The sequence below is a fragment of the Vipera berus genome (genome assembly GCF_964194415.1).
Source record: "Vipera berus genome assembly, chromosome: 7".
Classification (NCBI taxonomy): domain Eukaryota; kingdom Metazoa; phylum Chordata; class Lepidosauria; order Squamata; family Viperidae; genus Vipera; species Vipera berus.
Window position 1 is genome coordinate 12,575,109 of NC_138209.1, and position 288,358 is coordinate 12,863,466.

Sequence of the window (288,358 nt, forward strand, 5' to 3'; positions counted from 1 at the left end):
GAATTGGCTGAGAGAAACTTCTGAGCTCATAGATCCAAAATAACAGAGTTGGAAGGGACTTTGGAGGTCTTCCTGTCCAAACCCCTGCTCAGGCAGGAAACCCAATACCATTTCAGACAAATGATTGTCCAATCTCTTCTTAAAAACCTCCAGTGTTGGAGTACCCACAGCTCATGTGTTGTGTCTAGACTGGTGAATTCAAACACGAAACACCCTCTTCAGCTTATATCAGATTCTTGGACAAACTTACTGTTTTAAATTTGAAAATCCAGAGTTGAACCCATTTTATTTTATTTATTTTTTATTTTAATCCCATTTATATCCCACCCTTCTCCGAAGACTCAGGGCGGCTTACAATCTAAGCACAAATCAAATGTGCTTAGCAATAGTAAAAGCAACCTAAATATTTTGGAAACAAAGGGAAGTGGAACTAAAATGAAATTCGGTATATGTTTAGAACAACTTACTTGGATAAAAGTTTAAAACCCCTGAGAATTCGGAGGGAGGTTTAAAAAAAGGCATATAAGACTAATCAAATATTTTTAGAGATGCACAGCCATTGAACAGCTGATCTAGAAGTTGTGAACCACATCCCAACCACTCTGCCATGCTTTAGATAAAATTTTGGAGCAAAATAAGACAGCAAGCTCAGACATTAAAAAAAAGCCTAAGAAAATATGTCTCTTAAAAGACGTTGCTGTCTTTGGCATCGTTATATCTGGATATTTTCTTCTTCACATCATATAACCTTGTTTCTAGTTATACTCTCCCTGATATGTGATGCTGATGATTGTTAATCCCTTTCAAAAGTAAAATCATGGTAAGTTGAATTATTTCCTACTTCATTGAATTCCTAAAAAAATCTTAGCACTTAAAAGATGCCTCAATGATCTTTATCCAAAATCATTTCTGGAGCAGTAATTCCACAAAAGTGCTCTTGATTGGTGGCCTTCTGGTCCTATTAAAAATCTAGAAAAGGGGAGTACAGCACTCCAGATCCAATTCATGACATTGCCAAACCACGTACAGCATTAGGAACTAATGATCCTTTTCTTGTAATTTGAAATTTGTAATTGTACTAACTTTGAGGGACAAGTTGCAAGAATAGTATCATCTCTGGCCCTCCAGAACTTTATTAGCATTATATTTTTGGGGGGGGGGCTTTGTTTTTGGCTGCTGAGTTCATGCAGTCTAAACTCTTTGCCTTTTCTTTGATGGGGGATTGTTTGGAGATACTTATTTTACCTCTTTAAAAAGCTCTACCTTGCCCCATGCTACCCCATCCTAAATCTGACCCACTTTTGAAGTCTTTCTACTTTAAGATTTGACCTGCTGCACACAACCTATGTGGCTTCCAGACAGAAATAATTAATCCCTGTTCTATGATGAAAAAAGCCAATTTGTCCATCTTTCTGAAAACATTTCTGATATTTGAATATGGCTATTGGATTGCTTCTCCATACTCTTTTCTCTAGACTCACCATACCCAATTCTTTAATATCTCTTTCTAGGATATGGTATCTAAGAGCTTCATCATAAACATTCTAGTTTATTAATATCCTTTTTGACTGGTCATCCAAGAACTGCGCACCAAATTCAAGGCAAGGATTGTGGTATTTCTTCTAGTGAAACTACATAACAACACTACAATTTAAGTAGCCTTTTAAAGCAGGGCACTGAAGTGCAAATTATTGCTTTGTTTGTGAATTATTCTGCATCATTTCTATATCTACTGTGGTCAAACTGGCTATTATTCATCCTCTAACCACCAAGCTGTAAAGGGTTCTGCATTATGCTATCTTAAATGCAGATAATGTCAGTTGGATATTATCCTTTCTATCAGTTCTCATTGTGGGTATGATAACTTCGTATCATTACTTTGCTTCTAGTTAACTCTAGAACTTTTTGGATACAAGCAGCTTTGCTTGCCGTTCCATTTCCATCTGCAATCCAATTTTCATTCAACTGGTTGTTAACATTGTTGTACACATATTTTGATGTGATTTTGAAAATCTATTTAATTCAGGTTCAGCAATTAGAAGGCAGGGTAAGTTGCCCGTGACATATTCCAGCATTCCTATTTTGAAGTTGACAATAAGTGAGGCACATTATAATTTGCTTTACTTATGCAAAGTTATTGTCACAAACAGTATGAACAAACCTCATTGACCAATCAATCAATAAAATCCTACATGTTCTGGCCATTGTCTTGATAATTTTCTAATGTATGTTGGAATATCTGAAACACCAAGAAAGTAGCTGACTTTCAGTTAATCATCTTTCTGAATTAACCTTGACCCATTCTGCAGCAATGATATTCATCTTAATCATAGGTTGCATGGTTAAATACTTATTTCCCTTTATTTATAACCACTGCAATTACATCTGTAGATAATTCTGAGCATTCAACTGTTTAATATTAGCCATCTTTCTTCACTTTCTCTCTTTATACACTTTATGAATGGAACAACAAAGCTTATCAGCATATCCTCAGAAGAACTTGATTGCCTCAAATTATTCCTCAATCATTAATCCGTCATTCTTTTAATTTTGATTATATCCTTTTGGAAATAAATTGCCCAGAATGGCATCTAGTACTTTTAAGTGATGAGTGGACAAGAGATGATGCAACGGACTTATGAGACCAGTTGCTTGATTTTGAATTTTAGTAATTAGTAATGACAATTCTCTTAATATATAGGACCACCTGTATCTCTTTCATAGATACAGGTGTCCTCGACTTACAACCATTCATTTAATGACCACTCAATATCAGCAGTGAAAAAAGTGACTTATGACTATTTTTCACACTTATGACTGTTGCAGCAATCCCATGGTCACATGATCAAAATTAAGATGCTTGGTAACTGACTCATATTTATGATGGTTGCAGTGTCTCGGGATGATGTGATCACCTTTTTTTGACCATCTGACAAGTCAATGGGGAAGCCAGATTCACTTAACAACCGTGTTACCAACTTAGCAACTGCAATGGTTCATTTAACAACTGTAGCAAGAAAGGTTGTGAAATGAGGCAAAACTCAACACTACTTCACTAAGCAACAGAAATTTTGGGTCCAGTTGTGGTCATGAGTCGAGGACTACCTGTATTTTCTTAAGCAACTATAGATTAATGCACTGATTAGATTTGGTCCTAACCCCTCACCTTGTGCTTTTGTAAAATCTCATCTGCCATATCCAGTGTGGAGAGAGATTTTATTTATTTATTTACTCATTTTTATGAATGCTGCTTGGCATTTCACTGTCCTGAGTGATTTAGTATCTTTTCTAAACTCAGCTGCTTTGCTGTTGATTGTGATTTCTGGTAATAGCTAACAATCACACCTTACGATAATGTGTGACTCCAAACAACCCCCAGGTTTTTGTTCTGTCAGTACCAAAATGGCAGACAGTGGGAAGTGGCTTTTAATTGCCCATGATATTAGGAAAGAAAATACACATCAAGCAAACACCATTATTGCTTAGAACATCATTTCTCTATTATTGCCTTTATGGAACCACCAAACGTACTGTTATCCCTCTTGTAAATAGTACCATTTCTTGTGTATTGGGATTTCTTCCAGGCTGGATTCAGGTTATAATGCCACATGAGATAACATCATTTCATGGCTTTGAAAAGAATACGGGGGCAACAGATTAAGCACCGTTGTTCTGTGACTTTCATTTGTACGGAAGTTGCATGTGATTCTTGTATATATACCACCCACATGGCTATGACTTTTAGTGGCACTTAGTAGATTGTCCCCTATATTGCTATATATATATGTATCTATCTATCTATCTATCTATCTATCTATCTATCTATCTATCTATCTATCTATCTATCTATCTATCTCTATATATATGTATATTTGCAGTAATAACCTATTGCTTATTGCTGTTATACATACTGCACAACTAAACTTTCTGATTCATTTTCTTCAAAGAAAAATCTACTCCCTCACTATCTTACTTAGCAACTGAAACTATATTACATCATTAGAAATACTTCTAATATTGTATGGAATTCAGACCAGAGCGATATTAACAGGCTTAAACATGCTTGCTGGGGTGACTTGCAGCTGTATATTAATTGTGCATACTTTATGTTTATTTGTCTTCACTAAAAGTAACTAGCCAGTTAATTTTGCTTTGATTCACATCATCTAACCCTGACAGTTGTTAAAGATAAGTACCTGATATTTTGGGATTGTGTTTTCAAGGGCTATACAAGGGGCTGAATTTCAACCTCCGGAGTTGAAACCCTGACTCTAACCTCGGAGAGGACATTGGACTTCCCTGTTCTGTTTAGTCTCTGGAATGAATCTTCCCAATATCACAGCCATCTGGGAAATAGAGCAGAATTGCTCTAACCACTTGGATATGTAAGAAGATTGAGGTTTTTGATGAATGAAAATGGAACCTAACAAATGATGTTAACATTTTCTGCCATTCTGAACATGGCTTAGTGGCAATCCATACAGGTTAATCCATAAGCATTGATTTCTAGCTTCATTTAGGGGAAATAAATGACATCTCAGATTTCTTTTAAAAGTTAGACTACAGTCCTACCATTCATTCAGGTATCAACAGACTCAGCATCTGAGTTTTGAAAGAAAAAAAAAAGTCAGGTTTGTTACATTGCTCCTCATGACCAGGTACAGTACACCATTGGTCTGATTTGAGAACAGGGAACAACCCTATATGCGCAGAGAAGATGGAGTCCTTCCGAGCTTCTTCATCATTCCAGATCATTTTTGCTCCTGCATTCCCAAGCCCTCAGATGACATGCTTGAACATTGTCCCCTATGAAGCAGGCAGATCTTTGCCTTAACTTCTTGCTCAAGTAATATATCTTACAACACTAGTTGATAAAGTTACTAACATCAGGAGCATGCCTGGCTTAGATTGTCCGGATGAAAAAGTACAAGTAAGAAAAAGTGAAAGCTCAAAGTAGTTAGAGATACAACCCTTACATAAATGGGAAGTTTTAAACCAAATTAAGAAGTCATTCAAAGCCTCAAACACATTGACTTGGTAAATTGCTATGAATAAACAGATCTGCGATATTATCTTCTTGTAATTGGACTTCATTATGTTTCTGCAAACAGGGAATACACCATATGGTTCAAGAAGCAGCCAAAATATATAGTTTACAAATAAGTACCTGTTATTGCCCAGGAAAAAATATTTGCCTCTCCCTACTAAAAAATTTTCAGACTGTGATATTGTAATGTTCTATTTAGATCTAAGAAATAAAACCAAGGCTCGTATTTGCCTAGCAAATTATTCAATCTGCCTTGATATAGAACCTGATAATTATTTGACAGTTTGCTGAAAATTCTGCAAAGAGGAATCTTGTAACATTTTATGCCTGGTGGATTTTATTTTCCCAAGACCAAATTAGGATAGAAGTATGCAACTTTTTTCCAAGACATAAGTCCAGGGATGTGATTGAGGCTAGGGACCAGTTATCCATGCTTGTTATTACTTGTCTAATTTATACAACACCTTTCAATAAAACTGATGGTCACTTGCAGTAGACAGGGTGGAGCTTGATAATTCTCTCTTCTTCACTTAAGATGACACACATTGGATCAGAAGATCCACAGGCGCCAACTAAGAGCTTCACACGAACAATATGATAGAAATGAGTTCCACTCCTAACAACGTCCATAGAAAAACATGCTATTTCCATACATGAATATTCTAAAAAAACCAATTTCTATGGCCATGGGTATGAATAACTAACTGGTTAGGTCACCATCCTATATTTTTCCTCCCCAAAAGTTGCTGTTAAAACAACACTGAATTTAAGATGCTACATCATCAAGATTTTGAGAAAACTTCAGTTTGATTCTGATTGTACACAATTCCAGTTTAGCCCCACACAGACCAACTCAGAAGTGAGCTTTGTAAGATTTTAGCCATAAAATAATTTAAACTAACCCATGGAACAACTAAACAAGCTATACTGTACACTGAGATTATATTACAGATGAAAATGCCATTAAAAACACAACAGGAGGTTGTTCTCCACTGCAGGCTGCGTGTAGACATAAAGACTCCTGCTTCTTCAGTTTATGCATACACACAGCTTCATGTATACTGTATCTTCAAATGCATATTTGTATGTACACCAAGATACATGTGCAGTTCTCTGTATATTTATCCAAAACAGAAACAGAGAGCAGTTAAATAAGCACACATGTATACACAGGAAGGGACTGTCCACCTTGTCATGCCATTATGAGAAAGGACAGTTGCAGATTGCTGATTTTACAACCATTAAAATTTGCCATTTTTAATGAAAAAAAAGCTCTTTTAAAACTTTTTTTCCTCTTTTCTCACTCTTTTTCTCAATTTTTTTCTTTTCTTTTTGCTTTTCTCTCTCTCTCTTTCTCTCTTTTTTATGCAGTAAGCATTGTTGGAAGAAGACCAAAGCAGAGCAACTATAAGTTAAATATACACTTGAGCTTAGCTGCATTTACATTACTCTTTTTTTTTAGGAGAAGCAGGCTGAAAGGGACTTTTTGTTTGCTTAATCAGTATGTGCATTTTGATTTCTCTCTCTCTCTCTTTCATTCTCTCTCTCTCTCTCTCTCTCTTCCTTGCCATCATCAAATTCTTTCCTAATCACTATTGATTTGTCACCCTATAAACTGCATCATCTTCTGAAGAACGTCGGGTTACGCAGGCAGGCGGCTAGTCACCTGCAACAACCAAGGGGTCCTGCAGAAGCTTCCAAACTGCTGTCAGTGTCCGATGCCAGGGTCTGGTCTGTGGACATGGAGGAAATGTCATTGACAGATGAGGAGGGGGGGAGGCTTTCGCTGCTGTTCACTGCTGCACCTGTGCTAAGAAAATGAACACCGACGTGATTCAACCTGGAAGCAAGAGAACACTCGAGAGACCAGAATAAATGCACTTACCTCTCAGATCCAGCCCTCTCGTGCTGTCTGGCAAATCTAAACATTCGTGAAAGGAGGGAGTTAACGCCTAATGCTCCTCAGAGGCTCTAAGCTAAACCAAAACGGCCAGTTAGGTTGTCTGTGCCAGAGGTGGGGAACTATGGCTCCTTTATGACTTCTGAACTTCAACTCCCAGAATTCCTGAGCCAACATGGCTGGCTGAGGAATTCTGGGAGTTGAAGTCCACAAGTCATAAAAGGGCCATAGTTCCCTAGCTGATTCCCTGGAAGACTGGGTGGTTGGAAGAGAAAGGAGGGGTCTTGTTTTAACCACGGGTTTCCTCTATCCTTAACATTGTTGGTACATGGCCCTCAATAGGAAAAAAATATACTTAGGTGGCCAGACAGAGGAAGGAGACATATGAGTCCTTGGCCTAATTTCCAAGTTATCAGAATTCTGGCAGCCAATTACATGAGGGTGATAAGAAGGATAGTAAATTGGGTTAGGGATTTTGGGGTTTTTTAAGTCGCAGGAACAAAAAGGGTCTGCTTGCTAATTTTGGCTCTGGTAAAATTTATTTGGGAAATGCTACAATTCCCCCCCAAAATATCAGGGTGGTGGTGGGAGATTTCCTATCATAAAATTAGTTGCAATTAATTAATTAGTCATTAAATGTAATTAATTAACATCAATGTAATGTAATTAATATGTAATGAATGTGATTAATATGTAATTAAAAATATTAATTGGATTAATGTAATTGATTAACACAACTAATATGTTTACAAGAGATTGCAATATTTGATTTGCTTAGAGATGTATAATGCATCCCTTACTGGATTTCATCAATTCTGAATAGAATAAAGAGAAAATGCTTTGTATTACTTTGGTTTTCCACTGCAATCACCAACTCCTTAAAGTAACCCATGTGCTTTTCAGTTGTCCAATCTTGTGTTTTCTACCATCCTTGAGAAGTGACCAATATGCACTTATTATAAGTAGCCCTGGTGGCACAGTGGTTAGAATGCAGTATTACACCCAAACTCTGCCCACTGCCTGGAGTTCGATCCTGACTGGCTCAAAGTTGACTCAGCCTTCCATCATTCCAAGATCGGTAAAATGAGGACCCAGATTGTTGGGGGCATTATGCTGACTCTGTAAACCATTTAAAGAGGGCTGTAAAACACTGTGAAGCGGTATATTATTATTATTATTATTATTATTATTATTATTATTATTATTATTATTATTATTATTATTATTATTATTATTATTATTACTATTATTTCTTTATATTTTTATTTTATTTATTATTGTTATTTATTATTAAAATTATAAGTTGCCAATCTTGCCAAAAGCGACTGTCGGGGGCTTACATATTAAAATGCACTCTAAAACATTAAAACAATAAATAAGGATCTTAAATTTAAAATTCAATTAATATAAAACTAAGCAGGATGGAGAGGGAGGGAGCAAAATGCACACAGAGAGGAGGATGTTCTCTATTGCATTAACCACCTTTAAAGTGCTGCACAGCTGTTGGGGCTCCAGGCTAGTTGGCACAGACTTGTTTTCAAGGCCTTTTCCGATGTGGATCTGACCTCAGAGGGGGCGGGGCAAGATGTTCCAGAGGGTGGGAGCCACAGCAGAAAAGGCTCTTCCCCTGGACTCCAGAATTCCTGGCCTGACCAGGTCCGCAGCATCCCCTTTCTGCTGGCCCAGGTGGGGCAGGTTAATCCCTTTGGTATCTGAGATGGTTTCTCAGACAAACTTTTCTTTTAAAGATTTTAACAAAATGGTAACCAACCAGAGTCACTGGGAATCAGGCAACATATAAATTTAAATATATAAATAACTAGTCTTTGATTGATAGCCATGAATTACTGCAGGCTGTGGCTGAAGAGTTGTATTAGAGAGCTGTTTCTTTAGTTATAATAAAGAAATAGGTTTTTTTCTCCTTCCCCTCACTGTCCTTTTCTATTATTTTTAATTAGTTATATTGCATGATCTTGCCGTTCAGTTAACACATTCTCTCTACAGACACAATTCTCTCAAGATGGAACCTGGAATATTACTGTTTTATGCCACAGTTCATTCTATCATTCTTGATAAAAATAAAAATGATAAAACTTAAATTCTATGAAATTAAAAGTAAATATGTATAAATAGTCCTCGACTTACAACCACAATGGAACACAAAATTTCCATTAAGCCAGGCAGTAGTTACGTGAGTTTTGCCCCATTTTACGAAACTTTTCTGCCATAGTTGTTAAGTGAATCACAGCAATTGTTAAGTGAATCATGCAATAATTAAACGAATTTAGCTTCCCCAATTGATTTTGCTTGTTGGAAGCCACCTGGGAAGGTTACGAATGGTTGATTATAGCAGGGCTTTTCAACCTTTTCACCCATTGTACCACTTTTAGGATATGGCAACATCCAAGTACCACCAGTCACTTAGCAAGGTGTCAAAAACTTGATGACCAAAAAAAAAGGAAAAAAGTGATAAAGTACAGGTAGTCCTCGACTTACAACAGTTCGTTTAGTGACTGTTCGAAGTTACAATGGCACTGAAAAAAGTGCCCCCCAAGCCACAGCCGAGCAAGACACCTGCCTGCCCAGCGGCGCTCTGCCTCCTGTCCGAGGTTTTCATTGTTGTGAGCATTTCTGTTGAGGATTGGCAGCGGGGGTGGGTGTTTGGCTTTTATCTCCCCCATCTGCTGGGTGGTTGCAGCAGGTTTTGGTCACTTCACATGACCCTGGAACAATGTGACCGTCATAAATATGAATCAGTTGCCAAGCATCTGAATGTAAATCACAAGACCCTGGAGATGCTGCAACTTTCCAGCTGATCGGCGCTTCTTCTGGGCTCAGCAGAAGCGCCAGGATCAGCACCGAGCTGCAGCTGGATCCTGGCGCTGATCCTGGCACTTCCATTGAGCCCTGACAGCCCTGAAGAAGCGCTGATCCTGGTGCTTCCGCTGAGCCCTGACAGCCCTGCAGCTCCAGCCATCTCTTGCTCAGGCTTGTGCAGTGCTACCACCGGTTCAGCTCATTCCCCTCCCCCGCTATCACTTTTCTAGGATGGTTGTGTACCCCCTGCCAGGTGCCAATGTACCACAGGTGGTATCCGTACCACTGGTTGAAAAGCTCTGGATTATAGGACAATGCAACTATCATCACAAACATGGAACAACCTGCCTCCAGAAGTTGTGAATGCTCCAACACTGGAAGTTTTTAAGAAGAGACTGGACAGCCATTTGTCTGAAATGGTATAGGGTTCCCTGCCTGAGCAGGGGGTTGGACTAGAAGACCTCCCAGGTCCCTTCCAACTCTGTTGTTATTGTTATTATTAAAACATGTTATTTTCCAAGCACCTGAATTTTGATCATGTGACCATGGGGATGCTGCCATGTTCATAAATATGAAAATTAGTCATGCCACTTTTTTTCGAGCGCTATTGTAAGTGCCAACAGTTACTAAATGAATGGTTCTAAGTCGAGGACTACCTGCAATTGCAAGGAAATCAGTGAGGTGTGTTTAAAACAACAGTCCTTTGTTTATCAGGAAAGAGGGAAATAACATTGTTTTCTGACAGTCACAAACAGTAGTCTGGAGTAAGGTGATCCTCCATTTTAAGTGAAGGCTAAGTTTAATTAGTCCTTCTATATTATTTTGCCCTACAAGCACATCCTACTATTGTTCCTCATAATTCACCTACGAGGCAGGGCTTTATATGACAAATTTGCCCATGAACAATGAATTATTCTGACATCCACTCCATCTTCCAGAACGATGGTGCTGGGCCACAGCTCAGTAAGCTCTTAAATCAAATTTGTGTATTCTTTCCCTCACTTTCGGCTCTGTGAGAACATGTTGAATGGCCTTTCTGACATAACTGAAACAAATGTGTGGTACTGAAAGACTTATGCTAATCCAGCCATCTAACCCGCAATTCCTTTCGGCTTTTCTCTGCTGAGGAAAAACATGGTGCAGGGAGATTAGTGAGGAAAAGAAAACAAATATTGAAGTTAGTTTTGCATTCGTGATAGGGAAGTCTCAAAAAGAAACTTGGGAGGTGGGGGGAGTCTGAATCTGAGTCTGTTTTACCCTCCTTGTGGACAGTTGTTGTCCTGTGATGTTCGCTTGAGACCAGTGGAAACAAGAAAGGAATCCTGTCTTCCTCAGCTACCGTCTAAACTGGAAGAACAGGAGAAGCAAATGTGGAAAACACCCAGAAATATAAATATGACTAACAGAAAAATGGGGGAAGGAAATGTATCTTTGCAGACTACGGACAGAATGGTAAATCTGGGCTGGAATTCAGGCTAACATTAGATCTCAGATAACTCTCTAGCACCGTGGTGGCGAACCTATGGCACGTGTGCCACAGGTGGCACGCAGCGCCCTCTCTGTGGGCACCCGCACCATCGCCCCAGTCCTAGGCCTTCAGCTGGCTTTTATAAAACCTTTTTGCTTTAGGCCTCCGCCTCCGTGTGCAAAAAAAAAGGGGGGGGGTGTTCAATCAATCAATCAATTTCAACTCGGGGAAAAAAAATTCTCGCCAAGTTGGAATTGATTGAGCTTTTTAGTCCCACCCAGTCTGCCATTACCACCTCGGCCATGCCCACCCAATGCGCCACACCTACCCAATGGGCCATGCCCACCCAATGGGCCACGCCCACACGGCACATGATGATACATAATTGGGTTTTGGGTTGCAGTTTGGGCACTTGGTCTCTAAAAGGTTCGCCATCACTGCTCTAGAGCCTTGGTGGAGCAGTGGGCTAATGCCTCCTTAAGTCACACCAGCTGCCTGCAATTAGTGCAGGTTCGCATCCCACCAGGCTCAAGGTTGACTCAGCCTTCCATCCTTCCGAGGTAGGTAAAATGAGGACCCAGATTGTTGGGGGCAATTAAGCTGACTTTGTAATAATGCCGCTTGGGGTGTGTGTGAAAGCCCTAATAAGCAGGCATATACATAGAATGAAGGCTACTGCTAAGCTTGTAAGCCGCCCTGAGTCTTCGGAGAAGGGCGGGATATAAATGGAATTAAAATAAAATGAATAAATAAATAAATCTAGCATCTCTAAAATCTTCAGGAAAAGAGGGACCAGGGGCACCCTCCCCCAATCCTCTCCTATCAAAAATCCTGACAATTATCTCCAAATCACACCACTGAAATTCAACCAAACCATTTTGTTTAGCAACAAAAATGATTCCTTTGACATGACATTCCTTTTTTTTTAATGTTGGGAAGATTTTAAGGATTGAAATGGAAATACTTTGTTTCCAAACTCTTTGTTTTCCATTCCTATATTTAGGAATCTAAAAACAGGCCAAAAAAAATCAGGTTTATGAGCTCAGCAAAGCCTTCTGCGGCTCTGTGGAAGATCTGATGTTTGTAGCCCTCCTTAGTCAATATATATTAACCATCTCTGGTTTATAGCACTTGAAGCAGTACTTGCTCGTGAGGATAAAGTCAGTGAGCAACCATCCAAAGAGGAATAGCATATCATCATAAATTTTCCTGTAGAAAAGGGGCAGAGTCCTAAGCCAAATATATAGTTTCAATAGCCACATTTGAATCAAAACGACAAAGAAATTATTTAGCTAGACAACCTAGTTCAGTGGTTCTCAACCTTTTCTTCACCATGGACCCCCTTTAAATACCTTTTGTACAGCCCACCAAGACTTAAGATTTAAATCACAACGTTTCTTCAAGCCTTTGTCCATGGACCACAGGTTGAGAACCACGGGCCTAATTATTCTTGAACTTTAGTGGGAAAGTATATCAGTAACGATCCATAAAGGAACCTTACTCATTGTCAAAATGAATATGGATTTTTTTAGGTTTTACATAACTGAAGGGAAATAGATGCAGACATCCATAGCTTACAAGATTATTGTTTGCATATGATAAACTAAATAAATATTTGGACCAGGAGGGGGTTTTTTTTGGTCTCTATTCAGAAGATCCTTAAAACAAATATACTGTAAAAATGAAGCAGAAACTGTTGAATAAAGAATTTGGAAAAAATTGAAAATTTGTTCTTATATAACAAATACTGCTATATACATAAAAATAGGAGGATGCCTCAGTTCATACAATGGAAGGATGGATGGAAAAAGTGATAGAGTTGGCAGAGATGGCAAAACTAACTGTTTTAATCAAAGAAACATTTATCCAGTTTTGTTCCAATTTGAAAACCGCTTGTGGACTTTATGTTTGAAACAAGGAAAAAATGACAACTTTAAGTTTAGGTTTAAACAATTAGATTAAGTTTGTTGTGAAAGAAATGGCTGATATTTTCTAAATATGTAAAGCAAAAAATTGAGGTTGTAACCATGTTTTGTATTTTACTGCACTGCAAAAAGTTGGATGTCACGGCTTTTTTTCTTTTTCTCTTACCTTGCAGTCCTTTCTTTTTTATCTATCTTCCCCTATTACCCTTATTATCTTTGCTTTTCTTTGTATTTTATATTATAATATGCTTCAATAAAATCTTAAAAGGATTGTTGTTTGCATATGACAAATGCATCTCCTATACATCCAGAGGAAGCTGTTAGAAACACTGTATATTCTAATGGGACGGTCAACAAGTCTGATCCCCCCCTTTTTTCTCCCCTTTTCAAGTTGTCAATAATTTTATTTTAACCATGATGTGAACCCAAGATTTTCAACTGCTTAGTAAACAATGGTTAAAAGTTGCAGGATCCAATCTGAGTCAGTCACCGGGGCCAAAGCTTTCAGGTTCGTGATGGAACCCATCATTGGGGAGCTTTGAGCCCAAAAGCTTGAAAAAATAAACCTTGGGTCCCGGTGACCGACTCAGACTGGATCCTGCAGTATTATCCCAGCACTATCCTGGGACACGTATAATTTATCTTCATTCACAATGGTTAAAAGTAATCTTGGAATATCAGCACATCAACCAGGGACTTGGCCTTCCTGTTACTCTAAACACACACACACACACACACCAATTTTTGATACTCCTAGCAAACTGCAAAAACAGACAAACAAACAAACAAACAAAAGAGAGATGTAACAAACCTCTGGTAAGTCACATACAGTCCATGTAAGTTGAATATTATCTAGAGCAGTCCGAAAAACAATGCAGAAATAATTTCTGATATAATAACAGAGAACAGAGGAATGTATGTGGTAAATCTGCACTTGAAGTGAAAAGGCAAGTGTGGGAATAGACAAAAGATACCATGAGCCCATCTGTCAGTCCCTTAATGATGGCTAAGGAACTGACTACACAACCTTAATGTTTCATTGAACACTGAATTAATACATGAAAGCAAATCAGTGCAGTCTTATATATTATTATTTAGAAGTAAGCCCCGATTAATTCGGCAGGGCTTATTCCTAGATAAGTGGATTAGCTGGGAGTTAATATAATTCTTTTTTTAACTGAGTTCAGTTAATATAGCTTATCTTCTAGTGCTCTATCTCAGCCTTCCTAATCTGGTGCCCAAATCCTACAACTTCTCAAAATAGTAGCTAGGAATTCTGGAGTTATGGTTCCATAAACACATCTTGCACAGCCTTATTTCAAGGTGCTGGTGATGACCTATAAAGTCCTAAATGGCTTGGGTCCGGGATATCTGAGGGAACACCTGCTGCCGGCATCAAGTTCCCTTCGTCCTGTGCGCTCCCACAGGGAGGGCCTTCTCAGGGTGCCGCCGGCAAAGGATTGCCGGCGGGCAACACCCAGGGGGAGGGCCTTCTCTGTGGGCACGCCTGCCCTCTGGAACCAGTTACCCGTAGAGCTTAGGACTGCCCCTGATTTTCGTTCGTTCCGCCGGGACCTGAAGACCTGGCTCTTTGAGCTTTCCGGCCAGGACTGAGGATTTTTTAATTTTTTAACTTATTGTAATTGGGTTTTTAATCAGAGTTATAGGGGTTTTAGATTTTAATTAAGGAAAATTTAATCTATTTTAATTGTTATTAATTTTTGTATTGTAATGTTGTTTTAATTGCCTTGTGAACCGCCCTGGGTCCTACGGGAGAAGGGCGGTATATAAGTTAATATTTAAAAGGAAAAAGCTAGAAAGTTACTTGGAATATATCCGGTGGTGGGATTCAGCCGGTTCGCACCAGTTCGGCAGAACCAGTAGCTAATTTTTTTGTTGCCCAGGCCCAGAATGGACTTCCAGAAGCGGCATCCACACCAGGAACACTTTGTTCACATATCTGAATCCCACCACTGAATACATCCTAGCTTCAAATCCATGAAAATCTACTGTTTCGAGGTGCTGTTTCTATAGGCAGATGAGAAAAAAAAGGACCTTGTCTTAAGGTCTGGATCTGTAACCATATAAAATCCTGTCATTCACTAGGACTGAGTACCTGAGGGAGAAGGCTGGCCTTTCACTACACCGTTTTTAGTCTTTTCTTCAGAATTCATTACTTCCTTGTAGATTAATTCTGCAAGAGACAAAAGAGCTTGTTAGAAAGATGTTTTATTATTTCCCCATACTAAAGAAGTTTTATTACAGCGGCCGCCAGCCTTTTGGACACCAGGGAGTGGTTCCATGGCGAGAGGTTTTTTTCCGTGGACTGGAGGGGCCGTGGTTTCGTGTACTGCCTGCCACCTGCAGATGGGGCTTCACTTGTTTGTGTGGACCAGTTTCTGGCATGTCGTGGATCGGTGCTGGTCCACAAACCAAGGGTTGGGGACCGCTGTTTTATTTCCCCATATTGTTTAAAACCTCTCTTAACAGTGAATAAAAAACCTACTAGGCAAGGAGAGAAAAATGAACAGCCATCTATGTTTTTCCTAGCTATCATCTATCCTACAATTCCCCTTGAGTCAAGTCAACTGCTTTGAACAGGGGTCCTCAAACTTGGCCACTTTTAAGACTTGTTGACTTCAACTCCCAGAATTCCACGCTGGCTGGGGAATTCTGGGCATTGAAGTCCACAGGTCTTAAAGTGGCCAAGTTTGAGGACCCCTGGTATGAATTACAGATAGTCCTCATCTGACAACAGTTCATCGAATGACAGTTTAAAGTCACAATGGCCCTGAAAAAAGTGATTTATGACTGTTTTTCACACTTATGACCGCCGCAGTATCTCCATGGTCACGTGATCAAAATTCAGATGCTTGGCAACTATCTCATACTGATGGTTGTCGTGTAGCAGGGTCACGTGGTCCCCTTTTGTGACTTTCTGACAAGCAAAGTCAATGGGGAAGCCCGGTTCATTTAACAACCGTGTGATTAACTTAAGAACTGCAGTGATTCGCTTGACAACTGTGGCAAGAAAGGTCGCAAAATGGGGCAAAACCCATTTAACAAATATTTTGCTTAGCGACAGAAACGTTGGGCTCAATGGTGGTCGTAAGTCGAGGACTACCTGTACCTGTCTTCTGGCTTGCAAAATTGATTCCCCCTCAGTTCCTTCACGGTGACCCTGATGCCCTACCAATTTCTTGAAAAGTACCTTGGATGAGTTTTGTGGTTCCTTGGCTTTGATTGCCACAGACTTTGAACGCTTATTCATTACATCTGCTGAGGAAACCTTTGATATTTCTAGAAGTATTATATAAAGAGCTAGCTCAAGAATTTTCACAACTTGAGGCATAAATCTCCCATCACTGAAGCCAATAGGCTCGGCAGGTGGATTGTAATTCAGCACTAGCTGTTGCATAGTATGATAATTAAATAATAAATACAGATACTCCTCAACGTACAACTGTAACTGATCCAGAATTGCAGTTGTAAGTTGTGTGGTAGTTAAGTAGATCCCCACATGACTGCCCCTGATTCTACGACCTTTAAGTGGCAGTTATTAAGAGAATACCGTGATTGTTAAATGAATGTCCTAGTCATTAAGCAAATGTGGCGGTCATTAAATGAATCCATTTTATAGGGAAGTGAATGCCAGAAACCAGCCAAATTGTGGCCATGTGATTATGGGATGCTGCAAACATCCATAAAGGTGAGTTAATTGCCAAGCGCCTAAAATGTGACATCGGTAGGGCAGTGAGGCAGTTGCCGGAACTCTGGAACCGGTCTGTAACTACATTTTGGGGGTTACTTGTAACTCTGACAGGTCGCTAAGTGAGGACTATTTGTACTGCATCTGAAAACAATGTAGGAATCAAGTGCAGGCTACATAATGAACACAATTCTGTCCTGCAGTTAACTACAGCAGTAAGGGAGTAACACGAAAGTTAGTGCGAAATCACTGCTGCCACCTTTCAGCAACTGCTGCCTGAATCTATTATCACTAGGCCCAACGGTAGACTGGTTCCAATTATGGCATTATAGCTTTCCTGTGACAACATGTTTCTTCTTAGCACATTAGGCCATTGTATCTTCCAAAATACAATCCCCATGGAGTACAGGAGGCAACAGGAGGCGGGGAGGCAGAGAGCCAAGGGCAGAGACCAAGTGCAAAATCAGTTCCTACAGCTTGCATAGGGACACGGTGGCTCAGTGGGTTAGGACGCTGAGCTTGTCGATCAAATGGCCAGCAGTCTGGTGGGTCGAATCCCGAGTGCCGCGTAACAGAGTGAGTGCCTGTTACTCGTCCCAGCTTCTGCCAACCTAGCAGTTCGAAAGCACGTAAAAAATGCAAGTAGAAAAATAGGGACCACTACGGTGGGAAGGTAACAGCGTTCCGTGCGCCTTTGGCATCTAGTCATGCCGGCCACATGACCACGGAGACGTCCTCGGACAAGCGCTGGCTCTTCGGCTTTGAAACGGAGATGAGCACCGGCCCCTAGAGTTGGAAACAACTAGCACGCATGTGCGGGGGAACTTTTACCTTTAAATAGCTTGCATATGTATTGCTAAGCACATTGATTTGTGCTTTAGATTGTAAGCCGCCCTGAGTCTTCGGAGAAGGGCGGGATATAAATGGGATTTTTTTTTAAAAAAAATTACCTTTCCACTCTTCAATTGTGTGTTCTCTTTCATCCAACTGCTTGTCATAGATCTGTGGAGGTGGCTGCAAATTAAAACAGAGAGAGGTCAATAGAATAAGTTAAATTGGAAATATAAAACAAAAGCTTTGAGCTCAGTTAATTTAATTGCCAAAATAGTTAGGATATGAAAAACTCAGCAGATATGAGCAAACCATGATCTGTGCCTCAACCCAAGACAGCTGCAATGGGGCTGGCAGACCAGATCTAATCCAGTCTTTGAAAACCCGGCCCAAGACCTCCTTTTTCAGCTAGTCATGATTTTGTGAAGCCCTTTCGCTCATCTAAAAGAGTGAAGCATGCAAGCCTGGCTCAGACGGACGAAAACCTGGGATCAGTCCTGTGAAGTCTGACAACTGACTGTTCCCATGCTCTGCCAGACCTATAGCTAGTTTGTTAATGAGCGAGAGAGCAAAGAGTGCAAGTCACAGGGCAGGAGGAGAGAGGGGTGGAATGGAAGAGCCAGACAAAAAAAAAAAGAGAGAGATGTGACATCTCATCCAAAACGATGCCGTTCTTTTCTCTCTTAAGACAGCCCCTCTCTAAGTCTTGAACTAATGGATGGAGGAGGGGGAAGTTGGACTGAACTAAGTTTGGGTCACATCAGCTGAGACACGAATCTGTTAGTCCAAGAGGAAGAAGCAAAGCAAAGGAAAAAGCTTAAGATCGCTGTAGCCTTTCTCAGACAGGAGGAGGAGGAGGAGAAGAAGCAGCGTAGTATGAGCCCCACTTTAGCTTTTGAAGCCATTTTAGTAGGTTATGACAGAGGTTGCTAAAAATGCAGCACCTTTAACCACACGTAGATGGCATGCAGGCAAAACTGGGAAGCCAATTTCTTGCATTCGTCAACCAGGGGTTTAATCATGAGTTGTAATTGGAAATCAAGTAATCCTCGACTTATCAAGTAATCCTCGATTCATTTAGCGACTGAAGTTACAATGGCACTGAAGAAAGTGACCTGTGACCTTTTTCACACTTACAACTGTTGCAGCATCCCCACGGTCACGTGATCAAAATTCAGCCGCTTGCTAACTGGCAGGTATTTGTGACGGTTGCACTGTCCCAGGGTCATGTAATCATCATCAGTAACTTTCCCAGCCAGCTTCCGACAAGCAAAGTTAATGGGGGAAGCCAGGTTCAGCTAACGATCTCATGATTCGCCTGACAATTGCAACGAGTTATTTAACAACTGTGACAAAAGGTCATAAAATGGGGTGAAACTCACTTAACAACCGCCTTGTTTAGCAACAGAAATTTTGGGCTCAATGGTCATTGTATACTGAGGACTACCTGACCACTCATCACACCAATTTTATGACTCTTTTTGCTACAATTTTTAAGCAGTTGTTAAGCACATCGCTGCAGTTGTTAAATGAATCATCTTAACGTTCCGGTGGCGACGCGATGCCGAAGACAGCCGCCTCCGGGCTGTCCGCTCCGCAGCTGTGTTTTTTTCATCGTAAACAGCGCTGATCAGCTGTTTAGATGGATTTGAAGTCCCCTCCTCAGGAGAAGAGGAGGGGGTGAGGCCCCAGGTAGGGGTTGAGCTCTCTGGGGCCGCCTGAGCTGAGAGTTTGGGCGGCTGAAGGATTGAGCCCCCCCGAAGCCTGGGTTGCTCCGAGCTGCGCAGCGTCTCTGCTCCGTGATTTTTGGAGCAGAGCCAGGCGTTAGCAACCACCCCTGCCAGAAGGAAATACCCTTGAGTATCAAGATGCAGGCAGAGCGGTACAGGAGGTCAAGGTGATGTGGACTTTTATCTTTACTCTCTAGCTCAATGGATTTTATAGCTTTAAAGTGAAAGTGCGCAACAAGTGAAAGTGGGGAAAGATGGCGGCCAAAACTTCTAAAGCTCTTCGGAATGCGGGGTCTTCCCCGGTGCAACAGACCTCGTTGCAAGCTTTGCTTCCTCCTGCACCTCCTCCGGCATTGACGCTTAAGGATTTACAAGATGGAAAAGCTGGAGGAGAAATTCGAGAAGAAGATGGAAGAGAAGTTTAGAGCAATGAGGGTAGACATGTTGTCTACAATTGAAAGTGTAGCTGAATGTGTGCAACAGCTGGATGAAAAAGTGGAGGATCTCAGTCAAAAGAACTCTATATTAGAAGTAAAGGTATTAGAGAATGAAACTATAAGGGACAAAATGGACGGAGAATTGAGCCTTGTTCAGTACCATCAGATGCAGTATGCTATTAGAATCAGGGGCTTAAAAGAGAATCCTAAAGAAGATTTAAAGCAGCTGATCTCTGAGGCTTTGGAAGCGGTATTGGGCCAGCCAGCATCTGAAATTGAGGGAAGCATGGATAAAATTTTTCGTGTAAATTCATGGATTGCAAGACAGAGGAAGTTACCCAGAGATGTGGTGGTCTATTTTACAAAGAGAGTAATTAGAGATGAAGTCATTCAAGCTGCTTATGATACTAAATTGGTAGTTGCTGAGCAAGAAGTCCTGGTTTTAAAAGAGATTCCTCCAAAGATTTTAAGGAGAAGGAAAGATTTTGCATTTCTTGTACAGGAACTTAAGAAATGTGATATCAAGTTTAGATGGGAGATTCCAGTCGGACTGGTGGTGATGCACGAAGGTAAAAGACATCGTCTGGTTACTGTGGCCCAGGCACATGATTTTTACAGCAATGTGCTAAAAGTAACCCCCCTATCACTTCTGGAAGCTGCAAAGGGATATGGTGAGGGAAAGCCTCAAGATGTTGCAGGTAGACAGGCAGAGGAGAATGGTGCTGGAGGGGATCAAGTTACAGTCTCATCGGCTGCTGCTGGAGAGCAGAGGATGACGCGTGCCGCCCCAAGACAAGCAAGACGAGAGCAAGAGCAAGACCAGCAGAAAGTTATGGAATCTCCAAAGCGTACTTACAGTGAAGCTGTGGGAGGGGCGGGGTCCAAAGAAGTTACAGGGGCCATTTCAGACGTGATCCAAAAGCTTTGGGGCGTCAAGATTGGTGACTAAATTTTTAATTTAGAATGTCAATGGATTAAATTCATCATAGAGGAGAAAGAAAGTTTTTCAATATTTAAGACTGATGTTATTTGTTTGCAAGAGACGCATATTAGGGTTATGGACCAAAAGGATTTATTGAATTTAAGATGGGGTATGCAAGCTCCTAATCAACAATAAGTTGACTTTTTTTAACTTACTACACATAAAGGTTACCTAATTGGATTATAAATTTTTTAAATTTTTTATTTTATTTTCATTGGAGATTGGAATGGTGTCCTAGACGTACAGATGGATAAAGCTGGTTTTTTTTTCTTAGCGTGTCCTGAGTCATGCTAGATTGCCTAAATCTTTTTTTTATTTGTACTCAAGGATGATCTGGAACTGTGAGACATTTGGCGTGACATATGCAAGAACTATTTTTGATTATAGTTCAGTTTGGTTGGAGATTAATAAGGTTAATAGAGATAGGCGCTCTTGGCGCGTAATTGAGAATTTGTTTAGAAATTAGAGAAATGCGGGAGAATGTAAATACTTGATGAAAGTTTTTTTTTCTTTTTTGAAATTAATATGAATAAGGATTGGGACTAAGAAATTTCATTTAGCATTTGAGTAAAGCTCCTTTTCTGTTTTCTTCCTTTTTTTATCTGTAATATTAATATTGTTTGTATTCATTTTACATGAGCTAGAGGGTGATAGAATTAATAGTTTATTGTTGATAGCATATGGATGCTTATGGTTTTTTTTTCGTTTTTATACCCTGTATTTAGCTCTGGGAAGTCGGGGGGGGAGGGGGGAATGGGGGAGAGGGATAGGGAGGGTTAGATAGGGGTGGGGGAGGGGGGGATTGTTAAAGTTAAAATGTACTGTAAAACTTTTTAAATAAAAAAAAATGAATCATCTTAACCATCAGTCATCTCAACAATCAATAGCAATTGTTGTAAATGCACGCCGGCTGCCAAGCACCTGAATTTTTGACCTGTGGTGGTCATAAGGGTGAAGACCTTCAGTACTCTTGTAACTTCAAAAGGTTGCTAAACAAACGGCTGTAAGTTGAGGACTTCTCTGCTAATTTGTATTTTGCCTTCAAAAACTTGTTCCTCGCTTAATTTCATCTTACCCTTTTTAAAATCAGATTAGTTCCAAACAATTTTGTTAATAAACAAAAGAACCGACTATAAAATAATTATATTAACTCATGGGTTTGGTTGCTGCTTTTGAACTTGCTTGCCCCTTACATCTTCAAACAGATGCAGGTAACCATGGTTACTGTTGCCAAGGAAATAAAAAGGAAAAGCCTTGAGACAGTGTGGACTTCTAGCTTGACCAGTTCCCTTCATCTGGAATTTGAGATCCTCTCAACATTGCAGAGACTAAATACATCTATATAATGAGTAATAAAAAGGGCAAGTATGTTGCAGAATTTACAGATAATTGCTTCTCAAGATAAGTAGGCATGTTTTTCAGCATCTTTACAGGTTATTTGTTGTAAATAGAGATGTCTATTGTATGTTTGTCAAAGCAATGGAGAGATGCCACATAAGAGACATATGTAGATATTTTTAAGGAGTTCATATCGGATCTTAAGAATAGGTCTACAATGAAATGACAGTCCCTGTGACCCATGAGCTTTCTTCTATGCTGCCAAAATAGATCCCAATTGTTAACGCATTAGATGAGTCACTGTTTTCCCATATTCACTTGGTAGAAGTATTAAAATGATTAAACACATTACTTCCTATTGGGCTACATTATCAAGAAATGATTCAGTCTAGAACCAAGATCTTATATAACATACAGGTAGTCCTCGACTTACAACTACAATTGAGTCCAAAATTTCTGTTGCTAAGTGAATTTTTGTCCCATTTTACGACCTTTCTTGCCACACTTATTAAGTAAATGACTACAGTTGTTAAGTTAGTCACAAGGCTAAGTGAATCTGGTTGTACTTTGCGTGTAAGAAGGTCACAGAATCTGAACACATGGCCCCAAGGCACTGCAACCATCGTAAGTATGAGTCAGTTCCCAAACATCTGAATTTTGATTTTGATCACATGACCATGAGAATGCTGCAACGGTCATAAGTGTGAAAAACGGTGATAAGTCACTTTTTTTCAGCTCCGTTGTAACTTGAGTACTAAATGAGCTGCTGTGAGTCGAGAACTACTTGTATATGGAAACATCCTTATCTACAAGGATACCATGCAACTTTAACTAATAGCTTCTTTCTTGCCGTCTCTGCTATAGAATGGTGAAATAAATAGTTCTGCTTCCCTTTAAGAGTCCAAAGTTTGCTTTTACTGGTTTTTCCTTCATGATTTTATTGGCTTTTTAAAATTTAAAATAGTACTCTTCTGCAAGAAGGCAAGGGAACAGTGAGAAGAAGCAACAAGCAACCTAATACACTTTTAGAGAAGAAGGTTTGGTCACAGAGATAACAGAGCAATTCATCAAAAAAAAATGTTGCAGAGGGCATAAAGCCAAAAATAACATACAAATAGAATGCAATTAAAGTTGAATGAGAACTTCGATAACATCAGATCTCTAATATGGAGCCATTTAATTTTAAGTACATAGCTAAAGATGTCTACAGAATCTGATAATTTTTATTATTTGCTTTCCCCTCCAGCTGACCAATAGTAAAATGCTTTCTCAAATGGAGGAGGGGGAGGAGGAAAGGGAGGGGGAGGAGGAGGAGGAGGAGGAGGCTGTTCAATTTGACCAAAGAAATGTCTAGGGGCTGCTAATAATAAAAGATATCAGATAAAAAAAGATTAAATGCAGATGCATGCAAGAAGGAATGTATAATTTTACAGAACAAGATGAATGGTATACTTTTCTGGCCCATAAAAACGTATAAGGGATGGAATGGCACTATCTGTATGAAATCATTTTGGTTAAGAAAACCATTTCTCCACTGTCCTGGCTTTTCTCAAATAGGAAAATGACTCAGCCTGATCACCAGTCAAAGCAAAACCCTAACAAAGGTGCTTTGAAAGTCAGAACTGGGCTTGTGCTGGCTTTTAAAAAAACAGAAAAAGAAAAAGAAAAATTGAAAAAGGTCCTAGAGCAATCACTATGTAACAGGAATTATTTGAGGAGACAATGGCTGGCCCGAAGCCACCCAGTGCATTTCATGGCTGAACAAGCATTTAAAATCACAATGCCTGAATTATATCCATGCACAGCCATACAACCCCTGTCTTCTTCATTACTCCTCAAAGAACACTTTTTGTCAGTGAACAGACTGAAATGAAAATAACCAGTGCATTTTTAAAGGGCTGATATTGATACTTTAACCCTGCAAGGTATTCACCGCTATTTGCATGGGTTGCTTGAATATATTTGTCATGCATCTAGTTTAACTTTCCCAAAATGGGCATCTCCCCACTAGAGACTGACACATAAGCCAAACAAATTAAGGCAATAAGGAGAAAGCAAGTTTTAAGGCTTCATTTAGTCCACATTTGGCCACATGCACATAGTATATGAGTAGGACAATGTAATAAACATCATATTACATTTTATTTTATTTGCATATGCCTCCCATATGACCTTGTTTGTCTAATCATACTTGACCAAATAAAGCTATTCTATTCTATTCTATTCTATTCTATTCTATTCCATTCCATTCCATTCCATTCCATTCCATTCCATTCCATTCTATTCTATTCTATTCTATTCTATTCTATTCTATTCCATATTCTCTATTCTGTTCTGTTCTGTTCCATTCTATTCCTTTCCATTCCATTCCATTCCATTCCACTCCACTCCACTCCATTTTCTCTATACTCTATTCCATTCCATTCCATTCCATTCCATATTTTCTACTCAACTTTACTCCATTCCACTCCATTCCATATTCTCTACTCTACTTTACTCTATTCCACTCCACTCCATTCCATATTCTCTACTCTACTCTACTCTATTCTATTCCACTCCATTCCATATTCTCTACTCTACTCTACTCTACTCTACTCTACTCTACTCTACTCTACTCTACTCTACTCTACTCTACTCTACTCTATTCCATTCCACTCTACCCCACTCCATTCCATATTCTCTACTCTACTCTACTCTATTTCTATTTCTTCTATTATTTCTATTTCATTCTGTCCCATCTGTAATGTATTGGGATTTCATTTGAACTGTTTCACGTGTCTGTTTGAATGCTGCTTAAAGTTGCTCAATTGGGGTGTCTGTGTAACAGTCACTGACTAGCCAGACTTGCTGTCTCCAAGAAGATCATTGGATGATTTGGGGTGGGAGTGAGTTCCTTTAAACCTATTGGCCGCCGCCTAGTGGCCAACCATATAAGTAGCTGTGCAGAAGCCTCTGTTTCAGTTCTGTTCCTGTTTGCCTCAATAAAGCAATGTTCCTGTTTGCAACCTCTCATCTCGCTTATTGCCAACAAAGAACTCACTACACAACACCGTCCCACTCCACTCTTCACTTATTTTATTATCAAGCAACTCGGGCAGCTTAAGTCATAAAATAACAATATAAAACAATGAGAATGTTAAAAACATTATAGACATTGAACATTAAATGTTAAACATTAAAATTAACAACAAACTGGATTCAAAAAGGATGAATATGTAAACCGGGTAGAGGTGGGACCTTCTGCTAATCTACTAACCACCTCCTGAATGTGGGGTATTTGGTGCTCTTCAGGCCTGGATTCTTTTCTTGCAGATGTTTTACTGCCCAACCAGGTTACCCAAATATTCTATTCTATGGGTACCTCCAGAATAATTAGGAAGACCCCCCCACTAGCTTAGATCTATTCTGGTATATTTTAAAAATCACACTGTCACTCAAATGCTCCTTAAAATCTTCTTTCACTGAGGGTAACTCATTTTTGCCTTTATAAAAGGGAGTCAGAACAAATCTGACCAGTTGAGAAGTCAGGTTGGCATTTGTTCACGTTAGTACACATTTTAATATATATATATAATTATTTTCCAAATGTTTGACTTTTATTTCATCTCTATGGAAATAAATAAAGTCTCTATTCAGGAAAACTGCCCAAAGCATTCTTGAGTTACACAATCTGAATAATACTGACAAATGATACCCTGCAAATGGGTATAAAAACATAAGAGGGCTATAAGACCAAGTATAGAAAAACTTCACCTTGTCCAAATCAAAAAAGCTTAATAGTTATTTTATAAGATGGCCAAGGCTTTCTAGGAGAGCACATCGATCATTGCTAAGTCAGAAGCCAATCTATTCTTAAATAGCCAGATGCAACGGCAGCTTAGAGTTGGCTTGTACCTTCTTACAAATCACTCTCTAAAGACAAAATCCTGACTTTGACCTATGCTTCAGTCATCCTGAGTAATAATTTATATTAGCAATAGGTGATCACCTGGCATTTAAAGAAAAGCCACCAGAGTCTACATGTTTTAAAGCTGTCAAAAGTATAAGGGTCTTGTCACCCTTCTATTTCCCTACCTTGTTATTCTCACTGCCTTTCGAATGAGACATCTTAATTTTACTGCTCTTCTACAGGCTGTGAAAAGATCGTAAAATTTTAATGGATGTATAAAAAGAAATTTTAGCTGGATAAGGGCTCTGTTTCTTAAATGGGATGCCAACAAGCCTACCACTTTTTCACTTCCATGATTGATACAGTAAATCCCAAGAATAGGGGCATTGCCTCTAGGATAAGCTCTTGATACAAAACCATAGCATTTCCTCTAATACTGGTTTATATTTTTAGCGCTCCTGTTCCTCTTTCTAATATTTATGGATAAGAACTTATTCTGATGGTTCTGTGTCCAAATCAGATACATGGACACAAAATATTTGAAATCAAATCTTTGTCCTTCTGTTAACTTGCTGCTCCCTTAATGCATTTGGATTACAGATAATCCTCAATTTACAACCACACTTGGGACTGGAATCTCACTCGTTGAATGAGACAGTCATTAAGTGAGACATTACATTACTGTAATATCAATAATTGCAATCCTGACACTCCAGATTGCAGTTGTTCAGTGATCTCACAGGTCATTAAGCGGAATCCCAGATAAGTAGCACAGGGTGCCTTACGGGGTGGAAGGAGATAATTAATTCCTGAAATATTAAAACTTTTTGAGGCCAAGTCTTTGGCTCAAATCCTTTATTGGTCCACAAGTGGGAATTTACAGTGTATGAGGAAGAATGCAAACAACATTCTGGAGATTAATCCTCACTGCACTAAGAGGAACAGCAAATGGCCAGTTAAGGCTTGAGAAGAGGAATACCCACAACCTCGGAAGGGACCTGGGGGATGAAGATAAATTACTGGCTGAAAACCCGATTCTTTTTGCTCAGATCGACCCCTCTAGTTTTAATGGATAATCTTCCTTCTTCCCAGAACAGCCATGGAGCAGAGGTTTCTACACAATTCCTAGTTTTCCACATGATTCCTTATTTCTGTAGGGTATGACCAAGCCAAACAACTGCTCACCCAAAGAATAAGAAATAGGTTGCCTCAACATGGCAAACATTGGATAAACAAGGGCACTTGGGAACCAACAAAATACTTACAAAATCTAACTTTCCTCAGGCTGAAGATAACATTTTTCAAAGTCAGACATAATATCTTATCATCACAATGCTGCAAGGCAGATATTCCAAAATCCCATTAACTCAGCATATCTGCCCAGGTGGTGACAAGGAAATTGAATCCATTTCTCACATACTATTACTTGCAAATTCCATGGAGATATCAGGTCAGCCTACACGTGCCCCTAATAGGTAAATTCCCAGGAAGGTCAGACTATTTCTATGTGAATCAACTCCTAGAAGATTCAAAATAATTCATCATTTCTGCAATAGCCAAATTCTGTGTTGACGTGGTGAAAATAAGGCATAATGGGTCACAGGAATAACCTGTTTTATTCACCACTTCAAGTTCATTATATGTTAGTTATCTTTTTTTAGGTGATGTATACTTTTATTTTGTAAATTGTAATACTTTAGATATATACTTGTACTGCTAATGAATATACAATTATAGTAGTATATGTTACATTTTATATTATATTTGTTGTATATATTCGGTCATGGACCAGCAACAATTAAAAATATGCAACACAAAAATAAAATCAAAGGGTAAGATTAAATACTAACATAGCAGGTATACACAAAAGTAAGAATAGAGGGGAGAGTTTTAATAGTAACTTGCATGCATGCAAGCACTTGTTTGTATGTACAGTATGTATATATGTTTGTGTATGTATATGTATGTATGATATCTTAGTATTTAATCTCACCCCTTTGTGTTTCATAATTTTTATATGTTGTTGGTCCCTGATCTTATAATCATTACTGTTACTTATAAACTTCAATACTAGGAATTAAAATGTCAGACCTTGACAGACAATACCACTTAGTCTTGGTTCCCAAGGACCAAGTGGAAATAACTTTGATGTAACTAGAAAATTGTGAGTAAAAAAAATACTTTGTAAAAAATATTCTTCACCAACAAAGTTTCAGTGACTCCAACAGATACAATGGTAACTTGGTAAGGTTTGGACATCATGGTAAGGTTTAGACATCATTCTAGTTGCACAGCTGTTATTAGTGGCTTCTATTCCAGATTTATTATAGCAACTTCCACATTCATCATAGCACTTTGGAGTGAGTATTTGTACAAAGGTTGTCTGTCTTCATGGGTTCACGCATGCTACTTTTTACAAGTAATTGCATCAAACCAAATTCCTTCCAGTGTAGCTTGATGGTAAATAAGAAGAAAGCTTTAAAGCAGGGGTCTTCAAACTTGGCCCTTTTATGACTGGTGGACTTCAACTCCCAGAATTCCTCAGCCAGGCAGACTGGCTGAGGAATTCTGGGAGTTGAAGTCCACAAGTCACAAAAGGTCCAAGTTTGAAGACCCCTGCTTTAAAGGACACAGGTGTCACACCAATATGTCTATTAGCCTGGAAGGAAGAAGTATTTTGATCCAGACGAAATTGGATTTTTTCCCAGACTAATTGCTTCTTGGGGAGGGGGAAGACAATGAGTGGATGGAAAGGAATATCAGAAACTGGAATGGAGGAAAGAGAATATCGTAACATTGTCTATCTTGGGTTTTGGTCCCTACACAGCTTGCTTGGTAGATGAAAAATATTTGGGCTGTGCAAATACAGACAAACACTAGATGACAGCAAAGAGAAGAGGGCAAGAGATTGAAAATATTTGCTGCTCTCTAGTGGGCATGCAGATTTTTGGAGCCCAGCTATAGATTCTCCTGTTGTAGGAGAAGACAACGCTCTTCAGCCATGTGCTCTCTCACCCTTACCATCACAACTATTTTATCTAAGCCATCTTACTCGCATCCCTGCTGATTGTTAAAGAATGGAAGACCCACCCTAGACAGGCACTGTGGGAAATAGCATCAGGAAATGGAAGGTTTAAGATGACAGATTTGCATGAAGACTATCACTTGATTTAGCTGTTTCTAATAATCACTGATAGACAAAGAAAACGCATTAAACCAAAACTAAAACTGTGAGAACAGCTACAATAAATCAAACTAACATTCAAGCTTTTTTTTCTCATCTAAGGAAGAAATCTTCAAGTCTTTATAGCTTACAGAGTTATGAAGCACCAGCACACAAAGGGACTACTGACCTTGTACGTGCTGCAAAAGCTGTAATATGCTCAAATTTGACTGCTAGAGTTTTGAATGATTCAGCTAGGTGGAGCCACATTACACCAATTTGTACAGAATGACTTTCCTTTGTCTAACTATTCATTATTCCCAGCCCTAACCAAAGTGTTAAAGTCTCTATCAACTGAAATGTACATCCTGGTGGCTTGAAAAGCACATCCATGTAGTTTTCTTAGCAGCAATACAGATATGGTTTGCCCTTGTCTTCTGGAACGTTTTCCCAGTCTAATCTACAGCCTTGCTGTTACCCGGAGGGCTTCCATCTACATATTAAACAGGACCAGGGCTACTAGGCCAGGCAAATTCTGCTGAGGTGGTGTTACCTACTGAGATGAAATGCTGATGCTTATCTCTAAAACCTTAATAACTTGGGCTCCAAATTCTTAAAGGCAGAGTTTCTACTATGCTATCCTGTCTTTAAGTTTAAAATATCCAGCTAAGAACGTTCTCTGAATATCAGGGTAAGTTTAAAATGCAGTGAATTCAAAGTGCACTGAAGAAGTCTCCCCAAATGGAGACGAAACGTTTGCAGCCAAATCGCCAAGCTAAGAGATCAAAGCAAAAGCCCGACTATCATCCCGAGCTACTAATGTTCAAAGCACATTTAAGTTTAAAACTGCAAAGGAAACAACCACTTCTTTGAAGGCACCCAAAGTCTTAGCATCTTGCATCAACATTATCATCTCTTTGATGCAAGAGTAGGAACTCCCATGTACCCAGGGTTTTAAATTGGCTTAACATTGCTTTTGTTTGCAAAGTTATATATTTCTTACCTTTCAGTTCTATCTCAAGCGAAGGTGTTTGATATGGTTTTTTCCCCCATTTCCTTTGTACTATTATTGCTATACAACATCTGCAACTCTTATAATAAAATAAAAATGGGCACATCTCCCTTATCAAAAACACAGAAGAGACTTAAAAGAAGATGGATTCAGATTAGGGAGTTTGGAGAACAGGAAAAGCTGGGAAGCAAGCAAGTAATTAAATGTCAACTTTCTTGTGACTGATTTACCTCCAACTTCCCCCTGTCCCCCCCCTCCCCAGTCCAAAAAAAATAAGATTAAACTTCGGATATAGATAAATAAAAGGTTAAGGAGCAAGTTCCAATCTCTTAGCAAATCTAATGGAGAGAACCTTAAGGATTTGCTCATGTCAAACAATCTGCTGGAACAAAAAAAATCCACTTATTTTTGAGAGATTTTCAGAGAGGTTCTTGTGTTTTCCAACTCAAAATTGCAAGAAACTGTTATTTATTTTTATTAAGTTTTCAACGTTTGTGGAATAGTTAGGAAGGCCTTCAGAAACTACAGGGAAGATAGTGGGAAGAAGACAATGTTGCAAGCCTTAGAAAATAGGAAATTGAATTACTCTACTAAAGGTAAATGTTCCCCCGCACATGCGTGCTAGTCGTTTCCAATTCTAGGGGCCGGTGCTCATTTCTGTTTCAAAGCCGAAGAGCCAGCACTTGTCCGAGGACATCTCTGTGGTCATGTGGCCAGCATGACTAGATACCAAAGGCGCACGGAACGCTGTTACCTTCCCACCGTAGTGGTCCTTATTTTTCTACTTGTATTTTTACATGCTTTCGAACTGCTAGGTTGGCAGAAGCTGGGACGAGTAACAGGCGCTCACTCTGTTATGTGGCACTCGGGATTTGACCCGCCAAACTGCCGACCTTCTGATCAACAAGATCAGCATCCTAACCCACTGAGCCACTGTGTCCCTACTCTACTACAACATGCTAAAATAAATTGTTAGAGGTGCTCCCATGCATTCATGCACACATACATACAACTCAACTCCGCAGTTCTGGGTCTCATTGTCAAAACACATTTGCAGTCTATACCCATCTTTCCATACCACGCCTCATCACAAATGGCAATTAAGCATCATATAAATACTAATGAATTCATTTCCACTGCAACACAAACACTGAGGAAGATTATAAGATTCTCTGCAGGGGATCTTAAGAGACTTCTTGTGATTCATTGCATCTCCTATAACTGGGTACTAACCCCTGATCTTTCCCCCCACCAGGGAAAAAGAGTTAATGATGCTTAAATAGTTTTTAACACAGAAGAAGGAACGTGCTGATTCCCATTCCTACTAGATACATTATGGATAAAGAATCTTCTACCACCTTGCTGTAGGAATCAGATTACCCATTTAATCTTTCCTTTAACCTTACAAGTTGAACATTTTTTACATTCCATCACATGGGCATATCCTTGGAATAATTCAGGCAAGTGATCTGACATCCAGTTCCTCTGGACTGCAGGGAGGGTCAAGGGGAAGCAGGATCACGACCAGTGATAATGAGAAACTGCCTCTCTGAGGCATCTCCGTCCATCAGCTATCAACTTGTCCCTTAGGCATGTCCTTCTATCAGTTAAGCTCAGAGTGTAGTAAATTTGGATTCTTGCTCTGCTTGAACCATTTTTATTCCAGTTGACCAGGGTAAGCATTTTATAAATAATTTCTGTGATTATTTAGATCTTTCTGTTCCTCAATACCATTTCCATGTGTACTTTGTCTTGTAGTTTGTAGGCCCAATACTGTAGCGGGGATTGCCTTTATTTTTTAAAGCCACTCTAAGGAGTCGTTTATGAAAAGAAGAAGAAAAAGGAGAAGCGCGGGGGGGGGGGGAAATGACAAAATAGGCTTGAAAATACTACCTCTCACTTAAGTCCTTCCTCCTCCCCAAGGTTGGCATTCCTTTAGGCAATTGGGGGAGAGGCCACCTGAAACCTAGCAAATGTCATAGCTGCATGCCACGTATTGACAAGCAGAGGAGCCTTGCTCTTGTTTGCTCCTCATGGAACCCAATCTCTTATATGTCAGGGAAGAGGGTTTGTAGACTTTGACTTGGTATGACTATGACTGGCTTCCATTAATATGTGAGTTCTATAAGACTTTGGGACGTGTGATTGTACAATAATTCAAGCCATGGAATGAAAGTCTTGGTGGACTCCTCCCTCAGGCGCATCGAAATGCAGAGGCAGATGTAAGAGATGCCTGGTTAAAATCAGATCAACTGATCAGGATAGTAAACTTTGCAATAATGGTGAATATCTGTAGCTTGGTTGTAGGATGAGGGCGAAGGTTCGATATCTGAGCTTCTGGGTTGGTTTCTGAATGTTTCATTACCAGGCTAGGTAACATCTTCAGCAGAGTTTAGGGCAGTGATGGCGATCCTTTTAGAGACCAAGTCCCCAAACTGCAACCCAACACCCACTTACATATCGTCGGGTGCTGGGTGGGCATGGCCCATTGGGTGGGTGTGGCCCATTAAGTAGGCGTGGCCCATTGGATGCGCATGGCTACCATGGTAACGGCAGACTGGGTGGGACTAAAAAGTTCAATCAATTCCAACTTTGCGAGATCTTTTTTTTTCCCTGCAAGAAGTTGAAATTGATTGATTGAACCTTTTTTTTTTGCACACGGCAGCGGAGGCCTAAAGCGAAAAGGTTTTATAAAACCCAGCTGAAGGCCTAGGACTGGGGCGAAGGCGTGAGTGCCCACAGAGAGGGCTCTGTGTGCCACCTGTGGCACGCGTGCCATAGGTTCGCCACCACAGGTTTAGGGGATGTCAGTGTCAGTGTTCTGTTTATAATGAAACGTTCTGAAACCAACCCAGAAACGAACCTTCACTCTCCTAGGTTTCAGCAGAAAAACCCAAGCTTTTATTCTCATTCTGACAGCCAAACACCCAATGAGAAGATAATAGTGTTATTATTTTCTTTATTTTATTCTTCTTATAGATTCAGACTTCAGCACTATAGCACACTATAGTTTACGGTGTGTGCATTACACAACCAATCCATAAAGTAAATTGAAACCACCCACTGCTCAACCAGCATTTAGTACTAGCAAGTCTCTGAGTTAAAGCCCAGCAAATTAGCTCAGTCTTCATCACTTTCTCACTTACTGTAAGAAGCTCCAGAAATAAAACTATTGAATTGAATTCCAGGATGAAAGTGTTATTGACAATCTTGTTTCCTGCCCTCCAAACCTCACCTAGGGGATACTCCGAACATATCTACTCAGTTATGTACAGACTAGACAGCTGGCTCTACGTGAAGGAGACAGTCTTAATGTACCTAGGAGCTAAGTCATTGAAAGGAGGAGTTTTTGAGCATTTTTCATACATTGGGAGGAAAAGGTCCCCTGCTCTTCATTTTTTAAACTACTAAATCTTTTTGAGTCTTGTGATGCTCCTTCTGTTTCTCATCCTAAAAGTGGCATAAAGTAATGCCACTATTTATTGGCAATTATATAATGATGCAGTCCTGGGGTAAACTCTAAGAGCTACAAAGAAAGTGGTCCAGAGTCTAAAATCCTGATTGCCCACCTCTGCCACTGAGGATCCTACTTCCTGACATGCCAGCTGTTGCACAACTTCTAGACTGGTACTAAGATTTGCTTAAATTAGCGCTTTAGAACAGAAAGAGTACACCGTATGCCACTTTAAGACTTTTCTTTTTTTAAGTAATGGGAAGAAGAGGACCAACGTTTTATAATAAAATATACTATGTGACACTGATTAACAAGTGGTTTAGGGAACAACTGAAAAGCACTGGTTGTGCTAAACACCATAATGATAAAAAAGTAAACAAATAAAAAGAGGGTTCAAGGAAAGTTAGCACTAAAACATTCAAAATTCTAATTTCAAATCTAATGGTCTACTTACCGCCTCCACCTCTGCTGGGTCATACCAGACATTGATGTACGGATGCTGTAAGGCTTCATCCACTGATATCCGTTTGGCTGGGTCAATCACTAGCATCTTTGATAAAAGGTCCCGAGCTTGGCTAGCTGGAGCAATGAAAACAGAAAATGCATCAGTACAGGAAAGAATGGATGGAAATATGACTTACAATGCCATATTCAGTGTAGTCAGACCAATGCATGACTCTTAAGTTCCTGAGGGTTTGATATGGCTTCAATACTGAAGATGTTCTGAAGAACTCACTTTTGCTAAAGAACAAGAAAATTAATAGATGATTCTGTTAGATCTTTTGGAAACCAGAGCTAGCAGTTTTAAGTTGAAGCTGTTTATAAAATTAATGTTTTAGAATATCTGACTTAGAAACAAAGGTCATTTTCCTCTCTTTTTTTCCATTTCCTATTTTGTTTAGTTCATTTCTTTTTTTTCTACACCAGTTTGGAATTTTTATTTTTCAACAGTTGCATACAATATGCGTGTATTTGTATACAGTGTTATCTAATATACATTTTTCTTAATGCACTTTGCATGCTCTTTTAACTAAAATATGCAGGTTTATTTGTGTGTGTGTGTGTGTGTGTGTGTGTGCCTATTTATCTGATTTATATAGCTGTCCATCTCACAAAGCAAGTGGCTCTGAGTAGAAGATAAGAAAGCTAAAACAATAGATATTTAAAATCCTTAATTATTATTTATATAAAATTACACACACACACACATGTACACACATTCAGGAATGCTATTGTATTTCTTCCCAAATTTCCCTGATGGGTCCACTAGTTCAGATTTCAAAATAATTCGGATGTGCTAAGAAAGAACTAATAGAACTAGGTAAGTTGGTTCACCATTTAAGAGCTTAGGTAGGTAGGTAGATGATAGAGATAGATAGATAGATAGATAGATAGATAGATAGATAGATAGATAGATAGATAGATAGATAGATAGATAGATAGATAGATAGATAGATATAGATAGATAGATAGATAGATAGATAGATAGATAGATACCGTAGACAGATACAGAGAGAAATGATAGAGAGAGATAGATAGATAGATAGATAGATAGATAGATAGATAGATAGATAGATAGATAGATAGAGTAGACAGACAGACAGATACAGAGAGAAAGGATAGAGATAGATAGACAGATAGATAGACAGACAGAGATAGATAGATAGATAGATAGATAGATAGATAGATAGATAGATAGATAGATAGATAGATAGATAGACAGACAGACAGACAGACAGAGAAACAGACTGATTCAGTCCAAGCATGGTAAATTGTTCTGACCTTTTTCTGCTCTAAAATTTAGATTACAATGCATCAGAGGAATTACACAATTGTAAGGAACATGGGCATTCCTGCATAGGCCAAACTGCATGGGATAGATAGCATCATTTAAACAACCATAGTCAAACAAAGGTTTAAGTATTCATTGGAATAGTTTTTTTGAATTATATTTTCCTTTATTGTTCCTGGGTCATATCATTATCAGAGATGGAGCATTTTTTGACACTAGAGGAAGAATTCACACACGTACAAACATATTTACAGGTTTAATTCAAGAAGGCAACAAAAGAAAACGCATCTTTTTTTCTGCATATGCTTTAAATCCCCTGTTAAATCCCTCCTCCTTTTCTTTTCCACCACAGGAGTGAAACTGGATGAGGAAGGAATCAAGGGGGAAATAAATATATGTGTAAATAAATGACATGCAAATTGTACTGGATTAACAAACATTGTGCATTGCCACTGCAGGCAGCATCAGGAATCTATGTCTTCAAAACTGATACACATTTATGTTGGTAGATTCCAGAGCTGTAAATGAAAACATTTCCCATCTATCTTATGTTTTCTTGGGAAGTTTATTTTTCCTGTTGAAGACAATCACAGGTTTCATTTATATTTAAATCATCTCTATTCAAATCTCTGCAGATAATGGCTATATCTCATCTTGTATGGTTGTTAGCAAGGCAGTTTTCAATTACTGGTATCAAATCTGCCAAAAGTGAAAGTGGTACATCTTTTACTAACAGAGGTTCAACTTGACTAATGGCCTTCACAATTTCTACCAAAGTTTCATGTGTACCTATTCAGAGTCATGCAAGATACAGCTTAGACCCTGTTTCTGAAGGGGCCTCTCAACAATTAAACCCTTCCAAATAGCTAACATGAACTGATTACTGTGTTTTGTTTCTGCATTCATTCACAACGTTTGTTCAAATAAATATATGTACAAATCTGTTCTACTCCTTTTCCATGTTAAACGGGAAAATTAAAGCTCAGATAAGATTTAGATGCAATTTCATATGGAAATGAAGTAGAATAGATTTACAAATGTATCTATTTCAAAATTAGTTAATGCCCTAAGCTACAACACCTACAGTAAAAACACAACTTTTCATAATAAAACAAACCAGAAAGAGACTCCATCACCCTTCTCCAACTGGTACCAACAAATGTGTTGGGACTTCAAGTCCCAGAATTTTCCAGTCCCTACCCATCTGGAGAGGTCTAGGTTAATCCACCCATCCCTGGAAATTAAATTTAACAGTCCTAATTGACCTTCCTTTGATAGTAGGAATTGTAAGCTTTGGATTAAACATTTTCAGGAAAAAAACAGATGGGGAGAAAATAGTAGATGATGAATAAACATATATTCATGTAGCAATTATATTTCCCAGGACATTTCACCACTCATTTAAATTTATCTACAAAATTTCAGAGTAGTGTCTGGTTTTAAATCAAGCCTGTAGCCAGTGACATTTGACGACACAATGATTGACCCCATTCTGGTGACAGGTGTGTAAAAAAAAGAAAGAAATTATGGCCAGCAGTACCAGTATGCATGTATATGTATGAGTTTGTGTGTATGCATAATTCCTGCCTTGTAGATACACCAACCTATATATCACTCAAAGAAATGGGAGGAGACTAGAAAAAGAAAATCTGTCATAATTGTTGATGCCGTTACAGCATCCCAGAACATCAAAAAGCCAAGATGCAGCCACAATTGCACAAAGAACTTCCCTTTAAGCATGTACCACATGCAAGGCATGTACCACATGCAAGTCAGTGAACAGAAGGAAGACAGTCTGGCTGATCCAATATATGCTGCCGTGGGTTTCATCCTGTCAGGAGTCTTGGATGTAAATACAATAAATACATTTCTAATGCAAGGCAAGTTTGTAGGCATTGTCCTAGTAGTACACGCATGCTTCACGCATCACTGTTGCTCTTACCTTTGAGTTTGTTGTGTTCTGAATCAGCTGGAAAAAGAGAGTCTGGAAAAAGTTTAGGGAAAGTTAGCCCAGCGTATTTAGGCCGGTTTTCCACATAGTTCCGCACTGTGGGCTGCAGTTTCTTCATGAATTCTGGGCAGGGAGTTCCCAGCTGTTCAATTACCTTATTCCACTGGTCAATATCTGAGCAGACAAAGAGTTAAGGAAAGAATTGCTGCAAAATCCCATCCCACTCCCCTTCACAACCACTCCAAGCTTTCTTAGAATCTCGCTGTTTTTGGTCATCGAAAGGTAACAAACTGGATTCATTACAAAAAAGATGTTGAGGCTTTGGGAAAAGTGCAAAGAAGAGCAACTAAGATGATTAAAGGCCTGGAGGCAAAAACATATGAAGAACGGTTGCAGGATTTGGGTTTGGCTACTCTAGAGAAAAGAAGGACTAGGGGGGGAACATGATAGCAGTATTCCAGTATTTGAGAGGTTGCCACAAAGAGGAGGGGGTCAATTTATTTTCCAAAGCACCCAAGGGCAGGACAAGAAACAATGGATGGAAACTAACCAAGGAGAGAAGCAACCTGGAATTAAGGAGAAATTTCTTAACTGTGAGGACAATTAACCACTGGAACAGCTTGGCGTTAGAAGTTGGGGTTGCTTCATCACTGGAGGTTTTAAGAAGAGACTGGACAGTCACTTGTCTAAAATGGTATAGGGTCTCCTACTTGAGCAGGGCTTTGGACTAGAAGACCTCTGAAAGGTCCTTTCCAGCTCTATTCTGATTCACTTTATGAAAACTCTGTCAACTGAGTTTTCTTTCCAGAGCAATATAATATTAGAGCAGGCATGTCAAACTCGCGACGTCGCGTGATGTATCGCGACTTTTTCCCCATTGCTGGCAATGGGGAGGGTGTAGTTTTGTTGTGATGTATCTGGCCTGTGGGCCGACAGTTTGACATGCCTGTATTAGAGCAATATCATCCATACCAAAATAAGATCAGTGACTTGGAAATTAAGCTTAGGTTATTCCCACTGATTTGGACACTGATAGCCCTCACTCAACGACTGCCTCGTTAAGCAATGTTCAAGTTACGATGGTGTAAAAGAAAACAGTTCGTAGCCAACATTTCACATTTAACACTATTGCAGCAAGTGCAATTTGTTTGCTTTGCAACTGGCTTCCGACAAATAGAGTTAATGGAGAACAAGGAGGTAAAATCACAAATCGTGTTCACGTTATGTTTCACTTAATGATCATGCTGGTTCACTTAATGACTGAATGGGAAGTGATGTCATTAAGTCTGTCACACTTTCATGATTTCCTGCTTAGCAACCATACCACTTAGGAGCAGAAATGCCAGTCTCAATTGTGGTCACTAAGTGAGGACTACCCGTATAAGTAAGCAATCTTTGTGGTTTAAGTGGTGACTGGACCATCCACACCAGTCCATATCTGATTTTTACCTCATAATCTATATGTGTTGGATGAAACAGACAGCCAAAGCATCTGAAATACTTTATATCAGTACCTGCAGCCAGACGAAACTTGAACGCAAGACTCCCATGATTAAAATATCTGCATTTTACCAAGAATGATGAACAACAATGGGGTATAACTCTATTTAGATTGCTTTTTGTAGCAGTTCCCTAAATGTGCATGTGGGTTTTTTCCCCCTTGATCATCAGTATTAATTGCTATCAGTAGTTGGACATGTTGTTAACCTGTCATTCCACCAAGATACTTCTGTTTCACAGTAACAAAGGAAAACCATCAATGACAATGAGTTCGCATTTGTTTACTACAACGGGAAAAATGCATACAGAGTTTGGCGTATTCATTAATACTAGGTTTTGCTTTTTGAGCAGAACAAAATCCAAAGGAGTGAAAATATTAACACCTCTTTTTGCAGGACCTTAATCCAGAAATAACTTTAACCATCCTTCACAAGACACCTTGTATGATTTAACAGCATGTGTTCTTTTAGGAAATATGATGCTGAATAATGGAAGAGAAGCTTTTACCGAAACAGTCCATTGAATTCAAACACAAGTTCTTCAAATATACCCAGACATATACATTTCATTCATTATATGCCATAACCAATATATAGGAACAGCGTGTGTTTTAAATTCCAATGTGATCTACTCCTGCAGGCCGAAACAGTTTCATATATTATCCCTTGCTGATTGCTTCTGCCTAGCATTGTCTCCAGTTACAACATTTCCTTATGGCCATATCTCTTATTTTCATAAATTCAGAATTAATTAATCAGAATTAATTTTTCCAAAGAAGCTTTTGGTTCATCCCCATAACGCATATACAGTGGTACCTTAGTACACAACTGCTTTGAAACTCATCGAATTTTGATGCGAAAATTTTGTCCCAGTACTCATCATTTGTTTGGTACTCAGCGTACAAGTTAGAACTTGTCGGTGTTGGCTGCCTTGTGACTCACTACATTATTCCTTATGGGAAAAAATTGTTTGGTACCTGGAACCAATTAACGATGAGTACCGAGATACTATTATACATTATTGCAAAGTGTACTTTAATTTTTTAATTCAAACAAAGTTTAAACTACTTCCCTGCTTATTCATGTTTTTTAAATTATTTCCTATGCCTACATTTCAAAGGTCTTATATATCTATTGCTTGTGAAGCATTTCTGCAGAAATAGTGCAATCAAGCAAATGAAGAGTAGATTATGAAACCAGATACAAGCTTAGCCAGCCATATAAGCCAATTACAATAAGGTTATCAGTGACCGAGAGTCACGATGGCTATATGTACTCAAAGGATCCAAGAATGCTTCTAAGTTCCAGTCATTAGGAACTCGTGGGAAAATTCTGCTTCTCATGAATTGCTTATGGACTTCCCAAATGATTGACTGCCATGGGATTACATAGATGACACTAGATTAGACTAGTCTGCCATATTCTGTCCTATTCTGATTCAAAACAAAAAAGTTGTATTTGAAAAATAATAAAAATAGGAGAAAGCACGCAAATCATAGTTTCTGGATCTCTTTCAGGATCCCTAAATAAAAGACCATTCTTTGGCATGTGACTGGGAGGATGGGGGCACAGAATGGAGAAAATGCCGACATTCTGAGCTCTTTCCCCAACTCTATTGCAGGGGTGTCCAAACTTGGCAACTGTAAGATTTGTGTCTATGGAGATTCTCAGTCATCCGGATCATTGTTGTCCAAATATGCTTTTTCAAAGGCAACTGGACTTTGTTTTTTTCCTTGAAGACATTTTGCTTCTCATCCAAGAAACTTCTTTAGCTCTGACCAAATGGTGGAGGATGGAAGGATTTATATTCCTTGAAGTCATCTGCTTGTCAGCATTCTTTCATGTGATTGGGGAATTCTCGGAGTTGAAGTTTACAAGTTTTAAAGTTGCCAAGTTTAGAGACCCCTGCTCTATTTGGAATAAAAGGCTGAACACCCCAGGACACATTAGTGTTCATGGCTGTTGCTCACATGTTCAAGCGTGAGGCTTATCATCCCTCCATTTAAGGATTTAAGTTACTAAGTGGGGGGATAGTAGGGTTCGGGGTGGGGGTGAGGATAAAGTTTAAATCCTAAAGGATGCCACTTCTTGCAACCGTCTCTAACATTATACCACAAAGGCAAATATGTTTTATTTATGCAAGACAGTAGAAAAGCTGTAGGGCATATAAGAAGAAGGAAAAAAATAAAAGAGTCCAAAAAATGTTAGATATGAGTGGAATGTACAGGTCACAAAACATTACAATAGTAACATTTTGGGTTGAACAAAGAAAAATTAATCTGAAATCAGATTGGGATTATTCAGTGAATCTTTGTTAAAGGTGTAGATGAACTAGAAGATGAGATGAATTTGAATCCAGGGGCAGTCATTAATAGATCAAGGCACATCAAGGCACGTAGCCTAGCTAGCAGCTAACTTTCCATTGTCCCTGTCTTCATTCTTTTTCTTGCTATATAAGTTTATGCTTTTTCCAAGTGCGTTTTTACCATAATATTAGATGAAGATATACTGTCCTATTGCACTTGGCTTACCTATTCCCATTTCTAATTAAGAATCAGCCTCCAAAATGCTATTTCTTTTTGATATAAAAATCATTCATTTAGAAAACTCCCACTTATTATCACAGACCACAACAAGGTCATAATAATGCTTCTGTGATGGATCGCAATGATATAAATCTTTCAACAAACCGCTCTTTCAGTTCAGCTGAAATAACACTAAGTATATCTTGCCAGGAAAAATGAACAAGCATTTTTTTTCCACCAATCTCCCTCAAGGATATATGCAAATATATTGTTACATTTGTCTAGGCCAGGTTCTGCCAATGGACTAGTGTGCATGGATTGAGAGCTCAACAAGCGGAAATGAAAGCGTGGAACTCCTTAGGTTAGTTAATAAAGAACAATCTTCCATTTTTATCACTATAGGAATGGCACTAATGAGATTTGCTAAGATTAAGAAAACGTATGGATTATTTTAATAAAGAATGTTTTTAAAACATAGTGACACATGAAGCCATTTCAGATTTTGGATATGCAACAGTACCTATTCAGAAGTTTAGGATAATTCTAGCTTGTGGTTATTAATGCAGTGAGGTAGCTAATAAGAGCTGGCCCTAGAGCTACATTCTAGAGCAGGGGTGTCAAACTCGCAACGTCAGGTGACGTGTCACAACGTATCGTGACTTTTTTGCCATTGCCGACAATGGGGTGGGTGCGGTTTTGCTATGATGCATCCGGCCCGTGGGCCAGCAGTTTGAGACCCCTGTCCTAGAGAATCTCACTTTGTGGAATATAAATATTAATTCCAATTTATAGAGGAATAGTAGGAAAAACATTCACTGTAATTCACAATTTCCACCCAAACGTCTTCCACAGTTAGTCAAATCTTGTTCTTCCTTTGGCTTTCTGTAGGGAGTAACTAAGAGACCCATTATAAAATCTAATGTTCTCTCCTCTTCTTTTTCTCTTCAAAGAAATTCAAAAATTGGCTGCAATACAATCCAGATTATTGCATCATCTCATTATCTTATGCCACACCCATTTAAAGTTACACCAAATACTCTGGGTGCTTACAATGAATGGGCAACGAAAACTTTTGCATCATAGATAGAAAAGGGTTCTTTTGCACAATCTTCAAAAAAAGCTTTTGATCATAACAAGGTCAGCCACAGACAATATATTTCAAGAAACACATCAGAATCAATCACAAAGTATGCAACAATATCCACAGATTCTTTTCTATGGGTTTTTCTCAACATCTAGGAGATAGGGTTAGCGAACACAAAACAACACAATGTTGTTTTAAACAGCAACAGGGACAAGTAGATGGTATCCAGTTCTGCAACTGACCTAATTTTTGTCCCCTTCTTTTCCACTCTATTCTGACAGCTGATTTGTTCTCCAGATGCCAGAAATACAATCCCTGGAAATTGATTTGGAGAGGGGGAAAGCTGGAAGTCGGGAGAAGAAAGTAATCTTTTTGGTTGCCTTAACTGATTAGAAACATCATCAAAGAGGACTGTTGAATTCCAAAAATTCCGAAAATCCTTAAGAACATAGTTGAAAACCTCACCATCGTCGCCATGTCTTTTCAAAGCAAACTCTGGTATTTGACAAGTGTCGATGGAATACAATGGAATTTCTACATATAAAGAGTTCTAGTTCATGCATAGGTTTTTAGGCATAGCAAAAATAGGAGCAGTTCAAACATCACGGGAAAGATCTGGAGGCTTTTAGAATTATAAAAATATCAGGGGAAAAACTAGGAGGTAAAAATTTAAAAGGAAATGGAGGTAGTCTTTGACTTACAAGCATTCATTTAGTGACCATTTGAAGTTACAAGGACACTGAAAAAAGTGACTTATGACTGTTTTTTAACTTACAACCGTTGCAGCATGCCCGTAGTTAAATGATCATAATTTGGGCAGCTAGCAACTGGCATGTATTTATGACGGTTGCAATGTCCCAATGATCCCTTTTTGCAACCTTCTAACCAGCAAAGTCAATGGGGAAGCCAGATTCATTTAACAACTGTGTTACTAACTTAACAACTGCACTGATTCACATAACAACTGTTTTTGCTTCGCAACAGAAATTTTGGGCTCAATTGTGGTCGTAAGTCAAGGACTACCTGTCACCAACTCTACTACTAACAGTTACGGTAAATATCCTCATGGGATATTACGGTTTGTATATTATGAAGATAAAAACCAAATTATTTTCCCAAATTACTTAAGCATTGCATGGAGGGAAAGCAAAGTATTATTATCCTTAGTCCCTATTAATCCAGCCACCTTCATTCTGAGCATCTTGAACAGATATCCTAGTGCAGGGGCAACCTTGGCTCTTTTATGACTCGTGGACTTCAACTCCCAGAATTCCTGGGAGGCTCAGGAATTCTGGGAGTTGAAGTCCACGAGTCATAAAAGAGTCAAGATTGCCCTACCCCTGTCCTAGTGTATTGTTCGTTTGTTGTCAATATGCCCCTTTGCACAAAACCTTAAACCACAGCCTTTGTGGCTTATTATGATGGGCCCTCTGGATTATTCAATCCATCAAAGAGTCTGATTTGGCATTATGTATCAATCTAGCCTAAACAAATCAGAAAGTATGACAGTAAAACCCAAAAGTATAACAAGGGGTGTCCAAAAAGAAAGAATAATAAGTTAAATTTAAAAGAGCTTACTTTGTCTTATGATTTCTAGCTTGTCTGCAGACACTGGAACACAATCTTGGGTCTGCACATCAAGTAACGTTCATCTCTACGGCAGTTTGCAATTTGTTCAACAGGAAAATCATAGGGATTTCTTTACATTGTGGCTTATTAACACAGGATACTTGGATGATCTTTATGTATCAATACAGAAAGCTACTTCTCATTGTTCTGGGACATATTCTGATATGTAGTCTGGATATGTTTTCTTCTCAGGTGGCTTGGCCTGGTTAATGATGCAGATCAGAGATGGAAAAAACTGTGGTGTCCTTGCTTTTTCAGAGTCTGATGGTTTCCTTGCAGATGTTTCATTACCAAACCAGGTAACATCTTCAGTGCTGGTGAAGGTGGGGTTTGCACTGTTGATATCACCTAATTTGATAATGAAACATCTGCAAGGAAACCACCAGACTCAGAGAGCACCAAGGATCGTACAGTGCAACTCTTAGCTACAAATATTCTTTTCTATCAATATGGACATAACTGCCAGCAGACTATGGACCCAATCCTGAACCTTAACATGTGAAATCAGCTCTGCACACAGCATACAAAATTATAAGCAATAGAAGTAGCTTTTGCAAATAAAGCAAAATAAAATAAAATAGAATTTGCTGAAAAAGTTACAGTGTAAATGAGAAACAAAGGCATAAGAGAAATTGCGCACAGCCTTATAGAAAATGGGGTGCATATTTAATGGCATTTCCCCTCATTTGTTTAAAAATACCAACATTGTTAAGAATGAATTTGAAACAAATCATCAGCTGTTAGTGGGTGTTTCTAGGGAATTTTTCTACAGCAAATGCTTTTAATGGCTTAATTATCGAGGCTCTGTGAACAAATTTTAATAAGTATGCAGCTGTTTGAAAGAAACTGGGCTTTTAAAATGCATTATCTATAGGACATTTTGGGTCAGGGTTACCTTTTCTTTTTTCCTGCTGAATTATTCTTACATTAAAAAGCTATTCTATTTACTTAACCACATGAGAAGGATGACTGAATCCAGAGCGTACTGCGCAGTAATAGGATACCTAAATCAAAACTCATTTCATGTTTATGCCTGGTTTGGAAGACAATATTAGAGATTGGCTAAAATAGCTGGGTTAAAAAAGGCAACAGCTGGGCAAAAATGTCCATTGTTGAGATTATATTGCATTATATTTATCAGAGCACCAGGAATAGATGTGGATTCTCAGAAGGAAGGTGCTGCGTATTGTAAAATGATAGCCAGTGTAGTACAGTATAGAAATAATGGGGGTGGACTAGGCTGAAGGTCCAAGGTTCATGTTCACCCTCAACTGTAGAAGCTCATTTGGTAACTTTTGGTTCTGTCACTAACCTCCAGCCCAATCTATCTAACAGAGTCATTGTTGGAGAAAACACTAGAAGATGGAGTACAATTCAACATTGTGGAATCCTTAGTGTTCTCTGACTTTGGTTGTTTGCTTGTAGACATTTCATTACCTGTCTAGGTAACATCATTAATGCTAGCAAGGATTGGGTATGCATGCATTGATAGGAGAAAACCACACCTTCACTGGCAGGGTAAGCTACTGTATGTAAACAGGGAGCAAACAACACAATCACTAACACTGATGATGTTATCTAGTCAGATAATGAAACACCTGCAAACAAACAATCAAGCTCAGAGAGCACTTAGGACTCTACAGTTCAACTCTGAGCTATATGTATATGTATATGTACATGTACATGTACATGTATATGTATGCTCTTCTATTAGTTCAGTATTTACTGGAGGAGAGGCAGGATATAAAGCAAATGGATATCACTGAGTTCTGAATACTGATTCAGTTGTCAGATATGTAGGAATCACTCCCAGTAGTGATATCCAAAATTAAAATATTGCTAAAGAAATTGCAGGTTACTGTTTTCATCATATACACACTGACTTGAAACACTAAATTTGCTTGTAGGAGGCTATGAAAATAAGGAGTACCTGATTTAATGAACAGCACAGAAGTGCTGTCCCTGCACAAGGTCCAAAGCACTTCTGAATTTGCAATGGATCTCTTTAAATACATAACACCAACTCAACCTATTTTGACTCATTCTTCAAAACTGTGACACCCTCAAGCACATCATTTTTGTCTCAATAGGTGCCATTAAAGATGTCAAGCTCTTTTGAATTTGTAAATCCCAATACAAAACAAGAAATGGATCTGCGATGCTTATTTATTCATTGATCTGCCCAGCCGATTCCATATGAGCAAGCTAGGGTATAAAGGCTAAAACCAACCTTCAACTATGTAATATCAGATGAAGATACCACAACTATCTCTAATTACACTATTGTAAAATTACAGCAGAAGCCCATTTATTTAAGTTGCGGCGACCTATATTTTAGCAATGAATTTCTCTCCCCAATCAGTTAATTTAATACAGTCATCCAGACTGCATGGACATGGATTCATTTAAAAAAATAAAATTAATGCTCCTGCAAACCAGACTAAACCTACAAAGTACTGCCGTAAGCTTTATTAAAATATGGAGATCCAGGAGGATCTATTGTAATACAGAAAGTTAAAGAAGAATGCCTGATAAACAGGGAAGGAGGAATTCAGGAATTCTGAATCTATGGCAAGGCTTGATGTCACTTTTCAAATAAAGATATTGCAGTGATGGAAAGGCATCATTATATACAATGTTTATTGCAGTTCATAAGAGTCTGAAAGTATTAAGCTACTCCAAATCAGAAGTTAAATTAGAACAACAATGTTATCTAGAGAAGCCCACAGCCTAGGAAGGATACGATCAGTGCCAGGAAACAACACAGCACCTTTAATCATTTCTCCCATGATGCACCCTACTGACCACATGTCAACTGAAAACAAAAAATGAAATGAAGGTAAACAAGAACACAGCAACAGAACAACAAACAAATGAGAAGACTTATCTGGTTGGATCAAAAGAACAGGCACGATTCCTTGCTACTAGGATGTGGGATTCCTGGGAATGTTGCTGTTGTTGTTGTTGTTGTTTTTTATCCCGAATCAGATATTCTAATTAGAAGTAGAATCAGAATTCCATGGCAACCATTCTCTGTTGCATCCATCTGCTTCTTCTGCTTGTCTTTCCTATCAGGGCCTTCTATCATGTTCTCAGTGATTTAGCAACAGAAGTGGTTGCTAAGGGCAACAGCCAGACAGAAGGTTTAAAAACAAAACCTAGGGAACTTGCTCTACTGAAGGTGCCACTGATCCCTATTTTTGGCCCTCTAGCTTCAGCTTAAAAATCTGTTCTCCAGAGTTTATTCTTCACATTTCTGCATAAAGCAGGCTTAGTATTGAAGTGCAATCTGCAACATAACTATGAACAGATTCCCCATTAAATGGGCAATTCATCCTGTAAATTCAAGACACCCATTGATTGAATTCTTCCTCCTTTGTCCTACCACTCCCATCTTAACTACACCCCCCCCCGACTTACATCAATAACTTGAGCTGGAAAAGAAGAACATCAATAGTTCATTCTCCAAATAAAATCCTTCTCGCTGTTAAAAAGTACTGCCTTTCAGAAACTAGGGAATACCATTTTAGGGTACAAAAGAAAATGTTTGTTGAGGTTTACCACCTGGGTGAAAGGATGGTGGAAAAAAGAGAAAAAGAGTTTGCAACTATGGGATAGAATGGGTTGTTTTATTGCTAAATACGTCTAAGTTGGCTTGCATGCCATGTGAGCACTGTGGAAAGAAATAGAAAGGAACCAAATAAGATTTAAAGCTAGTCTGTTGCTCTTGTTAAGGTCATTCAATAGTGTAACTGATGTTGTTCCTGTCCCGTCTATGTCAAATCCTGACTGCAGTAGATCTAAAATGTTCCTCTAGGATTATCTACAGCAGCGGTCCCCTACCTGTTGGGCACCAGGGACTGGTTCCGTGGAGATTTTTCCACGGGCCAGAGGGGGAGTATGCTGCCTGCATCTTGTGGATGGGGCTTCCCTTGTTTGTGCGGCCTGGTTTCTGGCATGCTGCGGACCGGCGTTGTCCATGGACCTGGGGGTTGGGGACCCTTGATCTTCTCCTGAACTTGTCCTAATGCCATCGCCATCTGTAGGTTTCATAGATCAGTCAAATCAGTAAAGCAGAGGCATCTGAGAGATTGTTGGGGAAAGTCCAGCTTTTGTGGAAACCGTGAGTAACTCTTAAGGGGGTTAGGGTGGATTTGGAGTGAACTATCTAAACTGGGGCTTTTCAACCAGTGGTCCAGGTACCACCTGTGGTACATTGGCACCTGGCAGGTGGTATACGACCATCCTAGAAAAGTGGTAGCAGGGGAGGGGAATGAGCTGAACCGGTGGCAGCACCGCACAAGCCTGAGCGAGAGACGACTGGAGCTGCAGGGCTGTCAGGGCTCAGCGGAAGCGCCAGGATCAGCGCTTCTTTGGGGCTGTAAGGGCTCAGCAGAAGCACCAGGATCAGCGCCAGGATCCAGCTGGAGCTCGGTGCTGATCCTGCTGCTTCTGCTGAGCCCAGAAGAAGCGCCGATCAGCTGGAATGTTGCAGCATCTCCAGGGTCTTGTGATTTACATTGAGATGCTTGGCAACTGATTCATATTTATGACAGTCACAGTGTCCCAGAGTCACGTGAAGTGACCAAAACCTGCTGCAACCACCCAGCAGAGGGGGGGGAATAAAAACCTCGGACAGGAGGAAGAGCGCCACCAGGCAGGCAGGCAGGTGTCTTGCTCGGCTGTTGCTTGAGGGGCACTTTTTTCAGTGCCACTGTAACTTCGAACAGTCACTAAGTGAACTGTTGTAAGTCGAGGACTACCTGTACTTCATCACTTCTTTCTTTCTTTCTTTCTTTCTTTCTTTCTTTCTTTCTTTCTTTCTTTCTTTCTTTCTTTCTTTTTTTGTCATCAAGTTTTTGACACCTTGCTAGGCGACTGGTGGTACTCGGATATTGCCATTTTCTAAAAATGGTACAATGTGTGAAAAGGTTGGAAAGCCCTGATCTAAACCCATCTGACATCCCTGTCTGATGTCAGGGATGCAATCAAGGCAATGTTGGGAAGCCCTCTGTTTCCAAACTAGATGACATAACAAGTACAACTGTTCTGTTAAAAAAATATTTGAATGGAGAGTTGACTTCAGCAGGAAATTAGATTTAAATAAATTCAGCAGGAAAACCCTGATTATGATTCTGTCAGAGGGTCTGGCTCATATGGACTAGAAGACTAGAGGATTTTTGGTTGGGCTAATAAGAAACTTGCCCAAGGGAAATGGGGATGTTCCCATGGGTGTTTTAATTCGTTTTATTGTTGTTTTTTTGTATATTGTTCCAGGCTCCTTTCGGAAGGACAGTACTATAAAAATAACATAAAAATATGTCAGTGTCCTAGGGTGAAAGCACCAAAATTTGAATAAATAGTACTGTCATCATTTGAATACATGGAAATGTTGGATTTCGGATCTCATAATTCCTATCAAATTGGCAGAAGACTAGGTAGCCACAAACCTGGGAAGGGTGCCCATTTTTAAAAAATGCAATTAGCAATTAGAAAACAGGACAGCCAAAGTTCCAGATGCAGGTAATCCTTGACTTACAAGTTCGTTTGGTGACCGAAGTTACAAAGCACTGGAAAAAGTGAGTTGTGACCCTTTTTTCACACTTATGATCATTACAGCATCCCCGCGGTCACATGGTTAAAATTTGGACACTTGGCAACTGGTTCATGTTTAGGATGCTTGCAGTATCCTGGGATTGTGTAATTCCCTTTTGCGACAAGCAAAATCAATGGGGAAAGTCACATTCACTTACCAGCTGTGTCACTAACTTAACAACTGCAGTGATTCACTTCATAATTGCAGCAATAAAGGTCGTAAAATGGGGCAAAACTCACTTAACAACTGTTCCCACTTAGTAACAGAAATATTAGGGTCAATCGTGGTTGTAAGTCAAGGACTACCTGTATTCACGTGCAGTAAATTCTCCCTGCCAAATATTAAATTATGTGTGTGGGGTTGGTATTTAAAAAAAAAGAAAGAAAAAGAAAAAGAAGGGGGAAAATGACTGAAGTGTGAAATACCTATAATAATAGAAAGAAAGCAGATGGCGGTAGCATATTTCTTCTCTGCTACAACTTAGAATCAGTGAGTGAAACTAGCACTCAATTGGGACAAGCAAAAAAAAATGCTGCTATTAGCTGCAATTATCCTCTGAAATTCACTGCTACTAGATCTGGTGATGGCAATTCTGATTAAACAGTTTCCAAAGTTCAGAGGCATTATTCAGTTCAGCTCCATCTGGATGTCATTGCCTTTTACGTGCAGAATTACAAATACCTCAATGACTACCTTGCAATTAATTGATTAGCAAGCATGCGGAAACATCTTCTTGATTTCAGAGCATGAACAGAATGAAAGAAGAGTAAACGCTCCTTGATTCGTATGATCTCAAATCATTTGTCACAAATATCTGTATCTCTGACTGGGAAGGAAGGGATTTAAAAAAAAAATTAATCCAATTGCAAGAAGATACAGCAGAGCAAACCTTAAAACAGTATTCCTAATTTAGAACTTTGGGACAGGAGCTCCCATAATCTACAGCCTATCTCATCCAGAAAGTTCTATGCTGGGAAATGTTGTCTTTGGGGTCATCAGTATATCTTGGTTCTCCCTGTCTTGGAATATCTTTTTTGGATCTTAGCCATGAAAAAGATTTTTTAAAAAAATAAAATAAAAATAAAACCAGTATTTATAAGGATCAGTTATTGGCTGGTCTTATTTGGATTTATTGTAGGAAATCAGCTGTTTTTCCAGTCTATGACTCCATGATTTTCTGATACCCTTCCTTTTTAGAAATTTGGTGCTCACTTAACGACCAGCAACTGTATTACTAAGAAAACATGGTTGTCAAACAAAACATCACATGACTGGGCTATAAGACTTATAAATTTCTTATAAGGCCATCAGTGTCTCTGCAGTCATTAAGCACAACTTAATATGATCATGATTTGTGACTTACTGCCAGCTTCTCCATCAACTTTGCTTGTCGGAAGCCAGTTGTGAAGCTCACAAACAGTAATCATAGGATGCTGTAATTATCATTTTGAGTTTGAGTTGTAAAGTTACTTTTTCAGCATTATTCTAAGTTTGAACAGTCATAAACAGGACGGTTTTTAAATGAGGAGTGTGTATGTTCCAAACCACAAATAAGCTAGGATGTAAGAAGAGGGTAACGGTTGCTGGAATTGGGTATGTCTAGTTTAATGAAGAGAAGGACAAGGGGGGACATGATAGAAGTGTTTCAATATCTCAGGGGCTGCCGCAAAGAAGAGGGAGTCAAGCTATTCTCCAAAGCACCTGAAGGCAGGACAAGAGGCAATGGATGGAAACTAACCAAGGAGAGAAGCAACCTAGAATTAATGAGAAATTTCCTGACAGTGAGAACAATTAACCAGTGGAACAGTTTGCCTCCCGAAGTTGTGGGTGCTCCATCACTGGAGGTTTTTAAGAAGAGGTTGGACAACCATTTGTCTGAAATGGCACAGGGTTTCCTGCCTGAAGAAGGGGTTGGACTAGAAGACCTTCAAGGTCCCTTCCAACTCTGTTATTCTGTTACTCGGTAAGGTCGTCACCATATTATGTTGAGTTCATTCACATCTAAATTTGCCAGTATGTTGAATTTCATTTATTTTATTCTTAGCAATAGTGTGAAATCACTTTGGCTTGTGAGCATGACTATCTCTGTGAAGTTGAGAGGGAGGAGGTGTTAAGCTCACAGGCTACTCAGAAATTATGACCATCGCTTTATCTCTCCATAAGCTCAAAAGACATTGCAGTGAAGTAGGAAGAATCTCCATCTGTTTTAAGGAAAGTTTTGTTCCTACCAAAATATCTGATGATGAGTAAAGTGAGTAAATGCTTTTTTTCCTGAGTGGAGAGTTAATTTCAATAAATATGTAATTGCCATTACTGTCCTTCCTAGTTTAGCTCATTTTGTTCATAATTGTTCTATATTGGGGTGGAGAACTATGGCCCTTTTATGATTTCAACTCCCAGAATTCCTGAGCCAGCATGGGAGCTGAAGTCCACAAGTCATAAAAGGGCCATGGTTCCTCACCCCTGTTCTATATGAAGAACTTTGTAAGGGTATTTGACTTGTTAAATTTAGTTCTGGAAGAACTTTCAAATCAGTCCTGCTAAGATGGAACATAGTAAGTTTCACAGACACCTTATGAGACGTTTGCAACATTATGGACCTTATGAAGTGACATACAGTAGCAGTACCAGGCACTTTTTTGTGATATGTAAGCCTTTACAAAGGGTTTCTATTCTTTAAAACTAGTAAAAACCATCAAGATTTTGCCACTTCAGTTTGTAAACATTTTCCATTTCATATTGTTGTCCTATCTACAAATCTTCAAAGTTTCCAAATGCCTTTTCTTCAGTTGATGAGCACAGTTGATGAGCACATTTGAGTCCTTCGGGAGAAGGGCAGTATATAAATCAAATTAATAATAATAATAATAATTTCTCTCTTATTATTTTTATAGAAAAAAACAAAGCCCTGTTCCTTAACAGAATATATGCGTCTCGGGCTGTGATAGGGCCAAAGTAAAAACTTGGTCTATGGGTAAAAGTATTTAGTTCCTGTAAAAGTAAAGTCTGACATTATTTTTTAACCCACCAGATGGGGAAACAGTTTAAAGTATAGGCCACATGGTTAGTGGAAATCTGCACTGCTAAGTGTGTGAACATACTTTTTCATTATTTGGTAATGCATTTATTTTGCTACTGAATCCTGTTAGCCATTTAAACGACATCAATTGTACAGTATTATATGCAGGGAAAAGTCTGGAAGAGATATTTCTTTGCTATTTGAATGCCACTATAATAGAGTGGGGCATATTTGCAAATACATGTACTGCAAAAAAAAAATCTTTAAAATATATGAAAAGTGAATTCCTCTTTATAGGTACAATCATGCTTACAAATACAGTTAAAGGACTATTTTAATCCAATGCAAGTCAATGATACATTACTTTAAAAGATGCACCTATCAACAGCTATATTTTCTTTTTATGTAAGAGGAAGGAGTCCAATCTAGAGCCAGACTTTAATCTACAAGGAAGGCAAAATCTAACTCTTTGCTCTCTCCCTATGTTCTTGATAGAAATCCCACTAAACTGCCACTTATATTACCTTTGTTTGGATGAATCATTTTGGGGGGCAATGTAAATAAATCCATGGAAAGTATAATCTAGATCACATTGAGCATTCAAGTTAAAACATATTAGTTAAAATGTTATTTCCCTGAATCCAAATTGTAGTAGCAATCCAGAGTGGAGCCTTTATATTATAGCTAAAAGTAATTTTCTCCCTATTTCATAGGGTGGGGTGCAGGAGAATATGTTTTAATTTTGAATCTCTGATATGGGAAATGTTTGGAGCCATTCATTTTACATTTAGTAAATGAAAAGATCAGGCAATGATTCATGATGGAGTTTGCTTGTGTGAATATATAACACACATTATATGATTTTATGCCTTGGGGGTGATGCTGGATTCATATTTATTGAGAAGTATGACAGGATAGCCAACTTTCCAAAGACCTATTTCAATGTCCCTTGGCAAACAAAACAGTGGCACACCAAAATAGCAAGTATTATTTTTGAAGCTTAGTGCTGAACAAAAGTTTTATATGTTTCAGGACACACTCAAAACTCTTGAGTAGGCAATGTTTCTCTCCCTTGGTTCAAATAGGATAAAATTACCCTTGTCACTGAAACAGAAAATCTTGGAGATATCACAAATATGTGTGGCTTAAATCACAACCTGCTGGCCATTTGAGATAGATTACAGCTGTGATGAGTAGAAGATTTATTTAGGGGTGTTTCTGTTGCATTGCTGATAACATTCCAGATGGCTTTTTCAAGCAAAATGAAAATCTCTGCAGATGTGTGGTTATCTGACAATTCATCTGTTAATCTTTCCATCTAATTTTCAATGCAAACTGGTGTCCGTAGAATGACACCAGTTCCGCTTCCTTGAGGACTGGAGAATTTGCCTCAATATATTGGACAAATCACCATATTTTTTTTAACCCAGAACTGCTTAACTTAATTGCTCATGACTATCCAGCCATCATATCAGCTCTCAGAAGAGTCAACACCAATTTATCAATGACGTTTGTTTCCTTTTAAGACAAAGGATGTTAAAATAAATATACATTTTCCCCTCTCATTAATAGAATTTCTTATGCTATAATACCACAACTAAGATAGAACGTTTCTTCTTTCTTTTAACTCTTTTCATTTTCCAATATTACTTTCACCATCTTGAGAGATGGTGGAAAGAATATAACCGAAGCTCAAGTGGGCAAAATAAAATAGGCTATAGGGCTAACAAGCAAAGTCTTGTTCATAATACAGAACTGCATGCATAATAATAGCAGTAATATTAACAGCAACAATAAGGAAAGCTCATTCTGAAAAATCTGAGTAACCATATCAGAAGGACTGAAGAACATTTCTAGGCAACAAAAGAATAAATCAAAACATTCAGCATAAATGTTGTATTGACCCATCTCTGAATCCATACAACGTGAAGGTGGACCCAAACCGATGATGCATTAGCAAACAAAGGATTATGATGCCACCACCAAGGTCAAAAGGAGTACAATGTTCAAAACATCAAGCCAAAAAGGGAGTGGAAAAGTCAGGAAAGCTTAAAGAAACACATCAGCCATTTTCTTAAAAGTGTGAACAGATATAACGGTAGAGTAGTAAAATTGGACGTGACAATATTTGCCATATAGCTCTTTTTTCATCATCTCTGAATCTCAGATGACTCCAGTAATAATTCCACACACCTCTACAATTCAGCTTTTTTTTTTTTTGCTTTGTGTTCCTCTTGTACATTCTGTATTTCATTGGAAAAGTGCAGAATGAGCCTGCGCGGGATGGGAAATAAATAATTCAATGAAAATTGCGAATGGCATAAGGATACAGTCCCTTCCTGGAAAGAGGATTTTATGGCGCACCATTTCTCCCATGATGCATCCTACTGACCATATATCCACTAGAACGGCAGAGATAGGGAAATGAAGAGAGAAAAGGGGGAGGGGAGAGGACAGGAAAAGTTAACTAAAACACTTTGGATCCTATAGGAGTGGCAAAAGAAGAGGTTGATCAGAGAAAGCACAATTTTATGTACCTTCCACCAAACATTTTTTTAAAAAAATACAGATACGCACACACACACACAAACAATACCCACCCATGCACAACTACTGTTATTTCATAAAAAGAAGCAGCTCAGAGGTCCACCAAACCAGAAAATATCTGCATCAAAATTCTATTCCTCTTATTGAAAGAATTGCAAATTTAATTTCAAAATCATTTGACACTTGGTATTAGTGTTCCACGTTCTTATAATGTGTGCCACAGATGTGTGCCACCTTATTTGTTTAGAGGTGAAATCTTATCCCCTTTTCTGGGAATAAAGCCTTATAAATTCATGAGGACTTATTTTTAATGTAGACGTGGGCAGCATAGCATGTGGCTCCAATCATTTCTAACTGACCATATGCAGGGAAAGTCAAACCTAGTAATTTATTTCACCCAGGTCACTCCATTTACACAGTACCAGAAAAGTTGATGTATTCTCATTACATGCTCCTGTTTATTCTCCTGCACAAGGAAATTACAAAGTAAATGGATTTGGGATGTGGGGATGAGAAAAGCTAATCATTCCAAAAGGGCTACTTAATAGCATTTGGGAGGATTAAATAAAAACCGGGTCAGTGGTTGCCATGTTGTGAAGATGTAGTAAAAATGAATCTTCTATGAGCTCTTTATATATACAGTATACAGCCAACAGGTTGTAATCAACCTTGTTCCTTCTCACCCCTTTTTATTGTCTGTCAGAATGATGGCTGTAGAGGAATAAGCCACAATGTGGCCTTTTCAGTTTACCTATCCACGAAAGAGCAAAAAGTTGTGGTTGGATGCTGATGAATTGCTTTAAAAATGTTTGTGGTGGTTCTTTGATCACAACAGAGAAACTTGAAAGGACCTACAAACTCGATAATGAATGGATAGAGAGAGATTTATAGAAAATATAATCTTTAGATCTGCTTTTCAGGTTCCTTCCGTGAGTGGAAACTAATTATCAAGTGGTCCTTGGGAATGAACAGAGACAGAAGGCAAAGCAATCATAATCTTCTTCCTGTCACACACAAAATCAGTGATACTGCATACTTTTAGTCTGTAAGAAAACTGGAACTCCTCAAAATGTTCAGCTGAAGACTAACTGAAGAGATATTCCATCGGCCACTGATTTAAGCTGAAATGACTAGCTATAAGACAAATGCAGAAGCAATTTTTGCTATGGGTACTTTCTTAGGTAAAGTTATCATGAGAAGCAGAGTTTAATTAAGAGCCTCATATTATTATAATTTTTCATTAATAGCTGCTCCAACTAAATCCCAAGTCCATAATTACAGAAGAAAAATACAGGTGCCAGGCAGTTAGACCAGACTTGGCAGACAAGGAAAGAATTGCCCATGATCCAGTTTAATGAAATTTAAGGAATATGTGAAATATGATGAATTATTCATCTTTCTATCTCAGTTAAATATGAAGCCAACAAAAAAGCCTTGCATCACTATATTTAGCAGTGATAGGACTATATAGGGGAAGTGTCTGATATATGTTACCTACCACATTCCTCAAGAAAGACATGGTTTCCATTTTGAGTCAGTTTTAGGTAACCCAAACTGGTGCAAGCAGTTTTGGTTCCAACTGAAACTAGGATTTCCTATCACTATTAAGCCTCCTTGCCATTCTTATCTTAACATGGTTTACCTTTGAAAATTATACTTGGCTAAAGGCATTGCCAGTATGGAATTGGGCCCCAACCAACATTATTTTTAAATTATAGAGCACAGTTGTCAAACTCCATCGTTTTATCACATTTTCTGCCTTTGCAGAGATGGGGTGGGCGTGGGCTGTGTGCATGATGCATCCGGCCCGTGGGCCACCAGTTTGACACCCCTGTTATAGATGAGGATGACGAGGACAACGATGACAATGGTGATTTTATAGAGCAAGGGTTTCCAAACTTGGCAACCTTAAGACTGCTGATTGCCAAGTTTGGAGATCCTGGTTATAGAGGGTCATTATACAAATATCTCTTACAACTTGGAGATATAACATGATTTTTCTCAACATAGGATAGTCATAGATTCCTTTGCCTATAAACTGTATCCTATCCTGGTTGTCTACTTTTCTCTCTAAATGGGAGAGTATTTCAAATGAATGCTGGGTACTGGCAAAGTCCAGGTGTCAGGAGTTGGAGAGTCCTGTCAACCTGCAGATGTCACATTTTCCCAGTTATAAGTAACAATGTGCATGTGTGTGTTGTTGTTGTTGTTTATTACAGGTGCACACAACATAATATTCAGGATGAAATCCAATCATTTTAGCAATATGAAGCCACCATGAACAAAGGCTAACATTCTATCCAGTATGGTCCATGGTATACCTAGTGATTATTTTGTAATTCTCTTTGAATCTTTTTTTTTCTTCCTCTCTTTTTTTCTATCCTTGACAAAGAAACAAAAACAAAATACTGTGGACCCAAGCTATTCTTTTTATTAACCAAAACAAATACTATATAAAATGTTTAGGGGACAGGATGGACAGGTCTGAAAATGCACGTCCAATACATTGGACCAGTATTTTAAAGGGAACTGTACGGTAATTTAGGAATCTTGGGAACAGGATGTAAGCAAACAAGGTAAAATATATTATTCATAAATTTGGATTGAGAGAAAAATGAAAACATGGAATGGCCATAAAAGGCAAGTAGCACAATGGGATGGTCATTAATTTAAAATAAATGACCTTTTCCCCATAAATTTAAGATGATTTTCAGATATTTTAAATCTAGAAGGAAAATTTAAAATAAAATCTCTTTCTCTTCTTTCTTACAATGGTTCTATTATATCTACAATGTTCCGGGAATCCAAAACCTGAAAATAATTTCTCACATCACAATAGTCTATAGCTCCATTTATACATGTCCCTTCTCACTTGGCTTTCACCAAGTGGCAAAATTATTGGATTGTTCATTGCACAATATCCAAATCTAGTTTGCCTATGTGAAATATATCAATTAATTTTAGCTATCACAGGAATGACGTAAGGAGCCTGATCATAGATTTCTTGAGAAAGTTCTACTAGATATTTCAGTTCAGAGGGGTGTCTGAATTCAATTCAGTGGAAAGGAAAGACCAGATTGGCAACCTGCATCATACTCTTTTGTAATTTTCTATGATTGCCAATTATTATTTGGCCTTTTGTCTGATCCACTGTAGACTTTCCGTATTATGTTCCTATGTACCCTATGCACAGAAATCTGATTTAATAAGCCCTGCGCTTCATTAGAGCTTATAATCTAAATCAAAACCAACATCTTTTTCCCAGTTGGCTGTTACAAAACTTCTGAATAAGAACATTTCCAAAGCATCTTGCCATTATTATTATTATTATTATTATTATTATTATTATTATTATTATTATTATTATTATTATTATTATTATTATTATTTTAAAAAATATTTTTTAAAAAAAAATTAAGCTGGTGAGTACTACGGTACTTGATAACTAATCACAATTAGAATTATTTTTAGGACAACTGTCAGTTTGAAATAGCAAATACAAGGTGTACTTTAAAAGTAGTACTTTAAATTTTTATCAGATTTAATCAGCGGAGTAATCAGGTTAAAAATCAGCTGCTAAATGTCAGCTTGTAGATTGCAGTCAGATGTCAGTGAAAAGAGCTGCAGCATGCTAATTGGATTCCCCAACTTAAAATGGAAGACTTTCATAGATGCAGGAATTTCCTCATTACATTTAACACACACAAGATACTAAACAATTAAAATTAAATTTGTTTAGCAAAATAGCAATCTAATAAATGTATTTCTGTTGTTTTCTTATTTGCAGCTTTGATTGATGTCATTTTTGCAATCATATCCTTAGTAATGTATTGTTAGTAGGGATTCTTTTAAGCACACAAGTGCTTGGTATGATAAAATGAATTGAGCACAACAAAATAATCATCTTCTCTTGTTAGCAGGTCATTTGAGCTAGAAAAGGTTCCTCCCCAACTCTATCCACCCTTTAAAAAAAGCACAACACAATATGATATAGCAGGGTACAATTTTTATATCAGTATCTTCTCTACTCACCTAGGGCCCTAAATATAAGAACTACATTCATTATATAGTAGCATCAAAATGGACCCATCCAAGGTCAATGATGCATTTTTATGATAATGGGAGGGTTTCAGCAGGTTTTCTACCACTGAGCTGATAAATATTCAGCTCAAACACTGCTCCAGAAGAAGCATTACAAAAATGGCTTTGCTGTTGCTCTGACCTCTTTCTAGATCGAGGTGGGCAAAGATGATCTCTTTATGACTTGTGGACTTCAACTCCCAGAATTCCTGAGCCAGCCTGAAACTTTCTACCAGAAAGGAGTGAGGAGGAAAGGAGTTGCAGGTCAAAAAAACAACAACAAAAAAACCTAATGTCTCAGCAAAGCCATCATGTTCTTTGCTTGCTTTGGACTTAGTGCGTTGTGTGAATCCGTCAGTTGTGTGTCATCAGTCATGCTGGCTTTTTTTACACTAAATCAAAGCAAACTACATTATGGTTAGGCCTGAAGGCTCCATACCTCTGCAGAGTTTGGAAAACATAGTCGATGAGGGCCAGTTTAGAGAAGGGAAGGATGAATAAGGACCATGTTTTGAATTCAGTAAAGATTAAAAGGCCAGCAATGTGGCAGAGACAAAGTCCGCTCTTTTGCTCTAATATGAGGACATTTTCATACTGTTTTTGGGCCTTCCCTCCTACTCTCTGCGGCAATTTTGTGCCATCATGTCTGTGACCTTGCTGCTGTTTCCTGAAGTCAAGAAAGTAGAGATTACAGCTTAATTCACCCTTGCTCCCATCCTTATCCTTTCTTCACTGCTTCCTTCTCCAGCAAGGAAAAATCACTATGTGGATAAATACGTAAAACTTGTTTTTCTTTTAAAAATGAGGAGAATATTATATCAAGATGCTATGGTATTTTTGCTAGGGAAAAAAAAGAAAATGTAAGAGTAGGAGTTTCTGCCATCAGTAACATGCCTATTTTGCACTCAAGAATAAATCCTGTAAAATGCAAAAATAAGTAAATAAATAAATAAATCTTCAGGCTTAGCAGCTAACAGGAAGTTAACCATCTCAGCTGCTGAAGATCTCAGCTGCTGACAACATTGTACGCACATTTGGATACAGCACTTAATGTATGTAAAAGGGCTACATACAGTGGTGGGATTCAGCCGGTTCGCACCACTTTGGCAGAACCGGTAGCTATTTTTTTTGTTGCCCATGGCCCAGAATGGACTTTCAGAAGCGGCATCCACACAGAGAACCGGTTGTTCACATATTTGAATCCCACCACTGGCTATATCTCTCTCTCTCTAAATTAGCTCTTTATATCTCAGGCATATATTGTATATTGTATAGCATTAAAACAATGTCTTGGGTGGCATCCAATGTTATTTCTTAATTGCCTGGTGATCTGCACCCTACTCTTTATCTTTAGTAACACTTCTTGTAGTAATTTAGCAGAGAATTCAATGAACCTCTTATTTCTACTCTCAAAATGACAACTAAGATAGCCAGTGATTATGGCTTTTAATACTAGACTTGCAAATTTTCCCCTACAGTCTGTTGAATCTAGACTGATGGTATTGCAATCCTTTATTTGTATAGATGGCAAGGTTGGGTTTTTTTCCTCGTGTTGGCTTCATCAAATGACATTTGCAGAGTCAGGTCCTATCCAGATCTGGTTTTCTTCTCCCTTCCCTCCACTTCCCAGACAATTGACAGTCCTTACTTTTCTCTGTCCCAATTTTCTCCTTATTTATATATCCTACCATTCTCCTTGTAGCCCATTCCAAGGATGACTTCTGGTGCTCTGTAATAACGTGTGACCACATAGGGTGTCATCATGAAGCTAGTGCCTGCGGTCCTGGCCAGTCCAAAATCCAGGATCTTCAACGTACAGTCTGATTTTACTACAATATTACTTGGTTTTAAATCCTGAAAGAGACACAAGAGAGAGAAAGGAAAAGGTATTAAGCCTTACACCCACAATATCTTTGATTTTTGTCTATTGTGGAGGACGAATGTGAAATGAAAGACCCAAGAGGATCTACAGCTGACTGAAAATTATTTATTGGTGAACAAAGAAAGGTAGTAGGTATTTTAGGGGTGGCCAAAAGTTTGATGACCACACAAGGACCTCATTTAACATTTTTTTTTGGGGGGGGCAACTGAGATAATCAATAAATGGCCAATTATGCAACGAAGTGGTTGTGTTTTTGTCATAATTCCTTATTGGGACCAGTAGAGGCTCAGGAAGATGACATTGATGGAAATATGCAAGATCCATTATTTAGGCAAAGGGGGCTGAAACGCTTCTTAAAATCTGAGAAATGAGACAATGTTTGGAAGCAGATCAGGGGGATGACTTCCAGATTCACTGGAATGTAAGAAAGGGGTGGAGGTGTAGCTCAATGAAATTTGCAAGGTTCTGTTCAACCAATTTTAAAAATATAGTTTTAATCTTCCTGTGGAGTTAATTTCTTGATTTGGTCTCACAGACCAGGATTTTCTCTCACTGATTTTTAAGAGGACTTTTTGTGGTCCCCCCCCCGCCTTTGTTCCTAAAACAATAGGACTTGTACAGAGACTTTTTTTCCCCCGCATGTTTTCTATCTCAAATGGCAGAAAACCTTGCCAGTATGAGCAACTAGAGTTAGATTTCAGGGATGCAAAAAATGAATTTAGGGTTCCATGTGAACCACCCCTTGGGCTTTGAAATCTATATTGCTGTTCATTCTAGTGTGTCTGGCTATGGATCAGAGTACAATAAAAGCTTGAGATGGGCATGCCCACGAATGATGAATGCATTTCATTCTTGTAGGAAAATTGTTCTTACTTTTGTGGAGAGAGAGAGGCCAACTTACTCTGTGAATGATTCCTGCAGAGTGAAGGTGCTTGATACCACACAGCATCTGATAGAGCAGGTAAGACATTCGCTCATGATCTAACTCCATTTGAATCACCTGACACAAATTGGCATCCATCAACTCCATTACTAAATAACTAAATAAAAGAACAAAGTCATATCATCATTCCTTGGCATCTGTGAGACGATTCCAGCGTAGCATTCCAAGTTTGAAATTTGGTAGATTTTAGAATAACTACTTATTCAAAATATTTGGGAGAGGAATTGATTGCCCAGCCAAGATTTGCCTTCTCTCATAAGACACAAAGTGAAGACAATAAATAAATGTATAGATTACTCAGATTTCATTCCAATCAGGATTTGATTATGTGCCAAGCAACAGAAAATTATGCTTTATAGAAATATTAATATTTTTCTGTCAGATAATTTTAGAGCATGGGTTATCATAATTCTAATGAAAGAAAGTGTTTCCTGATTATTCTACTCTTGCTCTTTTAAAGTGAGATGACTTATGGATGAATTGCCATTTTTTTCAAAATCCTGCATATCTCAGGAAATTCAGAAGGCAGTGCCATCACAAAGCAATTAAATCAAATTCCTAGAAGCCGTGGAATATGTATGCATCCTGTATTCATTTTTCTTCCTCATTCTCTGTAACTCATTGTACATTTGCTCAGCTGTTTCTGTTAGGATTCTCAATGGCTGTTTTCTATTTTTCTATTCCTACATCAAGGTGTAAATTGATTTCTGAAACACCCAAAGTAATAGAAGGATAGAATCTGCAAAACTCAAGATTACCTTGAGGTTCTCCTTAAGCAGTTTCTAAGAAAGAGCAGCTTTTTACATTTTGTTATTCTTAGCTCTGACTTTTCCTTGCAAGATAACAAAGCAATTTCTATCCTTCCCTCACAGCAAAGTTTTTCTCTTGACTGCATTACTTACACATCCTGGAACTCCTCCAGAGATTTCTGTGGTGTAAAGACATTTAATAAACTGATAATCTGAAACACAACAAGAGACAAAAGGGAGACAAAAGAATAATTAAATATTAGTAGTTGAACAGGTTAACCCAGACTGCCTCACTGTTTCCAGTTTACACTACCCTATGCAGTAAAAAGAAAGGGAAAAACTTTGCACAAAATTCAACAATGTTTTCTTCCTAGCTAAGAGTTCTGTGACTACATTTTCAGCTTCACTGGAAGGACAGGTAGAATTTGTGAAACCATGAAACATCTCTGAAATTTTAAAGATGGATGAGAAGCTTAGAGGAAACAGAGAACGTTTGAGGAATGGCAGCTTGCCTTTTAAAACAAAAGGGTCATTGCTAAACTATTGACTTCTACTGCAGTTACTAATTTAGCTGCCACTATAAATTGGATTTTGCTGTTACTGCCACTTTTGAATTCCTATGTTTAGCTAGGATGTATCTAGAAAAATTGAAGGATGTACCCAACAAATGTAAATTTAAAGCCTAAATCTGCAGGGGTGTATCTTTCAATTTTCCTGTCAGCCAAATTTGTTGTCAGAGAGGTCTTAAAAGTTATCATTAGCAGCTGATATTAAAGATTGGATGCTATGGATATGTGACAATTTGTTTCTTCCACTGTCAAGTTAAATTTGGGGATGAGGTTGATAAAGTGCTAATAGTAGGCTGTACAACTATAGAGTGAAATTGAGATTCAGGTACTTAAATGACACCACAAGCTCAAACTAGAAAACTTGACAGCAGTTCAGAAAATAAAATCCATAGAATTATGTTTATTTTACTTTTGTTCTTCTCCCTTAAGACTTCTAATTTTGATATTCTGATTATATATATTCCCCCTTCTGTCCTGGTATTTAATTTCTATTTGAACTGGACAGATGTTTAGTTGTGATTCTTTCAATTAATTGTTTACAGGGCTCCTGATTTAGGCTTTGGGACGAAGAGTTTATGGGCCATTTTCTAAATTGGACAGATTTACTTTCATTAAAACTGATCCCCTCTCTCCTTTGGCAGATATTTTTAATGTGGCCATATGAAAATGGAATTTCTCTTCAATAATGTGTGAGTGTACTACAATACTGTCATGTATTACTTTAGACATGTTAGTTATGTTTTGTTCTGTTGCTACTGGTCGATAGAGCCCTGAAAGATGCACACTGATTTTTCATAGGCAGTATTTTCTCACAGGGGGACTGGCAGCCTGTTACTGAAGCAAAAAAAACCAACACTTAAAAACTGAACGGTTTTGAAGAAAGATTCCTCGTCCAGAAAAAAGGGAATGAGAGATAGAGGAGGTATAATGGCTAGAAAACCAAAAGGAATTATATAGAGCATTGAATGTTGAAATATAATTATTTTTCCAATATGCCCAGGTCAAGACATCTGAAGTGGACCAAGGAGGCTGTTGATGGACAAATCATCCTGCACCAATGGCATCCATGAAAGATGGATTTGGGGGGTGGGAGAGAGAGAGAAAATTCTTCCAGAGAGAGAAAGCCACCAGTATGGATAGCCCATTACTTGTCTCTAAGAAGGAAGGGAATTTAGACACAGAAATGGCCATGAATTTACATTTACTCAACACTGTAGGTTGCATGCCTATGGAGTAGAAAAGTAGGAAATTTTAAAATGCTTAGCCTAGCCAGAATTAAACCTTTAGTTCAGGTTGAAAGAAGAAATATTGAAGAAAGAAATTTGACCTATCTAGCTATAAATAAATCTCAATTCCAGTGCTTGCATACCAAAATGGAAATGAAAAAAAAACTTGCTTTTCTATGTTAATACATAGGGGAAAAAATGTAAGCGGAGTCATCTATGCTTGGATTAAAACCCATGAAGCCACAAATGCATATGACAACCTCTTTTTCTAGAATGCTCTAGAACAGAGTGCTGTTTGGACCTTCCAATAGGAAGTTGTCCTAACTGGCAACTTCCCTAGTTAACAAGGTGAAGAACAGATGCTGAATCAAAAGGAATCACATTTCAGATTTGAGGCAGGTAAAGTTTACTTTCAAAATCCGAAGTCAATCTGATAAATTGGATTTTGAATTCGAATGGTAACATTTACAATTGCTTAGCATGATGGGTGTACAATACGTTTTTTTCCTGTATGCTGTATCTTGGGCCAGTAATTTTACACCTTGCCACAATGAAAATAGCAACATGGCCCATGAGCAAGAAAAGTATTAGGGATATGCATGCTTTAGAAACAATTTGGAAGAACAACTTTGGACCTTATGCAAGCATAGCATCTCTCTGCAGTTTATGAAGGCAGGCACATTTTTTTTTCCTATGAACCGAAGAGTGCCTTAAAGATTTGATTAATTCTTCCTCAAAAAAAAAAGTTTTTGCCAACATTAATGTAGATAGGTACTCTGTTCATGTGTACACAGGGTATGAAGCATTTCTTCCAAATGGTTTTCCAATTACACAGGGCCCTAAAACTGCCTCTTGACACTAGCTTGATAGAACCTAGAACATGGGTTAATAGGGTTAGAAGGGACCTTGGAGATCTTCTAGTTCAACACCTTGCTCTAGCTGAAGACCCTATATCATTCCAGACAAATGACTGTCCAGTTTCTTCTTGAAAACCTCTAGTGATGGAGCACATCTTCTGGAGGTAAGATACACCGATTAATTGCTGCCACTGTCAGAAAATTTCTCCTTAGTTCTAGGTTGAATCTTTCTTTAGTGATCTTCCACCTGCGACTTCTTGTCCTGTCCTCAGGAACTTTGGAGACTAGGTTGTCTTCCTCTTCTTTATGACAGCCTTCAAGGACTGGAAGATAGCTATCACATCTCCCCTATTCCTTCTCTTTGTCAGGCCAGACATACCTGGTTCCCTGAATCATTCATTGCTTTTAAATTTTGTAAAGGAAAGAGTTAAGGAGAATGGTTCAAATACTTTGTGACCCAATTGAAGACAGGATGTATTTCACAGGTGTTTTACTTGTCATGAATAACTTTTGTCCTTAGTATTGATCCTGATTCTATTCAGTTGCTCTCCCTAGGAAGAAGGCAAGGGCAAACCACTTCCGAAAACATTGCCCAGAAAACTGCAGGGACTAATTCAGGCAGTCACCAGCAGTCAACATAGGTTTTTCATTCTTCTCTAGAGAACTTCCATTAACTTTAAACGGGAAGGAATCTCCATAAGAAAAGCATAATCGAATATGCTGTTCCATGGCTGTACTATAATACATTTTCTTCTTGCCACGAAGAAAGTGTGTGTGTGTCCTAGACATCTGCTTTGGGAAGGGAATAAAGCATCTGTGATCAACATCTGTATTTCAGCATTCTGTCCAAATCTACGTGTTTGTTAATAGAATATTTCAAAAAAATTATCATTTGCTGGCACACACGCCCTATCGGATTTTGCATTTAAAATAATGAAGGTTATACAGTCAACTTTGCAGCAACGTGTTAGCATAATCTTTTTCACTTAGCAGTGTGAACTATACAGGCTTCTGAGGCCTTTCAGGAAAGGAATACTTACATTTTTGTGATTCACACACTTCATAAGAACTAGCTCCCTATACGCCCGCTTAGCATGTGTCTGATTTTGAAATGGCCTGCTGAGCTTCTTGATAGCCACATTTCTGTCCAGTACAGCATCATATGCAGCACTAAAAAAAGAAAAGAAAAAGAAAATGACAATAGAAGAGCCTATTAATTTGTAGCATTCCCATTCAAATATCAGTCATTGCCTGAGTTTTATTCACTTCCAATATTTTTTTTTCAAAAGGAAAGAAATAGAATTTTGCATTTCTTCAATAGTTCTACTTTACTTCCAAGACTTATCCCAATTTATTTGAATAAATATGCATCAATACAGCTTAGAAAAATACAGCTAGTGACTACAATTGAGGCTGGCAACTCAGTTGTTGAGCCAAGCTAAGTGAAAAGAGGTGCTAGGTGGGCAGAAGCTATGGCGAGTGATGGGAACTCACCCTGCCACACAGTGCTAGGCAGTGCTTTTTTTGTAAAAGAAAAAGGTGCTGGAACTCACACATGTTATACAACCCGCCTTGCCTACCCTACAAGGTTACATCCAAAAAAGGTGCCGGAACTCTGTTCTGGGCATTCTATGACAAAAAAAGCCCTGGTGCTAGGACTCGAACCACTGGAGCAAAGACTATCTCCAGCATCATTAAGTTCAGTGGCTTAATGATGCTGGAGATGATCTTTGTTCCAGCGGTTCGAGTCCTAGCACTGTGTGGCAGGGTGAGCTCCGATCACTCACCTCACCTTCTGCCCACCTAGCAGTTTGAAAACATGTTATGTGCAAGTAGATAAATAGATACCACTTCAGTGGGGAGATGAGTTGGTGTTCTGTGCAGCCAGTCAGAATCCTGCTGGCTCTGAACCTTCCTGGTTGGGACTCCCGTTTGTGAGGCGGCTCTGGGGGAAGGAAAGGGGCCTTGGATGACACTGCATGAAGAGCCGCTCATCTTTCTTTCTGGTGTGAATCTAGTTCACCCTCTTGTGGCACATCTTGAGAAGCACGCCAGCGTGTACCTGACAGAGCTGGTAAACAGGCAGCCAAACTATTACTCTGCAATAGCACTGTAGTCTCCTGGCTAATGTAACAGTGCCATTTGCTAATAATAATAAGCGAAAAACCACACGACCCACACCTTGCGTACAATTTTATTTCAGCTATCATTTATTTTACTGCATCAGAAGTCTGGGACTTGAAAGAACTAGGTGAGTCCAAACAGCAAGTAAGATTTCTGAAACTCAGCTCAAGAGAAGCCAGGTACTTGCCTGTCTTTTTGAATGCTTACCTTGGCAGTGGGATGATTACCAAAAAGAGAATTGATGTTTGTATTCACAGTTACTGGAGAGATGTGCATTGATTGACAGAGGTTGTGAAGGACATAGGTTACTTTTTCATCACTGTCATAACTGTGAACAGGCACTGTCCAAGGCAGTCACTAAATGAGGACTACCTGCATGCTTAGTAATTATTTATCCTGTCCATTAATTGAACTCAATTTATTCCAATGTAATTTAATTTATAATGTACCGTATATAGTCTCACTGATCCATATTCTCATCTATATTAATCTACAAACTCTGGCCAAACTCTGATCTGAACTGGATTCATTCTTGGAATAAAGAATATAGTCTATCTCTATTCACTCCTCCCAACCTATAAAAGGAATTCATCCTTTTATTCTGGGAATTGAAATCTGATAAAGTTAGAGGGCAATAGATGAAGAAAGGCTGCTGAGCATTCCTAATAGCAATACTGAACAACAAATAAATATATTTTTAGAAAATGTCTTATTTATTTGACTTGTTTGTAGTTCACTCGCCTAGAGGCTACTCTTATTAGTATTAATAGTACTCTTAAACTACTAATTAGTACTATTAGGGTACTATTATAAAACTAATAACCAAAACTAAAATGCCTCTTCCTTTAATGCTATTTCTAACTTCATCTAATAATAGTATCACTGGGTTAAACTGCTTTTGCACAGTTTCAGGAAATGCATGGACAAACCTGAAATTTTATGTTTAAAAAATGGAATTACAGTAGTAATTTCAGAACATTGACCCCACCACCACCACCACCAAATAATAATAATAATAGAATGAGGATAAAGACTTATTTATCTAGAAGGATTTACTTAACTAGAAAATCACAGCTGGTTGATTTATTTCTTACCTTTTCACAGGAGATATAATGTTGAAAAGAGCATATCACCTATGTTTAATAATTTATTTATGCCAGGAAAAACTGGGGGAGGGGCGAGAGAGCAATAAGAATTCCCAGTTCTATTTATTAAAAGAAAGTGCCATTCAGAAAGGGAGACTGCAAGAAACTTATGTCTCCATCCCCAGCTTGTAAGATAGTAGACTGGTAGACACTTCAATCTATATTTCAGAGGTGTAATCATCATACATTTCAGCAGCATAATAATCCACTATTGTTAGTGACTTTTAACCTCAATTCTCACAGGAGATATTCAAGCTTTCCTTTTCTCCTTGGAAAAGGAGAAGCTCATTTTCCAGAATTCCCTTTAGTCTCCTTAAAACTGTGACAATATAAAGGTTCAATAATTTGGCAGGGAAAGAAAAAAGCCTTTAGAGAATCTAGCACTTATTGGCTCTCTTGTTCTGTTGATGTGTGGCTAACATTCTTCATGAATGTTGCATCTGAGGCACAAGAAATAAGGGTAAACAAGACCCTCCACATGGCCCTCTCCTCATATTTAGATTTAGATTTAGATTTTATTTAATTTGTATACCGCCCTTCTCCCTAGGGACTCAGGGCGGTTCACAGGGCATATATAAATTACGATACAAAAGTTAAAATAAGATTAAACCAATGCCCAGTTAAAAGACAATAATACAATGCTAAGAACAACAATTTTAAAAGCCCATGTTCCCCCATCAGGCCAGACCAGCTAATTCAAATAGGTGGGTCTTCAGGTCGCGACGGAAGGTTCGGAGGTCTGATGTCATCCGGAGCTCCACCGGCAGTTGATTCCATAGTGCCGGAGCGCCCACAGAGAAGGCCCTCCCCCTGGGGGCCGCCAGTCGGCATTCCCTTACCGGAGGCACCCTGAGGAGGCCCTCTCTGTGGGAACGCACAGGGCGGAGGGGAGTTGACGCCGGCAGCAGGTGGTCCCTGAGGTAACCCGGACCCATGCCATGTAAGGACTTAAAGATCATAACCAAAACCTTGAACCTCACCCGGAAGACAACTGGTAACCAATGCAGCTCGCGGAGCAAAGGTGTAACATGGGAGTACCGGGAAACTCCCAAGACAACTCTCGCGGCCGCATTCTGTACCAGTTGGAGCCTCCGAGTGGTCTTCAAGGGAAGTCCCATGTAGAGAGCATTACAGTAGTCAAGGCGAGAGGTCACGAGCGCATGAGTGACCGTGCACAGGGCATCCCGGTCCAGATAGGGCCGCAACTGGCGCACCAGGCGAACCTGGGCGAAAGCCCCCCTAGTCACGGCCACTATATGATCTTCCAGGGTAAGCCGTGAATCTAGGAGGACTCCCAAGCTGAAACAATATCAGCTTGTTTCAATCAAAAGCAGCCATGCCAAAGGCTGGGAACTGCAGATCAACAACAAGCAGCACAGGCACACTGAATTCTCTGACCTTTTCTATCAAAATTGAATATTTCAATCATGGAGAACACCATAATTTCAAGCAAAGGTTGCAGCCATTTTCCCAGATAGATATCACTTAAAGATGCATAATACAGTGCTCTGGGCTTAAATAAATCAAATGTAATAGAGCTGTAGCACATCTCCCCACCTACTATTCATTTCCAGTTGTAATGAAAAAACAAAATTTATTAATTCAGCAATGGAGCAAAGATTTTATTTGTTCATCCTCAAGGCCACATTTTTTTTAAAGCAGGAAAAGCTAAAAGAAAGATGTATGCCATCAACAAGCAGAGGATCGAGCTCTTCTTTCTGTGTCAAATATATTTTCAAGGTCAAAATAGTTTCAGTAGTAACAATTCCATGGAGTTTATTCTTACATACAAACACCTTATTTACCTACCTAATGCATAGGAAACAGGGTGCTACAAGTCTTATTCTCCACTCCTCCCAACAGCTTATCTTCTAGTAATTTACGACATAAAATACAGCCTTATATTAGCCTAGGCTAGTTTCATTTCTTTTGCCAGAATTAAAGACAAAAGTCTTTGCATTATCTATGTCAGGTTCAAGGAAGTCAGGCTAAAGAATGACAGGAGGAGTTACTTCAGCAAGTTATTTTCTTTATTGCTGCTCACTTATACACAGGAATCTTGCCAGACTAAAGCACAAATCTGCATAGCTATTAGATATACCTGTGATAGGCTAGGGTCTGCCTTCTCTCTCTTCCTGCACACCAAGTTTCCAAGCTGATTTGCCTCTTTGGGTGGTTAAGAGGTTAGATAGATAGATAGATAGATAGATAGATAGATAGATAGATAGATAGATAGATAGATAGATAGATAGATAGATAGATAGATAGATAGATAGATAGATAGATAGATAGATAGATAGATAGATAGATAGATAGATAGATAGATAGATAGATAGATAGATAGATAGATAGATGGATAGATGGATAGATAGATAGATAGATAGATAGATAGATAGATAGATAGATAGATAGATAGATAGATAGATAGATAGATAGATAGATAGATAGATAGATAGATAGATAGATAGATAGATGATAGATTCTGTACCTCAGTACTTGTTGGTAATTTGTTCCAGAAAATGTGATGAATATTAAAACCAACAGGTACCGAGAAAACCACATGATTTTTGGCCAGAAGAAATAGTGTGGCACAAAGCAGCCAACATCAGCAAGTTCTTCCTTGTGTGTCCACTACCAGAAGAAAGATGAGTGCCGGGACAAGGTTTCTGCTTCAAAACCCGTCAAATACCGAATTCAACGGGTTTTAAGCAATCAAGTGCCAAGGTAGGACTATGCTATGTTCCACCACCATTTGCTACTGTTTCTTTTCACTGAACACGCTAGGGGACCATCAACTTTCTGGCTTCAGAGCCAGTGCTCTGCCATGAACATCGGTCATTCCCCGTGACCTCTTCCTCCCCACACAAGCATTTTCACACACACTATAAAACAAGAAAGTAAATTTAAGCAATTGAAAAGCACTCAGTTGCAAGTAGGTAAAACACCGACAGGCTTAAGACTGGGGTGTTCCTGCACAGCTCACTTTTGGCATGCTAGCATTACTTCTTTTTGGACATCTTGACTCTTTCTCACTGATTTATGTTGCTTCTGCTGCAGTTGGTGTGAAAGCTACCGGGGAAATCTTCTGCCCAACACCCTCAGATGCCTGCTGTGTAACGACATGTCTTAAAGCAAGTATCAGAAATCAAATGACAATGGTAATAGAAAATCAGTAGGGACCCATAATGAAAACTGGCATCTCCCGCTGGCAACCTATTCTCCCTCCTAATATTTAGATAGAAATGCACACATAAACATGCCTTAATTTGGGAGATTATTTTTTGTCTGATTCTTTCCTCTTCAGACCATCTGTTAGATTGAGTTGATAGTCTAATTTAGCAAATATTTTTTTATATACCAAAATTCAGAAGATAAATTTATGAAGGCTATAGGGCATCAAATTCTTTCATGAAGACAATCCTTTATGTACACTCTTCGGCCCAAATTCTTAGCCCTCAAACCCCACTGTAACAATACAGTCCCAAATACCCCTATATATGAGGTGTAAAATACACAGCGGCACTTAAAGATTTGTCCACCCTGAATAAAATATCAAGCCTGACATAAATGCATTTCTCTCCTTTGTTTCTCCTCTTTTTATCTCTGTTTCCATGCCCACTGTTTTCCCTTAGTTATTTCCCTATGTTATGTTTTAAAATGTAAGCTCCAACTAGTATGGACTACTACATTTTTGTAACATACTGATTAAAGAAAGGAAGATATTCTTTAACTTAATTCACTTAATTCACTGATCAGGGTTGATGGAATAATCTGCCTTTACACAGGTTGTCTCAAAGATGCTTTCTATTTCTGAAAAAGCAACTGGACTGATTTTTTGAGGAGGAAGAAGAAAAAGACATTTCATTTCCTATCAGTGAAACATCTTCCTCAAAAAAAAAAATCAGGCCAGTTGCCTTTCAAAAATAAAAAGCAACTATGTCCTGGATGACTGAGAATCTTCATAGATGCTTTACATAGGTTATATTTTAAAGTTAGCAAAGCAAAATTATTTATTATTGCTCTGTCCCCTTGTTTTGGCTTTCATTCATTCAATAATAATAATAAGGGAGCGTGCCAGTGCAAAATACAGATTGCCAATAAGCTTAGATTTTCATTTAGGTAATATATGAACTTGGGTGCAATATGGGATATGGTCTCTACCCCAATGGTGGGATTCAAGTATGTGAACAACCAGTTCTCTGTGTGGATGCCACTTCTGGAAGTCCATTCTGTGCCTGGGCTTCAAAAAATTAGCTACCGGTTCTGCCAAAGTGGTGTGAACCAGTTAAATCCCGCCACTGCACTCCCCTGTATATACGTAGTAGCAGATTGGCTCTGCTTGCCAGTGGGCTGAGTGAACTGGAGGCCAAACCATGGTGATTTTTGTAGCTATCACAGTTACCACATGCAAGAATGATGAATGGCTAAACATTTGTGGTACAGGTAGTCCTTGACGTACAACCACAATTGAGCCCAAGATTTCTGTTGCTAAGCAAGACAGTGGTTAAATGAAATTTGCCCTATTTTTACAACCTTTCTTGCCACAGTTGTTAAGTACATCACTGCAGTTGTTAAGTTAGTAAGTTAGCAAGCCCCTTTGCCACGACAAGGCAGTAATCCATGAAGGGGTTAAAAAAAAAACAAGAATTCTAAGTCAGCTATAGTTTTATCACAAAAGCTATAACTTAACTTCAATAGTTACAATTTAAAAAAAATACTGGTTTAACATCAATCAGTTGTGGCGGAGTGTATTAAAATAAACAAAACAGTAAAAATCAATTTTAATGGCCCAGTTTAATTGGAAGAAATATTGCTTTTAACTAAACACATAAATTGCTAAAGCCAAAACAAATGAACTATGAACAAGAGTATTGTATCATCATATGTACATATCTAAGTCATATCATTCATACATTACATTTAATTATAATAAATTCATTAGATTGTGCTTAAAGTTGTATGATCATGGTGTATGAGTTGTGCAAACCATGTTAACTTTATTCATTCAATATATTATAGTTAAACTGAAGGTCAGCATGATGTGTGAATCAGTGCTGCCTCAGTCTGGATATTAGTTGTCTTTAATGACCTGCAAAGAGCTGATTTCAACTGGCAGGAAATAAATCATCTGAGTTATGATTGTTTTAAGAAACAAATGTTCCAGGAATCAAAATAAATGCTTTGGGAGGCAAACAGAGAAGATACAACATAATTTGCAATCCAACCCAGATGAGAAGATTTATTTCCTGCCTTTATTATTTTGATAAATAGCTCAAGGTGGCTAACATACCTAACACAGATGGTCCTCGACTTACGACCACAATTGAGCTCAACATTTCTGTTTTTAAGTGAGACAGTTGTTAAGTGAATTTTGACCCATTTATGACCTTTCTTGCCACAGTTGTTAAGTGAATCACTGCACTTGTTAATAACACAGTTGTTAAATGTATCTGGTTTCCTCTTTGACTTTGCTTATCAGAAGGCCGTAAAAGGTGATCACATGACCCCAGGACAATGCAACCGTCTCAGATATGAGCCAGTTGCCAAGGGTCTGAATTTTGGTCACGTGACCATGGGGATGCCACAAGGGTCGTTAAGTGTGAAAAACAGTCAGTTTTTTCAGTGCCATTGTAACTTCAAATGGTCACTAAATGAACTGCTGTAAGTCGAGGACTACCTGTATTTCTTTCTCCTCCTATTTGCACCTCAACAACAACCCTGTGAGGTGAGTTTTTGTTTTGCTTGTCTTCCTGGATAATATTGAAGGGGACAGGGTTGTGCCTTTTCAAGGGAAAGAAATTTCACAAAGAAATTTCACATATACAGGCATAGACTATGTTTGAGATGAACGTTACCTCAGAGAATATTCACCTTAGCATGGCAACGAAAAGGAGAATGCGGTAACCCTGTTTTACTTATCAAACAGCCTAAAGCAAAAGCACTCCATAAATTTGCCAAATTTAAATATGAATAATGTGACATAAGCAAGGACATACTTCAGAGAGGTGAGATGAGAGAGAAAACCAGAGAGAGAAAATATAAATCTGCCTTCTTCAACATGAAGCCCTCCAGATATGAGACTTGGCTCAAAATCTTGAGAGGAAAACATGAAAAAGAATGCTTAAAATTAAAAGGGGAGCACAAAGAGGGGAAAAAAACTTACTTGTTTAGCTGTTATCATTACTTAACATTAGCGAATTCTTAAATGATTGATTTATTTCTAAGTTGTCATTACATACTAAAAATGGTATTTTGGCCGAATTCTTAAAGTGGTGGTAACCTAACTTCCCCTTTATTTTTCTATTTTAATTTCAAACAAGCAATAATTTTAAACCTCACCAGCACCAATAAGAGTCCAGACAAAGGTTTTACTTCATCTCAGGATGAAGAAGACCCCTCTTATTTTAAAATATTAGGCAAAATCTTTGGCTTCAAAAACAAGGATGTAGGACCAATGAAATGTCTGTAGGGACATGATAAGCTTCAACTGTTGAAGATAAGACAGCTATTCATTTGATGAAAAGCCTACTGGGAGCAATTTAAATTGCAATGAGTTCCTTAGAGAAAGATCAGTATATAGATATATGAAACCAACCAACCAATTTTCTCCCTAGGATCTGTGACAGCAGAGACATAATCTCGTCCCAGACATTGCTTCTGTATAGTTTACTGGAAAAAAAGGTGTTTAAATGCATCTGCATTCTTCACAACTATGTGTTTTGTTATTGTATTCAGGTATCCAGATTACAAAAGTGTAGAATTGTGAAATTCTGCTAAGGAGTACTGCCAACATTCAAAGGTTTCTTTTCAACTCAAAAGACCTCAGATATTTTGTCTGGACAGGACCTTCTTGGGATGTTTCCTTTAGGGATGCACCTTTTAGTGGATCTATTCATTAGAATGATCAATGAAAAATGTTTGGTGGACCTCGTGGATTTTGAAGAAAGAGATTTCAAATGAATTATATTTAATAAAAACATCAAATTGTGAGCAACTACCTTAGAAGATGGATTTCACATCTTAATTCCACCCAAATTCCTTTTGTTATGTGTAATATATATATATATACACCTATATCACAAGAAAATTAAATACACTTTTTTCACCAAACTCTTCTTCAATCTGTATACAAGTGTACAGAATAATTATCAGGTGCAAAGAATCAAGAACCAAGATAGAGTTCAAAAGTACCGCAAGTTTACTTCACGCTATCTATACTCAAGGTGAATTGGTGCCAGATAGGAGTCAACTACTTCAAGAGGGCCTGAACTTAGGTCTCTTATGGGGCAAATTGATGATGCATTTGACCCCCATCCTTGGGGTCAGCCTGGTCATCTCCTACAATCATTTATTTAATGATTATCATTTAATCATATAATGGCATTCTGAAATATACTTAGGGATGAACACAGTGGAACTTAGAATGTACGTGTAAAATTTAAAGAGCTGAATAGAACAAACACAGTTTAATAGGACTGTGCTATGCATTTCATTCCATTTAGTAAAACCTGGTGACAATGTAGGACCGTGGTGGCGAACCTATGGCACACGTGCCACAGGTGGCACGCAGAGCCCTCTCTGTAGGCACACGCACCGTCACCCCAGTCCTAGGCCTTCAGCTGGGTTTTATAAAACCTTTTCACTTTAGGTCTCCATCGCTGTGTGGGGAAAAAAAGGTTCAATCAATCAATCAATTTCAACTTCTTATGGGGAAAAAAGATCTCACAAAGTTGGAATTGATTGATTGAACTTTTTAGTCCCACCCAGACTGCCGTTACCACTGTAGCCACGCCCACCCAATGGGCCACACCCACCCGGCACCTGATGATACATAAGTGGGTTTTGGGTTGCAGTTTGGGCACTCGGTCTCTAAAAGCTTAGCCATCACTGATCTAGGATTTAAAAAAATCTTTTAAATTCTTTTGGTTTCCTTGGCTTCTGATGAAGGTTTTAGAGTTGCCAGATTCAAAGCCAAATATTCACACACAAGCCAGTACATGCACTAAAACGGCACACCGCTTCTCCAAATGCCCATCTGTATCAATTAGCTTGCACAAGATGAAATTATAGAAATGTTTGGAGGTTTATTAAAATATGTAAAATTTCAAAGATAAAATATGGCCGGCAGGTTTTAGAACAGCCCAAGAAAAATTAGATGCGATCCATGTATAGAAAAGTTAAGTTTATTTAGAAGTAAGGAATGCATGGAAGGAAAAGGCTGAACAAGAAACTGAAAGGCGTAGTCTAAAGAGGGTTAGCTGCAATCTTAAAAATGAGGCATTTCACTTTGCATTCTGTGTATCTCTATAAGTGTCCTTGAGAATAGGAACCTGAACTGAGGAATAATGAGTAAAGTAGGTTTTATCGCTATCACAGATTTATTCAAGCAAAGCCATTATAGAGTTGGGCAAAGTCTACCACCTAGCTAGCTATTTCTATTAGGAGGAGAGTCTGTGAGTATATTCTATACTCTACAAATGTGTTCCTGGGATGAAAAGAAGGAAGTTACCTAAGAGAGCAATCTCAGCCTGAGTGAGAGACAAAGAAGGGAACACACGAGTGTTTCTATAATTATCTACATCACCCCTTGCAGTTAGTGGGTCATGAGATGCTTAGTCCCTGCACTAAAACCACATTTCTAACGTGTCAGACTTATATAGGTCCCATTGCTAATATTTCTAGGAACTGGGTTTTCTAGTCTAGTGAAAAGAAGGACTGGGGGTGTCATGATAGCAGTGTTCCAATATTTGAGGGGCTGCCCCAAAGAAGAGAGGTCAACTTATTGGATTGACCCAAGGGAAGAAGGTGCAGGTGGTAAAGTAAGCAAAAAAACAAAACTATCAAACTTTCCATCACCCACTACACTGAGAAAGGGGGAGCAGTAGGAGGAATTGTGAGGCCCCCTTTAAAGCAGTTCATTCTGAAGATGATTCCCTCAATAGAAACTATTAGGGGAAAAAGATGTGCATATGAGGGATCCTTGATGTTCTCTGAACTTGTTTGTTCTCTTGCAGATGTTTCATTTCCTAGCACTAGCACAGATGGCGTTACCTAGTTTGGATAATGAAATGTCTACAAGAAAACAACCAAGCTCAGAGAATACTAAGGACACCTCATTTCAACCCTGAGCTACAAATACTTTTCCTTTATTAAATGCACATGCATAGTAGTGAGTGATAAGGAATGTTCCATGAGAAAATAAATCTGGAGAAATGTATTTATCTGAAGAAATAAATCTTTCTTTTCTATCTGTTTTTCTTAATTCAAATAGAACAGACTAAGCACCAAATAGGTTTTTGTATGGCATAACTCCCAGCTCCAGTGAATATCCGCACTTCGAGCCAGCACATACATTGTTCCAATCCCTTGACACTAGTTGGATCAGGATTTCCAATCAAACCACCCTATTGGCTGGAATACAGCTGCAGCTGCTTCTTGGATTAAATGAACCCGTCTCTGACATTATTTATTTATTTGCTTATTTTTGGTAGTTTGCAAAGATTACAGGGTCTCTCTTGCAGCCTGAAAATAGAGCAAGTGATATCATTTCAGCAGTCATCACTATGCAATGGGATGGGAATGATAATATAACATTATCTTCAAATATAGGGACAATAAACTGCATTTGCTTCCATTGCCTACTTCTCCCTAGAAAGAGAGAGAGGAAAAAAAGCAGGGGAGGGGGACTGAAATGCTAAGTGTGTGTTACAATTGTATTTCTAAACTTCACCCTTTTACCTACTTCAAAAAATATTTAAAATATCTCTAGGTATTACTTAATGAAATCAGGAACAATTATTCCTTAGACTTTTTTTTTACTTTTGGATCCAAATAATTAAAGTTACATTTTTGGCTAGTAAATTATCTCAAAGAATAATTTAATGTAGATGATGAGCTTTGCATAAGCATCACTTTTGGCACTGGGTATATACATGACATGGAAATTATTGCTGTTGCAAACCAATTATGGCTGTAAAATACAGATTTTTTTCCCATAAGGGCTGTGATTAAGCATTTGGCTTCAGCATCTGGTATACATTTAATAACACCTTTTGACAGATATATCCTAAATTATATATCGGAATTAGTAAAAAGCTAGGCAAAATTCAAGCTGATTGAAAAAGATCCCAAGCTCTGAAGGCATCTTTGACAAATACACTGGGGGGGGGAATTGAAACTGAGTTAAAAGTTTTTGTAGTACTTTGGCAGGAAAAAAAAGTAGTTTTCATTATATCCAGGTAATGGTGGCAAATATTTCTAACCAACTAGAAGCTGCAGGAAAATGTTGCAACACATAAACATTGCTGTAAATGTTTGTAGCCAAGATGCTCCGGTCCTTTTTAACTGCCATCTTGTTTAACTGTGGTTGGTCATTTATGAAGCTAGACTTTTTTTGGTTAACTTGTTCTAGATCCATGGTGGCAAACCTATGGCACGCGTGCCACGGCACCCAGAGCCTTCTCTCTGGGCATGCGCGCCATCGCCCCAGTCCTACCCCTTCAGCTGGGTTTTATAAAATCTTTTCACTGTAGGCCTCCACCGCCATGTGCAAAAAAAAAGGTTCAATCAATCAATTTCAACTTCTTGCGGGGGGAAAAAAGATCTCGCAAAGTTGGAATTGATTGATTGAACTTTTTAGTCTCACCCAGTCTGCCGTTCCCACTGCAGCCATGCCCACCCAATGGGCCACACTCACCCAGCACCCGATGATACATACGTGGGTTTTGGGTTGCAGTTTGGGCACTCGGTCTCTAAAAGGTTTGCCATCACTGTTCTAGATGATATACCATTACCTAAGAAAGCTGATCCACCATCTAAGAGTGCTTCCAGACCTCACTATATCTCCGAATCTCCTGGTAGCAGTAGCTGGAAAACAATTCCATCTGGTGCATCAGCTCCAGAACTGGTTAGACCTAGCAGTGAGGATCCTTGTTTAGGTTATATCTTAGTAAACTATTGAAATGAATTGTATGAGAAGTTGGTCGAAGTATCCCAAAGGTGCTTTTCAAAAGGCAACTAGACTTTCTTTGTTTTTTAAATTGAAGATGCTTTCGCTTCTCATTCAAGAAGCATCTTCCGTTCTGAAGATGGGGAATAGAAGGATTTATATTCCTTGCAGTCACCTGGTCATTAGCACTCTTTCTGAGAATTGTTGAGGCCCTTTGTGGGTTTATCTGTGCCCTCAGGGTCACCTGAATCAGAGTGTAAATGGGTGTGGGACCTTCTTGGAACTGCTGAAAGGACTGTGTTGTAGATAGGAGACAGATGGTGTCACATCCCTCCCGCTCTGTTGAGAGAGGGCTGCTCAATTTTAACATAGATGTCTACAACATGGAACTTTCAGCAATTCCAAGAAGGTTCCACACCCATTTACACTCTGATTCTGGTGACCCTGAGGACACAGATAAACTTGCAAGTGGCCTCAATGACTCTCAGAGAGCTAACGACCAGATACTGCAAGGAATATAAATCCTTCCATTCCCCACCCTTCAGTGAGCTTCTTGGATGAGAAGTGAAAGTCTTCAAAGAAAAAACAAAGATAGTCCAGTTGCCTTTTGAAAAACACCTCTGGGACAACCATGACCCAGTTGACTGAGAATCTCCATAGATATTCTACTCAAGGTATGTTTTCACTTGGATTTAGTGTTGCACTCAAACTGGTAATCAGTATACAACAACAAGGTGACATGGCAAAAGTGAATCCCTATTTAAATTCCATCATCAAATCAGTTGTAATTAAATAGAAAAGCAGCATACCCTCCAACTCACTTTGAAAAACTGATTTTTGGTGCTATCATAATATCCAATAATAAGATATTATAAAATATATGTAAATACACCCAAAGATTAAAACAAAATCTAAAAAGTGACAAAAACAAACATACAATACACCAAACTCATGTTTGAGAAATAGAAAATTAAACCTCACATATACAGAACCGTATTAACCAGTCTTTTTGCTTCATCAATAAACAGCCAATTCTAGGGGTTAATATGAACATTTTACCTTATGGATCCAAAGAATATATGATAGCTTTTATTTCTACAGGGATGGTTTTAATCAAAGCACTGTTTTGATATAGACATCACACTTTTATTTTATAGCAGTCACATTTTTACTTACTAAGGAGATATACATTAGTGTTTGGAGACTTCGTATCTTCTAAGTATTGCTAAACTATGACTTCCAACACCCATTTTCATTGGGCAACACTAGCATAAAAGACAGGAAATAATGCCACCAAAAAGATTTTTCTGAATTCTACATTTCACAAAAGATGTCTGAAACATAAAAGAACATAAATACGAAGTATATGCCTGCTTTTCTAAATAGCATCAACAAGAGCTGAAAATGGGAAGGATTTGTCGAATAATCACCATGCCAATCTTTCCATTTTATTGCTACACAACTCTTAAGCTTGAAAGGGGTCCAGTAATAATTTATATTTCAGTGCTTGAATTTCAATGTTCTCTTGTATCAAAAAAAGGCTGCCTTAGATTTTCTCTGTGCTACAACTCTTCCAATTTTTATATGTTTAACATTTTATACTACTACACTTGCTTTTATGCACTGAGATAGTGTCAGGAATGCCTCAGACATTTGATATTTTATTTAACCTGTTTTTAACTGATTTCTGTATTAAATTACAGAGCCTTAATGAGGTAAGCTGCAAATCCACTCCTTGGCATGCTAGCCCAAGGTCACAGTTTAGATATAATATGGTCTTGTGATATAATAATGTATCTTATTGCTTAGCATGATATGTAAGCCCTCCATAATGATATAGTATCACGTCTGGACAAGGCCATTATGGCTTGAATTCACAGGATTGAATCTGTAAAAATGATAGCTTAATTCTTTTTGCCAGTGATCCTTGCTTTCTCCAACTCCCAGCTGCTTTGAAAAGAGGATCTTGGCTTCTATGCTATAAACCAGAGGTTCCCAACCCCTGGGCCACAGCCCACTATGAGGCCATAGCCTATTCGGAACCGGGGCACATAGCAGTGGACTGCCATGTATGCACAAAACTCGACTTCTGCAAGCGGCGAGCCAGCATGCATGCACACAGCTCAACATGTGTGTGCGCAGCAGCCCGTCACTCATACAAGTCAAGTTGTGCGCATATACACATGTGTACCGATCAACCGCTCATGCAGCCCAGTTTCCCTCTCCCCATCCAGCCAGTCCACCAAGCTGCAAGTATCGGAGACCACTGCGATAAACTTTCATATGGAATGAACATTGTCCAACTGTAGTGAATAAAATATGTCATTTTTTCAATGTAAAATGAAATGATATGTATAACCATTCTTCAAACTGACTAGCAATATCAGCCTAATACTAAAGAATGTCAGTGGATGAATAAATTAATGTTATCCTATTAGCAGCAAAGCACCAATAGTATACTGTATATTCATGGGTTCCCCTGTTTGCGTGTTTCTTTTTTATTTATTTTATTTATTTATTTTTTTATTTATTTTATTTATTAGTTTTTATAAACCGCCCTTCTCCCGAGGGACTCGGGGCGGTGTACAGAGGAAGGAAGGTATACAGATCGAACAATAAAAATAATAAGAAACACTAATGAACACAAACTGGGACCCCAATTAACGCTATCATGCCAGGCCAGCCTGCTGAAACAGGAAAGTTTTTAAGTCGCGACGGAAGGTACGGAGGTCAGGGGCCATCCGGATTTCTGTTGGTAAGGTGTTCCAGAGGGCTGGCGCACCCACTGAGAATGCCCTCCCCCTGGGGGCCACCAGCCGACATTCCTTGAGCGGTGGCACCCTGAGGAGGCCCTCTCTGTGGGAGCGCACAGGACGGTGGGGTGCTGACATCGGCAGAAGGTGCTCCCGAAGGTAGTCCGGACCCATGCCATGTAGGGCTTTGTAAGTCATCGTTAGCACCTTGAACTTCACACGGAAGGCAGCCGGAAGCCAGTGCAGCGCACGGAGGAGAGGTGTGATATGGGAGTATCGGGAGGCTCCCAAGAGTGTCCGTGCCGCCGCACTTTGCACCAGTTGAAGCTTCCGAGTGGATCTCAAGGGCAGCCCCATGTAGAGAGCGTTACAATAGTCTAGGCGAGATGTCACAAGGGCATGGGTGACTGTACGTAAGGAATCCAGGTCCAGATAAGGCCGTAGTTGGCGAATTAGTCGAACCCGGGAGAAGGCCCCCTTGGTCACAGCTCCAATGTGGTCTTCCAGGGAGAGCTGCGAGTCTAGGAGGACACCCAGGTTGCGGGCCCTATCAACAGGGGGAAGTAACTTGTCCCCAATGTTAAGCAGTGGGACGTTCTGAATCTCCTGGTTTCCCGGTACGTACAGCCATTCAGTCTTGTCCGGGTTCAGTTGAAGCCTGTTTCTCCCCATCCATTCCCGGACCGCTTTCAGGCAGCGGGACATCACGTCTAGGGCATCACTGATATTGTTTGGAGTTGAGATAAAAAGCTGGGTGTCATCAGCATACTGATGGTACCCTACTCCAAAACTGCGAATGATCTCACCCAGCGGTTTCATGTAGATGTTGAACAGGAGAGGCGAGAGGACCGACCCCTGAGGGACTCCGCAAGCGAGAGGCCTCGGGGTCGACCTCTGTCCCCCTGTCAGCACCGACTGCGAGCGACCCTGGAGAAAGGAGGAGAACCAACGCAGAACCGTGCCTCCCACTCCCAGTCCCCTGAGGCGTCGCAGCAAGATACCATGGTCGATGGTATCGAAAGCCGCCGAGAGGTCTAATAAGACTAGGACAGAGGAATGGCCCCTGTCCCGGGCTCTCCAGAGATCATTCATCAGAGCGACCAATGCCGTCTCCGTGCTGTAGCCCGGCCTGAAACCCGATTGGTACGGGTCTAGATAAACCGCTTCATCCAGGATCTGAGGAAGTTGGTGCGCCACCACGCTCTCAACAACCTTCGCAAGGAAGCGAAGATTGGAGACTGGACGAAAGTTATTCAAAGAGGATGGGTCCAAGGTGGGCTTCTTGAGGAGAGGTCTCACCACCGCCTCCTTCAAGGCGGTGGGGAAGTGACCCTCACTCAGAGAAGCAGAGATGACCGCTAGGAACCAGCCTCGTGTCGCCTCTCGAGCTGCATAGGCCAGCCAGGAAGGGCACGGGTCCAGTAAGCATGTGGAGGAGCTTAACCTTCTCATAATCCTGTCCACTTCCTTAGGAGTTACAGGATCAAATTCTTCCCAGATGACGTCGACAAGACTGTCCATGTCTTGTTCTTCCATCTCAGCCCAGTTGGAGTCCAGACCAGTTCGAATCCGAGCGATTTTATCCAGCAGATATTGACCAAATTCCTCGGCTCGACCCTGCAAGGGTTCCTCCCTCACCTCTTGGTTTAATAGGGAGCGAGTCACCCTGAACAAGGCAGCTGGGCGATTATCTGCGGACGCGATGAGGGTGGAAAAGTAGTTGGATTTTGCCACCCTTATCGCAGCGAGATAAGACCTGGTGAGGATTCTTAGTCGCAATCGGTCGGATTCGGATCGACTGGACCTCCAACGGCTCTCTAGGCCCCGTCTCCGACGCTTCATCTCCCGGAGCTCCTCGGTGAACCATGGGGCTCGCTGGGATCTGCGCCGGGTCAGAGGCCGCAAGGGTACAACTCGGTCCAGAGCCTCCGTGGCTGCCTTTTCCCAGGCTTCCACTAAGGCTTCCGCCGAGCTGTGAGCAGGGGGTGCATGCGAGTCCCTAAGCGCTGCCTGGAACTTATCAGGGTCCATTAGGCGCCTAGGGCGGTACCATCTGACTGGCACCGTGCACCCACGGTGGGGGGTGGCAAGGGGGAAGTCTAGCCGCAGGAGGTGGTGATCGGTCCATGACAGGGGCGTAACAGTTGTGGCACCCCCACCGACATCATCACGCCACCGTCCAGACAAGAACACCAAGTCTGGGTTGTGGCCTCTCTCATGAGTCGGCCCAGAAATTATTTGCAACAGGTCCATGGCCGTCATGGAAGCCATGAACTCCCGAGCCAGTTCGGACGATCCTCCCAGGGACGGTAGATTAAAGTCGCCCAAGACCATGAGTCTTGGGAATTCAACCACCAACTCTGAGAGGACATCGAGTAGCTCGGGTAGGGCCGCCGCTGCACGATTAGGTGGTAGGTACGCCAGCAGCAGACCCAGCTGCGCCCCTGGGCCGAATCTCAGTAGGAGAGACTCACACCCGACCATCTGAGGGACGGTGGTCTCTCGCGGGCTAAGGGATTCCCTGATGATAACTGCCACTCCCCCGCCCCTCCCATGAGCCCGGGGCTGGTGCAGTACCTGGAAACCTGGCGGGCAGAGGTCAACCAGAGGAACACCCCCCTCTGGGCCCAGCCAGGTTTCCGTGATGCAGGCCAGGTCCGCATGCTCACTCTCCAATAGGTCACGAATGAGGTGAGCTTTGTTGGCTGCGGACCTTGCATTCAGGTAGACCAGCCTCAGCATGGGAGGGTGCGCACCTTTGCTCCCGGGTCCTCCGGGGGAGAACAGAGGGTCGGAGCGTCTCACCGCCTTTACAGAGCGGAGATGACACTCCCGGTGACGATACGGCCCTCTGTCTGTGCACCTTCTGCCATTCCCCACCATCCTAGGGATGGGACGTTCGTCAGTACGCCACTGGGTGTTATCGGCGACTGGCCCTCGTTGTACGCCGTCGCGAACGGCCGTGGGCCTGGCATGCGTTATGGTGGCTGGAAGGTGTGCCTTTCCCGCGCAACCATAGTCTCCTCCCTCCCCCCTCCCTAACCCCACAAAAAACTTAGCTAAGAACTTAATCAGGGGCCTCTTGATGGGAATGTGCTGGAGGCCCCTGACCCTGCCCGGCCATCTCTCAGAGGCCCAGTGGTTGGGCCCGTCATCAAGATTGGATGTGATGAAGGCGGGTCGCACCCAGGAGAGTGGGGAACCCCTGAGGGCGTGCAGTGCTATGCTAGAGTATTGAACGGGCATAGTCACAGGTGGTTCCGGGAAGGCTGTCCCCTGGATGGTGAATTTGCAGGAGGGTCGAGCCGGGTAGGTGCGTATCTGGATCGTCGCCCTGCCACTGCCACTTGGCCGGGCGAACCCCCAGAAGCAGGCCACTCCTCATCCTCTCACGATGGGTTGTGTCTCTGCTTCCGGAGGTGGTCCAGAACGTACTCTGGGTGAGGCATACCCCATAGAGCTCTCACCACTATGGGGTAGCAGGTGTATGGCCCAGCCACTCTGCCACCGTGGCTAGCACCCAGGCCCGTTATGTCCTGTGGGGAGAGAATGGGCAAAGATGGGTGAGAATGGGCAGAAGGCAGGATGGAGGGATCCATTAACTGGCGTCAGCTCCGGTGGTTCAGCCGCCCCAAACAGTTCCCTCCCTGATCCTCTGGGCGTTGTTCCCGGCCGCAGTTCCATGGCCCCTATTGGTTGGGGACCATCCAGAGCGTGGCATCTCAGAGGTACGGGAGTCCCTGGTGTCATGCCCCTGGTGTTGCCGTCTCCGATCAAGATGTTTCGAGGAGGTGGGTCGGGCCGTCGCCTCCATTGTCCAGCGTCTCCTTTGGTGCGCATCTTTCGGAGGCACCGCCTCCGGCCCCTCCTGGATGGCTGCGACGGCTGCCGTGGTCCAGGGGCGGGTCTCTCACCTCCGGCGCCGCCGATGCCTTCGCCTCCGCCACCCAGCTGGTCCAGCTGGTGCCGCCGTCGCCCGGGAGCCGGTGGGGGGGGGCCGGGGCAGAGCAGAGCCTCCGGCCCCTCCTGGATGGCTGCGACGGCTGCCGTGGTCCAGGGGCGGGTCTCTCACCTCCGGCGCCGCCGATGCCTTCGCCTCCGCCACCCAGCTGGTCCAGCTGGTCCGCGGCGTCTCCGCTGATAACCTGGAGACGCCGCCGTCGCCCGGGAGCCTGTGGGGGGGCCGGGGCAGAGCAGAGCCTCCGGCCCCTCCTCGATGGCCAGGGGGGGGGGCCTGGAGGCGCCCCACCGCCATCGCCGTTGCCAGCGTCCCTGGATCCACGACCAGCCTGGGGGCTTGAAAAAAAATCGTTGCCGCAGCCGCTGCCATCCTTCCCGCCGGGGCCTCCGCCGCACAGCTGATCGGCGGAGGCGCCGCCCTTGCTCAGCAGTTGACAGCGGCAGAGGCAGGGCGGAGGGTGCTGGCTCCGTTATAACGGTCGCCAGCGGCCCAGGCGGCGGGGCAGGGGTGTCCTGGCACCCCTGCAGTTGTTCCGGGAGGCAGCGGGCGGCATAGTTACCCAGCTGTTTTGCCCGAAATTCTTGCCCCACCCCAGGGGTCCATTGACGTCCCTGGGGGGCTCCTGGGGGGACGCCTTACTGTTGGGGGCTACGGAGCTCTCCCCAGCGCGTCCGCCATCTTCGGAGCCGGCAAAAAAAAAAAAAAAAAAAAAAAAAAAAAGTAAAAAGCCCATTCCCTAGCCTGTTTCTTATTCTGATCAGTTCATTAGTTCTTTAATAGCAGTAAATCAGAAGAAAATATGCTGTTACAGTCTAAAATAATTGCTTCTAGCTTTATCTCTGGTAGAAAAAAAAAGATTTAGGCTTTCTAAGCCAGGATTCTGAAAAGGGTATTATTACACTGTTTAACATAGGAACAAGGTCAACTGCAGATTTGAAGAACTATGTTGTACTTTTAAGATTCTGGTTTCTTTGATGTCCCCCATCCCACTCCATGAAGTCTCAAAGGCCAGGATTTTAATTTCCTGTAATGCTCCAAAACTGTATTAGAATAGCTCCATGATTTGTTAGGCATTTACATGGCAACCTCAAGCTGCCTGGTGCTTGTCAAAGAACAGAAACAAGTCCTTGTAGATAAGCCCCTGCATCACTCATTAATGAATGAGTACAAATACAATTATTGAAATTGTCAATGGACATTAGTTTGCTATATTGTACGTACAGATCTTGGAAATTTCAAAATGAATTGAAAATGAAATGAAAGAGGTTATATAGCTTCTACAGTTCCACTCCAGCAACATAGGATTTTTGACAAAATATATTATGTGAACCTTATGTAAATATTGCTCATTAAATAGGATCAATGGACGGTGGTTGGTATGGAAAGTTATTATGTCACAGACTACTTGACATAGTCCTTGTGTAATGTAAATATAATGAAATAAAATAAGTATTTACTGGATATAGAATCTTGAGGGGAATGCAAGACTGAATCAAAGTAGCTAGTTAAGTATTCCACACAAGGGAAAAATGCATTGTCCCCAAAAGACAAGTGATTTACACTACGTCTTCTTCTGCTAATTGATGTGCAAGAATGCAGATAATATAGTTATCACTTTCAAAATGATAATTATGATTTACATTATTAATCTATTCTACTTTTTTAGAGTAAAGAGTGAATAAACAACCTACCTTTCAGATGCTAAGTGTTCATAAACTATTGCTCTCCCCTATGTAGCAGCAAATCAAGGACTAAATAGTGAATAAGGCATATTTGGCTAGCAGAAGCACAGACAATTTCATAAAATCATCCTAAAGTGGTTTGCAGGTGGATCATAAAGAACTCAGTAGAGTGTGAGAGTACTAGGGGATCAAGGGAAATTATGCAAAGGTACCAAACCAAGGGATGTGGTGGCTCGGTGGGTTAGGACACTGAGCTTGTCGATCAGAAGGTCGGCAGTTTGGCGGGTCGAATCCTGAGTGCCGCGTAACAGAGTGAGCGCCTGTTACTTGTCCCAGCTTCTGCCAACCTAGCAGTTCGAAAGCAAGTAAAAATGCAAGTAGAAAGATAGGGACCACTACGGTGGGAAGGTAACAGCGTTCCGTGCGCCTTTGGCGCCTAGTCATGCCGGCCACATGACCACGGAGACGTCCTCGGAGAAGCGCTGGCTCTTCGGCTTTGAAACGGAGATGAGCACCGCCCCCTAGAGTCGGAAATGACCAGCACACATGTGCGGGGGAACCTTTACCTTTACCTTTACCAAGCTAAATAACTGGGCTCCAATTTATACTGTAGCCTCTCCCAATCCTAGAATTGATTGATTAACTGAATCTATAGAGCTGCCCAATGGAAAAATGATTCCACAGCCAGTCAGAAGAAACAGTTTGGGGAAGATTTCTGTCTTCAACCTATCTTCACATCAGGTGATGTGACAGCTCCTTCTTCTATCTGTTATAAACTTCTGCATTTCTGTGGACTGTTCAAAGAAATTCATCACGAAGCTTCTATATTATTTATGTACAACCATCCTCTTAGTGATGCACTCAGGAAAAAAAATAAGATTAAGTAGGTCTTTTGATGGTTTTCTTTTTCCCTCTCCTGTCTCTCTGAAGCATCTATGGAGATTCTCAATCATCCAGGTCATGGTTGTCTCAAAGGTGTCTCAAAGACAACTGGATTGTGGGGGTTTTTTTCCCCTTGAGGAAGAAGATATTTCGCTTCTCATCCAAGAAGCTTCATCAGTTCTCACAATGAACATCTGATGGGTAATGCCATTCTAAACAACACTGGAATTTATCAAATTCCAATGAAAGAGGGAGGGAGGGAGGGAGGGAAGAAGGAAGGAAGGAAGGAAGGAAGGAAGGAAGGAAGGAAGGAAGGAAGGAAGGAAGGAAGGAAGGAAGGAAGGAAGGAAGGAAGGCAGGCTAGAAGAGGATAGAGAGGCAGCTGTTCACTCTCCCTTGGTACAGAAACTGCATAGAAATCAATGTCATGAAAACCCAAAAATATATTTCTTTCTGGATGAAGCTGCTTTTTCATATTGCTCTGTCAGAAGTGATGGATTATAATTTTGCTGATAACCAGCCCTTAAATTTCGAACTTAGCAAGGACTAAAGAGTGAACAACCACTGCCTTTAACCACTTGACTTCTTCTACCATATAATTTTCTTAACAGCAAACATTTAAGGAGAAAAGCTTGTACAGCAACCATACTTGGCCAGAAATTTCCAGTCTCATTTGGTCCGGTTTTGCTTTGCAAGCTAAAAAACGGATTGAGACTAAATTGCCAAGACTATTTGTCAGAGATTAAGCATCTTTTCTTGCTAGGCTTGAGAAAATAAAATGTGTTATGTTGGTTCAATGTTTATCATTGGACTTTTGGCACAAAAATGATCAGACTTTATGATGCTTCTATAAAAACAACACTTTTTTTTTAGTCTGGCCTAAAGTACTACTTTTCTCTTTAGACTTCAAGGGACGATTACTGCAATTGGTAGCTGCATTAATGGTGAAGGAAAGAGATAACATAATCAGTGGTTGGATGTGAAATGGCTAGATTCCATTCATCCAGGCTACTTTATTCTCCATAGTGATCTTGTCTGCCCAAGCCCTGCTAACTTAGTATGACACAATAAACTTTCAGGATTCTGTCTAGAAAGCAAATTACACAAACACATTGTACACATGACATAAAGGGTTCAGACATCCCTTCTCCCCGTCATTTAGCTCAGTCATATCTTGGCAGCACAGACATGCAATGTTGATCAGTCGTATGTCAGTCATTTTTTTTAACTTCCCAGCCAATACAAAAACTCTTGACATTTCGCTTTATTACTTCCATTTACTTTTTTTCTGCCCTCAGAGTGAAAAACCAAATTATTTCATAATGGGCAATTTACCTTATTCCATTTGTTCTGTGAGGACTCATTGGAAAACACCCTGATGTTGGGGGAAAATGGAAGGCAAAAGGAGAAGGGGATGGCGGAGGATGAGATGGTTAGACCAGGGGTCTTCAAACTTGGCCCTTTTATGACTTGTGGACTTCAACTCCCAGAATTCCTCAGCCAGCAAAGCTGGCTGAGGAATTCTGGGAGTTGAAGTCCACAAGTCATAAAAGGGCCAAGTTTGAAGACCCCTGGGTTAGACAGTATCATTAACACAATGAACATGAATTTGGGCAAAGTCTGGGAAACAGTGGACAACTGTTGGGCCTGGTATGCTATGGTCCAAGGAGTAGCGAAGAGTAGGACACGACTTAGCAACTGAACAACAACAAATCCATTTTTGCCTTTTTCTTAAAATAAAAATAAAAAAAAACACCTCACTTAAGGCCACAGAAATCAAACACTAAAATGACCACAGCGAGCTGTTGTGTAGTGAATCTCTAGGTTGTTGTCTTCATATCAGAAGATAAGGGCAGTGGTGGGATTCAAACATGTGAACATCGGTTCTCTGTGTGGATGCCACTTCTAGAAGTCCATTCTGGGCCTGGGCAACAAAATATTAGCTACTGGTTCTGCCGAAGAGGTGCGAACTGGCTGAATCCCGCCACTGGATAAGGGCCATATAGCTGCTCGTGTGGTTCATATGCCATGATTAACCAACTTAGCCCAAATAAAACTAGGACTGCCTGGATTAAAGTGGGCCATTTGGTGGAGTTTAAATATTTGCACGACATATTACCTTTCCTCATGATCCAGTCAATTCTGTCATGTGAACACAGCTGATGTGAAAGCAACACTTTAAAAGCATTAGACCTATTTTTCATATGGTTTGAATAGGGCTTGGTTGTAAAATAAGTAAGCCCTCCAGACCACTTGGGATGCATAAAGGAGAAAAATAAAAAGGCACTCTGAGATTACTTTTAATGAAGCATGGGAAACATCAAATCAAATCAGTTGTGTGCTTCATTGGCCGTGCGCTTCTGTTAATGTGTAAAGTTTTACATTATTGACATTTATTTCTATTATTGGCCCATTTCCCTGGCTATGACACACATAGAAAAGAGGCAGGGCTTTTGATTGCATGGGAGAGGGCCAGTTTAGAAATGTGAAAAATAAATAAATAAATGTCACCGTCTTGACTTTTCGATCCCCTAAAGAAGAATGGAAGTTGCTTCTGGGTTGGGCTGAAGATGAGACAAAAGATACTACATGACTTAAACACAGGATCCCTTGGTACCACGGTTAACACAACATGTGGATAAAGTGTCAAGTCTACTAGGTAGTCCAGATCAAGAAATCAACTCCACTGGAAAACTAAAGCTAATGCTAAAGCCACTTTTATTGAGGTTGGCTATACAGGTGAAACTCGGAAAATTAGAATATCATGAAAAAGTTCATTTATTTCAGTAATGCAACTTAAAAGGGGAAACTAATATATGAGATAGACTCATTACACGCAAAGCAAGATAGTTCAAGCCGTGATTTGCCATAATTGTGATGATTATGGCTTACAGCTCATGAAAACCCCAAATCCACAATCTCAGAATATTAGAATATTGTGAAAAGGTGCAATATTCTAGGCTCAAAGTGTCCCACTCTAATCAGCTAATTAAGCCATAACACCTGCAAAGGGTTCCTGAGCCTTTAAATGGTCTCTCAGTCTGGTTCAGTAGGAATCACAATCATGGGGAAGACTGCTGACCTGACAGTTGTGCAGAAAACCACACCCCCCATAAGGAGGGAAAGCCTCAAAAGGTAATTGCAAAAGAAGTTGGATGTTCCCAAAGTGCTGTATCAAAGCACATTAATAGAAAGTTATGCGGAAGGGAAAAGTGTGGAAGAAAAAGGTGCACAAGCAGCAGGGATGACCACAGCCTGGAGAGGATTGTCAGGAAAAGGCCATTCAAAAGTGTTGGGGACTTTCACAAGAAGTGGACTGAGGCTGGAGTCAGTGCATCAAGAGCCACCACACACAGACGGATCCTGGACATGGGCTTCAAATGTCGTATTCCTCTTGTCAAGCTGCTCCTGAACAACAAACGTCAGAAGCATCTTACCTGGGCTAAAGAAAAACAGACCTGGTCTGTTGCTCGGTGGTCCAAAGTCCTCTTTTCTGATGAGAGCAACTTTTGCATCTCATTTGGAAACCAAGGACCCAGAGTCTGGAGGAAGAATGGAGAGGCACACACGGCAAGATGCTTGAAGTCCAGTGTGAAGTTTCCACAGTCTGTGTTGATTTGGGGAGCCATGTCATCTGCTGGTGTTGGTCCACTGTGCTTCATTAAGTCCAGGGTCAATGCAGCCGTCTACCAGGAGATTTTGGAGCACTTCATGCTTCCTTCTGCAGACTTGCTTTATGGGGATGCTGACTTCATTTTCCAGCAGGACTTGGCACCTGCCCACACTGCCAAAAGCACCAAAACCTGGTTCAATGACCGTGGGATTACTGTGCTTCATTGGCAAGCAAACTCGCCTGACCTGAACCCCATAGAGAATCTATGGGGCATCGCCAAGAGAAAGATGAGAGACATGAGACCGAACAATGCAGAAGAGCTGAAGGCCGCTATTGAAGCATCCTGGTCTTCCATAACACCTCAGCAGTGCCACAGGCTGATAGCTTCCATGCCACGCCGCATTGAGGCAGTAATTGCTGCAAAAGGGGCCCAAACCAAGTACTGAGTACATATGCATGCTTATACTTTTCAGAGGTCCGATATTGTTCTATGTACACTCCTTGTTTTATTGATTGCATGTAATATTCTAATTTTCTGAGATTGTGGATTTGGGGTTTTCATGAACTGTACGCCATAATCATCACAATTATGACAAATCACGGCTTGAACTATCTTGCTTTGCATGTAATGAGTCTATCTCATATATTAGTTTCCCCTTTTAAGTTGCGTTACTGAAATAAATGAACTTTTGCACTATATTCTAATTTTTCGAGTTTCACCTGTAATAACAAATCTTGCAAGCCTGATGGTGCCATACCTCCTCCTCTTTCTTATATTCCAGTTAATCTGCCTGAGCTACCTCTCATTATCCTGGAATTTAAAAAAAATGTTTCAGCCCACTTTTATATAGCTAATACTTCCTGCAAGTCTCTGTCAAAGTCGTCTTTCTTGCTCTTCTCACCAACCCTATCAAAAAGAAATTCTCTCCATCTCAAGCTATCCTGGAGAGGAAACTGTATTTCAGCTCTACACTGATAAAGGAAGGGAAGAAGGAAGCACATTCATACTGGCAAGAGCCTGTCACTGTAATCTTATAATAAAATAGTATTAGCATTAATAGCTCTGGTCTACCTTGAATGGCTGACAATTTTGGTTTCTGAACAGGGGAATTGATCTTGAGAGCCTAAATGGCTACTTCCCCCCCCCCCCCCCGTTTAATCATGTCCAGTTCTTAGAGATTGTCTGGGGAAGTCCTTGCAATTTTCTTGGCAAGGTACTTGAGAAATAGTTTGCCACTGTCTGTTTCATAGGACTGAGAATGAGAGTGATCACCCAGCCGGCTTTGTGCTTAAGGCAGGACTAGAATTCATGTTCTCCTTCTTTCTAGCCTTAACCACCACAATGGTCTGTTCCTGTCTGAGCTGAACCCATCTGCTAGAAAATATTGCCCTATGAGACACTATCATATGTTTCTAAACAGATGTGGGGGTGGTTTCTATCCCCATAGGAGTGGAGACAGTAGTGGAAGCAACAAACAAATCAAATTCAAACTCTGTGTAGATTTGAAGTGTGTTCCTCCTACTGATTCATCACAAATGCCTATTTCTAACTTTTTTTTTAATCTGCAGTTCGAAAGCACGTAAAAATGCAAGTAGAAAAATAGGGACCACTACGGTGGGAAGGTAACAGCGTTCTGTGCGCCTTTGGCGTCTAGTCACGCCAGCCACATGACCACAGAGACGTCCTCGGACAAGCGCCGGCTCTTCGGCTTTGAAACGGAGATGAGCACCAGCCCCTAGAGTTGGAAACGACTAGCACGCATGTGCGGGGGAACCTTTACCTTTACCTTTTTTTAACAGAACAACAGATAACAGAGTTGGAAGGGACCGTGGAGGTCCTCTAGTCCAACCCCCTGTACAAGCAGGAGTCCTTATATCACTACTGCAACGCTCTCTACATGGGGCTGCCCTTGAGGGCCACTCGGAGGCTTCAGCTGGTGCAGAATGCGGCTGCGCGAGTTGTGATGGGGGTTTCCTGATACTCCCATGTAACACCTCTACTCCGTGAGCTGCATTGGCTCCCGGTTGCCCTCCGGGTGAGATTCAAGGTGCTGGTGATGACCTATAAAGCCCTAAATGACTTGGGTCCGGGATATCTGAGGGAACACCTGCTGCCAGCATCAAGTTCCCTTCGTCCAGTGCACTCCCACAGGGAGGGTCTTCTCAGGGTGCCACCGGTAAAAGATTGCCGGCGGATAACACCCAGGGAGAGGGCCTTCTCAGTGGGTGCGCCTGCCCTCTGGAACCAGCTGTCCGTGGAGCTCAGGACTGCCCCCGAACTCTGTTCATTCCGCCGGGACCTGAAGACCTGGCTCTTCGAGCTCTCTGGCCCAGGCTGAGAATTTTAATTTTAATTTAATTGGGGTTTTTACTTTTTTCAGGGATTGATGTAATTTTTTAAAATTCTTTTTAACTTTTGTATTTCTTGTTTTAAATACCCTGTAAACCGCCCTGAGACCTTCGGGAAAGGGCGGTATATAAATCAAAATAAATAAATAAATAAATAAATGTCAGACTAATGGCTGTCCAAGCTCTTCTTCTTAAAAACCTCCAGTGATGGAGCAGCCACAATTTCTGAAGGCAAGCTGTTCCACTGATTAATTGTTCTCACTGTTGGGAAATTTCTCCTCAGATCAAGGTGGGTTCTGTCCTTGGTTAGTTTCCATCCATTGCTTCTTATCCTGTCTTTAGGTCCTTAAGTTGATCCCTTCTTCTTTGTGGCAGCCCCTCAAATATTGGAACACTGCTATCCTGTCACCCCTAGTCCTTCTTTTCATTAGACTAGACATATCCAGTTCCTGCAACCATTCTTAGTATGTTTTAGCCTCTAGCCCCCTAATGATTGTTAGGAAGGAAATTTAGTATGATCTTATCAGGAAAGTGAATGTAAAAAGAAATGTCAAAAATGGTATGTACTGCATAGGGAGAGAGGATTTAGGATAACACTTTGATCCATGCAATGGGCATGTAGCGGTCACCAAACTTAATTGCTCTCCTGCACATATCAAGCCATGACTTCTGAAAATGATGGTCATTTTCTCACTTTTTATAACATAAAATTAATTATTGCACTAATAGAAAGGTAATGGTTCATTCATAATGAAAGTAGAAAGAATATCCAAAGTCTACCAAAACATTCTAGGAAAGAAAAAAACAAAGTCGTCTATACAGGCTTTTAAGGCAGTAGATCCAAGATCATTTATCAGAGAAACACTAACATAAACCATAGAAGACCTGATTATTTACACTGTGAGATTGATAAGCCCTTCCTGTTTTATAATGCAACCTTCACAATATTATTTATATGTTTCGCTGAAATGTCAGCTTTTTTTTTCTCTCCATGAAGAAAGAGTAATGGTCACATCAACTTTGGGAACCTTGAATTTGTGACAATTTCAAAATTATACAGGATGAGACATATTGCCTGGCAAATCCCAGATTGTTCTTGAACAGCAGAGGGGGGAAATTACTCTTCTGCTTGAAATGTTCTTTCTGGAAGAAGCTGCAAAAAAAGTGTAAGCTGTGTACCACAATATCATTTTGGCTACCTAGTATCTAATATGTGCAGGAAACAACCAAATGCTATTATTTCTAGAAATAAGCAGAGTTTAGCAGCGATTAGTGGTACCTTTAGTCTAGGAACAGTTTTTTCAAAGCATTTTTTATTTTTTATTTTTTATTTTAATTCCATTTATATCCCGCCCTTCTCCGAAGACTCAGGGCGGCTTACAAGCTTAGCAGTAGCCTTCATTCTATGTATATGCCTGCTTGTTAGGGCTTTCACACACACCCCAAGCGGCATTATTACAAAGTCAGCTTAATTGCCCCCAACAATCTGGGTCCTCATTTTACCTACCTCGGAAGGATGGAAGGCTGAGTCAACCTTGAGCCTGGTGGGATGCGAACCTGCACTAATTGCAGGCAGCTGGTGTTACTTAAGGAGGCATTAGCCCACTGCTCCACCAAGCATGCCTTACTTCTACTATTTTTATAACCATGGAAGACGCAGAAACTATTATATCTATGCCACACTAGACTCAAAATACTTTAATAACTTTTGATAGATGGACTATTAGTTTGACCAGTATCTGTTCCAAAACAATCATAATTAATCACATTTAATTTACCTTCATTTGTGGCATTTAGTACCATCCAATGTAGAATTTGGAGGGGGGAAAAACAGCAAACCAAAACAGCAATCTTATAATCTTTATGCATCAAAACCTTTTTTTAATACTTCAGCCCTTGCATACATGTTTATTGTAATTTACGGCAACACTCATGACTCATACAAGTAGTCCTCGACTTACAACAGTTCATTTAGTGACCATGTGAAGTTACAACAGCACTGAAAAAAGTGATTTTTGACTATTTTTCACACATATGGTCACAATATCCAAATTAAGTTGCTTGGCAACTGGCATACATTTATGACAGTTGCAATGTCCCAGGGTAATATGATCATCTTTTGCGAACTTCTGACAAGCAAAGTCAATAGGGAAGCCAGATTCACTTAACAACGCTGTTACTAACTTAACAACTGCAGGGGTTCACTTAACAACTGTGGCAAGAAAGGCCACAAAATGGGGCAAAACTCCCTTAACAAATGTCTCACTTAGCAACAGAAATTTTCAGATCATTTGTGGTCGTAAGTCGAGGACTACCTAATGCATACCACTCAATTCACAAACACAAGGAATATAGATTGAGAAAAAAAATGAGTGACTCTTACCAAACTATTCCCTGAGCTCCAGAGCCGATTGGTTTTAAGTTCTGGTAGCGTTTGAGAACTGTGAAGGTCGAGTCACCTACTTCCACACTGTAGAACTGGTTGTCAACTTTGCTTTTACTCATGTTGTAGTATTTGGCAATATATGACACATCCACTTGTTTCCCAAATCCCTGTCATAGGGACAGAATGATGTAGGCAAGAGAGAAAGAAAACAGAAAGACAATAAACAGCAGGATCAAAGACAATTCAAGCTAGATGTCCTTCAGGATAGCTAACCTTAAGACTTTTATGGCTCTTGTTCTATTTTTTTTGCCTGCCAAATTTTTTTTTTGCCCACCAATCAATTAAACCTGCTTATTTCAGCTCTCTTTTTTTCCTGCCAAGTGGGTTACGGTTAGATTTAGGGCTATCGATCATGGTAGACAGTTACTGCTGTGAATTTATGTACTCCTTAATCACAAGAAAGATATTGCTCCAGTCGATAACGGACATAAGATTTTAACACTAGTTGTGGCACACACAAAAAAAAGAACAGGAGCAGAATTTCATATTATATTTCATATTATATTTCCAGGATTCAATCCTAGTGCAAATAGGAATCTTTCAGATCATTCAAAGTGTGCCCTAAAATAAACAAAATCCTAAGGCACCGAAATCCACAATATATTATAATTTATATTTCCCATATATCCTTAATACATTCCTGTTTTATAATAAAAATGAGATTTCAGGTTGATTTGTGTTCATGCCCCCGTACTTTATTTCATAAATGAACATGTTCTTTCCAACAAATTACTATCTATACACTACCTGACAAGAATAAAAAAAAGTAGTATCACAAATAATCTGTATACAACAGGAAGATGGGAAATAAAAGCTGATAAAAAAATTGGGAAAGAAACCATTAAATAACATTTAAATAACATTAAATAGTGAAGAAATGATATCAGAATAGATGCCAGGTAGTTTTCTCCAGGCGCAGCACCCATTTAAACTGGCAAAAACATATTTGTGTCTAAGCAGACAGATACAAGCTGATAGTAAAGAATCTCTCCAGGTTTCTTAAGTCATGCTTATCTTTAAAAATGAGCACCCGCATTCTGAATTGTATTTGGAAATTTGCAGAGTTTGGAGCAGGGGCAAGGAAAAGCCTGGGGGGATAGTATAGCTTAGAACCAGTTTGGTCTAGAGCAGGGGTAGGCAACCTTGGCTCTTTTATGACTCATGGACTTCAACTCCCAGAATTCCTGAGCCAGCATGGCTCAGCATGGAAACCTCTCCCTTTCCCCTCAGCACAGCTGGCTCATGAATTCTGGGAGTTGAAGTCCACGAGTCATAAAAGAGCCATGGTTGCCTACCCCTGGTCTAGAGGTTAAGGCACCAGTCTAGAAAGCCAGAGACCATGAATTCAAGTCCTGCCTTAGCCATGAAAGCTAGCTGGATGATTTTGGGCCAATCTCAGCCCAAAGGATTACCTCACAGGGTTACTGTTGTGGGGGAAACAGGAAAAGGAAAGTATATTGGATATGTTTGCCCCCTGAATGATTTGTAACAACAATAGTAAAGGGAAATGAATGAATGAAGGAATGAATTAATGAATGATAATCTTTGCAAATGGTCAGGATTAGAAAAGTACTCATAATAGGAATATCAACCTTCCTAACCTTCAGTAACTAATCAAAGGTTTAATTATTGTAAGGTAACAATAGACCTTAGTTTACATGTGTAAGACATGCTATCTTCATGGCCTTTTCCAGTAAGTCCACAAGTCATAAAAGAGCCAATGCTGCCTACCCCTGTGCTAGGTGGACAGGAGCTGGAGCAAGCAACGGAAGCTTACCCTGTTGGATGAGCTGCCAGCTGGCAAGCTCAGCATCTTTAAGCCATTGTGTCCCTCCCGATCAAGCATCCCTAGATAAATACACTTACTCATCCCAAAGACGGAAAAAGAAAAAAACCAGCCTCCAGTGCCCAAGAAAAACTGATTAAATATCAGGGGAGAAAGAGTGTGTTTTCACTGCTAACACACTGCAACGGGCACATTTCAACTAATTCTCCTAGGAAGGAGTCAGGAGAAATGCTTTCTGGCAATAATTTATAAGTTACTATCAAGAGAATTAAAGTGGTTATCGCCATCAACACATGAACATCTCTCTAGGCAGTTATCACAGTCCCAACAAGGGCTACTATCAGTGGGTTGCCTGGATCTGTCTGAATCTGTAAAATTTATTTGTCTTATTTTTGGCTCAACACTCCAAGCTTCAGAGCTAGTTGGAAGTATGCACCATTTGAATGTTAAGACTGCTGTCTTAACATCCCTCTGTAAGACCTTTAAATGCAGGATGGACACAACTGCTCAGCACTGCTTATCCTCCCAGGGAATTGATAAAAGAAAGGGTCCACCTTAGGATACTGAATTTAGTAGCTGGAACAGTAAAGTGTACAATAGGGCAGAACATAGTTGTAGCTGATTGGTTGGAGGGTGCTCATGCATGAGGCAATCTACACTATGATTGGTTGCTGTTAAGTATAAAAGGGGGAGTTTCCCTTTCCCCCCCCTCCTTTTTCTTCTGTGTGTTCTGTATACTGTTTAATTTACCTCATGATGTTCTTGTATTCCTGACTATCTTGTGTTTTTTCTTTCTGTATGATGACAATACAAGTTTGTGTTAGTGTCTCTGACTTCATCTGGACAGCTGCTATGCAATTCCCTGACAGTCCACCTATGCCCACTTTGTCCAACACCTCTTCCAGTAGATCCCAACCCTTACTGTGATGATATTTACGAACAAGAAGGGGAACCTTATGCATGCAATATCACAGTCTCTCCTTTGGATTCTTTTAGCGCATGATGGCTCCAACTATTCAGTAGTCTGCACATTGATGTCATCAGCAATCTATGAATAAATATTTTATCAATATACATTAGCTATGGATGATTGTAAGAAATCACATCTTCCATTCAGCAAAATGTTTACTGTACAACTTTATGAGGTAGTGCTCATATAGCAACTGCAATTTGGACTGACAACTCAAGTCATTAAACAAAACAGTTACTAAGTGAAACATTATATGACAACTGTGCTTATGATTTTAAACAGGACAATGCATACCAACCAATAGCAGTGGCAAGCACACAACTGAGGGAGAAATGCTGTGAAGGTCATAAAAGTGGGCATTGGTCACAAAGTTACATTTTCCTCACTGTCATAACTGCAAACAGTTGCTAAAATGCAGTCATAAAATGAGGACTACCTGTATTTGTATGCATGTGTGTGAATATATGTCTTGTATATATGTCTTGTATCTTCTGGACAGGTTATAGCCTTCTTTCTTTTTCTTGTCTTTTACAACTTTGTACATTCTTCTTCCTGTTTAGTATTTTAATGATATTAATAAAAATTCTCAACCAATTTGGCCAGTCACTGAGTTTGCCTTACTAGATGTTCTTGCTTCAGCACAAATTCCCAAGATTTTGCCCTTACTTTTTGAGGGAAAACTAAAAAAAAAAAAAAAGTCAAATAGCAAAACAGAGCACCGAAGATAGCATATGGTAACTGCTGTCAGTAAACCAAGAAGGGAGGGACAAGGAGAGAGAATGAAGACTTCTGTGCTTTGGGGGACAAAGCCACAGAAGTCTTCATGGTCTCTTCTTGGCCCTCTGAAGTGCCGTATGTTAATCGGTTCCTGGATAATTGCCAAAAATGGCTTCCTCCTAATTGCCTTCCACTTTTCAGTGTGTTTATTTTTACCAGCCGCCCAGCAGGAACAGGCATTCAAAAGCCAGAGACGTGCATTTGTGGAATGGAGATGGAGGACGGGGGAATGGTCTATAAATGCCAGAAGGAGATGTTGATGTGAACAAATTTGCAAATATAAGAAAGCCTGTGGGCTTTCTTATATTGTCTTTTTGTGAAGCCCCCGAACACTGCATGTTAGAAGAAGATGCAGTCACATGTGTGCCAAGAAGGCACACTCAAGTCTGTGGTTGCAGGTGCTAGGAGTAAGCCTGCCATCTGTCTACTATGAATTGTGTTTTTTGGAAGCTTCCATCATAGTAACAAAAAGGGTTTCTGAGCATTATCACCTCACAAATGAAACTGGAAAGTACATCAGAAAGTTGCGCAATAAGAGGAAGCACATGCCACTTTGACAGAGTAAATTAAACAAAATATTTTTTTTAATACAGCATTACCCATATGGCCAATGACCTGGTACCGTTTCTGTCCAGAAGAATCAGAGGTCTGGAAAGGTTTAAAAGCAAACATATCTAAGAATAAGCCATATGTGGTTCGACTGTAGTTCTGGTTCAATGTAGCTCTTCTTTCTATACAAGAAGTTAAATCCTCCTATTGTTGGTCCAGTTGGTTAAATCCCAGAGAGTCAATTTAACCCTAAATGTTTATAGACAAAGTTAAATTCTACCCAGACAGTTTTATCATGGGAATGTCTAGTTCTCCAAGAAAATGAGTGTGAGAGAAAGGATGACTAAAAAACAAACCACTCTATCTGAGAACTTCCTGGCAAGGCTTAGTAGCAACAAACAGATTTCATAAGTATGTCTGAGTGCAAGAAATGAGCCTACTGTTTGCCTACTGGCTCACTGCGTTTTGGGGGATGCTGTATATGGGGATTTTTCATCTTTAACTCTTGACAGTGGACAGTGTTGATATCCTGAATAGTTATGGCTCCTGGATTCATGATTCATGCTTGAAGAACATAGGGCAGCTGTAGCTAAGACAAGTTGCACACATGTGGTGTGCCAACTGCATCCATTCCAAGTCTGGGAGGCTTTGCTTAAGTCATTCATGCCTTTCTCAAGCTCAGCAACTTTCAGATGTGTGGTCTTCAACTCCCAGAATTCCCCAGCTAGCATCTGAAAGTTGCTGAGGTTGAGAAACAGTGCCTTAGTCACTTCCCAATTGGAATACTGCAATGCATTGTACATGGGCCTGCATGTAAAGGTACTTGGAAGCATCAGCTAATGCCAAATGCATCAGTGCCCGCTTTTGGAGCACAAGGTTTATTTGAGTTACATTATTGTTACAAACCTCTTCATCGATTACTGCCTTGTCGTGGTGAAGGGGCTTGCATAATTCAGTGAAGCTATGAGCTAGGCCGTGCAGGGCCACCCAAGACGGACAGGTCATAGCAGAGAGTTCTGACAAAACGTGATCCACTGGAGAAGGAAATGGCAACCCACTCCAGTATCTTTGCCATGAAAACCCTATGGACAGTACCAAAACGCAAAACGATATGACGCTGGAAGATGAGCCCCTCAGGTCGGAAGGCGTCCAATATGCTACTGGGGAAGAGCAGAGGGCTAGTACTAGTAGCGCCAGAAAGAATGAAGCGACTGGGACAAAGCCGAAAGGACGCTCAGCTGTGAATGTATCTAGTGGTGAAAGGAAAGCCTAATGCTGTAAAGATTTTTTCTCCATAGGAACCTGGAATGTAAGATCCATGCATCAAGGCAAACTGGACGTGGTGAAACAAGAGATGACAAGACTGAACATCGAATCTTAGGAATCAGTGAACTAAATAATAATAATAAACTTTATTGTCAAAGTACAACATGTGTACATTGAGATTAGCTGAGCCTCCCCCCGTGCTCTCTCCCCCCAACACACAGTGAATTTAATTCAGATGACTATCAGGTATACTACTGTGGGCAAGAATCCCTCAGAAGAAATGGAGTAGCTTTCATAGTCAATAAAAGAGTAGGAAAAGCAATACTGGGATACAATCCCCAAAATGACAGAATGATCTCAGTTCGAATCCAAGGCAAACCATTCAATATCACAGTAGTCCAAGTCTATGCCCCAACCACCAGTGCTGAAGAGGATGAAATTGACCAGTTCTATGAAGCTCTACAGCACCTTATAGAACTAACACCAAAAAATGATGTCCTTATCATCATGGCGGATTGGAATGCTAAAGTAGGAAGCCAAAAGATAACCGGAATAACAGGCAAGTTTGGCCTTGGAGTACAAAATGAAGCAGGGTACAGGCTGATAGAATTTTGTCAAGAGAATATGATGTTCATAGCAAACACTCTTTTCCAACAACCCAAGAGATGGCTCTACACATGGACATCACCAGACAGTCAACACAGAAATCAGATTGACTATGTGCTCTGCAGCCAAAGATAGAGAAGCTCTATACAGTCAGTAAAAACAAGACCAGGAGCTGACTGTGGCTCAGACCATGAGCTTCTCGTTGCAAAGTTTAGGCTTAAACTAAAGAAAGTAGAGAAAAGCACTAGGCCACTCAGGTATGAATTAAATCATATCCCTGTTGAATATACAGTAGAGGTGACAAATAGATTTAAGGAATTAGATCTGATAGACAAAGTGCGTGAAGAACTATGGACAGAGGTTCGCAACATTGTACAAGAGGTAGCAACTAAAACCATTCCAAAGAAAAAGAAATGCAAGAAAGCAAAATGGCTGTCTGAGGAAGCTTTGCAAATAGCTGAGGAAAGGAGGGAAGCGAAAGGCAAGGGAGAAAAAGAAAGATATGCCCAATTGAATGCAGAATTCCAGAGAATAGCTAGAAGAGACAAGAATGCCTTCTTAAATGAACAGTGCAAAGAAACAGAAGAAAACAATAGAATAGGGAGGACTAGAGATCTCTTCAAGAAAATTGGAGAGATGAAGGGAATGTTTCATGCAAAAATGAGCATGATAAAGGATCAGAATGGCAGGGACCTAACAGAGGCGGAAGAGATTAAGAAGAGGTGGCAAAATTACACAGAAGAACTATACAAGAATGAGCTTAACGTCCCTGATAATCACAATGAGGTGGTCACTGACCTCGAGCCAGACATCCTAGAAAGTGAAGTGAAGTGGGCCTTAGAAAAGCTGAGCAACAACAAAGCTAGTGGAGGTGACAGTATTCCAGCTGAGCTATTCAAAATCTTAAAAGACGATGCAGTAAAAGTGCTACACTCAATTTGCCAGCAAATTTGGAAAACTCAACAGTGGCCACAGGATTGGAAAAGATCAATTTACATTCCAATTCCAAAGAAAGGCAGTGCCAAAGAATGTTCAAACTATCGCACCATTGCACTCATTTCTCATGCTAGTAAAGTTATGCTTAAAATTCTACAAGCTAGACTCCAGCAGTATGTGGATCGAGAACTACCAGAAGTACAGGCAGGATTTCGAAGAGGCAGAGGAACTAGTGTTGTGACTCAGGGCCAGCCTGTGGGTCCGGCAGCCGGCTCAGATGTCTCGGATGACTCAGATGAGGGGGAGGAGGAGTGTGTGGAAGACGAACCGGCTGATGATGGCTTGGAGGCTTCGCAGAGCCCCCAGCCGGGGCCCTCTTCTCAGCTGCGTGAGCCCGATAGTGCGGAGGATGATGACCCACAGCTGGCCCTGTTCAAGGACGCCCGACGCAGGAGGCAGTCGAGCAGGACCAAACAGAGAAAGGCTGTGGGACTACTCGGGAGGAGGCACAGGGAGGCCACACCCTGAACTCTAAATAAAAGGAGTGTTTGGGGAAGGGCTGGTTGCTGAAAGCAACCCTTCCGTTTGAGGATTCAAGTTCCAGTGTTTTTGTTTCTTGTTCTGGTGTTTGAGTAATAAATCTTGGCAGACGCTTTACAGCCTCAGACGCTCTCCAGTCTCTACTGTTTGAACAGGGGTTTGCCTTATTGCAAGGCCGGTAGCAGGCTGGTTCAGAACAACTAGAGATCAAATAGCTAACATACGCTGGATCATGGAGAAAGCTAGGGAGTTCCAGAAAAAACATCTACTTCTGCTTCATTGACTAAGCTAAAGCCTTTGATTGCGTGGATCACAACAAACTGTGGCAAGTTCTTAAAGAGATGAGAGTACCAGACCATCTTATTTGTCTCTTGAGAAATCTATATGCGGGTCAAGAAGCAACAGTGAGAACTGGACACGGAACCACCGATTGGTTCAAAATTGGCAAGGCTGTATACTGTGGCCCTGCCTATTTAACTTATATGCAGAGCACATCATGAGAAAGGCAGGGCTAGATGAATCAAAAGTTGGAATTAAGATTGCCGGGAGAAATATTAACAACCTAAGATATGCAGATGATACCACTCTAATGGCAGAAAGTGAAGAAGAACTAAAGAGCCTCTTGTTGCAGGTGAAGGAGAGTGCAAAAGTTGGATTGAAACTTAACATTAAGAAAACCAAGATCATGGCATCTGGCCCTCTCAATTCCTGGCAAATAGATGGCGAAGAAATGGAGGTAGTGACAGATTTTATTTTCCTGGGCTCCAAGATCACTGCAGATGGGGACTGTAGCCAAGAAATTAAAAGACACTTGTTCCTGAGGAGGAAAGCCATGGCAAATCTAGACAGCACACTAAAAAGCAGAGACATCAATCACCCTGTCAACAAAAGTTCGTATAGCTATGGTCTTCCCAGTTGCAATGTATGGCAGTGAAAGTTGGACCATAAGAAAGGCTGAGCACCAAAGAATTGAGGCCTTTGAACTATGGTACTGGAGAAGACTCCTGCAAGTCCCTTGGACTGCAAGGCGATCAAACCAGTCAGTCCTAGAGGAGATCAACCCTGACTGCTCTTTAGAAGGCCAGATCATGAAGTTGAAGCTCAAATACTTTGGCCACCTAATGAGAAGGAAGGACTCACTGGAGAAGAGCATAATGCTAGGAAAGATTGAGGACAAGTGAAGAAGGGGATGACAGAGAATGAGGAGGCTGGATGGAGTCACTGAAGCAGTAGGCATGAGCTTAAATGGACTCCAGAACATGGTAGAGGACAGGAAGGCCTGGAGGAACATTGTCCATGGGGTTGCAATGGGTCGGACACAACTTCGCAGCTAACAACAACAACATTGTTACAAAGTCATGCTGGATCCCAGCAGGCTTCTGGGTACAATTCAATGTTCTGGTTAAAACTTTATAAACCTACATGGAAGAGGGCCAAAAGTTTCTACAGGTCCCAGCAAATCTGACAAGTGAACTTGCTTTGGGTCTCATCTGTAAAAGGTGAGATTTAATTTTCATCATTTTTAAATACACTTTTTGTTATTTACAATGATCTATGTGAGATAGGCAACCATATCCATTTATTAAAATAAATTAATTCCCCAAAGTATTTATGGCATGATTGGCCAGAATTACCAGCAAGATTTGATCATACGAGTGGCTGACTGGATTACCCTAAATATATTATGCGAACAAAGTTTTATCCCAGGTTATTTCACAGATAATTATTTTTCAGGTAAATCAGAAAAAATTAGAGGTTCTTGGATAAACCCAGGAGTCATGGTCCCTAATCTAGTTCAATACTCTGTTGCAAGGCAGTCAATAATTCATTATTAGCCTTTTGTCTTCCAACACAACTAAGCACAATACACAGTATAATATAAATGAGAAAAGAAAGTGTGCTATTCTAAATGTGTCAGTTCCAAACATTCATGTTAACAGAGTAAAAATAAAAACGTTGAGCTCATCAGTTTTTCTGGTTTCAGCAAAATTCCATGCTGTGTTTTTGGTCATTATATGAACTATGCTGCACAATTTTATTTTATGATGACTTAACTAATTATCATGTAATGCTAAGCTTAGCAAGGTGTATTTTATTATACGTTGGCTTTCAGATTTACTACTATTTATAGTAATAATAAGGAACGCGGTGGCTCAGTGGGTTAGGACGCTGAGCTTGTCGATCAGAAGATCGGCAGTTTGGCGGGTCGAATCCCGAGTGCCGCATAGCAGAGTGAGCGCCTGTTACTCGTCCCAGCTTCTGCCAACCTAGCAGTTCGAAAGCACGTAAAAATGCAAGTAGAAAAATAGGGACCACTACAGTGGGAAGGTAACAGCGCTCCGTGCGCCTTTGGCGTCTAGTCATGCCGGCCACATGACCACGGAGACGTCCTCGGACAAGTGCTGGCTCTTCGGCTTTGAAACGGAGATGAGCACCGGCCCCTAGAGTTGGAAATGACTAGCACGCATGTGCGGGGGAACCTTTACCTTTATAGTAATAATAATTTCATTGGTATCCAGAAATGAACAGCATACAGCTCATCAATATCTTGAATTCTTGGTTCACTTTGTGATTCCTAATAAACTGTGGTTGAAGCTTTCTGCTTGAATGGATGCATCAGTTTTGAGTTTTTATAATTAAAAATATTGTGCAGACAGATCTTTGCCATCATAACCAACTCTGTGGTATATCTTCAAGCAAACCCCAAACTGAAAGAAACTGATTTTGAGAAGGGAAATGGAAATACTTTAATTATTTACTTCATGAAACCTGGTTCTAGAAGCTGACCCATTTCTTTGAACTATTTTTCCCATTTTGATAGCAAAGAATTGGTGGATGATACATTGATACAGTGTCAGCATGGCTGTTACTTAGGGAAATACTTAAAATGAGACTTGCTCGAGTTCTTGCAATAATAAAACATTTCATATAATGAGTCTTAACATTTATATATTTTTATTTTCATATTCTTTTCCTTGCTATTAACGCGTTTGAATGTTTTATGATGTATGATGTTTACTGTTTTAATATTTTCACCAAACTTGCAATCTACTCACAAAACTGTACTTAATGCTGTTTTAAATATTAAAACTCAGTAAGGAATTGGGAGTGGATAAAGTTGGCAAAGTTAAGTCCACAACTGGGGAAAATTACTTTCAGTAAGTAAATTCAGTAGATGTGAGTTCAATACATTTAGAATAGGAAAAGTTGAATGTATGGCCGTGAGAAGATCATTTAATGGCCAATGATGTCACTCTGGGAATTTAATCATCCTTTTTATGATTACATAACATCCTTCAAAGAGGTGAAGAAGTAGGTAGATGACTGAATATAACTTACTCTGGGAGCTATGAACTACATCTCTTGAGAATCTTGATTTATTTTTCCTTCTAGCAATGTAGGTTAGGAATAGTTGTGTCCCTGGCTTTCCTCAAGTTCATCAGAATAAATGAATAAATATAAGGAACAATGTTCTCCAGTAGATGCATTCTTTAAGATGGAGCCAGTTTCAGGTTTAATCCTTGGCAGTTCAACAAGGAAGAAATAGTAGACAAGATACATACAGTATTTGGCTGAAGAACTTGAAGCACCACTACAAGTCAAGAATACAGAGTAGAGTAGAGCAGAGCACAGCAGAGCAGAATAGAACAGAACAGAACAGAACAGAACAGAACAGAATAGAATTGGAGGTCTTCCAGTCCAGCCCCCTGCTCAAGCAGGAGAACCTATACCATCTCAGACAAGTGACTGTCCAATCTCTTCTTAAAAACCTCCAGTGATGGAGCACCCACGATTTCTGAAGGCAAAGCTGTTTCACTGGTTAATGGTCCTCACTCTTAGGAAGTTTCTCCTTAATTCCAGGTTGCTTCTTTCTTTGATCAGTTTCCAACCATTGTTTCTTATCCTGCCCTCTGGTGCTTAGTTGGCTCACTAGTTAGCTAAAACACCTGATCTCATATCATTGTGCTTTATCTTTCCACTTAATGTGCAAGGCTAACCACAGGGCACTGAAATCCTGTGCAAACAGAAAAGTTTCCTAAAGCAGATGGCAAGCATTCTCTTTATCAGATGGGTAAGTGTTTCTGTTTCTTTCCCAAATTATACTTCCACATATTAAATTTAAATATTGACTAAGTTCTGGTTTTAAACAAGCATTAAGGGAAAAATACTAGATGCAAAGGACTGATGGAATATCCAGATGGTGAAATATACAAAACAATATTTCTAAACCTGAAAAATGTGTTATTAGTGTACTAACAGAGCAATTGTCAACTGACAGTCTTTGGATACAACAATTTTATCTGGCCCTTGGTGGTACTATCAGATTTTAATCAAAATACTGTATGATAAAAAAAATGGCTTGAAGCATCTCTTTGAAAAAGACATTTCTAATATCAAAGTTAGGGTTATGCTTTTTTAAACATACATTCTTAGCCTAAGATCTTTCCAAAGTTCACTGATATTTATATTCAGTTACACTTCAGGCAGCTGTTATTTTTAGTCAGCAAATGTTAAAATCAAATGTTAAAACATTATCAAGTTTGGAACCTTATAACCGCAATTCTCTGGCAATGGACTCAATCACTTCAAAACCAATAAGATGGTGATGATGGAATGGATTACAAAGAACATGAAATGACCAAAAGCATCCTGGCAATTTAATGCATTTTATGTGCAACATTATGTGAGATTGTTCCATGTTAACAGAATATAAATAGAATAACAAGGCCAAACCAACCTTTCTCTAGTTTATTGCAGGGGAGAAAAAACACTGAAATAATGAGAGCTTTTATTCTGATGCCTTTATGCATTGGAATTTAAAAGAATGTCAAGAAAATTTAATCCCATTACTATTAGTAATTCCCTTACTAAATAATGTCATACTCTTAATTTAACTTATTTTATTGGAAATTGTTTCTCAAGGAAAACTAAGTGCAGGAGACCCTGAATTAATCCTGGTAACTCCTACATAGAGACTGGCAGAGGAAAATATTGTAGGGCAATCATTATATGGTTGCTTGTGTCAACTTTGCTTGGGTGGGAGTTATATAAAGGTGCCAGAAACCTGGGATACTAATTTGAAAACTCCCCTTATTTAATGACTAAATAGTACTTAGGTTATTTGGGATTGCCACATTATGTGCTATTTAAAATACATTCTAATGTAAGTATATTTACAACTTACATTATTGTATAGGATTTGAAAACTAAAAGGTGATTAAGAGTGCACGGAATGCTCTTGTAGCAACTGTCATAAGCTTCTGAAAGCAGCTGTATCTTTTCCCAGGATCAAGCAGCTGTCCTCTACAGTTATAACATGATCTCAGGAAAACAAATGTGTTTCTCAACCCTACCACTTTAAGCTGTCTGGGGAATTCTGGGAGTTGAAGTCCACCTAGCTTAAAGTGGCTAAGATTGAGAAACACTGGTTTAGGTAATTGCAGAGTGTTCCTACATGGATATCCGCACATGCTTCAGTGATCTACTTGCCTATCCAAGGTATGCACCAGCTTTAGGTATATAGACACAAGCCATATGTCTAATCATGAGGGAACATGAAATAGACACAATTCTAAAACTTTCATGGGGCAGAAAGAATTGCTGTATGTCAAAGAAAGTGATTCTTGAATTACTCTGCCAGCAGTCAATTATAAGCTCAAACAAGCCAAGAGCCAGAACACTTTGAACAGAACTGGGGCCATGTTTCTCGTTCAATTAAAGTGTTCAACATTCTGCCTGCAGCATTTAGTATCACTTGCAAACTCATTTCAAAGAAATGAGGTCATTTGCTCTTTGACTGGGAGAAATAGCAATTTTAGAATTTTACTTCAGTGCCATCATATAGATACAAGGTATTTCACACAGTAGCTGTGGTTCAGAACAACGCCTGAGGTGTCCTCTACTAGTATTATCAATTTGCTTGCACTTCTAGATGCTGCTTACGCAACAATGGTACTTGAAGTAGGGAAGTAGAATATGTGGTGGCATGGGGCAGCTGGCAAGGAAAGAGAAAAGTAGAAGACACCAGTGGTCAGCATCTCTACCACATTTCCTGGAAGAGGTCACTAGTAAAGGAGCCAAAAATAAAACTGCCAATACCTTAATGCTTTTAGCAGAGTTATGACTCAACCATGTTCCGAACCTGTTGGATAATGCTGCATGCCATCTTTGTTCGTATTTTTGCAGCCATTAGGTTTCTTCCAATTTTTGTAATCATGGATCTGCTTTGATCATTATTGGTGCAACACCATATTCATTGTTACAGTTTAAATGCAGTGTTAACATTATAGAAGATGAATGAGATAATTTGAGGAAGACAAGTGAATGGGCACAAGGGAAATCAGCTGGAAAGATCAACAAGAGAGCTATTATGAAGGCTTTAGGTTGCCAAGGAGTAGCAAGAACATTGATTATTTCAACACTAGTCATAACTAGGAGGTCCTTTGCCTAGCAGAGAAGGCATAACTCCTGGGACCCATTAAATGTAAATCCCTAGCCAAAGATGCAGCATGCCTTCCCTGTGAGGTCTGATTGGGTGATCCGATATACGCAGCAAAAGGTAGTCCCTCAAATACTGTGAGTCCCATGCCACGAAAGACTTTAAGGTTAAAACCAGTACCTTGAACTGGACAATGCAGCTTGTGAAGTAGAGGTGTAACATGTGCTGTCCTAGGACCATACATAATTGCCTGTGCTGCTGCATTCACAACCCCAGAGGCTTCCAGACACTCTTCAGGGGCAGCCCCATGTAGAGTGCATTGGAGCAATCCAATCTGGAGGTGACTAGGACAAGAATGACTGTAAACAGGGCCTGCCAATCCAGGAACGGATGCAACTGGCACACAAGACGAACTTGTGTGCAAAGGCCCTCCTAGCCATGACTGCCACCTGCTCCTCAAACAGGAATCGTGATTCTAGAAAGACCCTCAGATTGTGCACTGGGTCTGAGCAATCCCATTCAACTCCAAAGATGGCATAGTCCTCAAGTCTGTGCGCCCCCAAAATCAAAGCCTCCCCAGTCTTTCCAAGATTTAGGTGAAACCTGTTGTCTCCCATCCAGACCCTCACAGCCTCCAGCAATGGAGACAAGACATTCGTGGCATCACTTAATTTGACACAGTGGAGATGCATAATTCTAGATACTTTTTTGGCATAATCATATAAAGCAGCAGTCCCCAAATTTCCATCTTTGCAGACCACCAGCCACAGTGGGGGGGGCAGGGGGGAGAGGGGATAGTTGCGTGTGCACAGCAGGCGAGCGCACTTGTGAGCGCAACTCCATTTGTGCGAGCAATAGGTATGTTTGTGGGCTGTGCATACAAGCATGAGCTCTTGTCACTCATACAAGTGGAACTGTGCACACAAGCGTGCTCGCTTACCACTTGTGTGGCCCGGTTCCGAACAGGCCACAGCTCTTGGTATAAAGAATAAGATAGAACTTATTGTTAATCTTTTTTCTCCTTCCCTTAATTCTACATTTAGGCAAGAAAAACCAAATGCACAGGTATAGTATAGGTGGTAAGATTTAAGATTTAAGATTTATTGAGATTTTTATACCGCCCTTCTCCCAAAGGGACTCAGGGCGGTTCACAGGGCATAAATATAAACAACAGTACAAACATTAAAAGATAATTAAATTAATGCCCAAGTTAAAACCAGAATAATAAAACAAACCTATAAACAACCCAAGTACCCCCATCAGGCCAGACCCGCTAGTTCGAATAAATGGGTCTTCAACCCGCGACGGAAGGATCGGAGGTCTGATGCCATCCGGAGCTCAACCGGCAGTTGGTTCCATAACGCCGGAGCACCCACAGAGAAGGCCCTCCCCCTGGGGGCCACCAGTCGACATTCCTTGACAGGAGGCACCCTGAGGAGGCCCTCTCTGTGGGCGCGCACAGGGCGGAGGGGAGTCGACGCCGGCAGCAGGTGGTCCTCGAGGTATCGCGGACCCATGCCATGTAGGGACTTAAAGATCATAACCAAAACCTTGGTACCTTGCTCAATAGTAGTAACTGTGAGAGGGAGCTCAGAGTCCTAGTGGACAATCACTTCAATATGAACCAGCCATGTGCTACAGCTGCCAAAAAAGCCAACGCAGTGCTAGGCTGCATTAACAGAGGAATAGAATCAAGATCACGTGAAATATTAATACCACTTTACAATGCCTTGGTAAGGCAACATTTGGAATACTGCATCCAGTTTTGGTCACCATGATGTAAAAAAGATTTGAGACTCTAGAAAGAGTGCAAAGAAGAGCAACAAAGATGATTAGGGGATTGGAGGCTAAAACATATAGGGAACGGTTACTGGAATTGGGTATGTGTAGTTTAATGAAGAGAAGGGTGAGGGGTGACATGATAGCAGTGTTCCAATATCTCAGGGGCTGCCACAAAGAAGAGGGAGTCAAGCTATTCTCCAAAGCACCTGAAAGCAGGACAAGAAGCAACGGATGGAAACTAGTCAAGGAGAGAAGCAACCTAGAACTAAGGAGAAGCTTCCTGACAGTTAGAACAATTAACCAGTGGAACAACCTGCCTCCAGAAGCTGTGAATGCTCCAACACTGGAAGTTTTTAAGAAGAGACTGGCCAGCCATTTGTCTGAAATGGTATAGGGTTTCCTGCCTGAACAGAGGGTTAGACTAGAAGACCTCCAAGGTCCCTTCAAACTTCTTCTTCTTCTTCTTCTTCTTCTTCTTCTTCTTCTTCTTCTTCTTCTTCTTCTTCTTCTTCTTCTTCTTCTTCTTCTTCTTCTTCTTCTTCCTCCTCCTCCTCCTCCTCCTCCTCCTCCTCCTCCTCTTTTCTTATTATTATTATTATTATTATTATTAATAATAATAATAATAATAATAATAATGATAATAATTTTGATTTCTTCATTTTTTAAAATCTTTTTTCTCTAACTTTCTTTTACATTTTTTTGTTTATCTTTTATCTAAAAATGTTCAATATTTTTTTAAAAAAACTTGAATTGTTAAGATAATAGCAATTATTTTATTAACCAAAACCTGAAGCAGAGAACTTCTTTTAAAATCTCCCTTTTCCAATTGAAGACAGTGAGAGAAAAATTTCCTCCAGCAGGTCTGGTATAAAACTGCATGTTCACTGAGGGCATGACTATACATGGAAAATATACAGTTAACTGTACTCCTTCCAGGCCTATGCATATACTTGGATAACATCCTCTAGGTTTGTTGGTTTTACCCTTTTAGACTTACGACTATAGTTGAGCATGGAATTATGGTTGTAAGTCATGTAAATTGTTAAGCGGTTCTCCAAATAACTGTGCCTGATTTTACAATCTTTTTTGCAGTGGTAATTTCAAACTATCACTAAGTGACTGGGATCCTCATTGTGCAATGGCCTACCCTGAGATTTAAACATTCTGTTAAATCCTATGCTCCAGTCACTTCCACATTTTAGCACCATGAATTCCAGCCAACATAACTAATGATAGAATGACGAAGATGAAGTGGTTGTTATATAGACTTGCAGTCACATATATGATTGATACGAAATACTGATGACAAAATATGTAAGTACAAGTATATACTGTACCTTGTTTTACCTGTAAGGAACACACACCTGACAAAAGGCAATCTTCACATCCAGAGTAGGCTCACTGCAGTAATGTAAGAAATGGCGGCTCATAAATATCTGAAATTCAAGGAACAATGGCATAAATATATTTCATCCAAACTGGATTTATTTATAACGCTGTCTCAGTATATTTAATATCTATGATATTGGTTCAATTGTAAAGAAAATACGAAGTTAGCTTTTAAATCCAGTGTTAAGGTTTCTTCAAGACCAAACCTTTGTTTTCCTATAGGAAAGATCTTTTCAGCTTATGAGCACAAGTATCAGTGAAGGAGAATATTTGCAGGAAACCAAATTAGCAGCATAGCCAAGCTGGAAGGGACCTTGAAGGTCTTCAAATCCAACTGTCTACTCAAGCAGGAAACCCTATGCCATTTCAGACAAGGTTCTTAAAAACCTCCAGTGTTGGAACACCCATAACTTCTGGAGGCAAGTTGTTCCACTGATTAATTGCCAGGAAATTCCTCCTTTGTTCTAGGTTGCTTCTCTCTTTGATTAGTTTCCATCCATTGCTTCTTGTCCTTCAGGTGCAACCAACAACCAAGCTCAGAGCACAAGTATGTTTAGCTAGCCCAGGGGTAGGCAACCTTGGCTCTTTTATGACTTGTAGACTTCAACTCCCAGAATTCCTGAGCCAGCCATGCTGAGGGGAAGGGAGAGATTTCCAAGCTGACCCATGCTGGCTCAGGGATTCTGGGAGTTGAAGTCCATGAGTCATAAAAGAGCCAAGGTTGCCTACCCCTGACAGTTCTGGCAATCTGACTATTCCTAATTTAGTGAGCAAGACTGACAGCATAATTGCCTAGATGGCAATGAGCAGGATGCACAGCAAAGGGAAGATTCAGGGCCTCCAAAGAGAACAAGGGAGCTACCAAACAACAAAGAGACAGAGTAGAAGTTAAAATTGGCTTGTGGGTTGGACTCAGAAAGAATTGTTTCTGTCAGTTTCCAACATACAATCCTTGCACTGCAGAAAATGATAAGATGCAGCTTTCTGAAACATGTGGAACGTTTTCCAGAGCTACCCCTGGATACTTACTACTGCTTAGCATGATTCATTCATAACGAGACCGGCTGAGATATGACTAGCTAGGTAGGAGTATGTGAATAATTTGTAATGCTACTGAGGGACCCATGTCTCTGTTTGCACGCACAGACAATTCTGCCAGAAACCCCCCTTCCACATTATTTGCACAGCCATACTAGCTAGTACAGTCACAAACCTACAAATATTACTCTATGCAGCATTAGCATGTGTCCCTTAGTTGTTTGAAATATTATTGGGAATTATTATTTTTTGCCCTCATACATATCGAGCTTTCTTATGCCTTGTTTATACAAAAACTAAAGTTAAAAAAAGCACAACAGCACACCCAGTTCCAAGCACTAACCCAATAATAATGCAGCAATGTTATTAAATGCTTGAATTAAATATAAAAGAAAACAAAGAACATGTGCTTAAAATAGGCCCCGCTAGATTCTTCTACAAGCCAACAAAAGTCAACAGATTATACTGCAGCAAACAGTTCTGAGCAGGCAGCAGCTATCGTTCAGTAGTAGAGTACTGATTTGCATGTAGAAGATCCCAGGTTGTACCCATTTGCATTAATATCTAAAATAAGGGTGGGTAGACAATAACCGTAAAGATATATAACAAAAAAAACCTTGCTACAGGTAGTCCTCGAGGCATGACCATGTGTTCGGCAACCAAAGTTATGATGGTGCTGAATGAGGACCGATCTGCAGTTACAGCATTCAGTATATAAGTCTAAGTGCTATTCCCACAGTCTTGTGATCATGTAAGGATTTTACATGGCTCACAATTACAACATTGTGGCAAACAGCAGTTATTTGATCATCAATGAGAAAGCCAGCAGGGATGATTGCAAGTCACTCGCTTAAATCCTTCCTCTTTCGCCATGCTAAGGTGTACGAGATCTCGTACTCTCATACTCCCTAGCACCCATCAGCTGGCCCACCTGTGCTCAGTGGCACCTGTCCACAACCCTGCCTGTGGCCCCAGCCTCCTCCTATGCTCAGTACAGGTAATACAGTTCAAAGTTACAACGGCACTGAAAAAAGTGACCATTTTTCACAGTTACAACCTTGGAATCATCCTCAAAATCATGGGATCAACATTCAGATGCTTAGCAACTGGTTCATACTTGTGACCATTGCTGTGTCGCAAGGTCACGTGATCATCTTCTGCAACCTTCTGACGAGTAAGTTCAATGGGGAAGCCAGATTCACTTAAAATCCAGATTATTAACTTATCAACTGCAGTGATTCACTTAACAACTGTAGCAAGAAAGATCATAAAAAGGGGACAAAACTCACTTAACAAATATCTCAGCAATAGAAATTTTGGGCTCAATTGTGGTCGTAAGTCGAGGACTACCTCTAGCACCCACCCCATAGGTCACGTGACCGACGCAAGCCATCATCTCAGCGGCTTCTAAGCTGCATTGAAAAATTACGAAATGTTCAGCATCTCTTGAGTCTGAGATTCTATTTCACACTTTTCCTACTTAAAACGCACTGTTCCTTGTGCCACTGAATCAGAAAGTGGGTAGGAGGCAAAATCTCTCGCCATGAGCTCAGTCTAAAGTGCCTCATGCATTCAATTTTTAATGAACGAGTTACAATCTTATTCCCCCAAAATCAAGCACGTGGCCTTTCTAGCGTCGTATTGTGATAGCTCAGCTTGCTGTCTCATAGCTCAGTGACTCACTACAGAAGCTTTCTCTTCCTCAGATGATTTGATTAGGCTTCGCCCCCCCCCACTCTCTTTCTCCATTGTTTTAAAAAGCTTTCAATATTAATCAAAATTGCAATGATTTCTAGAATCCCAGAAGTTAATGATGTCCCCTCACTACAGGGCGTTCGGCATCTAAGTCCCACTAAGCAAACAATGCTGCCGGAGCATTGCTGTAATATCCAAGGATGCCTTTTCCATGACACCTTTCAAGTACCCTGGATTTGAAGCAGAGTAGATGAGGGAAGAAGGTACATCCGTTGCTCATCGAGTTGTCTTCTGCATCAATACATTTGATATGCGCTGATGGTAACAGACAGATTTCAACTCTCCTGCAGCTCCATCCCTTTAAAAGAACATTCTTTTCTTCTCAGCCAGAAAATATCTCAGTGCATCCATTATTTCCGATAATGCCTTTTATATTTCTATTTACACGCAGGGAGAAGAATACATTTTATTCGGATTATCTTTGATAACTGGAGAAAATGTTCTGTAGGTGGTCCTCAACTTACAACGGTTCACTTAGTGACCGATTGTAGTTACGACGACACTGGAAAAAGTGATTTACGACTGTTTTTCCACACTCACCACCCTTGCAGCATCCCCACGGTCATGGGATCAAAATTCAGATACTTGGCAACTGGTTCATATTTATGACCGCTGCAGAATCATGTGATCTCCTTTTGTGACTATCTGGCAAGCAAAGCCAATGGGGAAGCCGGATTCACTTAACAACCGTGTTTCTGACTTTAACAATTGCAGGGATTCACTTAAGAACTGTGGCAAGAACGGTCGTGAAATGGGGCAAAACTCACTTCACATCTGTCTCGCTTAGCAACAGAGACTTTGGGCTTAATTATGGCTGTAAGTCAAGGACTACCTGTACGTTCTTCTCCAATGGAATGAGGCGAAATGGTTTTTAACCACTGGGAAAGTCCAAGTTAAAGAAATAGGTTCACTCATCTGTTAGGGATAGTCCGCCTATGAATACTTATGAAATTAAAAGATCTGGACAGAAACTGCTTTTTAAAAAAAACTCTCCATCAATTTTTCTGAAATTTTCTTTCCTCCTAATTGCTCTAGGGCAGAACTCTTCGTTAGCAACGACAGTGGCAATGCTATGAAATACATTTCAAGGGACATTTCCCCTTGAAATTTAATTGAATCAAGGGGAGGTACTGGATTATAGAGCGATGGAGAGATTTGCATATCATAAACGGTTGAACATTCCCAGAAATAATTTTGCTTGTCTTACAACTAAGTGTAAGAGAAGCAACATTGACATCTATGAAAAATTCACCAAAATTTTCTTCTGTGTTGAATGAATTTCTCTCAACATAAAATGAATTTCTCTTTCTAAAATTAGTAAGTGATCACCTTTGCAGATTAGTTTTTTTAAAAAAACTAATAAGTAATATTGTTGGGGGGGGATTTTGTGTGTTACTTGGCACCTTTGTGGAGACCAACTAGATTTTCCCCCTCTGTTTTAAAAACTGAAATTACTACCCTTTGAGAAGTAACTGTTACAGAGCCTTAATTATGACATCCATTGTGAAAGACATATCTTTATGTACCTGCATTCATTGGAAATGGAATTATGCAGAAATGCTTTCTGAAGAACTCATTCCTTACCCAATGCCAAGTTAGCATTTCAGGAATCAGAAAAAGGTGGAATAGAAATCCATCAAATAAATAAACCAACAAACTTTTACAGCCCAAGAAAACAATGTAAAGTCTGGTAAATGTCTGGTATTTACAATGTCTGGTAAATAAATACAAATAAATGAATAAAGGGTGTAGCATCTGAAACAACAAATCCAAACACAAAGTACGCAGTATTAATCAGTATTATAGCAAGTGTAAATAAGGGATTCTTATATATTTCATTGTGGAGTATCACAGGCCACAGAACCATACACACAGTTACACTGTTTTAATAGTATGAGAAAAAATCTCAAAATTGGCACGTGGGTCCTTTTTCCTCACATATTGTGTCACCTGTTTATATTGTATTGCTTTTGTTGGGAGAGGTACACTGAAGACAACATGTTGACCTCAGAAGCTAAGCAGATTTGGTCATGGTAACCACTTGGCTAGCAGGGGCAAAATGGCTCAGCAGTTAAAGATGCTGAGCTTGACAGCTGGGTTCAAGACCCAAGTGTCACATGATGGGATGAGCTCCAGTTACTTGCTCTTGCGCACCTAGCAATTAGAAAGCATGCAAATGCGAGTATATAAATAGGTACCACTTCGGTGGGAAGGTAACAGAGTTCTGTGTTCCTTGGTGTATAGTCATGATGACCACATGACTACAGAAATGTCTTTGGACAACACTGGCTCCCTCCACTAAGAAATGGAAATAAGAACCACCTCCTAAGAATTTGCCTTTAATACTTGGCTGGGAGCATTTGAGAATTCTAGGATTGTGATTAGTCAAAAATATATATTCTGAAAGAAGATAATGGTAATCATTTTTATCCCAAAGATGCTTTTTCACAAGGCTTTCTTGTTTTTCTTTGAAGACATTTCACTTCTCATCCAAGAAGCTTCTTCAGCTCTGACTGGATGGTGAGGAATGAAAGGATTTATATTCCTTGCAGACAGCTGGTCATTTGCCTTCTTTTAGAGAGTTGTTAAAACTACCTGGAGACTTATCTGTGTCTTCAGGGTCACCTGAGTAGTGCAAATGGGGGTGGAGCCTTCTTGGAACTGTTGAAAGGACTGTGTTGTAGAATGGAGATAGATGTCATGTCCCTTCCCCTCTGTTCAATTTTGACAGAGATGGCCTCTTTGATCCCTCTTTCAAACCAGTGGTCCTCTCTGTCCAAAATATGGCTTCCCCATTATGTATCCTTATGGGAATCTGGCAAGGAGTATTGAAAACCAACCAACTTTCCTTCCTTCCTTCCTTCCTTCCTTCCTTCCTTCCTTCCTTCCTTCCTTCCTTCCTTCCTTCCTTCCTTCCTTCCTTCCTTCCTTCCTTCCTTCCTGATATGTAGCTGTTGCTGGGTGGGAGAGGAGCAAGGGATTGTGAGACTGGCTGGGAAACTGTCATGGAATGTTGAAAATGAAGATCACATGACTGAAGCAGCAACAATATTCCCAAATTTCATTCCCTTGGGAGTCACAGATCCCAAATTTTGGACACATACTGTATGTTAGCCCATTTGAAATACCTTGGTTCAAATATTGTTGCCCTATGATACATCAATTCACCCAGGTAAAGGTCATGACCATGAGGATTTTAGTAGTATATAGTTATATATGAAACATTTGCTCTGTTTTGAAACAATGTTTCCTTGAAGTAGCTTATCAAAAAAGTAAGAAAATCGATCAGACCCTGCCATCTCAGTTACAATCTAAGAGATAACAGCATAAATGGAAAATGGATTCTTTGAAGTCAAATTGAGAACCAATGTAGAGGATTAGCTACAGATGAAACATATGAGGAACTTCAAGGTTCTATGATAAAGCCAGAATGCACTCATCCTTAATCAAAACTTTGATCACAAAAAAAAGAATTCATCTCATGAGAATGTGAACTTTCTGACACAGTGACATTTAAGGTGAGCTACACATTAACACAGCTTTTACTCAGCTGATATGATCCCAGTGGGTTGTAGTATGATATTCATCAGCCCACCCAGCATATATGGGTAGTCCTCAACTTACGACCACAATTGAACCCAAAATTTTTGTTGCTAAATGAAACATTTGTTGAGTTTTGCCTCATTTTACAACTTTTCTTGCCATAGTTGCTAAGTGAATCCCTGCCATTGTTAAGGCAGTAACACAGTTGTTAAGTGAATCTGGCTTCCCCATTGACTTTGCTTCCCAGAGCATCACAAAAGGTGATCACATGACCCTGGGATACAGCAGCTGTCATAAATATGAGTCAATTGCCAAGCATCTGAATTTTGGTCATGTGACCGTGGGGATGCTGCAGTGGTTGTAAATATGAAAAATGGTCATAACTTAGTCACTTTTTCCAGTGCCATTGTAACTTTGAATGGTCACTAAATGAACTGTTGTAAGTCAAGGAATACCATTTCTGCTGCGTCAGGGATGATGGGAGATATATTCCAACACCTGTGGAAGATACAGACTTGGTGAAGGATGCATTAATATGTAATAGCCAAAATGTTAAAAGTCAGTGATAAAAACACAAATCACATTCATTCCAAACATGTTAACTTTGCTGTAAGTTCACCAGGATTCTCTAATCATGTGTACATTTATTTCTTATATTTGGAAGAATCCCCGACTCCCAAATGATTTTGAGCAGCTTACAGATGCCAAAAAGAAAAATAAAAGAAAAAGAAAAGAATATGTGGACCTAGATAAAACACATCTGTGGGGCTCAACAAATGACTGAAGCCCAGACCATTATTGGAAATAAGTACCGTCTGATAAATAGAATGCTCCTGTTGAATAAATATTATAGAAGAGGCTATAAGAAGGTTTAGATTTAAAATTTTGCTGATAGCTGATATTCACACAGGAGGGTCGATATTTTTAATACACACCAAATATGAATTAATGGGACTGGACTGTCATAATATTTTCCCACTAAGCACATCAATCATAAGTGAGATTGTCATTCATGTTTGAAGATGTTTCACTTCTCATCCAAGAAGCTTCTGAGAACTGAAGAAGCTTCTTGGATGAGAAGCGAAACATCTTCAAAGTCCAGTTGCCTTTTGAAAAAGCACCATTGGGACGTTCTATTAAGGTCATTCCTTCACTGATTCAGCCAACATCTACATATTATCTTCTGCCCATCTAAACAAGAAATACATTCATGGTTCAAATGCAGCAGCATATATTAAGGGAGCAAAACACTGAACCTTTCCTTATATTTATGCCCATCCTCACCTTTCCCCACTCTAACGAGAAGGAATGACACATTATTAAAGGACGATGTTTATTTCTTCCAAGAAACTCTCATATGACATCAGATGTACTGCAGCCCCCAAAGGCATAGATTTCTCATCAGCCTCTTTTGCGTCTGCTTTGTTTGCCTGCTGTAAAAATGCTTTATGATTAAAAAGATAAAGTTGTAGCTAGGAGATAGATCCCCTTGAAGACGCATCACAGAGGGGGAAAAATAAATTAAAATTCTGTTCCTTAGATAAATGTCAGCAGTATAAGATACCTGGAGCTATGTAATGAACCATATTAAGAAATGTCCACAATGCATTTCCAAGTCAACTATAACTTTTCACAGTTTATGTAACTTCAGCTTCATTTGCCTCCAAAATGTGAGAGACATTCCTTTGGGTTTATACAGGCAGTCCTCAAGTTACAACAATTCAAAGTTACTGACTTTGAAGCATTGCACAACTTTGAGTTCTCTCAAAGGTTATTGGGAAGCAGAGAGAAGAACAAGATTATGAATCTTCCATTTACAAAACTAAAGTCAACTCCAAATGTTATTACAATCTTAGATTAGATTACAAACAAAACATTGGTTTTTAAAATAAAGACAACAATAAGGATCATGCAATAATAGTGTGTCGTATAAATTTGCACATGCAAAATCTTGATTCGGATGTCTTACTCAGGACACTCCTTTGGGACTTACAAGAATGTTATCAGTTCAAGGTACTGTACCATAAAAAATGCCCCTGAAAATGTTATCCTGCAGACTTTGCCATCTAAAAGAAATTGGATATAAAATGTGTCTGACTGACCTAGAATTTTTTTTTAAATTTTAGGTTGGGTTAATCTTAACTGGAAATCTATACAATGAAGGATAGTGGAGTATGATTAATTGATTTAATTTCACCTGAATTGTATGGGTAAACCTATGGAAAGTTGCAGTATTTTGAAATTTGCCTTCTGAGAGCATTGAAAGTAGAACACACTGAAGCAAATTGCAGAGAACATCCATCAGTATTTCGGATGAATGAATGACTGGTAAATTGCTGGTCCAGTTCTTCCAAATCACTACCTCCGCCCTCTGGAAAAGCATCCCCTCAGAGATATAAAATGAATATATAAATAATTTAAGACAATGAAAACATTTGGATGTTTGACTTAGGTCATTCTTGAACTCTATGTCTCTGATCCTCTCTTTGACAGCTTCCTAGTCTTTTGTGATCCCAGGGATGATGGCTACCTTGGTGAAAATGTGCACAACTGCTTCAGACAGGAAGGCAGTGCAAAGAGTGGTGAGGATGGCAGAAAAGATTATTGCCAGTTCCCTCCCTGCCATCCAGGACATAGCATACAAGCGTTGCTTGAGCAGGGTCTGTAAGATTGTCTGGGATGCTACACATCCTCTTCACAACCTGTTTTCCTTGTTACCTTCTGGGAGGAGGGGGCTTCGTGGTATCCAAAGTAGAACATCCAGATTCAGTCACAGTATTAATCTTGTGAACTCTAAAGCATCCTCTTTCTGCTATGTATTCAAGATGGATGGTGATTAATATTTATATGTATTTATATATAAGGGTGAAGGTTTGTACATATGTTGTATATAGCATGTTTATTTGTGTGTTATGTATGTGTACACGTTTGAGAGCAAGCAACTAAATTTCATTTTTGATGGGTGCCAATGTGTCCACAGTAAAAAACAAAATGACAATAAAGGTTATCTTATCTAGAAGTTACTAACGGTCTTTTGCCTAGTGGAAAGTTCTTAGATGATATTAATTGAAGGAAGTTGTTAGGGGCCAAGTTAAGCATTAAGCAAGCTATAAAGCTAAAGTCAAAATTATTCCTATGCTGTGTAACCTGTACAGATCAAGAGGCCGGTAGTAAACAGAAAAGAAACCAAATAGATAGTCTTTTATATTAACAAAATGGATAATAATTTAATATAATTTATACACATCTCAGTCAATCAAAGCCAAATTGAAGATAAAATTAAATTGATAAAACTAGTATCTGCTCAGGTACTGGAATGATGTTTTCCAGTGCATTTCTTTATATTAATAATACTGCTTATACCTTAAAATATATCAAGAGATATGTCAAAGAATATAAATTAAATACCGTAATTACTAGCTTCCTACAATTAAATTAAGATGACTACTGACTAGCTCAGGGGTCTTCAAACATGGCCCTTTTATGACTTGTGGACTTCAACTCCCAGAATTCCTCAGCCAGCATGAAGTCCACAAGTCATAAAAGGGCCAAGTTTGAAGACCCCAAGACTAGCTGAAACTGTACTGTAGGTTGCTTGACTGCTGAGTCTGGTCCTGATTAATCTATCTGTTCCTGACACCTGCTCTGTGTTGCTGTTCAACAACCAGAACTCTCATTCCACTGTCAACACACAACGTCCAACAGACGAAGTTGTCTCTGCTTGATACATTGGAATTCCACTTCCATTTAGACATGTATCTTCCCAGATCCCATTACAATTTCAGAATGATTACTCTGTGACCAGAATCTAAGGAAGTCCTTAGCAGTAACTTATTCTCAGAAAACAAAACTTCAAAAAGGTGAAAAAGAGGATAACTATAGACCAGTCATTATGGGCCATTACAGTATATGAAATAGCCTGTGATTACTTGGAACAGAATCTATTGCTTGGCAGCAACCAATACAGATTTACCACGAACAAATCGTGCCAAATCAAGTCATAAAGTAATTGGTTGAGTTGAGCTTGATGCACTTGAGCAGCAAGCTGGAATGAATAGAATTTAACATGAAAAACAATATCATGTTTTGAATCTGGGTTGGAAAAGATAGCTGCATCAGTAATGTCAAGATCAAGAGATGGTATTAGTCATCTCTATTCTTCATTGGTCAAAATCCACATAGAATATTATATCTAGCTACCACACAACCTTGAGGAAGGACACTGAAAAACTGGAATGTGTCTAGAGAAGAGCAATCAAGATAACAAGAGACAAAATGGGGGGCAGGACTTCCTGTGTGGGCAGGAAGGGAGGTTAGGTAGCTTGCAGAAGAGAGGACCAGGAAGTTATCTCCAAGTATCTGAAGGGCTGTCATTCCAATCTATAGATGGAATCTGGGACCTTCAGCATGCTACTAGTAGTGACTATTGCAGCTTGCATATCAGAATAATATCAAATGCAGTTTTAATTGACTGTGGATTATACTGCTCAATGGTGTAGAGACAGAATTTCAAACAGCACAGCTGAGTTACCAGGTTTCCTTTAATTTTTCTACTCCTCTTTGGAACATTTTCTAAGCTGCCATAAGTTAGAGAAAGTACCAGTAACATAAAAATCAGTCATCAGAATACTTTACTCAGCCATCACAATTCAAGATCATGTTAAACTATCGGAAAAGACATTACAGAGGAATAAGAGAGATGATTAAAAAAACGGGAAAGAAAAACATATGGAGGAAATGGGGTGCATTCAACATGGAGCAATAAATGAATGCAAAGATGTTATAATAGGGTAGGGCAGGGGTAGGCAACCTGGGCTCTTTTATGACTCATGGACTTCAACTCCCAGAATTCCTGAGTTGACTCAGGAATTCTGGGAGTTGAAGTCCATGAGTCATAAAAGAGCCCAGGTTGCCTACCCCTGAAGTATTTGTCTATTGTTTACAAGTAAGAGAAGTATATATGTGCTGCCACCACGTGGCTGTTTTGGAGAAATTACAATGTGGGCAGTCAGACCCTCCTACCCTATGATGTATTTCCTGTTCCCTCCCCTTTCTGGGATGGACTTCCTCCTCCTTGTCCCTAGAGACTTCTCCTTCTCCATTAACCAGCAAACATGTGATAACAGCAGACATGTGCAGACGCTAGGAGTATTACCATTTTCTGACTATTCTGGATCAAAGCCATTGTACTGTAATTAATCTCTTGTTAAGACTTCTATGGTCTATATAAGCAGATGCCATTACCATTAACAGCTCTCTCTCCAGATAGTTGAACTTGTGGAAACACCTTTATCATTTAGAAATACCTTTATTGCATGTAGAATAGCTTTCAGCATGGTGAGGTACACTCAGATGATGTTTGTCAGTATTTCCAAGGTCAGAAAATGGTAATACTCCCAGCGTCTGCACATGTCTGCTGTTATCACATGTTTGCTGGTTAATGGAGAAGGAGAAGTCTCTAGGGACAAGGAGGAGGAAGTCCATCCCAGAAAGGGGAGGGAAGAGGAAATACATCATAGGGTAGGAGGGTCTGACTGCCCACATTGTAATTTCTCCAAAACAGCCACGTGGTGGCAGCACAATATATATATGTAAATAATAAAAATAGTACAGGTAGTCCTCAACTTACAATCACTCATTCAGCAACCATTCAAAATTACAACAGCACTGAAATAAGTAACTTATGACCATTTTTCATACATTGCAGCATCCTCATGATCACGGGATCAAAATTTGGACCCTTGGCAACTGACGTGTAATTATTATGATTGCAGAGCCCTGGGGTCACGTGATCACCTTTTGCAACCTTCTAACAAGCAAAGTCAGAGGGGAAGCCAGATTCACTTAACAATCGTGTTACTACCGTAATAACTGCAGTGCAGTGATTCACATAACAACGCTTGCAAGAAAGGTCATAAAATGGGGCAAAACTCACTTAACAACTGTCTTGCTCAGCAACAGAAATTTGGGGATCATTCATGATCATATGTCGGGGACTGCCTGTAATGAGTTAAACTCCAAAGATACAGGAACAATGGGAAGAAAATATGAAGTCTTGTATCTTAAAATTTCAAGGCAACATTAAACGAGTAGAGGTATTTTATTAATCCAGATTAATGTCTTGCTAATGTCCTTGTGTGTGTGTGTGTGTTGGTAAGGCAATCCAATGTACTAGCACTCTCCTCAAGCCTGTACACATGCACTATGATTCTTTAGGAACATTACCCCAAACTTTGGCTCAAAGTCCCTATTTTTGTTTTTATTTTGTTATGGAAAGCAGCCCAACTGGAATACGTTGATGGAACTGCCAAGAAAAAGAAGGGCTGATTACTGTTCCCTGTGTACCTTCTTGGATAAGTGAACTAAGGCGAGGCAGAGTCATTTTTCCACTAATGGAATTGATGCGAGCATCCCCAGGAGATAGTAGAATTCTGCATTGTACATTTAATCATGAGTCACCATCCTGCCAGTAAATGCAAAAGAAGAAACTCTAGATTAGCCAGTATAAAGCTCTGACAGGAAATACCTTGATCAATTTCAAGCATCATTTAAATTTATGATGGTTCAGAACAACTATCTTTTATTTCTAGCAGTTGGGTCTACAGTAAATAACTGGTAATCAAGCAGTCCAGGGACCAACCTATACTTTTCTTTGGTAAAACATTGCCTTTCTGAAAGCATGGTCTGGAAATGTACAAAGTGTTTCAGTCCAGAGAATAATGACTTTGTAATTTGCTATTCCTTGTTGCTGGCTGCTTATATATGGCCTTGCTCGGTATCATTGTACATCAGTCTGACTCAGGATTAACCCAGGGAGCATTCATTATCTGTATAATCTTAGCAAACACTGTCTCCACATTTTTTAGGGATGGTGCCAACAGAGGGAGAAGTGATGTGATGAGCTACAGTGAAGAGGCAATTTCCTGAGTAGGGGAAGGAAGGCAAGACAAGAGGCAACAGAGCCCAGAGTTGCACAGGAGACAGAGGAAGTTAGGAGAGCCATTCTCTAGAATCTACCAAGACATATCAGTTGGGGTTTTCTTAAAAAAAAATCCCATAAAGATGGCACGATTTTAGCTTCTTTGCACATCAAATATTCAGTGACATGTAAACCAAAAATCTAGAAATAATTATGTGGATGACTCCACCACCTTCCCAAATCTGAATCCAAAATATACATATACAGAATAATACATTAAAGAAATTGAGCCTCTCAAGTGCCAGGAAAATCAGGAGATCCAGACAGTTCAAATGAGTATAAAGATTTATTGTAGGCTTCAGGTCTCTACAAGAATCTGAACTACTAATGGCCAAGGGAAATTAGCAGAAGATAAGAGTCAGCGGAATTCAAGGTGGGCTAGACTTAGATCTCTTGTGGGCACAAAGTGACTCATGACTAATGATACGTTTGACTCCTCCTTTGGGCTCAGCCTGGTCATCTCCTACAGGGTCCTGGCATATCCCAAAATAAATAGATTTTATAGACGACTTTTTGCAAGCTTCAGATTGTATCATGTTCATGTGATTGGTAAGCCTCTTTTTCAATATTCTTCCTCTCTTCCAAGATTATCTGTATATACAAAAGATCTTGGAACTAAATTTCCATTATCTTCTAAGTAGGGATAGGCAGCATGTGTTCCATAAACCCCATGCAAATCCTCAGACCTATTTCCTGCCTCCCAGAGGCCCCATCACAAGACCAAATATTTGTGCCAAATCAACAAGACACAGAGACATAAACTACCTAATATACTTTGCTGTTAAACTAGGTTTGAAAGGCATCTAAGAACCTTCTTTTAGACTTATCACACTTCCAATTTCTCCCTGTCTTCTACATCAACTTTCAGCTGAAAATCTTCAATCTTGTTTATACCCTTTGAAGGCTTTCATAGCCCTTCCAAATGAAATAAAATAAAATGGACCTCAGCTACCAATGTATTGGACCTATATTGCCCTATAATGCTACATCCATCTTTAATATTCTCATACTGAGGAACTAGATTTGACAGGTTTTGGGGGAAAACTCCCAATCCCAAAACAATTGGAGATACAATAGCTTCCCTAGCTGCACAAAAGGCCAACTGTCTAATGCAGCTATTTAGTGAATTTATTGCACGTCCGCAGAACTGCTGCCTGATAAACAAAGGAAGTACTGAACAACATTAGTCAACTCTATTCAGATTCATACAACTTGAGAGGATAGTGAAGTTACACAGAACGGCTGTCATGTCTCTATCCAACATTGTAAAAGGAAGAAATAGCTCATGTCATCCAATCTAGTCCCACATTATGAATCAACCAGATGCACCAATGGCCAATTAAGAGGCATCAGTAAAAGTAATCTTTTTTTATACATAATTATTCTGAACGTACACCAGGATTCCCCATATAAAGGGACTCACTTTGTACCAAGAAGTTATATAGGTGTAGAAGAACTGTAGTGAGACACTGTAAATCCAGCACCTCACTCAACATCCAATGAGTACTGTCTGCATAAAGAAGCAGGGTAGAGAAAGTATTGATGCTTTTAAATTTTGGTGTTGAAGAAGACTTCTGAGAATTCCATAGATTGTCATGAAAACAAACAAAGGGATCGTAGATCAAATAAATCTCACTTGAGGTGCAATTGATCAGCCTCCAATTATCATATATTGGACACCTTATGTGAAGACCTAGCTGTCTTCAGAAGGCTATAATGCAGAGAAAGGTGGAAGGAGAGAAAAGAAGACTACTGGCTGGAACATGGATGAGCTCAGTTACAGAACAACGGACACACTGTTAGAAGACTTGGAAGATCAGGTCAAGGACCCATTGCCTTAGAGCAGACATGTCAAACTCATGACGTCACGTGACGTCGCGCAACATATCGGAGCTTTTTCTCCATTGCCAGCAATGGGCTAGGTGCGGTTTTGGGATGACCCGTCTGGCCTGCGGGCCGGCAGTTTGACACCCCCCTGCCTTAGAGAAAACCTATTGATATGGTCACTAAAAGTTGATACTTACTGAATGGTATATAATCAGTCAATCAATACTCTACTTAATGATGCAATCACAGTGAAGATCTGATATCAGCTTTCTAGTCTACACTAACAAGGGTGGCAAAACACCCTTAAACATTATATGACTAGGATAATTGCCATATTATAAACAGAAAACTGAGTCATGGCAATAGTAAATATTTTGCTTGGGAAGTTTGAGATCTAACCTAAAATCTCATCATCCTTAGATAATTTCATGGACTGATACACTCTCCTTATACATTCAGTATAGTTTTAGTACTACTCATTACAATCTTGTTGAAGCTGAATTGTTAAGTGACACCAGAAGAATATGTATAGTTAGTATATGAATACTTTAATAATAAGATAAATTGCCTTGGTTTTATCACCATACATATCGCTAGGCTTGGTTGTATTTTAACATTGTAGTAATTCTTTTTCATAAAATCTCCCCAAATTTGTTTTACGATATAAATAAATACTTTATGTTCAATTGCAGAATATTTAGGCCATGCTCTGAGATATAATTTTAAAATGACAAGATTTGCTATTGTGCAACATGAAAAAATGCAACCCTGTTGATATAAACTATGTAAAACATTAAAGATGCATTATTATTTATTAATACATACATTTGTGTGCATTAATTTATAATGTGCTTAGCAATATATCCCAAAATATACATATTAAAATAGTGATGTCCCCACTGAGTCTCAGTAGGGTTTATTCTTGCATGGAAAATTCTAGCCTAGAATAATAGCAAAGATAAAGGTCTATCTGAGTTATATACATTTAGTAAACTAACATATATTTCTGCATGTTTCTCTGCTTCCATATGTACATAATCATACAATATATCACAACACATGTCAATTGTTATAGATATTGCAAACATACCTATTTTAGTAAATTGGAAATGAATCAAAATAAAGAAATATACAATGAATGGTTGCAGGAACTGGGTATGTCTAGTCCAATGATGAGAAGGACTAGGGGTAACATGATAACAGTCTTTCTGTACTTCAGGGGCTGCCACAGAGAAGAGGGGGTCAACTTATAGTCCAAAGCAGCTGAGAGCAGGTCAAGACAGCTAACACTAATTTAGATGGAAGAAAAATGAGGAGATAAGGATATTATCATACCTAATATAGACATTGAAAATCCAAGGAGAGGAGCTGCTCGGACATCACCCCTGAATTGTATCGGAAGAGGCATGGGGGGGAAGAAAGGAGAGGAGAGAGGGAAGAGAGTAGAGGAAGGGGAAGGAAGTTGGAAGGTTGGAGGGAAAGAGGAGGAGAAGTGGGGAGAAACGGGAGGGGAGTGGTGAGGGAAAGAGGAGAGGAGAAGAAGAAGAGGGAAGTAGGAAAGAAAGGAGAAAGGGAGAAAGAAAGTGTTCTGAACCAGCCTGCTACCGGCCTTGCAATAAGGCAAACCCCTGTTCAAACAGTAGAGACTGGAGAGCGTCTGAGGCTGCAAAGCGTCTGCCAAGATTTATTACACAAACAGAACAAGAAACAAAAACACTGGAACTTGAATCCTCAAACGGAAGGGTTGCTTTCAGCAACCAGCCCCTCCCCAAACACTCCTTTTATTTAGGGTTCAGGGCGTGGTCTCCCTGTGCCTCCTCCCGAGGAGTCCCACAGCCTTTCTCTGCTTGGTCCTGCTCGACTGCCTCCTGCGTCGGGCGTCCTTGAACAGGGCCAGCTGTGGGTCATCATCCTCCGCACTATCGGGCTCACGCAGCTGAGAAGAGGGCCCCGGCTGAGGGCTCTGCGAAGCCTCCAAGCCGTCATCAGCCAGTTCGTCTTCCACACCCTCCTCCTCCCCCTCATCTGAGTCATCCGAGACATCTGAGCCGGCTGCCGGACCCACAGGCTGGCCCTGAGTCACAACAGAAAGTAGAGAAGTGGGAAGAGAGAGAAGGAGGGTGGATACAGTGAAAGGGGAAATGGACGAGCAGCACCCAAACTTACGTGTATGTATTTATGTATGGCGATATATTTGTTGACTTGTTTGTGGAAGAAATGGAAAAATAAAATTAAATATGTAGTTGTTTTAAAAAAATGTTCATATATATGACATGTAGATAGATAGATAGATAGATAGATAGATAGATAGATAGATAGATAGATAGATAGATAGAATATATTTATATGCTGATATTCTAAAGGTAAAGGTTCCCCCGCACATGCGTGCTGTTGTTAGTTGCGAAGTCATCTCCGACCCAACACGACCCCATGGACAATGTTCCTCCAGGCCTTCCTGTCCTCTACCATCTTCTGGAGTCCATTTAAGCTCACGCCTACTGCTTCAGTGACTCCATCCAGCCACCTCATTCTCTGTCGCCCCCTTCTTCTATTGCCCTCGATCTTTCCCAGCATTAGGCTCTTCTCCAGTGAGTCCTTCCTTCTCATTAGGTGGCCATGCGTGCTAGTCGTTTCCAACTCTAGGGGCCGGTGCTCATCTCTGTTTCAAAGCCGAAGAGCCAGCGCTTGTCCGAGGACGTCTCCGTGGTCATGTGGCCGGCATGACTAGACACCAAAGGCACACGGAATGCTGTTACCTTCCCATTGTAGTGGTCCCTATTTTTCTACTTGCATTTTCATGTGCTTTCGAACTGCTAGGTTGGCAGAAGCTGGGACGAGTAACAGGCGGTTGCTCTGTTACGCGGCACTTGGGATTCAACCCACCAAACCGCCGACCTTCTGATCGACAAGCTCAGCATCCTAACCCACTGAGCCACTGCGTCCCTGCTGATATTCTACTTAAACTTATATTTTTATTTGTGTGCATAATGCACTATATTAGAATTGTGTATCATTGAATCATGACCTCTGTAGATATGTTGTTGTTGTTATTAAATATTTATAAATAAATAAATTAATAATAATAATAATATTTTTAAAAAAGGTCCCTTCCAACTCTGTTAGTCTGTAGTTCTGCAATTCTACATAAAATTGATAACTAAGATTAATCCTCCATTAGTTCCTGATTCTCACACGGGAAAATATAGGTGTCTATGTATGCTAGCTACATCATTCTATCTAAATATAACAGCTCGGTCACAGCAGTTTCTGTCATATAACCCTGATATTTGGATAACCTAATTCAAGTATTAGTCTAATAAATTGTGGTGTATGTGAAGGAAATGAGCACAATCCCCATTTCCAATTTCCTTTCTACATATTTTAATATTTTGCTGATATGCTGAACTAAGAAGCTTGGTTAAAGAGAGCCCATAGATCTCTTTCTTACTCTGTTATCCCACACTGCAGCTAAGTATTTGGATTTACCATATCTTCAGATCGATAAAGAGCTATAATTTCAGTAATATGAAAACCAGATATCTAGACATCCCTACTTCTGGGAGCCAACATGGCTTCTGACTATGTTCAATGATTCCAACTTCAGTTCTGGTACTTGGTTTTAAATCCGTGGATTCCAATCTATGGCTTTGAACCACAAAATGGAAGAGAATTCACAATGAGGAGAAGAATTGAGCAAATAAACTAAAAGCATGGTTCTAAGTCTCTTTCTCTCTCATAACAGGTCTGCCCATTCAACCAGAATAATCTGAAGCAATGCAACCATGATTTGTTTTCTTCAGGTGGTGTTTGCTTCCGCTGCCTTCTTTTCCTTCCCTCAACCAGTTATAGAGCAAGGCAAAAAGAAGAGAATGCCTCCTTTTTTCTGATATTTGAGAAACATAAAAACACTTATTTATTAATTAAATTTATATGCTGCCCATCTCATGGTTTGAGGTGACATAAGATGGTAGTCAATGTATCTAGGTCGTCTGGGGCAGATTGCCATATTATAATCTCCTCTCCGCTCTGAGATACAATTTGGTGCCAAAAGTTAATATTTAGAGTCTATTAAGAGCGCACAATAGCTAGAGAGATACCAGGGGTAGAAGGAAGGAAGGAAGGAAGGAAGGAAGGAAGGAAGGAAGGAAGGAAGGAAGGAAGGAAGGAAGGAAGGAAGGAAGGGATATTAACATCTAAATGGCTGATAGATTCAAGAAAGGCTTAGCTAAAAAAACCTAGTGCTGGCATGACCACACATAAAACTAATTCTGGAAGTCTGAGTTAGAATAAAATAGAAACGAAGATTTGAACTTTCAGTTGTGGTACACTAGACAAATGAATAATTTGTGTTCTGGGCAGACATGCTGTAAATTCAAAATGTGTGTGTTTGAAAGTCTAAATCAGGATCACTTTTGCTCCACATGTACAACATTAGGAACGACTGAAGTAATTTCAGCCATACCAGATCAGAGTCTAACTGTCTCCAGGACCTCATCATTTCTCTGCTTAGCTGGAGCTCTGCTGGCTGTAATCAATTCCTGGAAGGCAGCGTGACTTACAGCAAAATTTTACAGATTATCCATCACTTTTACTCACCTTGAAAGCAAGCCATATATAGCAAAGCTTACATTCCAATAATATGAGAAAACCGAGGCAGCTCTACCAAGTGTGAGATTTTAATGCTAAGCAAGGGCACAGTATCAAGGATGCTATTTTATATGTTAGAAACATACTTGGAAGGTATTTACCAAATACGAACAAATACCCTGGGAGTCTACTACAGCGGTCCCTTAACATTTAGTTATTGTATAAAACCGTTATATGGGTATCATGTAAGACAAATCATTTTAAATCCAATTTCTCTGCCCTGCCTTTCTAAGTCTTGCCCTGCTAAGGGAATGTGAATTGATTCCTCCTTCTCCTTTAGAAAAAGAAGGTTATATTTATGTTCAATAAATATTAGAGCAGCCACATCAGATATCCTAAAAAATGTGATTCCTGCTTTAATTGGCAGATGCTCAAGAATTAGGCCCACTATTTTGTATCAGCAAACCAACCTGAGTCACACTTTCAAACCACTTGACTTTCAAATGTTATGATATAAATCTTGCTTCAGAAAAAATGTACCAAATGTGTTTAAAATGTGTCAGTCAGAAGCCAGAGCATACAAAACAGCACTTTTGTGAAAAAAAGCACCAAAGCAAAAGTAATCAAAGCTTGGCGCTCTCTCTGCTCCTCTTTAACAGCTGCATGAAACTGCTGGGTGACGCCATTCAATGGCACAAGGTGTAGCATCATTAGTATCCTGATGCTACCCAGTTACAGGTAGTCCTTGATCTGCGATGGCATTTGGGACTCGGGATTGCTGTCATGAAACAATGCGGTTGAAAAGCGTCCCAGAATCAGCAGGAAGTTGCAAGCCCTGGGCCCTGACATTTGGGAGAGAAAACAAAAGGGTACATGGGGAAGCATGGGAAGGTCAGGAAGGGTGCACAATGGCGGCAGAACTGCTTGTTTTTTTAGGCCCAGAATTGAGAGACTACTTTGAAGCTTTTCCATCCTGGGGCTGCAAATATTCCATGGCTGAAAATCTTCCTTGGATTTTGGCAGAGAGTGTTTTTCAGATGGCCCTCAGAGTCAAGATTTGCTGTACCAGTGCATGGAGGATCTAGATTGAGATCCTAGCGAAAAAGTTGACATTTTTCCCCAGGTTCTTGCTATATGTTCTCCCAGGCTCTTGCAATATGTTATTTTTGGCTCTAGATGAGATAGAACTCCCATGGACGGGGTTGGTACACTTTCTGGGAGTCGTCCTTAAAGAGCAGATACCAGTCATGTACAGATTCATCTTGTATGCCAACTGGACCTGGAGATCTTGCTCATGATCACTGAGATTTTGGACACTTCCTAGTTGGGCTACTTCAATGCATTCTACATGCAGCTGTGCTTGAAGAGTACCTGGAAATTACAATTGGTCCAGAATGCAGCAGCCCTTAGGTTCATCCATGTTACATCTCTGTTGCATGAGTTACATGAACCTTAAGGTTCATTTTCTGAATTTTTGTCTTGCTCCATTACTGATACCCCATTATCACTTAGCCTATCAAGGATTTCTGGCTCCTAATAGCCCAGTGATTGTAGCAGCGCATGGACTCCCATACCTAATCTTCATTATAATGGTGAAATCAAAGACTTTTGAGAGTATGATTTTTTGTTGGTTGGTGATGGTGGAAGGACTGTGAATTCTGTTCTGCTCCAGGTAGTCCCTGATTTACGACCAAGTACCTTTTGGAGATCCGTTGGAACTTCAAATGTTCACTAAACAACACGTTGTAAGTTGAGAACTTTCTGTCCTCAGATTTAATTTCCATCTTTGGAATGCTTCCCTTCCAATTGTATGGCTTTGCTTCTGCCCTGGGTGATGGTAACTCCTTTTTATTTATTTCTTGTGCGTTGCTTTTTCTCCCCCCTCCTCTTTTAATTTATGCCAAACGTTCAGCAGAATTCAGCCCATTTTCCACAGTATGCCTGTTCTCTAGAATAGGTGGAGAACACCTCTAAAAATCATTGCATAATTGTCCTGCACATGGCTGTTCTCTACATAAAATGAGCAAGCCCATTTTTTTGCAAGCTGTTCGTACTATTGTACTCCTGGCAAAGAGTTATTCCCTGGAAATGCTTTAGAACTCAGTTGTAGCAAAGTTTTCTTTACACTAATTTTCCTCCTTTCCCATCCCTTCAGTCTGTGCATTTCCTTCTGTTGGCTCTTATATACAAAGCAAAGCTACAGGTTCAGTTCAGCAAAGTCAGTGAAACGGAGCAAGGAAAACTGGGCACACTCTGATGCGTAGAACTCCTTTCTTCTGTCTGAGAAAAATTTGCAGAAGATAAGCAAAGCTCTTCTTACAATTAAAGGAAACCAGAACCTTGAGACACTTTCTTAGAAGTAAGCTCAGTGCAGAACAGTTGGATTCGTTCTTTTAAGTAGATGCATGGACCGGAGGAGTAATATTATTTTCCCTTTGTTCAGATTAAATTCTATTTTGGTTAAAGCTTCCCTTATCATTTATTTATATATTTAATTTCATTTCTGGGTCAACCCACCCCTTAACATCTCTGAGTAGCTTATAATTAAGAGAGAGAAACAGCATTTATAAGAAATCCATTCATTAATAGCTACCTATAGCAGACTATAGCAGTGGAATAAGAAGACGGGGCAAGCAAAGAACACACTAGCTTGATAACATCAAAACTGATGCAAAGATGAACATCCAGCAACTAAAAAAAGCTCTGCTTGACAGGGTAGCATGGAGAGCTCTTGTCTACCTCTTGCATAGGTATAGTATAGGGGGTACCTTGCTCAATAGTAGTAACTGTGAGAGGGATCTCGGAGTCTTAGTAGACAATCACTTCAATATGAGCCAGCAGTGTGCTGCAGCTGCCAAAAAAGCCAACACAGTGCTAGGCTGCATTAACAGAGGGATAGAATCAAGATCAAGTGAAGTACTAATACCACTTTACAATGCTTTGGTAAGGCCACACCTGGAATACTGCATCCAGTTTTGGTCACCACGATGTAAAAAAGATGTCGAGACTCTAGAAAGGGTACAGAGAAGAGCAACAAAGATGATTAGGGGGCTGGAGGCTAAAACATATAGGGAACGGTTGCTGAAATTGGGTATGTGTAGTTTAATGAAGAGAAGAATGAGGGGTGACATGATAGCAGTGTTCCAATATCTCAGGGGCTACCACAAAGAAGAGGGAGTCAAGCTATTCTCCAAAGCACCTGAAAGCAGGACAAGAAGCAACGGATGGAAACTAGTCAAGGAGAGAAGCAACCTAGAACTAAGGAGAAACTTCCTGACAGTTAGAACAATTAACCAGTGGAACAACCTGCCTCCAGAGGTGGTGAATGCTCCAATACTGGAGGTTTTTAAGAAGAGATTGGACAGCCATTTGCCTGAAATGGTATAAGGTTTCCTGCATGAGCAGGGGGTTGGACTAGATGACCTCCAAGGTCCCTTCCAACTTTATTATTATTATTATTATTATTATTATTATTATTATTATTATTATTATTATTATTATTATTATTATTATTTAGTCACCAAAAGCTTCTTCCTTTGATTCTCCTAGCTTCTCTTAAAAACAGGGCAGAAAAGATAAGTATTTCATGAAAAGAAAGGATTGACGCTGCTCATAATCCTCTTCCCAGCTTACAGCATTACAGATTTTAAGAACAGGCCACCAGGTTCAGCCCAATATTTTCTGCACAAACATAATTTTTTTCTAATTCCAATACAAGTATTTTCAAATCTTCCAAAACCATGTTCTAAAATGAAAAGATTTTTTTTAAAAAAAACAAAACAAAACAAAAAAACAAGAATTATTTCTATCGTAGCCCTATTTCTTTAAGCCTCCATTCGGGTTTCTTATCTCTCATTGCAGTAGTATAGAAATGTCAGCCTTAATTCATGAGCATCTGTCCCTGTTTTTTTTGCTCAGTCACTCCACCTATTCCATTGTGCTGTATAACTTACATACATAGTAGATTGTCGTTCACTACAAGAGCAATTGCCGGGATTTTTGCTTGTTCTAAAACCAGGCTTAGCATGTCACATCCAACTTGATGCCTTGCAAAGCAAAGCAACAAAAACAAAAAAAAACCTAAACAAAATGCCCCAAGGGGGAATCATCATAGGAAGATCACTCACTGACATTTTATTGGCTTTTTATTTCATCAGTTAAAATAGTGAAAAAAGCCATGAGAATCTATATTTGCTCCATGAACTAATGCTGCTTAAGTGGTGCTCTGTTTAAATTTCTACCTCTATAAGACTTTTAAATGATTTTTCCTTCCTTTCTTCCCTTCCTTCCTTCCTCTTTCTTTCTTTCTTTTTTTGCTCCACTTGAAATGATCTATTAAAAATGCCAATTATCCCTGGGTGCAAGAGACTGAAAGATGAAGTCTATTAAAAAGTGGGTTTTTTTAATATATTTACTCACCATCATTCTTGCTCTGACAGTGATGTATTGTCTAATTCATGTGGAACTACACTTTGGAACATATTCATACTGACAAGCCAAATGAAAGAATCCTATTTTTTATCTTCTAAGTTTAAAAACCATCAAAGTCAAGTAAGAAAATGAATCAATATGAATGTACATGAGCAATCCACAGAGCAGGTCAGTAAAATGAAAAATGTGCAGCCAAATTGCTATCTATGCAAAAGAAAGTGCTTATCCACCAGTGTAATTCAGCATCAGATACAATATATAAAACTGACAAGAGACACAGTTAAAATCAAAGGAATGAGAAAAAGTCCTGATCTCCAGTTTAGTGTTACACAATACAGTCTTTCATCTGTTGGCATCTCAAAGACTAAATTACACAATCCAAACTAGGATGCATTTCAGATAGTGAATAGGGGCAAGCCAAAAATTTACTGAAAGTTATGTATTACATACCATCCTACCAAATCAGTACAGTAGTTATATTTCCTTCCAAGAAAGCTTACCATACAAGTGTTTAGGATGGAGTCTATCAAGGAAACATAGCAATGGGCAAACATTGTATTAATGTTTCAAGGGCCAATTTCTAGGGAAAATTTGATGTTGTGTATGGGTTAGGATGCTGAGCTTGTCAATCAGAAGGTCGGCAGTTTGGCGGGTCGAATCCCAAGTGCCGCGTAACAGAGTGAGCGAGCACCTGTTACTCGTCCCAGCTTCTGCCAACCTAGCAGCTCGAAAGCACGTAAAAATGCAAGTGGAAAAATAGGGACCACTACGGTGGGAAGGTAACAGCATTCCGTGCGCCTTTGGCGTCTAGTCATGCCGGCCACATGACCATGGAGACGTCCTCGGACAAGCACTGGCTCTTCGGCTTTGAAACGGAGATGAGCACCGGCCCCTAGAGTTGGAAACGACTAGCACGCATGTGCAGGGGAATCTTTACCTTTACTTTTATGTAGGAAAGAAAACAGGTGATTGGGAAATGTGTCTGGATGTGTCTGGAGCAAGTGAACAAAATGCTGTAAAGAGATGTGAGAATAACCTTGGGAGACTGGAGGAAGAGCCACATGCTGGACAACCATTTGAGAAGAGAAATCTGAGTTCGGGGAAGGTTTGGATGGAAAAAGCATCTCAGAAGGATGCCTTCTGAAATGTAAAAGCACAGGAATGGGAAAACACCTTCAGACTGCAAAATCCTCCTACCACAACCTTACAATAAAGGCAGTATAGTTAGAAAAACAAACTCATAGCTTTGGTTTTCTATCTGGACTACCTCAAAGGGATGACAGGTGCTGGCAAGAGTTTATTTATGTACTTAGATGGAGCAAAAAAAATGCCTTGAATGAAACTTCTGAATAAAGTAACTGGAAGTCATTCTGGCCTCCAAAAATCTGAGACTGCAAAATCAGAAGGGTATCTATTAAAAATTCAGACAGCAGCTCCAGAGAAGGTGGGACAGAGATAATAGACATAATTCCTGTCCTGCCTGGGAATCTTCTGGAGATGACGACTTCAATTCACAGAATTCTCTAGCCAGCGTAGTCCTTTTCAGTCTATCTGTGGTGGATAGTACCTCCTCTTAAGCATTATTTGCTCTGGCAGCAGCAGGGTTAATATCACAAAAGACAGGAGTTAAAAAGCTGGGCTCAGAGATGACATCCATTCACCATCTGCATTCTGTGTTTATGAGGACATGTGGTACTATTATGTCAATACTAATTTTATTAAGTTGGGGTGATGTATGTTCATGAATTTTATATCTGTTTTCCAACAGTGCCGTAAAGTTGGCACGTGTGTGTGTGTGTGTGTGTGTGTGTGTGTGTGTACATACACATACTCTTTACAAATAGAAACATGACTTTCAAGAAAATAATGGATTCTTTTATGTATTCATTCATGTAAATTTATTTATTTATTTATTTATTTTATTACATTTATATACCGCCCTTTCCCTGAGGACTCAGGGCGGTTTACAGGGAATTAAAAACCAACAATACAAAAGTTAAAACCAGTTTAAAAAAGATTAAACTTAACCCTGTGCAAATAAAACCCCAGTTAAAATAAATTAATCCTCAGCCTGGGCCAGAGAGCTCAAAGAGCCAGGTCTTCAGGCCCCGGCGGAATGAACGGAGGTCGGGGGCAGTCCTCAGCTCCACTGGCAGCTGGTTCCAGAGGGCAGGCACCCCCACTGAGAAGGCCCTATCCCTGGGCGTTACCCGCCGGCAATCTCTTACCGGTGGGACCCTGAGCAGACCCTCCCTGTGGGAGCGCACTGGACGAAGGGCACTTGATGCTGGCAGCAGGTGTTCCCTCAAATACCCCGGACCCAAGCCATGTAGGGCTTTATAGGTAATGACCAGCACCTTGAATTTCACCCGGAGGGCAACTGGCAGCCAATGCAGCTCGCGGAGTAGAGGTGTTACATGGGAGTATCGGGAGACCCCCATTACAACTCGCGCGGCCGCATTCTGCACCAGTTGAAGCCTCCGAGTGGTCCTCAAGGGCAGCCCCATGTAGAGAGCGTTGCAGTAGTCCAAACGGGAGGTCACGAGCGCATGAGTAACTGTGCGTAGGGCATCTCGGTCCAGATAGGGACGCAACTGGCGCACCAGGCGAACCTGGGCAAAAGCCCCCCTGGTCACGGCTCCTATGTGGTCTTCAAAATTGAGTCGTGAATCCAGGAGGACGCCCAAGTTGCAAGCCCTATCAACGGGGGGTAACACCTCACCCCCCATCGTTAGAGATGGAATAGTCTGGTTGACCCGAGATGCCGATATGCACAGCCACTCAGTCTTGGCAGGATTGAGACGAAGCCTGTTTCTCCCCATCCAGACCTGGACCGCCTCCAGGCACCGGGACATCACGGCGAGGGCATCACTGGGTTGGTTCGGGGTGGAAAGAAAAAGTTGGGTATCATCAGCGTACTGATGATACCCCACACCGAAACCATGAATGATCTCGCCCAGCGGCTTCATATAGATGTTGAACAGGAGGGGCAAGAGAACCGACCCCTGAGGAACTCCACAAATGAGAGGCCTCGGGGCGGATCTCTGCCCTCCCGTCAACACCGACTGCGAGCGGCCCAGGAGATAGGAGGAGAACCACCGTAAAACGGTGCCTCCCACTCCCAACCCCCTGAGACGCCGCAGCAGGATACCATGGTCGATGGTATCGAAAGCCGCTGAGAGATCTAATAGGACCAGGACAGAGGAGCAACCCCTGTCCGTAGCCCTCCAGAGATCATTCACCAGCGCGACCAATGCCGTCTCCGTGCTGTGTCCGGGCCTGAAACCCGATTGGTACGGGTCCAGATAATCAGTTTCCTCCAGGAACAGAGGAAGCTGATGCGCCACCACACTCTCAACAACCTTCGCCAAAAAGCGAAGGTTGGAGACTGGACGATAGTTATTTAAAACAGCCGGGTCCAAAGCAGGCTTCTTGAGGAGGGGTCTCACCACCGCCTTCTTCAAGGCAGCAGGGAAGACACCCTCCTTCAAAGAAGCAGTTATTACTGCATGGAACCAGCCTCGTGTCCCCTCCCGGGCCGCATAAGCTAGCCAGGAGGGGCACGGATCCAACAAACAGGTGGTGGTGCTCAGTCTCCCCATGATCCTGTCCACATCATCAGGGGAAACAGGGTCGAACTCAGTCCAGATAACATGCTCAAGACCGCCCGATTCCTCCACATCAGACTCTGCCCAGTCAGAGTCCAGACCGGTCCGGATCTGAATGATTTTATCCGCCAGATGATGACTAAACTCCTCGGCTCGTCCCCGCAAGGGATCCTCTCTCACCTCCTGGTTAAGGAGGGAGCGAGTTACCCTAAACAGGGCGGCCGGGCGACTATCTGCGGACGCGATAAGGGCAGCAAAGTAGTTAGACTTCGCCGTCCTTATCGCCGCAAGATAAGACCTTATATGTAGCACATCCCACTGGATTCAAGGAGATGGGTTCTAAATTCTGTTTGATCAGTGCCTAATAATAATGATGATGATGATGATGATAATAATAATAATAATAATAATAATAATAATAATAATAATAATAATAATAATAATAAGAAGAAGAAGAAGAAGAAGAAGAAGAAGAAGAAGAAGAAGAAGAAGAAGAAGAAGAAGAAGAGGAAGAAGAAGAAGAAGAAGTTGGAAGGGACCTTGGAGGTTATCTAGTCCAACCCCCTGCTCAGGCAGGAAACCCTATATCATTTCAGACAAATGGCTGGCCAGTCTCTTCTTAAAAACTTCCAGTGTTGGAGCATTCACCACTTCTGGAGGCAGGTTGTTCCACTGGTTAGTTGTTCTGTCAGGAATTTTCTCCTTAGTTCTAGGTTGCTTCTCTCCTTGACTAGTTTCCGTCCGTTGCTTCTTGTCCTGCTTTCAGGTGCTTTGGAGAATAGCTTGACTCCCTCTTCTTTGGGGCAGCCCCTGAGATATTGGAACACTGCTATCATGTCACCCCTCACCCTTCTCTTCATTAAACTACACATACCCAATTCCAGCAACCGTTCCCTATATGTTTTAGCCTCCAGTCCCCCAATCATCTTTGTTGCTCTTCTCTGTACTCTTTCTAGAGTCTCGACATCTTTTTTACATCGTGGTGACCAAAACTGGATGCAGTATTCCAGGTGTGGCCTTACCAAGGCATTGTAAAGTGGTATTAGTACTTCCCGTGATCTTGATTCTATCCCTCTGTTAATGCAGCCTAGCACTGTATAGGCTTTTTGGCAGCTGCAGCACACTGCTGGCTCATATTTAAGTCATTGTCCACTAGGACTCCGAGATCTCTCTCACAGTTAGTACTATTGAGCAAGGTACCACCTATACTATACCTGTGCATTTGATTTTTCCTGCCTAAATGTAGAACCTTACTTTTTTCACAGTTGAATTTCATTTTGTTAGATAGTGCCCAGTGTTCGAGTATGTCCAGATCCTCCTGTATCTTAAGCCTATCTTCTGGAGTATTGGCTATTCCTGCCAGCTTGGTGTTGTCTGCAAATTTGATGAGTTCCCCATCTATCCCCTCATCCAAATTGTTGATGAAGATGTTGAAGAGCACTGGGCCCAGAACGGAGCCCTGGGGCACCCCACTACACACTTCCTTCCATGTAGATGCAGTTCCATTGAGGACCACACAGCAACAGAAGTTAAAGTATGGTGAGCAAAGGAAGAAGAAACGGTACAAATATGTATTTGACTCCACCGGCCACACTAGAAATCATAGCAGGAGGGAGTTGTCACATTTGTTTGCCAAGATTTGCTTTAGCTTTGTCAGGTTATGTCATTCACATCACAATAATCCATAGGTTTGTGGACCAAAGTTTAAATTACTACTTTGCAATCTATCTTGGAAAATTTGGGTGGGGTGGGAAAAAGAGGATGGATTGCAGCTGTAACATAAGCAAATGAGCTATTACTTCCATGGGCTGAAAAGGATGCTGTCTAAGTGAAGGTGCTGTCATTAGAAGAAACAAATGTGGTGATCAAGGGCAGCCTAGCTCCTCCAGTTCTCAGAGATTTGCATTAAACCTGCCACAGAGACTCATTCCAGCGCTGAGTGGTTTCCTGACTAGCCTTGGCTGCACATCAATGGAGATAAAAATAAAATAATTTGCACATGCTACCCATTCAGTGGGGAGGGCTAGGTTTCATTGTTAAGAATGGCACAATTTCCAAAGCAGCCCTTTGCTCCTTGAAGATCTGCTGCATCAGCAGAGCCTTGAGCAGCTGTTGTTGCTGATGGGAAGAAAGCAGAAGTGTGTGTGTGTGGGGAAACTATAGAGGATACTATTAAAGTAGGAGGGAAACCAGAACCAGGTGGCCTGAAAAAGGCTTTGGTGGACTACAATGTCCAGTCCTTTGTATCCACAAATTTCAGAACCAATCAGAATCAAAGTCTTTCTCAAATGCTTTTATATGATAAATAAGACAATCTGCTCAGTAAAAAACAACAACAATTAAACACAACATTATGTGGGCTGACTCATAGGAGTAGTACATTAATTCTCCATTCTGCCTGGAGACATCAACTAGTCAGGTGATCTCCATCTATTGTGCCTAGTTTTCACGAAGGTGACTGAAACTCTTAATGTTGTGATCTGCCCTTGTTGCATTGCAAGGAATCTTGCTCTCAACTGAGCTATTAAGAATCATTATCTCTACAAAATACCTGTTCCTGGCACAGGTGAAACAATGCTAGAATATATCTCTGCTTATTTATGAATCTTTTTTTCCTCTTCATGCAAAACCTTCTTCAGTTGAGAAGGAAAACTCAAAGCTTATTTATTTTGGATTTCTCAGTGGGTTAGGACGCTGAGCTTGTCGATCAGAAGGTCGGCAGTTTGGCGGGTCGAATCCCGAGTGCCGCGTAACAGAGTGAGCGCCTGTTACTCGTCCCAGCTTCTGCCAACCTAGCAGCTCGAAAGCACGTAAAAATGCAAGTAGAAAAATAGGGACCACTACGGTGGGAAGGTAACAGCGTTCCGTGCGCCTTCGGCATCTAGTCATGCCGGCCACATGACCACGGAGACGTCCTCGGACAAGCGCTGGCTCTTCGGCTTTGAAACGGAGATGAACACCGGCCCCTAGAGTCGGAAACGACTAGCACACATGTGCAGGGGAACCTTTACCTTTACCTTTAACTGAACTGCAAAACCTCTTGAATTCTCTATGTGATAGCAAGATGTGGAGTTTTTCAGTATTGCTTTTCTAAAATCTAGTGGTTTGCTAGATGGCTGCAGCCTAGATATGATAGATTCAGCTTGGATATCCAGCAGAGACCCACCAACATCCTTGTTAACTGACTTTTCTTTCAAACAATGAAAATCTGCCATCCTACAGTTCAAGCCCATAATTTCATCCAGAGCAGTCCTTATCTTCTATGTTACAAAATTTGTATACTTCATGAATGCTATCATATATTGCTCAGTCTTCCTCAGACTGAGCACAAACTGGATTAATCTTCATTGTTAGTTTTTATCACTGACCTTCTAAGCCCACAACTCTGAAGTTATACTATGGTTTAAACTATAGATTGTAATATGAACCTAGTAAGCATCAATTACTGGATTCCACTGAAGATTTTTCCTTTTTGTAATTCTTTGATCTTCCTCCCAATTTTGAATAGAATTATACTGAAGTATCTTTACAGTGTATCTATAAAACTACTAGAGACTCCAATGCAACAAGTTAAATACCTAATGATATTAAAGGAATGTACAAAAAGATTTATGTTTCTTTACAATTTCAAAGGGAATAATTAGAATCAACAATAACTGGGATTTAGTGGGGGAAAATGAAAGAAATCAGATTTAATTCTTAAGATCAAAAATCTTCATTTCTATGCTATGTATAGAAATAGCAACTACTGGATCAAGATGCTACCAAGTACAAAATGGGTTGATATATATTGATTTCCTGAATAAAGCTTTATCACTTTATCACTGGATTCGCACAGTACACCAAAACTCTTGGGGGAAAAAATCACAAAATGGTTTAGCATGATGTGATAACATATAAAGAAATTCTTAGACTGGAAAAGAATGAATGACAATTGAAGTCTTTCAATATTTTAAAAGAAGAAAAAATACCGGTAGTACAAACTTGGTTTCAGTATGGGCAGTTACAGGCTAGATGGAAAGAAGATCAGAAAATTGGTATTTCAATATCAGATGGGAATTTGGTAAAGCAAATTAGAGATCAAAGTCGAGCGCATATAAGAAGGATATATAATGCATTGATAGAAATTGACTCAGAAGCGGAACTGGTTAAGGATTGTATGATAAAATGGGCCCAAAACTTTCAAACCAATAATAATGGATACTTGGGAGAAAATATGGGTTAGGAATGTTAAATTCACACAGGCACAAAATCTAAGGGAGAATTTTTACAAAATGTTTTATAGATGGCATTTAGATCCCCAAAAAAATAGCATGTATGTATCCAAATTGTCAGCCAAAATATTGGAGATGTGGTTGTGATGATGCAACGTATTATCATGTATGGTGGACTTGTAAAAAAGTTAAAGCTTTTTGGATTAAAATTTGGTGGAACATGCAGAAGATTTTTAAGAAAAAGATAAGATTTTTACCACAATTGTTTCTGTTGGGTATTATCACTGATTGTACTGCTATAGAAACTAAATTGATGCTGAATTTAATAACAGCTGCAAGACTTTTGGTAGCGCAATACTGGAAGAAGGAGGACCTGCCTACTGTTGAAGAACGGACTTCGAAAGTTTCGAACTTGGCAGAAATGGCTAAAATCTCAGCATATGTGAAAGATCACTCGCAACAGAGATATATAGTGGAATGGAGAAGATGGATTGATTATATTCAGAACAAATATGGGACTACAAAGTATCATTTAGCATTTGAATAGTTATTAGTTATTGTAATTAGAAGCTATATTATTTTTCTTTTCTATGGCTAAGGAGAGTTAGGGTTTAAAGAGTAATTATAGTAATTAGACTATTTTAGAGTAAGATTGTATGATGTAATACCCTGTATTCGGCTCTGGGAAGTCGGGGGTGTGTGTGTTGGGATGGGAGGGATGGGGAGGGGGGTGGGGTAGATGGGGTATATGTTTCAAAAATGTATTTTAAAACTTTTCAATAAAAAAAATGTGCAAACCTTATGAATCTCCTGGCAGCTTTTTTTGTTTTGTTCACTGAGTCAGTGTTGACTCCTGATGACTGCCTGGACGAAACCCTGGCATGATTGGTTGAAGAAATGAAATCAATTTATTTTCAAAATCACAGGGCAGAAATTAAAAAGGTGATGTTTTTTTAAAAAAAATATTGTGAAAAAGTCAATAAACACAGTGCATTAGTGAAATCCTAAAGCACATTGTGGGAAAATTATGCCTTCCAAATTGAATGAATAATAAAATACTGTAGAAGATACTCTGTATTCATGAATTTGTGGAGGGGAAATGCATGTTTGCTTTCACATTGCAAATAAGGGAGGATGGATCATCTCAGAAAGAATTTGGTTGTGGTGAGAACTAGAAAAAACATTAGCTATTGGGCATGTTTTAAAAGTTGCAAAGAAAAGTTAATAGCAAAATGAATTATGCACATTAACACAATTCTTAATAGCATTGAAAAGAAGACATTCAATTAGGAAAAGCAACAGAAAATACAACAATACAACATCCCCAATTAACAGATGTACCCACATCAAAAATACAGAGGAACAACCAAAAGAATAAAGAGCTATGGAAATGGCTTTCCTAAGAAGTTAGGCTGGCTTTGCAGCTCAAAAACTAATATCCAAGGTGACAAGTTTTTATCTAAATTCTTGTGCTAAAATATTATGAAATGGTCATGTTGTCTTTCAACTGAAGTCCAACGGACTTAGAAGAGATCAGATAAGAGAAGGCATTTTACCATTCTCAGTAACTTTAAACAGGAGAAATGGAAAAACTTTTGTCTTGTAATAAAAAAATGTGTATATGGTGATGATTTAAATGACTTTCAAAGATAATCATTCATTGATGGAAAAAGAAAGATCTGTCAGTAGTCATAGAGACAACACATTTCTGTATATTCTATGATCAAAATACACATATATAAAATTAGTCCCTTTTGTGCCTCTCTTTTCAACGTGCCAGATTAGAAAAACTGTTGGACAGATCCAGGAAGGTAATCTTACAATAAGCTTTTGAAACAGTCTATGTTGCTCATAAAGTTACTCACTAAACTACTTGAGAATAAGTTAATGACATAAGCCTGGACTAAATTCTGGTACACTATGGAGATCAATCCACTTTGCTAGAGATTCTTACTGGAAGAGAATACAGATTTGTCAGAGAATATAATAGTATCCTATTTCTTCGATACTGCATGCAGAAGAGCATCCCACAACCACTACAGCAGAACCAATGGCCATGGGATAGGTGTGCAAATCATTTTACATTTATCAATATCTAATAATGTTGTATTCATCCTAGACTTAGTAACTTTATGGGTAATCTTCCTTTAGGCAGCCAGATGTATACCTTGGGAAGAAGCACTGAATAATAATAATAATAATAATAATAATAATAATAATAATAATAATAATAATAATAATAATAATAATAATAATAATAATAATAATAAATGGAAAACCAAAGCTTTGCATGGACAGCATTTGAAAAATATTGAAGGAAAATGTGATAATAACTTGACGTGGGCATGGCTTAAGATGGGAACCATCAAGAAAGAAACGGAAGGCTTAATACTAGCTGCTCAAGAACAAGCACTACAGACTAATGCCATGAAAGCAAAGATACAAAAATCTACTGACAATCCAAATTGCCGACTTTGCAACGACAAAGTTGAAACTGTTTCACATTTAATATCGCACAAACTGATTACAAAGCTAGACATGACCGAGTTGCTAAACTAATCCACTGGGCATTGTGTAAAAAATACGACTTGCCTGTGTCCGAAAAGTTGTGGGAACATAGGGTGGAAAAAGTTGTCAAGAATGAGAGGGTGAAGATCTTGTGGGACTTCCGAATACAGACAGATCGCCATTTGGAACACAACACGCCAGATATCGCAGAAAAAGAACTGGAAAAAATTACAAAATACCGCAACCTGGCCATCGAAACTGCGTGATTATGAATGAAACGTGTAACAGTGATACCCATTGTCATCGGAGTACTGGGAACTATGTCCAAAAACTTTGCAAAATACATCGAGAAACTGCAGCTTCCTGCAATAACTCCAGCAAAGCTACAAAAAACTGCGCTACTCGGAACATCTTACATTTTAAGGAGATACCTGGTTGATACCTAGGATGCTGGCAGCAACCGGTGTCAACCATCAATGCCAGTCAATTTGAGTGTTCAGTTGACTGAGTTTCATGTTTTATGAATAAAAGTTTAATAATAATAATAATAATAATAATAATAATAATAATAATAGATTTGTGCTTAGATTGTAAGCCGCCCTGAGTCTTCGGAGAAGGGCGGGATATAAATGGGATTAATAATAATATGAATGAAATGAAAGCATTTCTGTATAGTTCTGCCTAATTTGAGTCTCAACATGCTGCCTCTTTCCTGAGCAAGGTGGAGGAGCTGAGTAAGTATTGAGTTTGAAGCTCTGGATATTTGGTCTTGAAAGCCCTCTAAGATGCATGGAACTGAACCAACTTTTCTAAGTACAACTCCCTGGTTGCAAAACTATAAAAAAAACTATACTTTATTTTATTATCTTGTCTTACAAAGCATTATTTTGTTTTATTGTATAACTTTTTGCTTGCATTATTGCAATCTCAGATTTCTCAATAGAAAGGTGACTAGGACATTGAACTCCTGCTACTTTCCTTAGCTGACCTCATAAAATATTGCCATATACCAAGAGGCATACAGCTGGGATCACAAAATACTATTCTTTGAAGACTAGCAGCCGATAATGTAATATATATGTATTACCTGTAATATACAGGCAATAATGTCTGTCAAGGCTTATGTATTTTAAAAAGCCACCACTTGTTTATACTTCATGAATAATATAACACTTCCATTGTATGATGCTCCCTGAAAATCTTAAGAAAGCTTTACAATTATGTTTTTGGTGAGGATGTCATCCTAAAAAATTATATCATTGAAATTTTTGCCCAAAAGTATATTAATAGTTTCCATCTTATAAATGACAATTTTCCTCTCTATAATATTTACTATTAGGACGGTTAACAAATATGTGTAACTCAGATTGTCATATTATACTGCTGAAGTTCTTCAAGTTTGATCTGGGAATTGCAGATGTTTCAATACCTCCTACATAAATCAATCAATGCAGGAGTTTGAGAACTGAAGTTTAATGGTTGGTAGAGATTATGTATTATTCTGCCTTTTACAGGTGATTGATACCTTGTTGTTAGGAGATTATTTATTTCACTGATAAAATGGTGATTATGCCTTTTTTATTTGTTGATTGTTTCCTGGATGACCCAAAAAGGTAGATAGCTGTGTGCTGAGAAGATGTTGCTATTTTCCTGTGACTGTTGCAATGCAGTTTGTTTTGGCTTTTTCGGTTGATAAGAAGATGGCTGAAATTTATCAAGCTGTTGACTTAATTCTTTCTGATAAGGAGAAGAATGTTGTTGTTGATGACTTTGGTTATGTCTTTCAATAAAACCATAGATAAGTTTAAAACTATACGTTTGGTTGGTTGTAGTGCTTTCTACAATTCTCTTCTAAGCATTTCCCTGCATTTTTCAACCTAGCTTGTTCTCAGATAGCCATATTTCTCAGCTGATGCCTGACCTTTTTTTTGTAGAGATGGTTTATAAAATTGCAACATGTGTTTTCAAAAGCTTTTGCAGATACAATCAACTGCCTTTCTATCTGTCTGCCTGCTATAGTGCTTTTTTCCCCCTGTCATGGTGTTTTATTTTGTAGATGCCTCCTGTTTTGTCTTCCTTGGTCTTGTTGTTATTGTGTTTCCTTGGTATTCGATTAAAGCGTTTGCTTTGTATGATGAGCATTACATGGAGTATTGTAGGGATTTAATTGCTTGTGTGACATAGTTATTGGATAGATTCTGAAATGCTTTGTTTTAATTGTAGTGGTGAGCTGATGGAGTATTTCAATCTTCTGTAAGATATTTTGAGTTTTCTTATTATATAGGGCTGTAATGGTCATCCCTACGGTGGCTCAAAATAAAATAAAGCCTTAATCATAGAAGAGATGTCCGTAATATCCCTTGAAGTAACCTCTCTTTATGTTGATTAACCCATAACTAGCTAAGGAAATAATGACAACATTATGACACAACATGTACCACACAAAAAATTTAAAAAACACAAAGCGTGAGGACCCAGATTGTTGGGGGCAATAAGCTGACTTTGTAATAATGCCGCTTGGGGGGGGTGAAAGCCCTAATAAGCAGGCATATACATAGAATGAAGGCTATTGCTAAGCACATTTGATTTGTGCTTAGATTGTAAGCCGCTCTGAGTCTTCGGAGAAGGGCGGGATATAAATGGGATTAAAATAAAAAAAATTAAAAAAAAATTGTAGACCTTTGCTTCACCATATGTTTTTAGTTTGACAGCTAAATCAACACAGGAACCCTGAAAGGTTCCTCACCTGAGGACACATATCAGAGCATTAATGCAATTGAATACTTCTTAAAGCATTAACGAAACTGCACTTCTCCATCTAGTTCAGGCATGTCAAACCCGTGACATCACGTGACGTCGTGCAACGTATCATGATTTTTTCCCCATTGCTGGCAATGGGGCAGGCACAGTTTCGCCGTGACGCATCCGGCCCATAGGCCAGCAGTTTAACATGCCTGCTCTAGTTTAACTCAAAAAATGGATCCATCCTATAGATAATAGCTCTGCATAATTAAAACGGAATGGTTGAATCTTGGAAACACTTTTATACCTTCTTACTATCTGTGCCTATGTGGTAAAGATTGCATTAAAAAGAAGTGTTTGTGAGTTGCAGTATTGACATTATTTCTGTTTCTTTATAAGATTCAGGGTGGACTGAGAAATCCTAGTTTTTAAATTCTAAGGATTATGCATCTTTGCAGTTACTAATTATTAATATAATCTGTGAATGAACTGTGCTTTTAATTAGCAGACTAAGACTTGCTTAGTCAAAGCTAGCCTCCTCGTTTCTCCACTCTTCACTGTTTTTGTTTCCTGTGAGTCTAGTAATAAAACACTTCCTTAGATAATTCTTTCCTGGTTTTGCCTTAACTAAGTGCCTAATCCCTACTAGACACCTAACAATGCTGCTAATCCTTCTAATGCATAACTTTCCTTTAGTGATGCCCAAACTCTGCATCTAGGTTGCTAACTTATTTTTCCCAAAGCAATCTAAGTAACTCCTTGTAAGTCGGGAAGAATGAGAGGAAATAAATGGCTATAAAATTTGCTCAACAAAGCAACATAGCAGATGGTGGGTGGTTTTGTGGTTTTGACCTCTTCTGTTGCTTATACTCAGTACAGCTGACAGGGGAGATAATTCTTCTAGGTAAGTATAGGTGAATTAATCAACAAAGCTTTGCTGATTGCATTTATTCTGGCTTCTGACGTCCATTTCTTCTTTAGGATCTGAACAATGAGTCAGTCAGCTATATTTACCATTGTGCAGGATGAATAACATTTTGGGTAACCAAAATGAAAACATACAATCTAATTTTTCACACAAGAAAAGGCCAAGATATCCTTCCCAACACATATCCAGAGAATCAACTTGACACCTGTAATATTTTCACAAGACTATGCATGTAGATCAGAGGTAGGCAACCTTGTGTTCTGAACCAGCCTGCTACCGGCCTTGCAGAAAGGCAACCCCTGTACAAACGGCAGAGGCTGGAGAGCGTCTGAAGCTGGAAGGCGTCTGCCAAGATTTATTACACAAACAACAGAACAAGAAACAAAACACTGGAACTGTGATCCTCAAACGGAGCAGTTGCTTTCAGCAACCAGCCCTTCCCCAAACACTCCCTTTATTAGAGTTCAGGGCGTGGCCTCCCTGTGCCTCCTTCCGAGGAGTCCCACAGCCTTTCTCTGCTTGTTCCTGCTTGACTGCCTCCTGCGTCGGGCGTCCTTGAACAGGGCCAGCTGTGGGTCATCATCATCCGCACTGTCGGGCTCGCGCAGCTGAGAAGAGGGCCCTGGCTGGGGGCTCTGCGAAGCCTCCAAGCCATCATCAGCAAGTTCGTCTTCAACACCCTCCTCCTCCCCCTTGTCTGAGTCATCCGAGACATCCGAGCCGGCTGCCGGACCCACAGGCTGGCCCTGAATCACAACACTTTGGCTCTTTTATGACTCTTGGACTTCAAATCCCAGAATTCCTGAGCCAGCTGTGCTGGCTCAGGAATTCTGGGAGTTGAAGTCCACGAGTCATAAAAGAGCCAAGGTTGCCTACCCCTGTTTTTCAAAATCTGTGCATTGGTAAAACTTCATGCAGACATTGCACATACATTCTGCATGCTCATCCATATATCTGAAATGTGATACTTCAATTGTTAGGGAAGAAAATAAGAGATATTTATTTATTTTATTTGAAACATTTATATAGATACCCATCATATAACGAACTCTGAGCGACTACTAATCAAAAATTTGCATCACCTTTTACATGATTTTTTTTACTGGTGATATACACACAACTATTTCTGAGTTATTGCTTCTTTTCCCCAAGAGGGTCAAGAAACAACAAAATATATACTACAATAGTCTCAAAATATCTAGAATACTATATAATACAATTCTAGCAGAGATTATACTGTACAGAGGTAAATCTAAGGCCTACAGAAGACTTAAACAATTAGTTTGTATTTCTGGACAGAAACACCAATATTTATTTATTGAGATAAAAAAAGATAAGAGTAAGATAAGTAGCAGGATTAAAAATAGAGGGCCAAAGGGTTTTGGGTCTGCTTAATCAAGCTCTTAAATATCATTGACAGCCACCCAAGCCAGGCAATCTATTCCGTATAGTGGTTGCTAAGGACAACAGCACCCACCTACATTTTGCAATAAAAAGGGAACAAGTGGAGTTCAGATGCTGCACAGGGTAAATGTCCTCACAGTATCTTGACATCAAATCTTGGCAAGGTCATTATAGTTTGAGATTTGACTTCACCTCTCACATGTTTCCTCAGAGACATATTATTGTTCATCCTACGTCCATTTGCACTTGAGCTTCCATTGTCTTCTTTTCGGCTAAACCTGTCAAAGCCTGTCGAATCCTCTCAGTATATTTATCTCTCACAGTTATTGCTAGGAATGGAGGCATCCTGTGCAATTATTTACTGAACAATGCAAATAGAAGGATTTGGCTAGAAAGATTTCTTTTCAATCCTGAGGCAGCTTTGTAACAAGTTACTGAAACCTTTCAGTTCAATGCCTGCATCCACCTGAAACCCGTTGAGGATATCTTAGTATAATGGGTTAAGAAGTCAGCAGCATGGACTAAAAGATGGTTTATGGGCTGAGTATCATTTGTTCACTTTTGGATTGCACATTTCTTCTACCTTCTCTAGAAAAGGGACTTATTGAAATGATCTCCCAAAACAACTTCAGCTGCTGTATGTACTGTGTATGGTTAATTCTCACCACAATAATTTTGCATCTATCACAAGATGTATTCCTTTCTTTATTATATTTATATCCCACCTTTATTTGTACCCCACTCATTGTCATATACATAATGCTCCTCTTCCTCTTTTTTCCACAACAACCCTGTGAGGTGGGGAGGACTGAAAGAGAATGAATGGCTACTTTCATAGCCAGGTTTTAGTCCTCACAGAGAGAAGTAGAAAAACCCATAGTTCTCCGTTTTTAGTATAGAGCAGGCGTCTTCAAACGTGGCCCTTTTATGACTTGTGGACTTCAACTCTCAGAATTCTTCAGCCAGCGTATAGATCTTTAACCATTGCATCAAACTGGCTCTTTTCTTTTCTTTTTCTTTTCTTTTTTCTTTTCTTTCTCTTTTCTTTCCTTTCTTTTTCCCCTAATGTCCTATTTGAAACTTGGAAGTCCTACCAGCGTTATGTTATTCCAAAGACCATTCACACACAGAATTGACAGGCCCTAACAAAATACTTGAAAGTTACTGCCAGTAATAAAGATTGGCTCCAACAGTACAGGGATTTTTCACTGATCATCTGTAGCTTTTTTCCATTGAAATCACTCTTCTTACAGTCTTTATATGAGGGGTCTTCAAACTTGGCCCTTTTATGACTTGTGGACTTCAACTCCCAGAATTCCTCAGCCAGCATTCCTGGCTGAGGAATTCTGGGAGTTGAAGTCCACAAGTCATAAAGGGGCCAAGTTTGAAGACCCCTGCTTTAGATGGTCACCAAAGATTATTCATAGAAGCTGTTTAATAATTTTATTATCATTTCATTTTTTTAACTCCACTGTGGTAATACATTATTTATAACATTCCTCTATCAATTTGATTTCTATAATATTGTAGCTAGTGTGGTAAGGCATTTCTGACTAGGAAAGGATAGAGAACAAAAAAGCCAGCCTACAAACCAGATTCACTAAGATGGATTTCTCAACCAAGCAGGTCCAATTTCCTTTGGCCCTTATCTCTTAAAATAAGTCGTAGAAAGACGGGCGAGACAGAATTAAGCAGTTTCTATGGATAGAAACTCAGCTCTCATGCTGTACTCACCGTGCATTGTGTCGACCATTATTTGTTAAAGAAGCTACAATAGCTAGATTTACATATGAAAGTATGTAATAAACCAGTTTTAAAGCTGTAATAGTTTAACTTATACAATATAATAAACCACCCAAAAAACAAACTATTGTTATGATATGGTGTGATGAACAACCCTCTCTAGGACTTGCCATTGCAAAGCTATTACTCTAGAGAAGTCCCTTTGTAATGCCTTTATCCAGTGAAACATCTGTTCTTAATGGGACACGGAAATAACCTCTTGAAGATCTACGTAAGTAGGCTTAATATGCAGTGTTTCATCAAGGTGTAGGGCAACATAGAAGGAGAAAAGACAAATGAACTCATACCTATATGTGCGATACGCTCTGTGAATTCTCTCTCTCTCTCTCTCTCTCTCTCTCTCTCTCTCTCTCTCTCTCTCTCTCTCTCTCTCTCTCTCTCTCAGTGGGTGGGTGTTTGTGTGTGTGTGTGTGTGTTATAGATAACCTTTAGTTTTTGGTTGTGCATGTGTTAAGTTGTCCCTTAGTGCATCATTTCAGCCAAAGATTGCACAGCCATCTGTTCCTGATGCTTCACTCATAGATTTGATGGCTCTCTCAAAAATAATTGCCATGGCTCTATAATTCTAAGTCACAAAACAGTAATCAGCTCCGTGATTAAAGTTTACATTTATCAGGTCTGTCTCTTTGATGATTCCTTCTTTTATTGGAAAAATAAAAGGGAAAGGCCTATTGTTTGTTGTCTCTTCTTACCATCGTTCATTCCACCTTTAACGATGGGGGGTGAGGTGTTACCCCCCGTTGATAGGGCTCGCAACTTGGGCGTCCTCCTGGATTCACAGCTCAATTTTGAAGACCATATAGGTGCCGTGCCCAGGTTCGCCTGGTGCGCCAATTGCGAACCTACCTGGACCGAGATGCCTTACGCACAGTCACTCATGCGCTCGTGACCTCCCGTTTAGACTACTGCAACGCTCTCTACATGGGGCTGCCTTTGAGGACCACCCGGAGGCTTCAACTGGTGCAGAATGCGGCCGCACAAGTTGTGATGGGGGCCTCCCGATACTCCCATGTAACACCTCTACTCCGCGAGCTGCATTGGCTTCCGGTTGCCCTTCGGGTGAGATTCAAGGTGCTGGTGATGACCTATAAAGCCCTAAATGGCTTGGGTCCGGGATATTTGAGGGAACACCTCCTGCCAGCATCAAACTCCCTTCGTCCAGTGCGCTCGCACAGGGAGGGTCTTCTCAGGGTGCCACCGGTAAAAGATTGCCGGAGGATAACACCCATGGGGAGGGCCTTCTCTGTGGGTGCGCCTGCCCTCTGGAACCAGCTGCCCGTGGAGCTTAGGACCGCCCCTGACCTTCGTTCATTCTGCCGGGACCTGAAGACTTGGCTCTTTGAGCTCTCCGGCCCAGGCTGAGAATTTTTAACTGAGGTTTTTAGTTAAGGGATAATATAATCTTTTTTAATTGTTTTTTAACTTTTGTATTTCGTACTGTTTGATTTTAAATATCCTGTAAACCGCCCTGAGTCCTTCGGGAAAGGGCGGTATATAAATTTAATAAAATTAAATTAAAATTTAATTTTATCTCTCAGCATTGGTATAACAACATTTACATTTTATAAGGACCAGATTTTGTTCTTGGCAGTGAGAAGAAGCTATTCAGCTATGACGCCCGGCTTCTGATGTACAGGTGGCCCTTGACTTACGACCACAATTGAGCCCAAAATTTCTGTTGTTAAGTGAAACATTTGTTAAGTGAGTTTTGCCCCCATTTTACCTTTCTTGCCACAGTTAAAAGTGATTCAGTGCAGTTTATTTATTTATTTATTTTATTTAGTTACATTTATATACCGCCCTATTCCCTGAGGACTCAGGGTGGTTTACAGGAAATTAAAAAATCCACCATACAAAAGTTAAAAAAAAACCAAATTAAAAAATATTCAATTGACCCTGTATACTTAAAACCCCAATTAAAAATTTCTCCTCAGCCTGGGCCCGAGAGCTCAAAGAGCCAGGTCTTCAGGCCCCGGTGGAATGATCGGAGGTCGGGGGCAGTCCTCAGCTCCACCGGCAGCTGGTTCCAGAGGGCAGGCGCTCCCACTGAGAAGGCCCTATCCCTGGGTGTCACCCGCCGGCAATCTCTCACCGGCGGCACCCTGAGCAGACCCTCCCTGTGGGAGCGCACTGGGCGAAGGGCGTTTGATGCCGGCAGCAGGTGTTCCCTCAAATAGCCCGGACCCAGGCCATGTAGGGCTTTATAGGTAATAACCAGCACCTTGAATTTCACCCGGAGGGCAACCGGAAGCCAATGCAGCTCGCGGAGTAGAGGTGTTACATGGGAGTATCGGGAGACCCCCATTACAACTCGCGCGGCCGCATTCTGCACCAGTTGAAGCCTCCGAGTGGTCTTCAAGGGCAGCCCCATGTAGAGAGCGTTACAGTAGTCCAGACGGGAGGTAACAAGCGCATGAGTAACTGTGCGTAGGGCGTCTCGGTCCAGATAGGGACGCAACTGGCGCACCAGGCGAACCTGTGCAAAAGCCCCCCTGGTCACGGCTCCTATGTGGTCTTCAAAATTGAGCCGTGAGTCCAGGAGGACGCCCAGGTTGCGAGCCCTATCAACGGGGGGTAACACCTCACCCCCCATCGTTAGAGGTGGAATAAGTTGGTTAACCCGAGATGCCGATATGCACAGCCACTCAGTCTTGGCGGGATTGAGACGAAGCCTGTTTCTCCCCATCCAGACCTGAACCGCCTCCAGGCACCGGGACATCACGGAGAGGGCATCGCTGGGTTGGTTCGGGGTGGAAAGAAAAAGTTGGGTATCATCAGCGTACTGGTGATACCCCACCCCGAAACCACGAATGATCTCGCCCAGCGGCTTCATATAGATGTTGAACAGGAGAGGCGAGAGGACCGACCCCTGAGGAACTCCACAAATGAGAGACCTCGGGGCAGATCTCTGCCCTCCTGTCAACACCGACTGCGAGCGGCCCTGGAGGTAGGAGGAGAACCACCGTAGAACGGTGCCTCCCACTCCCAACCCCCTGAGACGCCGCAGCAGGATACCATGGTCGATGGTATCGAAAGCCGCTGAGAGATCTAATAGGACCAGGACAGAGGAGCAACCCCTGTCCCTAGCCCTCCAGAGATCATTCACCAGCGCGACCAATGCCGTCTCCGTGCTGTGTCCGGGCCTGAAGCCCGATTGGTACGGGTCCAGATAATCAGTTTCCTCCAGGAACAGAGGGAGCTGATGCGCCACCACACTCTCAACAACCTTCGCCAGAAAGCGAAGGTTGGAGACTGGACGATAGTTGTTTAAAACAGCCGGGTCCAAAGCAGGCTTCTTGAGAAGGGGCCTCACCACCGCCTCCTTCAAGGCGGCAGGGAAGACACCCTCCTTCAAAGAAGCAGTTATTACTGCATGGAACCAGCCTCGTGTTCCCTCCCGAGCCGCATAAGCTAGCCAGGAGGGGCACGGATCCAACAAACAGGTGGTGGTGCTCAGTCTCCCCATGATCCTGTCCACATCATCAGGGGAAACAGGGTCGAACTCAGTCCAGATAACATGCTCAAGACCGCCTGATTCCTCCACGTCAGACTCTGCCCAGTCAGAGTCCAGACCGGTCCGGATCCGAGCGATTTTGTCCGCCAGATGATGACTAAACTCCTCGGCTCGTCCCTGCAAGGGATCCTCTCTCACCTCCTGGTTAAGGAGGGAGCGAGTCACCCTAAACAGGGCGGCCGGGCAATTATCTGCGGACGCGATAAGGGCGGCAAAGTAGTTAGACTTCGCCGTCCTTATCGCCGCAAGATAAGACCTTATAAAGGTTCTTAACTGCAATCGGTCGGATTCGGATCGGCTGGATCTCCAACCGCTCTCTAGACCTCGTCTCCGACGCTTCATCTCCCGGAGCTCCACAGAGAACCATGGGGCCCAACGGGATCTGCGCCGGGTCAGAGGTCGCATGGGTACAACGCAGTCAAGTGCCCTGGTGTCAGCCGTTTCCCAGGCCTCCACCAGAGCATCGACTGGGCTGTGGGTAAGGGTGATAGGTATAGGCCCAAGCGCCCTCTGGAACCGATCCGGGTCCATTAGGCGCCTGGGGCGGAACCACCTGGACGGTTCCGCAGCCCAGCGGCGGGGGGTGGCATGACGGAAAACCAGCCTCAGGAGGTGGTGATCTGACCATGACAGACCCCCTCCCAGATCGTCCAACCACTGTCCAGACAGGAACACCAGGTCGAGAGTATGATCCCCCTCATGAGTCGGGCCCTCAATAACCTGGGTCAGGCCCATGGCTGTCATGGAAGCCATGAACTCCCGAGCCAACTCCGACGACCCTCCCAGTGACGGCAGGTTGAAGTCACCCAGGACTATAAGCCTGGGGAACTCCACTGCCAACCCTGAGAGGGCGTCGAGCAGCTCAGGCAGGGCTGTTGCCACACAGCTGGGCGCCAGGTATGTAAGCAACAAGCCCAACTGAACCCGAGGACCACATCTCAAGAGGAGGGATTCACTCCCGGCCATCTGGACAATGGTGGCCTCCCGGGGACACAAAGTCTCCCGAATAACCACTGCCACTCCACCACCCCTGCCCTGAGCCCGCGGCTGGTGCAGCACCCGGAAACCCGGCGGGCATAACTCGGTGAGAGGCACCCCTCCCTCCGAGCCCAGCCAAGTTTCCGTGATGCACGCTAGATCCGCACATTCCTCCTCGATCAGGTCACGGATGAGGGGAGCTTTGTTGACTACGGATCTAGCGTTAAAATAGACCAACCTGAGCTCAGGGGCCTGATCACCCTCATCCCCGGGTAAGAGGGTGCTAACCGGAGGGTCGGAGCGCGCCACCGCTCGGAGATAGCGGGGGCGCGATCCCAGGTGTTGATATGGCCCTCCGCGCAAACACCTGCTGCCTTTCCCTATCGCCGTGGGGATTTGAAGCCACCCCCACATTCCCAGAACCAGCAGTTGTTAAGATAGTGACACAGTTGTTAAGTGAATCTGGCTTCCTTGACTTCCTTGCTTATCAGAAGGTTGCAAAAGGGGGGGGATGTCATATGATCCCTGGGACACTGCCACGATCATAAATATGAGCCAATTGCCAAGCATCCAAATTTTGATCATGTGACCATGGGGATGCAGCAATGGTCATAAGTGTGAAAAACAGTCTTAAGTCACTTTTTTCAGTGCTGTTGTAACTTAAGAGCGGTCACCAAACGAACTGTTGTAAATCAAGGACCACCTGTAGTCATGTTGTCTCCCTATACTACAAACAAGTGGGTTGATCTAAAAGTTTATCTGGTAAACAGGAAAATAGAAAAAACTTGCACATATCATCATTGGAGTATGAAAAGGTATTCATGGTAGGAAGTTATTGCTGAGCACAGATATATCGTTGCTTATGGGGGATCTGGGCAAATGTATCCCTTACTTCTCATATCATTTCTCACTGTTCAAGGATCTAAAGTGATAGTTGGGCCATTAATGAACAGCAATGTCTCTCATTGCAAGAGCAGTATCGATACTATATTACTAATTGCTCTAGAAGTTATCAGAAAGCAAACCTTTTTGGTCAGGATTGTTCACCTTCAACTACTAGTAAGACCAAGAAATAAATAGAAAGCCGTGTGAACCACTGGATGCAATTTCATTAAAGTGCAGCAGTTACTCATTTGTAAAGCAACTGCAATGATACATCCTTTCTTTATCTACTAAGCAGAAGAACCCTAAATTAAATTGGAATAAAAGTTATCTGACCTGAAACTTTGTAATCTACATAACCTGAGTCATTTTCTATGCTCATTTTTTAAAAAATCATTGCCCACTTATCAAATTTAAAGTTGAGATCTGAACTTGTAACATTACATCACCATTCATCCATCCATCCATCCATTCATTCATTCATTCATTCAAAACAGTGGCAGCTGACTTTAATTCAATATATAGTGAAAATAAAATCCCTACAGCCAACCACATCTCTTACAAAATGAGCCTGAATAAACCAAATTCTATGATTACAACTCTATTCTAGGAAATAGCAATGACAACAGAGTCCAATTCTGTATGATTGTCTTGGGAATGATTTAGATAAATAAAATATTTAAGCTCTTCAAATTATTACTAATATTATTAATTATTAACATGGTTTGTACAAATCATGCATTAGTGCAGTGACTTGTAAAGAACGGTTCTTATCTTCACAGAGATTTAGTCTAGCATAACTTTAGTTCCACTTTTTAAGTTTTTTCTGCTCGAGGAAATGACAATAGTGTTACAAATCCCTAGCTTATGTCCATAAATATTCTTCCTCTATTTAAGAGAAATTACCATATCCAGATCCATAAAGATGGTTGAAACTATGTTCAGTCAAAACCCCTTGGCTTTATATGGTTCTCTTCACTAATTTGGCCATTTTCTTTTGTTGACTGGCATTAATTATTAAATGCTTTCCTGCTTATTTTTAGTTCCTATATTTTTAGAATATTTTTAGTTCATTTCAGTCCAGTCCATGTTTTGAGGCCAGAACTATCATGTGAGGGAAAAAATCATGAATCTGTTCTGCAACATTAATGCCAATAGCTGTAAGGCTTTATTCTATTTAGTGAAGTGTCTCTGCTGGCATTAAATGTGAGAAGAGACTTGTGGAAATAGCTTTCCATCGGTTCTGTGAAATAAACTGTAAAAAATATTCAGCCCAAACCTAATTCTCTTTATGGGTTGTATCCCCAAACTCCACAATAATATCCTGAAAATACAGAGAAATTGTGTTGTCAATGAACCGGAGGGCACCGAGAACAGACATAGAGATGGAAAGTGAAGTGATCCTGCAATGTTTTGATAATGAAAGAATGCAAAATATCTCTCCAATCATAAATAACACCAACCTATCTAGAACCAACAGGAAGCATGCACTCTAAAGGTTAAAAATTACACTTGTTTAGAATACCTGAAATATTTCTTACTTTAGAGGAATTCTAGTTGCGAAATGTAAATAAATGTGCCAAAATGTTGCCTTAGATGCAAGGAAAAGAATCACCCTGGAATTGAATAGATGCTCATCAAAACATGAATTTGATGAAGGCAGAATAAATTCTTTAAGCAATCTTACAGGATTCCATGGAGTTGCATAGCTATATTGTTATAGGCTGAGCACTGGGAAGATCACTTCTGTTTACAGATGAAGAGGAGCAGAAGGAAAGTGAACGAGAGAGACAAATACGAGGGTAAGCATTTAGGGGTCACAAATCCAATACATTAAACACACTGGGGGGAAAAATCAATGTCTGGCAATAGTACTTGGGGAAGAAATAATGGAACAGAAGTGCAACGCAAACTGAATATGACTGATTTTTGGCTGCATCACAAGAGGTAGTTTTCAAATCAAGTAATAGGATGATCAGGGATCAAGGAAGTAAACTGAAAGAAGTGGGAATGCTGTAGCCTTGAGAAGACTAAAAAAAGCAGGTTATGGTAGCACTCTTCAAATATGGAACAGCTTGCCTCCACAAATTGTGGGTGCTCCAACACTGGAGGTTTTTAAGAAGAGATTGGACAATCATTTCTCTGAAATGGTATAGGGTCTCCTACTTGAGGAGGGGGTTCTAGTCATCTATTCAATTCCAGAAAGTCCCTTCCAACTCTGTTATTCTATTATCTGGAAGGACGTCATTTATGGTTAAGGCATTTCATACCTCACTCCAGCATGCAAAGCATAGAACAATGGATTTAAGTTACAAGATAGCAAAATTCAGTCAGATATAGAAACTCCTAACAGTATGAAGAATTTGATGGTAGAACCAATCACCCAGACAGTTGGCGAGCCTCTCTTCATTGGATATATTCAGAAGGACCCTGAAGAAGCTCCTTTTGGGAGGCTTTACGAGTCCCTTCCAACATTATCATTCTATGATTGTGCGATTCAACAAGAACAAGCTGACTGAAATTAAAGGTTTCTTCTTTCATCCACCTCTTTATTTGCTATATTTCATTGCTTAGTTATTTGTCATGCCTTTCCTTCAGGAACACAAATGGACATATGTACTGTTCCCTCACCCCATTTTTCCACACAATAACAAGTGTGTGTGTGTGTGTGTGTGTGTGTGTGTGTGTGTGTGTGTGAGAGAGAGAGAGAGAGAGAGAGAGAGAGAGAGAGAGAGAGAGAGTGTGACAGGCCCAAAGTTATCCAGTGAGTTTTTGTAACCAAAAAAAACACACGAACTTGTGTTTCTTCAGTCCAACATCTGAACTAGTTTCTATGCTGGCTATCTTATTTATGAATGGACTGTTATTTTAAAAGTGTTTGTATTTTAAAATCAACATTGTGTTGATTTTACATTGAAAAGCAAGTCTATTAAAGCTTAAGCCGAACAAATAGGCTGATGAATACACTTAGTAGATAATCTATATCTGTCTTTTCTTCTCCAGTGTTTTCACCTACACATTATTTGAGTAAATTCATACCTTTAATAAAACTGAAGTATTTTGTTTCTAACACCAGCTGTGCATGGCAAAAAGAAAAAGGAAAGGAAAGAAAAAAATAAATAAGCTGAAGCTTACAAAAAAATCTGCTTTCTAAAAAGTGAGTTTTGTTTGGTGTACTGGGAAAATTACCGTCTTTTTAATATGTATTAACAATTTGCTTGGATTTTAATTCAGCATTGAAATATATATACATATACATATATATATATATATATATATATATATATATATATATGGACAGCTGTTCAACTCTGAGCTTTGTTTAGTATTTGCAAACTAACTCCATAATCCCTTTGATCTTTTGCAATCTCCACCATGGCATCTCATTTCTCTACATGCTTCTTGTTTGGAAGTCATTGATTTACACCTTATAGGAAACTTTTCTATCATTTCATCTGCCATTGTAGAAATGTTACTGAGAAATTGAATTTGGGGCCACACATTTAAACATCCTGGAAAGCTGAATCCTACTGAATACAATTAACGTGTGTGAATATATTATGTGGTAGCCCATAATCCTTAAATTACTCCATGTGAGCTCAAATCACAAGGCCTGGAAATCAGACAGATGGCATGCAGAATTGGAAATATTCTGCTGTATATGAATGAACATTATGTTACATATCCACAGCTGCAACCTATCTATGCTCAATAAAACTAGGAAGGGGTTGCATTATCTCGTATTATCTAGCATGCTGTGCAGGCTTTTAAAATCAACGGATCCATGCCAAACAGTTCAGTTTTGAGAGATTTCAGATAAATGGAATGAAATGTAATGAGAAGCTTTAGAATTTCTCTAGTCAATGAGAAGCCTCTCCAATCTATCAAAGTGAAAGACAAGTTCCTCACAAAATGTGACTCAATTGCAAATCATTATTCAAATGCCTAATTAATTTGGGAGCAACCGTGCAGAAATATCAGGAAGAATATTTAACTTCCTTTAACTAGGACGTTTTAAAAATATTCAAATCATGAAACCATGCCCCCTCTGGTCCGCGGAAAAACCTCTCTCCACAGAACCAGTCCCTGGTGCCCAAAAGGTTGGGGACCTCTGATCTAACCCATAAACCTGGGTTCCTCTAGTAGTCACTCATTCAATAGTAAATGGGCCTAATCCTGCACAGATCCCAAACCCAGACCAGTCTAGGCAATGGAATGTTTATTTAGTTGATATGATATTTAACCTACCTTTCTGTTGTTGTCTACCTCTAAAGAAGAAGTAATGTATTAATATATCTCAACATTATATGTTTAGTGGCAGTGTTACCGGTTTTTCAGAACAATTGCTCTTGTGCTGATCCTACTAAATGTCCCATGAACACCACCATGGTCTCTGTGCAGTAGTCAATCCAAGATGCACATATTTAATTTTATATTTTGCTGTTGGTATGGCATAGCTTACCATGGGATATTAAAAGGACAGCATGCTCAGAACCATAATTGTTTAGAATGATAAAACATTAGGGAATAGTAGGAAATTGAATTGACAGTTCCCAGATTCAGCAGACAGGCAGAAGCATCCATGTCATAGTAAAAACCCACCAGAAGGATTTTTAATTATGCTTCCATCAAACCCAGAGATGGCCTTGCCTGCTAATTTGTTTCATATAGGAGCAACTGGCACAGAGTTCTAAATGGTTAAGTATTCGATTCTCTGACCATGAATACTAAGAATCACAAGTGAGATCATGTGGGAATACCACTAAAACTATAAATCTGTCACAAGTGACAGTCCAAGACCACATGTGACACTCAAAACCTTGGATGTGGTCTCCAGAAAGTTCAGAAAGTTAATCCATTGCCTGGCCATTGAAAAATTGCCTACTCCTTATCCTCTGAAAAATCATACCGTTTGAGCTAACCAGGAGAAAATACTAGCTCAGGGGTCTTCAAACTTGGCAACTTTAAGACTTGTGGACTTCAACTCCCAGAATTCCTCAGCCAGCCCTGGCTGAGGAATTCTGGGAGTTGAAGTCCACAATTCCTAAAGTTGCCAAGTTTGAAGGCCACAGTACTAGCTGTTTCCCACTCTAGGGAAATGAGAGAGACCAAAGCAAGGCTGCTTTTCAATTGTGGGATTCACATTCCCAGTGATTAGTTCCCATCATGACTGCTTTCCAGAAGAAATTCAACACCAAATTCTTCTGGAAGCTATTTAGGATACAATTCCATCTTGGTTGCATTATAGTTTTGTTATATATTTGCTATGTTATGCTGACCTATGCTTTTAAGTTGGTTTGTAGATTTTTTTTAATTTTTCTATTATTTCTATTGTACAGGTAGCCCTTGACTTACAACCATTCATTCGAAGTTACAACGGCACTGAAAAAAGTGATTTATGACTGTTTTTCCACACTTATGACTGTTGCAGCATCCCTATGGTCACATGATAAAAATTCAGACACTGGGCAACTAGCTCATATGTATGACCGTTGCAGTGTCCCAGGGTCATGTGAATCCCCTTTTGTAACCTTCTGACAAGCAAAGTCAATGGGGGAAGCCAGATTCCCCTAACAACCGTGTCACTAACTTAACAACTGCAGTGAATTTTTATTTTTTATTTATTTTAATTCCATTTATATCCCACCCTTCTCCGAAGACTCAGGGCGGCTTACAAGCTTAGCAATCTCTTAACAACTGTGGCAGGAAAGGTTGTAAAATGGGCAAAACTCACTTAACCACTGTGTTGCTTAGCAACAGAAATTTTGGGCTCAATTGTGGTTGTAAGTCGAGGATTACTCCTATACTGTATATTGTAGATTTTATTTCATAAACCACCAAGAACTATTAAAAAGGACTGGAGCGACCTATCAAGTGTGAATATTATAGCAATAATAATCTATTGCCTTCATCAAATTAAGTGTTTTTAAGGTATCATAACTGAATCTTCAATTTCCTTCCTTCGGGAAAGGGCGGTATATAAATGTAAATATATTATTATTATATTATATATATTATTAAAAATGCCTACCATTTCATTAGGGACGCGGTGGCTCAGTGGGTTAGGACACTGAGTTTGTCGATCAGAAGGTCGGCAGTTTGGCGGGTCGAATCCCGAGTGCCACATAACAAAGTGAGCGCCTGTTACCCGTCCCAGCTTCTGCCAACCTAGCAGTTCGAAAGCATGTAAAAATGCAAGTAGAAAAATAGGGACCACAAGGTGGGAAGGTAACAGCGTTCCGTGTGCCTTTGGCGTCTAATCATGCCAGCCACATGACCACAGAGACGTCCTCAGACAAGCGCTGGCTCTTCGGCTTTGAAACGGAGATGAGCACCAGCCCCTAGAGTTGGAAACGACTAGCACGCATGTGCGGGGGAACCTTTACCTTTACCTTTTACCATTTCATTTGTTTAACTTACTGCCAATTACTGAAAACTCTCATAGAGTAAAATTAAACCAGGAATATGATCAGCAATTAAAAATTTGTTTCAAAAGTTCTGTTTTATGCACACTTTGATAGACAATTGATTTTCCCACCAAATCAAGTCAATCTATAAATCCAATGAAGAGCATGTGTGTGCCCAGTTCTCATTCCAACCTATCCACAGTAGTTGTAAAACTGCATCATATAAATGACTCTTAATTTCTCTTAACTTCTCCCCTAGATGCATATGTACAAAAGCACATTCTTAAACATGGATTCCTTATACCAGGGGTAGGCAACCTCGGCTCTTTTATGACTCATGGACTTCAATTCTGGGAGTTGAAGTCCATGAGTCATAAAAGAGCCAAGGTTGCCTACCCCTGCCTTATACCTTTATCATTTTTTGGCTCTGATATTGTATGACAGTTGAACAAAGGCTTTCATCTAAGATTTTAAATATGATTCTGAAGAATGAAAGATAGATGTGAAATTCAGTGATGTTGCAGTAATATATGCACAAAAGGTAGTAAGATATCTTAAGAATGTGCATAAATATCATTAAGCTTCATTCTAATGGTGACATCTGCCTTGTGTCTCCAGAGTTAAAGGAAGATCAATTCACCACAGTTGAATAGTGAAGATGATTCAGAATTTGAAAAAAAGAAAGATTTATCTCAAATGTTTCATTTATTAGGCATTGTTAGTAAAGAAAGAAAGAAATATTCAGACTTATACAGTTGTGGTCAAAATTGTAGAAACCTTTTGGGAAAAGTGTATTTTTGAGGTTTGATGGCTAATAACAGCACCTTTTTTTGAGTAGTAGCATAAAATTTATTTATTTATTTATTATTAAATTTTTATACCGCCCTTCTCCCAAAGGACTCAGGGCGGTGTACAGGGCAATAAATATCAAAATATGAATACAAAAGTTAAAAGAAGTTAAAAAGAATTAAATAGTTATGCCTAATCTAATACAATAATTAAAACTGTGTTAAAACTAGATCCAACCCCAAACCCATCAGACCAGGCCAGATTGTTCAAATAGATAAGTTTTTAAATCGTGCCGGAAGGAGCGAAGGTCGGGGGCCATCCGGAGCTCAACCGGCAAGCGGTTCCATAGGTCTGGCGCGCCCACAGAGAACGCCCTCCCCCTGGGGGCCACCAATCGACATTCTCTGATCGGAGGCACCCTGAGGAGGCCCTCTCTGTGGGAGCGCACTGGACGGAGGGAGGTTGATGCCGGCAGCAGGTGCTGCCATAGGTAATCTGGACCCATGCCATATAGGGCTTTATAGGTCATTACCAGCACCTTGAATCTCACCCGGAGGGCAACTGGCAGCCAATGCAGCTCACAGAGCAGAGGTGTAACATGGGAGTATCGGGAGACCCCCAGCACCACTCGCGCGGCTGCATTCTGCACCATTGAAGCCTCCGAGTGGTCCTCAAGGGCAGCCCCATCTAGAGAGCGTTGCAGTAGTCCAAACGAGAGGTCATGAGCGCATGACTGTACACAAGGCATCCCGGTCTAGATAGGGCCGCAACTGGCGCACCAGGCGAACCTGGGCAAAGGCCCCCCTAGTCACAGCTCCTATATGATCTTCTAAGGAGAGCTGTGAATCTAGAAGGACCCCCAAGTTGCGAGCCCGATCTACGGGGGGTAATAACTCACCCCCCATATTAAGAGATGGAATATTCTGCGTTTCCCGAGATGCCAACACACACAGCCACTCAGTCTTGTCAGGGTTGAGCTGAAGCCTGTTCCTCCCCATGCAGACCCGGACCGCCTCCAGGCAACGGGACATCACGTCGAGGGCATCACTGGGGTGGTTTGGAGTTGAAATAAAAAGCTGGGTATCATCAGCATACTGATGATAACCAACTCCAAAACCACGAATGATCTCACCCAGAGGCTTCATGTAGATGTTGAACAGGAGAGGCGAGAGGACCGATCCCTGAGGAACTCCACAAACAAGGGGCCTCAAGGTCGACCTCTGCCCTCCTGCCAACACCGACTGCGAACGCCCCAGAAGGTAGGAGGAGAACCACTGCAGAACTGTGCCTCCCACTCCCAACCCCCTGAGGCGCCGCAGCAGAATACCATGGTCGATGGTATCGAAAGCCGCTGAGAGGTCTAATAGGACTAGGACAGAGGAACAACCCCTGTCCCGAGCCCGCCAGAGATCATTCACCAGCGTGACCAATGCCGTCTCCGTGCTGTACCCGGGCCTGAAACCCGATTGGTACAGGTCTAGATAATCAGCTTCCTCCAAGAACAAAGGGAGCTGATGCGCCACCATGCTCTCAACAACCTAATTATAATTATAATTATAATTATAATTGTAATATATTAATTGTTTTAAAATCGGGCAATTATTTAATTTCCTTTTAATATTTGTAACTCTGTATTTTATTCTTGCCCTGTGAACCGCCCTGAGTCCTCAGGGAGAAGGGCGGTATAGAAATATTATTAAATTAAATTAAATTAAACCTTCGCAAGAAAGCGAAGGTTGGAGACCGGACGAAAGTTATTTAATACAGCTGGGTCCAGGGCAGGCTTCTTGAGGAGAGGTCTCACCACCGCCTCCTTCAAGGCGGCGGGAAAACTACCCTCCCTCAAAGAAGCAGTTATCACTGCCTGGAGCCAGCCTCGTGTCCCATCCCGGGCTGCATAGACCAGCCAGGAGGGGCACGGGTCCAACAAACACGTGGTGGAGCTCAGCTTCCCCATGATCCTGTCCACATCTTCAGGAGTCACAGGATCAAAGTCCTCCCAGATAATATCGACAAGACTGCCCTCGTCCTCATCGTCAGACTCTGCCCAGTCGGAGTCCAAACCGGTCCGAATCCGAGCGATTTTGTCCAACAGATGTTGACTAAATTCCTCGGCACGACCCTGCAAGGGCTCCTCCCTCACCTCCTGATTAAGGAGGGAGCGAGTTACCCTAAACAGGGCGGCCGGGCGATTATCTGCGGACGCGATGAGGGCGGCAAAGTGATTGGCTAATAACAGCACCTTTTTTTGAGTAGTAGCATAAAATTATATATCAATGGAAAGATAATTTAATCAAGAATGTAATGCAAGAAAGTTTGTTCAATTATACTGTACTGTACAAAGTTTGTTCAATTGTACTGTATTCTATGAAAAGTTATAGCACATTTAGTACATTATTTTACTGTAATATTTATTATAAGTATAGTGATAATTTTTCATCCTAAATCCAAGGCTTTTTTATTCTTTCAGAGTCAGTTCTGCAAAGTCTCAATTGCAAAGGGTCAAGTACTGTATTACTGTGTGTATGTTTTCAAGCACTGAGAAAAATCAAGGAACGTATGCACTAGCGTTTGAAATACAAACTTTTATATTATTGCAGCTTCAAATTCTCATTCAGAGTTTTCTCTTTTTTTGTGGAATGAGTAACTTCCCAAATGGGACAAACTCCAATTTAGTCAAAATCCTATGAGAACTTAATACAAGAGTTCGATTCAGATTTTTAAAATAGCAACAGTTCAAAATCAGATACCCTGAACAAATGATAAAAAGTCAGAACAGAAGGCTGCTCATATCTACATTCTTTAAACATTCATGGTAAACACTACAATTCTTGAAATGAAAGATTTGATGTGCAAAAGAATAGACTATGCAGCCATACTCCCAAGCTGACAGTCAAGTGGGGGGGGAAAACAAGCAAATGCAAAAGCTTGTTCAGAGGTCTCCACTCCATACTCTTCCTCCATCTCTGCAATTTTTCTGTATCAAAAAATCTTGAAGAAGCACGAAGGAAAGCATCTCACCTGAAACCGTAACCTACCTTGTTTCCCACCTTGTTGGCAGAACTGTATCTATTTAAAAATCTTTCAAGAAAACAGTCGCTATGAATATAGGGAGGACTCACATAGACCTTTTTTTTCCATTAGTTGTCTTCAGTTAGGCCCCCTCGGCATCCTGTACTGTAAATACTTCTAAAATAATGATGAAATTCTTATGGTGCTCTGATGGAGAAACATGGAAAGCTATTTTCTAAAAAGACAGGGCATTATTCCACCTGATCATGTACTGTCTAAATTAATTTACTGAACCCTGATGTCCTTCAGAAATATTGAAAATCCTTCACATCAAGGAAGTATCAATTTAAGAGCAGTTGGGCCAGACTGAATTTCAAAATCCTGTCAGGAACTCAGACAAGGAGATGCTAAAGAGAGAATCTGGGACTTTAAAGGAGATGCTTTTATTATTGATCTGCCCCCCACCCCCCACCCCTTGTATTGTGTGACAAGTTACCTTTCAAAATTGTGCAGGGCTTTGAAGGAACAGTAGGAACAGCATGAGAAATGCAGAGCCCAAAATCGGTAAAAGAAAAGCTTTTTTAAAAAAAAAAATCTCTCGTATTGAGCTCAACTCCTGATGATCACCTCAAACAAGTGCATGTAGCTGCCTTGGCACAATAGAGAAGTGCCAAGTGCTCCAGCCCTATTAGCTTTTTGCATTGGTGAGTGCTTGTTCTGCCCAGCCTTGGTATGTGCAATTGTTTTCCATAAATCGGTGTAACATTTTGTGTTTGATTTTGACAGTTTTGTTTTTGTTAATGCATACTCCCAGAATTGTAAATCATGATTTACTGCATTATTTCATTCATTTCATTTCATTTCATTTATTATATTTGTATACCGCCCTTCTCCCGAAGGACTCAGGGCGGTGAACAGGGCACATAAAAAATACAGAATACAAAAATTTAAAAAAGAATTAAATAAGAGCCCGAGCTAAAAACAGAAGAATAATATAAAAATCCCCAATAAAAACCCCAGCACATCCCCCATCAGGCCAGGCCGGCTTGTTCAAATAGGTAGGTCTTCAGACCGCGTTGGAAGGAGCCATCCGGAGCTCAACCGGCAGCTGATTCCATAAAGCCCCGCCCACAGAGAAGGCCCTCCCCCTGGGGGCCACCAGCCGACATTCTCTGACCGGTGGCACCCTGAGGAGGCCCTCTCTGTGGGAACGCACAGGGCGGAGGGAAGTTGACGCCGGCAGCAGGTGATCCCCAAGGTACTCCGGACCCATGCCATGTAGGGCCTTGAAAACCATTACCAAAACCTATAAATATGGCACAACTCCACTGATGCTAGCAGAAAAGCTACTGTTTATAAATGGAGAGCAAACCTCATACTAGCACTGATGAGGCTACCTCCTCAGGTAATGAGACATCTGCAAGCAAACAGTGAAGCTCAGAAAACACCAAGGACACAACAGCATTATAAATTCCATTCATTCATCCATCAATCTGGAAGTCCTTATTTTCTTCTGGGATTTTTAAAAAAATTAAATCTGGCTATAATCCTGGGAGTTCCTTGGATTTGGAGCTGAGGATCTTTCAAAAGTCTGGTTTTACTTAGTATTTCCTTAGGTCCATCCATGGTGTTGGCTGACTTCTGTGAAAACAAGCAGCTTATTCTGCTCAATTTTCTTTGAAACTGTGAATCTGGATAATATCTCAAGTAGACTAATCAGAATCCCAGTGTAACAAAAAGTGCATTGATTGGCTTAATAGATGAATGGATGAGAAAAGATAATGGGGCCCTTATACTTACAATTTCCTACTGAAATGCCTACATGGAGTCCTAACAATGTATATTTAAGTGGAAAAAAAGAAAAATTGATTATTCCTGTATGTGATTGCTAAGAGTTGACAACAAATTGATGGTACATAATCAATTTTAAAAAAACAGAATGTGGAATAAAAATATTGCAACAGCTCTGTAATGAAGCAAATAAGTGTTTTTAATAATGAATTTATTTTATTTTATTTTTGCAGAACGATGATCATTATTGCTAATCTTTTCAATCACTTGTTCACACAAGTAATGTTAAATTATACTCAATTGGCAATAAACCAGGGCACCCAAACATCAGATGTTTGATATATAGACATGGTTAGACAGTATAATCTCAGTTCTCCGTGAATTTTTGTAACTCATATAGCAAAGGTTTTAGTTCTTCTCAAATTTCACTTCTTCCTCATAGATACGTGCAATGTGGAGAACCTCTAATACGGTTTCTCAATTATTAATACTTTTAGTTTATATCCTGCACCCCAAACCACTTTCCACCTAGGGAACTACTTAACCTGCTTAACCTCAGCTAAGTTACCAGATCAGAGATATCTGTAAGTTATGGATTAAAAAAATGGATGGAGCTTTGAGTATTTAATTGCAGGCATAATTTAGACCAGGGGTACCAACCCCTGATCTGTGGACCGGTATCAGGCCATACCATGCCAGCAACTGGGCCACACAAACAAGCAAGGCCCCATCCACGGGATGCAGGCAGCACACAAAACCACACCCCCTCCGGTCCATGGAAAAAACTCTTTCCACTTAACCGGTCCCTGGTGCCCAAAAGGTTGGGGGGGATCTCTGATCTAGACAGCTCAGTACAAAATGGATTTTTCAGCTTAAAGTAAAGGCAGATAAGGAACATGCTGGATAGCAGACTGAATCAATCTATAATACCATTCTACATTATGTTGACATGTACAGAATTTTAGCACTGTGCAACTCTTCAGCAGCTTTAGGAAAAGACATAGCTGCTTCAGAACTTCCATGGTGATCTTTCACGAGCTCCGAAGCATTTGAATCTAAAACACTGCACAACTCTATTATATTTCTATTTAAATGTTGGGCAATTAACTTTTCTTTGGTCTTCTTACTTGGCAATGATTAAGTTGCCACATGAGCTAGATGGTTGTATTGTGCACTCTCATATGGTGCCCAGGACATGCCCATGGGCCACCATCTTTCAACTGTCATTGCTTACACATATCTGAATATTTATTATGGCATGTGGAATTCCTCTCATTTCTACATTTATAAAACAAAGCCTTGAACAAACACTTGAATTCACAGGTGCAAGTATGTGTATCTGTTCCCCTTCCTCACATATGCCTCAGTTGCTTTCACTGGTGGTTGGTAGTTATTCACAAAACTGGGCAAGATGTTCATTGATTAGCAGAGACAGCCCGATTAATCCTGGCCATGGGCGATTTTTTGAGTCTGCAGGAAAATGCTATCTTATATTCTTCCTGCATCAACTCAGGAAGTTCATACTGCCCCAGGAGTTGTTGATACTGTTTTACAGAAGAATTATTGAGTCTATCATTTGTATGTCTATAACGGTGTAGTTTGATACACCAACCAAACAGGAAGGCACAGACTCCAAAGGATAGTTAGAACCGCAGAAGGGACAACTAGAACCAGCCTGTCTTCCATAGCAGACCTGCATATCGCACAGGTCAGAAGGAGGGCTGAGAAAATATCTACGGACCCCTCACATCCTGGTCATAAACTATTTCAACTTGGGAGTTGAACAGGACATTGTAGGCCAAAACAACTAGACACAGGGACAATTTTTTCCTTCATGCCATGAGTGCCGATGTTTTGTTTCATTATTAAGACTTTTAGATAAACAATGTTTGCATTTTATTTGAACTGTCTCATTTATTGGAACCATGACAATCACCCTGCTAAACACCTAATTCTCTCCTAATGCCTATTAACTCATGTAGTGTGACTGTAGTATTATTTTTTAATCCTCTGTTATCTTCTTTACTCCCCCTTTTATTGGTGGTATTATTATGATTATGATTATGATTCTGTTGCTTGGCAGGTACACTGAGAGCTTCTGCACCGGAGACAAATTCCGTGTGTGTGTAATCAGACTTGGCCAAAGAAAACATTCTATTCACTTAAACAGTACCAGCATCTGTTGGTGTAGAAACAGGCACCATTTCAATTTATTCACAGCTCTTTATTTAGGCAAGAACCTTTTCACAAGCACTGCACAAGTATCTTTCCTTGCCTCCAGCCTGTCAAGATGGGGAAAAAATGCATCCTCTAAAAGCTATTTTTAGCAGACAACAGCCTGCCCTTACAATTTGTTCAACACCTAAGTGACTGCAAATGATTTCTGAATAACTATCAGTAAGCATATGACTTTTCACTGTTGCTAATAATACAGTAGTAGCCAAAACTTGTGGAAACCTTTTGGGAAAAGTGTGCAGTAGAAATGCCACCTTTGGTTAAGTTTCCACCAATTTTTCTTCTAATTTCTTTATAACTGTAGCCTTGTTCACTTAATAATATTATTTTACATTGCTTTCTGGGCAACCAGTCAACTCTTTGCACCGTTACTTTAATTTTCTTACATTTTACAAGCTCACTAAATGAAAGAAGAAGAAAAAAAGCAACCAACTTGGCAGCGATCACATAACACACTGACAAACGTCCTCCTCTCAGCTTCAATACATGACGTCAATAACTGAATCCTACTGTGAACTGATTGGCTCATTGCCAAAAGAAGATGACTCCTGATTGGCTCTCTAAACACTCAGTCTCATTGGCTACAATCAGATGAAGGAAAGCTACCTGATATCAACCTAAACAAGTTGTGCTTCCTTTTTCTGGTTATTTGGCTATACATTTTCATAGAATACAGTACAGATAATTGAACAAACTTTGTTGCATTACATTCTTGATTAAATTATCTTTCCACTGATATAAAATTTTATGGTACTACTCCAAACAAAAGTGTTGTTATTAGCCATCAAACCTCAATACACTTTTCCCAAAAGGTTTCCACAATTTTGGCCACTACTGTACATACCTACAGCCTATGGAAGATCTTAAATTTAATGCTTTAAAGATTCTAAAAAAAAAGAAAGTAACCTGTGGTTGCTATCTACCTGGGTGAAATGATTCAATAGTTGTGACTTTGAAGATAAAATTTATTTAATAGGTTACTGTTTTATTGTTATTTATTAAATGTATATGCCTATCGTTATCAGAACAGCAAAGGAGGCTTTTTTTCTCCCATATGGTTGAATGACTATCATCCTTAGAAATGTAATACCGTTCCCAAGAAGGAACATTTAAAAATTATGATATAGATTAGAACCAGAATATGCACAGAGATCTACATAGTCATCATTGTGCAGAAATTATCAAGGCAGAATTGTTAAGAAGTGGGCACTCCATTAATACATGAACTGTACTAAGAAACATCCCTCCATTAGAAAATGAAAGAGAGATTATTAAATCTTGAGGGCCACGATTTGTTGTTTGGCTGGCATGCATATTTGTTGTATGATAAGAAGGTAGATAATGTGTTTAGAGTGCATATTTTAAGACAGGCATTGCTGAGAGTTTGGAAGAAGTATAGATATAAGTTAGACTGTAAGATACCTTTGTGGGCAATTCCAAAACACGCAATAGAAAATATAAATGTTGGTTTTAAACATGATGTGACTACGTATAAGGAGATTTTAAGCTTGGAAAGAAATGTCTGGTGTCTGAAACCATACAGTCTCTTGCGAGATGAGAAGATTGTTCAAACTTGGTTTCAATATATTCAGCTACGGGCCAGGTGGAAAGAAGACCAGAAAACTGGTTTTACAATGACTGATGAAAATCTGATAAAGCAAATTAGAAATCAGGGACCAGCACATATTAAACGGATATATCTTGCATTGATAGAGATTGACTCAGAAACAGAACTTGTTAAGGATTGTATGATAAAATGGGCCCAAAACATCCAAGAAGTTATTACAATGGATACGTGGGAAAAGATTTGGGTGAGGAACGTAAAATTTACACAAGCTCAAAATTTAAGAGAGAACTTTTATAAAATGTTTTATAGATGGCATCTAGATCCTAAAAAGCTTGCAAGTATGTACCCGAATTATCAGCCAAAATGCTGGAGGTGTGGCGATGAAGATGCAACATATTTTCACATATGGTGGACTTGCAAAAAGGTGAAGGCCTTCTGGATAAAAATTTGGTGGAATATGCAGAAGATTTTCAAGCAAAGGATAAAGTTTTGTCCGCAACTTTTTTTGTTGGGAATAATTACAGATGCTACGGTTGTGGACACTAAGTTGATGTTGAATTTAATTACGGCAGCAAGACTATTAATAGGTCAGTATTGGAAGAAGGAGGAACTGCCGACCATAGAAGAATGGACTTTAAAGGTTTCTGACCTGGCAGAGATGGCAAAGATCTCGGCTTATTTGAAAGATCACTCGCAAGAACGTTATATCATGGAATGGAGAAAATGGATTGAGTATATCCAGAACAAATATAGGACTAAAAAGTTTCATGTAGCATTTGAATAAGTCTTCCTTTTCTTTTTCTTTTTTCTCTTTTTTTCTATATATACTTAATATTAATAGTGTTTGTATTATCCTATATGAGCCAGAGAGTGATAGATTTTAGAGTTTATGGTAGTTAGCATATGGATGTTTATGATCGTTTTTTTTTGTTTTTATACCTTGTACTTAGCTCTGGGAAGTGGGGGGGGGAGGGGGAGAGGGGGGGAGGGAGGGAGAAGGGAGGGGGAGGGGGGACTGTTAAAGATAAAATGTATGTTAAAACTTTTCAATAAAAAAAAAAAGAAAATGAAAGAATTTTTATCTGAGTTGCACTGAAGGGCCAAGACACTAAATCACTCTCTTAAAAAAATCTGCTTGTTCCTCCTTGCTAGATGAAGTAGAGGTGCAATGTTTCCAATTTTTTTCAGAGGAAGGGCTTTGGAGAATGCCAATGAAGGAATAGTGCATATGTCTCTGATTCATTAAAGCAGGGCTTTTCAACCTTTTCACCCATTGTACCACTTTTAGGATATGGCAATATCCGAGTACCACCAGTCGCCTAGCAAGGTGTCAAAAACTTGATGACCAAAAAAAAAAAGAAAAGAAAAAAGTGATGAAGTACAGGTAGTCCTCGACTTACAACAGTTCGCTTAGTGACTGTTTGAAGTTACAATGGCACTGAAAAAAGTGACCCCTAAGCCACAGCCGAGCAAGACACCTGCCTGCCTGCCCGGCAGCGCTCTTCCTCCTGTCCGAGGTTTTCATTGTTGTGAGCATTTCTGTTGAGGATTGGCAGCGGGGGTGGGGTGGGGGGTGTTTGGTTTTTATTCCCCCCCCCGTCTGCTGGGTGGTTGCAGCAGGTTTTGGTCGCTTCACATGACCCTGGGACACTGTGACCATCATAAATATGAATCAGTTGCCAAGCATCTGAATGTAAATCACAAGACCCTGGAGATGCTGCAACATTCCAGCTGATAGCTTCTTCTGGGCTCAGCAGAAGCCTCAGGATCAGTGCTGCTTTCCAGCTGATTTGTGCTTCTTCAGGGCTCAGCAGAAGCAGCAGGATCAGCGCGGAGCTCCAGCTGGAGCCTGGCGCTGATCCTGGTGCTTCCACTGAGCCCTGACAGCCTCAAAGAAGTGCTGATCAGCTGGAAAGCGGCACTGATCCTGGCACTTCCGCTGAGTCCTGATCTCTTGCTCAGGCTTGTGCGGTGCTGCCACAGGTTCAGCTCATTCCCCTCCCCCGCCACCACTTTTCTAGGATGGTCACGTATCACCTGCCAGGTGCCAATGTACCACAGGTGGTACCCATACCACTGGTTGAAAAGCCCTTCATTAAAGCACCTATTGTCATGGTTCCCATCAGTGAGACCAAATAAATCAGAATTCCCAGGCAGGAAAATTCCTCAAATAATATGTTTATTGGATACATAATGTTGGTATGAACAAAAGCGAAACCAGATCTAAAATTTCCCTCCAAGAATCAAAGTAATGCGATGTAACAATTTCCACCCCTCTACTCGTACTATCCAATAGAACGGTTTGGAGGGGTTTCTGACTAAACAATCCTCCTTCTTCCCCCTTGGTATGGGTATGACCTTGGTTCCCACAAGTTTTGCTTATGTTTAGACTATCAGAAATAGCTTTTCCCTCTCCTCTTCTTGTGGCAACAACAAAGATGGCTGCAGCCAGGTTCGTTGTAGAGTTGACACCTATCTCTCTTCAGAAGCATTCAGCAGCAACAGGCAGACATGCAATACTATGAAAAGACACGGCTACTGCGAAAAGGCATAGCTGCTTTAATGAGCCACAGACAGGTGCTATGTTCACACTGATGCACATTCTAAACCAAATCTTCCAAATCAGATCAGGAGGATTACACAGAATCTTCTGTTCCCGTTTCTCTTTGTTTCACATTTTCCCTACATTAAGTTCACTATACCAATTGCAGAATATTTCTAGCAAAAAAGAATGGCACGAGAATGCATTTGTTTAAACAATTTATATGGCCGCCCATCTCACGTAGTGACTATTTATGCTCATCCTGCGAACATACCTTCTAATGTATGCATTTGATATAATTTTTGCCTAAAATATACATCCCTGCAGCATTTTTTTTCTAAAATTAATGCCTTTTTTTTGCACTTTTCCCTGACACGCTCATTTGTAGCAGAAACTTATTTAGTGAACTGGAAATATTAGTGGGTTTACCTTGCACATGAATTAGGAAAGGTGAACTTGAGTAAGTGTGGATTATAAGATGAACAAAATATATTTCTTCCCTACCCATAATGTGACAACCAGCATTCAGCTCTAGTTTCCTGCCAGCCATTATCCACACAGAAACCTGAACAAATGCTATGGACTAGTTAGCTAATAAGAGTAAATGAGATTAGGGACAAGTTAGCCCCTAACAGCGTTTCCTCAAAAGACAAAGGGTAGGAAAGGAGATAGATGCAGAATAGGAGGAAGATGGGTAGTGACTAGCAATTAAGATGGACATAGAGAACTCTGGGGGTTGAAGATGGTGGTTTTAAGAAAGAATACATGCATTGGCTTGTATTCCTGAGTTGAATCAGGCAAAGTTTGCACTGCAGAAGGTTTGGTGATTTGAAGGTAAATCTGACAACAATTGTTGAAAATCACCGTTGGGCATGATCTGGGGGGGGGGAAAAGTGCTATAGACTCAAAGAGGGAAGGTACACCACAGAACACGGTCCACTCTTGGGAGATTATCCACCCCACCAGGGAACAGGACAGAAAATCAAAGATTTACCATCCAGAGGAAAGCCGTGCTGGAAAAACTCACAGAGGGAAATTTACACCGAGATCTATAAGCCCTTACAAGTAGTCCTCGATTTACAACAGTTTGCTCAGTTGGCCGCTCAAAGTTACAACGTCCCTGAAAAAAGTGACTTGTGACCATTTTTCACACGACTGTTGCAGCATCCCCAAGGTCAGGTGATCAAAATTCAGATGCTTGGCAACCGACTCATATTTATGATGGCTGCAGTGTCCCAGGATCATGTGATCAACTTTTGTGACCTTCTGACAAGCAAGTCAGTGGGGAAGTCAGATTCATTTAACAACCGTGTCGCCAACAACTGCTGTGATTCACTTAACAACTTTGGCAAGACAGGTCATAAAAGGTGGCAAAACACACTTAACAACTGTCTCGCTTAGCAACATAAATTTTGGGCTCAACTGTGGTCGTAAGTCGAGGACTGCCTGCATTTAACCCTAAATTAGGAAGTAGGTATTGTACAACACACATGCTGTATATTAATCCAGCATTACAGAATGCTACATATCCAGGCAGAAAACACTAAAGCTACCAGTAGAGGAAACAAAAACAAAACCAAGACAAAATCAGTGACTATCTTAAAATGGGGAGGAAGAGATAGAAGTGCTGAAGTTTACAGCATCTCTAGCCATAAATAACCATGCTAAGTCTATTAAAGAATCTGTCCAAGAAAGCGAAAATAAATACAGAACAAAAACCACTTGCTTCCTTTGAATCCAGTTGTTTAAATAAAAGAGGGGTGGATGAAATCCGTTCTCTGTCAGACCCTGAGAACCCACAGAAATCTTTTGGAAGCTTTAGCAACCCCCTGCAATTTTACGGCTTCTGTACACAGTAAACAAGCTACTCTCAAGGATGCGTCTATCACTAGACTTTCCTGAGCAGAATCACTTGTGCAAAGAAAAAAAAAAAGAGGTGACTCTGCAGGGCAAGAACCAGTTCTCAGCATTAATATATTATCTGCCAAGACAGAAAAACTGCTGCTGATGCAGATGGTTAAAAGAAGTGAAAGCTTTTGAAATAGGGCTGGAGTTTTCCAATATCGACTACAATCAGCATTTCTAACTGCATTCAAACTCAAAGGATCATCACATCTCCTTTCAGCCAGGGTGTTCACCGTGGTTCCAAATGCAGGACCAGCCACGAAATAGGACAAAGCGAGCCCAGGAATTGTCAATAAGAAATCTTAAGGGCATTTCGGAAGAATAGAAAACCACCTAGCTCATCTTGGTTGATTAAAAAAAGGAAAAGTAAGTGGCCGGGGGTGGGGGTGTAAGACCCATTAGGTGAGATACCACCAAGAAATCCCAAGGCTGTAGGATTCTTCTACATCGTGCTAAGAGAACTCCTGTCTTGCTCAGGAACCTCATCAAATGGAATTGTTTACATACATTAAATCTAACCTGGCTTCCCTCACTTGAGGTACAACTGACCCATGATTCAAATTATTGCTGCTGCAGTTACTGATGGAAATAGTTCAGATCCCAGTTCTTGAAAGCAGAAAGATCAGCTGATACCCACATAGAGAAACTACAGATAGTCCTCAAATTACAGCAGTTCATTGAATGACCATAGTTGCAATGGCACTGGGAAAAAAGTGATCTAAGACCGTTTTTCATACTTACAACCATTGTGACATCTCCATGGTCATGTGATCAAAATTTAGGCATTGGGCAATTGGCATGTATTTATATGACATTTGCACTGTTCCAGGGTCATGTGATCACCTTTCATCACCTTCCAAGCCAGCTTCCAAACAGGCAGAGTAAATGGGGGAATTCAGACTCACTTAACAACTGCACTTAAGCAACTGCCTCGCTTAACCAGTGTAGCAAAAGTGAGGCACAACTCACTTAACAACTGCCTTGCTCCAACAGCAGAAATTTTGGTCTCAGCTGTGGTTGTTGAGGACTACCTGCACTTTTTTTTAAGGAATGGCACCAATCCACCTATCTCAATTTTATCTGAATTGAACTATCAGCGGCCGTAAAAACAGAATTGCTTTACCCCCTCCGTTTCTATCTGGAGAAACCGAGGGCTGATTTGAAGATTTTCTTCATTCAAAATGTATGCCCTATTATCAAGCTGCACTTTTCACGATCCTTTTTCTCCCTGTTCCCCACTTTTGGATATGATAGTAACTACAAAGAAGCTTCCCGAAGAGGATCGCGGGTTGATGTCCCATCCCATCCTTTTTGTGGGATTTCCTGAAGCGGCTGGAATCTCTTGCACAGCCAAGCGTGAAAAATTGGGTGGAAGAGGCTACGTTGAAAGCTCACATTAGCAGCCCGCCTAAAGTATGCAGGAGCTGACAGAAAAGGGAAAACACAAGAGAATAACCCACTAGCAACCTAAGACGCTTAAATTTTGCAGCAAAATAGCTGGATGATGCCATTTTTCAAAGTAATGGATGGGAAAGGAAGATGGGAGGGTTTTTGTAGGGTTTTTCTAGAATGAATGTAAAAGGCCTCTCATCTCTCGCGTCCCATTTAAAAAAAAAAAAACCCACACCCAAAATATGGCCAGCGTTACCCTTTTCAGCAATGTTACCTACCACATATCATTTAATAGTTTGCTGTGGCTACTAGTGAAAGGTAAGGAGCCCCTAACACTTATTCGGCTTCCTTCCCGTAGAGCAGAGTTATGGAACCATGGGCCTTTTATGACTTGGGGACTTCAACTCCCAGAATTCCTGAGCCAGCCATGTTGGCTCAGGAATTCTGGGAGCTGAAGTCCCCAAGTCAGAAATTCTGGGAGCTGAAGTCCCCAAGTCAGAAAAGGGCCATCATTCCACACCCTTGCTGTAGAGCAGACATGTCAAACACAAGGCCCAGGGGCCGGATCCGGCCCGCGAAGTGGTTTCATGTGGCCCGCGAAGCCATCCTGGAAACAGTGAGGGAACGGCCCCCACTGCCTTGGCCCTGGCCCAGAGACCCTCCTTCTGCCAGAGACCCTCAGATCTGTCCCACTCCTGCCTGGGCCCCCATAGGCACCCTTGATGCGAACGATGTAGAGCTGGCCATGCCCACCCAGTAGGCCACACCCACCCTGGCCATACCCACCCAGTAGGCCACGCCCACCCAGGCCACACCTACCCGGCCCCTTGAGGGTAACCGCAATGCTGATGCGGCCCTCAATGAAATTGAGTTTGACACCCCTGCTGTAGAAGAAGCTGAAGGAACCAAACCACAAAGCAAGAAGTATTTAGAGACAAGTCTCATGAAGAACATGCCATACCTTTGTTATCTAAAGGCAGGAAAGGGAGATCGAGACCTTTAAAATGCCGGTGCTGGGCCACCTATGGATGGGAAGACTTGAAGCCCGGCAGTTGAATGCCAACTCCTCCTGCTGCTCTCCCTCCTTAGGTTTCCTTGTTTGTAGAATCTCCGCTTCATCTGGAGCTCAGAGGAAAGGCAGTGCAGGGAGACTTTTGATCCCCAGTTTCACACCTGAGAAAACAAGAATGGTTGGTTTAAGCTCTTGCTCCTAACCATACAGTATGAAGGAATAGGAAGCAATCACACTAAAAAAACTGAAGCTGATACTGTTGATAGATAATTGTCTACATCAGGGCTTTTCAACCAGTGGTACGGGTACCACCTGTGGTACGTTGGCACCTAGCAGGTGGTATGCGACCGTCCTAGAAAAGTGGTAGTGGGGGAGGGGAATGGCAGCACCACACAAGCTTCAGCGAGGGATGGCTGGAGCTGCAGGGCTGTCAGGGCTCAGTGGAAGCACCAGGATCAGCGCCAGGCTCCAGCTGGAGCTCGGCGCTGATCCTGCTGCTTCTGCTGAGCCCTGAAGAAGCACAAATCAGCTGGAAAGCAGCACTGATCCTGAGGCTTCTGCTGAGCCCAGAAGAAGCGCCGATCAGCTGGAATGTTGCAGCATCTCCAGGGTCTTGTGATTTACATTCAGATGCTTGGCAACGGATTCATATTTATGACAGTCACAGTGTTCCAGGGTCATGTGAAATGACCAAAACCTGCTGCAACCACCCAGTAGACAGGGGAGATAAAAACCAAACACCCCCACCCCCGCTGCCAATCCTCAACAGAAATGCTCACAACAATGAAAACCTCGGACAGGAGGAAGAGTGTCGCCAGGCAGGCAGGTGTCTTGCCCGGCTGTGGCTTGGGGGGCACTTTTTCCAGTGCCATTGTAACTTTGAACAGTCACTAAGAGAACTGTTGTAAGTCGAGGACTACCTGTACATCACTTTTTTCCTTTTTTTTGGTCACGTTTTTGACACTTTGCTGGGCGACTGGTGGTACTCGGATGTTGCAATATCCTAAAAGTGGTACAATCGGTGAAAAGGTTGAAAAGCCCTGGTCTACATCATAATATCATAACTATCCATTCATTCCATACATTTCTGCCGGATTCCATTGAATCCAGTTGGTTCCTGGTCATTGCACGAGACATGTCAAATCCAAGACATCACGTGATGTCGCGCAACGTATCGGAGCTTTTTCCCCATTGCCGGTAATAGGGTGGGCACAGATTCCTTGTGACGCATCCGGCCTGCAGGCAGGCTGTTTGACACCTCTTGCATTACACAGACAAGACTAAGTAGCATTATTGGCAATGCAGAAGTAATACAAACTTTCCGTGGCTGCCTTCAGGACAAGGCCCATTGGGTGTTTGCCAAATGGAAAATGAAAATTCAGAGAGCAGAAACCATCACCATTTGCATCACAGTCTATTTCACGCCTATCTGTGTATCAACTAGGCAGAAGTCAGATTTTTAAAACTTAATATTTAAGGGAAGAAAGCGAAATAAACTTTTCATTGTTGCTATTTTGGGCAATTGGAACTCAATAATTATGCCGTTACAACTTATATACAGACCTCCTAAAGCAGGGGTGTCAAACTGCCGACCCGTGGGCCAGTTTCATCATACCAAAGCCGCGCACACCCCATTGCTGGCAATGGCAAAGAGTGGCGCTATGTCGCGACGCATCACGTGATGTGGCGAGTTTGACACCCGTGTCCCATAGACTCCAATATCCTTTCTACTGTATATTACCTATAAGGCAATCCTTGATTTAGAATTGAGCCCAGTTTCCGTTGCTAAGCAAGCCACTTGTTAAATGAGTTTTTCCCCATTTTACAGTTGTTAAGTTACTAACACAGTTGTTAAGTAAATCTGGCTTTCCCATTAACTTTGTCAGAAGGTTGCAAAAGGTGATCACATGACCTTGGGTCAGTGCGACTGTCATCGTACACGCCAGTTGCCGAGTGTCCAAATTTTGATCACATGACCACAGGGATGCTGCAAGGGTCATAAGTGAGAAAAACATCATAAATCATTTTTTCAGTGCCATTGTAACTTCAAACGGTCACTAAACAAATGGTTGTAAGTCCAGGACTACCTGTACTAACAATACTAAAATAATGTCAGCTATATTACTCAATTCATAAAAATGTAGGAAGTTTTGGAGCTGCTAAAAAGGAAGAAAACAACCCAGCCAGAAGACTGAAGATTTAAAGAAAAGGAAGTGTTGTGATTCAGGGTCAGCCTGTGGGTTCGGCAGTTGGGTCGGACGACTCAGAGGAGGAGGAGGAGGAGGGGGTGTTGAAGAGCTTGCTGAGGGGATTGGACAGCTTGATGAGAGCCCTCAGCCAGGCCCCTCTCATCTGGTCACGACACAGACCCAGCTGTGTGAGCCTGACAGCGTGGATGAAGATGACCCACAGCTGGCCCTGTTCAAGGACGCCCGACACAGGAGGCAGTCAATCAGGAGTAAACAGAGGAAGGCAATGGGGCTCCTCGGAAGGAGGCAGAGAGAAGCCACGCCCTGAACTGTAGTTAAGGGGGAATGCGTGGGAGGGCTGGTTTGCTGAAGGCAACCGCTTGAAAAGCTCCTGTTTCTTGGTTCGTGTCTTGTTCTATTTGTTTTTGTAGCAATAAATTTGGCAGGCGTAATTCCAGCCTCTTGCCTTCTTGTAAAAGGGGTTGTCCCTGCCTTTTCTGCAGGGCCGGTAGCAGGCTGGTACAGAACAGGAAGGAGAACAGTAAAACAAATGAGGAAGGAAACGTACCCACAAACACACCATTATTTCATCCTTCTTTTTATTTCACTTGAAAAACTCAGTGGCATATGATAAGGAAAATAAGATATCGTAAACTTGATGTTTAACAAATTCAACATTTCTAGTGAAGATATTCAACAAACAATGGATCATACGGGTGTAAAATCTGCCAGAATCTACACTCTAAATTTTGATGGCAGAAAGAGGAACATAGGGAAACCAAATGATTTTGTATCAAAGTTGTTCACACATTCACACAAAACTCTCTTTATTTCAGAATGACCTATTTCTCAATGGGTTTAGAACTATAGCTTTATTATACCATCTCATTAATTATGGTGTCTAAGGGAAGTATTCTGCATTAAGAAAAGAAATCTCTTTATATATTAGATGCAACGATGCTTTTAATTTGGCCCTTGATTTTGAATAGAAGAGGAAATATGTTTTCACTGTGTATCCATCATTCTCTTTAGCTCGCTTCTGTGCAATGTCTGTGCAAATCTTTAAGAACAACAGAGGACAATCTCTCTGATTCTGCATTAGTCAGACTTCCTTTTGGCTAGAGCAAATCTAATTATACTTATTCTATAAAGTGCCCATAATTGAGTTGGATGGCAACAGGAAACAGACTGTACTGAAAATATAGCACACAGAAACTCTGCAAATGAACTGGCACTGTAAAACAATTGTTAACTATCCTTTCCACAAGGTTGATGGCAAGATTGTGGATGTAATAGCCTACTTCCAAGTATGTATAGCCATAATCATGGAATTCATAGACTTTGGCCCAGTTACTATTCTACAGCCCAATCTACTTTATAGAATTGCTCTTATACAATGAAGATCCCCAATGTTCACCACCTTTAGTTCTCACTGTAAGGCAGAATACAAATAAAATAATAACAAGAGCATCTCCTCCCAGGCGTGATCCCAAACCATAGGGAAATAATATGTGAAGAGGACACAAAGTTGCACATCATCCCATCTCTATTACATCCATTACTGATCCTCGTGCAACCATTCAGACTTGTGAAAGTCTGAATGTACGCTGTAGGATTAATTTGAATAATCAAATTGGTTGTGCTCAAACTGGACAAATTGGAAATTTCTCTACATACACAGAAACAACTTTTTCAAAAATCAGTCCAAAACTCTGAATTGATCTGATTCAAATTAGATTCAAATCACTGGATCAATATGGATGAATTTTCCAAATCAAATCACATTTTGCTTGATTCCACAATTTAAAGTATGCTGCTTCAACTAAGTATAGTACTTGCATTGCCAGTTGTAAGGAATGTCTAAAGTATGTTTCGTTTCCACACTTTAAATTTACTTTATTAAGTATGAGAACATATTTATGCCATGTTGCTAATAATCTTTTCTAACTTTCATACCCTGTAAAACTATATAATTTATTTAATTATTTGTAATTACCTGGAATAACCTCTACATTTCATTATTCATTATTATCTATTTCTTTCTTCTCTTTCTCTTCTTTAAAATGTCTAATTAAATAAACTATCCAATAAACTTCTATCAGGAAGGAAGGAAGGAAGGAAGGAAGGAAGGAAGGAAGGAAGGAAGGAAGGAAGGAAGGAAGGAAGGAAGGAAGGAAGGAAGGAAGGAAATTGTCTACACATTTGATCTAGATATTTTTTTAGTATTCGTAGGAAAACAGTATATTTCAGTATATTTATTCAATTTGCAGCAGACACAAACAACACAACAAAGCAATGACAAGGAGAGAAACTCTAAAAATAGATTCAGCCACACTGTAACTGGATAATAAAAGCATCACAACAATGAAGCTGAAATAAGGTTCACTTTCACTTATTATTCCATTTACAGACAAATCCAACAATATTTCCCAAAGTATTTGTTCTTTTTGCTTATTCAAAATAGGAGATGAGGAGAGAAGACATTGCATTTATTTATCATGTAGATGTATCAGGCACCCAACACACAATGACTCTTCAAGTTGGAGGGAATTAGATATCGTAAAGAAAACAAACAGAAGCCTGAGTCTCATGAAAAGGAATTTTGTGTTCACGCTACAAACCAACTGCTTCTTCTGCAGGGTTTTCAGTACAGGTAGTCCTCGACTTACAACCACAACTGAGCCTAAAATTTCTGTTGTTAAGCAAGACAGTTGTTACGTGAGTTTTGCCCCATTCTATGAACTTTCTTGGTACAGTTGTTAAGTGAATCACTGCAGTTAAGTTAGTAACACAGTTGTCAAGTGAATCTTGGTCCCCGGTGACTTTGTGTCAATGAACCCTACAAGTAAGCATAGCTGAGACGATCCAATCTCTAATGCAAAACTTTATTGAGCACATCATTTTGGCACAGATGAAATGAAAACCAGCTCTGGTTATTTTGCACCTAAATTGCTATATTAAAAGTACAGAAACCTCCCTCCCCTCCTTAGTGCAGGTCACATTATCCAATTATAAGTCAGAGAATTATTGTGAGAGAATGTCTTTAGTTCTCAGTAAACAAATCTTGAAAGTCCTTGGTTCTTATGGACTGGCCTCTCTATATAGGCAGTTTGAATTCCATTCTCCCCTCCCTTCCCTGAGTTTATAGGCAAGCTAAAAAGCAATAATGGTTGACGCAGCACAAGCCTTCTTCGAGGCTTGACACTTTGCTTGTCAGAAGGCTGCAAAAAGTAAACAGATGACACTGGGACACTGCAACCATCACAAATATGGGATAATTGCCAAACGCCCGGATGTGACCATGGGGATGCTGGAATGGTCATTAAATAAAAGGTTGTAAGTCAAGGATGACTGTTTTTCCTGATGGAAATACATTTCCTAGAGGAGGGATTTTGCAAGGCGGCACTGAGCCCTTGCAGGGCCTGGGGAAACAGCAAGATATCTAACTATGCTGGAACTCTGCTCCTAGCCCTCCAAGAAAATCTCCATTTGTGCCCCCTCCCACATTCCTCCCAATTTAAGGAGGGCCGCCGAGAGTCCCTTGGTCCCTAGAGTCAGTGCTGTTGAAATCCTACTCTGCAAAGCACTGGAGCCTCCAGGATAGCAGGAAAATATTCAATTTTGAATTCCCTAAAGGAAGACTATAGCGCAAACATTTTCTCAAAGGTGATGCAGTTGTAATGGAATTGCTGTTTCAATTGTGAAGTGTTTCTCTTGAAAAATATCCCCAATTGGGTATACAATGTATTTCCAAGAGCTAGGAAAAAGAAAACTCTAGTGTGGATTGTTATTTACGTTACAGCTGAAATTTTAGGAGTCATCAGGTTACTGTTGATAATAAAAGTTTGAATGTAAATGATAAAAAAGAATATGTGCATTTGATGCTGTTTTGCTATTGAACTGCTAAAAAGGGAGGCAATGAAATTGCCTCTGCAAAATGTTTGAGAAGGGGCCTTTGGACAGAATAACTAAAATTTTAAATTATTAGCATGAAGAGTCTGTATTTTCTCTCGGTATGCAAGCCATGCATGTCTCTGGTGTGTGCTTTCATAAATGCACTGCAACAGAAAACTGCCATTTAATTGCCAGAAATCTCAGTAGAATTCCCACACCACCGCTACCCCCTTATAAATGAACCAGGAACTGATTTAGCAAGAGCTAAATAAAGTCTCCCCTTGAGTAAAGTTTAACTCATGGCGACTTTGAGTGTTGCTTTAATGGCAACAACATGGAAAGGGTTTGCCACTGCCTTATGTTCTTTCAACTTTATAGGTTGAAAGGAAAAAAAAACAGACCAAGTGCTTTTCTTCCCACGCTGATGCAGAAAAACCTGGCATCTGTTAGAACAGCGTTTCTCAACCTTAGCAATTTGAAAGTATGTATGAGTAGAACAGGCATGTCCAAAGTCCGGCCCGCGGGCCATTTGCGGCCCGCGGGGCGGTTTAATACGGCCCGCAACAGCCCTCCCTGCTGTATGTAAATGCGGCCCTCCCACGGCCCTCCCTTCTGATTGAGGGCCGCCCCTTCGGGAGCTGCTCCCGCCTCCCCCGCCAAGGGGCCGCCCCAGGAAGCGCAGGCCGGCCCAGCTGCCGCCCCCACCCCGCCAGCCAGGCTCCGGAGCTCCACGCGGCTTCCTCCGCCTCCTCCTCCTCCTCCTCCACCAGGCCTGCTCGGGGCCCGGGGCGGCTCCAGTGCGCAGGGGAAGCACGCGGAGAGCGGATCGCGCCCTCATCCCGGCCGGAGCGCAGCCCAGAAGAGGAGCCGGGCATGCCCTGAGCGGCCGGGGGTCTCCGGTTGGGCCATGCGGCACTGTGGGCGAGGTGGGGGTGGCCGGTGGGGGTCTCGGCCTGCCCGCCCATCCCACTGAGCACCTTCCCTGCATGCCGCGGCTGCCCATGGCGGCGGCTCCGGCGGCACTGGGGCTCCCGGGCGCGCGGGCTCCGGCGGTGCCGGGCTGGCCGCTCTGGTACCACAAGAACCTGAGCCGGGCGGCGGCCAAGGAGCTGCTGGCGTGGGCCGGGCGGGCCGGCAGCTTCCTGGTGCGCGACAGCGAGAGCGTGGCCGGCGCCTTCGCCCTCTGCATGCTGTGAGTCCGGGGACCCGCGGGCGCCGCTTTGGGGACGGGCCGCGGGAGGGAGGGAGGGGAGGGGAGGGGGCCAGGGCGCGCCTGCAGAAGACTCCCCCCCGAGGCTGGGCATTCCGTGGTGGCGGCCCCGGAGCCTGGAGCGGGGTCTGTCCAAGCCTCCGATTTCTTTCTTTCTTTTTTCTTTCTTTCTTTCTTTAATTCTTTCTTTCTTTCTTTCTTTCTTTCTTTCTCTTTCTTTCTTTCTTTCTTTCTTTCTTTCTCTCTCTCTCTCTCTCTCTCTCTCTCTCTTTTCTCTTTCTTCTTCCTCTCTCCTGCATCCATTCTCTCTTCTTCCTTCCTTCCTTCCTTCTCTCTTTCTCCTTCCCTCCCTCCCCCCATTCGTCCTTTCTCCTCCCTGTCTCCTTCCCTCCCTTTCTCCCCCCCTCCCCCTCTCAGCCCTGCCTGGCGCTGGAGTCCCGGGGGTGACCTTCCGCCATGGAATCTGAGACGACTTTTTCAGCTGCAGAAATGTCAGCCTCCCGGGACGGGCTGGGCGACCCCCCGGCGGGGAGAGGTGACTCCCCTCCCCCTTCTAGTGGCTTTCCCGACTCCGGCCACGCCAATCTGCCGCTCCTCCGGTGGGTTGAAGGGCCGGCTGCCTGGCCGAACCACCGTGCTCCTTCCCCTCGCCCCGGGCTTGGCGCGGCGTCTGTGCCGGTGCAGCGAGGCTGATGGTGCGCGCCTGGCCTGGCTGAGCACGTGGCGGTTCGGCCAGGCAGGAAAAGGTGCAGGAAGCGGCCGCGGCCTGGTAACGGCACCCGGGCTCACAACGTGGAGGCAGCGAGCAAGCGCGCGCTCAGGGCGAGGCGGCCGCGGTCCAGTGAGGGAAGAGCGCCGAGGGAGTGGCCGGCCGGGCTGCGCTGCTGCCGAGCAAAGCTCGGCCGGGGCGCCCGCTCTGCTCTGCCTGGCGCCAGCTCAGAGACTCCGCCCGCCAGGCCCTTCTCCCGCTCAGCCAGGCCAGGCACGCACCGTCAGCCTCGCTACACCGCCTCCATGTTGTGAGCCCGGGCGCCGTTACCAGGCGGCGGTCGCTTCCCGCACCTTTTCCTGCCTGGCCGAACCGCCGCGCTCCTCCCCCCCGCCCCAGGCTTGGCGCAGCGTCTGTGCTGGTGCAGCGAGGCTGACAGTGCGCGCCTGGCCTGGCTGAGCGGGAGAAGGGCCTGGCGGGCGGAGTCTCTGAGCTGGCGCCAGGCAGAGCAGAGCGGGCACCCCGGCCGAGCTTCGCTCGGCAGCAGCGCAGCCCGGCCAGCCACTCCCTCGGCGGTCTTCCCTCACTGGACCGCGGCCGCCTCGCCCTGAGCGCGTGCTTGCTCGCCGCCTCCACGTTGTGAGCCCGGGCGCCGTTACCAGGCGGCGGTCGCTTCCCGCACCTTTTCCTGTCTGGCCGAACCGCCACGCTCCTCCCCCCGCCGCGGGCTTGGCGCGGCGTCTGTGCCGGTGCAGCGAGGGTGCGCCTTCTTTGCCGCCGGAGCTGCCCCGGCTTCGAAGCCCTCTGGCTCCCCTGGGCGAAGGCGACATCCAGGGAAGGGCGGGTGTGTGTGTGTGTGTGTGTGTGTGTTTGTGTGTGTGTGTGTACACGTGCGCGCATTCTGTGTTTCACAGCCATTTTATGGGCTGGGATGTGGGGAGCTGGACAGGGGTAGGTAGGGCCCTGGCCTAGCAGAATTTGTGAAGTGGTGGAAGTGTGTGAGCTGTTACCAGAGAGTCTGACCTTGTCAAAGTAAGTTTGACAAGGTCAGACTCTCTGGTAACAGCTCACACAGTAAGTTTTTTTTAAAATTTATTTAAAATACATTGTGAAAACTCAGCTGTCAGTTGATCTTATGTTATAAAATGAAAAGTATGCCATTTGCAATTAACTTGGCATAAAATAATTCATTTGCATTTAATTGTAATTGTTCAAAGAATGTTCGGAAAAATGTTCGGCCCTCCAGCATGTTCACTTCATCCAATCTGGCCCTCTTTGAAAAAAGTTTGGACACCCCTGGAGTAGAATATTAATAGGGAGAGGGAATCGTTCTAAGTTCATCATTAATTTTATAGACAAATGTGGAAATTGATAACAAAACTGAAGCACTTTTATTAAAATTCTTAATTAATTTTAGGCACATTTCCTCATTTTGAAAGTGCTTGTTAACATAATCTTCATTTTTTTTTAATAATGAGAAGCAGAACGTTGCTTTTTCCTGTCTTCAACGAGAGATCCCCAAGTCTTCTTAATTTCCAAAAATCAACATGTTTCTCCTAGTCCAATTTCTACTTCTTCTAGTCTAGCATTTCATTATATTGTATATTCTTCATGGGAGTTAAACAACAATTGACAATATACAACCTTGACTTGGTCCTTCCCTAGTTCCAAAACATTTAATTTCTCCACAGTCCATTCTAAGTGTTGCTTCCTGGTCATCATACAAAGTCCTCAGTAGGTAGATAAAGTGGTTGGTACAAACTCAAGCACATATAATCAATAAAAGCAAATATATATGTTTTTGGAATTCTCTTGGAATATTATTCCTCAGAGGTTAGCAATGTGATCATGTGTGACCTTGCCTCTTCTAAATCCAGCTTCTTCACCTGGGAGCTTCTAGTTTCATGTATTGTTGAAGTCTCTTGCTAACATGTTACATAGGTGCAGTTGTTCAGTATTGGAATATAAACTGATTTATTTTTCCAGTCCCTTGACCACTGCAGCTTTTTTCCTATGTCTTCTTACAAACTGCATATATTATTTATCTCCACCACTTTTAAGACTTCAAATGGTTGTGCTAGTCATTCAGGAATTCCTGCCATTCTAGTTTTGGATTAAAGCAATGAGTATAACGACTGAAATATTTTACTGAACATAAACCACAATATTTTTTTCATTTATAAAGGTTGTCATGTTCAATAGCAATTCAATAGCAATAGACTTATATACTGCTTCCTAGAGCTCTAGACCCCTCTCTAAGTGGTTTACAAAGTCAGCATATTGCCCTCAACAATCCGGGTCCTCATTTTACCAACCTCAGAAAAATGGAAAGTTAAGTCAGCCTTGAGCAGGTCAGGATCAAACTGTTGGCAGTCAGCAGAATTAGCCTGCAATACTGCATTTTAACCACTGTGCCACCATGGCTCGCATAAAGATAAAGTAAATTAAGTAATATATTTGTAAAACAGGCTATATGTTCCTTCTGTGGCTTTGGAAAGTCCCATTAGGATAAAGATACAAGAATGCAACTAATAGAGATCAGCCATATGAATTGGAATCCATTTATTAACTACTGGCCTACCTTTGACATAAATATTGTAAAGACTAAATGCCATAAAATTTCTAACATTCAAACAGTAATTATAATAATTACAGTGGTATCTTGATACTCATCTGCTTTGAAATTCATTGAATTTGGTCCTCAACTATTTTGATGGGAACATTTTGTCCTGGTATTCATCGTTTGTTTGGTAGTCAACATACAGGCTAGAACTTGTTGCTGCCGGCATCAAGCTCCCTTCGTCCAGTGCGCTCCCACAGGGAGGGTCTTCTCAGGGTACCGCTAATGGAATCCACCCCACGGATTCCAAGGTCAAAGCCATCAGGGCAGCACCACCCCCCAAAAATAAGGCTGAATTACAAGCCTTTTTGGGGTTAATAAATTTCTATCATGCTTTCCTCCCCCATAAAGCCTCTATAGCAGAGCCGCTCCACAGGCTCTTAGACAAAGGAGCCCAGTGGCTCTGGACTCAAGCCCACGAAGATAGTTTCAATAAATTAAAACAACTTCTGTCTAGCAAGTCCACCGTCACACACTACAAAGACAAAATGCCCCTCTGTGTCACCTGCGACACTTCCCCCTATGGCATAGGCGCTGTCCTCAGCCACCTCCACAACGATGGGACTCAGTCGCCCATCGCATATTATTCCAGGACCTTGTCTAAGGCCGAGCGCAATTACGTGCAAATTGACAAGGAAGCCCTAGCACTGGTGGCGAGCGTGAAGAAATTTCACGATTACTTATACGGCCGCCATTTTACAATCTTCACTGACCACAAACCCCTGCTAGGGCTCTTCACCTGGGACAAATTGACACCACAAATTCTATCCCCCAGAATGCTCCGCTGGACAACATTCCTAGCAGCATACTCCTTCAAAATTGAGCATAAGCCAGGCAAGGAAATGGGCCACGCAGATGGCCTTAGCAGGCTGCCCCTGCCCAACCTCGACCCAGACCCTGCACCCGCCGGCCAAATCATGGCCATCCAAGAATTGCCTGACCATCCTATTTCAGCCAAAGAGATAGCTGCAGCAACCTCCAAGGACAAAATCCTAGGCAGGGTTCTGACCTGGGTCCACAGCGGCTGGCAATCCACATCCCCAGGGCCAGAATTTCAGCCTTTTTTCCAAAGGCGCCTGGAACTGTCAGCCCACCTCGGCTGCATCCTTTGGGGCAGCAGGGTCATCGTACCCGCCCCGCACAGGCAACAAGTTCTAGCCTCCCTTCACGAAGGCCACCCAGGGGTGGTCAAGATGAAATCCCTCACCCGCAGCTACTTGTGGTGGCCAGGGCTCGATGCAGACATCGAACACTTTGTCGCAACCTGCAACATGTGTCAACAGACCAGGCCACCGCTCCCTCACGCCCCTGTCCATAAGTGGGAGGTCACAAAAAACCCCTGGTCCCGAATACATGTCGATTACGCCGGCCCCTTCCAGGGACAAAATTTTCTAATAATTGTAGACAGTTTTTCCAAATGGCTCGAGGTCATCCCGGTCACCAGCACGACCTCAGCAGCCACAATTAGGGGGTTGAGGAGGGTGTTTGCCACCCACGGGTTGCCTGATGTCATCGTATCTGACAACGGCCCCCAATTCACTTCCACTGACTTCCAGGTTTTCATCAAGGCCAACTTGATTAGGCACGCCACCTCCGCGCCTTTTCACCCCTCCTCGAACGGTCTCGCAGAGGCCATGGTAAAGGCGACCAAAGATGCCTTAAGAAAAATCATCTCCGGCGACTGCCACTGCAGACTGGCAAAATACCTCCTGGCCCAGCACTCCACACCATGCACCACCACCGGCAGGTCTCCGGTAGAACTCCATTGGGGGCGCCGCCTAGTCACAAAATTGGACCGATTACATCCCGACAGGGCAGCCGCCGAACAAACCATTGCACTGCCCGCAAAGGTCTTCCCTCCCGGCCAGCCCATTTGGGCAAAGAACTTCGGGGTCGGCGACAAGTGGCTGCAAGGCGTGATCTCCGACCAGACTGGCCCAGTCTCCTACCTCGTCGACCTAGGAGACGGAAGGCTCATCCGGAGACACGCTGACCAACTGAGGAAGCGCACACCACAGAACCACAGTTCCCGAGCCCAACCGGGCACTCTATTTTCCCCACCAGCACCGTCAACGCCACCCAGCCCATTGCCGCTCGTTCCTGACGCCGCCGACGACCCCCAACCTACTGACTCCGAAATTCCCCCCACCGGGGAAAGGGAAGACCAGCCCTGCACAAGTCAGCCCAGCCCTAACCTCCGTCGCTCCACCAGAACGCGGAAGGCTCCCTTGTACTTGGCGGACTATGAATGGGCCGGCAGCAGGACTAGAGGAACTGACCCCACCTAAACTTCCAGGGGCAAGGGGGGAAGGGGTGTTATATATTCAGACACAAAACAACCCCTCACACTCATAAGGGATCCCCGGCAGCCGTTGACAGCCGTCAAAAGGCTGCCGCGGCATTCCCCCCCCACACATGCAGCGAGCAGCCGATTCTGACAGCTGTCAAACCGCCGCACATGCGCAGTGCACTGACAGCTGTCAAACTGGCCGACTCTGACAGCTGTCAAACTGCCGCGCATGCGCAGTACACTGACAGCTGTCAAAATCCATAGAACCGCGCATCCGCAGCTCGGCCGGAGATGTCAAAACTGCCAGCTGGCCCCGGCAACAAGCCGCCTCAGCCACAGCCGGTCTCCTGCTTATTGGGTGTCCCTAATCTGGCGGGAGATTCTTGCCTGTTTATTGGTTATTGAGTGTTATTGTTGTTGTCCCTGTTTACTATAAATACGAGAGATTCCCGGCGGTGTTTTGCCCGGGACCTCTGCCCAAATAAACGCTGTTGTTTGAACCTGCCTGCTGTCTCGCTGTCGTCCCTCAAGACACCACACCGCCGGTAAGAGATTGCTGGCGGACAACACCCAGGGATAGGGCCTTCTCAGTGGGTGCGCCTGCCCTTTGGAACCAGCTGCCAGTGGACCTTAGGACTGCCCCCGACCTCCGTTCATTCCGCCGGGACCTGAAGACTTGGCTCTTCGAGCTCTCTGGCCCAGGCTGAGAATTTTAATTTTAATTTTAATTTTAACTGGGGTTTTATTTGTTCAGGGATGGATATAATTTTTTTAACTGTTTTTAACTTTTGTATTTTTTGTTTTAATCACCCTGTAAACCGCCCTGAGTCCTTCGGGAAAGGGCGGTATATAAATATAATAAAATAAATAAATAAATAAATACCTTGTGACTCACTACATTTTTCCTCAGGGGAAAAATTTGTTTGGTTCACATCATTTTTGGTACTCATCACACATCCTGGAACCAATTAGTGATGAGCACCAAGGTACCACTATACTTTCAAAATGAGACCAGCCTAAATTCAATTATTCAGTGAAAGGTATCTGAAGAAAGAATAAGTCAAACTTTGAAATGAATTATTGTTTGTTTGTTTAAATTTATTGGCTGCCAAACTCTAGTAGGCTGATTTACTTTTTATTTGGTTAGTTTTGTGTTTTGTTTGTATACATAAACTATACAAACATGTGCTAAGCATCATTTATCATTTATTCATGGTCCAAACATATGCCATGTTTAAACCTTTCTTTTTAATAATAGCTCTCTAGATTCAAAGCAGCCGATGAATTTTTGTTGATAATCAGATTATGAGATGGTAGAAACATTGCGTCAAGATGTGGTAAGGATTCCATTTAATGCAGAGCTTAAATCCAAAATTTATACTGCGTATCTAATTGGCATAGCGATCATCTCATAGCCTGCAGGATTAGGTTTACTGATAAGAGAGAATCCCTGTTGATGACTTTCAGTAAAGTTATTACCTACCACATAAATCAATATATTGTAAAGTATACAAAATGAAACAAAACAATTGTGCCGTATTGCCACAGTTGCTCATCCCCGCATGATTGATCATCATCTAGCCTTCAAGTAAAAACAGTTGAACTGTTTCAAAACAGTAATTAATATTCAAGGGGAAACACAGCAGTTCTCTTGGATCAAGAAATGTGGAAGGCAGATGTTTGGCAGCCTTGCACAGAGTTCACTGTGGATGTCAGACAATTTCAAAAGAACAGACAAAGCATCCTTTCTTGTTACCCAGAAGCAGAATGTGTACCATGGAGAAGGGTAGTGGAGGAGAGGATACTAAAAAGAAAAAAGAAAAGAATAATAAAGCAGGCTAATCCTCCTAGCAAGATGTATGTCATAGTGTGTGTTTGTGTGTATCCCATATCATACCATATTCAATATCATATCATATATCAATAATACAATAGACATAATATATAATATTATGTAGAGCAGTGGTTCTTAACTTGTGGTCCGTGAACCCCTGAGAGGCTGCGCTGATGTCACAGGGGGTCCAAGAAGGCTTGAAGAAATGTTATAAGTAGATGTAGATTGATGAATATAGGTTGTTCTATTTGTAACGTGTGATGTATCAGGATGTGAAACAGAAAATGTCTATTAGGTAGAGTTTAGCTATTCAGCTATTCTGTGTATGTTAGATGTTACAATTTTTGGTGTAGTGAAATAAGGAAAATTTGGGGGGTGAATATTATTTTGGATGTCAAAGGCTAAACTTGAATACCATTACTCAAATCAAAATTAGCTAAAATTTAATAAAATAATTTTTTTTAACTGACCGTGTTATTATTAGAAATTTATTAGTTTAAGCATGTTGTATCAAATGTTAAGGGAAATAGAGGATGTTCTGATAACGTAACCTGAACTATGTACTAAAAACTCTGTTACTGAATTTTTGATTACCCAGTCACCATGATTCTTTCTAAATATATAGATGTTAAACTGGAAACCAAAAAAAACTTGTGTTTTTTTTAAAAAAAGTTATGATTTAAATCTTGAGTTAAATCTTGGGGGTCCGTGGCCATGGTCTGTGGCCACAAAAGGTATTTAAAGGTGGTCCACGGTGAAGAAAAGATTGAGAACCACTGATGTAGAGTATGACATTGTAAGGATTACATCTTATTTGTTTGCTTGACTCATTTAGTTATTTGTTACATATATATATATATATATATATATATATATATATATATATATATATATGTATATGTTTTATATAAATATTTGAGCCAAACAAATAAATAAGGTGTAAAACCTTACATGGTCACACTCTACATAATAGATCAGGAGAACCCTAAGCTCATGCACTCCCAAATTAAAAATAATAATAATAATAATAATTATTATTATTATTATTATTATTATTATTATTATTATTATTATTATTATTATTATTATTATTATTATTATTATTATTATTTGTATACCGCCCTTCTCCCGAAGGACTCAGGGCGGTGAACAGGGCAAACATATAAAAATACAAGATACAAAAGTTAAAAAGAATTAAACACAATGCGCAAGCTAAAACAATAAATAAATATATTAAGAACAACAATAAAATCCCAACCCATCCCCCATCAGGCCAGGCCGGCTTGTTCGAATAAATAAGTCTTCAGATCGCGTCGGAAGGAGCGAATTGGACATACCATTCTTCTTTTTCCATTCCCTTCCTAGTTCTGTGTCTACTTTCTAGTCTTTAGTTAAAGGAAAATTATAATGAAATAAAGAAATGAAGTTCCCAGTCAAAATAGGATCTGGGGTCCTTTGGAGAATCAGTGAAAGGCTTATTGGTAAGTTTACAAACACATAAAAAGGGCATAATTAAATGGGAAAATCAGGACTCAAGTTGTTTACAGGATATAATGTTCTTTTGGTAGTTTGAAACTATGAGGACTGGCACACTAGTCAAATAATCAGCAGCCTTGTATACCATATTATTTATATAGCCCAAGATTATATTATTGATTTGTTGACTTCTTTTTAAATTATCAGTGGCTTCCATGGGCTTAGGCCACAGGTCTGCAACCCGCGGCTCCGGAGCCGCATGCGGCTCTTTCAGCCATCTCCCGCGGCTCCCAGTCCTCTGCCATGTGCAGTCCCAAAAAAAAAAAGTGGGACTAAAAAAGTTCAACTAATCAATTCAAATATGCAGGGTAGGTGCATATCTCGCCTTGGCTCCACTCTTCAGTCAAACCCTGTTCTGCGCATGCACGCATGTACGCACATGCACACACATTTTTTGCGGCTCCCATTTTTTCCTTTTGTGGGGGAACCAGTTCCGAGTGGCTCTTTCACTGTTTCAGGTTGCTGACCCCTGGCTTAGGCAGACAGTTTCATATTACCTACTCTTTGATTATTATTTTTTTCAATCAGAGATGACATGACTTCTGGGATCGTTTGAACACAATGAACGTGTGTACTATGTACATGAAAGTCGATGGTAATAATTTCCACCTCTTCAGATTATTACCTAGGTTTCATGGAACCCTGCCACCACGGTTGGCATAAAAAGAAAAAAAACATTACGATCCAAAATTTCTGTGAAGTGAGACATTTGTTAAATTAATTTTGCCCCATTTTACGGCCTTTCTTGGCAAAGTTGTTAAGTGAATCACTGCTGTCATTACGTTAGTAACACAGTTGTTAAGGGAATCTTGCTTTCCTATTGACTTTGGTTGTCAGAACGTTGTAAAAGCTGATCACATCACCCTGGGACACTGCAACCGTCATTAACTATGAGTCAGTTGCCAAGTGTCTGAATTTTGTTCACATGACCATGGGGATACTGCAAGTGTGAAAAATGGTCATAAGTCACTTTTTTCAGTGCTGTTGTAAGTTTGAACGGTCACTCAATGCAGTGTTTTAAGTTGAGAACTACCTGTAGTTCCTTAGTCTGTCCTTTTGTCCAGCAAGAAAGTGACAGAGATAACTCACTTCTCAGTAAGAAACAGACTTGAGCTACCTTAAGTTCAGTGACAAAAGTTACCTTTTTGTACAATTGTGACAACTTGGTCACATTAAGAATGCCATGCTGTTGCAATCTTGTTTTTTCAGCCTGCTTGTACTTTTCTCTGCAGTGTCACATAATGCAGTTTATTTTCCCAAATTCTGAAAATGCCTTGTCCACTCAGGAGGGAGATTTGCCATTTTTTTCATTGTCGTCATTTGCAGCACAGCCAAATGCATTTGACTGGTAAACGAAGCATTCCGCCTGTAGTTTGCAACACACCTCAGCTCGTTAGGCGTGAAAAGCAAAATATTAATCACAGCCATTCGCCTTCCAGTCTCAAGAGGCTGTTAACAGCAGTTCAATTTCTTCCTCCATCATAGCTTCAGAATGAGACAGGCTACAAATAATATTCATCCTTCCAATCAAACACTGGTCCAGTTACTTCACAACATCCTAAATCCCAATAAAGCATCTGTTTATCACATCTTTTCTCCAAGGTGCTCGTGAGAGTACAAAGTATTATCTCATTTATCACAATCAGGGAAGTGAGTGAAGGATGAAACACAGTGATTTCAGCAAGAATTCATGACTCATTATTTCTCAGTCCAACCAAGTCTTTCAAGGATCCAGGAGATACTTTTAAAGACCGAATGACAGATTCTCAAAGCAATTAGAAGTTAAGAATACTGCCTGCTTCTCAGGTGCTTCCACATCTATTAATTTAATAAAGCTAGCACAATCAGGAACTTACTGCATTCTTAATTGTCACATGAATATTTTATTTACAGTTTTACTCAATTTATGTAGCCACCTCAGTTGACTGCACAACTCTAAATGACGTACATAACATTAAAATATTTAAAACCCTCATGAAATCATAAGACTAAGCCATAAACATGACAAATAACAGCTTGAACCAGATTTTATGCCTTTTAACAGAATAACAGAGTTGGATGGGACCTTGTTCTAATCCAACCTCCTGCTCAGGCAGGAAACTCTGTACCATTTCAGACAAACGGTTGTCTAATCTTTTCTTAAAAACCTCCAGTGTTGGAGGATCCACAACTTCTGGAGGCAAGTCATTCCGCTGATTAATTGTTCTAACTATCAGGAAATTTCTCCTTATTTCCAGGTTGGTTCTCTCTTTGATTAGTTTCCACCCATTGCTTCTTGCCCTGCCTTCAGGTGCTTAGGAGAATAGCTTGACCCATTCTTCTTTGGGGAAGCTCTTATATAGGGCTATAATTTCTGAAGAAGGACTCATAATACTTCTCAAACATTAACTCTAATGCCTTGTATGCTACTACCTACTTACGTCCTTTAGAGCCTATGAAATTTTGATAATTTGCTAACTAGTCAATATTAACTCTTAGTCACCACATAGGTAGACTTTCCCTCAGATGATCTGCCTCCCATAAAGTTTTCAGATATTCCAGCCGATAGCATCCATCATTGCTATATGCTCCATTATAACATTCTTCATTTGGAAGCCTGCAATAGCCAGAGTGAATAAAAATTCTGAACAAAAAACATCTGAAGAGCACTAAATGTATCTATTTCCTGCATTCATTTAACTAATTGCTAGTCCAGTGATTATTTTTATTCTAGACAGTCACTACCCCACATTAAAATATGCATCTAAGTCCATTTACTAGCAGGATACATTTTTTGTTGCAGGAGAAATGTGTCCAGCTGTGGCTAATTATTGTATACAATATGGCTGAATTTGCACCAACAGCCATTTTGTCACCTGTTACTATGAATGCGGGCATAAACCCCCTCTCATTAGGCTGTAAAAAGCAGTGAATACATTGCACTTATCATTTTGACTGCTAGGCTTCTTGCAGATTTCCCAATGACAGACACAGGGATAGCTCATGAAATATAAAGGAGAAACAAGGATTGCTTTTTGCTTCCATACATTATTTTTCAATCTTCTAAGTGAAACAAATAATAAACCAGGGCAGATTTTAGTGGGCTAAAACTGTAATGTATTGGGCCTAGTTTACTTGAGCTGTACCACATGGGTTTTGAATGCTGTGAGATTGCTTAAGCAGGGAGTTGGGTAACGGTTGCTGGCTCCTCAGACAAGCCGTCTCCAGGACCACCATTGGTTGGCTCTAGGGCAGCAATAGGTTCCTTTAAACCTATTGGCCGCCGCCTAGTGGCCACAGTATAAATAGCTGCATAGAAGCCTTGGTTACTAGTTCAGTTCCTGCATTCAATAAAGCATGTTCCTGCCTGAACTCTCTCGCCCCGTCTCCTGCTTGCTGCAAAAACCCAGTACACAACAAAAACCATATTGTAAAACCCCAGTGCAGAGGTTGAATTTTTAGCGCTTAATAAATTAAAATGTTTTTGTAGCAATCAAACTTCCTGTTTGAGATTTATAATGTCATTCGAAAGATCTAAGTTAAAAATTGTGTTTGGTGTTTTTCTACTGATGATCACAACAAATGCCTTGAGATATTAAACCTATCAGTTGGGGAAGGGAGGAGGACGTTTTGGTTCCACATTTAAAAAGTTGAGTATTTGCTCTTTAAAAACTTGAGATTTCATTTATGAAATGTACATGAAAAATATGTGGAAAACTTTCTGAATTTTTTATCTGACTATTCACACTTGTTGAATTGCTATGATGGTATCAAAAATAAAGATTACGAGCAACAGCTTGCTATGAGCTTGAATATACTAGATATGTTGTTGATTGCACATATTATTCAATGTGGAGGTTATTTATATGTGTGGAAAGAGAAGTCAAAATGTCAAATACCTGTGAGGTTAAGCTTTTTACTCTTTCCAGGATTATAAATCTAGCTGGCAATGAAAACACATTTGCCATCAGTCTCAGATATTCTCTCTCATCTGATCTAGCTTTCTCTGTCAAAATGTTGAGTGAATTGAAAAATCAAACATCTTAGGAATGAAGTAAAAGCATATAGTTGTTGAACTCTTTTGATTATTCCAGGATATTTATTAACTACAGCCCCATTCCTGTGATACTGGTAGTCCTCAACTTACATCAGTTCATTTAGTGACCATTTGAAGTGACTTATGACCATTTTTCATACTCATGTTCACGTGATTGACATTTGGATGCTTGACAACTGACTCACATTTATGATGGTTGGAGTGTCCCGGGGTCACGTGATCCCCTTTCACGACGTTCTGACAACCAAAGTCAATGGGGAAACCAAATTCATTTAACAGCCATGTTAACTAATTTAACAACTGCAGTGATTCACTTAACAAATGTGGCAAGAAAAGTCGTAAAATGGGACAAAACTCAGTTAACAAGTTTCTCACTTAGCAACATAAATTTTGGGCTCAGTTAGTTAGGCTGTAGTTAGTTCTAGGGTACTATGTCTGCTTCAAGTTCACATAGACGGTGCAGTGGGAACCCACCCCCCACCCCCAGATTGAAAATGTACAATGTGAGGCTAGGGGTTCCCTTTGAGGAAGCCTGTCAGAAATCCTCCTGCTGAAAGGATTGGAAACCGATAGTAAATACATGAATAACAATCATATTAAGTGCAATGAATTAAGGTGAAGTTTACATTTACATTCAGTTGCTTTCTGCCTTCAGTTCAATATCTAGAGACAGAGGCCTTACACCAAAAGAATCCTGTAAACTGCCATGCGGCCACTCTGTTACATTCTTCAGTCTGAAATGACCTACATCATGGGTCTTCAAACTTGACCCTTTTATGACTTGTGCCTGGCTGAGGAATTCTGGGAATCGAAGTCCACAAAGTCATAAAAGGGACAAGTTTGAAGACCCCTGACCTACATGCTGCTTGCTCTGGCACTGACCACCTCTAGTGTGAATATTCCCTGGTGAACCAGTCAAAGAGGAAATGAGATCCTAGCACCCAAAATGTTGGCCAAAGGTCTTCTACACCTGATGTCTTCCAGAGATACTCTGTATTTATTTATTGCATTTATATCCCCTTTTTTGCCTTAGCATTCCAGTAGCAATAGCAATAGCACTTAGACTTATATACCACTTCATAGTGCTTTACAGCCCTCTCTAGGAGATTTAAAGAGTCAACATATTGCCCCCAACAATCTGGGTCTTCATTTTACGACCACGGAAGGATGGAAGGCTGAGTTAACCTTGAGCCGGTCAAGATCGAACTCCTGGAAACGAGCAGTGAGTTAGCCTGCAATACTGCATTCTAACCACTGCACCACCACCATCAGTATCCACCAGGGTTTTTCTAAATTTGAACTCCAGGTCTTTGGCCCCAGATCAACAAATTTCAGAGCAATCAGCTAGCGGAACAGAGAACACTGGCTGCCAGATGCAAGACAATACAGTGGATCAAAGACTTCTATAATTCTCTGATTAAGTTCACTTTGCACATAAAACATGTAAGGCTATTTCTGGAGTTTATTGCTTCATATGAGACTCTAGAAAGTGTACAGAGAAGAGCAACAAAGATGATTAGGGGACTGGAGACTAAAACATATAAGGAACGTTTCCAACTCTAGGGGCCGGTGCTCATCTCCGTTTCAAAGCCGAAGAGCCAGCGCTTGTCCGAGGACGTCTCCGTGGTCATGTGGCCGGCATGACTGGACGCCAAAGGTGCACGGAACGCTGTTACCTTCCCACCATAGTGGACCCTATTTTTCTACTTGCATTTTTACATGCTTTCGAACTGCTAGGTTGGCAGAAGCTGGGACGAGTAACAGGCGCTCACTCTGTTATGCGGCACTCGGGATTCGACCCGCCAAACTGCCAACCTTCTGATCGACAGGCTCAGCGTCCTAACCCACTGAGCCACCGCATCCCTATACAACAAACTATAAATCCATGTAAATATTCACTTGCCCTTTCCCTCTTATCTCAAGACTTGTTCTACCAGGTAACCTTCCCTTCCCCAAATACCTATTTATGATGCCTTGCTTTACCCCTACCCCACCCTACCATGCCTCACTATGGGACACAATAGGTTTTGTTTCAATGAAGATTTTTCACAGAGGCAGGTTTAGTTATTTACTCTGCACTTCATTTTGCAGCAGAAGTTCATCCATATTTCTAGCAATGGTTGGTGAAAAATTGCCAATTCCAGAGGAGTTTAATTTTTATCCTTTACATAAGGATAGGTTTAGTTGTGGTTTAGTGGTAGGATTTGAATATTGCCCTCTTCTTCCCCCTGGCCTTCTTATCAATAATATATAAATCCTGAAGTTTGGAATGTCTCAGAAAAAAAATCCACCAATCTACATTGTCATTCTTCACTTTTGCATTGAAAAGTATAACTGCTCCACTATTCACTTATTTCATAGGAAATAATATTTAATAAGGCTAAGACTGATCTGTTTTCCCACCTTCAAGACCGTTTTCATGCAGAGATAATTCAGATAATTAAAGCAGGTCAGATTCTGAAATAAAGCATTCTTTCTTTCTATCTATCTATATCTATCTATCTATCTATCTATCTATCTATCTATCTATCTATCTATCTATCTATCTATCCAATGCAAATTTAGAAATAAAAAAAGCATTGAAGTTCATGTTATTTTCCTGACAACAATAGAGAATGAATATGCCATCGCTTTCTTCAATGATGTTCTTCATTTTTGCTATCTAATATTTAGAGAAAATTTGAAAGGAACATTATCTCCCATCCCTCCCTGCAGAATCTTCCGTGTGGGTTTCAAAAACGGTTGATGGGCAATTTCAAGGTTTTTGTTCTCCTTTCCTTTTTAATACTGAATTGGATTTAAATTGGAAAATTCTTCAAACAGATGATGCCTCCTAATAAAGATGTTTTAGAAAAAAATAATGTTGGCTTGGCTAATTTAAAGGGCATTCATAAAATGAAGGAGAGAACTTATGTATTAGGCAAGAGACTCTGACGCCATAAAGAACCTAGATTATTGAAGATTACAAACAAGATTACATTTACAACAGGGTTGCTCAAAATCTAAAGAAAAGGGAAAAGGAGGTAGGAAGGATGGAATATATTAGGAGAACTGTCTATAGTTAATTAATTAAAGACAACTATCCCAACTCAAAGAATCTTTGTTTTTTCTATAGAACCAGTGCTTTTTTTGTAAAATAAAAAGGTGCCGGAACTCACACATGTCATACAACCCGCCTTGCCTACCCTACAAGGTTCCATCCAAAAAAGGTGCCGGAACTCCGTTCTGAGCGTTCTATGAGAAAAAAAAGCCCTGTATAGAAATATTCCTCTTTTGATACAGAAAGAGAAATAGATGTGCCTGCTAGCTATAGAAATAAAGAAATTGACTTTCTAATCTAAAAGAACAGAAGACAATAACTGTATGAATTTTATCTGAAAGGAAGACCACACTGATGAAATTCCTTCAGCCCAAGAAAGATAGAAAAATAAATTACAACCCACCCAAAACTCCTATATGCTAGCTGGCTCTACCTGTCAACTAGAGTACCAACTTTCAGTCAAATGAACCTTGGAAAGATTTTCCCCCAACAAATAATATACAAATTAGGGTGCAGATCTATATGTTTACACAATGTACTGACTGCTATAATAATGATGCAGATATTATATATACACACACTGATCAGAGGTCAAGCTCCAAAAAGCAATAAGACTTAATTATTAAAAAAATCAATCCATATTAAGTGAATGAATGAATACAAAATTAGTTGCTTCTAAAGCACCTCATTTGTAAATTTAATTATCTCCTATTTGTAAAATTAATTATATACAGTGTTTCACACATGTACAACTTACATATACATTCATGAGATTTTCCTAAGTTGGTGCCTACCAGAATTGTTGGCTTCTAACTCCCCAAATCCCTAACAATTGGGAAAAGTAAGACACCAGATTGTGGAAAGCTCAGATAAAATTTCTTAGAAAATAAATTGTATTTATTTAAAAGTATTTATTTCTCCATCTATGGTGGATGCGAAGTATTTTTTTTCCCATACCCATATTATCTTTATTATTCTCTGAAGATCTTGCCTCTCCCTTTTCTTGTCCTAATTCATATTCATGTCCTCTGAACTTCTAATTACATCCACATAAGAGACATCACCAGTCCGTCACAGTTTTCATAACACTTTCTGAATTTGGATGCACTAGGTCCTGGAGCAAATAGCAAAAACCAGCTGGTTATTTGTAGCCTAAAATAGCAGGTGGATCTGGTTTTCTCTGCAGGGTGTTATGTGTAGGTATCTATGCCATATAAGCAGATAAAAAGAGCATCTGGAGAAGAGGTACACAGTGCCCTTGGCAACCAAATGGATTGAAGCTTAGCATCCAACTGTTAACATAGATATATTTGAAATATGAAACAGTTGTGAGCCTTTTGTATTTGAAAAGCAGCAGAAGATCTGGAAAAATTTCATTTCTTCCCATGATTGTGTTTCCGGAATCTCATCCTTTTTTCTTTCTACCCCTCAATTTTCAGAATCTTAAAAAAAAAATGAGGTTCCTGATTTTAAGTCAAAGGATGACTCAAATCATATTATACTATGGAGATTTGTCTCCCAGCATTCTGGCCAATTAATGTGACAAAGGACCACTAGACCACTGCAAGTCAATGAGGAAGTTTTGTCCCATGCAGCTGGGTCCTTAAACATACATTGAAATGCATCAAAATGAATGAAAGCTGAAAGAATGACGATATAGGTGCCAGAAAGACTTTTTCTTGGGAAAGAAATTTATGAGTGGCTGTCATCACTGACAAGGTGCTCTCACAGGTCATTGATTGCCTTAACAGCACCTCGTATCTTTTCTTCCTTCCATGGATAAGATTTCTGAACACCTAAACAGTATTCAGGATAGGGCAAGTAAGAATAGCCACAACTCTTCCCTTCTTTGCTAAAATGTACTTTATCTCATCTAGCTTTGCCCTCCTTTCCCAGCCCCAAAGCAAGCCCCAGAGAGTTGAACAATGAGCCTCTAAAAGATGGTCAAGACAAGTACTATGATAGCTAAATCTGTGCATAGAGGAGATAATTAACAACAGTTTCACCAACCCGAGCTCCAGATAGCAGCAGCAAGTCCCAAAACATTTAACTGGTCAGATTGGGAAAGGTTAATTAAAATGGTATTTCTAGGTAGAAAGCCTACACCAGTGATGGTGAACCTTTTAGAGACCGAGTGCCCAAACTGCAACCCAAAACCCACTTATCTATCATCGGGTGCCGGGTGGGAGTGGCCCATTGGGTGGGTGTGGCTCATTGGGTGGGTGTGGCTCATTGGGTCGGCGTGGCTGTGGTGTAATGGCAGACTGGGTGGGACTAAAAAGTTCAATCAATCAATTCCAACCTTGCGAGATCTTTTTTTCCCCACGAGAAGTTAAAATTGATTGATTGATCGAACCTTTTTTTTTTTGCACAAAGCGGCGGAGGCCTAAAGCGAAAAGGTTTTATAAAACCCAGCTGAAGGCCTACTAGGACTGGGGTGACGGCACGCATGCCCACAGAGAGGGCTCTGCGTGCCACCTGTGGCACGTGTGCCATAGGTTTGCCACCACAGGGCTACACCATCTGTGAGTCATCTAGATAACACCCTGATCTAGTTAGATGATTAGGAGATGCAAGAGTAATAAAGTCTCATAGGCTTCTTATAAGAACTACTTTTCCATACTAGAAGGGAGGGGATTCTGCCAAGTTGGCAGAGAAGAGGTCTTTTATAAAGGGACTTGTGGGAAGAAGGAACTTTGGGAGGGAGTTGAATAGGCGTCATGGCTAGCAAACATGATGAGTCAAACAAACAGTGTTTGCTTATTGATTTTAGCCAAGATCAAGGTTGATTATAGTCTTGGGTACTGGATAGATTATCACTGCTGTAGGAATGCTATTAATTCCATAAGACCTGGGTAAGACTTGGGCAATGTGGGCAAGAAAATCTGAAAACCCACTGAAGATATTAGGGACCATTAGGGGGTAGAACAATTCAACACAGCTGGTTTTTATGAAAAGCTGAAGATAAAGGAAGATCAACTGACAGAGGAAGTGACTGACAGCTTGATAAAGAACATTCCAGTCAGCATAATTATCTGTTTCTCTAAGGAGGAAATAGGGATAGACTGTAGAAGTAGCTGCAATAACATTCAATTGACATACTTGCTTCCTCACATAACAAAGCACACTTTGCCAAAACCAGAAAGCTTAATGTATCCGGTAAAAAAATGCTTTAATTTTAAATAACCTAAATAGCCTCTGATTTATTATTTCTAATTTTATTTATATTATTTCTAATTATTATTTATAATTTCCGGTGTTGTCCATTAGTCAGACAAGTGGAGACCGGAGAATGGAAGGGATCTATCTAAGCAGCTTTTACAAAAAATGGTTTTTTTATGTATTTGCTGGTCTGTGGCCATAATAAAAGATTGGGGTTTTTTTTAATGTACCTATATCTTGCCCTCCTCTTGGTTATCTTCTCTCCAACTCATCCAGCCCTGTACACAATAACCTTTCCTTGTATTGGTGGTTCTTCCTCCTTTTTATTATTTTGGTGGTCCTTTTCTGCACTTCTCCACTATGCAACATATTTTTAACATAATAGGCAAAACTGTTATAATGGCATAGTTAAGATGTTGAATATATTTGTACATAAATTTGCCTACAGCCATAAGTGTTCCCTGGCTGACTTTAGGCCAGTCTTTCTCAGTCCAACAGCTGTTGTTGCTGCAATGGAGAAAGATTGAAAGAGGAAGAAGCAAGTATGTCACCTTAAGGAAGGGTTCTTCAGACTTGGCCCTTTTATGACTTGTAAACTTCAACTCCCAGAATTCTTCAGCCAGTGTGCCTGGCTGAGGAATTCTGGGAATTGAAGTCCACAAGTCATAAAAGGGCCAAATTTGAAGACTTAAGCTCTGAAGGAAAATTGGAAGAAACTTCTAATATATATGTGTGCACACACACATTTAGACTTTTACAGTGTAATTGTGGTATTGGCCATTTATGAACCTGAAAATGTTGGTATGTTCTATATGTATGTTTTATATGTTATAGAGCTAACAGACATAAGGCTTGTGCACAAAACTTAACTGTAAAATCGATGGAACTGCCCCAAATAATTTTCTATGGTTATTTTCATTAAATGATGGCTGTATTTTAAAGCTATCACTATTATCTATTGGACAGGACTCTGCAACCTTGCAGGAACGTTCACAGAAGTCTACATTGGGCCATGCAAACTCTTGCATATGAATGTATTACAGCAGCTGTAACAGGAAATTGGGGCACACACCAATTATTTTTCTGAATACTCTCTGTATCTCTCCCTTTCTCAAACTCTATATTTGTGTTATATTTCATAGTAATTTTATTCATAGCTTTACGGTGCTTTCTTTATTCATAGAATTAGGGGAGAGGGTTATTTGTTGCCTTGCACTCCTGGATATCAACAGAAAATGTGGTTTACTTTTCCATATTTTTCCAGCCCAGGATTAGAAAAAATGGATGTGAAAAAAATCTCCCATGCTCATGAGATATATTTTTCTTCCTAACGTCTTCTACTCTACTACTGAACAGTTTTAATGCCAAGGACTTAGAATATTAGCAACAGTTTTACTTTATTATACAAAACACCTTAAGTCAGTTCCTTGGGAAAACTGTAGGGGAGCATATGATAAATGATCTTTCTGGGTCAAGGCTAGTCTCAATTGATATATAAATATAAAAACATTTTAAAAACCACCTTAATGCCACATTATACCCAAATGCTTCATTCTCAAGGAGCAATGGAGCAAGGACATTTCATCAACTCAAGGAATAACTATTACCTTACCATAATAATTATTGCTGACCTTCTGCAGTGTTGAGAGACGCATACTCAACACTAGCAAAGAGCCTAAATGTCCACTTCCAAGATTGCCTTAGCATCTATAGCTCCTGTTTCTTGACCTTGAATGCTTTCTCTTTCTTCTATTTTTCACTTTCCTTTTTACGGTCACTTTTGGCTTTGTTCATTTTCTGAAATTACTGGCTCATGACAAGATACCTTTTCAACTGCTGACAGAGAGGATCAGCAAGGCACCTCCTTAGGAATTAGTTGCGTTGGGCTCCCCCAAACTAGGTCCTAGCCAGCAGTCACTTAGCTAACGATAGCAACAGCAATAGCACTTAAGATATATTGTCATGGTTGACTCGCTAAGCAGCTGTCCAAGGCAGTCAGATCATTCCCAAACAAAGTGAATGCAAATGATTGGTGGGCGATGGACAGTGGGAGGTCCAGGAGACAAAAGGAAAGATTACCTATGTTATTTTTGCAGGAAAATGTTAGAAATGGCTTTTCTACTTCTGTAACCACATGGTATCTTCAGTAAAGTTATACTATTGGGGGAAAAAATATCCCAGGAGTTTCTTTTGTTGTCTAACCTAATGGCATGGTTGACAGTTGTATATTGCCCCAGAGTGCTTTACAGCATTCTCTGGGCAATTTAGAATGTCAGCATTATTTGCATATTGTCCCCAACAATCTGGATCCTCATTTTATTGACCTAGAAAGGCTGGAAGGCTGAGTCTACTTGAATCTCACCAGAATCAAACTCCAGACTGTGGGCAGAGTTTGCCTGCACTTTTCACTACTATGCCACCAGGGCTTGTGTGAGCCTAATGATACTGACTGATTGTGTAAGAACTGCAATGTTAAAAAATGATGCTAAAAGTTGTCCCTTTTTTCCCCACTCCCTCCTACCCCAAAATAAGTCTTCCTGTATGTCATTTCTATTACAACATAATCTTGAAGAAAAAGAGTGAATTATAAATAGCACAAGTAAGATAATCTGGAGCCTTTTCAGCTAAAGGCCTGGATGGAAATGCTTTAAGCAAATTATAAAAAGCAAAAATATTTTACTATTTGGATTTGTGCCATTGTTGCGATTGTCAACAGTAGTTTGTTAACAATATTTCCAATTCAACCTTCCTGAAATTAGACTATGGTTTATAATCCTCTCTTGGGGTTTTTTTCTAAATTTTTTAGAGGGGATTCATTTATTTAGTCAGACAGAAGAAAGAGCATAAAAATGGAACAGAACAAGAAAGAAATCTTACATGTATATGTGGGTTTCTCATACACATATCTATATAAAGCTATATCAGAGCATCATTAAAAGTTACTATATTTCATTGAATTCAACCATATTACCCTGTAAGTAACTTCAACATTTGAAAGATAAAATTATAGTCCCATCTGATATTAACTAATACATTTCTGATTATTAGGAAATATGTATTTTATATGTAAAAATGCATTTCTGAGGTACTTTAAAACTTGTGGGAAAAGATAGAATTAAACAACCACTTAGGAGCTTTTAAGATACTTGTTGCTTAAGATCTATTCTACACTCTTTCTTAAAAATATCAGCTGTGACATCATCTGTCATGTGAGAATCTAATATATGGAGATTTATTTCTTTCCATTCGCCAACTTTTAATAATATCTTTGACCTGAAAGGCCTACAATCTCCAATACTGATGACCCAAATATCACTGAAAAGCTTGCACAAGGCTGTCAGAATATTGAAGTTGGAGCTTTCATTGTGGACACTTTGCCTGGACCATCAACATTTACATTATTTGGGGATCCCATATACTTAGTAAGGCCACACCTGGAATACTGCATCCAGTTTTGGTCACCACGATGTAAAAAAGATGTCGAGACTCTAGAAAGAGTACAGAGAAGAGCAACAAAGATGATTGGGGGACTGGAGGCTAAAACATATAGGGAACGGTTGCTGGAATTGGGTATATGTAGTTTAATGAAGAGAAGCGTGAGGGGTGACATGATAGCAGTGTTCCAATATCTCAGGGGCCGCCACAAAGAAAAGGGAGTCAAGCTATTCTCCAAAGCACCTGAAAGCAGGACAAGAAGCAATGGATGGAAACTAGTCAAGGAGAGAAGCAACCTAGAACTAAGGAGAAACTTCCTGACAGTTAGAACAACTAACCAGTGGAACAACCTGCCTCCAGAAGTGGTGAATGCTCCAACAGTGGAAGTTTTTAAGAAGAGACTGGACAGCCATTTGTCTGAAATGGTATAGGGTTTCCTGCCTTAGCAGGGGGTTGGACTAGATGACCTCCAAGGTCCCTTCCAACTTCTTCTTCTTCTTCTTCTTCTTCTTCTTCTTCTTCTTCTTCTTCTTATTATTATTATTATTATTATTATTATTATTATTATTATTACTAAGGAGAGATTATTCTCACAGTTCTAACCAAAGAACTTGCTGCAGATGAACTAATCTTTTGGGTCATATACTGATTAAAGGCATACTCTTAAAAGGGCAATGAGTTCCTTACATCCAAATAGAATGTGAGCAACCAGCAGGGCCCACAGACTAGATCTCCCTTGATATCTCTGCCTAAAGTATAAAAGGCCCACAGGGAGAGACTATTAATATGTACTTCTGTATGCCTGAAAGGCTCCTCACAAAAGGCAACCTCAGTGGTGCAGAGCCCGGGTATAGCTTTGCATGCAAATGGATCCTCCATCTCTGCTTTACACACAGATGCCAGGAGGCACAGCTAGTTAGCACAATTCTGAAAATTTCTCTTCTACTAATTGAATGTATGGGTGTCACGTCTGGTGTAATGTGAAACTGGATTGTTCCTCTAAAATGGTTCATTAGCATGCAATTCGAAATACTACTTCCCTTGGCAGCTTCCCTCTTTACAGAGTCTTCTGTTTTATGTGGAAGAATGACATAGGGGATCAGAAAAGAGAAGAATATTCATCAGGAAATTGTGGAGAGGAAGGGTTTATAAATGCCTGCCAAACAACCCAATTGTTGTGTATATATATATATATATATATATATATATATATATATATATATATATATATTTTTAAAAAAAGCTTGGAGGGGAAAAAACTATGCCCAGCAACACGCACCAGTTAAAGAAGTTGAGCAGTCTTCCACTTCACTTAGTTAATATGTAAAGATCAGCACAAAACATTATTCAGTAGTCTTACCAAATTGCTTTTTGCTTCTTTCCTGGAAGTTCCCATATGTAATCTTACAACACAAAATTATCTGCAAATTAATAATGACTCTTTGCAATTTAAATATAAATAGTTCTACAACATTAAACCATGTACTTACTGTTATAAATCTGTTGTAAATCCTATACTCATCATTAGGCATGCCTTCTTGTTTGCTAGGTCACTAGGAGTTGACAAAGCCTTGGTGGCACATAATCAGACTTGTTTTTTATTTATGTATAGTTTATCAAGTTTATAAGCCTCTCATCTTGCTCGTTTACAACTATAAGGCCAGGCAAACTGAGAGGAAAATTTCATAGCAGGATTTCAACTTATCCGATTTCCATACCCAAATATAAACGTTATCAGATTTCCATACCTGAAAGCATGATAGATTGAATTGGAGCACCCTCTCCAATATCTACATGCTTTAGTGTTCATTCGGCTGATCTCATGGTCATTCACTGCTCAACAATCTATAACACTTTAGTTTCAAAGATTATTCCTTGGTCTGACGGTAGTGCTAAAATGAGTAAGACTAGACTGGTCCTTCCCCAAATTATTTGATTTCCACTCTGGAAATTTCCCTGATAGAGATAACACAACAGCTCCTGGAATTTGATTGCTTAAAACAAACTTCCCATAACTTGGAGGGATCCAGGTGGGAAAGGAAGCCTCGGAAGATAGTTTATTGAAGCTTTAGGCTAACCTATCAAAGGCATGTTTGTTTTTTGACTCTGGTGGAATACTTTATAGTGGAGTACATTTCTTTTTTGGGATGAAAAGAAAGATAGATACTGTCTTTTAACTCCTGATTTTCAAAGGTTTTAACATGATTTTATACAATGGTTCCTATATTTGAGCAAATAATAGAGCTGCTTGAATGAAGAACTGCTACTCAGTCAATTGTGATAAAGCAGTGCTGCTAACTGCTAACGTTTTCACTTGCTGCTTGGTTCCGATGAAACCGGAGAAGCCCCGGATGCCACTGCTGGGGGTGGAGGAGGCTGCCCGGGTTCGGCCGTAGCGGAAGCCGATGACAGTAGCAGTGGAGGCGGCGGCAAGAGATGCTGGAGGTCTGCCGCATCTCCATCAGCCTCTGCCTCCCCCACAGAAACAAATCCCTGTGCCAGCCCCTATGGCAGCAGTGAGCCCCAAGGACCAGGCAATTGCTCCGCTGGCGACAGCTGCTGTTGGGGCGGCCTTAGTGTGCTCGCCGAGACGCTGGAGCATCTTTGACGGCAGGAGTAGCAACGCCTGCCTGCCGGGCAGAAGAAACAGGAAGGTTGGTGGCGGCGGCAGCGGCTGCTGTTAAGGCAGCTTAGTGCCCTTGCAGAGATCCTGGAGGTGCTCCAGGCCCGGTGGAGCTGCCACGCTATGCGGCTTTGGCGGAGGGCTAGCAACGCCTGCCTGCCAGGCGGAAGAAACAGGAAGGTCGGACCTCAGTGGACCTGGACCTCAGTGGGCGAAAGGAGATCATGCTACCTTAGTATGCTGTTTTGTCCACAAACTGTGGAATGTGCTTAGAAAACGGGACTCCTAACACATTCTGTTGTCCTCATGTAAAACCTATACATAGCCCAAGAAGCCACATTACCAATAAATAAGCATATTTGTAGCTCAGAGTTAAAATGAAGGGTTCTTGGTGCTCTCTGTGTTCAATTGTTTTCTTGCAGACGTTTCATTACCCAAACTAGATAATATCATCAGTGTTCGGGTTTGTTTATTATTTTTATTTTTATATAGCCATCAATCTTATAATCAGCTATATTTGAAGGTTGACTCAGCCTTCCATCCTTCCGAGGTAGGTAAAATGAGGACCCAGATTGTTGGGGGCAATTAAGCTGACTTTGTAATAATGCCGCTTAGGGGGGGGGGTGAAAGCCCTAATAAGCAGGCATATACATAGAATGAAGGCTACTGCTAAGCTTGTAAGCCGCCCTGAGTCTTCGGAGAAGGGCGGGATATAAATGGAATAAAAATAAAAATAAATAAATAAATATATTTATATATAGCCACCCATCTTATAACCAACTCAGTGGCTCCCAATCAAATATTCTGAATATATAATGAGGGAATCTGCTCTGGAAAAAAGTGAGTGTTGTTTTAGAGGAAGAAACATCAATAAATTGACTATGCGGATTTGACTACTCTGACAGCTAAAAATGATCTAGAACTCTAGTGGTGTAAATCAAGGACCACAGTTAAAAAAATGGGATTAAGTATAAAGAACAAGCTAACGACAATAGGTACAGAATTGATGATGATAATGATACTGAAGTGATGGGCAGGTTCTGCTTCTAAGATCAATTATTAACAGTAAGGTGTCCATAATGAAAGCAACAATCAAGAAATATCCCCAACTATCCCTTGGTAGAGCCTTTACATCACTAAAACAATTTTACAGGCAATGTTATTCTGTTGTGCTAAGCTCTGAGTTATTTCTTTCTGCATCTAGTCCTATCTCATTTGATAGAAATTTATTGACCACTTCAACTGATATGCAGCAACAACCTTGATTCCCCAGATGATGAACCTTTTATGCATGTCATTTTTCTGTTATATTGCTTAAATTTCTATTACAGTACTGCACTCTGCTCTATTGTGTTTGCCTCAACACATCTTGTTTCTAAAACAGAAGGGAAGACAAATGATATTTTTAAACCTTTTTGTAACGTATGAGATTCAACTAAATCTTCCAAATGAATCTGCTTAGGCAGGTGTTGTGAATATATACATTGAGCTAGCCAGCACTCTAAGGGCAAATATGCGTGTGTTCTCAAGACTCTTCAGAAACACAAAGAAATGAATCAGCAACCAAAACTTCTAGCAGAAATAGAACTGTATTAGCTTTGTTTAAAAGCTAATGTGTTCCAAGTTTGCATCAACAAATGTGCAGTTTCAGGATCACATGAAATGTTAGTACAGTTTTGTTCTGCACTTGTGAGACCACCCTTGGAATCCTGTTCTGGTCACCAAAATGTTGAGACTCTAGAACAGACATGTCAAACACAAGGCCCGGGGGCCGGATCTGGCCCACGAAGTGGTTTCATGTGGCCCGCGAAGCCATCCTGGAAACAGTGAGGGAACGGCCCCCACTGCCTTGGCCCTGGCCCAGAGACCCTCCTTATGCCAGAGACCCTCAGATCTGTCCCACTCCTGCCCAGGCCCCCATAGGCACCCTTGATGCGAACGATGTAGAGCTGGCCATGCCCACCCAGTAGGCCATACGCACTCTAGCCACGCCCACCCTGGCCATACCCACCCGGCCCCCTGAGGGCAACCGCAATGCTGATGCGGCCCTCAATGAAATTGAGTTTGACACCCCTGCTCTAGAAGGAGTGCAGAAAAGAGCAACAAAGATTATAAAGGTTTTGGAGGCTAAATCATAGGATGAACGAATGCAGGAACTGGGGATGTCTAGTCTAATGAAGAGAAGGGCTAGGGATCACATCATAGGAGTCTTCCAATATTTGAGAGGTTGTCAGAAAGAAGAGGGGGGGGTGTCATCCTATTCTCCAAAGCAACTGAGGGAAGGACAAAAAGCAATGTGAAAGATCACTAAAGAGAAATCCAACATAGGACTAAGAAGAAATTCCTGGCAGTGAGAGCAATTAACCAGTGCAATGGCTTATCTCCAAGAAGTTGTGGGTGCTTCTTCACTGGAGGTTTTCAAGGAAAGACTGGACAGCTATTTGTCTGGAATGATACAGGGTTTCCTGCTTGAGCAGGGGCATGAATTAGAAGACCTCCAAGTTCCCTTGCTCAATTTGTGAACCTGGCTTCCCCATTTTTACTTGTCAGAAGGTTGCAAAAGGTGATCACACAACCCTGGGACACCGCAACCATCATGAGTCAGCTGCCAAGCATCTGAATTCTGATCATATGACCATGGGGATGCTGCAATGGTCGTAAGTGTGAAAAATGATCATAAGTCACTTTTTCCAGGGCCGTTCTAGGTTTGAACAGTCATTAAATGAACTGTTGTAAGTCAAAGACTACCTGTATAGCAGGGTGTCAAACTCCCGGCCCGCAAGCCGGATGCGTCATGCCGAAATCGCGCCCAACCCATTGCTGGCAATGGAAAAAAAAGTCACGATATGCCGTGACACGTCACGTGACGTTGTTTGACACCCCTGTTGTATAAAAAGGCATGGTAAATCTCAGCCAACCTGTTAAGAAACACTTAACATCTTCTCTTGAGCATCCACATCACTTCTGCAACTAGATCTGTCCCAGGAAGAAGCATTTTGCTGTCAGCCAAACCAATCACCAAAGCGGTCCAGGCAGCTACTCCCTTTGAAGGTTCACCAAGTATGCCCAATATGAATCTTTTTAAATAAATCTATGTTTAAAAAGCAAGATAATTCATTCTAGTGGAGAAAACTGGGGTTTTCATTTTGTAGCTATAAGTCAATTGTAGGTCAGCAGCTTCAAAGTTCACATTCTGTCATTCTTATTATTTTTAACATTTGAAACAGTTTTAATCTGGGCAGCCCTTCAAAACAGAGAATTATTTTACATTCTTGACAGCTGTCTAACAGCTCTTCAGAGAACTACTGTACGGTATGTACAGCCATAATTATTCATACGATTTGCAAAAGTGCGATGAATTATAAAGGTCTCATAATGCCAAGACAAATTAATCCATTAAAAATGCTATGTTTGGTTTTAGGATTTGATCATTAGATTTGTTATGATTATAGAAATGTTGTGTGTTTTTATTGCTACTAGGTACATAGATTATATATTTTTAAGGTTTATGCTTAAATTTAGAATGTGGTTATTTCATTCTATGGTTTTAGCTGCTTTATCGTCATTTAGCATGCATATTGTTTATATAATGTTTTTGTTTTAATTTAGAGCAAAAAGTTATTTTACTATATATTTGTACCTATATACTAAGGAAGGTAAGTCCTTCTTTTTCTATTCTTGTTCTTTTTTCTTTTGTCATTTTTAACTTTTTCTCCCTTTGATCCCCTCCCCCTTCAAATCTTTTTTTTCTTAATTTGTATTTAATTTTTCTTTGAAACTTAATAAAGTTGATTTTAAAAGTGATATCTAGATATTAAAAATAAGTATCTGTCAGGTTAACTATGGCATCTGTCTTTCTCTAAGCCCAAAGAGGGACTGACAACACAGGTTCAAGATTCAAGCTAGACGCAACAGTGTGAGCTCCCGTTATTTGGTGCAGCTCCTGCCCGCCGAGCATTTCTAAAGCATGCAAATGCAAGTAGATTAATAGGTACCACTTCTGTGGGAAGGTAACAGCAGTCTACGTGCCTTTAGTGTATAGTCATGCTGGTCACATGACTGCAGAAATTGTCTTCGGAAGAAACAGAGATGAGCCTTGCACGATACAACCAACAGGAAACTTTTATCTTATTTTATTTTTCTTTGAAACTTAATAAAGTCAATTTAAAAAATGGTATCTAGGATATTAAAAATGTCACTGCACGTTTTTTTTATGTTCGTCAGAAAGTTCATTTCTAACTGTACATTTCCCCTGCTCTCTGCACCTGTTGTGATAACTTATCTGGTAACCATAGTGAATCCCATATGACTAGCTATGTTATGGTTTCAGTCCGTTTATTGCGCATGTCTAGAGAAAGTTCTGAGTTGTTATCTGTATTGTTTTCTTCACTTTGCTGTTACTGTCTGTTACGTTAGGATGTAGCCCAGCTAGCTCTGTATAATATATATTTAGTTTTTATATTTTTGTAAGTAAAAGTTATTTAGTAAGATTATGCGTCGTTTTTTTCTTGCCTTCCTGCAAGCATATCATGCATTCTCTGAAGCACGGTCCGTCGCCCTCTACAAAGGTGATTTTTACCTTGACATTTTGGTATCGAGGATGGTTTGATTTATGTTTTTGGAGATGCATGTTTCTGCGGCTGTTATCAGTTAGTTAGTGCTAGTGAGGCAGTGGTGATTAACTGCTGAAACATGTCAGGAAGGAAGCCACGGCTGAAAAGGAGTCTTTCTGTGGGCCAGCTCCCTTCGACTTTAAAAACTCCGATAGCTTCGGCCACACGCCTTGGAGAAGACGCACCTGCTCCTGTCTACGATGCAAGGTCAGTCACTCCTTTTTCTACTTTTCCAAGCTCCCTGGCAGCTGCTTTTGAAAATGTTCACACTCCAGGGGCTCAAGATGAGTTTCAAAGGCTTGGAGCGAAACCTAAAGTTCAGCCAAAGAAAATTTCTTCTGCTCCTTCAAGCCCCAAGCAAACTATGCGAGATAGGGCTATGCAAGGCTACTGTGAACAAATTGGGGTTTTTGAAAGGCGTTTGCAGCAGGCAAAGAAATATGTGTCAATGGTTCAGCAATATGAGAGGAATTATGAGCATGAACCGGCCATATTGCCACACCCACAAGGAGAAGCCATATTGCCTCCTTCTTCCCCAAAGCCTAAGTCACGCCCATCATTGAGTGTCATGCAAGACGATTGGGAACCGGAGGCTCCTATGTCACATGATTATGGGCTGTCCCAAAGGCCATACAGAGCCACAGTGATGCCTGAAGCAAATGTTATAGCACCATCTACTGGTGAAGCTGCATTAAGACATGAATTGGAGCTCTCACTCTCGCAATTGTCTATGGAGGAGTCTTTGCTCAGAGATACAAGATTTCTGCCGTTATCTGAGGCTCCAGCCCCTGATGGTGCTAGGATTCCTGTTACTGTTGCTTCTCCTGTTAATATTGCTTCTATGCAAGCCCCTCTACCTGGCAGAACACAGCCATATTTAACCCACATGCAATTGCCACCGGGTTCTTATATGCGAAGGCCAGTGTCATCTGCAGATTATGCTAATGCACCAGTCCAAGCGCCAGCGCCTCCTGCTGGCCAGGGTGGAATAGCAGCTCAAAGACAGGCACAGCCAGCACCAAGACTACCGGCAGCTTCAATGCAACTGCCGCATGTCCAGGCACAGACGCCACTGGTGCCCACTGCAGGTTATGGTCGGATTGCACAACCTGCACAGCCAGTACCTCAGTTGTATATTCCTCATCAAACACCTTCCATTGTACCACTGGCTGGTGATTCAAAATTAAAGAAGTCAGGACAGAATTACAGGGCATGGGTCAGTGAGGTTGGACTTTTGTTACGCAGAGAAGGTACTCACATGATGGTGTTTAATCCTCCTGCCCAGCCATGGACTCCTGACATATGGGACTTGGATAATAGAGCATGCACAACATTATTGATGTCAATGGACATTGAATTGCAGCTCACGTTTTCACAAGATGCAACTGCCCAACAAATTTGGACTCAGTTAGAGGCATGTTATCGGCCTACATCAATTGAGTCTACATGTTTACTTTTGTCTGAGTTCCATGGTTCCAGATTAAAATCTGGTGAACATATTGGAGCACATTTGACTAAAATGAAAGGTATTAGAAAAGAACTGGGTGAAAAAGGCTATCCTATTGATGATTTTCAAATGATCAGCATTATCATCAATTCTTTGAATCATGAGTGGAAAGATGCTATTTCCAAGATTAATCAAGTGCCTATTGCTCAACGCACAGTGGATCATGTATGCAGAATTTTAGCCGAAGAAGAGGCACTTATGCATGCCGCGCCACATTTAAGGGAACCACCTGCATCAAGAGCTTCAGCGAGGCGTGCCTTCCGTGGAAGGACCTACGTTCCAAGAATGCCAAGATGCTACATCTGCAATCGTGTGGGACATGCCACCCGGGATTGTCCCCAACGAGTTCCAGCGCCCGTCACGTACCAGCCCAGAGGAACAGATTCCAGAGGAGGCAGAGGTAGAGGCGGACGACAAGGTCGTGGTCGTGGTTCCAGGCGTGATCCACAAGCTCCACTTGTCACATTAGTTGTGACCAACGATCCACAGCCTCAACCAGAGTACGACAGACGACTTCTTTGGACTTTGGACAGTGGAGCAGCGTTACATGTTACCTACAGAAAAGAGCTTTACACAGAGATGCACGAGCCTGAACCTGAACTTCGTGAACTTTACTCTTTTTCCAATCATCCTGTTCAGGTCATGGGAAAAGGAACTGTCTACATTGAAGAGCTCGGTGCTCTCATTCCAAATGTTTACTATGTTCCGTCTGCCAGTAGTAATTTGCTTAGTCAGAGTCATTTGTCTAGGTTTTCTCATTTTCAGGTCCACCATCTTGAAAAAGCAAGTTATATAGTCAAAGACGGAGATATTGTTGCTGAAACCATGTTGATTGGTGGTGTTTATTATTTAAAACCAAAGTCTAAGCAGCAAGAGCAGGCAAGTATACACGTTCCAAAAAGCACGGGCCCAGAGAGAGACGTCCCAGAGAGAGATCCTGTTGCTACTCCAAAGGTTCCTAATAATGATAAAAATACAAAAAAGACACAGGTTGCTCACAGCAAGCCTGGGGTTCCTAATAAAAATGCTAATGTTGAGAATTCACTAACAGGTAAACCTTTGCATTCCAGGTGTATCCATAAGTGGCACAGAAGATTGGGTCATGCCAGTTTCCATGTTCTGAAGAAGATGCCAGAGTTCGCAAGAGGTTTGGATCTAAAGGGGTGTAAGGTGTTCTTGGACTGTGCTGTCTGCAAGAAAGCCAAATCCAAAGCAGCAGCAATTCCAAAACGCGCTACACGCCTGTCAACACGCATTTTTGATTTGGTACACACTGACATAGTTGGTCCTTTTGCACCAACACTTGGTGGTAAAAGATATTTCTTGACAATCGTTGATAATTATTCTAGATATGGATATGTATATCCTATGAAAGAAAAATCTGAGACCTTTCAGATCTTTAAAGACTTTGCTAGTCTTGTCTATACCCAATTCGAGGTCAACATTGCCAGAATCCAGAGTGATCGTGGTGCTGAATTCATGTCTCAGCGTTTCCAGGACTGGATGCGTGAGAATGGGATAGTACATCAGACATCTGCTCCTTATACTCCAGCTGAAAATGGGGTGGCAGAACGCAGAAATGGGGTTTTGCAAACCATGATGCGTTGCCTCCTTGAAGATGCTAACCTCAGTCTTCCATACTGGGGTGAAGCTATCAAATATGCTAACCATATCATCAACCGTACTTGGAGTAGTGTGATAAATCAGACCCCTTATTTCATGTTGTATGGACACAAGCCTGATCTCTCACATCTCCATATTTTTGGTTCCTATGCTATGGTCAATATTCCTTTAGCCCAAAGAAAGAAAGGGGGTCCTGCAGCAAAAAGGATGAGATTTATGGGCATTGATGATAATTCAAAATGGAGCAAATACATTGACTCTCATCATGTTATTGTGGTTTCACAATCTGCTACTTTTGAGGAAGATGCTGACTGGTCCAGGATTCATTCTAACGATCCTGGAGTTTATTTTCCCAGAGATGATGTTGCTGATGCCACGCAACCTGATGATCAAGATTCACAGGAGAATGTTCCTTCCACGAGTTCTTCTCAACCTACTGTTCCGTCTTCGCAAGCCGCCGATGTTGCTGCTGGCGACGATGAAGACGAGGACGACACGGAAGAAGAATGGACGGTTGGCCCGAGACGTTCCAAGAGGTCCACAAAGGGAATCCCTCCAAAACGGTATTCGAGGCAAGTAACAAAAACACCTGTACCTTTGATTTGTAATGTTACACTTCCACCTGAGAAGTTCACACAGATCAAACATCTTCCTGAATCAGAACAAGATAAATGGTTTGAGGCAATGCAGGCTGAAATGGACAGTCTAAAGAAACTTCAAGTGTTTACGCCTGCAAGCCCTCCAGCAAACAAGAAAGTTATTGGTACTCGATGGGTCTACAGGATCAAAAAGAAGCCGAATGGTGAGTCGTTGTACAAGGCCAGACTCGTAGCCCAGGGTTTCGCTCAACGTTATCCTGAGGACTATACAAATACATACTCACCCACAGTGCGGACTGAAAGTGTGAAAATTGCTTTAGCCACTGCAACTATCCTTGGCCTAGAAGTTTTCCAGTTCGACGTTGAAACGGCTTATCTACACGCTGATCTTGATGAAGAAATTTATGTCAAAGGTCCTCCAGGTTTCAGACAGCAAGAAGGGGATACCTGGTTTCTACACAAAAGTCTTTATGGTCTGAAACAGTCTGGTTTAATGTGGTACTTATGTCTTTCTGACAAACTAAATTCAATGGGCTTTATTAAGTCCGAAACAGATGAATGCGTGTTTACTAAAAGATCCGGTAATAGGTATGAGATAATTCTTGTTTATGTCGATGATATTGTTTATATTGGTCCAAATAAGCAGATGAGTGAGGTTTTTGCTAAAGCTTTACAAAAGTTTTTCACGTTGAAGTCTTTAGGATGTATTAACACTTATTTAGGTGTTCAAATTGCCAAAACTCAGAAGGGGTTTAGTCTCACACAAGAAGAGAAGATTGAACAACTGTTACATCACTGTAACATGGAGGACGCTAAGCCTGTGAGTATACCCATGCAAACTGATTTTCACATTTTGGCACATGAACCAAGTCCTGAGTTCGAAGATCAAACACTATATCGCTCAGTCATTGGGTCGCTGCTGTATATTAGTAGTTGGACTAGACCCGACATTGCACTTAGTGTTAATCTGTTATCACGACACGTAGGCAAGGCAAAACAGTTTCATTGGACATGTGTTAAGAAGTTATTGAGGTATCTAAAACACACCAAAGACATGAAGTTGTTGTTGGAACCCACACATACTGACTATGCAGAGTTATGTTGTTTTGCAGATTCAGATTGGGCGAGTGATAAGAAGTCACGGAAAAGTACATCAGGTTACATGATGTTTTTAAATGGATGTCCTGTTTACTGGCATGTGCGTAAACAGAATTTTGTTTCTTGTTCCTCTACAGAAGCTGAGTATGCTTGTGTGTCTGATGCATGCAATTCTTTAACCTGGTTTGATGCTTTAGTCACAGATATCTGGACACATCCGATTCGACCAATCACAGTGATGGAAGATAATGAATCTGTGGTTTATATTTCTGAAACACGTTTTACAGGTTCAAGGTCCAGACACATTGACATCCGATATCAAAACATAAGGCAACTGGTTAAACAAGGTTTTGTGTCATTACAGTATGTGCCTACACGTGATCAAATTGCTGACATGCTGAACAAACCACTTCCTACAGCCCAGCATGAGTATCTGCGTGAGAAGATGTGCCTTACTTGAGTCTTCACTTTGCTGACGAAAGAAGGGGAATGTCACTGCACGTTTTTTTTATGTTCGTCAGAAAGTTCATTTCTAACTGTACATTTCCCCTGCTCTCTGCACCTGTTGTGATAACTTATCTGGTAACCATAGTGAATCCCATATGACTAGCTATGTTATGGTTTCAGTCCGTTTATTGCGCATGTCTAGAGAAAGTTCTGAGTTGTTATCTGTATTGTTTTCTTCACTTTGCTGTTACTGTCTGTTACGTTAGGATGTAGCCCAGCTAGCTCTGTATAATATATATTTAGTTTTTATATTTTTGTAAGTAAAAGTTATTTAGTAAGATTATGCGTCGTTTTTTTCTTGCCTTCCTGCAAGCATATCATGCATTCTCTGAAGCACGGTCCGTCGCCCTCTACAAAGGTGATTTTTACCTTGACAAAAAATACATACGGCATTTGTCTTTCTCTAAGCACAAAGACTGTAAGACATGCCTAGCTAAAAAAAGATTTTCTTAGAAATTAATTTTATCATCCGTTTAAAACCTGAGAAATAGCAAGCCATTCAATTATTAAATGCTATAGTAAGCGCTGTATATGTTCTTACTTTTTCAGCAGCATTTCTGAATGCTGAGCAATTCCTTGTATATGACAAGGTTACTGTTCTGGCTTCAAAAAGTGAAATCAGCACTATGCAAGCAAATAATTGTTTGCAAAACCCAAACAGATTAAAACTAAGCAGGTTATAATCTGAGCAGATTTGATGGATTATCAAATTACAAATATATCTTGTAAGGGACAGAAAAAATTAAACATAGCCATAACTGTAAATTTTAGCAAAACTTTTGCAAAACTTTTAGCAAATACATAAAGGAGTAACCTAACCTGCAAATGATTAGGTCTTCATATCCTTTCATATAATTTACAAGATAGACCACTTGTTAATGGAAGTTAGAATTTGGAATAGAAGCCAGTACTTATATTTGTAGATTTTTAAACAAAGCTAAAATTATTCTAAAATTTCACAAGCAATTGGAACATCCATCACTCTAGTTAACCCAGTTTTATCCCATAAAGTTGTTTGATGTAAATCTGGAACATGGTAGAAAATCTGAAACCTCATTAAAGAACATGGAATATTTTAACTCACACAAACTGTACAAAAGCTCAGCTCATTTGGAATTCCTATAGAATAAGATCTATATTACTGAAAAAGAGTTAAACATGTTTAAGCACACTTTCCCTCTACTGATTTAGTTGAAAATATTTATTTATTTATTTATTATTTAAATTTATATACTGTCCTATTCCCGTAGGACTCAGGGCGGTTTACAGGGAGAATTAAAATACATAGCGTACAAATTCCCATAACAACTCGTGTGGCTGCATTCTGCACCAGTTGAAGTCTCCGAGTGGTCCTCGGAGGCAGCCCCATGTAGAGAGCGTTGCAGTAGTCTAGCCAGGAGGTCACGAGCGCATGGGTGACTGTGTGTAGGGCATCTCGGTCCAGATAGGGCCGCAACTGGCGCACCAGACGAATATGTTCCTTCAATAATGGGGAACATGATCTCTGTATACATTATATTTATTCTACAATTTCAAAATATTCTAAATCCCCAGAATGAACATAACTTCCTTTAAAATAATAATGAAGTCTGCACTTAGTCATGTTCCTTTTCCATGGTCATCATATTCCTACTTCACAATTTCCAGAAATGAATTCTGGATTCAGATCCAACAACAGATTTAGTAATCTGCCAAGCATTTTCTTGGTCACCTGAATTTAATTCAGTAAGTTTAAGAGACGTGAGCAGCAGAAAGAACAGACAGAAACAACCGTGTATCTTTATTTCTACAGGATGCCTCTAGCCATATTTCTTGTCCAGCTCTTCCCACAAGAGCCATTGATCCTATAGAAATTATTGTTAAATTTGAGGGACGGAGAATTAGACAGTATGAAAGGCCAAGATAAAAAAGGAAGACTTCAGTGGAAATTATTCAGTACAGGTAGTCCTCAATTTACAGCAGTTTGTTTAGTGATCATTCAAAGTTACAACGGCACTGAAAAAAGCAACTTATGAACGTTTTTCACACTTATAATCATTGCAGCAACCCCATGATCACGTGATCAAAATTCTGATGCTTAGACACTGTCTTATATTTATGACGGTTGCAGTGTCCTGGAATCACACGATCCCCTTTTGTGACCTTCTGACAAGCAAAGTCAATGGGGAAGCCAGGTTCACTTAACAACTGTTAAGTTGTTAACTTAACAACTGGTTCACTTAACAAGTGTGGCAAAAAAAGGTTGTAAAAAGGGACAAAATCCACTTAACAAATGTCTCACTTATCAACAGATACTTTGGGCTCAATTGTGGTTGTAAGTTGAGGACTACCTGTACAATCTGTTTTACCATTTCAAGGACTGACCCTCCCAGAGTAGCTGAATTCGCCACCATAGATGATGATGATGATGATGATGATGATGATGATGATGATGATGATGATAATAATAATAATAATAATAATAATAATAATGAAGAAGAAGAAGAAGAAGAAGAAGAAGAAGAAGAAGAAGAAGAAGAAGAAGAAGAAGAAGAAGAAGAAGAAGAAGAAGAAGAAGAAGTTGGAAGGGACCTTGGAGGTCATCTAGTCCAACCCCCTGCTAAGGCAGGAAACCCTATACCATTTCAGACAAAATGGCTGTCCAGTCTCTTCTTAAAAACTTCCACTGTTGGAGCATTCACCACTTCTGGAGGCAGGTTGTTCCACTGGTTAGTTGTTCTAACTGTCAGGAAGTTTCTCCTTAGTTCTAGGTTGCTTCTCTCCTTGACTAGTTTCCATCCATTGCTTCTTGTCCTGCTTTCAGGTGATTTGGAGAATAGCTTGACTCCCTTTTCTTTGTGGCGGCCCCTGAGATATTGGAACACTGCTATCATGTCACCCCTCACCCTTCTCTTCATTAAACTACACATACCCAATTCCAGCAACCTTTCCCTATATGTTTTAGCCTCCAGCCCCCTAATCATCTTTGTTGCTCTTCTCTGTACCCTTTCTAGAGTCTCGACATCTTTTTTACATCATGGTGACCAAAACTGGATGCAGTATAAAACAACTTACAGCATTTTCTCTAAATCAGACAGTGGCTTCTAAATTGCAGCTCCATGAATCCAAACACTGTCCAAAATCCCATAATTCTCTACTTCTTCTTGACCCAGACTAGATTACTCACATACCAGTCAAATCCCTAAATAAAATCATAAAAGCTGTGATAAAATCATATCATTATAAAGATCTGGCCAGGAATCCATCAAGGTAAGTTGAAATAATGAGATCTAATATATGTAATAGCATTTTGCTGTGTACGACAAACAAGTTCTCCTTGTTTAGAAGATGCACAGGAGGAGGCAAAAAGACAAAAGAATAAGGTGTACAGCCTATATGCTACGTGCTGCAAAAGACTACTATTAGGAAGTCTGAATATAGACAATATAGAGTTCTAGTTATATAATAGTAAAAATGGGCAGTATCAGTTTTAACAACTGCAACAAGAGGAAATCCCTGATCTCGGCTAAGCCCTTACAATTTCTTTCTCACTTTTGCTTTTAAATTAACATAACAAAATCGAGAAAATCGATTTTGTGAAAAGAATATGGGGAAGACAAACAGCCAGGTAATTTTGGTAAAGAAAATCTATATCTAACAATATCAGATGTTTGCCTGCAGATGACATCCGCACTCCATAACTAGGTCAAGAAATGTGGACTTCAATGTCCAGAATTTTCAGCAGTTCTCAAAGTTGTAAATCAAGTTATGCGCATGTTATCCAAATCCTACTCTACCAGAAAGATGAAACCTATATCCCTATTTTTCATAGAGAGATTAACTCGATGATTTTGGATGTCTTCTGGTTCAATCCTCTGTACAACTCAGACCATTCCAGACAAATGGCTTTCCAATGTTTGCTTGAGAAGCTCTAGTGATGGAGCACCCATCACTCTAGGACAGAGGTCCCCAACCTTTTGGGCACCAGGGACCAGTTCCAGGGAGAGAGGGTTTTCCACGGACCGGAGGAGGCGTGGTTTTGTGTGCTGCCTACATCCCATGGATGGGGTTTTGTTTGTTTGCGTGGGCTGGTTGCTGGCATGCCGCAGCCCGGTACTGGTCCACAGACTGGGGACTGGGGACCCCTGCTCTAGGAGACAGAATGTTCCACTGGTTGATGCTTCTCATAGTCAGGAATCTCCACTTTATTTTGAGTTTGGATTTCTCTGTGTAAAGCTTCCAGCCATTAGTTCTTGTCCTACCATCAGGCACTATGAAGAATAAAAAAGGTCTCTAAAAAAACCCTTCAAATAATGTATGACTGCTAATTCATAGGAAATAACCTCAAAGTCCCTCATGTTATTTGTTGCTCTGCGACAATCTCTCTAGTTCCTCGACATCCTTCTTACATTAGGGCAGGGGTAGGCAACCTCGGCTCTTTTATGACTCATGGACTTCAACTCCCAGAATTCCTGAGTCAGCATAGCTGACTCAGGAATTCTGGGAGTTGAAGTCCATGAGTCATAAAAGAGCCGAGGTTGCCTACCCCTGCATTAGGGCAATGAGAACTGGACAAAGCATTCCAGATGCAATATGACCAGTACAAGATAGAATTATCACGTATTGCAATCTTCAGATTATATTTCTTTCAATGCAGAAGTAGACCAAGTCAGTGAACAAACAATGCAAAGACTTCTGAAACTCTTCACTATTGTTATAGGATATACTAAAATAATTCTGAAAGCTTGGCAGAGTATTCCCCTGACCCTTCTTATGCAAAAAAGAATCAAGGCAAGGTTGCCTTGAGTTTGTTTCCCATCCCTTCTTTTACTTACAAGTGAACTGTCATCTACTTAACAGTTGTTGAATTTCTTATAACACTTTCTGATAGGGTCCTTGGTGCTCTCTTAGCTTGGTGGTTTTCTTGTAGACCAGGGGGCCTCAAACGTAGCCACTTTAAGACTTGTGGACTTCAACTACCAGAATTCCCCAGCCAGCATGGCTGACTGGGGAATTCTGGGAGTTGAAGTCCACAAGTCTTAAATTGGCCAAGTTTGAGGACCCCTGTTGTAGACCAAGGGTACCAAGCCATCATACTGTTGGAAACTGGGCTCCACAAGCAGCGGGTGAGTGTGCAAGAGAAGTTCCATTTGTGCAAGCGGCGGGCCCACACACAAAACCATCCCCTCTTCCCCCACCCACCACTGCCACTGCCAGTCTGCAGAGCCAGAAAGATTGGGGACCACTGTTATAGAAGTTTTATTATCAAACTAGGTAACATCATCAGTGCTAGAAGGGAGGGGGTTTGCTCTTGTCTCATACTAGTGGGTTGCCCTGTCAGTTACTGTCAGAACACTGACAGGCAAGACACTAGTATATAAAAATAAGAGCAAGCCCCACTCTCTTCTAGCACTGATGATGTTATCTAGTTTGGTAATGAAACATCTGCAAGAAAATCAGCAAGCTCGGAGAGCAAAAACAACCCCACAGCACCATTATCTCTATATCCTTTACCTGTCTCTTACAATTGGATATTAGAACATGTCTGATAAAGAATAAAATGCTTACCTCAGTGGCTGGAAATATCAGGCCTAGGCCTTAGCCTTATTTCAGATATTCCATGCAAGAAATTATTTTGTTTAGCGGTTTCACCAAACTATTTAGATAGCAAGACATTTTCTCCAAATGTTTTACTTACATATTTTTATACCACTGTTGTGTTCAATAGCTGTCACGCATGTTTTTTTTACCTCTTCCATTTAGTTGTATTCAAACAGACAATTTGTCTATTACTATACACAATTGTTTTTAAATAGGCTAGAGATACAGCTTGAGGCATCTACAGCAGATAGCCAAAGTAGCACAGAACAATCCTTTCCTCAAGTTGGCTCTTCCAAATACATTGGGCTTCATCTCCCAAATTCCAAATCAGCTTGGACAAAAACTATTTGGCTGGGAATTTTGAGAGTCCAACCTACCTGGAGAGAACCAGATTGGAGAGTATTATTTTATATTACTTTATATAACAGCAATGTTTCCATACAGAACCAAATTATATATGGCTGTTTACATGACTGCATTTAACATGTTGTGCTTTCTGTAATTACAGTGGCACCTAAAGAGAAAGAAAATGTAAATTAATCTCTTATTACCATTACCTGGGGGGGAAAGGGGGGGCTGGCTTTTTAAAGCTGTACTTATACTTCAAGAGAGCACTCCATTTTGGCCAAAGGGAGAGGAGAGTTGTAGCTATTTAGATTACAAAACTATAAAAAAAATAATTGTGTTGATGTAGCTATTATCTATTTCTCAACACATGCACACACAAACACCTAAATTAAAATTACCAGGTACCCAGTAGAGAAAGGAAGTTCACATTTATTTGTTAAAAACATTGGGGGGAACTTTAAGATATATCATCATATGCTAGCTTATGGACAAAGGCATCTGAAAATGAAATAAAGAGAACACATGCTTAATAACTACCGAATGCATGAATCAAAAGTTTCACAGGTGTCAATTCGTAAGAAATAATAGCCGATATACTTGAAACATTATGAAAGAGAAGAAACTGACAAAGTTGTAGAAAGAAGGACTTGTAGACAACTCTCAGCTGTTTTGATCAGTTAGTTTCATTAAAGCACACTACAGAGGTTAACAAAATTCTCTCCAGTAATAAAATGCAGCCATACTACAGGACAGTTCTTTTAAAAAAGGGCTGCTGCAGTGCATTAAAGACCCTTAAAGCGCAGCAAGTACATTAAAATACAGTCTATATTTTTGGTAGCTGTCAGAGGCATTTGCTTATGTTGAGACTTCTTCTTAACAGAATGTTCCATGTAAGTGTAATTTTGCAACATTCTGTCTACCACTCTGGATATATAAAAGATTATCCTGATTCTCCTTGATGTGCACTGATAATCTAATGTATTATTTATGAATCTGACCAATCTCTCTGGTTATTTTTCAAGGAAGAAATTAAATATATAGGTTCTTGTCTCACGATATTTAACACCTAAAAAAAATCTATCCAGTGAACTCTAAAAGAAAGACAAAAAGATCGAAAAATTGAAACTTAGGCTCATGTATTGGGCTAAAGTATAATGAGGTTGCTTTGGGTTAAGTCCAATATATTGTATGAATCCAAGCCTTAAACTTGTAAACTATTTATGAATTAATTTTAATGTAGAAACCATTGTCTTATTCAACAAACCAATTCAAGAAATTAGTTTAGCACAATGTACAAAACCCTGAGGAGTTGGACTAGATGACCTCCAAGGTCCCTTCCAACTATTAGTAGTAGTAGTAGTAGTAGTAATAGCAGTATTAAAACTTTTATTCATAAAACATGAAACTCAGTCAACTGAACACTCAAACTGACTGGCACTAATGGTTGACACAGGTTGCTGCTAGCATCCTAGGTATCAACCAGGTATCTCCTTAAAATGTAAGATGTTCCGAGTAGCGCAGTTTTTTTGTAGCTGGAGTTATTGCAGGAAGCTGTAATTTCTTGATGTATTTTGCAAAGTTTTTGGACATAGTTCCCAGTGCCCCGATGACAATGGGTATCGCTGTTACATGTTTCATCCATAATCGCACAGTTTCGATGGCCAGGTCGCGGTATTTCATAATTTTTTCCAGTTCTTTTTCTTTGACTCTGGCATCTCCTGGCGGTCGTGGTATTATTATTATTATTATTATTATTATTATTATTATTATTATTATTATTATTATTATTATTATTATTATTATTATTATTATTATTATTGTGATGTTCTGAGGCTTAGTAAAAGTAGGAAGCCTACAATATTATAAGCATTGTTAGACCTCAGTTCCCACTAGGCTCAGTCAATATGGTCAATGGTCAGCATTAATAAGGGTTGAAATTCAACAACACCTGGAAGGCCATATTTCTCCCCACCCCATAATTGTTTAAAATTTAAAACATTTATCTATAGTGTACATAAAATTCATATTCAGTATTTTTAAGGCACTCAATGAAATGCCTTATGCTGCTATGCACGTACAACCTAGTTACTGAGCTGATTCATTTTATGGATTGCCACTACAATGAATCATAAACTAGCCAAATTGGCTATGTTTGCAGTACAGGTATTCCTCAACTTACGATCACAATTGAGCCCAACATTTCCTGAGCAAGACAGTTGTTAAGTGAGCTTTGCCCCAGTTTATGACCTTTCTTGCCACAGAGGTTAAGTGAGCCACTGTCGCTTTTAAGTTAGTAACACAGTCGCTAAATGAATCCGACTTCCCCACTGACTTGGCTTGCAAGAAGGTTGGGAAAAAGGGGATCACGTGACCCCGGGACACTGCAACCGTCATAAATACATGTCAGTCGCCAAGCATTCGAATTTTGATCCCGTGACCACGAAAATGTTGCAACGGTTGTAAGTGTGAAAAGCAGTCATAAGTCACCACTGAAACTTCGAACAGTCATTAAACAAACAGTGTTAAGTTGAGGATTGCCTGTTTTGTCCTATGAGCCGACAAGTCAGAGTTTAAACCTGGGAAGCCAGTGCCGTACCACTGAATAGTAAGGTTTTCTCCAAAAACTTACTTGGATTGTTTTAGCAGAGTTTGCTCACTGCCAAAAGTCTCCATCATGTCAATGAAGAAAATAATTCAGGGTTTCTTTTCCTAATTTATTATGTATCTGGCTCTTGGGACTTTGTACTTCTCTCTACTGAACAATTTGGCTCAACCATACAAAAGGGTTGATTTCCCTGATCTACAAAAGCTTCTCCTGCTTTCACTTTGAAATCTTAGGAACGATATTCCACAATGAGTACATCTCTAAGGAACTTGTCTTGGGACCATGTCTATGGAGACCCCTCTCAGTCATCCGGGTCATGGTTGTCCCAAAGGTGCTTTTCCCAAAGGTAACTGGACTTTCTTGGGTTGTTGTTGTTGTTTTTCCTTGAAAACCCTTCGCTTCTCCTCCCAGAAGCTTCTTCAGTTCTGCCTTCCCTTGGGACACAACTGCTACTTTGCACTTCTCAGCTGCTGCTTAAGTGGAACCCCAACAATCATAATCTGCATTTACAATTTGTTAAGCATTCAGTAATCCCTTCTTCAATCTGGTTCTGAAGATCAGGTTCGAGTTTTATCATGTAAAGGCTACATGTGGGAGAGAATCCCTATTGCAAGTATGGTTTTAATTAAGATTACCCGACAGCACCTAACTGTTTACAATATGGTGTCTTGGAAATCCCAAGGGTGCTTTTCAAAAGGCAATTGGACTTTCTTAGTTTTTTTCCTTGAAAACATTTCACTTCTCATCCAAGAAGCTTCTTCAGTTCCGACTGAACGGTGGAAAATGGAAGGATTTATATTCTATGCAGTCATCTGGTCCTCTGAAATTCAGTCATTGAAGCCATTGTGTGTGTGTGGGGGGGTATCCTCAGGGTCACCTGAATCAGTGCAAATGGTTATGGAACCCTTTTGGGACTGCTGAAAGGATGTAGATGACCTTCAGAGACCACCTCACCATAAAGGCAGTCTTCCATTCATGATCACAATTGGGATAGCAATTTCCATTGTAAATCTAGTCATCACTTGCTTTTTTTACCCCATTATACAATTATTTTTTTAGGGACACGGTGGCTCAGTGGGGTAGGACGCTGAGCTTGTCAATCAGAAGGTCGGCAGTTTGGCGGGTCGAATCCCGAGTGCCGCGTAGCAGAGTGAGCGCCTGTTACTCGTCCCAGCTTCTGCCAACCTAGCAGTTCAAAAGCACGTAAAAATGCAAGTAGAAAAATAGGGACCACTACGGTGGGAAGGTAACAGCGTTCCGTGCGCCTTTGGCGTCTAGTCATGCCGGCCACATGACCACGGAGACGTCCTCGGAGAAGCGCTGGCTCTTCGGCTTTGAAAAGGAGATGAGCACCAGCCCCTAGAGTTGGAAATGACTAGCACGCATGTGCAGGGGAACCTTTACCTTTACAATTATTTTTACCATGGTCATTAAGTCCATAATGTGATCATTAAGTGAATCGTGTGGTTGCTAAGAGAATCCAGCTTCCCCAATTAATTTTGCTTGTTGAGAACTGGCTGGGAAGATTGCAAACCATAAGACAACCATTATAATCGCAACCTGGTTGCCAAGTGGCTGAAATGCAGTCATCTGACCAAGGGGCTCATGCAACAGTCATAACTTTGAGGATGTTTCATAAGTCATTTTTTACAAGACCATCGTAACTTGAAACTGTTGTTAAATAGTCATAAGTTAAGGAATACACAGAACTGAAGAAGTTTCTTGGATGAGAAGCAAAACATTTCCAAAGAGAAAAAAACTAAGTCCAGTTCGTTTTTATAAACATCATTTTTGAGACAGTTATTCTTTAAGAAAGATTGTTTCTACTTGCTAATTGTAACACATTCTAATGCACGTTTATTAACAAGCAAGTTCCATTGTGATCAAATGGGATTTATTTCCTAATAAATGCAGGCCAAATTCATACATTGCATAGAACCATTGTAAAGCTGCCTTGCTTTTAGTTTAGCGTGTTTTGTGAATTTTACTGTAATTGTAAGCCAAGTTTTATATTTTAGTGCATTATGCCAAGTTGCTCACTGTAACAAACCACTATTAAATAAGCTATGACTCACCATAATGTGTAAATCAAATCATAGTATGATTTATTTCCATTAAACATGCCTAAATTCATACTATATAAACAGATATATGAAATTATATTGTTCTGAGCCTAAGTGGTCTGTTTAGCTCCAGCACTAACTGCTGTGAGAGCCCTTAAGCCTGATTCTAACAATAATCTATTTAATCCTTCAGATAACCAACACAACATTGATTTTTTTTCTTCCATACAATCATATTCTCATAGACTGCCTGGACAAGTCCCTGCATTTTTCTTGGCAAGATTTTTCAGAAGTGGTTTGCCATTGCTTCTTTCCTGGAACTGAAAATGACTAGCTCCAGTGTACAAAATATTTGTCATATTTGTCAGTGTGGAGGATAATTCTTGCTGGAGATATATTACATTTATATGCTTTCTTTCTTAGCTAAATGATGCCCTCGCTGCTAAAATCCAGGGCTCACTAGATGGCAGAAAATAATTATAGCTTCTGTATCTCTTTGCTACCATCTAATGATCATCTAGATTATTGCAACTCAGATGTGGCATCACTATTCTTTCTGTATTCAGGGCATAGTCATTATTTCATTTTATTCTACAAAATATTTTGTAGATTTAGCTAAGCAGGGAATTTGATTTCAGAATTCCTTGGGACAAGATCTGCCTTCTGGTCACAACGCCAGGTTGTCTGTTGCATTTGTTGTTCTATGCACCTTTTATTCTGGGCTATTCCACGGATGGAGCCTTTTTCAGGGCAGAATACTGAGTTGATGACCTCTGAGTGCTATTGCAACTCCATCATGGTTGGAAGGTATACAAACATTTCCGTAAGGCAGCAACCTCCCCTGCCAAAATGAAAGCCTTGATCTCCCTGACATTTCCCCCCTCCCTCTCTACATATCCAAGTGATTGACCCATGCTAGGAAACCATTAAATAACAGTTACAGATAAGCCAGCAAAACACACACTCATCCCCTCTGGGAGCCTTTCATAAACAGCCTTTCTCACTGAACACACACACACACACACACCTATAAACACATCCTCATACACATCTCAAACAAGAGGAGGAAACAGTCATTTCCCCAACAGTCAGCATGAAGCAGAGATAGACGAGGGTGGCTTGTATTCCAATAACAAAATTATTCCCCTCTCCAATATTATTACAGCACTGTGCATGACAACAATAAACAAGAGGTCATATAGGAAAAAATTGGATGGTCTAAAACACTGGTACAGGAGCCTATCCTGTAGAGGCAAAAAAAGAGGGGCATGTCCTAATTTAACAGCTCAGATCACACCATCTCTGTCATTCATTTCATAATAGGCGGAGGGGGAGGGGGGAAAGAGACGAAAAGAGAAAGATGTGCAAATATAATTCAGTGTTATCGGGTGTCCCTTGCTTTCATGGGATGTCATATGCTAAGAAGGGTTGAGCTTGAGCTCTCCCTAGCATTCCTTTGTTTTGAAATTTTAATCTGGCAACATGGTGCACGTTGCTATCTTGGGGGGAGGGGGGGCAAAAATGAAATGTTACAGGGAAAAGCAAATGCCAAGGAAAAGAACTGCCAAATGCAAGCATACATGGTGCCTTCCCCCCTCCCTTCAGTAAATCAAGAATATTCTCCAAACAGCCCTTGTTAAGCCTTATTCTCTGGTTCCTTGCACACAACACAAGCCCTTTCGGTCTTCCCTATCAGCAACGCACTTGCCCCCTTCCCCCCCCCTCCCCCTCGCCACCTTTAATGGCCTTGCGTGAGAAGAAAAAAATCAACAATCCAGATCTGGTCTGCTCAATTAAAAAAACCCACAGAGAAATGAATACAGTGAATATTAACCATACCCACATTCCCCACCCCATCCCCACTGCCTTCATTTCCACCACTATAAGCAAGACCCGTCTTTCATAAGGCTCTAAGTCACCCGGAACAAGACGAGAAGATGGAAAAACTGCATTGAAGAAACAGCCAGCCGATGCAGCAAAAGATTCCCATGTAAACAAGCCACCACCACCACCATCAATACTGTAAAGATTGGAATTATCCAAAGGGGGAAGCAAAATCCTTCATTAAAGACATTTACTGGCTTCTGACCTCTAAGAAACACGCAGGCAAACTCCAGCATCTTTTTAATTCCGTCCCGCATTGCAGAACCGGGGGGGGGGGGGGGGGGGGGGGGAATTGCCCTCTGAACATTTTGCCCTATTGCAAAAGCTGGGCCATCCAAAGACTATTTCTGTAAAGCTCATTGATTTCACTGCAGTCTTTAAATGTTTAGTGTCCCTCCACAGCATGCGGCCAATCTACTTTCTTCTCCCTCTTAAACAGTTTTTTTTCTTAAATAATACCGACCTTTAAAAAGAAGGAAAAAGATCCTTTCCCCTCTTCCACCAACATCTGTGTTATGCAAGACACGGCCTTTAGCTTAAGAAATTACTTCCTGGCAAGCATTTGATATTTTGCTCCATCTTCACCTCTGGAGCATCACCCCCGCCACACACCTTCCTACATAGGAAATCCATATCCCACCAACATAGTTCTAAAGCCATCTAGACTTCCCATTCTGTTTTTTTCCCCCTTTATTTTCCCACCACACTTGCATCCTGCTGATATATATATGTATATATATATATGTGTATATATATATGTATATGTATATATGTGTGTATATATATATATATATGTATATGTATATATGTGTGCATATATATATGTGTGTGTGTGTGTATATATGTATATGTATATGTATATGTATATGTATATGTATATGTATATGTATATGTATATGTATATGTATATGTATATCCCATTTTAAAAACAAACAAACAAAAAACAAAACAGAAATCTGTTCCAACAGGACTCAAATAAGAGACCTCTCGGATCTTTTAAGGAAAAAGATGATGATGATGATGATGATGATGATGATGATGATGATGATGATGATGATGATGATGATGAAGGCTTTCCTGCTCAGAGGAGAAAGGATGGTGAGCAGCAGCCCCAAGGACTCCACTGTTTACATCCCTTACCGCCAGCAACACAACCGCCGCAGGTTCAAAACAGGCTCACGACCGTCTTTTCGGGGCACCTTCCCGTCCCTTAACGACCCCCACCCCCACCCCCAAGATACAAGCAGATACTAACCCAAATAACAAGCTCAAAGATGTCTCTCTCTCTCTCTCTCTCTCTCTCCTCGCCAGGACCGCAGCTACTGCCTTCCCGCCTCCGACTCCAGTTTGTTTCATTCACTTGCCTCCCCCGGCCGCTCGCTCACACACTCACACACTCACACACACATACACACGCGCACCCTCACACTCTCCTCCTCCTCCCCTTTATTATTTTTAACAGCAATCAATATTCATTCCCCCCCCCGCCTCCTCGCCTTTGTGTGCGTGCCCGATGGGGCGGGAGGAGGAGGAGGGAGGAGGAGGAGGAGGAGGAGGAGGATGGGGGGGAGAGGAAAGGCAGAGCTTTGCTGCGCGTCTGGGAGCGCGCGCGGGCGGGCGCGCGTGCCTGTGGGAGCGGGAAGCCCGCGCGTTGGCCGCCCGCGCCCCTCACCTCGCCCCCCATCCCAGGATTAAGCCCTCCCGTGAGCTGCGAGCGACCTTTTCCTTTCACACACACACCTCCTCTCCCGCGAAACAGGCGCCGCGACCTCACTTGGTCTTTGGGAGCCTCATTTCCGAGCAGAGGAAGGAACCAGGCGAGGGAGAAGAGGAGAGAGAAAAAAAAGAGATGGAGAGGAGGGGGGGAGGGAGGAAGAGAGGAGAGACGCGGGAAGAGCGCGGAGGGAGGTGCCGGGCGGGTGATGGGCAGGTGGCAGCAGAGGCCACCTGGCTGGAGGTGACGCGGGGGGGGCGGGGGGCGGCAGGGAAGGGAGGGGCCGCGCGCGCCCATTAAGAACCCCGCCGCGCAAAAAGGAGAGGGCGAGAGGGGGGGGAGAAGGTCTCGGCCCCGAAATGAGAAGGAAGAAGAAGCGGGGGGGTGGCGGCGGGAACGGAGGGGATTTGTGGCTTGCTGAATCACCCTCTTTTTTTACTGCCCGGAGTTGGGGGGGTGAGGGTGGGGGGGGGCACCGGGCATCGCGATACTGGCTCTCCCCTTGTGGATGCTACCAAAGGAGACAAGCGGAGGGCTTGGGTGGGGGGGGGAGAAACTGGGCTGCCATGGCAACGGAAAGGAGCACCTGTGACGTCAAAGCGAAGAGAGGTCTCGGGAGGAGGAGGAGGCGGGGGGGGGGCGCCTAGCCTAATCCGCAATTCGGGCTTTTGTATCTCCTGGTGGAATCGTGGGGGGGGGGCGGGGAAGGAGGCGCAGCCACGCGCGCGCAGAGGCGGCAGCATCTGGAATATCAAGGCCGCCTGAGCGCGGCAACCTGCAAAGGGCCCGCAGCGGTGACCTCGGCCGGGGCCGTGACGCGCAGGCGCGCGCCCCTGTTGAAAGAGCAGGTCGGTTCCTGTGGCTCGAAAGGTAAACGGGGCCCGCCCCCGTACCCCCCCACACTTGGTCGACCAGCCTACGGCCTGCCACCATCTGCTTCCTTGGAGACCTCCGTAGTTTCTTTTGTCCTCCGCGACTTGGCAGGTGGATGGATGGCGGGTAGCCAGAGTGGCGCTGAAAACAAGGCAGGCCAGCTAGGAATTTGCATCAGTGGGTAAACTCCCTGTCTTTCCCCTGCCCCAAATAAAAGATGTCCCAGACCTCTTTCCTCAGCTCCTTAGAGCCCTGATCGCCTCTGCTCTTGCTTGCGCTCTAATCAGATTTTTTCTTTTTTCTTTTTTTTTTTTGGTCTCCTCATTTATAAAATTGCACAGATGGGTTTCAGAGCACTGGCAGAAAACGGCAGCCTTGGCTCCTTGGGAAAAGAAAGGGTAAGCCCAAACAGCAATTCTGTCCAGGCATTCCCTGGCTTCTCACCCTCCACCAAATCTCTTTTCATCCAGTGAAGGGATGCAGAATAAAAGCGTGAAGCCCTTGCTGAAACTCCCATGCAAGCTGTTTACCACGATCGCCCCCCCCACCCCCAAAAGCGTGTCACTCACACATCAGTTTGGACAGCCCATGCAGAGAAAAAGCCTTTGGTCTCTGCCTTTCAACGATTGTCCAGTAAGCAGCATGCAAATCCAAAATTAAATAAGTCTCAAGAGAACGGTCGTCTTCCATTGAACTTTTTACACCATTGATTTAAGGCTTCTGGTCCCATCATTCCTTTGCCAGACGTATTGTATGTGGGATTTACATATCCCTGCCAGTAAAAGGTATTTATTGTTTGGGTTGCAGCAGTCAGCCATGACCTCCTCTAGAAACCAATTATCAACGGAGGTAGGTAGTGAGCGGAGGTTCTTCACTGGATGTGTTCATACAGAAATTGGACAGCTCTTTGCTTTAAATGCTTTAAATGCTTGCATTGTACAAGCTGTTGCACTCAATGGCCTATAATTAGCCTCTTCAAACTTTATGGGTCCTCTGATTCTCACTTCCTGACACATTTTTTTCCCCTGGATCATTTGTAACAAAAACCCGAAGAAGCCTCAGACTTGATGATTCTTTGATTCTCGAACTGCAGAACATCGGTGTAGAAAAAACACCTGGTCACATCAACTCAATATCTAAAGGAATCATCCGTGCTTTTGAAAGGGAGAATAGCTTCTATATTTAGAGACTCTGTATGAGATTTCAACAAGATCGAGGATATCCTGATTCTGACACTAAACATTAGACAGGTTATTCTCATATTCTCCTGCTTCTAAGTAGGAATCAACACCATGATGGCCCTATAGACAAAAGAACCAGCTCAGCAGCATGTCTGGTAGATGTCTTGGCCTCAAGGCAATTGGACACCACCATGATCTATTTGGTGCTGGAGAAGACTCCTGCGAGTCCCTTGGACTGTAAGGCGATCAAACCAGTCAGTCCTAGAGGAGATCAATCCTGAGTGCTCTTTAGAAGGCCAGATCCTGAAGCTAAAACTCAAATACTTTGGCCACCTAGTGAGAAGGAAGGACTCACTGGAGAAGAGCCTAATGCTGGGAAAGATCGAGGGCAATAGAAGAACGGGACGACAGAGAATGAGGTGGCTGGATGGAGTCACTGAAGCAGTAGGCGTGAGCCTAAATGGACTCCAGAAGATGGTAGAGGACAGGAAGGCCTGGAGGAACAGTGTCCATGGGGTCATGATGGGTCAGACACGACTTCGCAACTAACAACAACAATGATCTATCACTTGTTTGATGTCCTTTTTTAATGTCCTTTTTTGAGAAGCGTCTGTACATTCCTATAGGCATAGTTCAGGGGTGTCAAACTCAATTTCATTGAGGGCCGCATCAGCATTGTGGTTGCCCTCAGGGGGCCGGGTGGGTGTGGCCTACTGGGTGGGCATGGCTAAAGTGCATATGGCCTACTGGGTGGGTATGGCCAGCTCTACATTGTTCGCATCAAGGGTGCCTATGGGGGCCTGGGCAGGAGTGGGACAGATCTGAGGGTCTCTGGCAGAAGGAGGGTCTCTGGGCCAGGGCCAAGGCAGTGGGGGCCGTTCTCTCACTGTTTCCAGGATGGTTTTGCGGGCCACATGAAACCACTTCGCGGGCCGGATTCGGCCCCCGGGCCTTGTGTTTGACATGTCTGGCATAGTTGGAGCCTACAAGCTTCCAGTTAAATTAAGGAAATTCTGTCATGAGCTCTTTCATTGTCATTGACCCTCAGCTTCTCAAAATGGGGAAAACAGGGAAATTGTATTTTTTAAAATAAATTTAATGAACGCTGTTTTCAAGCTAAAATTAAGGGCTAACATTTCTTCGGCCCTTGTCAGAAGTACAAGACAATCATTATGAAACACAGTGATAAGTGGTCCTGAAAAGGGCAAGAGACAAGCCAATCTCTATTACATTCTAACTCTGCCCACTGCCAGAACTTTAATCCTGACCAGGTCAAGGTTGACTCAGCCTTCCATCCTTCTGAGATCGGTAAAATGACCCAGATTATTTTATTTTATTTGGGGGGGGGGCATATGCTGACTCTGTAAACCGCTTAGAGAGCACTATGAAGCAGTATATAAGCTTAAGTACAATTGCTATTGCTGTTTGAAAGGCAGACAAAAGGAAGGCATAAACAACCTAAGTTTTTTCTTTCTTTCCATTTTTGAGTCCAAAAATTGATGGGACATGGAACAAAGTAGCCATTATTACTAATATGGAGAAAAAACTGTCAGTTTATTGAAAAGTAATCCTAGTACAGAACTTGCTTCTTCTATTGTTCTTGATCTTTTTTATTTTTATTTATCTTGTTTATTCAACCTTCTTGTTTCTTCTAGACTCTAGAGCTAGTTTGGTGTAATGGCTAGGGCAGGGCTTTTCAACCATTTCACCGATTGTACCACTTTTAGGATATGGCAACATCCGAGTACCACTGGCCGCCCAGCAAGGTGTCAAAAACTTGACCAAAAAAAAGGGGGGGGGAAAGTGATGAAGTACAGGTAGTCCTCGACTTACAACAGTTCGCTTAGTAACTGTTCAAAGTTACAGTGGCACTGAAAAAAGTGCCCCCCAAGCCACAGCCAAGCAAGACACCTGCCCGCCCGGCGGCGTTCTTCCTCCTGTCCGAGGTTTTCATGGTTGGAGCATTTCTGTTGAGGATTGGCAGCAGGTGGGGGGGTTGGTTTTTATCTCCCCTATCTACTGGGTGGTTGCAGCAGGTTTTGGTCAATTCACATGACCCTGGAACACTGTGACTGTCATAAATATGAATCAGTTGCCAAGCATCTGAATGTAAATCACAAGACCCTGGAGATGCTGCAACATTCCAGATGATCAGCGCTTCTTCTGGGCTCAGCAGAAGCGCCAGGATCAGTGCGAGCTCCAGCTGAATCCTGGTGCTGATCCTGGTGCTTCCGCTGAGCCCTGACAGCCTCAAAGAAGTGCTGATCAGCTGGAAAGCGGCACTGATCCTGGCGCTTCCGCTGAGTCCTGATCTCTCGCTCAGGCTTGTGCGGTGCTGCCACCGGTTCAGCTCATTCCCCTCCCCCTCTACTACTTTTCTAGGATGGTCGTGTACCACCTGCCAGGTGCCAATGTACCACAGGTGGTACCCATACCACTGGTTGAAAAGCCCTGGGCTAGGACACCATGCTAGAAAACGGGAGACTATGAATTCAAGTCCTGCCTTAGCTATAAAGCAGAGTTCCCCAACATTTCTGGCTTTGTGAACGGCAGGGAGGGGAAGGGGATGATGTCAGGCAAGCGACTGGCAAGCATGCGCGTGTGCACACAGCTTCATTTGCTTGAGCGGCCTGCACGTGTGCTTGCTGGTCAAGCAAATGGAGCACATACACATGCGTTCACCTGCTTGTGCAAGTAAGGATGCACATGTGGGCGCATGCGCTTGCCGGCCACAGTTGCAATCCCCTCATGGCCCACTAGTGGGCTGTGGCCCACAGGCTGGGGACCCCCGCTATAAAGCCAGCTGGGTGACTTTAGGCCGCTTGCTCTGTCTCAGTCCAACTCGTCTCACAGGGTTGTTGCTGGAAAAATAGGATGAGGAAGAACTATTGTGTGTGTTTGCCACCTTGAGTTATTTTTAAAAATAGTAAAGGTGGGATAGAAACAAACAAATATTCTAAGGAAAGCATAATGAGTAACCTGAGAATAAATATATAATAATCAGCAACCACTGGTGAAGCAGTCATATTTTTCCTAGAGCCTGACCAGATTATAACCACTAACGCAAAGTTTTAGCAGAAACCACTATTGCAACTCATTTAAATATAATCAATAACTAATTAATAAACAATTTCATAACTAAAACTAACAAATAGTTTGGGGTTTAATTAACAGCAAAATGACAAAAAGAATACCATCAAGAGACTTTAATTCAAAGAGAACCAGAATAAAGTAGCCTTGAAAAAGTATTTAATGATTATAAATAAATAATGTGTCATGTATATTATAGGGCACCTAGCCACTACAGATAACACCATTGCTGTAAATTAAACAATGTATGTCCACAGTAATTTTGTAAAGCTGTATTACAACATGCTTAAAGGGGGGGGGGAATGAAATTTTTTTCAGTCAAGTTCTCATTTCAGGCACACATGACTAGACTTAAATTCCAGGAAGACCCATCTCTCTGGAAAAGGTGGAAGGAAATGAGGAAAAAGATGATCAGCAGCAAGGTGTGTGGTCATGGTCAGTGGCAATGAGTGCACCATTGGAAGAGCTGACGATTAGAGGTTCATTGTTTTGGAGAAAAGCTATGTGGTCACTAAGAGTCAGCACCAACTCGATGGTATATAATCAATTTTTTCACTGGATTTTATACAACGAAGTCATACCTTCCCACTCTGTTTCCCTAATATATATTAAAACTTCCAATTCAATTTAGAATCACTTCCCCTCTCCATATGCTACTCTAAACTAATCCTAGCTCCTACTAGAATCAGCCAGACCAATAAAAGTCATTAATGAGAGAGCATGGATGCATAATTAGGTCTTTAAGGTTTTCTGAAAAGCTGGCCATGATCCCAAAGTTCCTCCCTCTTTCATCAACTCAGCAAGAAAAAAGAGCTTCCTTTCCTAATGTTACCATGTAAGCATATTTCTACAGAGGATGTTGGTCCATCAGTAATTTAGATCTATTCTATTTTGGCTTTTAAAAATGATACTCTAAATTGGGTTTTGAAATACACGTGGTGCAGTATAGGGGGTCTAGTTTCTGGTGCCCCTTTTTCTTACATGAGAAGCTGTTTTCTGCAGTAGATCACCTTCAAAGAACATCTTCAATAGCATCCCTATGTAGCTTAATCTGAATATGATTAATGCATAAACAGCTGTGCTAAGAATATCCAGAATAGGCCAGGCTAGGGAAATCTGAGGTACTAGCCCATATCAGTACAGGGCATAGAAGCTATATAATTCAATCAGTTGAAAGGATCCCTGGCTACCAAAGACACCTATATTCAATTAACCTGAAGTCCAAGTAGCACAATTAATGTAAAACATGGACCTTTGTGGGAAATATAAACACATCCAAGACTAGCAAGAGTCACAGTCTAGAGCAGGTATCTTTTTGCAAATGAAAACTGAATTTAAAAGTTGCAGCTTGCAGAAGTTACGATGATGATGATGTGACTAGAATAGGAAGTGACAAACATTTTCAACCTTAATTCTTTTTAATTTCAAAATAATTTAAAGTTTATTAAAGGCTTCAGAGGACTATTTTAGCCTGTATTTTGTTGTTATTAATTACCAAAACTACTGAATTTCATTGGTATTTCCTTCATGATATTTCACTGAATGTCATTCATGGAGGCTCCAGAGCAGGAGTCTTCAAACTTGACCCTTTTATGACTTGTGGACTTCAACTCCCAGAATTCCTCAGCATTGAAGTCCACAAGTCATAAAAGGGCCAAGTTTGGAGACCCCTACTCCAGAGCATAAAAATATAGGCTTTGTAGTCCACAGGTTATCTAATCTTCTATAGCATTTGGCTTCTTAAATTGTGATATCTGCATTTTATTTGGATTGTGCCTCCACCAGCCAAAAGTCACATGGAGGAACACAATTTCAGCCAAAAGGATTTTTGACACTTTCAACTAATGTATAGAAACCAGTGTTCTGATGCCAGGAGTTGCTGTCACAGTTGTGCAGAGTGCATATGGTCCCTTACTTCCTCTTCCAAATATTGGCTACATACCTGGCCCAGGGTAGTTCGTGTTTGCCAAATATTAGCCATTCAACTTCCTTCTATTAAAAACTCTGAAAGGAACCAAAGAAACCAAATTGTCCTATTGTTGGCCAATGAGGTTGGATGACTGTGTCCAGTTATACAGCTCAGTGGATTATATTTGCAAGCCTACTTATAAGTCATTAAAAAAAATCCTTATGAGAGGACAAAGCCTATGTTCTTTCAAAGTGGTAGCAAAAGGTCCCAAAAGTAATTACAGTATTTGTCTTGTGAACAAGCAAGCTGAAAGAAAATTGCATCTTCCCAGTAGCTGTCTTATGATAAGGCAATTGCATTCCATACAGACCTTATCAGCACTGAGTTCCTGCACATCTAACAGTTGGTTTTATTTGGTTTCTTACTGTGCCGTAGTGAGGTAACTCATATATTCTCAGAAAGAAACTTGGAACTGCCTCATTTATTGTGTATTTTTATACAATAAAGGCTGCCTCTAAATTTTTTAGTAAACTTTAAAGAGTAGGGACTCATAATAGACATAAGAGAAAGGAGAATCCATAACCATGCCCCTGGGATAAATAAATATATAACCTGCTTTTCTTTGTTTAGCCACAGATTCTAACATACTAATTAATTAACCGGACTCAATGAGTAGTCCTCAGTGGCACCACATCCACATGGAGAGAAGTAAGCAGTGGGGTACCACAAGATTCCGTCTTAGGCCCAGTACTCTTCAATATCTTCATAAACGACTTAGATGAGGGAATTGAAGGGGAACTCATCAAATTTGCAACCAACACCCCAGAAAACAAACTCAGGATCCAAAAAGATCTAGACAAACTTGAACAATGGGCCCTATCCAACAAAATGAGTTTCGATGTGGAGAAAAGCAAAGTTTTACATTTAGGCAGGAAAAACCAAAGGTACAAATACAGACTGGGCAAGACCTGGCTTAAAAACAGTAACTGTGAGAGGGACCTTGGAGTCCTAGTGGAGTCCTAGTGGACGATCACTTGACTAAGCCAGCAGTGTGCAGCAGCAACCAAAAAGGCTAATACAATCCTGGGTTGTATAAACAGAGGCATAGAATCAAGATTACACAAAGTATTATTTCCACTTTATAAAACCTTAATAAGACCACACCTGGAATACTGCAGCCAATTTTGGTCACCATATCACAAAAAAGATGTTGAGAGTTTGGAAAAAAAATTCAGAGAAGAGCAACTGAGATGATCAAAGGCCTGGAGACTAAAAACATATGAAGAATGGCTGCAGGACTTGGGTTTGGCTAGTCTAAAGAAAAGAAGAAATAGGGGAGACTTGTTAGCAGTATTCCAGTATCTGAGGGGCTGCCACAAAGAAGAGGGGGTCAATGTTATTCTTCAAAGCACCAGAGGGCAGGACAAGAAACAATAGTTGGAAACTGATCAAAGAGAGAAGCAACTTGGAACAGTGAGGACAATTAACCAGTGGAACAGCTTGCCTCCAGAAATCGTGGGTCCATCACTGGAGATTTTTAAGAAGAGACCAAGGTCCCTTCCAGCTTCTATTCTATTCTATTCTATTCTATTCTATTCTATTCTATTCTATTCTATTCTATTCTATTCTATTCTATCCTTCAGAACAAAACAGAAACACTCAAAGCAAACTACTAACAAGCTTCACTATTAATTTTTACAGGGCATGGCTTTAACCCTGAGCATAATAATTTGGAAGTACAGGTAGTTCTGAACTTAACTATGGTTTGTTTAGTGACCGTTCAAAGTTACAACATCACTGAAAAAAGTGGCCTCTGACCATTTTTCACACTTACAACTGTTGCAGCATGCCTATGGTCACATGATCAAAATTCGAATGCTTAGCAAGTGGTTCATATTGTGGCAGTTGCAGTGTCCTGGGATCATGTGATCCCTTTTACAACCTTCAGACAAGCAAAGTCAATGGGGAAGCCAGATTCCCTTAACAACATTGTTACTAACTTAACAACTGCAGTAATTCCCTTAACGGGTGTGGCAAGAAAGGTCATAAAATGGGGCAAAATTCACTTAGCACCTGTCTCGCTTAGCAACATAAATTTTGAGCTCAATTGCAATTCTAAGTCAAGGATATTCCATTGTACTATTCTCTATTGGAATTAGTAATATTCACTTCTGATTTTCCGAATGCAGTTTAGAAAAAAACACACTGACATTTAATGAAATATCCTCAGCCTCCTAAAATACAATGTTTCATTTTTAATTGGAAATGTGTGCAATCTTGCAACAAAGTATGATTGGGTTGAAATAGTACTTTGTTGCAGAAAAGGGATAAATTAATCCACTTTTCAGTTTGATTTCATTCATCCATCAACTCCCCTTGGTAATCAGTTCTATGAGCAGAAATAGAAGTTGAAAACCGTGCTATCATCTTACACATTTGCTCGCAAAAAGATAAGTCAAGAGGGGGGGGGCTTGGCACTCTAGCAGATGATGTCATCTCTTGTATTTTGGAGGGGGAGAGAGATCATATTGGTGAATAAATCACTGATTGGTTAATAGTAAGCTATTAAAATGGAAAACATGAAGGCAGAAAATAACCTTTCCATATACAGGTGAAACTCGAAAAATTAGAATATCGTGCAAAAGTTCATTTATTTCAGTAACGCAACTTAAAAGGGGAAACTAATATATGAGATAGACTCATTACATGCAAAGCAAGATAGTTCAAGCCGTGATTTGTCATAATTGTGATGATTATGGCGTACAGCTCATGAAAACCCCAAATCCACAATCTCAGAAAATTAGAATATGACATGCAATCAATAAAACAAGGAGTGTACATAGAACAATATCGGACCTCTGAAAAGTATAAGCATGTATATGTACTCAGTACTTGGTTTGGGCCCCTTTTGCAGCAATTACTGCCTCAATGCGGCGTGGCATGGAAGCTATCAGCCTGTGGCACTGCTGAGGTGTTATGGAAGACCAGGATGCTTCAATAGCGGCCTTCAGCTCTTCTGCATTGTTCGGTCTCATGTCTCTCATCTTTCTCTTGGCAATGCCCCATAGATTCTCTATGGGGTTCAGGTCAGGCGGGTTTGCTGGCCAATCAAGCACAGTAATCCCACGGTCATTGAACCAGGTTTTGGTGCTTTTGGCAGTGTGGGCAGGTGCCAAGTCCCGCTGGAAAATGAAGTCAGCATCCCCATAAAGCTCGTCTGCGGAAGAAAGCATGAAGTGCTCCAAAATCTCCTGGTAGACAGCTGCATTGATCCTGGACTTAATGAAGCACAGTGGACCAACACCAGCAGATGACATGGCTCCCCAAATCAACACAGACTGTGGAAACTTCACACTAGACTTCAAGCATCTTGCAGTGTGTGCCTCTCCATTCTTCCTCCAGACTCTGGGTCCTTGGTTTCCAAATGAGATGCAAAAGTTGCTCTCATCAGAAAAGAGGACTTTGGACCACCAAGCAACAGACCAGGTCTGTTTTTCTTTAACCCAGGTAAGACGCTTCTGACATTGTTTGTTGTTCAGGAGCAGCTTGACAAGAGGAATACATTTGAAGCCCATGTCCAGGATCTGTCTATGTGTGGTGGCTCTTGATGCACTGACTCCAGCCTCAGTCCACTCCTTGTGAAAGTCCCCAACACTTTTGAATGGCCTTTTCCTGACAATCCTCTCCAGGCTGCGGTCATCCCTGCTGCTTGTGCACCTTTTTCTTCCACACTTTTCCCTTCCACATAACTTTCTATTAATGTGCTTTGTGCTGCCACCACGTGGCTGTGTGGAGAAATCACAATGTGGGCAGTCAGACCCTCCTACCCTATGATGTATTTCCTTTTCCCTCCCCCTTTCTGGGATGGACTTCCTCCTCCTTTGTCCCTAGAGAGTCCATTCTCTTTTAGCCTGAAGACATGGGGTAACTTGCAGACTCAATATGCAGTTCCTGGGAATACTACCATTTTCTAACCTTAGAGATACCTTGGAAATATCTTGGAAATGCTGTACAAAGGTCATCTGAATGCATCCACCTACTGTATTCAACTCTACATGCAATAAAGGTATTTCTATATGATAAAAGGTGTCTCTACAAGTTCAACACTATCTGGAGAGATCTGTTAATGTTAATATCTGTTTATATAGACCATAGAAGTCTTAACAAGAGATTAATTAAAGTACAACAGCTTCAATCCAGAATATGCTTTGATACAGCACTTTGGGAACATCCAACTTCTTTTGCAATTACCTTTTGAGGCTTTCCCTCCTTATGGAGGGTGTCAGTGATGGTTTTCTGCACAACTGTCAGGTCAGCAGTCTTCCCCATGATTGTGATTCCTACTGAACCATACTGAGAGACCATTTAAAGGCTCAGGAACCCTTTGCAAGTGTTATGGCTTAATTAGCTGATTAGAGTGGGACACTTTGAGCCTAGAATATTGCACCTTTTCACAATATTCTAATTTTCTGAGATTGTGGATTTGGGGTTTTCATGAGCTGTAAGCCATAATCATCACAATTATGACAAATCATGGCTTGAACTATCTTGCTTTGCATGTAATGAGTCTATCTCATATATTAGTTTCCCCTTTTAAGTTGCATTACTGAAATAAATGAACTTTTGCACGATTTTCTAATTTTTCGAGTTTCACCTGTATATACATATAGACACACACACTGTCTGCAAATATAATACCTTTGAGTCAGTGTTAACTCCTAACAGCTACCTGAATAAGGGGTTTTTTTTGGAAGTCGTTTGTCTTTCCCTCCTTCTGAGGACTGAGTGAGTATCACTGGCCCTTGGTCTCCCAGCTGGTTCATGACTAAGGTGGGACTAGAACTCACAGTCTCCTGGTTTCTAGCATGATACCGTAATAACCATTACACTAGACTGGTTCTCTATTCTATTTTGCCAACCTGTTTCCATTTAAACAAGTTCATAAATCCACAGAACCCTAAAGTCTTGAGTATGGCTACCAAATAAGACATATATCAAGTCTACATTTGTTGGTTGAGGATGATGGGAGTTTAAAGGGCACCACACTGGGGAACGCTCTTACATGCAATGGCTATGTTTCACCCAACATACATGGGTTTTTTTTTAATTATGATGGCCAGAATCAATGGCTTTGTGAAGTAAATACATATCAGAAATGAATTCTGGAAAGGTTAATGTGCGGAAAAAATGAGGGAAAAATAGAAAGATAATGAAGAATGAAAGAACTGGCATTGAAGGAGTCACCCCTTTTTATCCACTGTTCAGAAATTATTCACATGTTATTAAAGGGTAATGAAGCAAACAAAAAATTAATTTAGTCTGATAAAGATATGAAAAATAATGTTTTTAAATCAAGACACTGAAGATGAAATCTGGTTCTTTTTTTCCTTTGATGGAAATGAGTGGAATTGGAGGGAGTAATTCCCTCTAGTCCAGGGGTAGGCAACCTTGGCTCTTTTATGACTTGTGGACTTCAACTCCCAGAATTCCTGAGCCAGCCATGCTAAGGGGAAAGGGAGAGGTTTCCAAGCTGAGCCATGCTGGCTCAGGAATTCTGGGAGTTGAAGTCCACAAGTCATAAAAGAGCTAAGGTTGCCTACCCCTGCTCTAGTCCCTCAATTCTTCTGAAATTTCACAAAACTAGGAGCTTTCTGGAGGAGCTTCCTGGAGCATAGATTATTTTTATTCAGGGAAAAAAGTGCAGACAGGGAACAAGAATGTTAAAAAGTTCCACTACAAGAGCACACTTACCTGCAGCTGATATTTTGACCTTAATAGTGTATCCACTGTTTACCCTTACATAATCCGCTAAGAAGTTCAATCCTTTGTACATTTACCCAGATATAAACACTGTCCAAATATTTGAATAAATATTCATAGTGCTGGTCACACGCGATGCGGATATCTTCTGTAATCCTAGTCATCTTTGTAAATACTGAGTATGATTGAGATCAAATTAAGATTTAAGTGGAGCACTTGAGTAACTGTACTTGATCAATGTTTTTTTCAGCCTCCCTTGTCATCTCAGGAATAAGAACAAAGCCAGTTAAGATCTGATCAGGCAAACATAAGCAATGCCCACCTTTAACGCTGTAAGCAGTCCATGATTGAATTGTCTATCTTTAGCTCTGAACAGGGAATAACAAATGTATAACCTTCTTAACAGTGGCATGAATCCATTTGGCGCACTCCGGCACTACCAGCAATGCATCAGCAGGGGACTAAAGTGGTTTTTGAGGTCACTCCTAATTCTATAATTCTTTGGTTCTGATATCTAAATCTTTATCCTTTCTGGGTGAATTAAGGAACATCCATACTTAGCCTCAGCTAAGACTCTAAATCAGTGCTGAGGAGCGATGGCCCCTTTATGATCTATAGACTTCGACTCCCAGAATTCCTGAGCCATAAAATGGAAGACAAGACTTCGTAACAATGCAGTGAAAAGGGGCGGGGGGGGGGGAAGCCTTCACATATAGATTCACACTATACACATTCATAACATATTTTCAGGCTTGGGGGATTTATACTTACAGTATATTGTGTGAACCCAACTAATCGTTTAATGAAGAAACCAGGGTTAAAATATGATAAGCATAGAGAATAAATGCAGTCACACACTGCTATGATCCAAACTAGCTTCACCGATTCTACAAACAGACCGTGAGGTTACAGCTGATGATTCAGTGAACTCGGAAAAATTGGGAACATTTGGGAAAGATATTAACATAGACAAACATAAGTTCTCTTTCATGTGCCAGATAAACAACTTATGGAATTTTCCTCCATCCAAAGTATGCTAATGTTGCATTAGTAAATAAAACTTCCAGAATCAGAATTAGTATAACTCTGAATTCTGGATGTGAAATGAGAAGAGAGACTTCATTGATTTCACATCATGGCTTTAGATTCTATATCAGGGGTCTTCAAACTTGGCCCTTTTGTGATTTGTGGACTTCAACACTGGCTGAGGAATTCTGGTAGTTGAAGTCCATGAGTCATAAAAGAGTCGAGGTTGCCTACCCCTGTACTAAACACTTTTAAATCTAATAAGGAGCCAAATGTACTTTGGAGTTAGCTATTTTACTAAGTTCTTTAATGACTTACACATACAGATGATAATGGGGATACATATAAAGCTTTAAATGGAAAGTTTAAATAGAAACATTTTATATCAGAATATCATAAACAGAAAAAGCCTAAATACAGCTTTAAGGAAACATATCTAGACAACAGTTTTTACAATAACCAACAACTTTTTCATAGTAATGAAGAAATGTGAACTTTCCCACAAATCACTTCTGGCTTCTACTCCTTCATAGTATCATGCAACTAATAATAACATCGTGTCTGTGGTTCATTTCCAATGGGCACATGTTGAGTCAAATAACATAAAGTGCAACAAAACTAGGAGTGGCTTTCTGGATCATTTCAAAAGTCCCTTTTGACCAGCAACCTGTATCCAACAATGGTCAGCCAGACAACCATATAGAACAGGGGTCTTCAAACTTGGCCTTTTTATGACTTGTCAGCTATGCTGACTCAGGAATTCTGGGAGTTGAAGTCCATGAGTCATAAAAGAGCCGAGGTTGCCTACCCCTGGTTTAGTAGAAGCTCCCTGCTAAAAGTCCTTCAGCTGCAGAAGACTAAGTGGTTATCTAGTAAACTTGCATAGTCAAGGATGGGTTTGAACCTGGGTATACTGGCTGGGGAATTCTGATAGTTGACGCCCATGCATGTTAAAGTTGAGAAACACCACTTGGCTGTCATTCCTTCTGGATCTTCGGTAATTTGAAAAATTTAATCAGATTGCTTTCTCAATTTCCTATTTTTCTTCTAGAACAGGCAGTGGTGTCCCTTATTATACAGAAGAGAGCTCTGCAACAGATTAATTCTGCATCACACCTGCTACTTGTGTCAGTAGAAATTACAGGCAGGTTAGAAATGGTGATTTTTTTTTTCATCTTCATGTCAGATTAGCACAGAACCATAGGTTGATATTGATTCTGGCATGAATCAGTGCTCAGATGATGTATGACTCTATGCAAAAATTGACCTTATTTGGAAAGGTGCTCCGCTTCCTGCAACATTACACCCCGAGGTTTTGAATGAAATTTGTTTTCCAAAGAAGAAAATGATGACTTGATCACATTGTTCTGCAGTAATACAAAATCCATATCATTAGAATTTAGTTCCTAATGATTACACTACAGTTCTTTGGACATAACAGACCTAACACAATAGGCAGACTACCAATAGGGAACAGATTGCTTGTTGGATTTTAGGCTCCAGATTGAAATGGGGTAGAAATGGTTTGGCAAGCAAAAAAATGCAAGAAGTCAGAGGTAAAGGGGAGAGGGAGAGGGAGAGAGAGGGGGGAGAGAGGGAAAGAGAGAGAGGAACAGAGAGAGAAACAGTAAAAACATTTAATTGAAGCTGCCAGGATGTCCTTCCAATTTGATGTAGCCCATCAAAACAAAGGTTACTGCCAATCAGATTACCATCCCAATTCCAACCGTGTTTATGTTTAGCTGGACCCCAAACACAGAATTATAAAAATAGAATCTTCAATGTCAAACTTTTAAAGTGATCAATTAACTTTGACAGGAAACATACAGTATATTTCCACCCATTTGGGCATGCCTGCCTTTTATCTTCTCTGCTTCATGCTTGAAAGTTGAGAAGCTTTATATGATATAAAGTTGTCTATAGCTAGCTTTTTTATTGTACTCTGCAAAGATCACTTCTTCCACCGTAGCCTTTGAAAGTTTGGTAAAATTGATCTGGTGGATCTACATAATAATTCTGAGTTGGAACTCGCAAATTTTCAGCCTTAGAAAACCCAGCTCTCAACTATTTTTAACAAACATGAAGTGGATATTTTTTTAAAATTCATGCTGTGTTCTTCACCTTATTGACTTACTATCAGCTTCAAGTTGACAATCCTTGGGACTATGAATAGATCCAATAATTTTTAGCTGATGAAGCAATGTGATTAAACTGTGTCTGGTTTTTTTGTATTGCAATTTAAGACAAATATTTGTAGGTCTGTCCCAGCTGGACCACATTTTGAGGCAGATCTTCCTGCCTGAAAACACTCCATAAAAACCCAGACTGACATCTTGACGCCCATATTCATCCATTCATGGATGGATTGGTCCAAGATCTCACCTGTCTTGGGAAGAATTTTAAATCCTTTTCTCCTTCTGCATTCCCTTAAGTCCTTGAACCACTCTCACCAACACTGACAGGGGAAGCCACTAGAATATAAATTGAAAGCAAACCCCACTCCTTACTAGCACTGAAGATAGTACCTAGTTTTGGTAATGAAACACCTGCAAGAAAACAACCAAGCTCAGAGGTGCAGATGATGTAAAAAAGGGGACAAGGTTTAAATGTGCAGTTGTGGCTACCATATTTTTTTTTTAAAAAAATCTTCTTGATCAATCCGACATGGCATTGATGTGAGGACGAATATGGTAACAGTTACAACAGCACAAGCACTCTACCTTTGTCTCTGTTGAATGGAATGTTGACACTCAGCACTCCATAGCGCAGGGGTCTTCAAACCTGTGGACTTCAACTCCCAGAATTCCTCAGCCAGGCATGCCTGGCTGAGGAATTCTGGGAGTTGAAGTCCATAAGTCATAAAAGGGCCACGTTTGAAGACCCCTGCCATAGAAGAAGGGAAGAGTGGCCAGCAACAGGCATAGAGGCACAATCTGGTGTGTGATTGGCAGAGTGATGCCAATAAAGGAGAATATTTGTAGCTCGGGTTTGAAATGAAGGATCCTCGGTGCTCTTTGAGCTTGGCGGTTTTCTTGCAGACATTACATTATGCAAACTAGGTAATATCACCAGTCCTAGTAAGAAATGGGATTTTCTCTCAGTTTATATTCAAGTGGCTTGCCCTGTCAGTGTTGGTCAGAGTGGTCTTGGAGGGTTGTCTGAATTCAAGGACTTAAGAGAATGCAGAAGGAGAAAAGGGTTTAAAATTCTTCCAAAGGCAGGTGAGATGTTGGGCCATTCCATCCATAGCCAGCAATAGGGGGGAAAATGATGAAGAATAATTGAGGTTTTTGTTGTGTTTTTTTTTAACTGCAGCATCAGTTGCTATCTGTGGCAAGTGACAGTTTTCAGTAAACTGATATGCAGGGTGTTTTCATATAAGAAAATAACTAAAAGGTATGCATCTGGTCTCAAAAGCAAGCCAATTTATCTTTTGCATGAGAAAAGAAACACAGGTGCCATCCCGAAGCACTGAGCACATATTTCCGGTATTTTCAAAAATACACAATTCTTTCTAGATACAGGTGGCAAGTTGACAAACGTGGCATACAGGTAGTCCTCGACATATGACCTTAATTAAGCCTGGCAACTACAGTCATAAGTTGTGACAGTGTTAAGTGTGTGATCAACTCAAATTTCCAACCTTATTTTGCTTCTTTTGCTTTTTTGTTTGTTAGGCAAACATGGCAATCGTAAAGCAAACACGACTGTCTTCAAGCAAACCCATTGTTCAGTTTGAGTCAGTTTTTACCAGAAACTGGAAGTTAATGCCGGTTTCTGGAAAAAAACATCATAAATTATAATCACATTACATCATGCTGCAAATGATCATAAAAACAGTTGTTGAGGTTTAGCAGGTACTGCTCAGGTGACCCTGAGGACACAGATAAACCTCCAAGTGGTCTCAATGACTGTCTAAGACAGAGGTCCCCAACTTTTTGGGCACCAGGGACCAGTTCCGTGGAGAGAGGTATTTCCGTGGACCAGAGGGCAGGGCTTTTTTTCTCATAGAACACTCAGAACAGTGTTCCGGCACCTTTTTTTTGCAAAAAAAAAAAGCTTCCTCTATTGGCTTTAAAGGAAAAGGTAAAGGTTCCCCCGCACATGCATGCTAGTCGTTTCCAACTCTAGGGGCTGCTGCTCATCTCCGTTTCAAAGCCGAAGAACCAGCGCTTGTCCGAGGATGTCTCTGTGGTCATGTGGCCGGCATGACTAGACGCCAAAGGCGCACGGAACGTTGTTACCTTCCCACCGTAGTGGTCCCTATTTTTCTACTTGCATTTTTACGTGCTTTCGAACTGCTAGGTTGGCAGAAGCTGGGCCGAGTAACAGGCGCTCACTCTGTTATGCAGCACTTGGGATTCGACCCGCCAAACTGCCGACCTTCTGATCAACAAGCCCAGCGTCCTAACCCACTGAGCCACCGCGTCCCTCTATTGGCTTTAGGAGTAGGCAATCTTGGCTCTTTTTTATGACTCGTGGACTTCAACTCCCAGAAATCCTGAGCCAGCCACGCTGAGGGGAAAGAGAGAGGTTTCTAAGCTGAGCCATGCTGGCTCAGGAATTCTGGAAGTTGAACTCCTTGAGTCATAAAAGAGCCAAGGTTGCCTACCCTGCACTAGAGGAGGACATTAAAATTATTTGCAAGGTTACTTCTTTAGGAACTAAACTTTTAGAATCTAAAACAGCTAATTCAAAAAAGTCAACAGGAAAGAACCTCACATTTTTAATCTGCTTCTGTCTTTTAGAAGGTAAAATTAGATAACAAAATAATCTGTGGCTCCGAGCTGCAGGGGCAGGGGTGCAAAGGATGGGCAGCAACGCCATAGCAAGACACCGGCCTTCACTCCCAGTGACAGCACCTCTGAGTTCCGGCACCTTTTTTTTTTTTTAGAAAAAAAGCACTGCCAGAGGGTATGTGTTTTTGTGTGCTGCTTGCATCCTGCGGATGGGGCTTTGCTTGTTTGTGCAGACCAGTTGCTGGCATTCCATGGCCCAGTACTGGTCCACAGACCGGGAGGGGTTGGGGACCCTGATCTAAGAGAATGCAAATGACCAGCTGTCTGCAAGAAGTATAAATCTCTCCAGTTTCCCACCATCCAGTCAGAGCTAAAGAAGCTTCTTGGATAAGAAGCGAAACATCTTCAAGGAAAAACAAGAAAGTCCAGTTGCCTCTTGAAAAAGCACCTTTGGAATAACCAATGCTTACTTTCTGGATTTACCTATGCAGTTATATAACAACAGTATTACCAAATGCCATTTAGCACTCTCTCATTATTTCATTTCTTAGGTTGAGTTTACGAGAAAATCTGCTCATCCAAGTAGTTAAATGTGGCTTCAAGTCCCAATTGCTAATATATTATTTAGAACTGTGTCTGTGGAACTTGAGAAAAAGAATTTATGCCGGGCCAAAAAAAGAGCTACAAAACAAACAAACACAAAAACACAAGCAAGCAGTCAAATAGTGTGTTGTGCTACCTACTATATGGTTCATTGAAGAAACATTATCTCTAGCCCTGATCCTGACCAATTGACAGGAATATCTCTAATGATGAACAGTAGAAATGTCAAGGATGGGTAACAAGCTTTACCATGAAAAGTTGGGGGAGATGATTTTGTTAGACAAGAGAAGAATAATGGAAAGGCAGTATGATGGCTTGTTGCAAGAATGTAAGCATATTTGCTTTCTAGTGCTCCAAAGGGTACTATAAAATAAACACAGCCAGCAGGAACTGGGTGTGAATATTTGGAGGAGGGGCAGGAAATGAAGAGACTGTGTACATTGCTGGAATGACAAAGAGGGAACAGTAAGAATTGTTCCATTTAAAAAAAAATGTATACACATTATTTTAATAAAACACTGGTTTGCTTTTTTAATAATTTGGGAATTGCTTCTATTATTAACCAACTAGTTACATGAACTACAAAATGCAATTAATTTGGTTTTGGATTAGAATAACTTGTAGTCTTAGCCACTGCATCTTTTAAAAATATATTTTAGGGCTTGGTGCAAAATTTGAATGTAAATAATTATGATTTGTTTAATAAACCATAATTTTAAAAAGTATAAACCCACTATGTTTACCAAAAATTTATCTTTCCCGCTTTAGGAATTAGCCTTTGTTTGGGGAAGTAGATTAGAAATTTTGTAAATAAAAAGATATTAATGGGGCACACACCTGTTAGAAGGAATGTTAAATATTAATAAATAGCCTTAGCCTCAACAGGAAATTCATAGTATGCCAATTATAGACCTCTAAGCTCTTAAGAACTAAAATAGATTTTAATAGAACATGCAATATATATTTACTTTTTTTTAATTTATGAAGGTTAAAACAGCACACTTGTACTCTGCAGTTACAAGTAATCCTCAATTTATGACCAGTTACTTAGCGACGGTTCAAAGTTACGACAGACCGCAAAAAAGGACATTGTAACAGTTGCCTCTGCTCCATGATAATGTGATCATATTTTGGACATTCAGCAACCAGCCCAAATTTATGACCGTTTGCAGTATATTATGTAAATTCTCGGTTTATTAACTTTGGTGAATAAAGATTGCTTTTTTTCTTTTTCTTTCTTTTTTCTCTTGTTTCCCTTTTCATGGACATACAGGTATCTTGATTTACAACCATATTTTTAGTGACCATTCAAAGTTACAAAGACACTGAAAAAGGTGATTTACGACTGCTCCTCATACTTACCACCAGTGGTGGGATTCAGCCAGTTCGTACCAGTTCAGCAGAACCTGTAGCTAATTTTTTGTTGCCCAGGCCCAGAATGGATATCTGGAACCAGCGTCCACACAGAGAACCGGTTGTTCACATATTTGAATCCCACCACTGCTTACAACCATTTGCAGCATCCCCAGGGTCATGTGATTAAAATTCCCAACATGGCAGCAGGCATATGTTTATGATGATCGCAGCATTCTGGGATCATCTGATCACCGTCTGAAATCTTCCCTGGCTTTTGACAAACAAAATCAAAGGGGAAAGCCAGATTTGCTTAGTAATTATGTGATTCACTCAACAACTGCAGTGATTGGCTTAGCAACTGTGGCAAAAAAGGTCATAAAATTGGGCATGATTCACATAACGAGGACCTTGTTTCGAAATGGAAATTCTGGTCCCATTTGTGACTGTAAATCAAGGACTACCAGTATCTAATTCAAAATATTTTTTTACAAAGATACTTTTTGCTGCAAAAGAATGAGCAGGGCCTTTGCCCAGTAATGTAAAGGATTTATGACAGTTGTGCTGCCATTTTACTGAGACAGTAGACGAAGACTTAACCCTTTCGATCTAAACTAAAGTTGAAAAAAAGTAAAATCTCTAAACCAGCAATCCCCTTTGCGGACTGGCGGGAGGGGACAGAGAGGGAATGATTACGCCCGAGGAGCAGGCGAGTATGCGTCCGCAGCGCCATTTGCATTATCGGCAGGGACATGCACCCACCACTCACACAAATGGAGCTGCGTGTGTGTACTCACCTGCCACTTCCACGGCCCAGTTCTGAACAGGCAAGGTTTGGTAGTGGGCCGCAGCCCGGGGGTTGGGAACCCCCACTCTAAACTGCAGACAGATTATTTAGCATGAAATGCTTAGATTGGGCTGGATTGAAACCAATTCTCCCATATGCGTACCATTACGTGATTACAGTGCTACTACCACCACTGTTACGAGGGGTCCAGAAAGGAAAATGAGATCAGCCAAACGATCCCCCCATTCACAGTGTACATGGAGGAAGGAGATAAAAACCATAAAATGCAAGCAGTATATGCCATCTGCTTCTCTCAACACGTAAACAGGCCTGGTTCTTGCGGAAAGTTTTCTGTATCTGTTGTACTGTTTAAAAATATATTTACAGCTCAGTGTACAGAGCAGTAATCTTGTTAAATATATTTTCCAGAACTTAGAGATATAATCTGTTTACTCGGAAGGTATTCCTGCTGTGTTCTGTTGAGATTACTCCTTAAATATATACAAAGAAGATTGCAACATATTTTTCAGCTTCCTGTGCAGAAAAAAAATTATGTTTTTGGACAACAATTCATGTAAAACTTCAAACTTATTATAAACTACAGCTGTAATTTTTTTATAAGTAAAGATAATGGGCTGGAAAAAGTATACAATAAAATCCTGGTTATATTTGATCATAAATGAAGCACTTCTGTTTTCAATATTAGCAATGTAGTATCTAAGCTATATTGTACTCTTCCTTTGTTTACTCTCAGCAAAATTTAGCACTTACTCCAAGATAAAGTGCAGGCAGTCCTCAACTTATCAACCACAACTGAGCCCCAATTTTTTGTTGCTAAGCAAGACTGTTGCTAGGTGAATTTTGCCCCAATTTTATGACCTGTCTTGCCACAATTAACTGGATAACTGAAGCTGTTAAGAGCCTTGGTGGAGCAGTGGGCTAATGCCTCCTTAAGTAACACCAGCTGCCTGCAATTAGTGCAGGTTCGCATCCCACCAGGCTCAAGGTTGACTCAGCCTTCCATCCTTCCGAGGTAGCTAAAATGAGGACCCAGATTGTTGGGGGCAATTAAGCTGACTTTGTAATAATGCCGCTTGGGGTGTGTGTGAAAGCCCTAATAAGCAGGCATATACATAGAATGAAGGCTACTGCTAAGCTTGTAAGCCGCCCTGAGTCTTCGGAGAAGGGCGGGATATAAATGGAATTAAAATAAAAATAAAAAAATAAAAATCATTTGGTCATTAAGTGAATCTGGCTCCCCCATTGACACTGCTTGTCAGGGGGTCACAAAAATGTACACGGAGGACGGAGATGAGGACATGAAATGCAAGCACATGGAAACAGGCTTGGTTCTTGTAGAGAGATTTCTGTATTTATTGCACTGTTTAAAAACATATTTACAGTTCAGTGTACATGGTTGGCTGGGGAATTCTGGGAGTTGAAGTCCACACATCTTTAATGGTCCAAGTTTGAGAAATATAACCTTAGAGTTAAAACTGACTCCATTCCTCCTAACATTCTGCAAACCACTGAAGACAATTTGATTGGATAGTTTGTGATCACTATCTTTAATTTATTTCACTTTGGATTGCTTAAAGGTAAAGGTTCCCCCGCACATGCGTGCTAGTCGTTTCCAACTCTAGGGGCCGGTGCTCATCTCCATTTCAAAGCCAAACAGCCAGCGCTTATCCGAGGACGTCTCTGTGGTCATGTGGCCGGCATGACTAGATGCCAAAGGCGCACGGAACGCTGTTACCTTCCCACCGTAGTGGTCCCTATTTTTCTACTTGCATTTTTATGTGCTTTCGAACTGCTAGGTTGGCAGAAGCTGGGACGAGTAACAGGCGCTCACTCTGTTACGCGACACTCGGGATTCGACCCGCCAAATTGCCGACCTTCTGATCGACAAGCTCAGCGTCCTAACCCACTGAGCCACCACGTCCCTTTTGGATTGCTTATTTGGGCTTAATTGTTAATATTATTTTATTTGGTTTGGTTAGCAATTCATACAACGCTGCTTCGTTGGCATATCACACAAAGCCATATTTAGGCTTTGCTTAGTACACTATGTGAAGAAAATAATTGTGGTTAACTCATGAATGATTAAATAAGCCAAGGTTTAGTGCAGTGCCAGAACCTAGACCAGGAGTCTGTTTGCTGCTATAAGATTTGAAAAATGAAGCTGATTTAAAAGGGAGTCCTCTTTTTCCAGACAAAGCCTGCCATCAAATATTGAAACAAGCAAAGTACTATCCTTTCGAAGCAGGCTGTTTAATAATTTGTGCACAGATAAAATCCTTTTCATCTCACATCAAAGTTCAAACAATTAAATGTCCCTCACAGACAGCAGCTTCAGAGCTACATAGGATTTATATTTTAAGGTAATTTACTTTCAACTCCTTCCCAATGTGAAACCATTCTCATCGACTGGTTCACTTTAAATAAATAAATAAATAAATAAATAAATAAATAAATAAATAAATAAATAAATAAATAAATAAATGGTGTGATTTTAGCTTGCGTATAATTCGCTGACCGTTTCAGGCCACAGCACATGTGCAGACTTGTCAGTTTAAAATAGCGCAGAATGAATAATTTATGAAGTCATACCTATGAATTACAGTATACGGAGACAGGTGTCACTGAATGATAAGTGAAATCATGACCATATATTTGTTTAAGGTTGCATTAATAATTGTCGTTTTTTTCCTTCACACGAAATGTGGCCAATTCCACCATTCCTAAAAAAATTTAATGCTCATATTCTTATTTATTTATCTATTTAAATGTAGATTTGCAACACCACTGCATATGTGACAATGCCAGAATCGCATAAAAGATCAGTGACGATAATAATAATAATAAAGCAAGTCTCATCATTCAGCTGACAGTAAATCAATTAAACATGCCTATTCCAAATGTACATTCTGATCCTGCATTGCAAGCATAGCAATTATTCTCCCCTGCCTTGTACTGAGAACAGCCGAAACATTCCACTTCCCAGCTACCCTAATACAGGTAGTCCTCGAGTTACGACCACAATTGAGCCCCAAATTTCTGTTGCTAAGTGAGACAGTTGTCAAGTGAATTTTGCCCATTTGATGACTCTTCTTGCCACAGTTGTTAAGTGAATCATTACAGTTAAGTAAGTAACACAATTGTTAAGTGAATCTGGCTTCCCTATTGACTTTGTAAGAAAGATCACAAAAGGTGACCACATGACCCCTGGACACTGCAACTGTCATAAATATGAGTCAGTTGCCAAGTATCTGAATTTTGATCATGGGATCAGGAGGATGCTGTGAAAAACAGCCGTAAGTCACTTTTCCCAGTGCCTTGATAACTTTGAATGGTCACTAAGCGAACCGTCGTAAGTCAAGGACTATTTGTATTTTATTTTTCTCTTCAAGGCTGATGGACTATGCAGTCCAGTATGTTCCTCGCATGATTGTATTTGTTGTCCGTTACGCTCTCCATTTTATTCACTTCAACCCTAAAATAGAGTTTGGGTTGTTTCATAAATTGATGCCGTGATTTGGGATTTTGGAGAATTATACAGTTGAAAAAGGCTATTTAGATCAGAGGTCCCCAAACTTTTTGGGCACCAGGGACTGGTTACAGGGAGAGAGCTTTTTCCGCGGACCAGAGGGGGTGTGGTTTTGTGTGCTGCCTGCAACCCATGCATGAGGTTTTCCTTGTTTGTGCGGACCAGTTGCTAGCATCCCGCAGCCCAGTACTGGTCCATGGACCGGGGGTTGGGGATCCCGATTTAGCTCATCAATTCCAGACTCCCTTTTTAGCTCAGGAATCTAGATTGAAGCAGTCCTGATAGATGACTATCTAAACTTTGTTTGAACATACCCAGTGAATAAGAGCCTAGCGCAGGTATCTTCAAACTTGTCACTTTTATGACTTGTGGACTTCAACTCCCAGAATTCCTCAGCCAGGCTGGCTGAGGAATTCTGGGAGTTGAAGTCCACAAGTCATAAAAGGGCCTAGTTTGAAGACCTCTGGCCTAGCGAATCCCTGAGTAATTGGTTTCTATTGTCAAATCCATTTTCTTGTGAGGATGTTTTTTTTCCAGACAGAATTACAATCTACCTTCTTATGACTTAAATCCATTCTTCTGTGTCCAGTATTCTCAAATGTCATACCATCATGCCTATCTTCTTCACAAGTACTGTTAAAATCTGCACAATTTACATGTACCATACATATTTGCTGTTATCCTCCCAGAAAACATTAGAATGGTCTTTCATTATCTTCGTTATTTTCAGCCCATGTTCCTAATCTGTCTACGTTGTTTGAATTTAATGACTTCCTTTTAAGTCTTGTTTAACTCTCCTAATTTTGGGTCACCTGCAGATCAGATAACTCTCCCTCTGCCTCTTCATCAAAGTCCTTAATAAAGACGAGCCCGGTGTATCACATTAATTAATGTCATTAGAAAAAACAAAAACAGTGAAAGAACACAGAGACCAAGGAACGTGATGGCATTTTACTCTTTGGTCGCAAGCCTTAGTTCATTTTGAGCCTTAGCTTTCCTCACTTCATCTTTGCAGGCACGGGCTATTTGCTGATATTCTGACTTAGTTATGTGCCCCTCTTTCCGATTCTTATACTTGTCCTTTTTATCTTTCAATTTATCAGAGAGTTCTTTATGCAGCCATGCTGGTTTCTTTTGAGAGCTGTTATTTTTCTTCTTTGTTGGTATTGTACTAGACTGGGCCTTTATTATCTCACTTTTCAAAATTTCCCAAGCTTCTTGAGTTGTTTTCCCCTTTAGGATTCTCATCCATGGAATTCTTCCCGTGGTCTCTCTAAGTTTATTGAAATTAGCTCTTTTAAAGTCCAAGACTCTAGTTTGGCTGTGTTCTATTGCTTGTGCCTCCAGAATGTTGAATTCCAATATTGCATGATCACTTCCCCCCAAGGTTCCTGTGGCTTCGACACCTTCTATCATTTCATCTCTGTTTGTTACTCTGGTTGAGTAACACTCTTTAAGGATAATTCTTCAGAGATATTACATAAAGGTTGGATATGTTGTCAGTAAATATATCTTCTGTATCTTAGTCGGCCTTCCTCTGGCACTAGAGATGAAAACTCTCATGTTCTCTCAAATCATACATCCATCAGTCTTACACTTCCGTTCCGTTGCTTCAACCTGCACTCATAATTTCCTAGCGGAATGCATTTCTTGATTGAAAATACTACCAGCAGGGATTTTATTGCGTTTTGCAAACAGCTGTAACTTTACTTCTTTTCTTTTTACCTGAAGAAGTCCTTTGTGTTGGTCTCAGCACTTTTCCAACCTTAACTCATTGTGAACTTTGCTTCTCCTGACACCATTTCTATAGTTATGGGCTGCTCCAATATACTCTGGTTTGTTGACCTGTGCCTTTTCCCACTTGGTATGTGCGTCACGTTTTGTTTTGCTTCGAGGCCGACTTTAAACCTCCATGTGCATCTCTATTTGCTTCTTCTGTCATCTTCCCTTTTTCCTTAGTTTCCTCTCATTTTGTTTAGACACTGTATCTTGCTTTGTTAATTTTATGTGGAATTAGGTAGAATTTCCTTGGCGTGCACTGAGTAACCCAAAGCTATTCCTATTTTAGATTCTGAAAGTTTGGCAGGTGTGTATCTGCACGACGTGCCAAATCAAATCTAGTAGTAATCATGCATAAGCTGCTTACTCATCACTAGTGTGTCAGACAATACAGCACACTGCAGTCAGCTGCCAGACTGATTACCCTCCATTTTGGCTCTTATCCCAACTGCCTTTGTGGTTTTGGATATGCAAATGTTCTAGAAGAAACCATGATAAGGTCAGAGCCCTGGTGGCTGAGCTTTTTCCCAACCCTTCAAACATCATCCTTTCACCTTCATTGTCGAGCGATCCAAGATGGAAATCCTTTGGAGCTGGACAATTTGGAAAGGCTCATTTCAAAGGTGATCCCTCAGTCACAGAACTGGAAATAGCAAAGTGCCATGTGTGCTTTTTAAAGAGGTTTTTACATGATGAGTCTGATTTTACTAATGAGCCTGTCAGCTAAAAAGTCCCCCCCCCCCGGTATGTACACATTGGATGTTCCTGCTCTGACAACTGCTGAAAATCTCAGCCATTTTCGCTTTGCTTTTAACATGCTTTTTCTTCTCTTTAGAGATCAGGTGCAGAAGGGGGGTTGGGATGAAAGCTTGAGCTCAACTAGCCATAACAATAACGCTGCTTTGGGGGAACCCAAGGATGAACTGATAACATTTTGGTGGGCTGAAGAGCTAGAGAGAAAACCGACGTTTCAGGCTAATTGGAGAATGTGATTTATGACAACTTATTGGGGGTGGGAATTGCAATTTGTTACTTTGTATCCAGGGAAGGGAATCTAGTTTTGGGGTTCAACTATGTAGCACGATTGAAACTTAACATTAAGAAAACCAAGATCATGGCATCCGGCCCGCTCAATTCCTGGCAAATAGATGGGGAAGAAATGGAAGTAGTGACAGATTTTATTTTCCTGGGCTCCAAGATCACCACAGATGGGGACTGCAGCCAAGAAATTAAAAGACGCTTGCTCCTGGGGAGGAAAGCCATGGCAAATCTAGACAGCACACTAAAAAGCAGAGACATCACCCTGCCAACAAAAGTGTGTATAGTCAAAGCTATGGTCTTTCCAGTTGCAATGTATGGCTGTGAAAGTTGGACCATAAGAAAGGCTGAGCGCCAAAGAATTGAGGCTTTGAGGGAAAGATGCTGTGTCTCGATAATGATTCCTTTTGTAATTGATTCCTGGCTTCCTGTTTTGCTGATGCCAAGAAATCTATCAGTTAGAAAGGACAAACCACACTGGAATAATCAGGGCTGAAAGAGAACGGTTCCTTAATGTTTTCAGGGTTTCACTTTAAGTTTGGAATGAAAACTCTTCAAGAGGTGAGTAAAATAAGTTGCCAGCTAACGAAACCTCACACTTCCCTTAAGCCATTCCAATTTTTTTTAAAAAATCCCATTTATATCCCGCCCTTCTCCGAAGACTCAGGGTGGCTTACAATCTAAGAAGCACAAATCAATGTGCTTAGCAATAAGCCTTCATTCTATGTATATGCCTGCTTATTAGGGCTTTCACCCCAAGCGGCATTATTACAAAGTCAGCTTATTGCCCCCAACAATCTGGGTCCTCATTTTACCTACCTCGGAAGGATGGAAGGCTGAGTCAACCTTGAGCCTGGTGGGACTCGAACCTGCACTAATTGCAGGCAGCTGGTGTTACTTAAGGAGGCATTAGCCCACTGCTCCGCCAAATGACAATATCACTTCTCCAGAAAGATGGACCATGACTGCCACTTGGGAGAGAGAAGCTTTTGTGATAGCCAAACCCTTCTCCTTAGGACACCACCAAACTGTATTACTAGAAAATAGTAGTTAACGGATCAGGCACCATGATTAAGAGGAAAGAGGAAGGAAGCAAGATGCTTCTAAAAATAGCTGTCCTTTTCCAGACAGAAGAATAGGTGAACTGAGTGGCAGGCCCAGCTCTCATATGTTCAGAATAAGCAATAAAATAGATATTACCAATAAAAGAGAACATTTGTAGCTCAGAGTTGAACTGTAGGGCCTTTGGTGCTTTCTGAGCTTGGTGGTTTTCTCACAGACATTTCATTACCCAGCTAGGTAACTTCATCAGTGCTGCCAGCATTGATCCAGCACTGATGGTGTAATGCAGGGGTAGGCAATCTTGGCTCTTTTATGACTGGTGAACTTCAACTTCCAGTTGGAGTTGAAGTCCACCAGTCATAAAAGAGCCAAAGTTGCCTACCCCTGGTGTAATGAAACATCTGCAAGAAAACAACCAACCACAGAGAGCACCAAGGACTATGTGGATTAAATCTTAAGGTGCAGGTGTTTGAATTTCATCAGAATGCAACATTTTGAAGGTTAAAGCACAGCACATTAACCACTTCTATATTGTCTTGACCTCAAAAGCAAGAGACAAATATTTGTTACAACTCCCTGCAAACGTGGAATTTTAAAAAGCATATAAGTAGGACCTGCAACATACTGTATAATGGCAGATTGAGAATCCCTGTTGAGGAGTCTAACCAGCCATGTCTTGCTGTCTTTATATTCGTTGCTGGTGTGTTTTGCCCCTTCAGGATAGTTTTGCTTATTAGATCTTTCCCCCCCCCCCTTGTACTTTTGTATATGCAGAGTTTCCCACGAATGTGCTAATGCTTCTATCTTGTTTGTCAGTGTCTGTGTTTTGCCACACAGCATTTTAAAAAAGAGTGATAGCCTCGTTTTGTCTATTTGTCGGCCTATTATATGAACTTAATGCTATTAACTTTAATTGCTTTAAGGATTCAGAGTCAAGATAAGAAAATATGGAGGGGTAGCTGCTGAGAACATTAAAAGACTCCCAAGAAATATTGCCTGTATATAGCAAGGGGACAATAAAATTTGATCTTGTGCTTCCTCACTTTTCAGATTCAAATTATCGACATGAAGCTGCCTCTTGAAAACTAAAACTACACCAACTATAAAGAGGAAAATAATTACTCCCCAATTTAACTAAAGGTAAAGGTTCCCTCGCACATGCGCACTAGTCGTTTCCGACTCTAGGAGCCGGTGCTCATCTCCATTTCTTTTTTTTTTTTTATTGAAAAGTTTTAAAATACAGTTTTCCTTTAAAAAACCCCCTTCCCCCTCCCTCCTCCCCCCGCCACCCCCCCCTCCCCCCTCCCTCCTTCCCCCCTACCTCCCCCCCTCCCCCCTCCCCCCCCCGACTTCCCAGAGCTAAATACAAGGTGTATATAAAAAAAAGCAATCATAAACAACCATATACTAACAACTATAAATTCTAAAATCCATCACTCTCTAGCTTCTATAGGATAAAACAAACCTTAGCATTATTAAATATATAAAAAAAACTAAAATAGAAAAAGAAAAAAGAAAACGAAAGAAGACTTATTCGAATGCTACATAAAACTTCTTAACCCTATACTTGTTCTGGATAAACTCAATCCATTTTCTCCATTCCATAATATAACGTTCTTGCGAATGATCTTTCAAATAAGCCGAAATCTTCGCCATCTCTTCCAGGTCGGAAACCTTTAAAGTCCACTCTTCTATGGTCGGCAGTTCCTCTTTCTTCCAGTATTGGCCTATCAAAAGTCTTGCCGCCGTAATTAAATTCAGCATCAGCTTGGCGTCCACAACTGTAGCATCTGCAATTATTCCCAACAAAAAAAGTTGCGGACAAAACTTTATCCTCTGTTTAAAAATCTTCTGCATATTCCACCAGACTTTTATCCAAAAAGCCTTAACCTTCTTACATGTCCACCATATGTGAAAGTATGTTGCATCTTCCTCACCACACCTCCAACATTTAGGCTGATAATTCGGATACATACTTGCAAGCTTTTTAGGATCTAGATGCCATCTATAAAACATTTTGTAAAAATTCTCTCTTAGATTTTGAGCTTGAGTAAATTTTACGTTCCTCACCCAAATCTTTTCCCACGTGTCCATTGAGATAACTTCCTGGATGTTTTGGGCCCATTTTATCATACAATCCTTAACAAGCTCTGTTTCTGAGTCAATCTCTATCAATGCAAGATATATCCGTTTAATATGTGCTGATCCCTGATTTCTAATCTGCTTTATCAAGTTTTCATCAGTCATTGTAAATCCATTTTTCTGGTCTTCTTTCCACCTGGCCTGTAGTTGAATATATTGAAACCAAGTTTGAACAACCTTCCCTTCTCGCAAGAGGCTATATGATTTCAAACTCCAAACATTCCTTTCGAAACTTAAAATTTCCTTGTACGTAGTCACGTCATGTTTGAAACCAGCATGTATATTTTCTATTGCGTGTTTTGGAATTGCCCACAATGGTATCTTGCTGCTTAGCTTATGTCTATACTTCTTCCAAACTCTCAGCAATGCCTGTCTTAAAATATGCATCCTAAACACAGTATCTACCTTCTTATCATACAACAAATATGCATGCCAGCCAAACAACAAGTCATGGCCCTCAAGATTTAATAACCTCGATTGCGTCAAATTAATCCAATCACTTATTCCTACTAATGCAGCAGCTTCATAATATAATTTAAAGTTAGGCAATTTAAGGCCACCTCTCTCACGAATATCCTGCATAATCTTAAGTTTAACTCGTGGCTTTTTCCCTGCCCACACAAATTTATTGATACCACGCTGCCATTCCTCCAAATTAGAATCTTTCTTAAGAATCGGTATCATTTGAAATAAAAATAAAAATTTGGGCAGGACATTCATTTTCACTGCTGCAATCCGTCCCAACAAAGACAATTGCAATTTTTGCCAACTCTCCAATTCTTTTTGAATTTTCCCCCATAGGTTTTCATAATTATTTTTATATAGCTTTGTATTAGAGGGCGACAAAATCACCCCCAGATATTTAACCCTCTTAACAATCTCAAATCCAGTTAATCCTTCTAAGAGAGCCTTCTGTGAAATTGTCATATTTCTAGCCAAAATTTTAGTTTTCTGTGTATTTACTTTAAATCCAGAAACCTTCCCATATTGCGTTATTATCTCCATCAGGTCCACAACAGAGTTCTCTGGCTGGGTCACTGTAACAACCAGATCATCTGCAAATGCTCTCAATCTATAATCCTGATCTCCAACTTGTATCCCCTTAATTTTTTCCGAGCTCCGAATCTTAGCCAATAGTATCTCTAATGTTAACACAAATAACAAGGGCGATAACGGACACCCTTGCCTTGTGCCCTTCTCAATATTACATACTGCCGTCAGGCTATTGTTAACTATAATGCGGGCAGATTGTTTTTGATATAATGCCCTAATCGGCTGTAAAAAATTTTCCCCAAAATCCATTTTATCTAAAACTTTCAACAAAAATTGCCAATTCAATTGATCAAAGGCCTTTTCAGCATCTAAAAAGATTAGCGCTGCAGAGATCTGGTTGTGCCTTTCCAAAAACTCTAACACATCAACTATATGTCTCACATTATTTTTCATTTGCCTACCACTAATAAACCCCGTTTGATCACCATGAATCACCTGTTGCAGAACCCTCATCAGTCTATTAGCCAAAACCTTAGCAAATATCTTATAGTCTGTATTTAAAAGCGATATCGGTCTATAATTTTTAACTTGAGTAGCATCCTGGTCTTCCTTCGGAATCAAAGAAATAAAAGCTGTTTTCCAAGACGGTGGCACCTTTCCACCCCTCTGAATTGTCTGAAACAGTTCCTTTAACGGCTTTATCATCTCAAATTGTAAATTTTTATAGTAGGCCGCAGTCAAGCCATCCGTGCCTGGCGCTTTATCCACCTTCAGTTCTTTAATTGCTGTAAGAATTTCTTCTTCTGTGATCAATTGATTAATCCCCTCTTTTTGTACTTGCGTAAGAACTGGGATGCTAGCATTCTCCAGATATATATCGATATCTTTTACATTAATTTCCTCTTTAGTATATAATTTCGAGTAAAAATCCACAAAAGCATCCTTAATAAGATTCTGTTGAAACACAACCCTACCTTTATACTCAATCTTGTCTATATTAGAGGCCCTTTGTTTTTTCCTCAGTCTATAAGCTAACCATCTGCCTGGTTTATTGGCGTTGCAAAAAGTATTGTGCCTAGCAAACCGCAGATTGGTTGCCACTTGATCTGCCATTAATTTATCAAATTGTCCTCTTAGCAGTCTAATAGCCTCCTTAAGCTTCACATCCTCTGGATTCAAAATCAAAGCCTTTTCTTTTTCCTTTATTTCATGCTCCAATTCTTTCCTTCTAGATTCCACTGCACGTCTATGTCTATTATTCATATATATCAACACCCCTCTCATATAGGCCTTGCTAGCATCCCAAACCATGTCCATAGAGGTACCTTTATTCATATTAATCTCAAAAAAATCCTTCATCCTCTGTTTACATTCTTCCACGTTTCTCTGATTTCTAAACAAGTTCTCATTTACACGCCACGAGCGCCTGTCTCTTTTCACCTTATCAATCTCCAGCCAAACTGGACTGTGGTCAGAAATAGTTCTTGCACAAATCTTCACCTTTTTAGTTCTCAAAAAAAAATCATTAGTCAACAAAATAAAATCAATCCTCGAAAAAGATTGGTGTCTGTCAGAATAAAAAGTATAATCCTTCTCCCGTAAATGTCTCTCACGCCAAATATCTCGCAATTCCAGGTCATCCTTCATTTCAAAAAAAGATTTAGGCAGTCTAGCATGACTTGGAATGCGCTTAAAAGCTCCAGCCTTATCCAGCTGTACATCCAAAACACCATTCCAGTCTCCCATAAAAATAAAAGATTTATAATCCAACTGGGTAAGCTTTGTGTGGAGTAAGCTAAAAAAATCAGCTTGTTGTTGGTTAGGTGCATATAATCCAACTAGAAGCGTCTTTTTACCTTCTAACAACAGCTCAATCATAACATATCTTCCATGTTTATCTGCTTCAATTAAGTCTGCTGTTAAGGCACTTTTAACATAAACAACCACTCCATTTTTCTTATTCTCTGCAGAGGCAACAAATTGCGTACCCAGTCTCGAGTTCAGTAAATACTTTTGATCCAAAAGTCTAATATGCGTTTCTTGCAAACATATAACATCTATCTTAAATTGTTTTAAATATTGAAAAACTTTCTTCCTCTTCTGCGGTGAATTTAGTCCATTAACATTCCAGGTTAAAAATTTAGTTGCCATGCATATCCTCCCAAAGCTCTTGGAGCACAGCTTTGATAGGACTAAGTTCTTTAGGCCGTGCTCCTCCCGCAGCTTGACTATGTGTACGTTGTGAAGAATCTGAGGACTTTTGCTGATCTTGTTCTTTTATTTTCTTTGCTCGTCTTAAAGCAGCACGCGTTACTCTTTGCTCTCTAGGATCATCCAGAGAAGTTGTAACTTGATCTCCTCCAACACCACTTTCCTCTGTTTCATCCTCTTGATGTTCTCCTTCTCCCGATCCCTTTCCAGCTTCCAGAAGTGTTAATGGGGTTGCTTTTAAGACATTATTGTAGAAATCATGCGCTTGCTTCACAGTAATCAACCGATACCTTTTACCTTCATGCATCACCATCAGCCCATCTGGAATCTCCCATCTGAACCTTATATCTCTTTGCTTGAGCTCATGCACGAGAAATGTATAGTCCTTCCTTCCCCTTAAAATCCTTGGAGGAATTTCTTTTAAAACCAAGACTTCTTGTTCAGCAATCACCACTTTAGCATCATAGGCAGCTTGTATAACTTGATCTCTAATCTCTCTTTTTGCAAAATAAACCACCACATCTCTAGGCAATTTTCTCTGTCTGGCAATCCATGAATTCACCCGAAACACTTTATCCATAACTGCTCTTATTTCAGATGCTGGCTGCTTTAATACCACTTCAAGAGCCTCAGAAATCAGCTGCTTTAAATCTTCTTTAATATTCTCTTTTAAACCTCTGATTCTAACAGCAAACTGCATCTGGTAATATTGGGCTAGACTTAACTCCCTTTCCAGTTTTTCTCTTGCATTTTCATTCTCCCGTGCTTTTACTTCTAATATAGCATTCCTTTGAGCCAGATCATCCATTTTTTCATCTAATTCTTCCACACATCCCGCCACTTTATGCACTGAAGACAAAATGTCTACCTTCATCACGCTGAACTTCTGTTCCATCCTCTCTTCCATTCTCTCCTCCAATTTCTCCAATTTCTCCTCCATCTGTGCAAATTTATCACCCATTGATTGATTGATTGATTCCAAAAGTTTATCCAGAGCATCTCGTAAATCCTTCGATGTCAGCACTTCAGGAGGGTGTAATGCCTGTAGTGATGATTGTTGCACCGGCGAAGATCCACCGCTCCGAAGAGTTTTAGGGGGAGGTTTCGCCGCCATCTTTTAGTCTTCAGTTATGACGCACTTTCACTTAAAGTTTAAAAAGTCCAAAAAGCTAGAGAGTATAGTAAAATAATCCTCTTCACCATTACCTCTTGTACCGCTCTGCCTGCTCCTTTAAATCATAGTCCTTTCTTCAGGCAGGGATGGTTCGCAGACGCCTGGCTCTGCTCCAAGAAATTCAGAGCAGAGACGCCGGCCAGCTGGGAGCAACCCAGGCTTCGGGGGAGTTCAATCCTTCAGCCGCCCAAGCTCCAAGCTCAGGCGGCCCCGGAGAACTCTACCCCTACCTGGGGCCTCACCCCCTCCTCTTCTCCCGAGGAGGGGGCTTCAATTTCGCCCGAACAGCTGATCGGCGCTGTTTCGGGCGAAAAAACAAACAGCTGAGCCGCGGGCAGCCCGGGAAGGCTGTCTTCGGCGCCGCGCCGCCACCGGAAGTCCTCATCTCCATTTCAAAGCCGAAGAGCCAGCGCCTGTCCGAGGACGTCTCCGTGGTCATGTGGCCGGCATGACTGGATGCCAAAGGTGCACGGAACGCTGTTACCTTCCCACCGTAGTGGTCCCTATTTTTCTACTTGCATTTTTACGTGCTTTTGAACTGCTAGGTTGGCAGAAGCTGGGACGAGTAACAGGCGCTCACTCTGTTACGCGGCACTCGGGATTTAACTAGAGAGAAACAAAGACCTTTTCTTTTGAGAAAGCTGGATCCAGATATCCTTAACCACCTTTTTAGCCTTTTGAAAGGACCTGAAGTCCACTTGGTCTGGAGCCCCAATGGATGCTTGTTATACCAGACGTGGTTTATGGACTGCAATAAGATCCCACCTCATTTCCATGAGCATCTTGTTCCTTTCTTTGCTATCTTTATTAATTCTTCAGTCAATTGTAGTGTTCATATTCATTGTTTCCATTTTTGTCCTGTTGTTTTCCCTGATTGTAAGCCGCCTAGCTCCTGCCCACCTAGCAGTTCGAAAGCATGCAAATGTGAGTAGATAAATAGGTACCACTTCAATAGGAAGGTGACAGCGCTCCATGTGCCTTCGGCATATAACCATGCTGGCCTCATGACCATGGAAATGTCTTCAGACAACACTTGCTCCCTCAGCTAAGAAACAGAGATGATTATCACCCTTTAGAGTCGGATACAACTAGACAGGGGAAAGCTTTACCCTTTACCTTTAGAGTAGTTTCCAGGTGAGATGGACAGCATATAGGTTTAATGAATAAATAATAAACTAATATACAATGGTGTGCTTTTTGTGTGAATACATTTCAGATTTTGGAACAATGTTATGATCTGATTCGTAAAATAAGAGTGATGTCGGGAGACTTGGCTGCCCATAAATCAACTCTTGAACTGAGGAGAGACAATCATAAAACGTTCATTTATACGAAGACATACTGTTATGTTTTTTTCCTACACAGGTTCTAGCCTCCATAGTGCATTCTTACAGCTTCACTTGCCTTTCCCTTTTTTTTCTGGGTAAATGGACACATTTGCCAGCAAAGCATAGGGACCAATCTCTATTTTTATGTTCTATAAATATTAGTAGAAAATAGTATTTGGGGCCTCCAAAATTCCTGTATTGACTTACAACCATTTGTTTAGTGACCATTCAAAGTTATATTGGCTCTGGAAAAAGTGACTTATGAACATTTTTCACACTTACAACCATTACAGCATCCCTGTAGTCACGTGATCAAAATTTGGTTGCTTGGCAACTGGCTGATATTTATATTAATCACCCTTTGCAATCTTCTGATAAGCAAATTCAATGGGAAAGCCAGATTCACTTAACAACCATGTTATCATTGTTATTGTTACTGTTATTGTTCTTATTTATATCTGATTAGATGGATAATCTAGTTATCACCAAGAAAGATCCCCCGGCTAGACAGACTTTTCATTATGTATATTTCCCACAAATACATTGAACATGATTAGAAGATTAAGGGGCCTGTTATAGTCTGCTACCCTCAGAGGCTTATCGTTGGCGGAATCTAATGCTGGCCACCCACTCTTGGAGTCAATTTACATGATACATCTATCAATGGGGGAATCAACCATGGTTTACTCACCTAGACCAATTTTCTGGCACTGCTCTGATCACATGGAAATAGAAGTTGGAACAAACAGTTTTTAATCTGATAAATACCCAGAGGAGATTCAACGGGTTATTCACATTATCAGCTTTCACTTTTATTGGTCCTTTGTTGGTTTATTGCCTTTCTTCTTAAGTAGTCTCACTCTGGCAAGTGGCTCTTGGAGAAATGAGGAACCTTGAAATGAGGGCAAGTGATAACTAAAAGTAGGAGATAGATACTGATAGCAACAACAAAAATAGTAGAAAAAGGCAAGGTAAAGTATGAAAGGGAAGAGTTTATGGTCTAAATTGGAAATATAAAACTATGTGAAGTGGGAGACTTTTGTGAATAAGAAAAGAATAGATAGGTCAATAGTACCTGCATAGATATGGGTATGTAAGAGTAGCTGACATTGCAGTAGCTGGAGACAGAAGCATCTATTAAAACGAACTAAAAAAAGAATAGAAAATCACAACATTTTTCAAGAAGAGATCGAGCAAATGTGGGAAAAGAAAGAAAGTGGTAGTAATGTCAATAGCGGTTCATGTGCTTGATGCCATACCAAAAGTTCTGGAAAAAAAACTCTTGAGCACAATTGGAATGGATAGTATCTCAAATCATCAATTACTTAGAACAGCGCATATATTATGGGAATACCTATAACCTTGGTGGTGAACCTATGGCATGCGTGCCACAGGGGGGCACGCAGAGCCCTCTCTGTGGGCACGCACAGCGTCGCCCCAGGTCTAGGCCTTCAGCTGGGTTTTATAAAACCTTTTCACTTTAGGCCTCCACCACTATGTGCCAAAAACAAAAATGCTTTAGAGAGCAGGCGAGACAGCGAAGTTAAACAACTTAACGTTTATTAAGAACCAGGCAAACAACAGAAGAACATGGCTCCTATTTATACTAGCAGCTGTCAACAAGTTAGCCAATCAGGGCTGAGCCGGTTTCCCGCGCCGTTCGCTTCCGCCAATTGGAGCCGCCTGGATTTGACAGCTCGGAGCTGTCATCGGCAGCGCGTGCTGTTACCAGGTGATTTTGACAGCCGAGAGCTGTCAGTGGGTTGGCGCCTGCGTAGTTCGGACCAGCAGCTTTTGACAGCTGTCAAAAGCTGCCGCGGCTTTTACCTCAGCCCTGTTTAATACATATATATAACATTAATAATGTGTGAATACATAACACCCCTTACCCCTCCCTCTGATTGAGTTGATGATCCCCAACTGTTTCTTTTTTGGTTTTCCCCATTCGAAGTCTTTCAAGTAGGCGGGGGGTCTTTTTATTCTTTCGGAGCGCCGGGGGGTTGTTTCAGCTGGTCGTTCCTTTTCCCCAGGCGTGTCGGGATCTGGCTCATGTGGCATGGGGCATGGCTCCGGCGTTTCAGCGTCGTTTTGTGCGGGGTCTTGATGTGGTGTATTTTGATCGGGGGGGTTTTGGTGTGATAGTGTTTGCGGCGGGGCTTCTGCCTGCATTTCGTCGTTCCCCCTTTCCCCCATATTTTGTGGGCTGCGACGCCGAAGTTGGTCGATGTGTCTGCGGATGTGGGAATTGTGCCCTGTGTCTATGATGTATGATAGGGGACCCGTTTGTTCAATGACAACACCCTGTGTCCATTTGTTGCCCCCGCCGTAGTTCCTTGCCCAGACAGCTTGCCCTGTGCTGAGAGTCCTGTACTGGAGAGGCAGTTCTGGGTTTGGAGGGGACCTGTCGGGATGTAAACGGTCCAGTCTGGTAGTTAGTCTCTTGCCCCAGCGAAGCTCTGCTGGAGATTTCCCTGTAGTTGTGCAGGGGGTGGTGTGTTGCGATAAAAGGAATTGGGCCAGTCTGCGGTGCCAGTTGCCGGTGATGATTTTCTGCAGTGCCTCTTTGGTCGACTTCACCATCACCTCAGCCAAGCCGTTAGAGGATGGGTGGAAAGGAGTCGTGGTGGCGTGCCTAATAGAGTTCGCCGTTGTGAAACTCTGGAATTCGTAGGAAGTAAATTGGGGGCTGTTATCGGAGACTATTACATCCGGAAACCCATGTGTGGCAAACAATCCCCTTAAAACTTGTACTGTGGCTGCAGTAGTTGTGCTAGCGACCGGGGCCACCTCTAGCCATCTAGAATAGCTATCCACGACTATCAGGAATGTTTGTCCCTGGAATGGACCTGCGAAGTCTATGTGGATGCGTGACCAGGGTGTCTTGGTTGTTTCCCATCTGTGTATGGGAGCTTGGGGCTGGGCTGCTCTGACAAGTTGGCAGGGATAACAGCCAGCTACCTGTGCTTCTATTTGCTTATCTAACCCTGGCCACCAGACGTAACTCCTGGCCAGAGCCTTCATTTTAACGGTGCCTGGGTGGCCTTCGTGGAGGCTTTCTAACACCTTTAATCTGTTTTTTTCGGGTATGACTACCCTGCTGCCCCATAATAAACATCCTTGATGTGTGGATAATTCTTTTTGTTTTAAGATGTAAGGTTGGAATTCCGGGTCTGGGGGTGTGGATTGCCAACCTGCTGTGACATATCCTAAAACTCTGCCTAGTGTTTTGTCCGCAGCTGTGGCTGCAGAAATGTCCTTGATGGATAATGGGCATTTAGGTAGTTCAGAGATAGCCAGTATCTTACCAGCTGGAGCAGGGTCTGGGTCGATTACTGGTTGGGGTAGTCTGCTAAGGCCGTCAGCATGGCCCATGCTTTTCCCTGGTCTGTATTCTAAGGTGAATGAATAGGCTGACAAAAAGGTAGACCATCTGAGGATGCGGGGAGATAATATTTGTGGTGTCAGTTTGTTAACTGTGAAGATTCCTAACAGGGGCTTATGGTCCGTAAAGATGGTAAATTGACGACCGTATAGGTAGTCATGAAACTTTTTTACGCTCGCAACTATAGCTAAAGCCTCCTTATCGATTTGAGCGTAATTGCGCTCAGGTTTTGACAGCGTTCTGGAATAGAACGCTACAGGTGTTTGCGTTCCCTGCTTAGTTAAGTGGCTTAGGACTGCTCCAATGCCATAGGGGGAGGCATCGCAAGCCAGACATAAAGGTAGCTGTTCGTTGAACAGTGCCACCGTGGCGTTGCTAGTCAGTAAGTTTTTTAAAAGTTTAAAACTTTTGTCATGCTGAGGAGACCAATTCCAGGGTGTGCCCTTATCTAATAGCCTGTGGAGGGGTTCAGCGATGGACGCTTTGTGAGGCAGGAAGGTATGGTAAAAATTAACTAACCCTAGGAAGGCTTGCAGTTCCTGCTTATTTTTGGGGGTTGGTGCTGTCTTAATGGCTTTTATCTTTGATTCAGTGGGGTGAATTCCCCTTGCGTCAATTTTAAAACCTAAAAACTCCGTTGAGAGCACCCCTATGGAGCATTTGTCTCGTCTTAATTTAAGGCCAGCCTCCCTGAATCTAAGGAGCACTTTTGTTAATTTATCTGCTAAGTCGTTTTCTGATTCCCCGGCAATTAGGATGTCATCAAAATATGGGCAGACCCCAGGGATCCCTTTGAGTGTTTTTTCCATGATTTCTTGGATCCCTGGGGCTGCAGAGATGCCGAATTGTAGGCGGTTAATTTTAAACGCTCCCTTGTGCGTGACAATTGTCTGTGCTAAGGCGGTGTCAGGGGTGACAGGCAGCTGTAAATACGCCTGCGCCAAGTCTAACTGCGCCAAGCGAAAATGGCGGCTGACTTAATGGCCGCCAGGATGTCTTTGACAGCCGGGACCGGGTAGGCATGGGCGTTCAATGCGCGGTTTAGGGTTGCCTTATAGTCAGCACATAATCTGATTTGGCCATTGGGCTTAATTGGGGTGACTATGGGTGTCTCCCACTCGGCCCCTTCTACTGGTTCCAGGACCCCTAAGTTAATTAACCGATCTATTTCCTTTTCTATTTTTTCTCTCAAGGCGAAGGGGACTCTTCGCGCCTTGATTCTGACAGGCATTACATTAGGGTTTAGTTTTAAGGATACTGGCGGTCCTGTGTATTTTCCTAGTGAGCTGTCAAAAACGTCCGCGAATTGAAGGCAGACGGATTCCAGCTTTGACAGCTGAGTGGCGTTGACGCCTATCAACGCTATCCCTAGCGCCTCAAACCAGTCCAGCCCTAGCAGGCTGGTCCTGTTTTCTTGGGTTACTAGTATGGTAAGGGGTCCTTTAAATTGCTTAAACTCCGCTGGGACGGAAGCCTTTCCCCGGAGTTTAATGGGCGTTTTTTGGAAATCCGCTAGGCGGAGTTTAGTGGGGCGTAGGGCAGGCCGATTTCTGCTGCGGTTACAAATGTCCCTGTAAGTTTGCCAAGAAATGAGTGAGACGGAGGACCCTGAGTCCACTTCCATCTCACAGGGAATTCCGTGAATTAGGACATCCACCTTGACTTTGGGCTTAAGGGTGCTGTGGACTGTGTGCTCCCTCACTTTTTCCCTCACATGTTGCACTAGGATTTTGGGTTTGTGCCTAACCCTAGGTGTGGGCTGGTTCATACCTGCAGACGTCACCTCCAATTCATGCAGATTTTCTCGGCTCCTGCTGCGGCACACTGCTTTGAGGTGACCTGTTTTTCCGCATCCATGGCACTTGGCACTGCGGAACCGGCATGCAGCTCTCGGGTGGCTTCCGCCACAGCTGGCACATTTAGCCCTGTTCGGCTGGAAGCTGGCGCTCTTTTGGCTGTTGGCAGGGCCCCCTCGGTTGTTGCGTTGCAGTCTGAGCCTTTCGAATCGCCGCTGCACCGCGTCGATGTCCATGGAGGCGTCTTCGTCCTCTGGACCACTGAAACTGCCGTCCTCCTGGTGCACGGACCCACTGGGCCCGCTATCAGGGGAATGTTGGTTGTCACAGTGGCTGTCCTCGTAGGCAATGACTTCCATTGCCACCTCAGCCATTGTCAGTGCGGGCTTGGCGATCAGCTTTTTAATTTCAAGATGGCGGACGTGTTGGGCTGAGTTCCGCGAGCTCCAGTTGTTGGCGTCCCTTGGGAGCCCCTCAGGGGTCCTTTTGGGCCCCTGGGTAGGGGATTTGGACTATTAATTCTAGAGGCAAAGAATGAGGTAGCTTGCTGTTGGTTTTCTCCCGTCTATGAGTGGCTGTTTCCATCTGCTCCGTCTGCTGCTTCGCCCGCTGTTTCCATCTGCTTCGTCTGTGCTGCCGCTGTGTTTGCTGTGTTTGGTCTCGGCCTGCCGGTTTCTACAGCCTCGGCGTCTCCGGGTTGCTTCGCCTCGGCATCTCCGGGCTGCCTCGGGCTGCTCCTGAGGGGTTGTAGCTGGTGGTGACGGCGTTTTCTGCTGTTTCGGGTGATGCTGTTGCTTCTGGCCGGCTCTCGGCGGTTTTCGGCGGCGTTTCTGAGGCTCCAGCTGATCGGCGGCGGCCTCGGAGTTCCAGCTGACCGGCGGTGGCCTCGGAGCTCCAGCTGATCGGCGCCTCCATTTTGGCGCTTCCGTGTTGGCAGCGATGGCAGCGGCGGCGGCGGCGGGGATTTCTCTGTTGGACCTGCCTCGGACCGCTTTCGGTGGCTGCGGCGTCTTCGGGCCGTTTCGACGGCGGAGGGGACGACCGCTGGTCAGCTTGGTGGCAGGGATGTCCCTGGTACCGTTTTTCGGGCCGCTGCCGGCGGCGGAGGTGGCGACGGTGACGGCGTCCTCGGGCTGCCTTGGGCAGTGGAGAGGACGACCGCGGCGATGGCGGCGGTGCTGCTGCTTCGTTTGCCTTGTTCCAGCCTCCGACGGTGATGGCGACGACGGCGTTTTTGGGGCTTGCTGGCCCGTTCCATCGGCAGCGATATGGCGGTGGTCGGTGCTTTTTCATCTGGTCTGCGGTGGCCATAGCAGCTCCGGTGGACTGCCAATTACTAACTTTCCATCTGCCTCTCTATTCCCCTTTGGACTGGGATGGACCTGGGTGCAAGCCGCAGTGGGAGAGCGGCTTGTTTTACATCGGCACTCCCATAGAGGTGGGAGCTCTATGGGTTATGCCCCACCCAGGGTGTACATTCTGGACCATCCCCTGGATCAGACTTTCGACCTGTCGTGGGAGGACGGGTTGGGGTCTGCCCCCGGGAGCATCCAACCGGGTGGCAGTAGGCTGGTTGATGGTCCGAATGTTTCACGCCCTTCCTTTAGAACCTCCTACTGGACTTTTCCATTATGGGACTGCCTTATCTGGACTTGTTGGACTTATGTACAGATATTCCAGCACGGACTTGCTCGCCCTCAGGGGTGCCCCCCTCTCCTGGGTGCGTCCCGCCTTTTTTGCCACTCCCAGTCTCAATGAAGGGCCCAATTATTGGGACCCTGAGAGATGGCCGGGTAAGGTCAGGGGCTCTCGATCCAAATTTAATAGGAGGCCCCTGGTTAATTTTTTAGTTAAATTTTTTAGGGGGTTAGGGAGAGGGGTGGGGGTAATGGTTGTTTGACTATGGGGGGTGGCCATACAACCATGGTGCAGGCCAGGCCTGGGTCCGACTGCGTTCGGGGGGAGCGGGGTGTGGTTACATCTGGGGCTCTGGAGCGGGTCGTGGGATTACCGATTCCCACGACACTGGGGTATGGCAGCAGGCGTATGGACAGAGGGCTGTATCGTTATCGGGAGGGCCGTCCCCGCTGTTTACAAGCGGTGAGGCGCTCCGACCCTCTGTTTCTTCCCCGAGGTGCCGGGAGCGAGGATGTGCAGCCTCCTGAGCTCCGGCTGGTTTACCTGAATGCCAGGTCTGTGGTTAATAAGGCTCCCCTTGTGCGGGATTTGGTGGAGGGTGAGCATGCGGACCTGGCTTGTATCACCGAAACCTGGTTGGGCCCAGAGGGTGGGGTCCCTTTGGTTGATCTTTGCCCTCTTTGGACTGAAGAGTCCCACAGCGTCGTCGTAGACGGCGGGCCCGCTGAGCCAGAGGAGAGCGGCTGCCTTCGCCCGGTCATCCGTAATTTTCTTCACCACCAGGTACCCTTCTATCTGGCCTAGGTGAGATTCCCAGCATTCTGGGTGGCGAGTGTTGAACTCGCGAATGTGGCCGTGGTTCGTCATGCTGTCTGTCGAGTCGTGGGTGCCGCTGCTTGCGTTGTGTGGAAGCTAGGCTTCCAAGTGACTTCAGCAAGTGACTAGCTCAGGCTAAGGGAAAAAATCTCTTCTCCCCTTAGGTGGTGACTTCAGCTATGCAAGCAGCATCCCATCCTCGTCGCCAGTGCTTTAGAGAGCAGGCGAGACAGCAAAGTTAAACAACTTAACGTTTATTAAGAACCAGGCAAACAACAGAAGAACATGGCTCCTATTTATACTAGCAGCTGTCAACAGGTTAGCCAATCAGGGCTGAGCCGGTTTCCCGCGCCGTTCGCTTCCGCCAATTGGAGCCGCCTGGATTTGACAGCTCGGAGCTGTCATCGGCAGCGCGTGCTGTTACCAGGTGATTTTGACAGCCGAGAGCTGTCAGTGGGTTGGCGCCTGCGTAGTTCGGACCGGCAGCTTTTGACAGCTGTCAAAAGCTGCCGCGGCTTTTACCTCAGCCCTGTTTAATACATATATGTAACATTAATAATGTGTGAATACATAACAAAAAAGGTTCAATCAATCAATCAATTTCAACTTCTCGCGGGGAAAAAAAGATCTTGCAAAGTTGGAATTGATTGATTGAACTTTTTAGTCCCACCCAGTTTGCCATTACCACCGCAGCCACACCCACCCAATGGGCCACGCCCACCCAGCACCCGACGATACATAAGTGGGTTTTGGGTTGCAGTTTGGGCACTCGGTCTCTAAAAGGTTTGCCACCACTGACCTAGAACTATTGTAGATCCTTGGAAAAAGATTAAATAATCAAATCCAGAACCAGCTTGTAGGCTGCATAACAATAACAACAGTAATGTGTTCGGCACAGATTTGGTTTCCTGTTTGTTTCCAGGTTCGATTCAAGGAGCTGGCATTGAACATTAAAGCCCAATATGGCAGGAGACTGGGATATTTGAGGGACCCTCTTCCCAGTTTCGTCTGCCTGTCCCACCAGATCTAATAGAACAAGCATGTTACTGTAACTGAAGAGTACCTGTAGTTTTGAATGTTCTTAATAACTATTTATAATGGTTTTAAGGAACAGTGGTTTCATATTTATTGTTGCATATCATTTTTCAAACTCATAGCTTCTTTAGATACATTGCTGTCATGCCTTCCTTTCAGGGGGTTCAGCCTCACCAAGGACCTAAAAACAAATAAAAAATATCTGATTCAGATATGCAGAAATTCCTCAGCAACGGGATGTTCCTGTCTGCCTTGTGTTTTAAATATGGTGGGAGGATATTAGAGAACTTTTCTTAATTTCCTGCAATCCATACCGTTAAAACAGATTGGGGAGGGGGGAAAAATCACTGTGGTTCCAGCTGACGAAGGAAACTCATTTAAGTCTCTTACGAAAAGTCTTACAACATTTATTCTGTCATTATTCATATAAGAACAAGTGAGGAAAGTACGCACAGCATGCCTTCTGCAGTTCCTTCCAACTAGAAAGTATATACTGGAGGGTCTACTCTGTTGTGTTCCCTGTAGCTATCCATGGTTGTGAAAGTTGCACCTTAAAAAAAAACAGGAAGAAAATTGACTGGTTTGAGCTGTGGTGCTGGAGAAGGCTCCTGCATATCCTGATATGTCTCCTGTCCTTCGAATTTGGGTGGGGATAGGTAGATTTTAGGTGCGTTTGTCTTCCTAATAGCTTCCTGGCTCCAACCTTCTTGAATGGATTATCACATCTGCATTTCTAAAAGCTGGTCTCTGCCTAGTTTCTGCTTCAGGGAGAGGGGCTGGGGCTGGTTCCTGGGGGCTGGTTTCTGTCTTTTTAAAGATCTTCTCCATTATTCCTTTGGGGAAATATATTCTGCCTTTTTAATATTCCCCCAAATATTTCTTTCTCTGGATTCTTCCCACAGCCTCATATATAAAGATGCATTAGGGGAATTTTTCAGGATTTTTTTCTCCACATCGTAAGATCCATTCATCTTTCAAATCCAATCCTTCTCTTGCAACACCAGATTTGGTCTGGTCAGTTTTTAGATTGTTGAGACATATAGGCAGATGCACAGAGTCCTTTGTTTTTGTATCAATTCCTTTCAACATTCCAATAGGATAGACAGAATTTATTTATTTATTATTGGGACTTATATGCCGCCCTATCTCCCGAAGGACTCAGGGCAGCTAACAACAATAAAATACAATGATACAAAAGTTTAAAAGAATTAAATTAACAGCCCCAATAGAATAAAATAGAATTAAAAATGTAGGCCTGTTATTTGTTTGTTTCTATCAGTTTAGTAATTAGAGAGGATCTGAATTGAACAACATCTTGAGATCCGCAAGTTCATCAGCATTTTATACGAACAGATCCAAATTTACCATACCATTTAGCTAGGCAGATTTTAACTTTAAAAGGATGTACAGGTAGTCCTCGAGTTACAACAGCTCATTTAGTGACCATTCTAAATTACAACAGCACTGAAAAAACGGAACTGACCAATTTTCAAACTTATGACTGTTGCAGCATCCCCATGGTCATGTGATTTACATTCGGATGTTTGACAACTGGTTGATATTTATGACGGTTGCCGTGTCCCAGGGTCATGTGATCATCTTTTGCGACCTTCTGACAAGTAAAGTCAATGAGGAAGCCAGATTCATTTAACATCCGGGTTACTAATTTAACAATTGCAGTGATTCACTTAACAAATGTAGCAAGAAAAGACGTAAAACTCACTTAACAAATGTCTCGCTTAGCAACATAAACTCTGGGCTCAATTGTGGCTGTAATTTGAGAACTATCTGTAATTATAAGAGGATTGCCTAAGAAAAATTCTAGCATACCTGCCAGTCTAAAAGGCTTTGGATTCTTTGAGAAAATCTCTATTAAGACGCACAGATTTGTTCCAAGGTTATATTAGCCTTCTCTAAATATTTCAAATATGTTTATTTATTACAAATATCCTGCCATTTCTAAACAATCCAAAACTGAACTTCAGCTCTTATTATCCTTTATCGGCTTGGTCATATTCAATATTACAGGATTTGGATTAACTTTTTGCAAAGCATCAGACAGGAGAAAGTAAGTAAGCAGTAGGAAGTATTTATATACCAGTCAGGCACTATTGTAGAGTATGCCATTGGCAATCACTATAAAATACATTTTAACTCAGGTCCCTACACTAAATAAATGCACCTAAAATAGCTATTACTACCATTACTACTATTTAATATTGTTATTGCTATTTATTTCCCTATTCATCCTACAATAGGTTCAGTATCATGCATTATTCATTATTATTTCTTTAAAAATAACTCTAAGATACATTAAGTAGAAAGGCTGGCAAATTTCTCCTAAGACATCAAGTATAATATCATTTGTTTGGTTTTGACTTATAGGAATCC

The 288,358-nt window shown here is 41.0% G+C and overlaps 1 protein-coding gene across 3 annotated transcripts; it reads right to left on the reverse strand.

The window, feature by feature from the left end:
• Positions 1–6,709: 6,709 nt before the first annotated feature.
• On the reverse strand, positions 6,710–114,634 carry MAPK10 (mitogen-activated protein kinase 10; the record flags this gene model as incomplete). Of its 3 annotated transcripts, none has more annotated exons than XM_081332135.1 (12): positions 6,710–6,852; positions 15,274–15,351; positions 17,817–17,880; positions 34,157–34,281; positions 37,437–37,619; positions 46,926–46,997; positions 61,113–61,278; positions 62,208–62,346; positions 63,152–63,210; positions 66,691–66,820; positions 97,491–97,660; positions 114,569–114,634. In XM_081332135.1, the coding sequence occupies 12 exons, from the start codon at positions 114,632–114,634 to the stop codon at positions 6,710–6,712; spliced, it is 1,395 nt and encodes a 464-aa protein (XP_081188261.1). The 3 variants fall into 3 exon arrangements, with proteins under 3 accessions (XP_081188261.1, XP_081188260.1, XP_081188262.1); XM_081332134.1 differs by lacking the exon at positions 46,926–46,997 and adding an exon at positions 55,128–55,199; XM_081332136.1 differs by lacking the exons at positions 46,926–46,997; positions 114,569–114,634 and having other exon boundaries at positions 37,437–37,463; positions 97,491–97,612.
• Positions 114,635–288,358: the final 173,724 nt, after the last annotated feature.